General features: G+C 38.1%; 7 protein-coding genes across 12 annotated transcripts; 3 read left to right on the forward strand and 4 right to left on the reverse strand.

The window, feature by feature from the left end:
* Window positions 1-2,062: 2,062 nt before the first annotated feature.
* elmod3 (ELMO/CED-12 domain containing 3) lies at window positions 2,063-33,587 on the forward strand. Of its 3 annotated transcripts, none has more exons than XM_067413211.1 (13): window positions 2,063-2,149; window positions 3,270-3,994; window positions 14,426-14,497; window positions 14,602-14,670; window positions 14,760-14,829; window positions 14,921-14,983; window positions 20,067-20,155; window positions 20,264-20,387; window positions 26,417-26,539; window positions 26,694-26,824; window positions 26,942-27,018; window positions 27,189-27,316; window positions 30,635-33,587. In XM_067413211.1, the coding sequence occupies exons 2-13, from the start codon at window positions 3,959-3,961 to the stop codon at window positions 30,877-30,879; spliced, it is 1,227 nt and encodes a 408-aa protein (XP_067269312.1). In that variant the 5' UTR covers window positions 2,063-2,149; window positions 3,270-3,958; the 3' UTR covers window positions 30,880-33,587. The 3 variants fall into 3 exon arrangements, with proteins under 3 accessions (XP_067269312.1, XP_067269315.1, XP_067269314.1); XM_067413214.1 differs by lacking the exon at window positions 2,063-2,149 and adding an exon at window positions 2,275-2,430; XM_067413213.1 differs by lacking the exon at window positions 2,063-2,149 and adding an exon at window positions 2,391-2,530.
* Window positions 33,588-47,238: 13,651 nt separating this feature from the next.
* Window positions 47,239-73,501, forward strand: aebp1b (AE binding protein 1b). Its single transcript, XM_067413215.1, has 22 exons — window positions 47,239-47,490; window positions 54,340-54,414; window positions 54,826-55,035; window positions 56,657-56,938; window positions 59,459-59,581; window positions 59,663-59,755; window positions 59,883-59,963; window positions 60,458-60,517; window positions 61,304-61,357; window positions 64,750-64,836; window positions 65,839-65,948; window positions 66,028-66,167; window positions 66,281-66,365; window positions 66,785-66,929; window positions 67,063-67,151; window positions 67,460-67,583; window positions 67,735-67,931; window positions 68,298-68,477; window positions 68,633-69,302; window positions 70,613-70,752; window positions 72,282-72,381; window positions 72,455-73,501. Exons 1-22 carry the CDS (start codon window positions 47,331-47,333, stop codon window positions 73,039-73,041), a joined length of 3,792 nt encoding a protein of 1,263 aa, XP_067269316.1. The 5' UTR covers window positions 47,239-47,330; the 3' UTR covers window positions 73,042-73,501.
* Window positions 73,502-82,289: 8,788 nt separating this feature from the next.
* cacna1fa (calcium channel, voltage-dependent, L type, alpha 1F subunit a) lies at window positions 82,290-132,307 on the reverse strand. Its single transcript, XM_067413217.1, has 48 exons — window positions 132,141-132,307; window positions 130,918-131,135; window positions 130,742-130,846; window positions 127,118-127,257; window positions 126,852-126,994; window positions 126,580-126,732; window positions 124,512-124,708; window positions 122,458-122,561; window positions 122,104-122,246; window positions 120,673-120,738; window positions 120,489-120,555; window positions 120,372-120,398; window positions 117,413-117,573; window positions 117,101-117,326; window positions 115,279-115,486; window positions 114,365-114,485; window positions 114,155-114,227; window positions 114,016-114,079; window positions 113,786-113,843; window positions 113,585-113,684; window positions 113,361-113,490; window positions 111,704-111,763; window positions 110,321-110,427; window positions 110,063-110,150; window positions 108,242-108,349; window positions 107,939-107,991; window positions 107,697-107,843; window positions 107,417-107,618; window positions 107,119-107,277; window positions 105,161-105,271; window positions 104,916-104,999; window positions 104,719-104,739; window positions 103,410-103,541; window positions 103,254-103,319; window positions 103,052-103,143; window positions 102,766-102,925; window positions 101,632-101,759; window positions 101,416-101,512; window positions 100,951-101,053; window positions 100,636-100,737; window positions 100,417-100,541; window positions 97,250-97,360; window positions 94,747-95,033; window positions 91,566-91,841; window positions 87,862-88,211; window positions 87,664-87,776; window positions 86,343-86,660; window positions 82,290-83,474 (listed from the first exon to the last, which is right to left on the reverse strand). The coding sequence occupies exons 1-48, from the start codon at window positions 132,157-132,159 to the stop codon at window positions 83,265-83,267; spliced, it is 6,333 nt and encodes a 2,110-aa protein (XP_067269318.1). The 5' UTR covers window positions 132,160-132,307; the 3' UTR covers window positions 82,290-83,264.
* A 5,734-nt stretch (window positions 132,308-138,041) lies between these two features.
* On the reverse strand, window positions 138,042-142,029 carry praf2 (PRA1 domain family, member 2). Its single transcript, XM_067412528.1, has 3 exons — window positions 141,821-142,029; window positions 141,014-141,231; window positions 138,042-138,993 (listed from the first exon to the last, which is right to left on the reverse strand). The coding sequence occupies exons 1-3, from the start codon at window positions 141,997-141,999 to the stop codon at window positions 138,854-138,856; spliced, it is 537 nt and encodes a 178-aa protein (XP_067268629.1). The 5' UTR covers window positions 142,000-142,029; the 3' UTR covers window positions 138,042-138,853.
* Window positions 142,030-145,004: 2,975 nt separating this feature from the next.
* Window positions 145,005-157,060, reverse strand: timm17b (translocase of inner mitochondrial membrane 17 homolog B (yeast)). The gene is made up of 6 exons (XM_067413216.1): window positions 157,007-157,060; window positions 155,886-155,985; window positions 155,724-155,787; window positions 149,831-149,959; window positions 147,868-147,978; window positions 145,005-146,540 (listed from the first exon to the last, which is right to left on the reverse strand). Exons 1-6 carry the CDS (start codon window positions 157,030-157,032, stop codon window positions 146,461-146,463), a joined length of 510 nt encoding a protein of 169 aa, XP_067269317.1. The 5' UTR covers window positions 157,033-157,060; the 3' UTR covers window positions 145,005-146,460.
* Window positions 157,061-157,789: 729 nt separating this feature from the next.
* Window positions 157,790-193,283, forward strand: zgc:154046 (Carnitine O-acetyltransferase-like). Of its 2 annotated transcripts, none has more exons than XM_067413223.1 (14): window positions 157,790-158,156; window positions 162,928-163,206; window positions 163,435-163,553; window positions 166,476-166,529; window positions 166,616-166,781; window positions 172,068-172,242; window positions 172,574-172,752; window positions 172,880-172,980; window positions 174,989-175,108; window positions 175,205-175,327; window positions 180,577-180,712; window positions 180,801-180,863; window positions 181,021-181,158; window positions 192,004-193,283. In XM_067413223.1, the coding sequence occupies exons 1-14, from the start codon at window positions 158,130-158,132 to the stop codon at window positions 192,214-192,216; spliced, it is 1,893 nt and encodes a 630-aa protein (XP_067269324.1). In that variant the 5' UTR covers window positions 157,790-158,129; the 3' UTR covers window positions 192,217-193,283. The 2 variants fall into 2 exon arrangements, with proteins under 2 accessions (XP_067269324.1, XP_067269323.1); XM_067413222.1 differs by lacking the exon at window positions 157,790-158,156 and adding an exon at window positions 158,351-158,506.
* adamts13 (ADAM metallopeptidase with thrombospondin type 1 motif, 13) lies at window positions 193,163-223,871 on the reverse strand. 3 transcript variants are annotated; one of them, XM_067413218.1, is made up of 31 exons: window positions 223,607-223,869; window positions 222,790-222,856; window positions 222,359-222,627; window positions 222,092-222,254; window positions 220,149-220,282; window positions 219,427-219,510; window positions 219,226-219,350; window positions 218,819-218,965; window positions 218,559-218,693; window positions 216,216-216,366; window positions 214,386-214,490; window positions 214,132-214,283; window positions 213,415-213,478; window positions 210,479-210,605; window positions 210,252-210,400; window positions 210,002-210,122; window positions 209,823-209,903; window positions 209,468-209,649; window positions 209,207-209,357; window positions 207,167-207,296; window positions 206,291-206,470; window positions 205,093-205,288; window positions 204,184-204,289; window positions 203,956-204,085; window positions 203,681-203,869; window positions 200,927-201,131; window positions 200,416-200,776; window positions 198,991-199,137; window positions 198,724-198,900; window positions 196,449-196,630; window positions 193,163-193,631 (listed from the first exon to the last, which is right to left on the reverse strand). In XM_067413218.1, exons 1-31 carry the CDS (start codon window positions 223,700-223,702, stop codon window positions 193,458-193,460), a joined length of 4,680 nt encoding a protein of 1,559 aa, XP_067269319.1. In that variant the 5' UTR covers window positions 223,703-223,869; the 3' UTR covers window positions 193,163-193,457. The 3 variants fall into 3 exon arrangements, with proteins under 3 accessions (XP_067269319.1, XP_067269321.1, XP_067269320.1); XM_067413219.1 differs by lacking the exons at window positions 193,163-193,631; window positions 196,449-196,630; window positions 198,724-198,900 and having other exon boundaries at window positions 198,998-199,137; window positions 200,408-200,776; window positions 223,607-223,871; XM_067413220.1 differs by lacking the exons at window positions 222,092-222,254; window positions 222,359-222,627; window positions 222,790-222,856; window positions 223,607-223,869 and having other exon boundaries at window positions 220,145-220,256.
* Between the last annotated feature and the right edge of the window lie 428 nt (window positions 223,872-224,299).

Genomic DNA, 224,299 nt, shown 5'->3' on the forward strand with positions numbered 1-224,299 from the left:
GGCCGCCATCTGAAAATTTACTTTGTTTGAACACCTATTAGACAAGGTTACCGGTGGCCAATCAGAATGAAACTCGGTGGGCATGTTCTAGAGGCATGTTATGGCTCTAGAGGTCTGTAATCATTTTATGCCTCTGTAATCTCATGGGATTTTACACGTACAATATTCATATCATTTGATAGATCTCTTCACTGAACAGCTTTGCCTCATGAAATCAAATTCATGGCACTGGTGCTCGCCTACAAAGCAACCACCGGCTCTTCACACTCGCTTGTTCAGACTATACACACCCTATAGAAGCTTGCGTTCTGCAAATGAACGCCTCGTAGTTCAAATCAGACCTTCAAATCTCCCTCACGGACCTTTTCCTGGACCGTTCCCACCTGGTGGAACAACCTGCCTATCTCAGTTCGAGCAGCTGAGTCTGTATAGCCTTTTTCAAAGTACAATCTTTTCCACTAACTGCATCTGATCAATAAAAACTAGCACGTAACTATCCAATTCAAATTTCTGTTTGTTTGTTTATATTAAAAAAATAACAAAATTACAAAAAATGTTTGTGTACTGTTCAATTAATTGAGACTACAGCACTTGCAGGCTGTTGCCCTTGTTTGTTTAGTTGCTTCTATTGCTCTCCTCTTTTGTAAGTTGCTTTGGATAAAAGCATCTGCTAAATGATTAAATGTAAGTGTAATGAACAACTGCTGTCAATCAAATGTTCATTAAATATTCACTATTATGTAAAAAAACTACTTTTGCAAACTAGTCCTAGGTTTTTTCGCTCAATCTGAATAAAACCAAGGTAAATACTTTTCTCTGGGTCTATAGGTCTCCAGGTTTCGTTCTGGGCACAAAAGGGGCACTTTCACGGATACAGTGCCGCCATGCAACAGTTTCTGGTCTCCCGCATTTACATGCATTTGAATTCAAGTCAATGGAACGAAAAGTTCAAAAAGTGACACAAGTGGCTACTATGATCAAAAAATTCAGGTTTAATGCGTGAAGGCTAATTTGTTCTCTGGATTAAATAGCTGTCTATGAAAGAGAATACAACTGAGAAAATCTTACTATGTCAGTGCAAGTAAAAGTCATGAAGTTAGTTTAGATTAAGCTCACAGTTAGTCATTTTTATAGCTTTATTTATTAATTTTAAAGCTTATTTTTATTTATTTTAATAAAGTGCCTATGATTGATTAACTAAAATCATGTTACACGTGTAATTGATTAAGGGTATAATAATTACATAAATGATAAGCATTCAAAATTATTGTTATTATAAATAATCATCATTAAAAGCCAGCCACTTAGGTCTTTAAAAAAAAAAATGCTATGTAGAAACAGGGGGAGTGGACTTTATTGCATCAGAGGTGTGTCACTTTGCTCAGAGCTGATTGGTCCAATTTTAGTTTGAGATCTCAGCAGGTTAGATGTGGAGCTTAAGATATATGGAGATGAACACTAAAAGCCAAACCACTTTAATGGTTCCTAAAAACACAGGATTACTGGCACAAACATAGCTTTAACATATCTGGCTAGCCAGCTAAAGCGGCTTCATGGTAGCGGCTTCACCAGTCCATTCATGGTCCATGTATGGACTGGTTGAATCTTAAGATTGTTGAATCGTAAAAATATGTCCTTAAATTGCATAATTAATAATACAAGAATTTAAAGTAATTTCAAATTAGCCTATGTAGGCCTATAGGCTACAGCTGTCACTTTGAAACAACTAAACAAAAGAAAAGAGTACGTGGATTTTGCCAAAGCACTGAGATGTTTTGCATGCTTTACTTATCGGTTTCTTGAAAGAATGTTGAGCCAAAAGTATTTAAACATCATTGTAAAAATGTAAATATATTCCATAACCTAGGCCTATATAATTGTAAAAATAGCATACAATGGCATATACACGTATTACAAATATATTTTAATATAAATTTAGATTAAGTACTGCTGTCACTGTTTAAAATTTACTGAAGAAAAATCAAAAAATCAAAAACAAAACTTTACAGCGCGACTTAAGCGCTCCAACAGTACCGGAAGTCTATTTACAGTAGAAGAACCACAATTCCCACAAGGCGTCGGGGTTTTCAGTTACTGTGGAAAGGGGAAAGGGGGAAGGGAAGCCGAGATTGGAGGGCGAGAAACTGAGGTAAAAATAAAACTAATATTTAATTCCTGTCATTCTAGCAAGGGTATAGTTATGCAATTAGCAGCTAAGAAAGACAACGCTACATTGTTCGCACGTATTGTGTCTCGTAAAGACTAATTAAAGGCAAGTTAGCTAAGCTAGAAGCGAGAGTACAAAAAGATTGAGGCAGTTTAGCTCGAGCAGATCGCGAAACAGACGCTTTACCAGTCACTGACTGAAATGTGACAGTAAATAACATATTTTTAAACTAAAATAAGTAACGACAGGTCTTGAGTGCTGAGGTAAATGTGCGCGTTTCGTGTTGCTCGTTTAACTTGAAGGGAATGAGGAGGGGGACTGACATGTACCGTTATTTGTGGCAGAAATAACGTTAACTGTTATGTGAGTAACGTTAAGTTGGTCAGTTTTTTTGTTGGTCTTTATCATTATTAGCCGTTGGATAAATATTTTATGTTCAATATATGTTACTAGATTCATGATTGCTTAAGTAAAATGTGTGTTAAATAATACCGTGATGTCTGTATATAATGGTTAATGTATCTTTTGTAAAGGTGCTTGACAGTTCACTGGATGCTGTCATACATTCATGCTGTGCCGCATTTGGAGATGATGCATCATATCTGATGTCGCTGAGATCCAAATTAGCCTTAATTATCCTTTAATATTTTGCTTTTGAGTTGTCTTTCGTTCATGTTTATCATAATGTTTAGTTAGTTCAGGTTTTGTGAGTCAGGATATAGATGACGTCACCCTCAGCCGTTCTATGTTTATGAATGCAATAGATTCAGTTATCCGATATATAAAGCCTCTCTGCACATTAAAGACATTGCAAAACGAAAGGGTCCGCGTGCAATTTCACCTGAAGTAATTTATTGGTCGTATTACTGGCCTCCATCTATTTCCATTTCTTGGGGATGCAGTCTTGATCAGATGACGTCATCCCTTTCGGATGCCTATTTTCTGTGCAGCGCTCCTTTACATTGCTCTATAATAAAAACTGGAGAGTGCATGCATGTTTATATATTGTGGACACGTTGATGTTTGCTTTGCATATACATTTTCAAGTATGTTATATATTATACAATTTGCATATTGTAATATTTATAATTGTATCCTTCAGAGACCTATTTGGATGTTGCTGTCAGCAGAAGGCCACAGGGAGGTTGCCGAAGAGACCCTCCAATCCACCGATAAACTCCCTTTTTAGTGACACACCCCTATAATAAGCCCTCAATCCTTCAAGTAGAATTTCATTCTGCTTTCTCTGAAATTTCATCAGAGATTTCATCTTCAACACAGAAGCACTGTCAAATACAGCTTCATCACTGCTGTACCCAATCAATGTCTAATTTCTGCTGCTTTTGCAACACTCCAATCTCACATAAGTGGACCTATGGCAAGCCTAGCTCTCATCTTTTAATGTGCCACAGAACCTGTACAATTAGCACTCGACGGACTTGAGAAATCCATCTCCAACAAGGCCATCACGATTAACAACTTGCCGCAAAATTCTAATAGAAACAAACCTTAGGCTTGGTACTATCGAAAATATGCTTCTGCTCCTTGGCCCAACTCTGTTTCTACCAGCCCCTCTTTGAATTTCAAGAAGCTGCACGGTTAAACAATGCACTACTGAAAGCTCTTCTGCTGTTTCAGTCTTAATCCACGCTTGTAGGACAAGGAGCAGGTGCTTCTGAAAGCCTTAAAAGTGCTCTAGAACCATGTGTGTCCAGTGGGCAGTGTTTACAATTGGCCTAGTCCACAGGATGGGTGGACAGTAGGTGGACGGCGAGACAGTGGACTCATGTCATGGAAGGGGTTCTTGCAGTCGCAGTACATACAGAGGTATGTATGAGATTCCTACTTAGAGTACTACGAGCCACTATACTTCACTAGACTTCTACACGAAAAAATAAATAAAAATAGAATTAGATCTGTTTAATATTTCTGTTGTTTGTATGAGACATTTTTTTGACATAAGAGAATTTTTTCTCTTCTAAAGTTGAGATTTTAGGTCAAGATAATATTTCAACCATTTTTACGACACAAATGCATGTTCACCGTTATACCATGGTCTGCCTGAATACTCGGTTCTGTTTGGCTGGAAGGTGTGCATTAAAGGGGGTGTGTCACTCAGTTTCTGTTAATCTCATGTTAATCTTGAGTACCTATAGAGTAGTATTGCAACCTTCATATCTCCGAAAAGTCTTTAGTTTTAGTCTCTTTATAAAAGAGATGCGCTGTACTGAGTCCTTCCGAATAAAACCGAGCGGATGGAGTCTTATCATGTGGGCGGTGCTAAAGAACGATGAGTGCAAATATGAGTGAAATAATTCATTTAGTTCAGCATATTTCGCCACTCTTTGTGTATTGCTGTTTGGAGTGGTTTTACAATAAACAAACAGACACCTAGTGGCCAGCTAAACAAATGTATTTAACCACACAAAATACATTGCATGCTCTACTGATAAATTAACTATACGCGATCATGTTGTTTACTTGATGTGCACTCAAAAACAAAACAGACAGACATTTGAAGCAGTTTTACTCACCGGCTGTAGTTACAACGCATGACATGAACCTTTATTGTTGGGGCCGCTCCATCTTTCAGCATTAGACGATCAGCAAATACGGAGTTGAACTGGGCCTTTTTTATTAAACAATCATCGCCGAAATGTATGGAACAAACTCAACAGGGTTGTCTTGCCAAGATGACCAAAAACACACTTTATAGGTGACATTGTTGATTTTGTGAAGTTCTGTGACCTGTGCAGTGCAGCCAGTGACTTCACTTAAGCCGAGGAAAGCATGCTTTGGGGCGTGGGGCATGCTTCTCTCGCTCTGGTCTGGAGGAATTTTTTGAGGAACCGGAAGGAATTTTTGGCACAAAAATACTCCATCAAACATCCAACTTAATTTTTGAAACTTTGTTTATGTTTAGCATATGAATCCAAATCTTTAACTGTAAAATAGAGCCCTGCACGGGCCTCAAATCTAGGCCCTAGCCCGGCCCGGGCCCGAGACGCTGAGGCCCTAGCCCGGCCCGTGTCCGACAGCTTATCAAAATTCTCGGCCCGAGTCCGACTGGAGCCCGTTTTTTTTTTTTTTTTTTTTTTTTTTTACATTGTTGCAGCCATTAAAATAGTTCTGTTTTGTTTTTAATGTCAAAGTAGTTATTTTTCGTTTCGTTTCTTTAGTACGTTAATTTAGAAAAATGTTTAGAGCATTTTTTTGTTTGTTAGAAGAAAGTTTTAATTTTTTTAAGTGACGACCAAAAGCGGCCAGCGGCCGACAATGAGTTAACCGCATATTTAATTAATTTAGTCTCTCAAATCAACTCTTGACTTGTCTTGCCTATAATAAAATCCATAAAACACTTCAAGCATCACAATGTTAGTTAATTTCGCCAACTATTACCACCAGTAGCCTAAAAGGCATTTTTGACGAGCTGAGGCAGGCTGATTCTGCTCGCGGCTCTCGCAAACGGAGCTAAACAAATAAAATAAAAAAAAGCACATGCAGGTTGTCTTATAGCCTACCTTACACCTACGCAAATGAATATAAATCCCATCTTCAATTCCCGGGGTATATGCTCATTAAACAGAGTTTACAGCAACGGAAGCAAAAGATTAAGATGCATTTTATTCAGCAGCTTATTTCAGATTCAAATACCACATAAGAGAGCGCGACGCACTGGTAAGATAATGATCTCATTCATTTTTATTGAAGATGATGGTGTTTTTGACTATCTTAGACTTATTTTAAGTTTCATTTACGGCCATTTGCGTTGGCTTGCATTAGTCATTTGCGGCGATGCGTGTTGCAGCACCATCATATCTATCTGACTACAACATATAGCCCATAAAACATTGTGACACATAATGACATAATGTTTGAAAGTCTGTAGGTTAACATAAATGCAGATAGGCCTAATTGTAATAATAAAAGACAGCATAGCCTAATTATCGATTTTGAAATATTAAACCAGTCAATACAGAACGAATTATTCTGTAGCCTTTTGCCGTCAATACCATGGATATGGCATGGGCCGGCTACTGCCGAAGTTGTCTTTGCTGTATCAATAGGCAATATATTTATATTTAACATGAAGTATAGGGCTTCCCTGTACATTAATAGCACCAGACGCCCCGCGGATGACACGCAACAGAAACGCCACGCTCACACCACGCTTGCAGTGTGTCTCCGCGCTGAAGAAACGCGCGCTGCTGCTGCTGGCGCGGACTCTGAACCTATGCTCTGAACACTGTGCGAGCCATCTTAACAATTGCGTTAGCTATTATGGTCTCGTGTTGTTTCCACCAGCGCAGAACTCATTGTTCCTTTTAATTGATAAAATAAATATAAAACGAAGGAGAAGCCTATAAAAAGGCCCGAAGCCCGGCCCGCGTTTTAGGTATGACATGAAAATTGGCCCGAAGCCCGGCCCGAGGGGCGTAAAAAAGTCGGGGCCCGTCGGGCTCGGGCATAAATGCAGGGCTTTACTGTAAAAAGCTCAGTATGCATTTCAAGAGCACAGAATCTTGTCATCAACGCTTTGACTAATAAAATAGCTTTGCTACTGAGACGCTACATTATATTTCTCAGAATTGACAGGGTAATGTTGCTTTTCTGAAGTAATTAAATTCATGGCTTTGATGTTTATATATATATTATATGTGTGTATGAGAGAGAGAGAGAGAGAGAGAGAGAGAGAGAGAGAGATGAACATGTATACATCATTGCTCTCTTTCTCCTCTCTCTCTGTCTCTTTCTCTTGATAATTATTTAAAATAAATGCTATAAATGAATATAATGATGAACATAACCTTCAATTTTACTCTTCCAGTCAAATATTGCTCTGCAAACATCAATAACAGCTTTATGTTTTCAATGCAGACAAATAATCATGGTATAAGCGGGATAATCCACGGCTAGCTGTGCATAAAATTTTAATGCACTTTACGACTGGCGGTTCTTTGCTTTAGAGCCTTGCACAGGCCTCAAATCTAGGCCCTAGCCCGGCCCATGTCCGACAACTTATCAAAAATCTCGGCCCGAGTCCGACTGGAGCCCGTGTTTTTGTGTAGAGTATTTTTTTGTTAAATTAAAGTTTTAATTTAAAAAAAAACAATTATTTTAAGTGACGACCAAGCGACCAGCGGCCGACAGTGAGTTAACCACGTTTAATCAATTTAGCCTCTCAAATCAACTCTTGACTTGTCTTGCCTATAATAAAATCCATAGATATAACACTTTAAGCATCACAATGTTAGTTAATTTAGCCTACTATAATATTTCCTCCACAGTGAAACGGCATTTTTGACAAGCTGAGGCAGGCTGATACAGCTCGCGGCTCTTTAAAACGAAACGAGCTAAACAGTCAAAAAAAAAAAAAAAAAGAACATGCAGTTTGGCTTATACCTTACACCTACGCAAAATGAATATAAATTCGATCTTCAATTCCTGCGGTATATGTTCATTTAAGTTCACAGCAACGAAAGCAACAGATTCAAGATGCATTTTATTCAGCAGCTCATTTCAAATTCAAAGACCGCAATATGAGAGAGCAACCTAAGCACTGGTAAGATCATTTAGTCTCATAAATTTGTATTGAAGATGATTGTGTTTTGCCATTTGCGATGGCTTGCTTTACTCATTTGCAGCGATGCGTGTTGCAGTAGCACCATCATATCTATCTGACTACAACATAAAGCCCATTCTTAACCGTTTGCCAGGAGTAAACAACCAGATACATTTACATTTGTCCGGTTTCATCTGAAATGCTTCATACCACCTTCTACCATACCAGTACCATACCACCAAAGAATCTTGGAAGGTATTTAGGCCTACTCCTGGTCATTTTGCAATCAGATAGATACCTGGTCAGAGAAAACAAATGAAGGAACCAGTTTTAAAAAGCTCAAAACTCTAGCAGCTGCGCTGAAGAAAACGAATGAAGCGCAATTCAAAACAAAGTCTTGACAGTCGCGTAAGCTATTATGGTCTCATGTTGTTTCCACCAGCGCATCTCATTATTTCTTTTAATTAATAAAATAAATATAAAACGAAGAGAAGCCTAAAAAAAGGCCCGAAGCCTGGCCCTTGTTTTAGGTATCACGCGAAAATTGGCCCGAAGCCCGGCCCTAGGAGCGTAAAAAAGTCGGGGCCTGTCGGGCTCGGGCATAAATGCAGGGCTTTACTTTGCCTCCATGTTGTGCATTAAAATCGTTTTATTATCGTTTAGCCATGGATTATCCTTTACATGACATAATGGTCACATGACAAATTAAACATAAAATATATTTTTTAGTAAGTATTTTATTTGTAGTTTTGATGTTTGTAGCACTAAGGGTTAGAATAATGGTTATTTTTGTTTGCTACGACTTGTTAGATCTAGCATTCTGCCCACTTTAAATCAGACGGAGATAAAGTAGTGTGGTAAGGTTACATTTATTTGATTTGAATTGTAACATTTATTTAAATTAATTAACCATCAAGAGAGAGCTGTGTGTGTGTGTGTGTGTGTGTGTGTGTGTGTGTGTGTGTGTGTGTGTGTGTGTGTGTGTGTGTGTGTGTGTGTGTGAGAAATACTTTTTATGAACCTGCCCTAAAAAACGTTACTGATGTGCATCTTGAGACAAAACAATGGCACTGATACAAGTCCGTTCAAGTTGTTTTCAGTGAAGACACCTCAAACATACATTTTAGTGTAGGTTTAGGCTTAAAGTCGTCATGAAATCAGAATTGATCTTATTTACTTTATTTAGACCTTATTTAGCTCATATTAAAGGTCTTAGTGAACAATTAATCCATTTATACACAGAAAAAAAATGTTTGTCACAGTAATTTTTAATCAAAAATCGGAAAAGTAACTTCCGGTCTGGAAATGGCGTTCCTTCTAAGATGATGTCAGTTTGACGTCTTAGGTTTGAAAATGCTTAACCACTCCCCTTCAACCATTAGTCTGCTATGAGCGAGAGATGGTGAGGAGGAGCGCTGAAGTAAAACCCTGCCCACTTTTCAGTGTTACGTTTTACTTGGAAATTATGCCACAGCACTAAAGAAAACTCACTTGCTTCTTCCGGTTCACTGGGACTTTAAGTCTTGTCTGTGAAACCAGCCATTAAAAGTGTAAAAGTTTTTATAAAGTAACACTGTCCAACAACAAAACCTGCAGATGAAGTTACAGCAGGAGGCTTGACTCCTCTGATCCCATTAACTTAAAATAGCCAACCTAAAGCAAGTGCTGGGTTTGATGGGAGGTAATTGAGAATAATTGGCGGAAAGTCACGAGAGAGAAGGCAATGCCTCCATCGCACTATGATTGGATATGATCAGTTATGATTAAATGTAGTTAGTTTGTGCGATAAATCCCGCTTCTTGTTTTCGTTTATGTTCTCAAATCGGCCTGAATGAAGATGATAGCGTTAATGGGAAGTCTAATTAAAAAGTAAGTGAACAAATAGGCCTTTTAGATATCACCGCTTTGTCATGTTAAAATCAAGCTTGAAATGGCCTGAAAACTTTTTTTTTTAGTGAGCAATCAGCTTGGGGAAATTAAAGTTACATCTCCATGTCTGTGACCAGTGTGTACAAGCTTGTTGACTGCTGAAAATAAGTTGATAATAAAAAATAAAAGCTAAACATTAGTTCATCAGACATTACACCAATCTTAAGTAACATGATCCTTCAGAAATTATTTTAATATCTCATAGTAAAGATTTATACTATTAGAAAAGATTTCTATTTTGAATAAATGTTGTTCTTTTTAACTTTTTATTCATCAATGAGTCCTGAAAAAAAGTATCGCTGGTTAATTTTTTTAAATTATATTATTCCAAAATTATTGATAACTCAATATATCAAATCATTATATTATAATGATTTCTAAAGCATCATGTGATACTGAAAACTGGAGTATATATATATTATATATATATAGGATGAATTATGGCTTTCAGTTTATATAAATTTTTTCTATATTCCCTAAAAAAGTGCATTATGTGCCATTCACCATATAGAACATATTAATCGTGTGAACAAGTGACTAATTTCAGCCACTGCTTCAGCATCTAACAACTAATATCCTGTTAACAAAAAAGATTAGGGGATTCTCGAGGCTTGTTAAAAACACTGAAATTACCACCTCCTTGCTGAATAATATAATATAGTGAATGTACTGTATTATTAAAAGTTACAGGGTAGGGTTGATAAATTTAAGTTCCTAAATGTTTCTGTGTGTGTGTGCAGTGCAATCTTCGATCTCTGTGTGAATGATCACATGCATAGATGGATTTCGTGAAAAGCAGCATTTATAGTGAACCAAGCTGTTATTAAAACACAGTATTATAAGCTGCATGTGTGTAAATGAACACAGTGCCGCTCTTCACTCTGAAACATGCAGAGCAACTGACAATATACTTCTTTAATTAAATTACAGTCTTTGATTTGATATGATTTTATAATATATATTGTGATTTCAGTTTTACAGTGCAGAAAAAATAAGTATTTGAACACTGCTATTTTGCAAGTTCTCCTACTTGGAATATCATGGAGGGGTCTGAAATTGTCATCATATGTGTATGTCCACTGTGAGAGACATAATCTAAAAAAAATATCCAGAAATCACAATATATGATTTTTTAAACAATTTATTTGTATGATACAGCTGCAAATAAGTATTTTAACATCTGTCTATCAGCTAGAATTATGACTCTCAAAGACCTGTAAGTCTGCCTTTAAAATGTTAACCTCCACTCCATTTATTATCCAAAATTAGATGCACCTGTTTGAGGTCATTAGCTGCATAAAGACACCTGTCCACCCCATACAATTAGTAAGAATCCAACTACTAACATGGCCAAGACCAAAGAGCTGTCCAAAGACACTAGAAACATAATAATACACCTCCACAAGGCTGGAAAGTGCTACGGGGAAATTTCCAAGCAGCTTGGTTAAAAAAGGTCCACTTTTGGAGCAATCATTAGAAAAATGGAAGAAGCTTCCCCCAGACTGGGGCTCCATGCAAGATCTCACCTCGTGGGGTCTCATCTCGTGGGGCCTCGTGAGAAATCAGCCCAGAACTACATGGGAGGAGCTGGTCAATGACCTGAAAAGAGCTGGGACCACCGTTTCCAAGGTTACTGTTAGTAATACACTAAGACGTCATGGTTTGAAATCAGGCACGGCACGGAAGGTTCCCCTGCTTAAACCAGCACATGTCCAGGCCCGTTTTAAGTTTGCCAATGACCATTTGGATGATCCAGATGAGTTATGGGAGAAAGTCATGTGGTCAGATGAGACCAAAATAGAACTTTTTGTTCATATCTCCACTAAACGTGTTTGGAGGAAGAAGAATGATGAGTACCATCCCCAAAACACCATCCCTACTGTGCAGCATGGGGGTGGTAGCATCATGCTTTGGGGGTGTTTTTCTGCACATGGGACAGGGAGACTGCACTGTATTAAGGAGAGGATGACCGGGGCCATGTATTGCAAGATTTTGGGGAACAACCTCCTTCCCTCAGTTAGAGCATTGAAGATGGGTCAAGGCTGGGTCTTCCAACATGACAATGACCTGAAGCACACACCCAGGATAACCAAGGAGTGGCTCTGTAAGAAGCATATCAAGGTTCTGGCATGGCCTAGCCAATCTCCAGACCTAAACCCAATAGAGAGTCTTTGGAGGGAGCTCAAACTCTGTGTTTCTCAGTGACAGGCCAGAAACCAACCTAATCTAGAGAAGATCTGTGTGGAGGAGGGGGCCAAAATCCCTCCTGCAGTGTGTGCAAACCTGGTGAAAAACTACAGGAAATGTTTGACCTCTAATTGCAAACAAAGGCTACTGTACCAAATATTATCATTGATTTGCTCAGGTGTTCAACTACTTATTTGCAGCTGTATCATGCATATAAATAGTTAAAAAATCATACATTGTGATTTCTGGATTTTCTTTTTAGATTATGTCTCTCACAGTGGACATTCACATACGATGACAATTTCAGACCCCTCAATGATTTCTAAGTGGGAGAACTTGCAATATAGAAGCAGTGTGTTCAAATAATTATTTTCTTCACTGTATCTCAGTTAATTGAGCAGCCCCATTTTTTTTTTTTTTTTTTTGCAGCTCTAGTTTTAGAACAGATCTTAATGGGTCTCATTCATTAAGCATGGTTATGCACAAATAATATGAACGATTTTAAGAACAAATCACAGTTCACCAAAGATTTCGTAATACTTTTTTTCAAAAAAAAATATTGGAACAACAGAAACCACACGTACGCAAAAATAACTTCTTTATGACTTTATAATTGTGATGAGAAGTAATATTTCATCCTAACATGACTTTAATTACATTGGAGTATATTGCATTAATTGTATTATATAATCCATGTATAAAATTATTAAATAATACAACTTAATTTAATCTTAACTACATTCGATCATATACAAGAAAAGCTGCGTTGTTGCTTTTTATAGGCTTTCTGCAAGGTTTCTCTGAATAACAGCTGCCAATGAGAGATCTGTAATCTGGGTCTTTATAAAAGGTGTTTATTGTGATAGCTGGTGAGAATGGCACACTTGGCATTGCTCGAAGATCGAGCGAGAGCGCGTCTGCGAAAAGCGAAAGTTTTACGAGAGTGACGAAAGGCTGTAAGGAAAGCGTGTGCGGAAAGCACTTATATCGAGATGGTCTGGGTTTTTTTATGCAAATGACTAGCCTTATACTCTCCAAAGTATTAAAAATTCTCCAAATTCACTAACATCAGAATGAGATTAAGAACAAATTAATGTGCATACGAATGTTTTGTGAACAAGGTGGAGTTTTTTCATCAGAGGTTCTCCTGTGTGTATAAATACGAAAGAATCTACGTGATTATTAATGAATGAGTGCCAATTTCTTAACTGTGCTCAGATTTGCAGATAACTTAGTTTGCAATAAAAAAGATTTTAAGAATTCAGTTCAGGCCTAAATTATCGGTACTAGAGCTGTCACAATATCAGATATTCTGAAATATCCGAAAATCACGATTACCATCTTATTGCAATATCTATCAAAATAAATAAATGCTGTCAGTCCAATTCATCTTTAACTTTATTTTGTGTTTTCTCTCTTTTTTTGTTGTAAACATAACTGTAAAAAGCGCATAAAAACCTACTTTTTATTATTTTCTAAGCCACACCAACAATATGCATTTTTGAATTGTCATTGTTAATCAAACACATTATTTAGCTCATCAGCTCTTGTGTAGGGGCTCTGGGACTTAAAAGGGATGGGTCTGACAAGAGAGACCTCCAAAATGTGTACTGTTGAGGTTCCTTCAGGAACAGAATTGGAAAACACTGGTCTAACAACCCATCTTTATGGAATACAGAAAAAGCATTGGCAAGCTAACTTTTTTGGGTGCAGGTAGAGTGTCTTCAACATGGTTGTGTGCAGCGATTGTAGCTACACACTGCATTGCCCTGTTGTTGTTTTTTGTTTTATGATAGGTGACAATCTACAGAGCCCCTTAAGGGACATGGTGAAGAAAAAAAAATGGGAGATGAAGAAAAAATGTTGTCGATGCTTTTGCGTCCTGGTTGTTACGGAGTTGGCTGTTTCATAGCTCCTAAAGGGATATGTTGGTGGGGGAAAAAAATGAGATAGAAAGAAAGAAAAATAAGTCAGTGCTTTTGCGTTCCCTGGGAAACTTTAACTTTTTTTAATACCAGTATATTGTGACATCCCTAATCTGAACTGCTAATTTTATACAGTTTGTTTCTCCTAAGGAATTCAGCCAAAGATCATTAAATGAAACTGAGAACTGAAATAAAACATAGAAGTGCATTTAGTCTTCTGATCTATGGAAAAGCTGAACTAATACTGTAGTATACTATACTATTTCAGGACTGAAATATAATATCGGAGCATGCATAGAATACAGATAACTGGTGACACATACCATCATTTATACCTCCTACATATGTTTTACTCTAGGAGGAGACAACACAGAGGGAATTTCACATGGAACATGGAAACTACACTGACTGGGGAGTCTAAATTATAAGCACTGTACAAATGCAATGTAGATTATTACAGTGCTCATTATTTAGACTATTTATCAGTGCAGCATCAAATGGACATTGCAATTCCTTTTCAAATTCAGCAGACACGGTGCATTGTTGTATTTGAAAATGCGAGGGTTATAACATACATTTGAATTAATATTACTGTCAGATAGCAGTTTCTAATTGAATACAGTTTTTTTTATGTTTTTAATTTCATCCTTTTAGGGCTTGAATGGTTTCCCACAAGAATGTAAACAGACAGAAGATCTAACCAATGGGCACTCCAAATGCACAACTGTGAGAACACACTAACATTTGTTTCGGTGAAACCTGGTGAAACCTTGTCACTATCTGCATGGATCACAGTTGCATTATGTTGCTGTGTTTTGGATTTTCTTTAGATTCTAAATGGATTGACTCCAGGTAATGGCATCAAAGAGAATGGCAACCCTTATCTCAAAACTGTCCCAGTGAGTATTTCACTTAAACATAGTCACATGATGTTCTTTGTTACTGGTTTAAGTAGTGATGGTAATGGTCTGAACTTGTGGTTTTGTAGATCTCAGCACTAAAGCAGAATGGACTCTTACAGTCTCTTGCAGCAGGAGGCAATCAGTCTAAAACAGAAGGTAAAGACTTCATCACTCAGAAACATTGTTACACACAGAATGATGTCGATAGTTCAACATTTACTCTGTGTGCGTGATTTTGTCTGTCTAGAGGTGAGCTTGGAGGTGGAGCGAGCACAAGAGGAGTGGGATGCCCTGGAGAGCATCCAACCAGGTGAGACCAATTACCTTGTCACCATGGAAACAACATCCTGTCAGCCTGGATACTGAGCACATTACGTCATCATGACTAAGCATACGCCCCTACCCTGGAGAGATGGCATCACCTCCTTGGCTAAAATAGATGCATTACGAAACCTGATCACTGTCAGATACAATCTGGAACATTAGCATCTCTTGGTTAGATATGTGGGCAACAAATGGGCAATGATTTTACAACTATATATAGACATAGGGTGGGCGATATGACCACAATCTTATTTCATGATATGAGGAATTTTAATACAATTTTTAAATATCTGTCCCCTGACAGATCTCAATAAATTGTATAGGTTCTGTAAACTGAACCATAAACTGTTCTGAAACTGAAAAAAATTAGATTAATTGGAGTCTGTATGTTAGGCGGTTCAGACTGAATTAATAAATAAAAGTTTGTTAATTAGAGTTAAAGGTTTAGAACAAACCAATACGTTACTGCTTTTCAAACACTGTAATTAAAGGATAACTTACTGTTCCCAAATCCAGTGGACTGCCTTCCTGTCTGATCCCTGCATAGGCATCCTTACAGAGATGGATCCTCATTAGTGACTAATTTGGAGAATTCTACATATACTGTTCAAATTATTATTATTATTTTTATTTTTTGTAACGAGGTATGTTGTTTTGGGAAGGAGAAGGCGGGAACTTGCGAACGTTTAACAAAAAGCGTCAGCCCCTCATGGTTGACTTCCACTAGGGATTCTCATTTTCCCGACTGACAACCAATGCTCATTAATTGATTATTAACCGTTAACTGATAAGATTATAATATTGAATTGGCATTACATAAAAATACAATTGATGAGTGTCTGTGACCCGTAAAAAATACTTTTTTCACGTGTTTATTTTATTGTGCAAACAGTAGAACATACAGAACAGCTCAACAACAGAATCTAGATTCACACTAGAGCCCTGCATTTATGCCCGAGCCCTTTTTTTACGCCCCTAGAGCCGGGCTTCAGGCCAATTTTCACATCATACCTAAATGCGGGCGGGCCTTCGGACCTTTTTTAGGCTTCAAACTTCGTGTTATATTTATTTTATTAATTAAAAGAAACAATGAGATGTGCTGCGCTGGTGGAAACAACATGAGACCATAATAGCTTACGCGACTGTCAAGACATGGCTCGCACAGGGTTATAGAGTCTGCGCCAGCAGCAGCGCGCGTTTCTTCAGCGCAGCTGCTGGAGTTATGGGCTTTTTAAAACTGGTTCCTTTATTCATTTTCTCTGACCAGGTGATTGCGAAATAATCAGGGTTAGGCCTAATACCTTCCGAGATTCTTTTGAGACGTATTTAATTCAGATTACCCAAACAAACCAATTCAGAAGGTGGTCTGAAAGCTTGTTGTTTGCGGTTGTTTAAACCACATGTGTAAATTTTAATCCTGGCAAATGGTTAAAAAATAAACGTGTGAGAGCGTGTTATGTTGTAGTCAGATAGATATGATGGTGCTGCGACACGTATCACCGCAATTGAGTAGGTTAAAGGAAGCCAACGCAAATGGCCGTAAATTAAACTTAAAATAAGTCTTAGATCCTCAAAAACACAATGATCGGCAGTAAAAATGTATAAATTCTCTTACCATTGCTTTGGTCACTCTTTCTCATATTGCTGTCTTTGAAGTTAAAATGAGCTGCTGAATAAAATGAATCTTGAATCTTTTGCTTTCGTGGCGAACTCCGTTAAATATAGGCTATAGCCTACCACGGGAATTGAAGATCTGATTTATAGGCTATTCATTTTGCGAAGGTGTAAGGTATAAGACAAACTGCATATTCTATTTTTTTTGTATTATATATTTCGATTGTTTAGCTCGTTTCATTTGCGAGCGCCGTTCCGGGCTGTATCAGCCTGCCTCAGCTTGTCAAAAGGGGGGGGGGGTGATCTCAGATCAGTCTGATCCCCTCGTTACTTAACCACTTCAGCTCTGCACCCCCTCTTGGACCCACCGGTGGGTCCAAAATCCATAACTTGCGCACCACAAAAATAGGCATATATGGTATCATTTGAAAGATTAGAACCTCAGCTTTCTTAATAACGCAATAACTTATGCATTTATATTACATAGAAGAAAATAATACGGTCTGAATTCGACATCGGTCATGCAAATAATATAAAATTTCATATTTTTATCACACAAACACACCTAAAATAGACAAGTCATATATCAAATGAAAGCTATCGGCGATTAATTTCACCGATCCAATAATTTACAGTAAATTTATTATCAAAAGAATGACAAAGATGGAAATGACTCCTTTGAACAAGCAAACACATGAGTCATATTCCTGTTCGGATCACAAACTCGATGTAAAGCTACTAGCCTCAAACCCTATATCAGCTTGTTCCTTAGGTTGTTTGCTTCAAAATGAGACTATTTTTACATGTCTGTGAGCAAGTATGGCCAAATGACACTGTAAAATGTCACCAATGTCCAGATCAAAACATGTGATGCTGACAAATACTCTTATTATTGCTAGTTTTGATTGTCAGTGTTAGCCACAGTTTTTGATGATGTCATCACATATTGCATCATGCTACAGAAAACCTGAGAATCTCAGCTCTTTATATACATGTGGATCATGATTCTAGACCAATCAGAGCCCGAGATCTCCCTTTACAAAGTTGAAGAGGCGAAGCCTTCTTTTCGATTTCCCAGTGGCCAGTTTATGTCAATGCAGATGAGTAGGAGTTGTTAGACACTTTGGTCAGACAAATCTCAATAACTTTCATTTGCAAGGAGATATCAAGAAAATTCTTTTTTCCCCCTGTTTAGTGCCAATTTATAGAATCAACAGAAACTTCCAAAAAGCTTGGATCCCAAAATGAAAAAAAACTATAGATTTTTAAATAACAAATTAATTAAAAATAAATAAAAATATTTATTTTTTTATCTATTTTTATCATAAGATTGTGAATAGATACAATATAACATATGCAATACTCCACCACTGTGTTAAAATTTAGAATTTTTTCTGTAAAATGAGACCATTTTTATCAATTTACTCCAATGTATGTGGGTAGGGCGCTCTTTTAAATTCAGATATTCCTAATTCTCAAAAAAATGCAAAATGTGCTGCAGAGCTGAAGTGGTTAAGCGTGAACATAGGCTAACTTAATGATTATTTAATGGATTTATTAAAATTATTTATGAATGAGAGGCAGCGCTGACAGTGACATGGCAATCTTTATTTGAACTAATCATATAAGTAAGGGATAATCCACAGCTAGCCATGCATTAAAGGATTTTAATGCACGGCCTAGAGGCGAAGAACCACCCGACGCGACGCGAAAAAAATAATTTAATGCATGGCTAGCCATGGATTATCCCGCTTATACATGGTTATTTGCCAAGTTAAAAACAAGTTAAAGCTGTAACTGATGTTTTTTAAGAGACGGGTTAAAATGACGGTTGTTTTCTTACGTCTCGTTAGTTCTAGCACACCATCGCTTTAAATAAAGTAGAGCCATCGAAATGTTTTTATATGAACAAATTACCACATTTATGTAAATTCATTATTAAAAGAGAGACAGAGAACTGAAAGAGACAGATCAGAGAGAGAGAGAGAGAGAGAGAGAGAGATGCGTTCGCGATCTCTTCATGTCAGTCTGAAGATCCCCTCGTTGCTTAAGCATATCGAACATAACTTAATGATTATTTAATGGCTTTATTAAAATTATTTATGAATGACAGGCAACACTGCAGTGACAAGGCAATCTTTATTTGAACTAATCATCATTATAGCCTAGTGTGAAATAAACCCAGCGTCAACCTATAAAGACACATTACATTTAATGCATTAAATTAAATAATAATATAGGTGCTCGAGTCTGTCAGTGTAGGTGTCACGACCATCATAGAATGTAAAAAACGCACGACACACGGCGACATGTTCCGCAACTCGGTGTCATGCAGGTGTCATGTCCGTGTCAGTGTTTGTTGCGATAATGTCAGTGACATGACAATGAAGACTGCATGTGCCATATGTGCCAATACGCCCATAGTCATAGATAGGCATACGTATACATACCTGCGCATAGTGACATATGTGCCATTGGCTTCTGTGTGTCACGTCATGTCTCATGTCACTTAATATTGCCATAGATATGTAACGTTATACGTATAGACATATCCGTGGCTGATACTGCAGTCTGCCACTGTCACTCTGTTTGCAAGAGTAACTGTGTTACTATGGTTACCAGTTTTTATAGTTGCGGATTAATTTCAAACTGTAATCAAACTAGGCGTTTCTCAATGTCAAGGAAGGATCCTCGGAAGCCAGAATTCTAAGGATGCTACGTCATCGACATCCGACGAATCATTATTTAGAACTGTTCCAATGTCGAGGATCCTCGGAATTCAACCAAGGACTGAGTCCTTCGTTCGAAAAATATGTCATATACAGGAAAGGATGCATATGACTAGGAGCCTCGTCTAGCCTCTGAAGGAAGTGACTTGGAAGGATCCGTCTTTCCAAGGAAGCATCCTTGACATTGAGAAACACCTACTGACTGGAACTACCTGTGCATTAAACGGTTTTACTGCACACCTTCCAACCAATCAGAATCGAGTATTAAAACAGACCATGGTATAAACAATTTTACTGCACACCTTCCAGCCAATCAGAATCGAGTATTTAAACAGACCATGGTATAACAATCATTATTAAACTGGACAGCATATCCTTTCATTATTTAGAAAATTATATCTTCTAAATAAATGTAATCAGTGACAATACAATTTTAAAAAAAACTAAACTAAACAAAAAACATTATTATGACAATAATAATGTTTTAAAAGTAAAATTTTTAAAACGTATATGCCCAATTTCATAGATAGGCCTTAGCCTAAACCAGGATTAGGCCTTAGTTAAATTAGGACATAGGTTTTATAAACGTGCCTAAGAAGAAAAAAAAACATTACTAGTATGCATCTTGAGGCTGATATAGGCTGATTTTCCAGACTGAACCCTGTTTATGATGCAGGGATGCATTGTGTGGTCATCTGTCAGAAAAAAACAATGTTTCTTTTATAGTTCTTGCTGAAGATCTCACTCCATCGCCATTGATCTCCTTCAATGAGGCTCTGCAGCATTTTCAGACCACTGATCTTGGAGACCTGCTTGTGAGTTTGTTTCAAGTGAATATACATTATGACACTATGATTACTATGACTATTGGAGTCATTCTCTTTTTTTCCCTTTATTTTATACTTACTCTTCTCCTTTATCAGAAGAATATTCAGCCTACTATTCACAGGACTGGATTGGCTGCCATCACCCATTTCCTGTTCGGGCCTCCACGGCTACACAAAGACCTTGTAGAGGAGAGAGACTTAGTGTTTGCCATTGCACAATGTGAGTAAAAACATATGACTCGACAAGTCAGGTAGCTTTTTTTTATGAATTAAAAACATTTAAAACAATTAACGCAGCATCCAGTTTTTGTCCTGTCATCCATTGACTAGTGTTACATTATATGACGAAGCTCTTATTCATGCATTTTTAAACCCTTCAACGAACTTGCAACACATGAGGGAAAAGAACACACATTATAAAGGGAGCAGAAAACATGAGGTACAGGTGAACACACTCTTGGTACATTCACACCAGATGCGAATTAAGCGATAAACGAGAGTGATTTACATGTTTAGTCAATGCAAAGACAAGAATAGACATCCTGCCATGCGTTTCGCGCGAATAAGGCGGCGCGAATGAAGCGTATTGAGTATGTGATGACACCTTTCACGGTTTCAGTACGATTCGGTATTTACTGTGTTCAGGGAAAAAAAGGACTACTGTCAAATAAAATAAAGAAAATGAGAACAAATAACAGGGTTCCTACGGGTTTTGAAAAAGTATGGAAAAGTATGGAATTTGATTTGATTAATTTCCAGGTCTGGAAAAGTATGGAAAAAATAAACCAGAGTATGGAAAAATACTTATGTTTCCAGACTATTGTCCCTATTTCATTTTATAAATATAAAATTAAGAATTTCTAAATGCATATATATATATATATAAAAATTTAATTCCATTTGGATCAATTTACCACATAGACAGTAAAAAAAAGATTAGGTCTAAAAGTTTTTTATGTAACATATAAATATAGTCATACGCTTTCAATAGGTTAGCTACAGTGCCTTGCGAAAGTATTTGGCCCCCTTGAACTTTGTGACCTTTTGCCACATTTCAGGCTTCAAACATAATGATATGAAACTAATTTTTTTGTGAAGAATCAACAACAAGTGGGACACAATCATGAAGTGGAACGAAATTTATTGGATATTTCAAACTTTTTTAACAAATTAAAAACTGAAAAATTGGGCGTGCAAAATTATTTGGCCCCTTTACTTTCAGTGCAGCAAACTCTCTCCAGAAGTTCAGTGAGGATCTCTGAATGATCCAGTGTTGACCTAAATGACTAATGATGATAAACAGAATCCACCTGTGTGTAATCAAGTCTCTGTATAAATGCACCTGCACTGTGATAGTCTCAGAGGTCAGTTTAAAGCGCAGAGAGCATCATGAAGAACAAGGAACACACCAGGCAGGTCCGAGATACCGTTGTGGAGAAGTTTAAAGCCGGATTTGGATACAAAAAGATTTCTCAAGCTTTAAACATCCCAAGGAGCACCCTGCAAGCGATAATATTGAAATGGAAGGAGTATCAGACCACTGCAAATCTACCAAGACCTGGCCGTCCCTCTAAACTTTCAGCTGTGATGAGAAGACTGATCAGAGATGCAGCCAAGAGGCCCATGATCACTCTGGATGAACTGCAGAGATCTACAGCTGAGGTGGGAGACTCTGTCCATAGGACAACAATCAGTCGTATACTGCACAAATCTGGCCTTTGTGGAAGAGTGGCAAGAAGAAAGCCATTTCTTAAAGATATCCATAAAAAGTGTTGTTTAAAGTTTACCACAAGCCACCTGGGAGACACACCAAACATGTGGAAGAAGGTGCTCTGGTCAGATGAAACCAAAATTGAACTTTTTGGCAACAATGCAAAACGTTATGTTTGGTGTAAAAGCAACACAGCTCATCACCCTGAACACACCATCCCCACTGTCAAACATGGTGGTGGCAGCATCATGGTGTGGGCCTGCTTTTCTTCAGCAGGGACAGGGAAGATGGTTATAATTGATGGGAAGATGGATGGAGCCAAATACAGGACCATTCTGGAAGAAAACCTGATGGAGTCTGCAAACTAGGGCTGCACGTTTTCAAGTTTTTCATTAACCGTTAACCGAGGCCCTTAGCGGTTAATACTCGGTTAACCATAGTGTGCGTCAGGGTTATTTTTAGCTTATTAATTTGACGACCACCATCTCCGTAGTGAACGCGCCTATAGAGAGAAATGCACATCATGGATTACACAATCAGAGAGTAGCCTATTTCTTTTCGTTTTAAATTGTTAAAAGACATTTCAAGTTTCTTAAAGGGGGGGTGAAACACTCAGTTTCAGTCAATCTCATGTCAATCTTGAGTACCTATAGAGTAGTATTGCATCCTTCATATCTCCGAAAAGTCTTTAGTTTTATCATATTTATAAAAGAAATATGGGCTGTACCGAGTCTTTCCGGAAAAAAACGAGCGCCTGGAGGCGTATCGTGTGGGCGGAGCTAAAGAATCACAAGCGCGCAAAGCGGTGACGTCCTCAAGCGTGGAGAAACCCATCTATCTCAGCTAAAACAGATAATGATCCACAATCAAATCTGAGGCTGAAATAAACTGAACAGGAGAAACGGCAACATCAGGACGTCCGTCTCTGTGGTATGTAAGTTACTGTATTTAATGGCCTCTCCACATTTCTGTGTCTTTACTCGCAGTGTATGAGGACATGATTCGGTTTATGGACTATTGTATGCGACTAGACCTTAGAAGTAGCAAGCAGAACGGTTTTGCACGTCAGACTAGTGTAACGTTATACAGAACAACAATGGAGTAACCGTTAGCGCATTTGAATGACGAAGCACGCGATCGTATCGTTTACTGATGTTTACTCATGCGACGGTAGCCAATAGCAGAGACATTTGAAGTTGATTTACTCACCGGCATCTTCCAAAGCAGGACCGCTCTGTCAAAAACACACTTCTTTGGTATGATTTGGTGAAGTCCTGTGACAGCAGTGACCGTGGAAATCCACTTTGCGACGCGACTGAAGCGATGCCTTGAAGCTTCCCGTCATTTCTGCGTTCAAATCGGTTTAAATGCAGCGCTGCCTTCCCGGGGCGCGACATAAGTGTTCACGGAGGACTGGATCTGCACCTGAGAGACTGTTTACAGCGTGCATTTCCTCTCTCTCCCTCTAGTCACGCGCGCGCGCACCCTTCCGGGAGAAGAGCCCGTACAGCCCATACAAGGACCTTCCGCTCTATTTAACGTCAATTAGACCCATACTCGAAAAAAACTCGCCGAAACTCGTGAGAAACCGGAAGGAGTATTTTTAACACAGAAATACTCCATCAAACGTCCAACATTAGTTTTTGAAACTTTGTCTATGTTTAGGATGGGAATCCAAGTCTTTAAAGGTGTAAAAAGCTCAGTATGCATGAAACAGCATTTCACCCCCCCTTTAAGATCTATTTCATGTCTGCGAGGCGTACGCTGAGTTTCGTTAAATTAGGATGAGATGCGCTCCAGTTCACGAGCAATGCGAGTGGCCGCGAGGGCGCCTGCACGATTCGAGCATGTAACGTTAGTAAAATATGCAGCCGAGAATGATTCACACAGACTCAGCGTTTGAATCGCGCGGCTGATGAGCCTCTCCCGGCAGAGAGTTCAAGCATCTGTGGACTCGTCCCTTCAGCTCTGGCCATCTTGCTTTCAGTCCGCGATCAGCTTTTTTGTTTTCTTCATTGCAGTTAAAGTAACGTCTGCTTTTCTCTAGTCATTCACAAGTTTCTCACTTCAAACTTTCTTTCTTCTGATCCGTTATCCACAGCGCGCGCGGCTCGCGCTCTGCTTCTGCCCTAATGCGACTTTTAGTCCAGTGCGACGTGTTATTTTCCTCTTCATGACGCATATTTTGACTGATGCGACTCATACTCCGGAGCAACTTATAGCCTGAAAAATGCGGTAAGCACTGCATTGCAATACTTGCATTTCGCCCCGTCACTCTCATTTTTAAAGTGTTCCAACGCTTTCTTTGACTGCTTAGAAAGCTGGTCATGACTTCTTCTTGTGGATACTACCCTAACCCTATGGATACTACAACTGTCTGGGAGCGCTCTGGCGGTCTATAGGGGTGCAAACATATATTACAACTAAATTCAAGGCACGTCATTGACGCCACTTAACCGAGCAAAATGTTTCACTCGGTTACGCAATTTTTAACGGTTAATCGGTCAATCGGTTAACCATGGACACCCCTACTGCAAACGACCTGAGACTGGGACGGAGATTTGTCTTCCCACAAGACAATGATCCAAAACATAAAGCAAAATCTACAATGGAATGGTTCAATAATAAACATATCCAGGTGTTCGAATGGCCAAGTCAAAGTCCAGACCTGAATCCAATCGAGAATCTGTGGAAAGAACTGAAAACTGCTGTTCACAAACGCTCTCCATCCAACCTCACTGAGCTCGAGCTGTTCTGGAGGAGAAATGGGCAAACATTTCAGTCTCTTGATGTGCAAAACTGATAGAGACATACGCCAAGAGACTTACAGCTGTAATCGCAGCAAAAGGTGGCGCTACAAATTATTAACTTAAGGGGGCCGAATCATTTTGCTCGCCCAATTTTTCAGTTTTTGATTTGTTAACAAAGTTTGAAATATCCAATAAATTTCGTTCCACTTCATGATTGTGTCCCACTTGTTGTTGATTCTTCACAAAAAAATACAGTTTCATATCATGTTTGAAGCCTGAAATGTGGCAAAAGGTTGCAAAGTTCAAGGGGCCGAATACTTTCGCAAGGCACTGTATATAGGTTCATTTAGGTTATTTTATGTAAGTCCTGCCTCATGGACTTCCTGTCTAGCTACTTTCTTATCCTAATAAAAGGCAAAAATGCCAATATTAAACCTTTAGAATGTAACATACCTGTTGGCAGTTGAATTTTAAAAAAAATTATCAGAACAAGTTAAATATGGTTGGAAAAATCTGTAGGGAAGTCTGGAAATTTGAGTCTGGAAAAGTATGGAATTTTGAAATGAAAATTGCGTAGGAACCCTGAAATAACTTAAATGCTAGCAGCAGCACAAATAAATACTATTGAGCAAAGATACTAATAAAATAAACAATGCTTTTCAGGTGGGTCTAACATTAGTTTTTAGGTAGAGAAATTGAATAAGTTAATCAAATGTAAAATAACTGCACATTTAACTGTTTAAATGAAAGATTAATCCTTATTAAACTTAGAAAAGCTATTCAATCAAGAGCAGTGAGTGATGTCCTTATCTTTTGTTTGACATTAAACAGACAGCAGTAAAGGACTGCCCCTTTGAGACCTAATACAGGGCTCTGCATCGTCTTTCTCGACTGTATAAAGTTCACTTAAGGCATATACCGACGATGTCTGCTTGAATACTCATCAAGATGGTAATGTTGACATACTTTTTGTGTGAGTATGTCTGTTCAAGCGCAAGACTTAAAAGAGAATTCAAGGTAATTGTGCGCTTTGAGATGTGTGCGTGCTTTTGGACGAGCGCACAGAGACAGATCTTCTCACAGCGCAAGCGAGTTTTCATTCGCGTCTTCTGGCAAATATACCCGGGTGAAGATGACGGCGAAAATGACTGGTCATACGGCAGCACTCGCATGCATTGAACACAGTTTACAAAGATAGTAGAACGTTTTGCCCACGTTTTTCTTTTATTAACGCTGTTGGAGTGTAGCCTATCACTGAGGAGCCAGCACGTGTATCCATTGGCAGAAACATACATAAAGCATTATTTTTTAAGTTACAACCCATATTAAAGATGCGTCATCAGATGTGAGATGAATCGCGGTGCAAGTGCGTGCCGGCAACTTTTACACGGCACCCTTGCTCATGTCAGACGGCACCTCGGTTGGGAAACGCTGTTCTATACTATCTGTTTGTTATTATCTAACTTTTTCATGCTATTACAATATGCTAATGGTTTAAAATGGATACAATTTTGGCCAATAATAATACACAAATATTTTTAGCCGATACATTGGTCCATATCTAGCTTTAATATCTTAAATGTGTGATGTCTTTGCTTGCGTTACTTTACATTCATGCATTTAGCAGATTCTTTTATCCCAATCGATTTACAAAAGAAGGACTAAACCAATTCGTCAAAGATACAAAAATATTTGTAATATACAATGCCAGGTTTATTAGACAAATATATTAGGAAGTAAGCTAGAAAAGAGAAAAAATTGCTAAGAGAAATGTTTGTGATTCTGTAGGTTCTCTGGATAATGGACAGCCAGTGCACATGCGTGTACTCCAGACCGTCTACAGGAAATTGACTTGCACTCGAGCAGACTGCCCTCGCTATGGACCACACTGGGAGAATGTGGGCTTTCAAGGTATGTCAAAAATTGAAAGCACCTCTGCTAAAAATCTGTTAAATCTTTATAAACTGTTTAACCACGCTAATCGACTATTTAATTATTTATGATGCAATGAAATTGTTTGCCTGTTTGTAATTTGTTTTTGTGTAACATACTTTCATACTCCTAGGTTCAGACCCTGCTACAGATCTAAGGGGAACTGGTTTTCTGGGTCTGATGCACACTCTCTACTTTGTCATGGACCCAGAGATACTACCACTTGCTAGAGACATCTACAAACTATCTCAGCATCCAGTCCAGGTGATCAAAATACAAACAAACATACACATGATCATCTATCATGCCTTAGAAACGGCAAACTCATCGTTATTATTCATTTGCAATAAATATACTTATTTGAATTTTTATCACTTGCAGAATTTTCCATTCAGTGTGATGTCAATCAACATGACCCGAATTGCCCTCCATGCTCTTAGAGAGGAAGTGCTGTCCAAGTAAGTCATCACTTGTCACAAAATTACCTGAACATTAACTGATGGTTATTTTGCGCAATATTAATTACAACCTGTTTTTAAGCATTGCCATAATTTAGCTGCAGCCTACCATAATCTCTTCAGTTGTTTCGATGGCAATAAAACATTTTGTTGTTTGTGATGTCACCTAGGGAGTGTAACCGAAGGCAACAGGTTGTAGCTGTGCTGAATGATTTTTATGTTGCAACATTCCTGCACCTCTACCAGCTGTGGAAGAACCAGCAGAAAACTATCTCAGATTCTGGCCATGTACTCAAAGGTGAATTTTCAGTTACAAATGAACAGCGTTGTATTTGTTCTTGGTATCGTTTACTGACATTTAAATTAACTGTCAATTTAACTGTTTAATTTGGTCAATATAATTTAAATATTTTTTTATTTAAATTCCAAGACAGTCCAACTTTAGTCCAACTTTTATATATTTAAGATTCATTGCACACCAACTGAAATATTTCAGGTCTTTTATTGTTTTAATACTGATGATTTGGGCATACAGCTCATGAAAACCCAAAATTCCTATCTAAAAAAATTAGCATATCAGGAAAAAGGTTCTCTAAACGAGCTATTAACCTAATCATTTGAATCAACTAATTAGCTCTAAACACCTGCAAAAGATTCCTTTTAAAAAGGCTTTTAAAAACTCCCAGCCTGGTTCATTACTCAAAACCGCAATCATGGGTAAGACCCTGTCCAGAAGGCCATCATTGACACCCTCAAGCGAGAGGGTAAGACACAGAAAGAAATTTCTGAAGGAATAGGCTGTTCCCAGAGTGCTGTATCAAGGCACCTCAGTGGGAAGTCTGTGGGAAGGAAAAAGTGTGGCAAAAAAACGCTGCACAACGAGAAGAGGTGACCGGACCCTGAGGAAGATTGTGGAGAAGGACCGATTCCAGACCTTGGGGGACCTGCGGAAGCAGTGGACTGAGTCTGGAGTAGAAACATCCAGAGCCACCGTGCACAGGTGTGTGCAGGAAATGGGCTACAGGTGCCGCATTCCCCAGGTCAAGCCACTTTTGAACCAGAAACAGAGGCAGAAGCGCCTGACCTGGGTTACAGAGAAGCAGCACTGGACTCAAATTTTGCATGTCATTCGGAAATCAAGGTGCCAGAGTCTGGAGGAAGACTGGGGAGAAGGAAATGCCAAAATGCCTGAAGTTCAGTGTCAAGTACCCACAGTCAGTGATGGTCTGGGGTGCCATGTCAGCTGCTGGTGTTGGTCCACTGTGTTTTTATCAAGGGCAGGGTCAATGCAGCTAGCTATCAGGTGATTTTGGAGCACTTCATGCTTCCATCTGCTGAAAAGCTTTATGGAGATGATTTCGTTTTTCAGTACGACCTGGCACCTGCTCACAGTGCCAAAACCACTGGTAAATGGTTTACTGACCATGGTATTACTGTGCTCAATTGGCCTGCCAACTCTCCTGACCTGAACCCCATAGAGAATCTGTGGGATATTGTGAAGAGAAAGTTGAGAGACGCAAGACCCAACATTCTGGATGAGCTTAAGGCCGCTATCGAAGCATCCTTGGCCTCCATAACACCTCAGCAGTGCCACAGGCTGATCGCCTCCATGCCACGCCGCATTGAAGCAGTCATTTCTGCAAAAGGATTCACAACCAAGTATTGAGTGCATAACTGAACATAATTATTTGAAGGTTGACTTTTTTTGTATTAAAAACACTTTTCTTTTATTGGTCTGATGAAATATGCTAATTTTTTGAGATAGGAATTTTGGGTTTTCATGAGCTGTATGCCAAAATCATCAGTATTAAAACAATAAAAGACCTGAAATATTTCAGTTGGTGTGCAATAAATCTAAAATATATGAAAGTTTAATTTTTATCATTACATTATGGAAAAATAATGGAACTTTTTTCACAATATGCTAATTTTTTTAGAAGGACCTATATATTATACTTGAGTCTGTTGTAAGGAACCTTTAATTTCATGATGACAAAGTTATATTGTGTTGATTTGTGTAGTTCTTATAACCACTTGTGGTGATGTCCGTATGTCCCCTTATTTCTTACTGTTAATATCTGGATCCTTTCATTTGCAAAAAAAGAAAAAAAACCTATAGACCAGGGGTCTCAAACACGCGGCCCGTGGGATATTTTGTGGCCCCCTACTTGACATCAAAGTTTAGTGTTGGTGCAGCCCGCACGTTGTTCTTTAAAGCACCTTTTTGCTGAGTTTTTGCGTGTGCTACACTTGCTGCCTTACTTTGTGTGTGTGTGTGCGTGCGTGCGAGCGAGCGAGTTAGCTCGGCCCTCCCTCATGCAGTATAATTGGTTGACACTGCGTGATTGACAGGAACAGTTTTTGAGGCTCATCCGGGCTGATCAGACAGTGGAAATGAATGTGGTCTAACAGCGCTTAGATGGCAAATCAAATGACATTTGAATATTCCCTCTAAAAAAAACACGAATATTCCAACCATTCGAACATCTGGTTGCGCATTTTGTCAATGATGTGCATTACGTCAATAACAGGACAAATTAATACAAAGAGACATAACTACTTGTATAGCTAGTCTAAGTTTAAACATATTTGACAACGTATTACTTACACAAAAACAAGTAAATCAACTAGATGAAGCTGTTCTCTGCAGGTACATGAGTGATGAACACCGCTGACGGTCTGGAGCTCACATCATAATAGCCAAGACCGCAGACCTCACTCTCTCGCCCTCTCTCTCACGCTCTCTGCTCATAACGGTTTAAATGAACAAACTTTGAGTGCTGAAAAAGTTTTGTGCAAGTTTTACTGCATATTGAACGCTCCGAGCGATCTCTGCTGTGGTAAACATGGAACTTTTCCTTGACATGAAACGGTAAATAATCAAACCAATTGAAGAAGTGCATTTATCCTTTATTCATGCAAAATCTCTTCAGTCAGTACAGTGGCCTACACCTCAGTAATGTTTCTGTTTAATGTTAAATAAAATGAGGAATGGTATGCTAACTGTATCTTACATAGCTTGCATTCAACTTTATCTCACGGCTCAAGAATTTTACCTTCTACCGACCAAAATCCAAAGTATTTCTAGACATGGCTTTTAGTAGACAAAGGAGGCAAGAAAAGACTATGTTCATCAAGAAACATTCATGTTGAAGAACTTATAATAATAAAGATTAAGAAAATTGGATCTGTTTTTTGTGTGGAATACTTGATGTGGCCCAGCCTGACCCAGAGTTTACCTCCACCAGCCCCCAGCTAAATTGAGTTTGAGATCCCTGCTATAGACTAAACACGTAATAGCCTATACTGCATGAGTTCACCATTTTCACAGATTCACGTTTTTGTTGTTTACACAGAGATGATAAGAATGATAAGGTTTGTTTTCAGGTCACCAAAACGATGTTGTCATATAATGAACAGCAAAAAATGCATAAAAAGGCTTCTGTTTTTAGTTGAAAACAGGGTCTTGTAAACAGCTCCTAAATTCTGATGAAAGGTGGCTCTGCAGGAGCATGATTAAAGATCTTTGGTCAAGGTAGCCTGGATGTTGAACATTTGAGTTTATCTGCTAAAAAAAGAAGTTGTCTGACCTTGTTCTCTGTTCTGTGATGCACAGAAGTGGAGCTTTTTGCCAAGAAGAACCCCAAGCAGATTCTCAAACGTCTCGAGGGCTACCTGAAGGAGCGACGTGCTGGGACAGGACACCGAACATCACCTGACACGCTATCACATAGCAACCCTTCACCTTGTGACACTGGGTCTCAAGCAGGGAGTCAAGGCGGGAAGGAGGGGAAAGAGATCAATTTCACTGGAGTGTGTGAGCTGCCACCTGAAATGGAGGGAGAGGCGAGACTCATCTGAGAGACAGAGGCATTTGATTTGTACAGTCTCAACTATCTCCCATGCTCTAACTCGGTCTTTTTCTCTGTTTCTTTGCTTCCTTACTGTCCTTTCTTGCTTAAGTACACTCAGAGACAAGTCTAATGTTGTAACTGTAGTTGCTATAAATCTCTAAACTGTCTTCTGTTCTCTAATAGTACCTATTGGCTCTTTGATGCTTTCTATGAAAAAGACCAGTAGATTTAGTTGCCAACAATCAGTTTAAAAGGAGAATCTCAGAATGAACTGCCAGCAGGTTGTCTCAAACCTGTCAGGAAGAAAGAGACCTCGCAGTTTTAGACAAGTGGCCTGCAGAAGCGAGCCAGCACCTTACCCACGACTGTGGTATTGAGTGAGAATAAGTTCCTGTGTGAAGACCTGACTGATTAGGTGTGCTTTTGATTGAGACTAGTCTAGTGAAAGCCTTGTGGTCCTCATGGTCATTTGAAGATGTTCACTGTGACCGAGTCAATGTTCAAGAAAGTTGGCAGAGTTTATATTGATGTTGGCTCTACTCTTCACTGTTAAACATGGAATGAGGTATCAAAACATTGGATGGAAATAGCCTCAATAGGCCAAAGGGGTTTTTTTTAATCATTTTTTTTATTTGTCCCTTTAGAGAGATAATGTCACAATATTATTCTGGCATGTTTCTGTTGGCAGGGACTCTTCAACAAAAGCCAGAAATTGTAAAGCCAGGACATCTTTTTGATGGGAAAGTGCATTTTAGTGACCTGTAGACCAAAATATATGAATGTGTGAGTATCTATTTCGATGTCTTTTGACACTTGCAGACTGATCACTATTAACAGAATTATCCTTATCAGTGAAATTCTGTGAGCTTTGAGCTACAATCAGAACAGTAATCAAAGTTAAATGTGATTTTTGGAGATGTTGTTATGCTTATCTGCATGAAGCAAAAGCCTACGTGTTTCCTCTAATGATAGCAGGTACATTCCACTTTTAAGTTGTTACTATGAAAGTGTAGACCAGAGTGAGGTTGAGCCCATGGCGAATAACCTGTGCTGGGTCATTTCTAATACACCGGACAAGCCCCCAATTTATGTTGTCAATCCCAAAAATAATCCTAAAAAAGTTGTTATGGGTTACTTGTTAGGACATTTCTCATGCGGTACTGTTTTTCCAAGCTGTCTACTAGCTTGTCCTGAAAGAATAGATGGTGTGTTTTTAAACTGTTGGACAGTGATTAGATTGTTACAGCACTTTTAGCAATGAAAGCGAGTACACAAAGGCTTATTATTGGTAATAATAATGTCTATAAAACATGGCTTTAAAAAAAACATTAGCCAGGAAGCTGCTGGTCATTTAAGCTGTATGTTATACGTAAGTTACCGACTATTTCCTTCAGAGTTGCATGAGACGCCTCGAAAATGTAATATCAAAAAGACATACAGCATTCAAATAGACATGTGAGACCTGTTTATAGTGTAGTCAAGTACATCGTGAGACTTGATTTAAACACAAAAAAGTAGAATACTTTATTTACTGTTGAGCCACATCAGGTTAGTGCAGAAAATAGTTGAGAATTTGATGTATTTTTGTCATTTGCGTCTTGTTCTCCTTAGTCCAGGTCCATTAAAGATGTGAGGGTTGCAACAGTCATGTAAATTGACAGTGATGTACTGTACATTTTGGAAAAAAACTTGATGGGGAAACTTCTTCCCTTTGCAACCCTTATCCTGCACTCTCGTCTTGTTAGCATGTCAGGTAGCGCTAGAGATGTAGCATCCAGGAATCGTTGTTTTAAATTCCTTGTTAAAAAAGCTTGTTAATCTAACTTGGTATGGTTGCATATGTTTGTCTAAGTTACCTAGTCCAAAGTGTTGTTGTACGATATGAGTACAGTGCGTTCTGTATGTTTCAGGTTTAATTTTACGCTCTTATTTTATTATTTTGTGGGGTTTTTCTTAAACGACACATGAATATAAATACTCAGTGGATGTATATTAGAGGTCCTGTCACTTTAGCCAGTTTAATTTTATATAAAGCAGAGTAGTATTTTATAAACTTGAATAAGAGCAAAGCATGATGGTAAAGAGAATGTTTATATACAAAGGCAAATCACCCTTTCCTGGGTTATTTAATAGTTTGGCTGGTTTTTGTTAGTTTAAATAAGCGGGTTCAACACTTTCAAAATCCTATATATCCGAGTGAATTCAGTGCAGTTCAGCGCTGATGGAAACTCCAAGGCTAGCATTATTGTTTCATACCCAGCCATTTGTTTTCCACACTGACCTGCTGAAAGCAAGAGTGAATTGTATGATGATGCGTAATAGTATGTCAGGTAATTTCAGTGTCAGGCGGTTGAGGGGAGACACAAATGTTGTCAAGTGAGAGTACTGCCAAAAACGGTGGAAAGCACATGTGCATTTCCATATGTTATAGGATTTTTTAAGCTGTCATGTGCAGTTACTAACCGGTTACTACTCCTCAAAGTATCGTGCATACAAACGTAGCTCAAAACTCCTTATGAACAATCAAACCTACAAATCAAGCAATCATCCTGATCATGATATGAGCCTGGTTTGGCACCTTTTCTTGTATATGTGCGCACAGTTAGTTGTTTAGTGGTTGTTTGCTGTCTTTTATTTTTTATTTTTTTTTAAAGGAGAGGGTGGTCTATATGTGAGATGACTATAAACGTGTGTATGTGTGTGTATTTTATATATATATATATATATATATATATATATATATATATATATATATATATATATATATATATATATATATATATATATATATATATATATATATATATATAATACACACAAAATTATATGATTGTAATATTATGATTGTTACCGGGGCATATTATGCATACCTCAGGCTTCAGGCAAATCTCTTCTGGGCAGACATTTTATTCAGGACAGCCATGATCCCATGTCGTAGCACAAAATGGTGTGGTGTCTCTTGCAGTAATCTACCTAGCTTGGGAATGTACTGTATGTATATGTATGTACACTAATGCAGCACTGCAAAATATTGACTTATACAGTATATATTTCTATAGCCCATGTTTGTGAAAACCGTAGTCTTACACGCTGAAACGCAACCGAACTTTCGCTGGAGGATGTTTTTAACAATCTTAATGGTTTGACGTCAAAACAAATCATTTTGTGGCCTTTGGTATTTACTGTGCTTTTGTGAATGGTTTTTTGCAGCGTCACAATATGTCAAAAACTATTCACTCTACTATGGCACAATGTAACAATATTTGTTTGGACCAAAAGGAACATTTGTGGGTTTAAAGCTGGTTTGGAGGTCAAGCTTTTAATGAGAAATCTTGCCGTCCTAAATGTTAGAATCGCTCCGTTTTGATTTCTTCCCAGTGTGTTTTAGAAGAAAGCATTCCACAATACTTCATCTATCTGGTCCACAGAGATGAAATGTATTTCTTGAGAAGATACAAACCCAAATGTCCAATTTGATTCATTGAGGTGCCCTGAATCAAATCCAAGATATCCTGCACTTCATTTAAAGATGTATCATTATTGTCTGTTATGATCCTTCAGAGCATTTTATTATATCTGAACCTTGATTGTAGAAACCCTATTTTATAATGAAAATATATTTCAGAATATATGCGGTGGTACAGTGATGTATCGTATGAAGAGTAATAAATAAATGCAACTTTAAAAACAATGTTACATTGCAATTCCTTATGTGCTTTTGTTTACACCAAATAGAAAATATACCTGTAATCATTCTTGTGTTGTAATTGTGTGGATTGACCATTAGGGGTCAGTGGCTGATGCAGTCTGAATAGAGTATGCTTTCCTGTACTGAACGTTTTCTCATCTGTTGACAACTGTGGTATCCCATCAGGAATTACTTTTATATTTGTTGATTTATAAGCACTGACCATTTTCAAATGTCTGGTTATCCACAAGACAGGAATAATAACATTGAATTATTCATAGTGTAAATGAACATGGTAGAGCATGACATTAAATCTGTGCTGCAGAACTTAACAGGAAGCTCCACAGATTTTATGGAAATACCATTATTTCCATTAAATAACAATAAACACAGTTTTCATTCATCTGTACATAACATTTACGTGTACTAATTGTTTTCACTGCATGTTGCATACATTACCATTTGTTAAATGAACATTTTTTTTTTTAAATGATTTATAATGAACATTGATTACAATGAACACTGAACAACTGTACTGTATATTGAAAAAATACGGTAACAGTTTAGTATGGAGAACACATTCTCTATTTACTATGAATTTTGACTCCAACTCCTAATTTACTGCGTATTAACAGTAAGGAAGTTTTTGTTGCGTATAAGTTTAGGTATTGGTGTAGGATTAAGGGATGCAGAATACGGTCATGCTGAATAAGGCAGTAATGTGCTTTAAGTACTAATAAACAGCCAAATTACTAGTAATATACATGCTAATAAGCAACTATTTTATAATGAGAATTGAACCCCAAAATAAAATGTTACCAAAATGAACTGATCAAATCTAATTTCTTAACTAATATTAACAAAGTGAACCTTGTAACGTGTTATTTTTTCCGTATGCCTTGAATACTCTGGAACTTGTTTAGCTTTTTTTAATGCACCATTTTGAAGTGTGTTTCTCCTTAGTCCAGAAATGCATTTCTATTCATGGGGACTGTTTTTCCCTTCGTATAATAAACTATATACACAGTCCCTCTAAGGAGTTTGGCCTGTTCTTCCCTGGCTGACACATCAGAACATCAAATGTAAACCTGCTGTGGATCTGATGCTGTCCCTCTGTCCCTTAGTCAGGGTAAGAGATCCAGACTGTTCTCTCAGGACTCAATTTAGAGAGGCTGCAACTTTTCCAGGAATTTCTGAATCAAACATCTGGCCTGCTTTGTTGAGAGCCAAAGAAAAACCCACATCCTAAGAGGCAAGAACAAAAACAAATTATCCAGTGAATAGTTGCTTTAAATATATCATCAACATTTATTTATTTATTTTATTGTATTGTATTTATTTATTTATGTTTTGGCTTTGTACATCTCCTTTAGTTCCAGAACAGACCTGGCTGATATCTGCATCTAGCTGGACTGAAGAGCTGTTCTCTGCTGGAAATGCTTCTGCCAGATGATATCCTGTCTGATGGCCAAGGAGTTTGTGCTTATAGACACATGCTTAGAATGGAGAACAGCAGGGTTGTATTTGTCTCCATTTTAATACTTAGAAGATAAGCTTTTACTTCTCTGTAATATAATGTTAACATCATATGATTTAAAAGCATAATTCACCATTTTATCTAATCAAAGAGAGAATTAAAAAAAGGAGAAAAATCATGTCATGTTAGGGGTCTGCACCACATCGACATGCACAATATTGGCAAAAATAATTGGGCACCCCTCCAAATATTTTAATTAAAGCTACACTGTGATATTTTCCCCCATCTAGCGGTGAAAAGGTATATGATCATCCAAGGAATAATAGTTTCTGTTCCTCTCAATTCTAATTTCTTTTAAACTCCTACAGTGGCCGATTTAGTCCAAGCCCCCTCTTCACATTCGACACGGTGCCATTGAGTGTTAAAACGCTAAAGGCGAAGCTTGAATTTATGGGTATGTCCCTCTTTGGCTAATGTACTTTCAAGATGAAGGGGCAAAATGGTGACCAGCATTCGAACCTCTCACCCGTATGTACTTTCAATGGCATATTATAAACTTACGAGAATACTTTATTACTCGAAAGAAGTAAATATACATTAATGAGCACATATATTTTTGAAAGAACTAAGTGTTTTTAGCTAAGAATAAACAAAAAAAGTTACACAGTGTAGCTTTAAGGTGTTTCAATTACTTCCATTGCCACAGGTGTATAAAATCAAGCACTGAGAAATCAAGTCTCAGGAGCTCAGTGAATTCAAGCATGGTAAATTGCAACCTAACACCATTATAATAGTAAATAGTCCATTTGTAAAATTTCCTGAAACGTTCTGCAGAGACGATTGCTACAGACCTCCAAACTTTGTGTGGCCTTCAGATTAACTCTAAAACAGTCCTAAGAGAGATTCATAGAATGAGTTTCCATGCCCGACAGCTGCATCCAAGCCTAACATCACCAAGTGCATTGGTGTAAAGCACACCACCACTGGGCTCTAGAGCAGTGGAGATGTGTCCTCTGGAGTGATGAAACATGCTTCTCTGTCTGGCAATCCGATTCTGGGTTACTCGAATAACGAGTCTGGGTTAGGCGGTTGCCAGGAAAACAGTACTTGTCTGTCTGCATTGTGCCAAGTGTAAAGTTTGGTGGAAGGGGAGATTATGGTGTGGGATTGTTTATTTGATAATGGTCATTAGGGATGGTGGGCATTTAGACAAGTCATGTCAGTGCATGATGCCAGATTTGACACTGTTTCACATGTATTAGCACTGAACCTGTGAGATTTGAGATATACGGTGAAGGAAAATAATTTCATTAAGTGTTTTTTTCTCACACAAAGGTTTCTGACAGGACATCTCCTTCATGCTCCACTTAAGAAACGCAGCAGTACAGGTTTGCAATGACATGAGGGTGAGTAAATGACAAGTTTAATTTTTGGGTGAACTGTCCTTTAAAAAAAAAATGCTGTCATTTTGTCTTATAGTTCTTAAATTGTTCAACTCAATTAATGGTGCCAAGGGTTACGATGCAAAAAACAACAGAAAGGGAGAGATATTTGTATTGCAAATGCCTATCTGTATGCAATCAGTCTGCTCTCTGTCCCAGAAAACTTCAGCATGGTAGTTTCAGTATTGCTGAGCTGCGCCCACTGTTTTAAAACAGATGGCTACATCTTTCACACATAAGCATGATGACCGCAGTTCCCCTTACCCCTTCCTAATGCTTCAAACGTTATCTAAAGCTGGGGCAGACCCCTTTCCCTTTTTCACAGGCTCAGTGGTTTGGGCTAAACCTCTGTCAACATTTTAGTGTTGTGAGTCATAGAAGCACACTGGTCTTTCCATGACTGAGATAAAAGTGTTTTTTCTAAAAAAAATCTTATTTTTTATAGTTTGCAGATTTAACAGAAGCTTTGTGCTAAATGAATACTGTGTGTAAAGAGAAATTCTTTCAACCTGCTCCCCATCTGAATCTTGGGAGCCTTCTGGCTGATGTCCCCCTCCTCCGTCTCACTGGGTTTCATAATATCTCTCTCTCTCTCTCTCTCTCTCTCTCTCTCTCTCTCTCTCTCTCTCTCTCTCTCTCTCTCTCTCTCTCTCTCTCTCTCTCTCTCTCTCTCTCTCTCTCTCTCTCTCTCTCTCTCTCTCTCTCTCTCTCTCCTTTCTCAGCTGTATGTTCTGGTTCTTTCCCTCCCCCCTTAATGCATGATTTTCCTACTTTCAGTTTATTCCAGACTCGCCTTACAAAGCCTTTTTTCCTCTTCGCTCTTGACAATCCAGGCTAGGATCTGCAGACCTGGTACTTCCCAGGTCATTTTGTGGTCGGTCGGACAGTTCAGTTTCATATGTGTTTTCATTCAGCACAATTCAAAGGCCTATGCACACACAAGCACAAATATACAGCTCTCTTTTGAGTGTCCTTGACTGTTTGTGGTCTGGACTGCTCACAAAATACACAAGAGGTTTTTTTCACTTGAAATACTATCCTCGTCTCTTTGTCATTTAGTATCTGTCTGTCATTCAACAAACTATAATGTGGTCTGTATATCTCTTACAATAACGTCTGCCCGTCCGTCTGTCTGCTTTTTGGCAGTCATTTTGTAAAGAAAAACTACACACCTGCACACATACCCAGTTGCGCTTGCTTATTGTCTGGCTATCACCAGACCAAGCTCAATCTTTTAAGACTGAACATGTGTCTGGGGAGTCTGCTTTGTATTTTTTCCTGACAAGAGGCGTGATCAACGAGCATAATTCAAATGACTGTACGCAATTCGATCACAAGAGGCGTGATGAAAGGTATCGAACCGCTTCTCATCATTTATGTTAAACCCGCCAATAGCGCGGCAGGTGGATAACCCAGTCTGTGATTGCTTCCCGCAAATGTGTAATAGAAGCAGGATACAGGTTTCCAGCATGAGCTGCAAGGCAAAATCAGATCGCCGGCAGATCAGGCTGGGTTTACCCAATCTAGCTTGCCTATAGACTAAATATGTAATGCTTCCATGTATTCCATCACCATTTTCACAGATTCACATTTTTCTAAGTTTACCCGAAGATGATAATGGTATTGTTTCAAAACTATTTCAAAACCTGTGTCGGGGTTTGTGTTTTCTAGCCAATGGGTGCTGTTGCCGTGCGGATGAGAGGTCAGAACGCGACGATGATAGTTTGTTGTTGTTGTTGTTGTTGTTGTTGTTTTGTCTTTTGGTGTTGTGGTGTTGTGTTAGTGGCCCCAAAGTAAATAACAATTTTTTTTTTTACCCTGAAAATGAATCAATCAAAAACTTACTTTCCATTAATTTCCTATTATCACTCTAAAGCTGCTTTGAACCAACCTATTGTAAAAAGCGCTATATAAATAAAGGTGACTTGACTTGACATTCAGCAAAACATCTCCTTTCGTTCTCCTTTTGTGGCCTACTCATTTGCAACGACAATTTAAGTTATTAGGTGAACTGTCCCTTTCAATAATTGCTGTGTTTTTTTCCATCCGTCTAAGTAAACATATTTTAAGTTAGGAAACAAACTGAGGTGTTGGTGAAGTTTAAAACAAGGGACATAGAAAAGATTTACTTTTTGGGTCAAGAGATCAGGTCCAGGAAGACTGTGTGTGCGTGTGTGTGCGTGTGTGTGCGTGTGTGTGCGAGTGTGTGTGCGAGTGTGTGTGCGAGTGTGTGTGCGTGTGTGTGTGCGTGTGTGTGTGTGTGTGTGTGTGTGTGTGTGTGTGTGTGTGTGTGTTGGGGGATGATATGCGGTGTCTTTTCCATATTGCTCAAATTTTCTTGCCACCATGGGGATATTACATTAGTCTGTGACACTAAAGGCCAACAGTAATTCCATTCGAGGAGGTGGAAGGAATTTTCTTACAGGGGTCAATCTGTGTGTGATAGTAATTTCAGAATCTAAAATTATTTAATTACCTAGTTTCATTAAATACACTGAGTGAGTGTTTTTGCTAGAGGCGAAGACACTTTTATTTAGTGTCTCATGGAAATGGACAGTAAAGCACTGAGTTTAAATTGGGATGCATATCTATTTCTTTTTATTACCTACATCTGTATCATTTTTTTAATTATTATTATTTTATATTCTGACAGTGCGACAAGTTGTTACTGGGTAGCCCTTGCTTCTGTTTTTTATTTGCTCATTAAAATGTACCATTTGTTCTTCCATAGTATCATACATTTGTAGATCATTTAAACCCAAGTAAAACCATGCATGGCTCTTCACTACCACAGTAAATATAACTATATGTTCTTTATAAACCTATGGTATTTTTTAATGAAAAATATTTAGTATAAATTAAACAAAAAAGAAATTAGATTTTTGATTTGACACATTTAATACATTTATACATGACTATTAAAATAACAGCATTCGATATGAATACATATAACATTTCTGCCAAAACAGTTCATTTTACTACAGTAAATTCATGAGCTGTGGAGTGAATTGTCTTCTAACAATGTTTCTCCTGTTTTTCATCTCAATATGTTGATAATGTCAGTGTTGTTTTATCTGGTTTTAAACTAGTATAATCTTGAGTTAATAGAGAAATAGGGAATTCTGCACCAAATTCAAACACTTCTAACTGGATCGCACAGCTCTGTTTGCTCTGGCCGCGCTTGCTGTTTATTGGGCTGAGCTATAAATGGTCGTTGCTGCGCACTTCAAATGACTTTTGTTCCGCTTTGAGTGTTTGCCATTTGATGTTTCTTATACGCAACCCAAATGACAGTGCATAATCAAAGAGAGTTGGGTAACTTTGTAGTCGCACAGGCACAAGGTCTCCAAACAATACCATTTAGTCGCAGTCTGGAGCCCCGATTTACAGACAATCTCTAATGGCAAGTTCAGGCTATTTATAGAATGTGCTTAGCGGGCAACTCCACGTTAAGCTACCATGTGTCTGCAGGCACCGCTTTGGGAACCACTGTCAGTATACTTGTACTAACTAGATTAGTGTAAGGTCTTTAGTTTAACAATTAGACTTCTTCATGAATTACCCACCTTTAGCATAATTGTGTGAATGGAAACCTGCTCTTAGTTAAGAGGAGAGGTACTGGCTGTGTGTATTGTGAATACTACGCATGCCTCTTTGTTTCTTATCTGTGCTGAAGACATCACTATGGTGATGTCCTTTGTTATCTGTCCCTGTTCTTGGTACTTTGCTTCCTTACATTCTTGGACTTTCCTTACATAAATCATTTCAAGCTCATGACTTATACAGCAATGTATCCTTATACTCTAGCTGAATAATAACCTCTGAAGGAGCTTCTGTGTCTGTTTCTTCTTGTGGATGTGCATTCCTGACTGAAGGGGCGACACTATTTGGGGTGCTGAGAAATAACCCTAAAATAATATAGAATGGAGCTGGTGTCATATTGCTGAAAGGGTTAGTTCAACCCCCAAAAAAAAGGAAAGAAAAAAAAGGATATTTTACTCATGCATGTGTCATTTCAAAATGATGAAAGGAATGACTTTCTTCATTCTATGGAATGCACAAAATGTTTAAAAATGATTATGATAAAAATGATTATGATAAAAATGATGTCTCAAAATATTTCTGAAGGTCTTGCCTATACTGCTCAAATCTCATTGTCTATCCATTTTTAATCTTAAAGCTACACTGTGATATTTTCCCCCATCTAGCGGTGAAAAGGTATATGACCATCCAGTGAATAATAGTTTCTGTTCCTCTCAATTCTGATTTCGGTTTAACTCCTACGGTGGCCGATTTATTCCAAGATTAACATGGCAATCCCCCTCTTCACATTCGACACGGTGCCATCCAGTTTTAAAACGCGAAAGGCGAAGCTTGAATTTATGGGTATGTCCCTCTTTGGCTAATGTACTTTCAAGATGTAGGGCCAACATGGCGACCAGCATTCGAACCCCTCACCCGTATGCATATTATAAACTTACAAGAATACTTTATAACTTGAAAAAAGTAAATATACATTAATTAGCACATATATTTTTGAAAGAACTAAGTGTTTTCAGCTAAGAATAAACTGAAAGAGTTACACAGTCTAGTTTAAAAGAGATGACAAGTCGCATCAGTGTTGGGGAAAGTTACAAAAAAGTAAAGTTAGAAAAATAATGCGTTACAATATTGCATTACTCCCTAAAAAGTAATATGTTAAAAAGTTACCATACTTTTTTATTTATTTTATTTATTTAAAACAAGTTATATTTTTGGCAAATGTAATGCCATTTCACAACAAAAGTGAAATGAGTAAGCATCAAACTGAAGGAAGTGCAAGCTCACGCCTGTACAGTAGAGGGCGCAGCTCAAACAAACCTTTCAGCTGTGCTGCTGTTCTGGTTTGCTGGGGCCGTTCTCCTAAATGGCAGTAAAAGTTCTTAGTTAAGAGTTTCTATTCACAAAGCTGCTGAGAGCAACTTTTCCTAAGGAATAGAGAGAAGTCTTAAGCTTTCATGTCGCTATATTCATATAAAATGTTTAAAATATGAATGTTGCCACATTCAAAGAAAGATTTTAAATTAAAAATGTTGCCATATTCAAATAAAGATTTTTAAAACTAGGCTAAGTGTCACTAATTAAACTAGTATACGTTCAGCAAATTGTTAGTCTCTTACATATCTGCATCTCAAGACATTGTAGAATTGAAGCAAAAATGATTTTTTATAAACAAAGTTTGTGAGGAGCGCGTTCTCAGCGCGACAGGGGGTATTTACACAGCTGAGAGCCGACACAGCTCCGACACAGCTCCGTGCCCCTGTTCCTCACTCTTGGTCTGCGATAGGGGGCAGAATTTACGGGGCTAAATTCCGAGCTCTGAGCCCTCAATTGCTTCGGACAACACCTCAAATACGCTTGTATTGGTTTCCTTTATTAAATAATTTGTAAGTGTGAACCCATAAAAACAAATACCAGAGTAATCTGACATTTTTTTTTTTGTTTGTTTTTTTATTTTTTATTTTTTATTAAAGATACATTAATTGTCACTATTGCCTCACTTTATTGTATAGTGTCTTTGGGTGGATTATAGCAACAGCCAATAGGATTATTTGTGATTTGGTCTTAGTGACTTATAGGAGTCCTCTTGACTACTAGCATTTCATGGATTTTGTAGCTAGTTTTAGCGATAAAATGCTTTGTGAAATGCTTTGTGAAATTAGTCCTAAAATTAGGAATGACACGCTCATTATTTTTAAGACTTTCTCCTAAAAGTTAGGAGCTACCTTTAGCCTTAAGATGTTTTGTGAGTACGGCCCAGAAAAAGTTAGTGATTGCAGTACCAGTTTTGGCCACAATCTTACATACACTTCCTTTAAAGGGGTACTTCAGCGCTGGGAAGATGAATCTGTATTTAAACTGGGTCATCAATGCAGTAGAAATGTGAAATAATTTTTGAATTTGGTGTCTTCTAGACTGAGAAAAGACAGAAAATGTATTTTTGTCTCATGGGGATGAAAGACTACAATTCCCAGAATGCTTCGCTGCCCTGCGAGGACAATTCCCAACGCCACCAACTTCATTACTGTGACTGAGTTAGAGAAGACACTACAATTAAAAACTGAACGTGTCTGTTCAATATAATGAGTGAGTCACCGTGCGAGTATCACAGCACTGAGCACTAACTGCACGAGTGATGAGAGCTGAGGTAATCGCGACTACACTCGCGGCATACATTCACAACGCGAGTTAAGTCTGGCGCGTTTCAGTTCATGCCTTTGCAAGCTTAACTTTCATAGAAATGAATTTGAGAAGTTAAAAGACTTACATTGCTCACCATAGCTCCGTTTAAATGATCCTGTAACTGCAAGCTGAGCTCTCCTGCAAGCTGAGTGTTATCTCCCATCCCCCATGCGCGGATTCAAAACATGCGGAAATGGCTCCCTCTGCTGGCTGTAGTCTTTAGCCTCTGGGCAAACATTCCTCCTATGATGCAAAAATCGTCAATTTGCATCATAGGAGGAATTTTTCCAGAAATAAAATGCAGAAATCTCTCGTCTCAGGGAGATATGAGGGGGGAAAGCACAATCATTTGAATATACTCCAGGGTTTATACTTATACAAAGCCATATGCTAATCGCTGAAGTAACCCTTTAAGTTCCTGTGTGCATTTTTATTTATGTATATATATTTTCTTCTGTCCCTGGTCTGCTTAGAATGCAGAGACAACTACAAGTAAATTATCAGTAAGCTAAGTGTAAAAGTATAATCATTGTGATTCTTTTCATGCTCTGATGGTTTGACTGCCCCAACTTACCGACATTGACTAGGCCAATTGCATCTGTTTAAATAAATGTAAGGGAGAATGGTGCTTTCTCAGTTAGTGTAAAAACACTTAGGGTTAAGAGTTTTTTTTTTTTTTTCAAAATTAATTGCAAAGAAGTCTAGTACGGTGTATACTGTATTTTTCATTTGAAAGCCATGTTTCTAGCATCTGTAAAATTGCATTCTACCATCTTAAATATATATGTAAATTATGGCAGATACTTCCCATGCAAAATGCTGAACAGTTAGTTTGTGTTCATGACCTCAAGGCTAGATTATTGTAATGCTCTACTGGGTGGTTGCCCATCTCGCTTAATTAACAAACTCCAGCTGGTCCAAAACGCAGCAGCTCGAGTTCTTACTAGAACTAGGACGTATGATCGTATTAGCCCAGTTCTGTCAACACTGCACTGGCTCCCTATTAAACATTGTATACATTTGAAAAATCTTGCTTTTTTACTTACAAAGCACTAAATGCTTTAGCTCCCCAGTAGTTGAGCAAGCTCTTAACACATTATACTCCATCACGTCTTTTACGGTCTCAAAACTCTGGCCAGTTGATAATACCTAGAATATTAAAATCAACTGCAGGCGGTCGATCCTTTTCCTATTTAGAACCTCAATATAGCACATCTTCCTAGCATTGTTCGGGAAGCAGACACACTCTGTCAGTTAAAATCTAGACTAAAAACACATCTCTTTACTAAAGCATACACAGAACATTATCAATTTATATTATTCAAATCAGTTAAATGATTGTTAGGCTGTATTAACAAGGTCAACCAGAACCGCGAACACTTCACCTGATGTACTCGTTACAAGAAGAACTGCAGCTACGCTAATGGTGGTCTCTCTGTTTATCCCAAATTTTTACTGCAGCCAGCCGGATCCGGGCCATATCAAGACCAGATGGTGGACCTGCACCTGGATATGACCAACACATCCCTGAAATGTCTGCAGAGATCGTGTCAATTAAACTCCTCCCTGTAAATGCAGCATCGACATCCTCATTAAATCTGTCTTCAGCATGACAAATATTCTTCATATTCTTTCGAATAATCTTTTGAATATCTATTGATCTAATATCACTTCTGAACTGTAATGTTGCCAAAATCATAATCCACTATTTGTTCATCGGCCAGAGGAGAATTGGGACCCCGACTGAGTCTGGTTCCTCCCAAGGTTTTTGTCTCCATTCTGGCCCTGAAGGAGTTTTGGTTCCTTGCCACAGTTGCCTTTGGCTTTTGGCTTGCTCAGTTGGGGACACTATAGGGGATGCTATATTACCGCTGATCTGTTCGAATTGACACAATATTATAATTGAAATTAGATGGATAACATCACTGTTTTCTCCAGAGCGGCTGTACGGCTAAAATACAATTCTGTTGGATTATTTTCCTGTTAACACTGTGAACAATTGTCATCGTAAAAAGCGCTATATAAATGAAGGTGACTATACTTTTTTCTTGAAAGTGAAATGTGACAACATACCCCATAGGTGGGGTACATTGTAACATGTGAGGGGCACATAACGTGACCAAATGACAGTGCATCACAAGTTGATGTGCACCCCCCACCCCCCCTCTAAATAATGTTGATATGGCAACTAGTAAATACAATAAGTGTCATCATACTGCATGTGTGGAAAGTGTTAAACCATGTGTTACAACTAACCCCACGTTAGGTTGTGCCCCGCTCTACCATTTTTGTATGATTTTCACAATAAGGTTCCAAAGCAGCTTTATTTATTATTTTCTATAAAGAGACTAGAAGCATTAAGAAGGGACAGGATCATGATACTTGAACTTAGGTCAACCAAAAGCACAGCTGTTCAATATGTCAAAGCATTGCCCACAAGGCTACAGCTTTGACAAATCAATCAATTTCAATGTCTAATTGACTGAACACTTTAATTCTTTAAAGCTACACTGTGGGATATTTTCCCCCAACTAGTGGTGAAAAGGTATATGATTATCCAGTGAATATTAGTTTCAGTTCCTCTCAATTCCGATTTCGGTTTAACTCCTACGGTGGCCGATTTAGTCCAAGATTAACATGGCAATCCCCCTCTTCACATTCGACACGGTGCCATCGAGTGTTATAACGCAAAAGGCGAAGCTTGAATTTATGGGTATGTCCCTCTTTGGCTAATGTACTTTCAAGATGGAGGGGCAACATGGCGACCAGCATTCGAACCCCTCACCCGTATGAATTTTCAATGGCATATTATAAACTTACGAGAATGCTTTATTACTTGAAAGAAGTAAATATACATTAATGAGCACATATATTTTTGAAAGAACTAAGTGTTTTAAACTAAGAATAAACTAAAAAACGTTACACAATGTAGCTTTAACATAACATTGAAAACCCATCAATATTACAAGCCATAATCCTGTAATTCCAGAGTCTGGCGACTACTTGTCTTTAAATGTTTATAAATTGCATTTAGATCTTGCTACACTCATTGGATCTCTTAAGTTGTCTTCATTGAATGACTCTAGCCGACTGCACACATTTCCAATCACCTTGTAAAACTACAGAAATACACCCTCTTAAAGGATCTTAAATGGTTCTTTGCAGTACTTTGATCCAACAAAAAGCCCTAACCATTTTTCTCCAGATTAAAATGATCCATTTTTCTCTTAAAGCTCATATAGTTGTCTCTTTTCAGAACAAAAAGGCATCAAGCATCAATGATCTTTTCTTTCTTTCTTTCTTTCTTTCTTTCTTTCTTTCTTTCTTTCTTTCTTTCTTTCTTTCTTTCTTTCTTTCTTTCTTTCTTTCTTTCTTTCTTTCTTTCTTTCTTTCTTTCTTTCTTTCTCCCTTCCTTCCTTCCTTCCTTCCTACCTACCTACCCCCTCTCTTTAAGTCTGTTTTTACACTCCTCTGTAGCTCCTCATGTGTCTCTCCCACCCTCCCCTTCGCCTCACACCCCTCCGTCTCGCTCTCTCACATTCTCTTTCTCCCTCTCCAGCACTCACTTATCTCCTCCTAAAAACTGTCTGTGGATTGCCTTTTCTGTTTACAGCAGTCAATAAGGCACCATGCCGGGACTGAGGGACCAGACGGCAATATCAGTTCTCTATCTGTCCTTGCTGATTTACTTCTGGACTGTAAACGGACTGACAGAACACAGCGAATCAGAGATCCGCTCCACAGCTCCAGAGAAACATGTGGAGGACAGAAAGGCAACATCTAAAGCAGGTACAAATGACAAAATGCATTTGTTGAAAGTTGTGTTCTATAAGACGTATCAGGTGCATCTTTATAACTTTTTGTTATAACCCGTGAAAGCTTCAATAATATCTGTCCATTGGGTTTTTAATTAGGTTAGACAGCAAAAAGTCAGTCTCATCAGAGCATAAGGGTTAAATGTGACATCACCTTTAACCAAGTACAAATTTTCTGTGATTTGGAAAAAAAGCACTTGCAAATTAGTATTCAGTTTTCCAACACCACACTGCATTTACTTTGACAGGTTATATTTTGCACATAGTTTACAGCACATTTTGAGAAAAACTTTACAAAAGACAGGGATTCTTCTTGAAGGATGCCAGAGCTTTTGCAGTTACATGAGCAAAGCTCATTGTGACAATGGCAACCTGCACCTGTGTATAAAGAAGCCACGGAGATGGTTAGGAAGCTAAGAAGAACTCGCTGAGGATGTAAACTAGTGCTGTACACATTGAAGGCATTACTCTTTAAATCTTGTGTTTCTAAAGAATGTAATGGCTTCATTATTCTTGCAACCTGGATAAAGGAGTTAATTTAAGAGTTAATAGCAGCACTGTTGCTGAGGTTTGGAAAATATGGTTACTGGCAAGCTTCTGGTATTCAATAACAGCGTTTCCATTAAATGCAGGGACGCTGACTCACTTTTACAAACTGGACAGATCAGTAAAATTACAACGTAATGGGAAATGAGAAAAACAAAGGAACCATCCCAACATTATTGAATTATCCCAGTAGAAATGTATATGTTTACTATCAGAGTAAATATATACTATATTTACTATATTTAATATATATATTATACTGATCTGCCAACATTGTCGCTCTATGCAATCAAAATAAGCTGATAACATCACTGTTTTCTCCAGAACGACTGTACAGCCAAATCAAATTTTGTTGCAATATTGTCCAGTTTAACACTGTGAAGCTGCTTTGAAACAAACGTCATAGTAAAAGCGCTATATAAATAAAGTTGATCGATTGATTGATTGATACTAGACATGTCTTATATCTGCAGTGCTATTGGTCGCTCCCTAAAGTAGCCTCCGACAAGATTTTTTTTATATAAAGGTTACTGCCATGGTGAGAGAGTAAATTGCTTTTGTTATATTAGATGGATATCCATGTCAGAAATATCAAATCCAGCCCTGGATGCCAGATCTTGTCAAAAAGATATGTGTGTCTGGTGTGCAAACCTAAATCTGTCAACAAAAAGTTTTGTCTGGTACAACATGACTCCATTAACAGCCTTCTATCAGTCTGAGAGTTTGGCTGAGAAAGCCAGGGAAGAGCAGACAAAGCAATGATAATACAAATAGCAGTTTATTAAATAATCTTAGTTGCTTATGTCTCAATGCTCAGACTTAGTCTAAATGTTACACTTTGTCTGACTTTGTCCAAGAGAAAAATAATGGAAAATTACTGCTTCACAACATCCTCTTGTGACGTTAAAAGTCTTGAAATGGAGATATTGGCTTATGTCCTACTTGTGAAGACAAATATCCCTTTAAACTACACAATCGCAACTTTTAATAACAATAGAAAGCATTCCAAGAGCAAGGAAATAAGTAAAATAAGTCATATAAAAACATTACTTTTCATAAATTAATAATATAATAAAAATTATAAATTAAATCAAATTACAAATGACTGATTATAAATGATTATAAATTAAATATAAAACAAATTAAATAATCTTTAAATAATAAATCATATAAACCACCAATGTATAGTTGCCTTCTTAAATTAAAACTTAATAACAAAAGTTATTGAAAACCTTTAGATTCTTCTTTTTATGACATAAAGTCAACATGAAATCCATATGGACCTTATTCACTTATTTAATATGTGTTCCTTGCCTTGTTGTGAAGGATTCATTGATGCATGTGATTCTAAAGATTAATTTTTAATAAAAAAAATAATTTACTCTTTTTCGGAAATTACTTTCCTTTTCCGCTGATGTCACAGGCTATTGGATGTTGTTAACCAATAGCTATTTTAGTCATTATTTTACCAGGATTGGAATATAATGCCAACTTTTCAAAGACAAATAGGAGTGAACAAAATCGCTGCTCTATGTTTTGACTTGTTGAATCCCAGTTTACTTGGAAATATGTCACATTAACCAAATAAAATGATATTCAAACAGGGTTTCACATCGACTTTAAGACCTTTAGCTTCTTGGCTCAGTTTTGTTCTTCCTTCTGAAGATGCTTTGGTAGAACAGACTTCAAACACACCTGCACACCAGCCCAGGCTTTACCCTGGTGCTCCAGTCTGTTACATGATTTAGTACTCAAAGACTTTCTGACAGAAAAGGATAAAATGATAGTTGATACAATCTGTAAAATCTGATCTATAGGAACCCGATTTTAACTTTTTCACAAAACACTCGGTAAAGCACTAGTAATATTTATGGATATTTCTGAACGGTTTAAAGTCACCTTTATTTATATAACGCTTTTTGTTTCAAAATGCAGCCAATTGTTTCAAAGCAGCTTCACAGTGTTAACAGGAAAATAATGCAACAGAATTTTATTTTAGCCGTACAGCCGCTCTGGAGAAAACAGTGATGTTATCCAGCTAATTTCAATTACAATATAGTGTAAATGTGAACAGATCAGCAGTAATATAGCATCCCCTATAGTGTCCCCAACTGAGCAAGCCAAAAGCCAAAGGCAACTGTGGCAAGGAACCAAAACTCCTTCAGGGCCAGAATGGAGAAAAAAACATTTTGGAGAAACCAGGCTCAGTTGGGGTGCCAATTATGATTCGGGCAACATTACAGTTCAGAAATGATATTAGATCAATAGATATTTATAAGATTATTCGAAAGATTGGAGTCGTCACCCCGGAGACAAGTTTATTGAGGATGTCGTGTCGATGCTGCATTTACAGGGAGAAGTTTAATTGGCACGATCTCTACAGATATTTCAGAGATGTGTTGGTCATATGCAGGTGCAGGTCCACCATCTGATCTGGATATGGCCTGGATCCGGCTGACTGCAGTAAACCTCGGGATAAACAGAGAGACCACCATTAGCGTAGCTGCAGTTCTTCTTGTAACGAGTACATCAGGTGTTATGGCAAGTGTTTGCGGTTCTGGCTGACCTTGTTAATGCAACCTAACAATCATTTAACTGATTTGAATAATATAAATTGATAATGTTCTGTGTATGCTTTAGTAAAGAGATGTGTTTTTAGTCTAGATTGATAGACTAAACTGACAGAGTGTGTCTGCTTCCCGAACAATGCTAGGAAGATGTGCTATATTGAGGTTCTAAATAGGAAAAGGATCGACCGCCTGCAGTTAAATTTTGATATTCTAGGTATTATCAACTGGCCAGAGTTTTGAGGCCTAAATAGACGTGATGGAGTATAATGTGTTAAGAGCTTGCTGAAGTACTGGGGAGCTTAACCATTTAGTGCTTTGTAAGTAATAAGCAAGATTTTAAAATGTATACAATGTTTAATAGGGAGCCAGTGCAGTGTTGACAGAACTGGGCTAATATGATCATACGTCCTAGTTCTAGTAAGAACTCGAGCTGCTGCGTTTTGGACCAGCTGGAGTTTGTTTATTAAGCGAGGTGGGCAACCACCCAGTAGAGCATTACAATAATCTAGCCTTGAGGTCATGAACACACAAACTAACTGTTCAGCATTTTGCATTGGAAGCATGTGCCTTCATTTATATATATATTTTAAGATGGTAGAATGCAGTTTTACAGATGCTAGAAACGTATCAAAGAGCACACCCAGGTTCCTCACTGATGAGGAAGATTTGAGAGAGCAGCCATCAATTTTAGACAGTATACTAGGTTCAAGTAGTAACATGCGGAGTTTTTTGGTCCAATAATTAAAAATTCATTTTTTTCTGAATTAAGTTGCAGGAAAATACTAGTCATCCAATTTGTTATATCAGTTACACTCACCTAAAGGATTATTAGGAACACCTGTTCAATTTCTTATTAATGCAATTATCTAATCAACCAATGATTAGGCAGTTGCTTCAATGCATTTAGAGGGTGTGGTCCTGGTCAACAAAATCTCCTGAACTCCAAATTAGAATGTCAGAATGGGAAAGAAATGTAATTTAAGCAATTTTGAGCATGGCATCGTTGTTGCCGCCAGACGGGCCGGTCTGAGTATTTCACAATCTGCTCAGTTACTGGGATTTTCCCGCACAACCATTTCTAGGGTTTACAAAGAATGGTGTGAAAAGGGAAAAAAGTCTAGTATGCGGCAGTCCTGCAGGCCAAAATGCCTTGTGATGCTAGAAGTCAGAGGAGAATGGGGTGACTGATTCAAGCTGACAGAAGAGCAACTTTGACTGAAATAACCACTCGTTACAATCAATCAATCAATCAATCAATCAATCAATCAATCAATCAATCAATCAGTCAACCAACTTTATTTATATAGCACTTTTACAATGACGATGGTTTCAAAGCAGCTTCACAGTGTTAAACAGGACAACATTGCAACAAAATTTGATTTGGCTAGTTTAATTTGGATAGTTTATAGAATTAAATATGACCAAATTAATACATTTTATTTGTATATTTAGTTGAATAACTTGGATCATAATTTTAGTGTACAACCGAGGTATGCAGCAAAGCATTTGTGAAGCCACAACACGCACAACCTTGAGGCGGATGGGCTACAACAGAAGACCCCACTGGGTACCACTCATCTCCACTACAAATAGGAAAAAGAGGCTACAATTTGCAAAAGCTCACCAAAATTGGACAGTTGAAGACTGGAAAAATGTTGCCTGGTCTGATGAGTTTTGATTTCTGTTGAGACATTCAGATGATAGAGTCAGAATTTGGTGTAAACAGAATGAGAACATGGATACATCATGCCTTGTTACAACTGTGCAGGCTGGTGGTGGTGGTGTAATGGTGTGGAAGATGTTTTCTTGGCACACTTTAGGCCTCTTAGTGCCAAATGGGCATCGTTTAAATGCCACAGCCTATCTGAGCATTTTTTCTGACCATGTCCATCCCTTTATGACCACCATGTACCCATCCTCTGATGGCTACTTCCAGCAGGATAATGCACCATGTCACAAAGCCTTAATCATTTCAAATTGGTTTCTTGAACATGACAATGAGTTCACTGTACTAAAATGGCCCCCACAGTCACCAGATCTCAACCCAATAGAGCATCTTTGGGATTTGGTGGAACGGGAGCTTCGTGCCCTGGATGTGCATCCCACCAATCTCCATCAACTGCAAGATGCTATCCTATCAATATGGGCCAACATTTCTAAAGAACGCTTTCAGCACCTTGTTGAATCAATGTCATGTAGAATTAAGGCAGTTCTGAAGGCGAAAGGGGGTCAAACACAGTATGAGTATGGTATTCCTAATAATCCTTTAGGTTAGTGTATACATTCTGTTAAAGGGGTACTTCAGCGCTGGGAAGATGAATCTGTATTTAAACTGGGTCATCAATGCAGTAGAAATGTGAAATTATTTTTGAATTTGGTGTCTTCTAGACTGAGAAAAGACAGAAAATGTATTTTTGTCCCATGGGGATGAAAGACTACAATTCCCAGAATGCTTCGCTGCCCTGTGAGGCCATTCCCAACATCACCAACTTCATTACTGTGACTGAGTTAGAGAAGACGCTACAATTAAAAACTGAACGTGTCTGTTCAATATAATGAGTGAGTCACCGCGCGAGTATCACAGCCCTGAGCACTAACTGCACGAGTGATGAGAGCTGAGGTAATCGCGACTACACTCGCGGCATACATTCACAACGCGAGTTCAGTCTGGCACGCGTTTCAGTTCATGCCTTTGCAAGCTTAACTTTCATAGAAATGAATTTGAGAAGTTAAAAGACTTACATTGCTCACCATAGCTCCGTTTAAATGATCCTGTCTGCAAGCTGAGCTCTCCCTGCCAGCTGAGTGTAATCTCCCATCCCCCATGCGCGGATTCAAAACATGCGGAAATAGCTCCCTCTGCTGGCTGTAGTCTTTAGCCTCTGGGCAAACATTCCTCCTATGATGCAAAAATCGTCATTTTGCATCATAGGAGGAATTTTTCCAGAAATAAAATGCTTAAATCTCTTGTCTCAGGGAGATATGAGGGGGGAAAGCACAATAATTTGAATATTCTCCAGGGTTTCTACTGATACAAAGCCATATGCTAATCGCTGAAGTAACCCTTTAATCTTGTGAATTGGTAAGTTTTGTCTGGTGTGAAGAAATATAGAGCTGAGTATCGTCAGCATAACAGTGAAAACTAACGGTTAAAAAATAGTTTTACAATTTCATATGGGAAGAAATGGTGAAAACTGTTTTGGCCAAAACTGTAGTATCGCTATTAATCCACATGCTCAGTTGCCGCAATGTTCATATTGACAAGACGAGTTTGACTCCAACTGAATAATCATGTTTCTGCTATTTTTCCGAAATAATTTTTGTGTTATTTTCTGGCAATAAAAATGGCCAAAAGGCCTGCTTTGAAACCCCCTTCATTGCTAGCTAGTGTGGATTGACAGCTAAGTAAACTTTTGCCAGATTACTCAGAGACTCCCGAGGGCTGGCGTTGTGGACTAGCTCTGTGTGGGTAATGACTTCACAGCAACAGGCAAGAATGTTGCTTAAAACTTTCCCAGCAGGGATGAAACTGCCCTTGGGAGACAGGACAGGATGAATTTCAAGGGCCAAAGCGTCTGTGTAAACATATGAGGCTATGAATTCTAAATTTGGACAGTCTGTGTGTGTTTGTGTTAGAGTGTAGTTTTAATTTAAAATAAGATAACAATGTGGAAATGAAGAGCCAAGAATAATTTATGTCTCCCTAGATGTTCCACAAGTGCTGATAATCCCATCCTATGCAAAGATTGAAGTTGGACACACCAAACAATTGCTGTGCAGAGGTGAGAGGCCAGTTTAACCATCAAAAAATAGTTTTGTCATCATTTTCTCACCCTTGTATTATTCTAAACTTGTATGAATTTCTTCATGGATTACAACATATGATTTGATATGATCTGTTGGACAACACAAAAATGCTACAAAAATGCAGCATTTGAGGTTAAATTTCAGTGACATTAATGGCACCACCATTTTTTATTTGAGAGTGCAAGGGGACATTTCTATTGAATGATGACATAAATGTTGGTCTGCTCTTTAAACAAAGCTATCATATGGTTTGCAATATAGTCCAATAGTATTTACTACATAATAAAAACACAAGGCAGTTGCTGGATATGCATTGGTTGTTGAATTAACTACAGTAGTAACTAAGGTACAGTATCAATTCAGTAATTTTTTACGTTATTTCCTAGTTGTTGGAAATGTAGAGGAGATCCACTGGATTTCTCCTAATGGTGAGAAGATTCAAACAACACATGACAATCTTGAGGTGCGCAATCATGGCAATCCCTTGTCCTATCTCATTGTTCACAATGCCAATTTGAACAATGCTGGGATGTACAAATGTGTGGCCAGAAACGGAGACATGGAATCACAAGCCATGGTCAACCTGGATATCCTTTGTAAGTATTTACCTTAATATTATCAGTCAACATTATCAAATATTATGACAGTCCAGCCTGCATATTTATGATACGTTTGATATTGTGGGTCAAGTGGTTAGTCAGTATACTGAAACACTCAAGGTTGTGACTGTTTGAATATATTCAATATTTCAAATTCAAATAATATATATATTTTTTAATGTTTTGTAAGGGATAAGCATTTTGCTGACTTTCACCATTTTGCTGTCTTTAAACACACATCCTTTATTAAAACCAATGTCATCTAAGCCTGAACATGAAAAGTGATTCACACACCGAGAATGTTTCTGATGGATTAATTTTCTGATAGATTCAAGTATTCAGGACATTTATGCATTGTTTATACTTTTTTTTAAAGCAGAATAATTCAACTGTATAGAAGTAAAATGTAGTCAAGTAGAATCAGACCTTTAAAATGAAAATTTGTATTGTGAATGTTATTAAGTCACAGTATCTTTTAGAGATCTTTTTTCCTGTTTCCAGATCTGGGACAAAAGTAACTAGAAGGGCTGTTGGAATCATGCTTGAATTAGTCAGTCGACCAGAACAATGTGTTGGAAATTTGGAGGGAATTATCCAAGTGTAGCCAGACATCCTGGTAGACAGATGCATTCCTTTCTCTTTGTACGTTCCTGTTACAAGTGTCTAAGAAGCGTGGGTTGGCTGAGGGAGTCAGTGTTGAAGTGCAGAAAACTAGAATTTTAGAAAAGCCAGAACTGGCTGATTGTTTCTCCAAACTTCTTAGTGTGATGAAGCAATATGATCTAGCAGCTCAAATAAGTTAAACTTGGCAGGATATTGGTCATGACATATACCAATTTCATGGATGATAATGTTACTTTTTTTCTCAGCTGTGAAATATCTGCATTCATAATAATAAAGGTTCTTCTTCAGTGAAGAACCTTTACTTGCATGGAACATTTAAATTGCACAAAACGTTCCTTACAGGGTTTTCCCGCCATATTATTAAAACATTAAGAAAAAATGGTTTCACTGTTCACTGAAAGGTTCTTTGGGGATCCTAAAATGGTTTGTCAGTGTAAAAGTAAATGACGGTATAACGCAACCTCATAACGATAAAACTTCATTCCGTGGTCTCAAAGAATTTGAATCCAAAAATTAAGAATTTTCTCTTGTAAATTACATAAATAGTCATTCATGTTGAGGTAATACAAGTGAATTAAATAATGGAAATTAACATTTTAATCTTAAAAATCAGCCTTGCAGAAACTTTTGACTATGGGTATGAAGTATGATCCATGTAACTTATTATAGACAAGAACTGGCTACATAGACAGACCATTTGACCAGCATGTGACAACCAAAAGAGCATATTGTAGCAGAACAGTATTTTGTCAACACGACATGTAAACCCTGGAATGGAAATTGTATAAGTGCAGCCAATCAGATTAGCTTGCTTTTATGTGTCCAGTATGCATCAGACCACAAATTAACCTTCAACTAACCTTTTACATGTGTGGCCATAGTCTATGATTGAGATATAAACTACAGTTTTCTCATTTTTCATACAAAATTCAAGCTGGTTACTTTTGCCAAGTTGTTTTTTTTCTTATCTTGCCTTTTCTCTTCTTCCTTTAAGCGAAGAGAATGCGTAGAGAAACTGAGAGGGAGGGAAGAGGAAAAAGACAGAAAGAGCCCAAGCCCTCCAAGAAGCCCAAAGTTCCCAAGCCCACCAAGAAACCCAAGGGCGAGAAGAAAGCCAAAGGAGAGAAGGGTGGGAAGAAGAAAGGCAAGAAGAACAGGGAGGAGACCACCACCATCATCACCACCACCACCACCACTATAGCACCCACAACCACTGTGGCCATGGAGTATGACGAGGAGTTTTATGACCCTGAACCTGACCAGTACTGGGATGAAGGTTAGAAAAGCCCTTCCTATTAAATGACTCACTCAATTAGATCTGTGAATTATTTTTGTGTGATTGGAGCAAAACATTGACTGCCATGGTTTTGAAGAAGTATTTTCCCCACTCATTTTGTCCTTGGGTATTTCAAAACATTCTTCATACAGATTCCTTAACTAAACTAACCAGCTCAAAAATAAATTACAGCATTACTTGATCTGAAGCAAAGTGGTATAGGAAAATCAACGACAAAATTACAAGACTGACTGCTTAAATTATTTTACAGATGAATTGAAAATAAATCAATTCATAGTCAAATAAATTAACTATGCAATATAAAATTCTTGAATAAGTTTATTGCACAATATTTTGATACTCATTTGCAATGATTCACAGGGGTAGTTGGCTGCTGATAAGCTCTTTCTTTTTGTCACATTTTATGCTTGCATTGTAACCGCAACTTTTTCTGTTTGGTGGAGCTCTCTTTAGGAATTATGGGTAGTGTAGTACTTCACCCCGAAATCACCTATGAAACTAAACTAAATAAAATAAAAATAATTAAGTGATTTGTATATGTCATTGTTAAACAACCTTGAAGATAGGGGTGGGTGATATGATCAAATTATTATGTCATGATAATTTCTGTTATTAAAAATAAGAAAAAAGAAGCAAATTACAAACAATAGGACACATACAATATAACGAAAATATGTTTATGAAATAAGTTTTTTAGGCGCAATAGGTTTATCTAACATGTAGTTAGAATTAGTACAAAAATGTAATAATCAAATGTAAATGTATATATATATATATATATATATATATATATATATATATATATATATATATATATATAATATATATAGCATAGTGTTCACTGTATGAATTAATTATATGTGTATTTTTAATAAAGCTAAAGAAAGTTATTCAGTCAAGGGCAAGCACGTTTTTTTCCCCTCTTTTTTTGATTCACATTAATGACATAGAAGCAGGTACTTTAATACCAAACGCACAGATCCATAACGCTGAATAATGATACATATCCTGTTAACACCCACCTAGTCATGCATAGCCAATCACAGTCTGTTTTGTTCCTCGTTGTGTTTAGGGGTGTGAAAGTTTTAAGTTTATGTCCCTGCAATAACAGACAGGCATAAATGATTCAATCAAGAATGGTGTTGCAAGTTTACTTGCAACAGCGTTCTTCTTCCACAAGGGAGTTTGGCATCTCAGCATTTGTTTCTAGGCAGACCGTTAAAGAACGCGCTCGTCTCGCAGACATCCTATAGAATTCAACCAATCAGATGATGACTTTGAAACTCCTGAAGTTTCCAGAAAAGTGTGCCATATGCATCAGACGTTCAGCCAACGGTCTGTGGGCGTGATGTCTGAGGCTAAGACTAACACCCACCTAACCGTTTACTCTTACTTGAGACAACCAGCTGGGCTTACATGAATACTCCACAAGATGACATAATTGGCATTTTGACATAATTGTGTGTGTATTCGACCATACCAGCAGCCATATCACCCTGTAGCCCAAGACTGGTTTCCCACTGAAGCTAAGCAGGGCTGAGCCTGGTCAGTACCTGGATGGGAGACCAACTGGGAAAACCAGGTTTCTGCTGGTAGAGGTGTTAGTAAGGCCAGCAGCGGGCGCTCACCTGTGGTCTGTGTGGGTCCTAACACCCCAGTATAGTGATGGGGACACTGTACTGTCAAAGAGCACCGTCTTTCGGATGAGAAGTTAAACCAAGGTCCTGACTCTCTGTGGTTGTTAAAAATCCCAGGATGTCCTTCGATAAAGAGTAGGGGTGTAAACCCGGCATCTTGGCCATATTTGCCCACTGGCCTCTGTCCATCATGGCCTTCTAATAATCCCCATATCCTGATTGGCTTCATCACTCGGTCTCCTCTCCACCAATCAGCTGGTGTGTGGTGAGGAGATTCCCCCTTCTATGTAAAGCGCTTTGAGTGCCTAGAAAAGCACTATATAAATGTAATGAATTATTATTATTATTATTATTATTATTATTATTATTATTATTATTATTATTCAAGTGCAATAAGACGTGAAAGAGAACTGAATTTTGCACCCTGAGACGTGACTTTCTATGTCAGCACGTGCATAGCATTGTTGTGCTTAATAACACATTTTATCAAATATCACCTCCCAAATTCACAATCTCCTTGAGGCAGCTTTCTGTGTGTGCATTTTGGCAGTGTGCCAATCAGCACGAGAATCGCACAAGCTCCTTTTCAGGATATATTGCACTTATAACTCTTTTTAACAGCAAGCATGTCCCGCTCTTTAGATTCTCATTCATGCATTTCATCAATCTGAAGTGCTACGTATTTACCACAATATACACAATATAGCAAAATCTCTAACAATAGACATTTTGGTCATAGTCATATTGCCCTGCCCTGCTTGGAGAACATGCTATGTCCAAGTCATGGTCAAGGATTTTATTCCATGATCGGAAATATGGCTGGAATTGATTTGCACTCACAAAGACTGTTTGGTATCCATAGAATTTCCTGCGGAGACAACAACTGCAGCAAAACCTACAAACCCTCCAACAGAGAAAACCACAGATTTCCCAACAGATTTTCCTCCTGACACGGATGAGTATTCCCAACCTTATCCTGACTCATGTAAGCATAATATCACTCTTGTCTGTGTAATAAACACCACTTTGTACATTATGATCAACATTTCCTTGAATTTATTTTAAGACGATGACTATTGGAAGGTGGACGAGCCCACACCTACAACTTCTGTAATCGCTGGCCGTCCAACTGATGAAGACGATTACTGGGATGCCGGATGTGAGTCTTCCAAAATTGAATGTTTTTGCATTAATTGAGACCTAAAGCTAGTTAGCAAGTTGCAAATGATTTTTCAGTTAGGACACACTTTAATAAAGTTATAAAAATGTATTTTTCATGGCAACAGATGAGGTGGCAGAAAACTTGCCTTTCCCTGATGGCAAAGAGATCAGCTCTACCGACAATGACTGGCGTTTCACTACCACAGGTAAACTGATCTTCCCTTCTAAATGCTGTGTCCTCCTCAAAATAACATGACGTTAAAAACAATGATTTATGAAATGTTCTCTACACTTCTGTTTTACTATTATGGCACAATTATACTACTTACTATGTCTTAAAATTACATTATTTGTAATTGTAACTATAGCTCCAAAACATAATAAAACAGACAAAAGAAGTAGGTTTAGTGGGCAGTTGGGTTAACGGCATTCTGCTGTCTCAGACTTATTTTTTTTAAGTACATCTGTTATTACAAAGGAGTAAATTTAAGCACCCTATGTGAATCAAATAAAACCATTACCACAATACACACCCAACTCATGAAAAATCTTGTTTTTACACCATTAAAAATCCACAATGTCTTGTGCGGTTCTTACAAATGACAGCGAACCAACAGCGACAGACATTTTATGAGTCATTAAAGTCTCTCTACTGTACTCTCACAAATTTAACCTACGTTTCTTTTCTTTTTCGTCACAGAGGAGCCAACCATCCCTCCATTTGAAAACAACTGGTATGAAGAATATGAATACGGACATGGTACAGTACCTACTACTTTGATAGTACACTTTGAAAAGACAGCAAACATACAGTGAGACGAGCATGAGAGGTGTTGGCCTCCCTCTTGTCTTAATGAGAGTACAGACGGTGTGACCTGTCATTTCTGATCTTAAGTAAACAGTTTCAGAGACTCAGAGGTGCCGCTTAAGGTGAAGCTGCTCATTTTAAATCATGTTTTCGTTATAAGAAAATGTCTGTGGAAATGTTTTTTACCAACCGGAGTACAATAATGTCTTGCATCTCCTCCCCACCGAAATCTTACTCAAGGAAAAAAAAGAACCTTATGCGGATAAAAACCCTTATGTACTGTTTTTAAAAGGTTTTTAAAAGGTAAGATGATATGGGGTGCATGGAGCACTTATCTTAGATGAAGAGGATTTTATTAGGTAACACAACTCTGTCCAGGTGTAAAACAAAGCAGACAATGTCCGGGTTTTTTTTAGGGTATGAAAACAGAGATCTAGGAAAGGATTGTAGCCTGTAGGATTGTAGGAACAAATTTGATTTGATTATTTATTTATTTTTATTCACTTCAGTTGGAAATCTGACTTTCATCCAATATATTCTTATATATTTCTATTTTAATATTTGGGTTGTCCTCTTTTGCTTTAATGATAGCTGCATAAATTCTGTAAAATGGGAAGATCATGTTTTCCTGCATAGTTTAATAATCCAAAGAGCATCTTCTGCTTCAGTCTGACTTGCTTAATGTGTGACACTATTTTGTGCTCCCACTTAAACCTTTGCTTTCTGTTTTGTCATCAGAAAAGAAACTGGAAGAGGAGAGGGAAAGAGAAAGAAAAGAACAAGAGGAAAGAGGTACAGTGTTTTATCCTCATATAAAGAGAGTTTATATCTTTTTTGCTGTGTTCTTAGCTCAAACTTTACATTTAAGGGTGCTGTTGAACATGATTTGACGTATGAACAATTAGAGAACCATAACTACATAGTGTGTGTTATTTTACCACAACCATAGTGTAGTAATAGTGTTGTTTATTCCAGAGTAGTATTAGATTATCATTGGTTTCAATCAGGTATATGGATATACAATTTACAATTAGGTCCATGTTTCTTTTGTTAAATCATTGTTTATTCCATTTTTTGGTTTGCCTTGAGTTGAAAAAAAAATATATATTGGTCAAAAACATTAATGTGTCTTCAACAGGCATTTATAACTCTGTTTTTTATTTATTCTTACTATCTGTAATACCAACTATTTAAATAAATAACCCAGTTAGCATGACAATAACTTCTGTTTTGTCTTCCGGCTACCCTACGGCTTACACATGATTATAGACTTTGACAGTTGTGGGAAATTACTGAATGACAAGCATTCATTATCAACTGTCAACTCTGACCCTGTTCCCATGAACTCTGATGTTCAGTTTTTGTTCCTAACATATTGAACAAAATCCTTTGCACTGACTAGCGCAGGAATTAAAATATATATATATATAGATATGCAGAATATTATTAAATATTAACAAAAATAAGTAAGCGAGCTGAGAAAGAGAGATTTAAAGAAATGTTTACAGATTCAACAAAAGTTAAGCTTCTCTAACATCATGTGGCACTACCACAAAAAAAAAACTACATCACAACTACAATAATAAACAACTACAACTTGGTTCCCTCAAGATTTCACTATGGTGATTTTCAGTTCATGAGTTAAATAATTTAATGTTTTGCTCTACAACATAAACACATTACACACATCCATATCGCAACGCAATTTTTAAAGCTGTTATTTTTATTTTAAACACTTATGTTTCTAATAAGTAACTACATAAGGTTACACCGGTGTGAGTGTGTACTGATGTTCTAGATCAGGGCTTCTCAGCTGTTTTTTCTTCTTTTATGTTACTATGGCAGGTCTTTGAGCTTTTTAAGAACTATGATCTTCAGATTTACGGGGCACATATCTATATTACTGTACATTCCCCCATCTCTAGATTGTAAAGATAAATGATTGTTCGAAAAGGAGATCCAGAGCATTCCAAAGGATTGTGATCCGTTTATCAAGATATTTGGTGATATCTGATTTTTTGGGTAAAAGCTAAAGAGTTATATTTTTGTGTAAGTATTCTTCTATCCAATTCCAATGTCCAGAAACATCTATTAGCAATACTTTTGGTTGTAGTTTGATGTATAGTAGGTAGAGGTGTCCAAACTTGGTCCTGGCCACTCTCCTGCAAAGTGTAGCCTTAAAAAAAACCTGCCTGTATGTTTCTAGTATGCCTAGTGAGACCTTGTTCAGGTGTGTATCATTGGGGTTGAATCTAAACTCTGCAGGACAGTGGCCCTCCAGGAACAGGATTGAACACCCCGGATATATGGATTAGGGATGCAATGAAACTAAACTTTTGGGCTGAAACCAAAAATTCAGAATGCACTTGGCCGAAAAAATAAGCAAATAATTAACCATTTTATCAAACTTATGAATCAAGTCTCAAAAAGCTAAAACTGACATGTACAAACATTTAAATTGCACATAAGAGTTTTATTTTAAGATTTTATTTGAACTTTAACATAATTGTTTCTACTCCAGTTTATGTGAAATATAAACATTTAAATGACATACATACATTAAATAATGAAGACATCACTGACAGGTTTAGTAAACATTTAATAAATATGTAATTCAGTGCATGTGTTTAGCAAAATGCTCTTCTCTAGAGTTATTTTTTTCTTGCTAACTAATGAGTTCATGGACATTCAAACTTTCTTGAGGTAAATGTAATGTTAAGTGACATTATATAGCCAAGAAGCTTTTTTATTGATAACTTACCCCGGTTGAAACATTGATTCATCCCAAAGGTGTTCTATCGGATTTGGGTCAGGACTCTGTGCAGGCCAGCCAAGTGCCTCCACACTAAACTCGCTCATCCATGTCTTTATGGACCTTGCTTTGTGCACTTGTGTGCAATCATGTTGGAACAGGAAAGGGCCATTCCCAAACTGTTCCCACAAAGTTTAGAGCATGAAATTGTCCAAAATGTCTTGGAATGATGAAGCATTAGGAGTTATTTTCACTGTAACTAAGTGGCCAATGCCAACCCCTGAAAAACAACCCCACAATATAATCCTCCCTCCACCAAACTTTACACTTGGTACAATGCAGTCAGGCAAGGACCGTTCTCCTGGCAACCACTGAACCCAGACGCATCCATTGGATTGCCAGACAGAGAAGTGTGATTCATTACTCCAGACAACACGTCTCCACTGCTCTAGAGTCCAGTGGTGGCGTGCTTTACACCACTGCAGCCGACACTTCGCATTGCGCTTGGATGCAGTTGCTCGGCCAAGGAAACCCATTCCATGAAGCCCTCTACGCACTGTTCTTAAGCTTATCTGAAAGTCACACAGAGTTTGGAGCTCTGTAGCTATTGATTTTGCATAAAGTTGGTGACATCTGCACACTGTGTGCCTCAGCATGCACCATTCTCTGTGATTTTCTGTGAGTTGCTGTTGTTCCCAATTGCTTCCACTTTGTAATAATACCACTAACAGTTGACAATATAATATTTAGTAGTGAAACAAATGGACTTATTGCACAGGTGGCAACCTATCACAGTACCACTCTCGAATTCACTGAGCTCCTGCACAACCTAATCTTTCACAAATTGATGTAGAAGCGGCATGCCTAGGTGCTTGGTTTATACACATGTGGCCATGGAAGTGAATACTTTTGGCAATATAATGTATATTTTTCAACATGTCTGGTGTTCAGCCATGTTTATTTTGTGCTATAACAAGTTGTAAAGAGGAGATTCATTTATCAACAGTTAAAAAGCACAGACTAGATTTAAGAAACCATATCATTACCAATTAAAATCAAGAAATTAATATTGTAAATCTAGAATTAATGCGCTGTGTGCATGAAATAGGCCCTGAACACAGTCAAAAAACATGTCACCTCCAAAACATTTCACCCCACAACCGAAAACAGCTAGCTCCTTAATGGCTGTTCAAAATGCCATATCGTAATATCTTATTCTAGTCTATCAAAACTTTGCTTAACCAGTTAGCGATAAGCTAGTAGTTTTTCATTTAAGTCTTTTAAGTTTAATTACCAAAAAATATTTTTAATAGTTTGAGTTAGATAAACAGTAACAACACTGACTACCAGCAGTTAACTACCAGCTTTATCTTCTTAAATTCATAGTATCATTTGTAGACTTTGTGTTTTTCCCAATCATTTGTCTCCTTAGAAAGAGAACAGAAGAGGCATGAAGAAGAGGAGGAGAGAGAACGCAGGATTCAGAAACCTCCACCACGCGTGTACAGAGAGCCTAAATGTGAGTGATGGGACTCGGTTTAGGCATGTAGCCATATGGAATGCTTGCCATTAGCTACATCACTTAATAGATAACATAGGACAATAAATACACTTAGGATAAAATGACTGTGACTAAATAAATTAAATACTGCCATGCAACAAGTTTGAGCACTCCAAGCTCTCAGTTCTGGCTGCAGATTTTGCCAAACAAATATGATCCTTAAAGCATAACCTTGGCATTCTGTTCAGTGTCTTGTGTTTGTAGTGTTGTAGACATAATGTTCACATAAATACAATTGAAATAGTGAGATCTTGATGAAGCATTCATTAAGTTTAAGTGTATATGATACCTTAAAACACTTTGGCAGACTTCAGCTGTTTTTAAATCATTACAGATGCTGAATCCTGCCAAATCCTGCTTTAATTCAACAGCTGGTTCTTTTCAAAGAAAATTCCAAATGTCCTCCCTGCGCATGAAACAGATTCACGGATGTAGTCCTTCATCTTTATACACATAATTCTGAATGAAGACAATAAAACATAGTTAAATATGTTGTTAATCACTATTACAGTTATTGTTTGGTTCATTTTATCATGATGAGTATCAGAGTTTGAGTATCTGCATAGTTTTTTCTATAAAGTTTCCATTTACCTTGATTGCTAAAATTAACATTAAGTATATAATACATGTATATATTTACATATTTATACATGTTAGCATCCATTTTACAGTAATAAAAGCAATAGAAATGAACTGTGCTACACTTTTCTGATTGTACCTCATTATTTTATTTAGATTTTTGCCGTCCGTCTGCCCCCCCCCCACCCCCCTCAAATGTGTTCTAAATATTAATCTCTTTATTTTTTTCATATTTTAGTACTGCTTAGTGAGAGATTTCAGTCTGGATAGAACATATGGTGTCAATCACATTTACATTTATTCATTTAGTATGGTCTTATCCAAATCATGTGATGAAGAACACATTCATCCATATGTTTTTTTTATGTCTTGCTGTATCAGTTTGTCCTCCTCTGGGTATGGAGTCTCATCGCATAGAAAATGACCAGCTGCTGACTTCCTCAGTTTTTCAACATCGCTATAGCTCACACAGAGCTCGCCTTAATATTCAGGTGTGAACATATGCACAGTTACTCTAATGTATGTGTATAGGATGTGTTGTCAATGTGAGCATATTGGTTCATGTAACAGGCATCTGGTGATGAAGATGATATGAATGGTGGGGCATGGTGTGCTAACCCTGAAGAGAAGAACCACTGGATTGAACTGGACGCACGTACACTAACGGAGTTCACTGGCGTTATCACCCAAGGTCGAGATGACCCCTTAGAGTAAGACAGATATTTAAAACTTAGGAGCCATGTTGTTTAATTGAGTTTAAGAATTACCAAACTATATAACCCAGTCTACATCCACAGTCCTTGTTATTGTTTTGCTGTTTCAGGAGCGACTATGTGTCTTCCTATTATGTGGCGTTTAGTAACGACAGCAGAGAATGGACTGTCCTTCACGACGGATATTCTGAATGGGTAAGTTGCCAGATTACCATCATTTTGTCTTCTCCTTTTGGTTTCCAAATCGTTCTGGTTTGCTTAAAGGTCATAACTCACCAACACATGACCCTGATATTGCAAGTTATTATTTGATCTCAAACTACCTATTTAACTTCAACCAAAGCTGAAGTTCAGTTAAACGTTTCATAGTTGCACTAAAATTTAAATATACTAAGTAGAATTAGTGTACAAGTATATGATATCAGTAATTATTATATGAATGGTTTTGCAATTAAGCATAAAATAGAGCAAAACAAGTTATATGCCCATGTTTATATAGGCCATTCTTAAATGTAAGCTTGATATTATACAATATGTAATAAAATAAAAAAAAACTATTCAACTAAAACTATTCAGTCATTGAGTCTCTTTGTCTCCCTTGTCTCTGCTCTTAGTTATTCTTTGGCAACTCAGATAAAAGCACCCCAGTTTTGTCTCAGTTTATGGAATCAGTAGTGGCACGTTACATCCGCATCTTGCCACAGAGCTGGAATGGTACGATGTGTATGAGAATGGAGGTTTTGGGCTGCCCAGTACCAGGTGAGAGACTCAGAGCCAAAAACATTTTTCTATTATTCTGCAGAATTATTTGTTATTTGTCTTGAAGCCATTATCCGTGCCTTTCCAAATAAGGTATTTGGCTTCAATCATTGTGCATTTGTTCTGAATTCAGATCCTCTCAGCCAGCACCAGAATCAGAATGAAGTAACGCAAAGAGATGACCTGGACTACACCCATCACAACTACCTAGACATGGAGAAGGTGATGGAAGAGCTTCATGAGCATTACCGGCAAAAAAAGAAAGAAAAAAGATTTTAGAATAAACTAGGGTTTAGGAAAATGTATAACTCGCATTTATGCTAGGATGTTGTGGGTGGCTGCCAGAGAATTTCTGCGTTTCTAAGCCATAAGATTCAAGTTGTAGCATATATTTGTAGCGCAAACCATGTGGGATGAGTTTCACACAGAAGTATAATATGGATTTATTATGGATTATGGGTTATGGATTTAAACAAATTACTAAATGTGTGGTAAATTGCTTAAAAATTTGACTTTTCTTATCGGCACAGCTCATGAAATCCATTTCTGATGAGTGTCCCAACATCACTAGATTCTACAGTTTGGGCAAGAGCTTTAAAGGTCTGGAAATTTATGCCATGGAAATTACGGATAACCCTGGAATGCATGAAACAGGTGAGGAAAATTAGAGTAGATATGGAAGAAATAGTATTATTATTCCATTTTGGTATATACAGGAACTGATCATTAAATGATTGTTATCAGTTTTGAAATGTTATCATAAACGGGGAAGAGAAACGATGAACATACCATCCTCTTTCCTCAGGAGAGCCAGAGTTTAGGTACACAGCAGGTTATCATGGTAATGAAGCTTTGGGGCGTGAGCTTCTTCTAATGCTCATGCAGTACCTGTGTAGAGAGTATAAAGATGGCAACCCTCGAGTGCGCCATCTTGTGGATGAGACACGAATTCATCTGGTGCCATCAGTCAATCCTGATGGCCATGTGAGAGCTTTTGATAAGGTGCGTTTAAAAATGTATAAAGTTAAAAGTGTAATATGTAATTTCTGTATCACTAGGCAGGATTTGCTAAAATTATTACTGCTTTCAAACTGATTTTTTTTTTTTTAAATGAATTGCTACAGTCTAACCATCTGAGATTTTGCTATGGGCATAAAGTTTAGGATTATGATTTTTCATTAGCACTGCCGCACACCGTGATTGTATATTAGCACCATTTGTAGTTTTCTTTTGGGATATGATCTGATCTTAACATTTAGAAACCGAACATTGTGGATAACAGTCTGCCAGATGTACAAATATAAATGGTATTGTGACACTTTAATCTCACTAAAGTATGCAAGTGACATTTTAATATTTGTTTCACAGGGCTCAGAGTTGGGCAGCTGGACATTAGGGCACTGGACTGAAGATGGCCATGACATCTTCCAGAACTTTCCATACATAAATAACATTCTTTGGGATGCAGAAGATAAGGGCATGGTGCCCAAATTGACACAAAATCACCATGTACCCATCCCTGAGGGTGTTCTGTCAAGCAATGGCTCAGTAAGGAAATAATTATGTGTAATACGTGTTCATTTAATAAATCAAAGCACCAGTCACATAATCTAGTCATTAAAACTTTGAACTTGACCAATTAGATTAGAGGACTGGAACTAACTGCTGCATAATATTCTCCCTTTCAATGTTTTGTCTTTCAGGCTGCAGTGGAGACTCTTGCCCTTATCTCCTGGATGGAGAGTCATCCATTTGTGCTTGGTGCCAACCTGCAGGGTGGCGAGAGACTGGTGGCATACCCCTTTGACATGCGCCGCCTCACCAAGGAGTCTGAGGAGATGGAGAAAAAACTCAACCCCAGAGCAAACAGACGGAAGCGACAGTACGAGGAAGAGGAGGAAGAAGAACCCAACCCTTACCTTCACATTGGATACCATGAGGAGACCTACAGTGGCCCTCAAGAAAACCATGCATATCATCAAGAGAACTATGGATACCATCAAGAAAATTATGGGTACCACCATCAGAACCAAGGGTACCATGAGGAAAACCAAGGGTACCATGAGGAGAGCCAAAGGTATCACGATGAGACCCAAGGGTACCATGATGAGAACCAAAGGTACCATCATGAGGGTCGTTCTGAAGGGTACCATGAGGGGTATCAAGAAGGAGACCCAGAGGGATATGGACAGGGTGAACCAGAGGAAGAGATAAGAGTGGTTGAGGACCAGTCTTTGTTCCGCTGGTTGGCTATATCTTATGCCTCTACTCACCGCACCATGACTCAAACCTATCAGGGAGGATGCCAGAGTGATGACCCAACAGGTGGGCTGGGAATTGTCAACCGTGCCAAGTGGAAACCTATCCAAGGAAGTGAGTATTAGGATTTTGTAGAACAATAATTTAGAACAGAGCTGTCCAATCCTGCTCCTGGAGGGCCATATACCTGCAAAGGTTTGCTGCAGCCTGCTCGTATCTGGAAGTTTTTTTTTAAATCCAGAAGACCTTGATTAGCTGGTTCAGGTGTGTTTAATAGTATTGAAGCTAAATTCTCCAGTAAGGTGCCCCTCCAGGTGCAAATTGGACACCCCTGATCTAAAAGAATCTGCTTTGACACCTTAAGGCACTGATATCAAAATCAGGGAAAAATAAAATTTGTTTGAAGTTTGTTTTGGGAATTTGAATTAGCTTGCTAAAGCACACTTTCCAGAAAAATGCACTCCGGCTGGTAAACACCTTTGTACTACCATTGGTCTATGGCAATTATGTTTTATGTAGATGTGTGTTAAGGCTGTACCTTCATTGATGTAGGAATCTTCTCTGGTTCATTTCTTCTGATTAGTATGTCAAGGTCGACATCCATGAGTAAAAACATGAATGCACTGAAGAGTGGCTTTATAGTAGAAAATTATTTTCTAATTCTAATCAAATATGACTCTGTCCCTTTTTTCATGATTAATATTATAAAGCTTCTTGGTTTAAAGCAATCTATTGTATCTATCTAAAGCCCCTTTCACACTGCGATTCTGGCAAATACACGGATAATGCGACACGGCATTTGTTCCCGGGCCGCTAGATTTGGCCCATTCACACTGCCAGCGAAATACCGTAATATGTGCGCTTTCACACACAGCGCTTAACGGTCCCGGATCACGTTGACACGTAGCATCCGGGTGTGACGTATAATGGCGAGCGATCTCCGCAGTCTCGACTTTAGTTTCATTTGTATACGAACACTCTCTGTGTTTAAAACACCGACTAGCTCTTCTGGCACTGCAGGGTTGTATTATTGAAAAAACAAGCTCTAGGAGTCGCACGATAACTACGCACACGTTGCGGCATTAGTTTCGGCTTTTGTTCACACAGCGCTCGTCCCGGGTCGAATCCCGGAATATTACTAGGTCCCCGACCCGGGTCGAATTCGGTAATAAATCCCGGGACGTGGTTGCTTTCACACAGAAGGCGACCCGGCAATGTTCCGGGAATATTGCGGTTCCGACGTGCAGTGTGAAAGGGGCTTATGTGGTACATAATATAAATAAAAATGTTGTGTATGGAGAGCTGAATTGCAGAGCTCGTGCAAACATAAGCGAACAACGAAAAATAATTTCTCCGTGAGTATATCAGGGTTTTTTGTGACTATTTTCTTTTTGACACCTGTTCATATGTCCTTTCTTTTTTAGGTATGAATGACTTCAGCTACCTTCACACTAACTGCTTTGAACTGTCAATTTTCTTGGGCTGCGATAAGTTCCCTCATCAAAGTGAACTTTTAAGAGAGTGGGAGTATAACAGAGAGGCCCTGCTGACCTTCATGACTCAGGTAAGCTGTTCGAAAACAAATCATGAGAATAGGACCTTGACAAATGTTTAAAAGCAGAAAGGTTAAGTATTTAACAAGCATCATGCTGCGTCATCACCTTGACACTATTCAGCAGATGGAGGTCAGGTGACAAAGTGGAATGCTTAATCAAGACCATAAAAAGGCATCTACGTCACAGAATCCCCAGATTCTAATTGTCTAAAGAAGGTGTGGAGGAATGCGTGAAGTATGGCAAAGCGATCAAAGCATCTTGTAAAGGAATTCAACGCTGCATTGTGGTGTTGACGTTATGAAAACGTTAATATCCATGATTCCATTCTGAACAAATCCTAGAAGAACGTGCGCATCATAGGCTAAATGAAAAATGCCTGACTAGCAAGGTTGTGAGAGTATGCATAGATAAACAGCTTATGGCCACTAAAGAACAATTAACCCAGAAGAACCTGAGTTCCTGGGGCTGAATCCATATCCAAACTGTAGACCCTATGAATGTGTGCAGAGAAGACCAGCTGCTTTGCCAGCCACGAGAAGTCGCTTTTCCATACTTCATGCATGCCTCTGTAGCTCAATAGCACAAATCTTGTAAAGGCGCAACCTTAGCCAGCACCTTTAAAGAGGCCACACTCCTAGTGGACTAGGTTTTATTGCCTAGAGGCAATGCCATACCACATGCCTCATAGGCAAAATAAATCGCATAAACAATTTGACATAAATATGTTCCAATGCGACAAGCCTTGGCAGGAACAGTTGACCAGATTTACTTCACATTTTCTGAGTGGTCAACATAAATTCCTAGTGCCCTGACTAGACATAAGGGAAAAAGCCTCTCCTGCTCTGGCAATTCAAACAGTGGAGGGGGGAAGGCTTGAAGAACGACCAAATTAACTGTCGAGAAAGGCACCTTTGGACCGTAACCTTGCCTCAGGTGCAATATGATTTTAAACTATGTTAAGGACAGTGACAGGACCACCTTGAGAGTCAGAAACTTCTCAGAGGTTAATTCCAAGGCCTCAAATGGAGCCCCCAAAAACCTTCCACGACTATAGAAAGATCCCAGTGACCACGGTGGTACAAATCTCTTAAAAAGCTTGTTTGCATTCCTCTAGCACTTATGTCTAAACAAAATCAGTCAAACAGGACTTACAATTTTGACAATCATACTGAAACAGACTTCTAAAGATAAAAAAGCTGGGGGTTCTGTGACGTAGATGCCCTTTTATGGTCTTGATGAGGCGCTGTGCTTTGTTGACTGACCTCCATCTTTTCTTGAAATAGAATCTTGTAGGTAAGACTTTGAGAACACTAGTTTTGTAGTACTTTTAAGTCAGTCTTAAAGGGATAGTTTAAAACTAACAAAACTAACCCTTTAAGTCCGAGTCCAGGACCATATTTTCTATCCCTAGTCAAGTCGAGTCCAGATGCTCCTTAAAATATGGTCTTGGACTATGGTCCAAGTCCAGTCTTTTCCAAAGCTGAGTACTACAACTCTGCCCTGCTACAACTTACCTTAACCATGGCTGTTTTCCTAGGTGCATCGAGGCATTAAGGGAGTTGTGAAAGATAAAGAGGGAAACCCTATTCCCAATGCCACTGTATCTGTGGAGGGAGTCAATCATGATGTCAGGACAGGTGAGATATTTTCTGTAGTTCTGGAAAAATTTTGTAAACTAAAGGGTATCAATAAAAACTCTTCTACTCTTAGGTGAATCTGGAGATTACTGGCGACTTCTAAACCCTGGTGAGTACCGTGTAACTGCCAGAGCAGACGGCTACTCTTCCTTCACCCGTCTATGTGTGGTGGGGTTTGACCCAGGTGCTACTCTGTGCAACTTTGACCTCAACAAGTCTAACTGGGACCGCATCAAACAGATCATGGCTCTCCATGGCAATAGGCCAATCCGGTTGCTGAGCAGTGGCAACAGGGGCGGTGGGCAGCACTTTTCACGCAGCAGTAATCAAATACCAAATTCTAAATTCAATAACCAAATTCCTGAAGGTAACGGGGGGGACATGGACAGGGCTCGTCTCCGCCGATTACGGCTAATGAGAATCCGCCGCCTACGGCAGCAGAGGCTTCTTGTCAGCAAAACGACAGCACCTACTACAACCGTGCCTACCACAACCGTGCCTACCACAACTTCACTTCCATCTACCACAGAGAGTACAACCCCCTGGTATGACTCCTGGACCCTTGGGGAAACTTTTGAAGAGAACACAACCCCACCAGAAGAGATTGAGGTGACAGATACACTGGACTATGACTACAATTACAAGATTGATGATTATTAAGCGCAAACTACAGATCAAAGTTTTGCTCAACAGATTGTTTGTTTGGAATACATAGGTCATTACACAAGATTTTTATTCCACAATATGAAAGTTGACCGTGATAATTAATACCTCTTAATTTTCTGGTCGCAAAGGTTGAAATCAGCACCAATGTCTTGCAAAGCTTGAAAGTAGTAAGAATTATTCTGTTGTGTATTCCTGTCTACACATCTACTCTATACTACAGTATACTACCAAAACGAAAACTTCTCATATGACCATCATGCCCACTGAGGGGAAATGAGAATGTTTTTATGCAAGAGAAGGAGCTGTGTTACCATTTATTTCTCTCACATTAACAGATTTTGTTTGTACAGGGCAAGTAAACATGGGAGATTTTCCCTTAAAGTTCCACCAGGTTGAATTGCCTGCGCTTAAGGACAGTTTCTATCCATTAAATAAAGCCTTGTTTTCATATTTACATTGTTTTTGTTTTATCTGCATTAGTGTCATCTGCAAACAAACAAATGCAAAGACTAGATCCTTGGAAATAATTATCTGTTTTATCTTTCCACCTTATTTTTAACATAAGAGTGGGAATAATGTTATTTTAACTGTGAGTTCGGCAAGAAGTTTTTGAGATTTCAGGATTTCCCCATTCAAGGTCTTGGTCTTGGATGACCAGAATATCTTTGCAAAAGCAAATATGGCCATATTTGCAAAGACTTTCCTTGAAAGGGACTTCCTGTAGTGGATACTTCCTTCCTGTACGAATGTACTTCCTGTAGTGGGTTTGTGGGATGAATGAAGGAGAAGACCATGGTCGGCGAAAACAATCAGCCACTTTATTAGACAACCTACACAATAAACAAAGAACATGCTTTATGGACTCTAGACTTGTATTGCAGATACTGGCACACACACTGGAAATCTGTCTATCCCCAGTTGGCCAGCAGCTTTTATGCCGTCTTACCACACCAATTACTAGAACCAGAGAAAGGTGTTAGTCATCATGCACTTGACCTACTTTATTCACCACTTGTCTCCTGGCTCGCTCTGCAGACTTTGCTGAACCACACCCCTTGCCACACTTCTCTACTATATAGTAGGTGAAAAGTACCCAGATGACCTACTACTTCCTCAGATTCACATTGTGTGGGCACTTTACTATCCTATGAGACTACAGGTGAGGATTTGGGAATGCTAGTGAAGCAATGCAATTGGCACTGGTAGCTTGTGACAGTAATAACATGGCAGATGTATTAAGTCTGAATTTCATTCATACTACCCATATTCATAATTAGAGAATTCTTTTTTTAATGGTTGCGGAGTAACTCCAAATTCAAATGTACCCACTAAGCTATTTCAATGATGATTAACAGATTGGGGTTTCTGTGGTGACAGAATGCACATCATTTTCCAACAGAGCACAATCTTATGACATTGTTTGCCCCAAAACTTTTTCTTCACAAAAAGAGTTCATACTTTTAGGGTATAGCCTAGTATAAGTAAGTGTCAGGGTTCTTCCGTAAAAATTTCAGAAAGCATTTATAAAGTTAACAAAATGGGGAAACAGCAAAGTGTGTTCTGGGTCTCAGATGTTCTTTCTCAGGGATCCCTCACCAGAATTCTCTTTGCTGTTTCCCCTAGATTTCGTTATTTGTTTAATTTTGTGTGACCGGTACGTAATAAGAGAGCAGTGTGTGCTGTAGTACCTCCTGCTGACGTCGAGGTTGTACCAGATGAGGGAGGCATCTTTACGGTGGATGCGACAGGTGCGGTTGAGCAGGGGGCCGAAGAGGAGCCGGAGGGTGATGTACTGGAGTTTAAGCGGATGTTTCAACGGTTTAAGTGATCAGCAAGACAGAGATGCCTGTCAGATACAAGAGTCTGCTCGACAAGAGAAGCAATGAAAGTTACTTCAGAATCAGTTCTACTGCAAGGTAAGGTCAGCTGACGAATTGCGTTGGAGGACTTGCAAAGCCGGGGAGACGCAAAGCCAGAAGAATCGCCAAGAGCTTCCAGTAGCTCCTGTAATATGAACCCTGCATATGCGCTGATCGAACCAAAGATGCAAGAAACAGTTGTGTGAAAATTGGATGATTTTGAGCATTACTTAACCACGTTTGAACGGATTGCTGAAGTGTGCAGATGGCCGTGGGAAGACTGGGCCAATAGACTTGTCCTGTTGTTGATTGGCAAGGCGTGCAGATGAATATGCTCGTGCATGTTGCGGACGCAGGTAAATACGTGCAGGTAAAGGAGACCATCTTTAAGAAATATTCAATTTAACATTTAATCATTTAGCAGATGCTTTTATCCAAAGTGACTTACAAAAAAGGGTAGAGCAATAGAAGCAACGAAACAAACAAGGCCAACAACCTGTAAGAGCTGTAAGAAATCTCAATTAATTAGCACAATACACTTTTTTGTCTTTTTTCTTTTTTATAGCCAGCTACAACAAAAACTCACGTGCGCAAAATACAGAACACTGGATTTTGATAGCTATGATAACCCATTAGGACTAAGGCTGATGCCCCAGCTGTTGTCGTTAATGCAGATTCAGTGGCCCAATGGGTTGTTTTTTTATGGCATTCTAGCTAAACGCGCAGCAATAGCCATCTACAACAAAAACTCACGTACGCAAAATACAGAACACTGGATTTTGGTAGCTATGATAACTATGTTACATACCCGCCTGAAGGCACAAATCCGGATGAGAGACGTAGATATGATCCGGGAGTGTGCGCTTTTTGGTCATTGCTGTGGTGATCAGTAAGTGCTATTCTGTATTGGTCAAGTGCAATTGGAAAAGTGCAATTGGAAAAGATGTGTCTTAAGATGTTTTTTAAAAATGGCTACAGACTCGGCAGCACGAATTGAGATCAGCAGGTCATTCCACCAGGTGGGAACGGTCCAGGAAAAGGTCTGTGAGAGCGATTTCATGCCTCTTTGGGATGGAACCACGAGGCGCGGCTCATTCGCAGAACGCAAGCTTCTGGAGGGTGTGTAAGTCTGAACAAGTGAGTTTAGGTATATTGGTGCAGAGCCAGTGGTTGTTTTGTAGGCGAGAACTAGTGCCTTGAATTTGATGCGAGCAGCCATTGGCAACCAGTGCAGTTTGATGAAGAGAGGCATAACATGCTCTCTCTTCGGCTCATTAAAGACCACTCTCGCCGCTGCATTCTGGATCAGCTGCAAGGGTTTGATAGTGCATACTGGAAGCCCAGCCAGAAGAGCATTACAATAGTCCAGTCTGGAGAGAACAAGAGCTTGAACCAGGAGTTGTGCAGCCTGTTCTGATAGGAAGGGTCTAATCTTTCTAATGTTGTATAAAGCAAATCTGCAGGACCGGGCTGTTGCAGTAATGTGGTCAGTGAAGTTTAACTGGTCATCAATCACAACTCCAAGGTTCCTGGCTGTCCTTGATGGAGATATGGTCGATGAACCAAGCTGAATGGCGAAATTTTGATGAAGTGCTGGGTTGGTTGAGAAAACAAGTAATTCTGTCTTTGCAAGATTGAGTTTAAGATGATGCTCTTTCATCCAGTCAGAAATGTCTGTCAGACAGGCAGCGAAACGAACACTGACTGTAGGATCATCTGGTTGAAATGAGAAGTAGAGTTGAGTGTCATCAGCATAGCAGTGATAGGAGAAGCAATGTTTCTGAATGACAGAACCTAATGATGACATGTAGACGGAGAAGAGAAGTGGTCCAAGGACTGAGCCCTGGGGAACCCCAGTAGCTAGATGATGTGACTTAGACACTACACCTCTCCATGACACCCTGTAGGACCTACCAGAGAGGTAAGACCTGAACCACTGGAGGGCAGTTCCTGAGATCTCCGTCTTCTTAAGTGTTGACAGGAGGATCTGGTGGTTAACTGTGTCAAAAGCAGCAGACAGATCCAGCAGAATGAGCACTGAGGATTTGGAAGCTGCTTTTGCCAGTCTCAGTGCCTCAGTTACCGAGAGCAAGGCAGTCTCAGTGGAATGGCCGCTTTTGAAGCCGGATTGGTTGTTGTCTAGGAGGTTGTCCCGTTCAAGAAACATAGAGAGTTGATTGAACACAACTCGCTCAAGGGTCTTTGCAATGAAAGGCAGAAGGGATACCGGTCGGTAGTTTTCTAAAAGTGCTGGATTCAGAGAGGGTTTCTTAAGCATTGGGGTTACCCGAGCCTGCTTAAATGCTGTGGGAAGGGTTCCCATGTGAAGAGAAGTGTTGACAATGTGAGTGAGTGCAGGAGTGATTGAAGAAGAAATGGCCTGAAGGAGGTGAGTGGGTATAGGATCAAGTGGACAGGTAGTAGGGTGATTGGAAAGGATGAGTTTAGAAATATCTGCCTCGGAGAGCGGAGAGAAGGATGGAAGGGTGTTCGTGTAAGTTGTTGAGATGTGCGTGTCAGTTTGTGATAAGGAGAACTGTTTGCTGATGAGAGATGTTTTGTTTGTGAAAAATGATGCAAAGTCATCAGCTGTAAGAGTTGATGAAGGAGGGGGAGGAGGAGGACAAAGGAGAGAGGAAAACGTTTTAAAGAGTTTGCGAGAGTCAGAGCATTTGTTGATTTTGTTGTGATAGTATGTTGTTTTAGCAGTGGAGACATTTGTAGAGAAAGAAGAGAGAAGAGACTGATACAAGGTAAGGTCAGTATAGTTTTTAGATTTCCGCCATTTCCTCTCAGCCGCCCTGAGTCCAGAGCGATGTTCACAGAGAACATCAGACAGCCAGGGGGCAGATGGGGTGGGGTGGGCTGATCTGGATGAAAGGGGGCAAAAACTGTCTTAGGAGGATGTTAGAGTGGAGCAAAGTGTCGGTAGCACTGTTAGTGTCCAGTGCTGAGAACTGAGCAGGTGGAGGGAGTGAAGATGAAACCATAGTGGATAGGCGAGAGGGAGAGAGTGAGCATAGATTACGCCGAAAGGTAATCTGTGTAGGAGTACGTGTTGTATCAGGAGTCAGTATGAGGTTAAGAGTGATGAGAAAGTGGTCTGAGGTGTGTAATGGAGTAACTAAAGTGTTCTCCGTGGAGCAGTTGCGTGTGTAGACGAGGTCTAATCGGTTACCTGATCTGTGAGTAGCCGTAGTAGATACTAACTTAAGGTCAAATGAAGTCAGTAGAGTGCTGAAGTCTGCAGCTAGGTGTTTATCAAGATGGATGTTGAAGTCACCAAGCAGAATCAGGGGAGTGCCATCCTCAGGGAAGCTAGAAAGTAACACATCCAACTCCTCCACAAAGTTACCGAGGTGACCTGGAGGACGATAGACCACTACCACATGGATTTTAACAGGGTGAGTAATAGTGATTGAGTGCGATTCAAATGAACTGGCCGGTAGAGATGGTAATGGATCAAATTTCCAATCATTTGAGATAAGCAAACCAGTACCCCCACCCCTCCCAATAGGTCGAGGAGTGTGTGAAAAAGTTAAATTGGTTGAGAGGGCTGCAGGAGTGGCAGTGTCCTCTGGTTTGATCCAGGTCTCAGTTAGGGCCATGAGGCTGAGCTGAGAATGAGTCCCAACAGATGAAATAAAGTCTGCTTTGTTTACAGCAGACTGGCAATTCCAGAGACCAATTGGAATAGAGAGTAAAGTAGCAGAGGATGTTAGGATATAGCGCAAATTATTAGGATTGCGGCGTCTCGTGCGTACAGAGCGTGAATTACGAGTGCTAGTAGTTATAGTTGAGATTTGAAAGCACATGGTGAATACAGATCAGAGAAAAGGCCAGATAGGAATTAGAAAAGAACCGAACACAAATAATGAAAAGGAAGATGATACTCAAGTGCCTTGTCGGGGTCCTTGCTCGAGAGGAGTTGCACAGGGAAGAGTTGAAGTCTTTACACTCGTCGGTCTTGCACAGGGAAGAGTTGAATTCTTTACACTCGTCGGTCTTGTACAGGGAAGAGTTGAAGTCTTTACACTCGTCAGTCTTGCACAGGGAAGAGTTGAAGTCTTTACACTCGTCTGTCTTACACAGGGAAGAGTTGAAGTCTTTACACTCGTCTGTCTTCAAACAAGGAGGGCTTCACACTGCCGCTGCCGCGGACTATCACGCTATTTATACTCACCTGAGTATCGTTATTGAAAGCAGCTGGGAAAGCCCCCAACAAACTCACTCCCAACGTGGCAATGACCAAACAAATGCTAACTCAACAAATGCTAACTCCCACACACACCGCAAGAATACACCAAAACTACTAATACACACCACTGCACTACACAGACACACTTATCCAACAACAAATGAACAAACAATCAAATGAGAAAAGTTACAAACACTTACAGAGTAGTTGTCTATCAGTCAATCAATGCTTCACGTCTAGCCAACTGCTAACAAACACACAAGGCTTTTAATACCTCGCTGGCCACGCCCCCAACAAACTCACTCCCAACGTAGCAATGACCAAACAAATACTAACTCAACAAATGCTAACTCCCTCACACACCGCAAGAATACACCAAAACTACTAATATACACCACTGCACTACACAGACACACTTATCCAACAACAAATGAACAAACAATCAAATGAGAAAAGTTACAAACACTTACAGAGTAGTTGTCTATCAGTCAATCAATGCTTCACCTCTAGCCATGAAACTATTCAATTAACCATGAAACATACCGGCAGGAATTCCGTGAGATGGGAGTGCTGAAAGAAGAGGCCCCTAAAGAGCTGTATGTTCGACTTAAAGATCTGCATCAGAAATGGGTAATGCCAGCAGAGAGAACGAAGTAGGAGATTGGAGAGATCATTGTCCTTGAACAATTTCTGTGGATGCTTAGCCCACATCTGCAGACGTGGATCAAAAAACATGGCCCATCTACAGCTGAGGAACCGGCACATCTGGCTGACATCTTCGCGGCAGGGCAATGTAGAGCTGAGCCCTGGAGTCTCGGGCGCTGGAAGCCAGCACGGGGCAGATCTTTCAGACGACCGAGCTCAACGTCTCAGTAGCAGGTCTTCAAATGAGGCAAGTGTAAACTGAACTGAGACTATTAGGTGTTACAAATGTGGTCAGTTAGTTCATAAAAAGCCAATGTGCCCACAGTTGACAAGACCACTGACTATACATTATGTGCCTAGACTCAGAGAAACCTTAGCTGAACCTATTAACCCTGTCATCCCAAAACAAGTAACTAGAAATTTGGAGTTGAATGGGAAGAAAGTGACTGCCTTGATAGATACAGTGAGTCACTTGTTTGTCCTGAGCAGTTAAACTGGCCCAATGTTCTTCAGAAAAATCCTCAAGGTCCTGCAAATTCCAGCATCCTAATTTGCATATTTGAACCCTTTCCAGCAGTGACTGCATGACATTGTATATTATACTTATTTGTGTGAATTCATGATAGTGTTGATAAAAAGCACAGCTTTACTACCACTAAACTTCACTGAGGAACTGTACTCCTCTAGCAAAACTTTCACATTCTTGAGTCATTATTTGGACACCACAAACCTAATAATGTGGATGAGATGAGAATGATATAGAGGATGAATTATAGACTTATAGATAATATTATATTTTATTTTCTCTTAGTTTACCATTCAGATCCTGCATAAGATTTACTGTACAGTACTTATTCAGCTCAGTGTGTTTTATGAGTAGGCTACAGCTGAAGCTGCTTACTGTAAAGTTTTACCATGTATATTTATAGATACATCGAAACACCAAAACCAAAAATGTTGATTTACTGTAGCTGCGACCAAAACCGAAAATTAAGTAAGTATAATTTAAGTCTTTATGCTGTTCAAGGTGTCTTTTTATCATTGATAAATTAAACCTGTTGTAGTAAAGGTTTGTGTGTGTGTGATAATGAGCCACCTCTATTTCAGCCAGACAAATGTTGTTACCTCTCTAGCAATAGCATCATTTTTGTTCACGATGAAGTGCGTCCACACTGCTGACATCATTATCGGTTTTAGCTTAACCTAGCCTGACAAGCCAGACCCACATCAAGATGTTTGGTCTGGAAACTCACCATTGACTGGGCTCAATCCGAGGGGCGGGATAAACGGTTGACTTTCAAACTCCCTCTGCACGCGATAGGATAGCGCTACCACCATAGAGAAAAGGCTACCACCAACCAGAGCAACGAAGGTGAAACAGAGCTTATTGATAGATTAAACATTCGCCGTATCCGGTCAGCAAAACTCTGAACACATCTTCCCTTTTTAAGAATGACTTCAGTGCCGTTCTTTTCTCAGAGAAAAGTTTAACTCCGAATCTTCCAGAGTCGCGGTCAAAGCTGATTCGAAAGACCGCCGTTCGTCAGCTTCTGTGTTTACTGTAAGCACGCAAACGCAACTCGGCCGTCGTCATTATGGCCCCGCCCGCCGACTCTATACATGATGTGATTGGCCCGGCAAGAGTTAGGGGAAAACAGCTCAGAAGGGTATTGAGAGTTGGGCAGATTCGTGGGCAGATTAAATTTGCTGCCGCTAGGGTGCGTCTAGATTTCTAGGCTAAGCTTAACCACATTGTGTGCAGAAAACAGACATTGACAGTCAAAACATCACCAGAGAGGCGTTAATTAAACATCACTGTTTCTTTCAAGGATTTCAGCCCCTCAAAATTATAATACTACATGCACATACTGATATAAATACTGAATATACTGAAAAAATTATAAGGTAGCAATAAAATGATATATCGTAACAGGCAACCCGATCACATGTAAATGCGTAGGCTACTAGTAGGATTGTGCATTGTCGGGGAATGTATACGCCAAAACTCATTTTGGCATGCATATGCTACGCTGTTTTTCACGTCTATTATGGTGTGTAGCCTATATGACATTTCACGTACTTTATGGCGTGTAGCCTATATGACGCTACATGATATGCTATGTATATGGGTTTATGGTGGTGGGTTGGGTTGGGTGGTTCGTCCGTATAATAGCCTACGCCATAAAGTGCGTATCATATGCACGCCAAAATTAGTTTTGGCGTATACATTGCACACTGGATTTGTGCTAAAAGAGAAAAATACACGAGCCCATACATTTATAATAGTAACACTAATAACATAGTAACATTTTCTTATAGGTTTGTGTGATTCAGTCATTTGAAAGATATTTATTTTATTAATAATAATAATACATTTTATTTATAAAGCACTTTACATTTTAAAGAAAATCTCAAAGTGCTACAAAGAGAGGAAAATAAATAAATAAAATAAAAATAACAATAATTAATTAATTTAAACATTGAAAGACTTTCTAAACAGGTAGGTTTTTAGTCCCGTTTTAAAAATATCAGTTGTTTGTGGAGCCCTCAGATGTTCAGGGAGGGCTTTCCACAGGCGTTGAGCAGCGGCACAGAAGGCTCTGTCCCCAATGGTGCGGGTCTTAATCCAAGGGGGATTGAGTCGATGTGTGTTTGTGGAGCGAAGAGAACGTGCTGAGATTTGTGGAGTAATGAGTTCTTTAAGGTAGGTGGGAGCATTGCCATGGATGCACTGATGTGTGAGGAGGGAAACTATATACTCGATCCAAGCGGAAATAGGAAGCCAATGTAGAGACTGAAGAATTGGTGTGATGTGTTCATATTTACGCACTCTCATCAGACTCCACTGTTTTGTATGTGCTGGAGTTTCTGGATGCTCTTGCTAGGAATCCCAAAGAGAAAAGCATTACAATAATCCAATCTCAAGGAGACAAAAGCATGAACGAGTTTTTCTGCATCATGAAGGGTGAGTGAAGGACGGAGTCTGGCTATATTCCTGAGGCGACAAAAGGATGTTTTGCAAAGATATTCAATGTGGGCCTCCAAGGTTAAGTGTGGATCAAACCTAACAACGAGATTGGTGACTATGGATGACAGAGGAATGTCCTTGCCAGAAAAACTGAAAATTAATTATTAGGCTATTGAATCTTATAAAAAGTTAAGACTTCCACAAGGACAAATGGGCAAGTTTTACAAAATCTCAGTTATTTAAAAAAATGTAGTTGCTGCTTTCATGATCTCACAGTCTCTTTTCAGAAATTGCTTCAGGACTTGTAATCAGAGTAATATAGCCTCATCTTGTGGTCTGGTTAGGCTCTTACTAAACTTGTGTGCAAAGCAATTGGGATATACAGATCATTGTGGTCAAACAAGGTTCCTTATATCTACTGTAGGAACTGAATATAATAACTCTGCATCCCAAACTCGAATACATTGACCTCTTCGTATTCAGCTCAGTTTAGAAGAGAATATCACAATCACACTGACCATTTATATCCTGCTTTCCCTAAACCCATTTAGTATGATATAACACAGTTCATCTCATCAGACAGATCCTCCTCGAGGCGCCCGATTGGTTGCCCCGCACGTCCTTGACTTAGAAGGTCAGTTGCAGCGCTCTCCATTTCATCAATAGTCATGTGACAGGCATCTGCGATTTCCCGTTTTGCAAAGTCAACAAATTTGGGGTCTTTTGCATATAGACCCAAGCCTTCAGAGATCAGGATCTAAAAGATACAAAAAGAAGAAGACATTACAGAAGAAGTGATCTCCATTTAACTAGTCGTGTCTGTTAAAAGCAATTTGTTGCACTGGCAATTTAGACATTTCATATTAAATGGGGTTTAAAGTTTATACTTAGAATTATTGAAGGTCATGAAATGCATTTTCATGTCTATATTTCTGGAGGTTAGCTTATTAAGTTGTTTCACATCGAAATGTTTAAATATTTGTATTATATGATATGATCATTTTCCATCCTCAGTTTCACTCTCTGTTACAAACACTTAATTTCAGGGATGTTACCTCTTTCAGAAACGCAAGTGAACGCCCACTGCTGTGATTGGTGAACTTCATCGCACCATACCCACAGTTTGATTTACTCAGCCTCAAGCCATCCTAGGTGTATATGACATTCTTCTTTCAGATGAATACAGTCAGTTATATAAAAAAATGGTTTGGCTCTTCCAAGCTTTATAATGGCAGTGAAAGGCAGCCCAAAGTTTAAAGCCCAAAAAAGTGCATCCATTCATTATAAAAGTAATCCAGGGGGTTAATAAAGGCCTTCTAAAGTGAATCAATGGGTTTTTATAAGAAAAATATCCATATTTAAAATGCTATAAAGTAAAATATATATATTTTCTTTTTTAAAATTTACATCCTCATTTCCCTCTCTTTTTATATGACTTTTTTTTCTTTTTTTCTTTAATATTATAGACATTTTAATGGCATCTGTCTGTACACAGTTAATGGAAACTTTAATATGTGTTCCTGGTATAGGAATTAAATTCAAATAAAATTTGATCACAAAAAACAGTACTTAAAGATATCGTATAACTAATCCATATGTATTGAGCGGTTTGGTCCAAATTTTCTGAAGAGACACGCTTACTTTAAATTCACATATAAACTTTGATCAGTGAACATAGCTATGCAACTGCAACTTTGACATTTAAAAAAGAGAGATCATAACTGTCAATGAAGGGACAGAAACCTCTCAGTTTCATTAAAGGTGCCCTAGAATGATTTGAAACAATATGTTAAATTGTTTTCTGATATCTATATAGAGGGTATGCGGCTTATTTAAGGGCAAAATTTGTCCAGATACAGTTTTGCAGGTCCATTTACAACCCTATAAATTGTCCCTAGGACGTAATGCTCTGTTTTTGCCTTATTTAGAAGAGTCATGAATATTAAGTTATTTCTTGTTTATTGGTGTTTTCAGATCATCCACACGCCCGCGTGCATATGGTTGCCAGATTGCACATGTTTAGGTAAAACACCGGAAATATGTGTTCTTTTCAGAGAAAAGCTCTGAAATGGGGATTTAAAATACTGAAATCTGACACCCCCCCCCCCAACAAAACCAAAACCAGTGCTTTTTGTTCAAGTTTTTATTACTACATTTTAGACTTGTCTTTTTTCGTCAACAATATTGCATGCTAGTCACAATGTAGGCTATGCAGTGACTGATGTACTCTGAAATACAAGCATGCATTTATTTATAAATATATATTTGGCCCCACTTTATACTAGGTGGCTTTAAGTACTATGTACTTACATCAAAAAATAAGTACAATGTACTTACTGTGTTCAAATTAGTATTTTTTTAAATGTAAGTACAATGTAAAAACATGTATGTACACAATAAGTGCATTGTATCAAATTATTAATTAAAATGTTAGTACATAGTAGTTAAGGCCACCTAATATAAAGTGGGTCCATATATTTTTTACTAAATGAATAGAAGCCTTGTTAAATGACTATCATTTTAACTTATATGGTGGAGATTTTATTATCCTGAGATTTCTTTATCCTGTTGACATTTTTTAGCTGTGGGAAGGGTATGAAAAGTCCTCAAGTCCCCTGCACAGCCATTTGTGTCCATGATCTGCCATTTTCCCTATCCTCGTGTGACACTTGTTTACCTGCTGAACTCCCGATTATTCAGCTGCGCAGTTCCTCCTGACAATGAACAGGGGCTGGCATATGCAAATGTTGGGGGCGTACATATTAATGACCCCAGCGATTGCATCACAGTTGGCGTTATCTTTAGATTCACCTATTTTTCCGTGGTGTTTTTCACAAACAAGATTTACATAAGAAGGAGGAGGCAATGGTGTTTGAGACTCACAATATGTGATGTCCATCTGAACTCTTATTATTTCACTATGGCAAGGTTAATTCAATTTTTCATTCTAGCGCATCTTTAAAACAATGTCAAATTATATATTTTCGAAGGATAGAAAACAAAAACTCATATCTGAAACTGGGTACTGCAGAGTGAGCTTTGAGGTATGAAACTTGCAGTATGTTTTTATGGTAACACTTTATAATAAGTGTTACCAGTAGTTTCATTCGTTAATTACTTTAGCTAAAATGAATTAAGAATGAACAATACTTCTATAGCATATATTAATCTTAGTTAATGTTAATTTCAACATTTACTCATACATTATTAAAACCAATGTTGTATTTGTTAACATTAGTTAATACACAGTGAAGTAACAGAAACAAACAATGAACAACTTTATTTTTTAACTAATGATAAAAAAGATGAATAAAAACTGTAACAAATGTATTGCTCGTGGATAGTTCACGTTAATTAATACATTAACTAATGTTAACGAATGAGACCCTACTGTAAAGTGTTACTGTTTTTATTTTAGAGCAATCTCTTAATATCAAGGACATTTCATGACCCCTCTTAAGAAATTTTTTTTTCTGTTGATTACAGCCAAAAATTAAATGATACACTGCTGTAAAACAAAACAAAGTCTACCTGGAATAGTTTTTATAGACACTGAACCTGCGTAAATAACAACTACCCAAATCAATTAGGGTTATTTGATACACCATTCAGAAAGCTTATTTACCGACTCTACGAGGCTGTCAGCGCTTCCCTTCTCTATGTATCCGGGGCTGTGTTGGGACGGCAATCTGAGAGTGGTGTACGCCCGAGGCTGCTGGACGGCACCTGCCATCCCACTGTCAATCCACCCGGGACGGGCCGACGCCGGCAGGCTGGCGCTGCCATTGGGGTCACCCCACATTGCCTGAGTGCCACCCACCTCGTTCACTAGAATGAGCGGGGCGTAGAGGAGACGACCCCGCCTGGCCTGGTTGTTCACCCAAGAGGCCGAAGAAACCGCAGATGAAATGCTGCTCCGCCGTGAGTCATAGCTGTTTTGCGTCTTGGAAAGCACACACACACACAAAACATTTTATTCTTGTTGTGAAAGCCGTCAAAGTGAAATTTGTCATTTGCAGAATTTATTGATTCATTATTTTATTTTTGGATGTTTGTTTTACAATTTTGCACAATTGTACATGTGGTGTATTCTCCAAGTTATATCTCATTCTATATATCCATTATGACATACAGTATCTAAAATATGTTTTCATCCCTTTAAAGCCTGATATATGAAGAAATATGTCCAAACATTTATCTAAAATGTAATTAAAACATAATTTGTACAATTTGAAAATGCTCTGATTTTTTTATGTCGTTTTTTAATAAAAAATATTTGTGCATACTTTTTTTGTATTATATTTGATACATTATGCTTTTATAGTAAATTTTTAATGGAAATGTATTGCTTTTAGAATCATAAAAAAATCTATGTGGTATTTTAAAAAAAGAATTTCAGCAGTATCAAAATAAATATATTGTAAATATAAATGTAAAAATGTATATTAAAAGTATATATATATGTATATTGTAAATGTAAATGTATGTATATTAAATTTGTATTATATATAGAATAGTTATATACATATGAATAATAATCTTAATACTATATATAAATTAAAATTGTTGTAGCAAGAATATTGTTATAGTGATATTCAACAAGGTAGGGCAGGCTATATTTAAAAATTTTTTTATTATAACTTACTGTAGCTCTCACTCTAATATTGATCTAAATGATTTAATTTACATTTTATTATTATAGAAATGCATTACAATGATGACTGAAAAAAATATACTTCAAATGCTTGCTGTATCATAGTTGATACATTTTCAATACTTTAAAAATAAATATTAAGTATCAGTTGTTTAAAATACACTAAATAACAATAAAGTTATTCTCAGAGTTACTTTATTCAAATTATCAAAGAGTTTTCTAGATTTCTCAAAGGTCTGTATCTGTTGGTGCAGCCTATAGAGATCTAATTCCAAATTTGGAGTAAAGTTACCTGTATTCGTGCCCTACAGGGTGGGGAGTTTTGGTGATAAGTGCCTGGGATTGGGAGATCCTCATTGCTGCCCTGCCTTCTCAAACACTGGATGTTAAAGTTTGGCTTTCGGCCTGAGAGATACAAATTTGTTAGGTTCACTGAAGAGTTTAAGACATTATTTATTTTGCAGTGCATAAAGGTAAAAGTTGGATTTACCTAAAGGAGTTGGGGGAAGCATGCGTCGTCGTGCAGCGAAATTATTGCCATTGTATTCATTGCTGTTGTATCCGTTACCATTGAATCCATTACTATGATAACCATTACCAGTGTAGCCATTGCTGCTATAGCCATTGCTGGAGTAACGGTTGACTGGATAACCAGTCCCATTGGTACCATTCCCATAGTAGCCATTTCCAGAATAACCATTGCCATTGAAGCCACCAGCATCTTGGCCGTTGCCTTGGTAACCATTGCTGTTATTGTCAATGGGCTGAACTGGGGCCACACATTCACTGCTCCCATTAGGTGCTGCAGTTTGTGCCGGAGGAACCTCAGGAAACCACTGTCTGTTCAAACATGATCACAATATCAGACAGATATATTCATTTGGGTGAAAAGCTTGTAAAATATCAGTTTGAGTTATGCGAAGGAACCGATATATTCACAAAACAAATTTCTTTTTCATTTTAGTATTCAACTCTACAGTATTAAACACAAAACAATTTCTGTGTCACTTTCAATTAGAATTACAACTTCAATTTTGACTATAAAGCAGCTCTCCAGTGGGTTCATGTTTGACTCGCAGATGCTTGATTGAACAGAAGAAATTAACTGGTGAATTTTCCACATCAAAGGTGGCAGAGTGCCAGAACATCCTACAGTGCATCCGGAAATTATTCACAGCACTTCACTTTTCCCACATTTTATGTTGCAGCCTTGATTAAATTCAATATGTTTCTCTCCATTCTACAAACAATACCCCATAATGACAATGTGAAAGAAGTTTGTTTAAAATCTTTGCAAATGTATTTAAAAAAAAACATGCACACAAGTATTCACTGCCTACTTTTTTACTTGTTTGTACTTTTTTGAAGCACTTTGGCTCCAATTACAGCTTCAAGTCTTTTTGAGTATGATGCTACAAGCTTGGCACACCTATTTTTTGGTGGTTTCTTCCATTCTGCTTTGTAGGACCTCTCAAGCTCCATCCAGTTGGATGGGGAGCATCAGTTGACACTGAAAGCCATTTTCAGATCTCTCCAGAGATGTTTAATCGGGTTCAAGCCTGGGCTCTGGCTGGGCCGATTAAGGAAATTCACAGAGCTGTCCCGTAGCCACTCCTTTGTAATTTTGGCTGTGTGCTGTGGTCGTTGTCCTGTTGGACGATGAATCTACGCCCCATTAATGTAAACTAGAGGGAGTTGGTCAGCTGATTTATCTGAAGGATTTGTGAGTCTGGACAACTAGTAGAGTCTTTGATCATCAACAAAATGAAGACAGTGTAATAAAATGAATGAAATGTATTAACAATAGATATGCAAGAGTAAATACTTTGACGATTAATGAGGCTAGTAATGAATATGCACTTCTAAAGGATAGTAAACTATTAACCACAAAGAAAAGTAATGAATAAAACAATAAAACCAATAAAAGATGTGAACACAGAATGGATAAATGCAATGCTGCTGAACGGGAACGGGGTATGGGAATGCTTCTTATGGGAACCACCAAGGGTTCTTGGAAATGGTGATAAATAAATGTTTATTTATCATTAAACAAATAATAAACCTATTAATTGTAACAAGCTGACCTCAAGTAACTGTTATCTAAACAGGTTAGAAAACATATGCTGCATGTGCCAAGGTCTCTCGAAAGAGGTTTGGTAAGTTTATGTTTACGGGTGATCGGTCCTGGCAGTAGAGACGTCTTCCACTGGTTATGCGGGTAGCGTGCAGTGGGAAGGGCGCAGAGTTGCGAATAGTCATTGTCACGCTGGACTGAAGGATGCAAAACTCTGGTTGTGCCAAGAGGGTCCTTAAAAGTGAACCAGGCAGCTAGGTCAGTCGAATCTTCACAGGGTCTGTTGCAGGCTGGCTGAGGAGCCATGTGGGACAGGCAATGTCTGCCAATGCAGAGGTCCTTGGTGGACTGGCTGTGCTGCCGGAGGAGTCGTTAATGTCAGATAAGATCTCTCAAAGAGAGGGCCCTTTTCCAGCAATAGTTCAGCCGAAAGCAATATAAAGGTTTTGCTCGCAAAAGCTTAATTTCCACTGTCTTGTAGTCTCTTCTTTCCTCATCAGGTCAGAAGATCAGGACGTGGTGTCTGTTAGTGTCTCCTTCCCCATCAGGTTAGAAATGCAGAACAAGGCTGTGTATACCCAGGGGACATAGTTATCCCTTTCCGAGGAGGAAATTGAAATCCGGCGCCTTTCCAGTCCTGGAGTGTGATTGGCCACTGGGGTCTGAAGTACCCATGGTGTTGCCCACCCTAAACTCATTTGCACAGTATAAAGTGGGATGTTAAAACAGTGTCTTAAATGTTTTACCCATGCATTATTTCTTTACCAAACCTCTTTTACAAAATAAAAGGCATCTCTGTGGAAAAGATAGAGACCAAACATGATAAGAAACAGTTAAGTCATCATCCACACATTAGTTTATCTGTTAATGGATCTGTCCCGTGGACTGTTGTGTTTACAGTCAATAACTATTAACATAAACTGTGCTTTGTGTGAAAATGAAGTGGATTAATTGCAGTTTATATACTTTTAAGGCCTCCAAACATGTATATGAATGGATTTAGATAGACCTCTGTGGCCTCTGTTTTGCTACTGCATCCATGAGGTCCTGAAGGAATTTTTATGGAGGCTCTTGCCTAAACCTTAGGAATGAGTCGGTGGTTAAAATCAACTTGTAGACCAATGAGAAGTCCTCTTTTTGGTGGTGGTGGGTGCAGAAGCTTCCCCCTTCCTGCCATGTAAGAAGTGTGTAATCTTAACTGTAATCTTATCTGATGTTGCTGAACATTTGTTTATGTTCATTCACCAAGGGTCCAATCACAGTGTGGCACATCTTCTTACACACCGGTAGTTAGGGAGGGGCCTTGCCATAAACTGGTCTCTGGAATGCCATCCTAACTGATCTTCACTACACCCGGCGGCCAGCTCTAGGAAGAGTCCTGGTGGTTCCAAACTTCTTCCATTTACGGATGATGGAGGCCACTGTGCTCATTGGGACATTCAATGCTGCAGAAATGTTTCTGTACCCTTCCCCAGATCTGTGCCTTGATACAATCCTGTCTCGGAGATCTACAGACAATTCCTTAGACTTCATGGCTTGGTTTGTGCCCATGTCATGTCCAATCCTCTGAATTTACCACAGGTGGGCTCCAATCAAGTTGTAGAAACACGTCAAGGATGATCAGTGGAAACAGGATGAACCAGAGCTCAATTTTGAGTGGCATGGGAAAGGCTGTGAATACTTATGTACATGTGGTTTTGTACCTTTTTTATTTTTAATAAATTTGCAAAGATTTCAAACAAACTTATTTCATGTTTTCAATGTATGTAGAATTGAGGAAAAAAATTAATTGAATCAATTTTGGAATAAGGCTGTAACATAACAAAATGTGGGGAAAGTAAAGTGCTGTGAATTATTTCTGGATGCACTGTATCTATTATGTAATCACCATGGACCAATGGTAGTTTGAAGGCATTTACCAGCAGGAGTAAACCTTTCCGGAAAGTTTGTTTTGCCAAGGTGTTTCGAATTCCCAAAACAAGCTCCAAATAAATTTCGCTTTGGCCTGACTTTGTTTGAAACTGTCACACCAGTTCTTTCTTTGATTTTACTCAAACTCAAAGTATATCAGGGCCTTTAATTATTATGCTGGATTATGAAGTTAAACATTCCCTACTCACCTATCATGCGAGACAGCACTCTGAAGGTCTTCCTTGCTGACAGCACCTTGTTCTGCAGGGTATGCCATCTCTGTAACTCCTGTGATTGCTCCTCCCGTGACTGCTCCTCCCGTGACTCCTTCACCTTCACCTGTGATTCCTCCTTCCATGGCTCCTCCTGTGACTGGTCCTCCATCTCCTACTGGAGTGATGTCCCCTCCTGTGACTCCTCCATTTTGCATTCCTCCATCCGGAGACGGGGAAGGAATGTAGTCACAAGCTCTTGTTGTATCATTCCTGAATATGAGAGTTTAATAAGAAATACATTAAGATGATACACAAAAATGCTACAATGGCTGATAATGTTCCACAATGATGCTCTTTCAAGATGTTAAAGTGAAAAATTGTAGTTTCTCTAAAGGCTGGAATACACTACACAACTTTCAAAATCTGAACAGATTGTTTATAAACACTATATATTATATACTTGCAGTCTTGGCAAATGGTTAAAGAGATAAACTGGGCATCATACACTAAACAACTGTGGATCACACAATACCACTTTCAGGTCGTGCCACAACAAACTCATGCAGACACATGCACCTCATGGCTAGATGCTTGACAATTGAAAAAAATATGTGTTCTAAAATCTGCAGAAAGTATTAATATGCTAAAATAATATATTTAATATCCTTTAACTGGGTGGAATCAGAGTCTGAAGCTAAAAAAAACAGATGCCCATCATGCACTACATTATTTTCGGCTAAATCTGTCAACACCAGCAGCCCAAAATCTGCAGACTGACTCTGACTGACTTCCAGTCTGACTAAAATCCACATATCCAGACTACAAATTTGGGCGAAAATTATATAGTGTATTCCAGCCTTAAGATGCAAAATACTTCTTCAGACAGCAAATTTTACAATGCTGACCTAAAACCTAAAAGCTTATTTGCGTGTAAATTTTTACCACATATTTCGCCAAGAAAAAGACTAGACGTGTCCAGTACTGGCACTCTAGATATATTCACTCTAAGTCTGAGTTAAAGGAAACATTAAAAAAACACAGCTAAAGCAAGTGGAGCTAAACAAAGCAGTTAGTGACAAATAGTGAATGTGTTTAACTTACATTATGCCATCCTATGAGAATGACCAATTGTATTGTCACTTTGCAATTGGTGTGAATATGCCTTAAATGGATAGTTCAACCAAAAGTAAAATTCTGTCATCATGCACTCACCCTCTCGACTTTCCAAATCTATATCACTAACATAATTGTTCAAACGTTTTGGGGTTAGTAAACATTTTTTTTATGTTTTTAAAAGTATTTTATCAGCAATATTAGCAATGTTCAAAACTGTTTTGAGGAAACCATGATAAATGTTTTTCAGAATTCTTTGATGAATAGAAAGATCAAAGGAACATCATTCATCTGACATTTACATGTATTTACTCTCACTGTAAAATTGGACTGATTCCAGACTTTTGAACTGTGTACTTTCTATATTTTCAGAAAACGGTTTCAACACATCTTCGGTTACACTTTATTTTGATGGTCCACTTTAGATATTCTACTAACTATAAGTAACTTTGCAACTACATGTCAGCTAACTCTCAGAGTATTATTAGACCGTTAGTTTTAAGTTAGGTGTCAGGGTTCGGGTTAGTAGAATAAGTTGACAAGTAGGTGCAAAGGTGCTCATAGCCACACTGCAAAAAATGCTTTTCTTACTTAGTATTTTTGTCTTGTTTCTAGTCTAAATATCTAAAATATTTTGCATTAAGAAGTAAGTAAAAAGTATTGTCTTGTTTTAGAAAAAAGAACTCAAAATTAAAAGAGTTTTTGCTTAAAATAAGCTAAATAATCCGCCAATGGGGTAAGTAAAATAATGTTGCTTTAAGATTATTTTGCTTACCCCACTGGCATATTATTTTGCTTATTTTAAGCAAAAACTCTTAATTTTGAGTTATTTTTTCCCAAAACAATACAATTACTTTTGCTTGTCTAGTAAGTACATATTGCTTTGAGAATTTTTAAATGTTTGGACTAGAAACAAGACAAAAATACTAAGTAAGAAAAGCATTTTTTTGCAGTGCAGTATAATGTCTGTAAGGGGAGCATCAAAATAAAGTGTTAGCAGGCAGTCTACTGATTTTCAAATGAGAGTTCGTAGACATGTAGTTGCAAAGTTACTTATAAATTAGTTGAATGTCCATTGTAATAATGTGTTGCCATATCTTCTTTTGTGTAGAAAGTATCATACTGGTTTGTATCAACATGAGGGCGAGTAAATGATGAGAGAACATTCGTTTCTGGGTGAAAAATCCTGTCAAATTGTAACCCATTATTTCATACTGCCCAGTTTTTCAACCAGGTGTCCCTGAAGGTACTCCAGGGGGTCATGATGTTTCAAACTATTAACTAATTTGTTGATAATAATAACTAAAAGCAATGTATTATATAATGTAGAAATACATATTATATAATGAGTATTTAATAATGTAGTAATTGTAGTTAATGTTCTTGAAAGGCTATACTGTAAGTTGTGACTGAGGAAGATTTGATGGTTATGCTATCGATCCTGGGGTAGGCTGAAAGGTTGTTGTGTATGTAAAGGTTGAAACCCATTATCCCATTTTAGAATACACTAGAGAGCATGACATCTACACAGCATGTATGTCAAGCTTGACAAGCATTGCAACCCTTAATTCAGACTACTCAGCGTTTCAGTGTGCAGAGCAAGAAGAGCATTTGTCATATTCATATATATTTTATATATACTTTTTTCCCCCGCTAGACAAGACCTTTATTCTTTGGCTGGGATCGTGTAGAGACCTTTGAAGCTACACTGAAACTGCGATTTGGACCTTCAACTGCTGTTGAAGTCCACTATTATGGAGAAAAATCCTAGAATGTTTTCCTCAAAAAACGTTCTTTTTCGACTGAAGAAACAAAGATGTGAACATCTTGGATGACATGAGGATGAGTAAATTCAGGCAATTTTCATTCTGAAGTGAACTAATTCTTTTAATTGCAAAATCTGTCTAAATACCCCATCCGATCAGTCAAAATGGCTCAAAACAGCTTTCAGGTCTTGAGACGCCAAATCAAGCTATTATAGTTCTCTAATTTCAGTAGAGTAGCTTCTAATTATACAGGTATAATTCTTTTCTTTTGTCTCTTATCTTAGTTTGTTCCTTACCTTGGGTTGGTATTCAGCATCCACAATGGGGCGAGTTTGTTGTGACTGGAGGCCCACCTGCTGGGCAGGGGAGACAGTCTCTGAGGCTGATCAACTATCACTTCGTTCTCGGATAGGGCGGAGGTCGGACGGGAGTCCAGGGCCTCCTCCAGCATTAAGCTCCCTTTGCGCAATCTAGGAGGATGCTCAATGCTCACTGTAGTCTCGTCCAGATGGGGGGGCATAGGGGTGCTTCTGGGGGTGGACATGGTCGGTGTGGGAGGAGCATCACTGAAGACGCTGTCGCTCTGCAGTTATCAAAGGAAACTAAATTAACTGTCTATGCAGTGAGACTTGTCTATATAGTTTTTTTTATAATGCATAAGGGCACCTTAAAACTACAGTTGTAACTGATATAGTTATAATACACTTTAGTTAAAGTGCCCTGTGTAATTATACAATTAAACACTAACTAATTATTAACTACCAAATTAAAAATAGGGTTTAGATTAGCGTTTGGTTAAGGGCTAGTTGTAATTCTGCATCATTTTCTGTTATTACTATAGTAAGTATATCTAATGTTGGTTAAGTACACTTTAAAATAAATTATTTTATATTTACAATTTAAAGTGCCCCAATAATGCTTTTTTATTTTACCTTTCATTTAGTTTGTACTATAGCTGTTTGTGAATGTAAAATGTCTGCAAAATTTCAAAGATCAAAATGCATGATAAATAGTTATTGTCCTTCAAATGAAGGAACTCATTATATATAAATATAATAAAAAATGTAAATGTTTTTTTAACTTAGATGCATGTAAACCATAGACTGTAAAAAAAAAAAAAAAAAGGACGTAGTGTCCGTGACATCACCCACAGGATTTCGATAAGCCGTTCTGAAGCTTAAAGTAGGGGCGAGCTGGGCGTTGCCATCTCCCGGGCAAAATGCGCAAAAAGGCGGGATGTGGGCGGAGCTTAGGTGATGCAATGACTATAGACGGCGGATAAATGGCTATCCACCTGTCACTCAAAGTAACCACGCCTTTAATTATGCAGAACTTTAAGGCTTTATATAACGTAAACGAATGAGTTATAAAAAAAAAAAATCACCCCCCTCACAGTTGTCATGAAGGTCAAAATTAGCTGTATAGGCCAAAACCACAATTTGTACCAGGCTGTAAACATGTTTTTTTCTGCTGTAAAGTTGGGAATTTTAACATGGGGCTCAATGAGATTCAGTGAGATTCTGCTCCCTTCTGGAGCCAGTCGAGGAATTGCAGTTTACATTACTTCCGTATTGGCTTCAAGAGAGATCGCGGGAGGTTGTCGCTTGATGTAAATCTACTGTCGGAGACCAACCAAAAATTAGGAACCCTTAAAATAGCATTATAGGGGCACATTAGGTTATTAAGGTTTGTTGACAGCATCTGACTATCAGCTAGGGGTGTCCATGGTTAACCGATTGACCGATTAACCGTTAAAAATTGCATAACCGAGTGAAACATTTTGCTCGGTTAAGTGGCGTCAATGACGTGCCTTGAATTTAGTTGTAATATATGTTTGCACCCCTATAGACCGCCAGAGCGCTCCCAGACATTTGTAATATCCACAAGAAGAAGTCATGACCAGCTTTCTAAGCGGGCAATGAAGCGGGCAAAGAAAGCGTGGGAGCACTTTAAAAATGAGAGTGACGGGGCAAAATGCAAGTATTGCAATGCAGTGCTTACCGCATTTTTCAGGCTATAAGTTGTTTAGGAGTATGAGTCGCATCAGTCAAAATATGCGTCATGAAGAGGAAAATAACATACGTCGCACTGGACTAAAAGTCGCATTAGTGCAGAAGCAGAGCGGGAGTCGCGCGCGCTGTGCATAACGGAGCAGAAGAAAGAAAGTTTGAAGTGAGAAACTTGTGAATGACTAGAGAAAAGCAGACGTTACTTTAACTGTAATGAAGAAAACAAAAAAGCTAATCACGGACTAAAAGCAAGATGGCAAGAGCTGAAGGGACGAGACCACAGATGCTTGAACTCTCTACCGGGACAGGCTCAGCCGTGCGAGTCAAACGCTGTGTGAATCATTCTCGGCTGCATATTTTACTACATGCCCTAATCATGCAGGCGCCCTCGCGGCCACTTGCATTGCTCGTGAACTGGAGCGCATCTCATCCTAATGTAACGAAACTCAGCGTAGGCCTCACAGACATGAAATATATCTTAAGAAACTTGAAATGTCTTTTAACAATTTAAAACGAAAAGAAATAGGCTACTCTCTGATTATGTAATCCATGATGTGCATTTCTCTCTATAGGCGCGTTCACTACGGAGATGGCGGTCGTCAAATTAATAAGCTAATAATAACCCTGACGCACAATATGGTTAACCGAGTATTAACCGCTAAGGGCCTCGGTTAACGGTTAATGAAAAACTTGAAAACGTGCAGCCCTACTATCAGCTATGAGTTATTTTTATCTTTAAAGCACTTTTTTTACTATTTCACTGGATTTAATGCTTGATGAGTGTTCTCACCCTGAAGAAGTCTTCTTCTTCCATCATCTCCCCCTCCAGCCCTTCCTCATCCTCCATCGCCATAGCCAGACGCATCTCTGGGGCCAGATCCTGTAGTGTGCGTAACCCAGCCTGGACCACACAAGATATATGAGATATACACAAGAGTCATGCCAAACAGGCTGTAATCAAGTGATGCAAAAAAAAAATCTACCTGCAATAGTGCTGCACAGAGTAACAGTGCAAAAAGTATGTAGTATGAAAATATGGAGCAAACTGAGCAAAATTAATGCAATTAAAACAAAATTTCCCATTAGTTTGTGGTGCATATCAATGAGATCTTTATTAGAGTTTAGCAGGCTACTTGTATAAAATGAATAAAATATCTTTGTAAGATTACGTTTAAATTCTTAATTTTATTATCAAACCTCTGTATTTTTAATTGTGGGGAGCAAAATTCAATGCAACACAGTTATCATTCAGAGATGTTCAAATACACTTAACAAAATTATAAACGCAACACTTTTGTTTTTGCCCCTATTTTTATGAGCTGAACTCAAAGATCTAAGACTTTTTCTATGTACACAGAAGACGTATTTCTCACAAATACTGTTCACAAATCTGTCTAAATCTGTGTTAGTCTGTCTTCTCCTTTGCCGAGATAATCCATCCACCTCACAGGTGGTGAGGTAAAAATTGGGGGGGTCCAGGTGAGGGGAGTCCTAAAACCAGTCAGTATCTGGTGTTAATACCATTTGCCTCACGCAGTGCAATACATCTCCTTCGCATAGAGTTGATCAGGTCTGTGAAATGTTGGTCCAGTCCTCTTCAATGACAGTGCAAAGTTGCTGGAAATTAGCAGTACTGGAACACACTGTCATATATGCTGCTCCAGAGCATCCCAAACATGCTCAATGGGTGACATGTCCGGTGAGTATGCTGGCTATGCAATAACTGGGATGTTTTCAGCTTCCAGGAATTGTGTACAGATCCTTGCAACATGGTGCCATGCATTATCATGCTGCAACATGAGGTGATGGTCGTGGATGAATGGCACAACAATGGACCTCAGGATCTCGTCACGGTATCTCAAAATGGCATTAATAAAATGCACCTGTTTTCTTTGTCCATAGCATACATCTACCCAGACCATAACCCCACCCCCACCATGGGCAACTCAATCCACAACATTGCATCAGCAAACCAATCACCCACACAACGCCATACACACTGTCTGCCATCTGCCCTGTACAGTGAAAACCAGGATTCATCCGTGAAGATCCACACCTTATATCACTATATCACTTTATATGCCTTATACCTCTCCAAAGCACCAGACGACATCGAATGTGAGCATTTTCCCACTGAAGTTGGTTACAACGACGAACTGCAGTCAGGTCGAGACCCCGATGAGAATGACGAGCATGCAGATGAGCTTCCCTGAGACAGTTTCTGACAGTTTGTGCAGAAATTCTTTGGTTATGCAAGCCAAGTATTGCAGCAGCTGTCTGGGTGGCTGGTCTCATAAGACTTTGGAAGTGAAGATGCTGGATGTGGAGGTCCTAGGCTGGTGTGGTTAGAAAATGGTCTGCGGTTGTGAGGCTGGTTGGATTTACTGCCAAATTCTCTGAAACGCCTTTGGAGACGGCTTATGGTAGACAAATGAACATACAATTCATGGCCAACAGATCTAGTGGACTGCATACATGTCAATTGCACGCTCCCTCAAAACCTGCAACATCTGTGGCATTGTGCTTTGTGATTGTGGCCAGCCTAAGACACACCTGTGTAATAATCATGCTGTCTAATCAGCATCTTGGTATGCCAAACCTATGAGGTGGATGGATCTCAGCAAAGGAGAAGTGCTCACTAACACATTTGAGAGAAATAAGCCTTTTGTGTACATAGAAAAAGTCTTAGATCTTTGAGTTCAGCTCATGAACAATGGGGGCAAAAACTAAAATACACATATAAAAGACACATATAGTCCTGTTGTACTATATGTGATGCTTACATTTTATGATTTTACTAAAAATTAGACATGTCAAGTTAACCTGAGCTGCTTTTATCCAGTAAGTTTTCATCTTGAAATATTACTAATAATTTAAAAGTTATTCTTATGTTTACTTGTTATGTTTAAAATGCATGAAAGATTTTACAGCAAATATATCATGAATTCAAAGTGGTCCTTTTTTGTTGAATAATATAAAATGGTAGCCTAGAAATCTAGACGCACCCTAGCGGCAGCAAATCTAATCTGCCCCTCGAGTGTCGTCTAGCAACTCTCAATACCCTTCTGAGCTGTAATCCCCCAACTCTTGCCGGGCCAATCACATCATGTATAGTCGGTGGCCATAATGACGACGGCCGAGTTGCGTTTGCGTGCTTCTAGTAAACACAGAAACTGGCGAACGGCGGTCTTTCGAATCAGCTTTGACTGCGATTCTGGAAGACTTGGAGTTAAGCTTTTCTCTGAGAAAAGAACAAAGAACAGCACTGAAGTCATTCTTAAAAAGGGAAGATGTGTTCGGGGTTTTGCCGACCGGATACGAAGAATGTTTAATCTATCAACAAGCTCTGCTTCACCTTCGTTGCTCTGGTTGGTTGTAGCGCTATCCTATCGCGTGCAAAGGGAGTTTGAAAGACAACCGTTTATCCCGCCCCTCGGATTGAGCCCTGTCTATGGTGAGTTTCCAGACCAAACATCTTGATTTGGGTCTGGCTTGTCAGGCTAACAAAATGGCCTTTTACTTGCTAAAAAAGTATAAACAATCAGACAACAGAAGGCATGTAGTAGATTGTGTACAACGGGTTTTTGAGAAAAGTTTTGATCATGTTGCAGTTGATAATTTAGAGGCCTTAGAAATTTTTTATATCAAATATGTTAAAGTAGGCATAATGCCATTTTACACTGAAAAAAAAGATTAACTTTAAATAAGAAATAAGAAGGTCCATGCTGTCCAATTCAGATTTAATTTATTTGAATGTGTCCATTTGAGCAAATTAAGATAATTGTTGTTATTTTCTTGCTCAAATAATTTATGTCTATGCTCGGAAATAGTTCTAACTCTATGACTCCCTATTCCCTGCACGTAAACAGCCATTTGACCTGTGTGGGCTAGACATGATGTCACAGAAAAAATTAAAATTCAAGAAAGGACAACAGAGACACTGTCATAAATCATTACCTGGAGAGAGGCTGACTTGTCCTTGCCTTTCTTCTTCCTCTCTTTCTCCTTTCGCTTACGAAATTTTTTAAAGTAGTCTTGAATCAGGAAGCTGGCATAGAACTTTCCTGCAGTCACCTCATTCCCTGAAACGTAGAGAGTTGTATAGTTGTAAAGTTGTATAGGGTGTTGGTTGTCCACATTAAGTATATGAGATGATATTATTGTAACATACTGTACCTGCAGGGGGAGGTATAACTTCATCTAGGAGTTTGGGTTTGGTGCGTTTCCAGATCTTCTTAAGGATAGCTCTCAGCTCTTCATTCTGCTGGTCAATGGGGCCTGTGTTGAACAGAAAGGTACTGTATTACTATATTCAGGAAAGAAAAATGCTTCATTTTTGCTGTAGCATTTGTTAAAAATCTATAAGTATCATACTTTTCCATAGAAACGTTTAATTTATGGAAGCAACATCACTTGTACATGTCAGAATTGAAAGAAGTAAGTGTATTAACTGTATGTTAGTGAGTGTAGGTGTGTGTGCAGAAATCCAACCATCTGTTTTAATCTTGAGTGAAGTTCTGACGAGAGCAAACAGGGTGGCGTTGAAGGACACGGTGCCATCGGGATAGAGAGGCACATTCATAGCTACCAGTCTCTGCCAAAGAGAAAGAGAAAGATAGGCAGAGAGAAACAGAAAGGTGTAGATGTGAATGGTTGCTATGTGGAGCATGTTGATATGGGGCTGTTTGGGTGTTCTGGGTGGTTGCTAGGTTGTTGTTTATTAGGCCTCACAAGTCTCTAATGACATTGACATTTTGGTCTCTACATACACTATCATTCAAACGTTTGGGGTTAGTACTTTTTATTTTATTTTATTTTTTTTATAAATTGTTTTATTAAGCAAGGATTCATTATATTAAACAAAAGTAACAGTAACAGTGGTTTCCCCCTAAAATTTAAGTCTACAGGACCCATTTCATTGTCCACCAGTTACTGTACAAATCCAAATGTCCTTACCCTACACGCTACTCGATGTGGACAGAGTTTCCCAAAGCCCAGCGGAGGCTGGATTCTGCGCAACATGGTGACTACATCTAGATGTTTAATCCTTCCCCTAATGTAAAGAGATGCAACAGTATTTATACATTTAATTAACATACTCATTTAAGACTGTGTGATTTAGTTATGCTCTCATAAAAACAGACACAAAGCTTAATGTGTGAAATCACTTACGTGGCTTCTGGGTCGTAATCTGACCAGACTCGTTTAAACTCATCGAGGTGATGAGTGCCCAGCACAGTCCAGTCTCTGGTCAGATACTCAAAGTTATCCATGATGACAGCGATAAACAAGTTAATGATCTGAGAAAAAGCAGATTAATCACTAAACTATTTTTATTTTGTTTTCAGTATATATTTTAATATATATTTATATATTTCCCAGAGAAAATGTATGTTTGCTCACAAATCTTTTGCATTCTCTCGCAAAAAGTATTGCCTTTCCACAAAAAAACTGAACAATTTATAGCAAAAGCACTGACGTTTTTCGTCCCACAGTTTTTCCATTTTCCATCAACACAACTTTTGCAAGAGAGTGCAACACTTTTACAAGGTGGAGTAAGTGATTTCTGAGAAACACTGTTGATATTCAAAATCAACCCAAACAAGCACACCCCTCTCTTAATTGCTCCGCACCCAAAAAGCACAAACACGCAATGCAAAAGTGGATGTCATTTTAATATTGCTGAAGCAAAGCAAAATAATATTAAATAATTCTTGTTTCTTCCAACAAGAAAAGAGAGAAGAGCAAGCATTGCAAAAGGCGGATTCGAAGCTGTGTTGATCGCGACAAAACTGTGATCTAATCACAATGCATACACTTTACTGATTGTGCCACTGAGGACGATGAACTTTGGGCATTTTTTAAAATCTTGTTTGGCACGGCCAGGCATTGTTAGGCGGACCTAGTGCGAATAGCATTAGACTCCAAATAATTGTATTTTTCTTACAAAAAAGCTTTTTTAACCCCCTGGAGTCATACAGATTATTTTTATGATGGATGGATGTGCTTTTTTGGGCTTTAAAAAGGTACCATTCACTCCATTATAAAGCTTGGAAGAGGCAGAATATTTTATAATGTTTTATAAGTAAATTATGAGTAAATTATGGCATAATTTACACTTTTGGGTGAACTAACCCTTTAACACAAAAGGTCTGCAAGAGAATGCAAAATGTATGCAAGTTAATGTTAAACTTTTAGGGATGTTAACACAAAACATTTGCAAGAAAAAGCTATTTTTTCTATTATTGTTTATGGCGGGAATGCAAAACTTTTGAGAGATAATTTTGTGGATGTTTTATTCCTTACCAGGAAGGCACAGAGTGCGAAGAAACTGATGAAATAAAGATATGCCAGGTTACTTCCACAGCTGTACTCCTCCCCTGGCTCAATGTCAGACTCTGGGTCACACCGACGCCCTGGCAGTGCGGCAAGCATGATCTGCTGCCACTGTTCACCTGTTGCACATCTGGGATTTAAGACACACAACAGAAAACCTTTACTTGAAACCATTTACTAACCAGAGAAAAAAGCAGATCATTATCCGAACTCAAGTCAAATCTCAAACAGATGGCTAAGGCTGCTGTACTTTTACCTGAAAAGCAGCAGTACAGCCATGAAAAAGGTTTGGAAATTGTTGTTCCGACTGAGCTCAGTGTTGTCGTCTATAGCTATCTTCCCAAATGTCTGGAACCACAGCAAAGAGTTTAAACTTCCCATTCTTGAACATTTCTCAAGTGAGGAGAGGGAGAGGACAGAAAGAATAAACATACACACATGTATAAAGTTGAACCCACCTGCATTCCAATCACGCCATAGATGAAAAAGATCATTGCAATGAGTAGACCGACATATGGCAGTGCCTGAAGGAAAGCGAGACAGGTAGAAATTATACAAATAAGGTAAGTGAGAATGAGGGAGTCTAGTGAGTCTTTGTTTCCTAAATTTCTCACTTGTAGAGATTTAATGAAGGTCCAAAGGAGGGTTCGAATGCCTTCACCCTTACTGAGCAGCTTTACTAGTCGCATAACTCGGAAAAGACGGAAGAAAGTGATGGACACTTTGGCGCTCTCCCCATCTTTCCCCTTTTGAAGTGGAGAAAGAGAAAGACATACGAAATATTATTGTATAATATTCCAGTTAATAAGGTCTTTGATTATGTCAATGGCACATTTGAACGTGAGGCAGTCATAATATAATGCAGGTTTTGCTAAGACAGGCAGTGAAATCTACATTAGACCTAACAGCAAACAGCCTGTTTAAGAGTTAAACACTATTCACATCAAGGACAATAACTTTAAAGATAACTAAATAAGCATCCACACCAGCGGCCAATATCGTTCTGTTTATTCTATGGACTTGCTTGTCCATCACTTTAAATGCTCAAACTCATTACAGAAGCATGGATTCTGATTGGCTGTTGTTTTTATCATTCATCAGGTGGATAAAATCATTCTGAAGATGCTGTGGTGTGGACTGCTCTTCTTTAATATTGGGAACGATTTTAAAACTATATCTTTATTGTTATCTTTTATTCTTTATAGTTTTCATCCTTATTGTGAACAAGCATTAAGGGTCAGAAAATGTGGATACAGTGGGTGTATTAATTGAAAATTATAGAAGAAAAACAGCAGCAAATTCTTTTTGCTGACAATTAATGTGAATTTTAAATGTACAATTTATGTATACACCGATCAGGCATAACATTAACATTTTTCCTAATGTGTTGGTCTCCCTTTTGCTGCCAAAACAACCAGGACCCGTCGTGGCATGGACTTCACTGCAACCGTAATATCCACATGGATGGCAGCCTTTTCTCCCCACGTGCATCAGTGAGCCTTGGCTGCCCATGACCCTGTTGCCGGTTCACCAGGTTCTTCTTTTCTTGAACCACTTTTGATAGATACTGACCAATGCAGACTGGGAACACCCCACAAGAGCAATTTGGCCCTTGTCAAACTCGCTCAATATCTTTCACTTGCCCATTTTTCCTGCTTCTAACACATCAACTTTGAGGAAAAAATGTTCACTTGCTGCCTAATATATCCCACCCACAAACATGTGCTGTGATAAAGAGATAATCAGTGTTATTCACTTCACCTGTCAGTGGTCATAATGTTATGCCTGATTGGTGTATATTTTGTGTAGTATTGATAAACAACAGATATCAAGCTTACAAGATATGAATACTTATATGAATACGGATTTATAAGATGACAAAACTGCATTTCCTTTATTCTGTTCTCTGTGGCATATTCTTACCTCCCCATGGCCTCCTCCACCCTGAGCCAATAACAGGACGTTCCAAACGCACACAGGGGAGCAGGAAAAAGGAAGATATGTGACGTGATAGAAATTGATAAGTGAGTGTGTTTAAGATAACACATCTTAATGTACTTTAATCATTGTCACACCAATAGATCAAATGCATGCATGGTTTTAAAATAATAGTTACATACACTGAACTCTGCAATCATGATGTCCACCAAACTGCCCACCACTATCAGTGCATCAAAAGAGTTCCAGGCATCTATAAAATAGTGCTGTGTAATCCACAACAAAGAAAAGCAAGAGGGAGAGAGACAGAGAGAAAGAGAGAGGAAAAAGCACAAACGTAAAAGCACTAACATGTGTTGACGTGTTATCAACCCACTGAAGCAAAGTAAAAAGTGACAGAGGAAAGAAAGTGTGCAGCAAGTCTCACGTAAGGTCTCAGAGCCAGAAGTTTGATGATCATCTCAACAGTAAAGAGCGTAGTGAAGATCATGTTCAAGATGTCCATTACAGAGTTGAAGAGTTTGGACTGCTCATAGTGCTGTGGGGTCGCAGTGATGGAATCTCATTAGGGGACTAGGCTACATGTGATTGGCTACATTTACACACAGAACCTCGCCAAAGGAGCTGTACATTGATATTAGATATATTGTAGGATCAATTAGTTTTTTCCATTTCTAATAAATAATTGAAACATTTCAGAAAAGGTCACCATAAAAATTTAAAGGGGTGGTTCCGTGTTTTTTTTCTAGGCTTGGTTGTGTTTATGGGGTGCAGTATAACATGTCTTATAATACTTCTTTTTTCTTTTTTTTTAAATGCCGTATTTTCTTATATTTGACCTTTATTCCACACCGCTGTCTCCACTGTCCTTTGAACAGCTCGTTTGCTTCCTGCCCATCCCTCCGGAAAACGCAATGGTCTTAGATTAGATGGTTAGATGGCCAAATGTAGTTTCATGTATTTTTATTGGCTGAAGTGCCAAGCACAGGTTGTCCGGAAACGCCACGCCCCTTACCATTACGGGCAGAAGTCACATCTGTGGAGACTAGCAAGGGTTTATGATGTCACCAACCCAGGAAGAAGCTTGTTGTAGTCCAAACCGGACGTTTTTGTAGGCAATAAACTGCCATAACAGACAATATCCCCATTTGCATTGAACTTTCAGCACTGTAACTTTGCAGATACTGTTTATGCTTAAGCAGCAACATTACACACTAACTAAAGTTAAAAAAGTGAAATCACATGCAACCACCCCTTTAAATAAATGTATAATAAAATGTATTATAGTTTCAATTGATATTTAATGCAAATTGAAATTGAAATTAAAAAAGCTTTTTTTTATTAACTCAAGTAGGACTTAAGAACATCTTTATATATATCTATTCACATTTAACACTATTGTCTTTGAAATATGGTTATAATGTACTGCACAAGTATTTATGGTAAACTAAAGTAATTTCTATTGAACCTTATGTCATGTTAAATTTAAAATATATTTGTAATTATACATCTGCAATGATGAGGTTGAAATTTAGTACATTTAAAATATATTTTTTTTAATTCTCCAGTCTGCATTAAGTCTGAAAATGTTGTACTTAATGCAATTTAGTTATCCAGAAATAGTGCTGAGGTTCAACTAAAGATATACTTAAGTATTGTAGTTGATTGTGCTAAAGTGCAAGTATACTTTAGGTACACTTTAAATATATTGCATTTAGAGACTGATATTATACAGTGATATAAAATTTATATTAAATATAGGGATATTAAAACACATTTTAGGCTTAATATTAAGAAATGTGCATTGTACAATAAAAAGTACTCCAAATAAAGTTTAATTATAATTATATCAGTAAGTCTCAAAAGGTATGTCAGTAAATTTGTTAATGAATTTGTAGTATGTGAAACAAATTGTAAATACATTTTGCTATAGGTTTTTTCATTAGGGTTTAAATGTAATATTACATAACACAATACAGTTAAAATTATAATCAATTACTTTACATGTGTTTTAGTATGTTAGTCAACACATTGCATGTATACTTCTTTAAAGCATGACAAAAAACTTTTTATTTGACTATTATAATACTGTTTTTATACTTAAGTGTTTTAAAAACTACTATTAATATTATATTATCTGCAAGTAAATAAAAAATACTTTCAAGATTGAAAGAACACTACAAGTGTACATTCCATACAATTAATCACACATTCGCAAGGGATAATATTTACAGTACAGCAAGCTGTATGTAAAAACAGTGAAAATCTATTGAATAGTTCCATTTACATCAGGCTGTTGTTGAAAATAAGAACTGGTTCTTAAGTAACTTGCCTGGTTAAATAAAGGTAAGAATAATATAGCTAAGCAAATGTGTGTGTTTGTACCTGTACAGCCAGCGCGAGCGTGTTGAGCAGAATGAGCAAAAACATGATGTACTCAAACTGAGAGGAATTGATGATCCTCCAAAATTTTAGTTGAGAGGGGTTTTTGGGTATGTAAATCTTTATTGGCTGAGCTTTCAATGCGTAATACACACACTGTCGCTGTGAGCAAAAGAGACATACCATGAGAACAAGAGCAACACAAGGAAATACAAAAAAATTAAATCTAGACGACCAGAAGAGATATATCTTAGCGTCACCTATTTAATATCCAATGATATGCTCTTGAATGCAGACTAACCTGATTCTTGTTTAGTTCGCAGTTTTTAAATTCAGCCTCTCCTTGTTCACGGAAGGTGATGATGACAAAACCCACAAAGATGTTCATCATGAAGAAGGCGATGATGATGATGTAGATGATAAAGAAAAAGGAAATCTCTACACGGTAGTTATAGATAGGTCCTCTGTTCTCTGCATTTGCGTCAATGGCTTTGTACAAGAGCCTGCGAAATACAAAAAGGCAATTAAAGCTTGGAGGATTCAAATTTATTGCTGTTTTGTGAAATGTTTTTCTCACTCACTGCGGCCAGCCCTCAAAGGTAGAGACGGTGAATAGTGCAAGCATGCCCATCAGCACATTGTCAAAGTTAAAGTCGCTGTTCTCCCAAATTCTCTCCCTGACCATTGGATGGTTCATATCACCATCTTTGAACACCACAAAAGTACCCCTGAAAAAAAAAAATTATCACACACGCAAGTCTCAGAAAAATACCCAGTGAGTCATTGTAAGTGCAAATGACTACTTTATGGCTAAACAACATACTTGCACTCTTCAGGTGTATGTTTTGCCTCATCAGTGCATCTGTAGAACCGGCCCTGCAAGATTTATTACAATAATGTGATACAAATGATATAACTTTGGCTATTAACATTTACTAAGATGCACAGCCTAGTTGATGTCAACCTAAAAGGAAAATGATTTCAGGAACGAAACAATTATTACATTTTGAAAAAAGACTGAATGATTAATATATTCCTGTTTTCTTAGAAACTGATAAATCATGCAAAACAAGACCATGAACATGCATTCAGATGGTCATTTTAAGTCTATGTTCATTTTAAGTACCTTGAAAAGCTGCACACCAATGCAAGCGAACATGAACTGGAGGAGAGTGGTGACGATGAGGATGTTGCCGATAGTGCGGATGGCCACAAACACACACTGAATCACACTCTGAAGACAGACGGACAACACTCACTGAAAGTCATGAATTACCATAACTGGAAATATTAAACATTATGGTATTTAGGGCTGCATGATATTGAAAAACCTGACATTGTGATATATTTTTATCTGCAATATTGCCATATATAAAAATACAAGATTTTTCACCAGATGACTTGAATACCTCTATTTGGAATGAATGAATTATTATAGAATAATTTGGGTGATTTTGTAGTAAAATGATTGATCCACTTTTATATTAGGTGGCCTTAACTACTGTGTACTAACATTTTAATTAATCATTTGATACAATGCACTTATTGTGTACATACATGTTTTTACATTGTACTTACATTTATACCTGCATGTAATTACATCTCTAATTAATTTCTGTAGTTACATTTGTAATTACATAGTTGGCACTTCCCTTACACCTAACCCTACCCTTAAACTTACCCATCCCACCACACCTGTCCCTAACTTTACCCTTAAACTTACCCATACCACCACACCTGTCCCTAACTTTACCCTTAAACTTACCCATACCACCACACCTGTCCCTAACTTTACCCTTAAACTTACCCATCCCAACACACCTGTCCCTAACTTTACCCTTAAACTTACCCATACCCCCACACCTGTCCCTAACTTTACCCTTAAACGTACCCATACCCCCACACCTGTCCCTAACTTTACCCTTGAACTTACCCATACCACCACACCTGTCCCTAACTTTACCCTTAAACTTACCCATACCCCCACACCTGTCCCTAACTCTACCCTTAAACTTACCCATCCCACCACACCTGTCCCTAACTTTACCCTTAAACTTACCCATACCCCCACACCTGTCCCTAACTTTACCCTTAAACTTACCCATACCCTCACACCTGTCCCTAACTCTACCCTTAAACTTACCCATACCCCCACACCTGTCCCTAACTCTACCCTTAAACTTACCCATCCCATCACACCTGTCCCTAACTCTACCCTTAAACTTACCCATACCCCCACACCTGTCCCTAATTCTACCCTTAAACTTACCCATCCCCCCACACCTGTCCCTAACTCTACCCTTAAACTTACCCATACCCCCACACCTGTCCCTAACTCTACCCTTAAACTTACCCATCCCATCACACCTGTCCCTAACTCTACCCTTAAACTTACCCATACCCCCACACCTGTCCCTAACTCTACCCGTATCCCACCTCAATATCAGCAAAGGTATTTTGCAATACAGTTTGAACACAGTAAGTACATTGTACTTATTTTTTGATTTAAGCACATAGTACTTAAGGCCACCTAATATAAAGTGGGGCCAAATGATTTATATTAAATAAATAAATAATAAAAAATAATAATTTGAAAAAGCTGCAAAATTACTTTTTACACATTTTTTATTGTGAACCATCCAGATTTCAGTAACAATAAATTTAACAGTGTTATCCCTTTTGAATAATTGTTATGACTTTAATTGTGATTATTACTAAATAACAATATTAAACAAAATAGGTAAAAATATGTTGTAACAGAGCTATTATACTGTATTTTATAGTACAACTGTAACATTACAATACTAAAATACAATACTAAAAATATGTAGTATTTCAGAGATATGCACGGCACATCTCATGTTAATTATGTGTGCAGCTCATGATACAGTGTTTCTGCATCTCAGAGAAGTATGTTTACATTGAGAAATACATTGTAAAATTGTACCTTGAGTCCCTTTGCCCTGTTGATGGCTCGAAGAGGCCTGAGCACTCGCAGTACTCTTAGAATCTTTACCACAGAAATGGCACTCGAACTAAGAGCAGAAATGACAGTGAATGGATGGATGGATGGGTGGATGGATGGATGGATGGATGGATGGATGGATGGATGGATGGATGGATGGATGGATGGATGGATGGATGGATGGATGGATGGATGGATGGATGGATGGATGGATGGATGGATGGATGGATGGAAACTTACTGCAAGAAGAAAGAGGTGAGGGACACGCTGACGACCAGAAGGTCCAGAAGGTTAAAGGCGTTTCTGCAGAAGGAACCTTGATGAAGGAAAGCTCCATACACAGTCATCTGAGCAACACACAGTCACATTGTCAGTAATGTATACACTTAAAGGGAAGTTTAATCAGAATGTTAAAACTCAATGCTTTAAAATTAAGCATCTGATGATTTTTTACATGGCCAACACTTTGTCAGAACAGAAAACCCCAAAAGGTTACAGACAGTCCTGGTAGTAGCCGATAACATGTAATCTGGATTAAGTAATCAGATTCCAAAAATTAAGTAGTTTTAATTGGATTATGTTACATTTAAAATTCTCATAATTAGACTACAGTTACATATTTTTGATTACATTCTTTGATTCTCCCCAAATCTTTTTTTATCTTTTAAGATTTCTTTAAAAAAAAAATGATTTAGTATGATCATAAAGTCTTCTCGATTTGAAGAATTCCACACGCCAGCCACTATTCAAGTGTATAATAACATTGAAATTGAGAGGCAACAGCACTTGACCACAACATTTACAGAAATCCTTTCACTTTTAAGGTGTGATTTCTCAATATTGCATATCCAATCAACTGCTCATGAAAACATTTGAATTATTATTTGAATTATTACTTCCTATGTCTTTGGAAGGCTTTGTCTGTCAAACACATTAAACTGCACAAATTCATGTATTTAATACATGATATATTTAATAATTAGGTCAATAATTTAACAACACATTTGCATATTCATGGTTCTTTGATGTTGATTAATAGTCACAACATTCAGGTAAACAACTAAATCTTTTTTTTTCTTTTTTAGTAGTAGTTGATTTGATTTGATTTGATTTGATTTATTTTCATTTGACATTTTTATGATTTAGTAATTTTTATAACCTTTAATGAACTTACTCCAGGAATCCCTCCAGTTCCTTTACAAAGCACAGTTTGACATAAAATGTAATGCCCTTCATACTGTGAAATAGTTCTTTCACTTTGTAATGATCAATGTGGTATCAATAAGATTGTCTAATTCAAATCAATATGATAAATGAGTTAGGTCAAAAGTAATCTAAAAGTAATCAAAAAGTAGTCAAAATATATTACCTAAATTTGTGCAATGCAACAGATTAACTATAATTTTCATCATGTAATTTGGAATCTGTTACAGACTACAATTTCTAACTAATCTCCCCAGCACTGGCTAGAGATGTATCCCAATACTAGACATGTAAAACATGTTAAATATATATATATATATATATATATATATATATATATATATATATATATATATATATATATAAATCAGTTTGGTACAAGAGAGATTTGAATTGTCCACGGGAAGATCAATAGTTTACCTTCAACATGATCTCAATAGTGAAGACGGTGGTAAAGACATAATCAGCATAGCCCAGCATCTATCATAGGACATACAGACAGCAGTCAAGAGTACAGTCATTGTCTTTTCTACTAGGGTCAATCTCATGAGTCCGGGTCATATTTCAGCTCAAAAGAAAAAAGGAAATAAATGATACTTTACATATACACTGCTTTTGGGCTTGCTTAGTTGGGGACATTTAATATGAGGCTGCATTATTGACTTGACTACACTGACACTATTGGATGAGAATTGAACTGAGCTGGATGATGACATCACTGTTTTCTCCAGAGAGAATCCACACTAAACTGTTTACTATTGTCTTTAGAGCTGCTTTACAGCAGAATTGAATTGGGTTACTGACAAGCTATAGCAAAATATATAAATAAATGGCTTAAAACCATTATTTTGGTGAAAATACTAAACTGAAGCAACATTAACACATTCAATTATACTAACAAAACAAATGTGTAGGGTTAAATCAGGTAGAAAGCACTTTAAAGGGTTAGTTTACCCCAAAATAAAAATTCTTTCATTAATTACTCACCCGCACGTCGTTCTAATCCCGTAAAACTTTGTTCATCTTCATATCACAAATGAAGATATTTTTGAGGAAATCGGAGAACTCTCTGACCTCTACATAGACACCAATTTAATTAACACTTTCAAAGCCCAGAAAGGTAGTAAAGACATGGTTAAAATAGTCCATGTGACTCCAGTGGAGAAACCTTAATTTTATGAAGCAATGAAAATACTTTTTTACGCAAAAAACAACAAGTCTCCTACGCTGTTGGCGTAGTGTAAACAGTGCAGCACTTCCGAGTTCTACGGCAGAACGGTGGCTCACCGTCAACGGTAAGCCAGAGTTGTGACGTAGCGCTTCGAAAGCGTTGCACTGTATTTATTAAGCCAACAGCGTAGGAGACTTGCACAGATGAGAAGAGATTGTTGAATAGTGTTATTTTTGTGGGGGGTTTTTGCACAAAATTCTTGTCGCTTCATAAAATTAAAGGTTGACCCACCGGAGTCACATGGACTATTTTAACTATGTCTTTTCTACCTTTCTGGGCCTTGAAAGTGGTAATTCAATTGCTGTCTATGGATAGGTCAGAGAGCTCTGAATGAAGGTCTTGCGGGTTTGGAACAACATGAGGGTCAGTAATTAATGACAGAATTCTCATTTTTGGGTGAACAAACCCTTATGGTAACAAATGCAGGTTACTTACAGTGTAGAAAAAACTATTGTATTACAGTTATAAAAATTATATTATTTTGTATTAAAGTTATACACGCAAATAATAAATGTTCCAAAAAGAATGTCTTCAAGAGTCTTTAAGGGATTAAGCCATTTTATTTATCTCTATTTGGCACAAGGGATGGTGTTTGGGAATCATGGGTATCACAGTGCTCTTGAGAAATGCCATCCAGCAGGGACAGGAGATCTATCACTATTTTAAGACTATCAAATGCTAATTTGCAGGGCCAGTTAGTGTGCCTGATTATTTCAGAAGTTTAAACTGGAATGTTAATAATTTAGCTCACTTTGGGAATGTGAACAAATGGAAAAGTAAAAGATCTGGACACAGACTGGCCCTCAAGCGTTCTTGGTCTTTTCCTCTAGAGGTGCGTGAACTTACAACGTTCCTGACAGAATGAGTTTTGATTGGGTCTTCAGCGGCCAATGAAAAGCTACTCAGTATGATGAAGACGAGGATGAAGTTGGTGAAGTATGGATGATGAATGAGGTTGTGGCAGGCAACTCTGAGACTAAGTGAACATTGGCAAGGTCAATTTCAGGTTGGTGATAAGAAAAATGATAATTATTAGCAACCATCATTTGTAAAGTTTTTTTTAGACATACCAGTTTTTCTTTCCAAGGATGAAAAAGGAACTTCCATCAGGAATAGGTACGATTTTCTCCTTGGGTTGAAAACTGTCAACTTTCATGGGAGTGCCTATACCTTTTTGAGAAATTTAAGATAAATAAAATGTCAAGAAAATAAATTCACATACATTCATCAAATCATTGTGAAGATGAAGATTTGGACAGGACAGAATTTACCCTCAAGCCCTTCAATTGCTCTCAACTCTTCATTCTCTTCCCAATCGTCCATATCATTCTGAAGAAAGAAAAAAATGAAGAAAAAGATGACAAGAGAATGATCATAGAAACTTGCTTTGCTCTAATCAAATATGCTCTAATCAAAATGCTTTGATCAAATACTAAATTATTTTACAGAAGTTAAACGTGTCTCGAATGCCTTTAAAAGAGAATGAAAGCAGGGTTCTTACACCAGCTTCGTCTTCCTCTCTTTCTTCATCATCTTCCCATTCATCATCCTCTTCTTTTTTCTCTCTTTAAAACAGAACAACCAAATTTAATTCTATGCCAATAAACGCACAGCAATAACAGTATGTGGGTGTTGCCTACTCTTTTTTCTTTTTGCCACCATCTCCAGCTAAGTTGTCCACAGCGATAGCCAAGAAGACATTGAGCAAGATGTCTGGTTGACGAATAAAGTCAAGGAGCAGAAAGGACTCCATATACAAGAATAGCCATATGGACAGGCTTACGGGAATTAAAAATGTGGAGCTTATATATAGAAGTTCATTATATTTATATCTCATATCGAAAAGATACAGTTACCACAGACGAAAAGAATGACAAAGTAAATACAGACAATCATATTGGGAAACACTGGTCCACCGTATGCCATGATGCCATCATACATGACAGAATTCCAGTCCTCTCCTGTTAGGATCTATATAAGAAAGGGATTTTAGTCGACATCTTCCAGTTCTGTACATATTTGTATGTGAAACGATTGTGTTCAGAATCTTTTCTCAGTCTCTTATATTTTGTATAGTATCCAGTTAAAGGGATAGTACACCCAACAATGAAAATTCTGTCATCATAAGACTATGTTCAAGTTGTTCCAAACTTGTATGAGTTTCTTTCTTAAAATCCCCAATTCCAATTTTTTTTATGGAATATTGCACTTTGGGGTTTTTTTGGGTTGCAGGACAACCTCTCATGCACGTGAGATCGCAGCAATAGCGAACTACAATGATTCAATCAATTCCCAATGGAAAAAATCAAGTCCTGCCCAACATTTTTTCTTGTTTGAAAAGCATCACAATAGGGAAGAATAGACTATCGCAACTTCTATTTTATGCCAACTTTAATTAACTGGATGTTTCTTTTCTTTTTTCTGTACTTGCAAATAACAGAATTTTCATTTTTGGTTGACATATCAAATCCTACTTGAATGGGTCAAAAAGCATTCCAGCAAATTATGTTTAATGTAAATTTAATCTATAATACATTTTCATTTAATTGGAATTAACATGCAATTAAGTGTCCACATTTTTTTTTTCATTTTACACCTAGTTCCACACGTAAAGTATTATTAAGTATACAACAGTTTACTTCTTTTTCACCTTTTTTTTAAGCTTTCAGTAGTTTAGGTGATGATTAGTGTATATACTTGACCTCACAGGCTGCATAAATACAACATTTGCAAACACAGTAAAATGTGCTTTTAGCTTATTAACCTGAAAACAGGTGAGCAGGGCAGATGGAAAAGTGTCGAAGGTGCTTCTTTTCATTTGAGTTTCATCAAAGTTGAACTTTCCACCAAAGAGTTGCATGCCCAGGAGAGCAAAGATGATGAGGAAGAGGAAGAGCAGCAGCAGCAGGGAGCAAATGGCTTTCATTGAATTCAGCAAAGAGCCCACCAGGTCTGAGAGGGCAGCCCAGTGTCTAAAGAGAGACAGTCAGAATGTCAAATACATCTTACACTACTCATAGAGATTATAGATATACTAAGACATTTTAATGGGAGAAACAGCAATGTGCAATATGGTGCCTTTTCAATAAAAAAAACAATCACTGCAGCTGCCATTAAAAGCTCCAATTCCCAGAGAAACCTGAGATTTGTAGCCTAGAAATCTAGACGCACCCTAGCGGCAGCAAATCTAATCTTCCACGAGTGTAGTCTAGCAACTCTCAATACACGTCTGAGCTGTAAAAATCTAACTCTGGTCAGGCCAATCACATCGTGTATAGAGTCGGTGGGCGGGGCTTAACATAATGACGGCCGAGTTGCGCTTGCGTGCTACTAGTAAACACAGAAGCTGGCGAACAGCGGTCTCTCGAATCGACTTTGACCGCGACTCTGGAAGACTTGGATTTAAGCTTTTCTCTGAGAAAAGAACAAAGAACGGCACTGAAGTCATTCTTAAGAAGGGAAGGTATGTTTTGAGTTTTACCGACCGGATACGGTGAAATTTTAATCTGTCAACAAGCTCCGCTTCACATTGCTCTGGTTGGTTGTAGCGCAATCCAACTGCATGCAGAGGGAGTCTGAAAGACAACCGTTTATCCCGCCCCTCGGATTGAGCCCTGTCTATGGTGAGTTTCCAGACCAAACATCTTGATGTGGGTCTGGCTTGTCAGGCTATGAGATTTGTGCTTACGACTGCACATTTGCATTGGCTGGTCTAGCCTAAAAAATAGGCTTTTTGAGCAAAGAACAACATTTTTGGGACAGTTTGTATCAGATTTTGTTGCTGATTTGAAATATGTTATTTAATTTGTTGGTTCGGCAAGCAGTTTTTGAGATATCAGATTCCCCCATTCAAATAGATAGGACTTGGTCTTGGATGCCCAAAATAGCTTTCCGGAAGCATTTGGCCATCGAGTGATCAGACTTTCCTTGCTCTTTTTGGGTTTTATTTTTAAAAAAATAATAATAATTCACAGGGTTATTATATTGTTATTATAGACATATTTGTAATATAAAAAAACACTTTTGAAACACTAATAAAAATGACAAACAACAAATACTGACTAAAACAAATATTAATATTAACGATATAATACATCAAAATAGGGACTCCCTCTATATTAGCTACTTATACTAACATTGTACTAACATTGACATTAATAATTTGATACAGTGTACTTATTGTGCACATACGTACGTTTTTACACAGTATTTACATTTTTCAAAATTACCTGCATGTAATCTGAAGTTACATTTATAATTACACTGTTGACCCTTCCCTTACACCTAACCCTACCCTTAAACTTCCCCATACCACCACGCCTGCCCCTAACTTTACATGTATACCACCTCAATATCAGCAAAAGTGTTTTGCAATACAATATGAATACAATAAGTACATTGTGCTTATTTTTGATATAAGTACAGAGTAGTTAAAGCCACCAAATTCAAAGAGGGACCCAATATGGAAATAAATACTATAACAGTATCTAAATGACTGAATTCAAATACAGCCAAGTCATTAATGACTTGTTTCACTGTTTCAGATTAAATCTCAAAGAGCTGGAAACACACATGAGCTAAATCACCTTGTGACTTTGAAGATACGCAGCAGACGGACGCAGCGCAGCACAGAGATTCCGATTGGCGGGATTACTTCAATCTCCACCAGCACCGTCTCCAGAATTCCACCACACACCACGAAACAATCAAAACGATTAAAGAGAGCCATGAAATAGATCTGAAAGCCAAAGCTGTAGATCTTCATCAGCATCTCCAGTGTAAACAGAGCCAGAAGGATCTTATTTGCTCGTTCTGGAATATTAAAGAAACCATATTTAAGACAGGGTCAATTCCTTTAATTAAAAGGCACACTTTGACAACACTTCAGTCACACAAACCCTGTATATCAGTGAGCCACTTGGGCTGGCCGTAGTGTTCAGAGGCACTGGCGGCAGTGTTGAGGAACACCAACAGTAGCACCAGCCAGTAAAAATTTGTGGATTTGACGGCCACACGGCAGTTCTTCCTAATGACCAGATTCAAGTGGTACAGCTGCTCACTGAGAAAGAGAAGAGTCAGTTGCAAATATAAGTGGAGATCAAATTTAAAACTTTCAAACAATGTAAGATATGTCACTTTAAAATGATTCCTCAGAAAAATTTAGGGTTGGGGTTCTGGCAAACAAATAAACACTGTTTGAGCGAGCTCTTAACACCTTATACTCCATCAAGTCTATTGCGGTCTCAAAACTCTGGCCAGTTGATAATACCTAGAATATCAAAATCAATTGAAGGCGGTCGATTCTTTTCCTATTTAGCACCTAAACTCTGGAACAGTCTTCCTAACATTATTCGAGAAGCAGACACACTCTGTCAGTTTAAATCTAGACTAAAAACACATCTCTTTACTATAGCATACACATAAAACATTTTTAACTTATATTATTCAAATCAATTGACTGATTGTTTGGCTGCATTAAAGGAACTGTATGTAATAAATGTATTTCAATTAATCATAAAATGAAACATTAACATTAAGAAATCATGTTAATTTCAAATTATATCACTGACAACAGTAGTCCAGCCAGGATATTGTCTAGGGATGGGTACCGAAAACCGGTATTAAACGGGCCCCGGGGGTGAATTTTGAAAGACCGTAGTATCGATAAGCTCGGACGTTATCGGTTCTGCTGTCGGTACTTTTGATAATACACGTGATGACGAGAGAGAGAGAGAGAGAGAGAGAGAGAGAGAGAGAGAGAGAGAGAGAGAGAGAGAGAGAGAGAGAGAGAGAGAGACTAATAAATGTGCGGAGCCGCAAGAGATTTAGATTTTGTCTTCCAAAGATTATAATAATAATATTTATGTCTAGCGCAACTTAATTCCCTTTGTAGCCTACGCCGCCATTTCTCCCAAAAACTCCAACGTAAGACAGAATCAGCACGATCAGTGATTGTTGTAAAATACAGTCTAGCTACTGTTGGTAAATTGTGGGATGCGTTTAATAATAAAAAGAGCGATTAAATGCACAAAAATGTGCGCAAGAGATTGTTCCCAAGTCGGCGCGCGCTCTGAAACAGCCGCAACGAGACGAGCAAATTACACTTTCGGTTTCACACTCGCGTCTAAACGATCAAATGTACACAAACATCTATGTCAAAATGACCGGCTTGGAGAGTCTCTTAAACACAACACAGTTTGTGTCTAAAATGGACGTTGTTATTATGGATAGTCGGGAGAAAATGTAGTGCATCTGCCTATTATCAGTTGCCTATAGATCTGCACATCTGTCTTAAAGAGGCAGCGGTGTAAATAAACATGCTGACGAATTACTGCGAATTAAACAACCAAATGCAAAGAGAAAATCACCCACAGCTCTTGAATGAATAACTTCAGCTTTAACAAGCATTATTTTGGCTATTTATGATGAACAGTGTTATTTTACATTTGATTACTAGAATTCTTCCTGAAATGAAAGCACTGCATGTGTAGGCTGTGTATTTTTGTTAATTGTTCGTGTGTGTATATATATATATATATGTATATATATATATATATATATATATATATATATATATATATATATATATATATATATATATATATATATGTATGTATGTATGTATGTATGTATGTATGTATGTATGTATGTATGTATGTATATATATATATATATATATATATATATATATATATATATATATATATAAAATCTCAAAAAGTACCGATAAGAATACCGTTAAAGTACCGGACCGATAAGCAGTATCGGTAAGAGTAGTAATACCGTTAAAACCTTAACGATACCCATCCCTAATATTGTCATTTAAAAGTTGTTGTTGCAGCCCTCAACTGATGTTGATGTTGACATGTTGTGTTTTGGCCTGAAGCTCCGCCCTCCACCTATCTACCAATCATGAAGTCAGTAGTGTTTCGGCATCCGGGCTGCCAGCTCTGCTCTAGTTACAACAGCTGCAGCTAAAAACTTTCCTGCTGGATCCTGCAACCTATGTGGCAACCTCGAGTCAGGGGGGAGAGGGGGGATAGTGATTGCAGTACCAGTTTTGGCCACAATCTTACATACACTTCCTTTAACTAGGTCAGCCGAAACTGGGACCACTTCCCATAACACCTGATGTACTCATTACATCATAAAAAGAGTGGCATCTACGCTAATGTTAGTCTCTATGTTTATCCTGAGGTTTACTGCAGTCAGCCGTATCCAGGCCGTATCCAGATCAGATGGTGGATCCTTGGAGAGTCTGCTGAGACCGTTTCAATTGGTGTCTCCTCTGAATTTGCCTCACCAACACGTCACGCTCAAAACACATCTCTGGCGTGATGACTCTGATCTTTTGAACATTCCTATTTAATAATTGTTTACTCGACACGTCATCCTAAATAAACTCGTCTCTTGCGTGATACCCCAATCTTTTGAATATTCCTATCTAATATGACTTCTGACCTGTAAGGTTGCCAGAATAATAATCATACAGTGTTTGACAATAGGCCAGAGGAGAACTGGCACCTGACTGAGCCTGGTTTCTCCCAAGGTTTACTTTCGAGTTTTGGTTCCTTGCCACTGTCACCTTTGGCTTGGCTTAGTTGGGAACACTAAAATTTCGATCTAAGTTTTCAACTAAATATCCAAATAAAATGAATTACTAAATTAACTATATAAACTATATTACTGATCTGCCCACATTGTCACTAGATGATAAATTGAAATGAGCTGATAACATCACTGTTCTCTCCAGAACGATTTTGTTGCAATATTTTCCTGTTAACACTGTGAAGCTGCTTTGAAACAATCATCATTGTAAAAGCACTATATAAATAAAGTTGACTTGACTTGACTTACCAGAAACTTATAGCCATCAGTCGTGCCCTAAAGACAATTAGAGAGTTTAGGTTAATAAAATCTCAGGTGTTTAATCATTTAAAATATATATAACAGCTATTTTAATGTTGTACTTACATTATAGATGCACAGCAGCCACCGTCATCATCCAGGAATGCTTCAAATTCAGAGTCTGAATCTGATTCTGTATTTAAAATAAGAAAAGAAATAAGGACTGAATGTGTTCTTTAAAAATTAAGACAAATGTCTATTATGTAGGTCTTTAGCTTAATACATATAAATCTGAGTGAAAATTCAGTACCTCCATCTTCACTGTGTTTGTACCAGCCATATTTCTTCATCATCTTTTTCTTGGCCACCACAGCACCTGCCCATTACACCAACAACAAAAAAAGTTTGTCATCGACTGAAAAAACAACAACAACATAGCCTACATCTTAGCAAAAACTTGCCTTTCATGATAGAAAGAGCTGACTGCCCTTGTGAAAAAGAAGTGTGTCTAATGGCATCGTACTTCAAATCTTGAAAGTATACTTTTAATAAACTGTATTTGCAAATAATATAATATTAATGAAATAGAAACTCACTTAAACTATGTACTTGAAGAGAGCACACTTTCATGATTACCTAGTTCTGGCATGAAACTCTAAATCACGCAGGCTGATAGGTATTTAACTCATTTGGTAGCGATCACATCATTATCTACAAGCACGATTGGTTGCTGTTGCTTCAGCGGCCAATGAGCTGAGGCTTAACATTCAAACAAATGTTATGTTAGTTATATGCAGCGTGCTTTCAGAAACCCTCCACTTTCCCCTGCTCCACCTGTATAGATCTACTACAGGGGTTAAATCATGTATGTTACATGTCCAGCATCATGCTCACTTTATACATGCTCACAGCAATGTCTGTGAATGTATTGGAAGGTGCAAGTCTCTGTACTAAAAAAACATTAACATTACCATATCCATTATCTCTATTACCATACCAATCTCCCAAGAGTTGTCATGACAGAACTATGTGCTATGTATTCCCTAATTTTGTGTTTTGTATTTAGTTATGCTGCGTTCCAGGCAGGTTTTTGAGCCTGTAAGTTACGACTTCAAGCCGTGCCTCACAACTTTGTAGCGTTCCGGGCAAGGTCACAGCAACTGCCTGAGCGCAAGGAATTGTGGTAGCTAGATGTAAGCAAAGCATGAACGACTGTACGGGTTTATGCTAATTTACAATCATTTCTATCACCAGAGGTGCTTACTCCTTGCTTATTTGAGGGAAACTGAGTAGGAAAAATGTTGCATAAGACAAGAGAAGCTGTTATACCTTTTATTTTACATTATTTGTAAAATACCAGGTACGACATCAGTAGGGGCTGCCATTTTTGTTTCACAGGCTATCTGACGTCAGAGCTTGTAACTGGGAGTATATCGATCTAGTACAAGTTCACGGGTGGAAAGTCACAGGTTTGACTGCCATTCCAGCGCACTTTAACAGGTTACGGATGGGTAGTGCCTCATTTTAGTACTCATTTAAATTACACTGAATATGATACATATGAACTATAGCTAAATCATTTTAATTTGTAAATTGTAATTAACATGCAATTAAGTTTCAGAAAATATTTAATATAAAATTCAGTACACATATTGTTTCCGTTTATAAGTAGCCTACTCTTTTTAAATGTATGCTAAAGTATTCTTCTTTTACACATGATATTTTACGATGATTATATTACGTTTATTTCCATCCTCATCCATGTCCTCTGCTTCAATGAGCCAGTCCATGTAGCCAATCATGTCCTCCTCCATCTGTTGTTTCTCCTGGGCCTTCTGCAGCTCACCACGACACACAGCCTTCTCTCTCTCTTTAGAGAACTCGCTGTGATGTGCAAGAGACATATGAATTACAATGCAAACCTTCACAAGATGCCCAACAAATATCACAAGACCTCCTCATCCTTACAGCATGTATCTGCCTATACAATTTCATTTGCAATGGAGGCAAAGCTAAAGAAAAAAAACGATTTACCATACTACACTAGACTATTATAAACACACATATGATTTCAATCAGGGCTTGAGTCACTCACCCACTCAATACACCCAACACAAGATTGAGGACAAAGAAAGACCCAAAGATGACCAGAGACACAAAATAAATCCAAGGCAGCTCAAATCCGATGGAATCATTCATCTGAGTGAAAGATTCAGACAAGAGGGGGGTGGGGGGTGGGGTTATAAAGTTGTTCATGAGCTGTGATTTTTTTGAGTGGCATAGATTGGATATAACTTTAAACAGACAAAATTAGTATGTGATTCTATCCTGTGTTGTTATTATTAAAGGTCCGCCGGAAGCTAAATATGTTAAATATGGATATTTTTGTTACAAAAACCCATCGATTCGTTTCAGATGGCCTTTATTAACCCCCGGGAGCAGAATGGATTACTTTTATAATGGATGGATGCACTTTTTTGGGCTTCAAATTTTGGGCTGCAATTATAAAGCTTGGAAGAGCCAGGACATTTTTTAATATAACTCAGATTATATTCGTCTGAAAGAAGAATGTCATATACAGGTGCTGGTCATATAATAAGAATATCATCCAAAAGTTTATTTATTTCACTAATTCTTTTCAAAAAATTGAAACTTAGTATTATATTTATTCATTACACACAGATTTATATTTCAAATGTTTATTTATTTTAATTTTAATGATTATAACTGACGACTAAGGAAAATCCCAAATTCAATATCTCAGAAAATTAGAATATTACTTAAAACCAATACAAAGAAAGGGTTTTTCAAAATCTTGGCCAACTGAAAAGTATGATTACGAAAAAAGTATGAGCATGTACAGCACTCAATACTTAGTTGGGGCTCCTTTTGCCTGAATTACTGCAGCAATGCAGCGTGGCATGGAGTCAATCAGTCTGTGGCACTGCTTGGGTGTTATGAGAGCCCAGGTTCCTCTAATAGTTGCCTTCAGCTCTTCTGCATTGTTGGGTCTGGCATATCCTCCTCACAATACTGCATAGATTTGCTATGGGGTTAAGGTCTGGTGAATTTGCTGGCCAATTAAGAACAAGGAATATCATGATCATTAAACCAGGTACTGGTTGCTTTGGCATTGTGCTGTTGCCAAGTCCTGTTGGAAAATGAAATCCACAACCCACGTCTTGCATACATCTGTGCGTAGTGGTTCTTGAAGCACTGACTCCAGCTCCAGTCCACTCTTTGTGAATCTCTCCCACATTTTTGAATGGGTTTTGTTTCACAATCCTCTCCAGGGTGCGGTTATCCCTATTGTTTGTACACTTTTTTCTACCACATCTTTTCCTTCCCTTTGCTCTCTATTAATGTGCTTGGACACAGAGCTCTGTGAACAGCCAGCCTCTTTTGCAATGACCTTTTGTGTCTTGCCCTCCTTGTGCAATTTGTTAATGGTCGTCTTTTGGACAACTGTCAAGTCAGCAGTCTTCCCCATGATTGTGTAGCCTACAGAAATAGACTGAGAGACCATTTAAAGGCCTTTGCAGGTGTTTTGAGTTAATAAGCTGACTAGAGTGTGACACCAGGTGTCTTCAATATTAAACCTTTTCATAATATTCAAATTTTCTGAGATACTGAATTTGGTATTCTCCTTAGTTGTCAGTTATAATCATCAAAATTAAAAGAAATAGACATTCGAAATATATCAGTCTATGTGTAATGAATTAATATAATATACAAGTTTCACTTTTTAATGCAATTAGTGAAATATATCAACTTTTTGATTATATTCTAAGTATATGACCAGCACCTGTACACCTAGGATGGCTTGAGGGTGAGTAAATCATTAGGTGATTTTCATTTTTGGGTGGACTATTCCTTTAACTAAAACTATCACATTAGTCATTTGTTAACATATACCGTATGTATTTAAGTCTTAAAGATTTGCTTTTAATTACTAAATTGAGAGAAGGGTTGAAATTATTTTCTAGATTTTTGTATTTTTGAGCAGTAGAGTAGATTTGAGTAGATGTTTAGATCTACATCCCTTAAACTCAAATAGCTCAAATAACTGTCAATTAACATTCCAATATAATAAGCGGTTTGTGTAACATTAGTAAAATCAAGAGTGAAAAAATAGGGGAGAGGTCGTACCCAGTAGAGTACATCAGTCCAGCCCTCCATTGTAATGCACTGGAACACAGTAAGCATGGCGAAGAAGATATTGTCAAAGTTGGTGATGCCTCCATTAGGTCCTTCCCATCCTCCCCGACACACTGTGTTATTCCCCACGCAGGAGCGACCGTTACTGGCAAAAGCACATGGTGTTGGATCATCGTCCACCATTAGCTCTTTTCACATGAAAAACACAATTTCGTAGTTTAAAATTATGTATAGTCAACAAACAACCAATTTAACTCTTTCTCCGACATTGAAGGATTTTTCCGTCATTTATCACACAATGCTTCCCTGCCATTGACGTAATTTTCAGGCAATAACATGTTTTCCTCATTAAGCCGGGCACATTGTACAATTTATAATAGTCCTTTACAATTGTCACTTGTCAGACTGTACGAACACGATCCCCGCTATAAGCAATGTCACACTGTAGGATCGTAATTGTCATTAATGTTAGACTGTACAGTCAAGCCATGTTAAAAACGGACACACACCAGAAGATTCATCTGGAGTGGTGACTACCAAACAAAACAATCTCTATTGATAATTTTGGAAAAAACAAAGAAATGTTTGTGGAGCTGTGTTTGTGAAGTGGTGGTTTTTTGTTGTCTCACTAATTGGGTCATCAGGTTCTATGCTCCTATTGGTTTTTGATTTGACGGTTGTTGTAGAAGCCACACAGCAAGACACTGTCAAAATTTCTCTCAATGATCAGTAATCGGATGTTGGCAAACATGCCAAAGTAGCAATCAAAGTCTTCAGATTTTGGCCTAGGATCAGATGAATATTATAGTATTCACTAAATTTGTCAACAAGCAAAGAAGAAGCAAAAAACAAACATTAGAATCATTGATCTAACACAATCACCAAACATTAAACAGCATATAAATCAAAATTGCAGACTGAGGAAGAGCAATACTGAGCAAACTTTGTGGGCGTTAAAGGGTCAGTTCACCCAAAAATGAAATTGATGTCATTAATGACTAACCCTAATGTTGTTCCTCACCCGTAAGACCTTTGTTCATCATCAAAACACAGTTTAAGATATTTTATATTTAGTCCGACAGCGTATCTAAGTGTATACACACTATACTGTCCATGTCCAGAAAGGGAATAAAAACATCATCAAAGTAGTCCATATGTGACATCAGTTATTTAGTTAGAATCTCTTGAAGCATCGAAAATACATTTTGGTCCAAAAATAACTAAAACTACGACTTTATTCAGCATTGTATTCTCTTCCACGTTTGTTTTCAATTCTCGAATAAAGATTGAAACGGTCATGAATCAGTGAATCGATCAATGATTCGGATCACCAGTGTAACGTGATTTCAGCAGTTTGGCACACGATCCAAATCATGAATCAATACGCTGATTCACAACCATTTTAATCTTTATGAGGTTTGAACACAAACAGGGAAGAGAAGAAAATGCTGAAAAAGTCGTAGTTTTTGTTATTTTTGGACCAAAATGTATTTTCGATACTTCAAGAGATTCTAATCAACTAACTGATGTCACATATGGACTACTTTGATGATGCTTTTATTCCCTTTCTGGACATGGACAGCATAGTGTGTATACACTTGGATACGCTCTCGGACTAAATATAAAATATCTTAAACTGTGTTCCGAAGATCAACAGACATCTTACGGGTGTGGAACCACATTAGGGTGAGTCATTAATGACATCAGTGTCATTTTTAGGTGAACTAACCCTTTAATCGACGAGATGCATTATATTGGCTCCATCTATGTTGTTGCTCTTTTTATGAAACCTGCCCACATTCAAGTGTTGAATCAAAGCATGCATGAAGCTAGAATAAAATAAATAGTTGTTGTTGTTTAAAAGCAGAGGCTCATTTCTTTTGATATATTGATTGTTCAGATATTCATATAACAATATATTCTAATGGCCATGAAAGTTTTGTGAAAATGATCACAAAAAAAAGAAAAAAGAAGAAATGCTGGCAGGAAAAGAGTTAAACATGCAAATGGAGTCGCACTGCATCCAGCTTTGTAAGATCTTAAAGCTTGCATTTCTCACCTGTCCCTACATAGTAGCAGGTCTTGTGCATTCTGCCTATGAAGAGCTCCAGCCCAATGATGGCATAAATGATGATGACAAACATGACCAGCAGACCAATGTGGAGCAGAGGCACCATGGCTTTCATGATGGAGTTCAACACAATCTGCAGACCTGCACAGATCACAACCTGAATCGCAATAACTGTATATGTTGGAATTAGACTACGACAGGACTGAGTGTAAAAAAAAAGTTCTACTCAAAACTGCAGAAGAAAACATGCACACACTTACTCGGCACACCGGAAACCAGACGCAGGGGTCTCAGTACTCTGAAAGCTCTCAGCGCTTTGACATCCAGACCACCTGGTTTGCCTGCTGCGTGATGTGCCTCTCCTGGTTTGTGCTCTCCCATTTCAGCTATCACACTAAAAAGACTGTAAAGGGAACACAGAAACTGATGACTATACTGTCAATTGAGTAGGTTTATGTAGCCAAATGTGAATTTTGGCTACATAAGAAAGAAAGAAATGTTTTTAACTTGAAAACCACATACATACCCTACAATGACAATGATAAAATCCAGCAAGTTCCACCCACTGCGGATGTAGGCGCTGGGATGCATGACCAGACCGTATGCGAGAATCTTTGTGAATGTTTCAATGGTGAAAATGACCAGAAACACATACTCCACTTGTTCCTAGGAAGAATTGGGGAATGAAAAAAGAGAGATGAAGTATCTATATACACGCACACACACAGTCAACATTCATAAGCTTGTAAGTAAGATTTTAAAACTTGCATTCAGCAAGGATACGTAAGTGACTAAATGCCAAAATAATGCTGTTCATTGCTGTTTATTTTCCACGAAAATATATTAAGCAGCAAAAACTTTTTTCAGCCTTAATAATAATAATAACCATTATTAACGATGGAGCACCAATACCAATTATTAATTATTAAACAGCAATTAAGGTTTTTTGAATTATTTAGTGATGGATCATGTGACATCAAAGAAATAAAGTACATTTTAAAATACAGTATATTCAAATAGAAAACAGTTATTTGAAACTGTAAAAAAAAATGTATCACAGTATTTATATTTTTAGTGTATTCTGATCAAATAGATGCCACCTTGGTGCACATAATAGATTTAGTTCAAAAACATTTTTAAAAAAATCTAAAAAAAGAACTAATTTAGGAGTCACAACATTGACCATATGAAACTAAATATACTGGATATATTAACTGTTTTGATGAATGGATAGTTAATGGATGAATGGTCTATATATAGCATATGTAGATATATCCTTACATGTCCAAGTGAATTAAATGGCACTATAAAAATGTGTTATATATAAGTAATAATATATATGCATAATATATAATTCATGGTTTACTATTGAGAAGCAATTTGTTCTACACACACACGCACAGACAAAATACACTCTCCCTCTCACCTGCTTTCCCTTATAATACACATTGCTGAGCTCAGCTCATTAACTTTCTGCCCTCTTGACCCACTTAGTAGGAAGCTAAACGCTACATTAATACCAGCAAGTCATGTACGGCGAAAATACTACTGGTTCATTTCTACAAAGCCTTAGCTAACCTGGAAAATGACAGTACTATAAAACTATATAAAAAAAGTATATATAAAACTATAAAAGTTTGATATATGGGTAACAGCCCAAGTGTAACTTAAATACAGCTTGCTGGTGTTGTGTAAGAAAAAGAAAAAGACAGACAAAAGAGAAACAAGAAGCAAGGAGAGGTGAATCTATTAAAAAAGCAACACTAACGGATTGTTGGAATCATTTATATCAGTCAGAGTGTATATCACGTGTCTTCTGTAAGGGCAGTGAACAAGCTGCCATAGATAGAGAACAGATGGTCAATACTCTTATCCTGTTTGGTATTCAGAGCTGTCAGTCAAACTTCAAGCCTAATGCAATTATAGTGTTGCACCGAACACTAAGAGCTCTCCAATAGCATTTTCTTCTATTGTAAATATTCAGTTCTACATTCAGCATCTACATTCAGATGCAGATCATTAAAAAACTCTCAAGGGCAAGTTGTTCAGCCAGGGGCCAAATGCAAACCAAGTAACACTGTGTCCTAACCTGGTGCAATGTGAAAAGTCTGAACTGAACGTGACACCGCCTTGACAATGTGTGATTATATAGCACAACATTTTATGCCAATGAGATTTTACAGTGCAAGGGACTAAAAAAATAATCAGTTTATGCTTTAGTGAAAAAGTTAGCATATGAACAAGTGGCAGAATCTGCATACACACAAAATAAAATCACTCTTTTTTTAAATTCTACAAGTGATTTTAGGTATTAAAACATTGACCTAATTTGACCCATTGATCTAAACAGTATATTACAGGGGTTGGACAATGAAACTGAAACACCTGGTTATAATCTATTAGTATGGTGTAGGGCAGTGGTTTTCAAACCTGTCCTGGAGGAACCCCAGCCCTGCACATTTTGTGTCTCCCTCATTTATCACAACTGATTCAACTCATCAGCTCGTTAGTAGAGACTACAAGATTGGTGTGTCTGATAAGGGAGACATACAAAATGTGCAGGCCTGGGGTGCCTCCAGGACAGGTTTGAAAACCACTGGTGTAGGGTCTCCTTTTGCGGCCAATAAAGCATCAGTTCACCTTGGGTCATGCAAAGTGGCCAGAGGAATTTTGAGTCATTCCTCTTCTAGAACAGTGGACAGGTTACTCATATGTGATGCTGATTGGAAAAAAAATTGCTCTTCCAAAATAACTCAACATGGCTCAAAAATATTTAGATCTGGGGACTTTGCAGACCATGGGCAACTTTACTTTCATGCTCACCAGACCATTCTGACTGTGTATTGATAAACGGCACCCCCTTCATAGTTTGAACCATTAAGTTCACATGGTCTTCCAGAATGGTTCAGTATAATCCTTGGTAGTAACGTCAAGCACAGTAGGAAATGCCACACACAGAAAAAAAAGTTGGTTCTTAAGCAGTTCTTCAGTGGTTTTATTTGGGGTGGTTAAGGGGTTATATAGCACCACTGCCACACAAATAACCTGTTAAGACCTTGTATAGTTCTTTAAAGGTTCTCTAACTCTCTCTTAGTCTCTTAGTTTAGACTGGGAAATGATTAAAGCAACATTTAAATACAGTGTATGTCCTGAAGACGACATGGTTCTCAACCTTTTTGCCCCCAAGGCCTCCCTATAAGGATATTCCAGGGCCCCCACGCAAGACTTTTTAACCTCAGAAAAGCATTAAAAGTGATTCAAAACAGCTTTTGCCATTGTTGTAAATTCTCATTCATAGCAGAAAGCGGAGTGACATCTCAAATGTAAGGAGTAAAGTTGCCCATGGTCTGCAAAGTCAAAAATATCTAAATATTTTTGAGCCATGTTGAGGTATGAGGTTTTTTGTTGAGGTTGCAAAAAAACAACACGACAGTTTGGATACTGAGAGCTGTCATTTGCAGATTAAACTACGGGTGATTGGCTGTAGTCTTTGAAATGGACTGCATTTATGGACTGCATTTATATAGCGCTTTTATCCAAAGCGCTTTACATTTTTGCCTCACATTCACCCATTCATACACCGACGGCGATGTCAGCCATGTAAGGCGCCATCCAGCTCGTCGGGAGCAGCTGGGGTTAGGTGTCTTGCTCATGGACACCTCGACAGGTGGAACCGGGAATTGAACCACCAACCTTCTGGTTGGTAGACAACCTACATGAACCACTGAGCCACTGCCACCTTTGAATGAATGTACCTCTTATGTTTCTACATAGCACCATTTGACAAAGGTTCTGTATAGCCCCTTTAAAGATAGATGCTATATAGCACTTAAAGTGGTTGCCCTATATGATTAAAAATAATGAACCACATTTAGTGCTATTTAGCACCATTTTTATTTAGAGTGCACGAAATTGCAGCCCAAACCATCACTGATTAACTCCTGTGCTTCACTCTGGGCGGAAACAATCCGGGTGTTAAGTTATTTTGGGGCTTCTGCACACCGTAACTCCCACGGATGCGGGACACTTATCAAAGAACAATCCATGTTTCACATTCTCCACTACACAAGATTTGCTCTGTTGGCACCAATGAATCGATATTTATTGGAATCCATATTTATTCACTGTGTAAGTGGTATAGTAGACTCACCAGATTGTGGTTGGTGGCATTGGAATCATCTTCAGGAAATGGTTTGGATACACCAAGGGCAACGCAATTGGCAAAGATGGCCAGTAAAATGAATATATCAAAAGGCTTAAAGGTCTACGGTCAAGGAAACAATCATCTTGAAAACATACAAAAGACAGCACAAGGACTGCACAAACACTTTTGGCAAAAGGATATTTCCACTCTACTAGGGCCAGTGCTGCCATACGTATAGGATTGCTGAGAGTGAGGCAGCAGAGAGCCCTAGGAGCACGCAGGGCCGATTTGTTAGCTTGCGTGTGCTTCTTGGCTCCTCCAGCTCTCTTTTGCCCTGCAGAACTTGTTGAGTTGAGTGTGTCTGTCTTGCTGGGATCAGATCCGGCCAAACCGGCCCCATCTGAAATAAAGGGTTTTCCTATTAAATATATACCTGTGACAAAATCTGCATCTAATATAAATATCAAATTATAAGTTCCCTTTTAGAGAATAGCCAGTGAGATGCACATCAACAATACTTTATGTGCAGCGTGTGCTGTTTCTCTGCTAATTCTCTGCTTGAATGAGGTCAGCTGACAAGCACATTTCACCAGCACTTTTTTTCAGAAATGTTCCTTTTGTGTTCATACGGGTTCGGAACAACATTAGAGTTAATGATGACAGAACTTTCAGTTTTGGGTGACTATCCGCCAACTCACATCTCAAGACACAAAGTGGTCAAACTAAAGACAGAGCAAAGATAAATTAGCATCCAATGAAATGAAAATGATCAGTTTCTAATGTCTATGATCTGAATAATATTTTATATTGTTTTATAAACATATGCGTTGAAAAAAAGTCTTCTGCCATAAAGACAGATTATCTTAATAATAAGTAATTGACTTGACAGCCTATTGAAAATTAACGACTTGCATCTAGCATAGGCCTATTGAGCTACTCATATGAGTGTTAGTGTTGACATTATGCAAAACTATTCAGCAGAACATTATAAAACGGTTTAAAGCAAATAAAGAGACCAGATGTGGCTAACAGATACTGAAGTAGCCTAGGCCTGCACTTAAGAAGCCTTATAAGGGATCTGGCAGAAGTGACCTAGTTCTAAGAGAAAAGAACAGCTAGCATTTGACACTCCAAGAACTCAGTAGCCATGCATTTAACTTAACATATTACACTACATTTGCAATAAATAAATTATTAAATCTATCTATCTATCTATCTATCTATCTATCTATCTATCTATCTATCTATCTATCTATCTATCTATCTATCTATCTATCTATCTATCTATCTATCTATCTATCTATCTATCTATCTATCTATCTATCATGACAAATGTAAGTTATGCATAATGGCTGTCTACAAGTGTTTCTGTGCAGGTGTTTGTAGCAATTGCTACATCACTCACCTTTCTGTGCCACGTCCATGTCCAAGACTTCAGCACCGTTTGCTGCTTATTCCCGCGAATTTACATTAAAAAATACCTCGCTACACCTTTCATATCTATTGATAGTATTGATCGGGCTGAACCGCGTCGCGAGCAGCGGAACAGGTGTCGCGCGCAGATGAAATGGCTCACGCGCGCTTCTCTGAAAATTAGCAACTCCAAAGATCTCATTTAAAAGACGGGTCCAAAGCCCACGACATTTCCTTAAATATGCTTACATTAATTAAAACACGTGTAATAATATATAGGCTAAAGATATATATATAGAGAGTAAAACATTTAGGCTACCACTCATAAAGGAAAACAAATGGATAAATCTATCCTGGAGTGACCGCAGGTCTTGGGTGTAGTAAGCCGTGAATGCTGGATTAACTCATGTGAGCCGGTTAACAGGGATGATTGTGCTGAAACCTTTCAAAAGGGAGGTGGAGACACGAGGAAAATCATGGATACCTTGTATAGTGTTAAACAAGTATGTTTAAAGTCAATCAATTAAAAATAATAATCAGGGAACACAATTTTAAAAGTAGTCTGTTAACAAATGGATCATAATGCTCCATTTTACAAGATGTAAAATAAGTCTCTAATGTCCCCAGAGTGTGTAGGCCTATGTGAAGTTTTAGCTCAAAATACCCCACAGATTAAAAAGAATGTATAGCATGTTAAAATTGTCACTTTTTGAGGATGAGAAAAAAAATCTTTAAGGCACACCTTTAAAGGCAAATGACCTGCTGCTCCCCGCCCCCTTTCAAGAAGAGGGCGGAGCTTCAAGTGTTAGCCGGAGCCACAGAGTTGAGGTCTTAAAGGGTTAGCTCACCCAAAAATTACAGTTCAGTCATTAAAGGGGGGGTGAAACACTCAGTTTCAGTCTCAATCTCATGTCAATCTTGAGTACCTATAGAGTAGTATTGCATCCTTCATATCTCCGAAAAGTCTTTAGTTTTATTATATTTATAAAAGAAATATAGGCTGTACCGAGTCTTTCCGGAAAAAAACAGCACCTGGAGGCGTATCGTGTGGGCGGAGCTAAAGAATGAAGAGTGCGCACAAAGCGGTGACGTCCTCAAGCATGGAGAAACCCATGGCTATCGATCTGATTCAGCTAATACATATATGATCCAGAATCAGATCCGGAGGCTGAAATAAATTGAACAGGGGAAACAGCAACAGCAGGACGTCCGTCTCTGTGATATGTACTGTATTTAGTGGCCTGTCAACATTTGTGTGTGTTTACTCGCAGTTTATGAGGACATGATTCGGTTTAGGGACTATTGTATGCGACTAAACCTTATCAGTAGCAAGCAAAACGATTTTGCACGTCAGACTAGTGTAACGTTATACATTGAACAACAATGGAGTAACCGTTAGCGCATTTGAATGACGAAGCACGCGATCGTGTCGTTTACTGATGTTTACTCACCAACAGCACAGACATTTGAAGCAGTTTTACTCACCGACTGCTTCCAAAGCAGGATCGAACCTTTATCGCCGGGAATGCTCCGTCAAAAACACACTTCTTTGGTATGATTTGGTGAAGTCCTGTGACAGCAGTGACCGTGGAGATCCACGATGTTGTGAAGCTTCCCGTCATTTCTGCGTTCAAATCGGTTCAAATGCCTTCCCAGAATGCTGTGCTGAAGCGTTGAAGTCGCTCGATGTCACCCATAGGAATAAAGTGGAGCGCGGCGCGGACTATAACGACATAAGTGTTCACGGACGAGTGGATCTGCAGCTGAGAGCATTGTTGATGGGGCGTGCATTTCCTCTCTTGCTCTAGTCACGTGCGCGCACCCTACCGGGAGAAGAGCCTACAAGGACCTCCCGCTCTATTGACTTCAAGCCGACCCATACTCGAAAAAAAACTCTCCGAAACTGGAAGGAGTATTTTTGACACAGAAATACTCCATCAAACGTTCAACATTAGTTTTGAAACTTTGTCTATGTTTAGGATGGGAATCCAAGTCTTTAACAGTGTAAAAAGCTCAGTATGCATGAAAAAGCATTTCACCCCCCCTCTTATTACTCACCCTCATGCTGTTCTAGACCCATAAGAACTCTGTTCATCTTCAGAACACAAACCAAAAGATATTTTTTTGGGAATCCGATGGCTCAGAAAGGCCTCCACTGGCAGCAATGACATTTCTTCTCTCAAGACCCATAAAAATTATTATAAATGTTGCTAAAAAGTTTCACTATTGTGGTTCTACAATAATTTTATGAAGCGACGAGAATAGTTTTTGTGCGCAAAACCCCCCCGAAATAACTATACCATAGTTGATGGCCGATTTCAAAACATCTTCCTGAAGCCTCAGAGCCTTATGAATCAGCCTATCGAATCAGCGGCTCGATACGCTGATTCATAAAGCACAGAAGCTTCAGGAAGTAGTGTTTTGAAATCGACCATATAAATGTTTTTTTTGTTGTTGTTGTTTTTTCGCAAAAAAACTGTTCTGGTTGTTTCATAAAATGATTGTAGAACCGAGATGATCGTTGTAACGACATCTTTAGTACCTTTCATATCTATCTGTTGAATGTGCATGATCTTCGAGCCCTCTTCGAGATGGCAATGCATTAAAACATTCATGCTGCTCTCTTAAATACAGCCACATGGGCTCATGAGTACTTTAGAAAACAATTTTCACTTAACAGTCTGACGCTGCATCAAAAAATGCAACTCAAATCTGTTACTCAAGGAGCTATCGGTTCAATGTAGATATGCTGCGAGTTTTCTGGCCCGAGCTCATCTCAGATGATTCAAAACACAGTGAGAATATGTGCTGTGGTCAGATGAATCCATGTTTCAGCTTGTTTTTGGAAGAAAAAAAAACAGACAATTTTCAATCATTGTGTGTGACACATACTGTATGTTATCATAACTTATCATATATTTTTTTACATTGTATCCATGAGTCCAGGTCATTTTTTCTTTTTGTGAATGGTAAAGTATTTCATTCATTCACCTGACATATATACTTGCGTGCTTAAATTTGGCCATTTGGCTTACTTAATAGTAAAATAGATCTTAATAATATTTTCAGTGATATAAACAATTATTAAACAAACAATTTTATAAGCAACTATAAAAGATCATTTGTCCAAATGGTGCACACTATGGCATTCAGAAAACCACTGATGCCATTAGTCAACTGTTTTATTGGCCTTGACTGTGGTACAACCTGGGTGAGTACAATTAAATGAGATCTAATTAATGTCTTAATACTAGCATTATCAAACATAAATTAAACTACATGTTTTAGGTTATGCACTACAGCATGCCAGAAATAATAAAATGAGTCAAAATTAAGGATGAAGCAGATTGTCCTCCAAGTGAAGTACCTATTAATGTAAGTTTGTGAAAGGAAGAATATTCTCATTTTAAGAAAGTAACAATGCAGCTTGAGCCAAACCAGACCTTGCTTAGTTTGACCAGGTGTGTTTGATCAGGGTTGGCGCTAAACTCTACATGGCATTAGGCCTCCAGGGAGAGATCTGAGGAATCCTGATCTAAAGTATATGTGGCTTTTTATCAGGTGGCTGAGCCATGGGACATCGTTGGCATGGATTTAGTGGGAAAGCTTACACCAGGGGTGTCCAAAGTCGATCCTGGACCGCCACTGTCCTGCTGACTGCCCGCAACTGTCCAACTTGCTTCAACAACACACCTGCCTGGAAATTTTTGGGAAGCCTAATAAGACCTTGATTAACTGGTTAAGGTGTGTTTAATTGGGGTTTGAGCTAAACTCTGCAGGACAGTGGCCCCCAGGAACAGGATTGGACACCCCTGGCTTACACCACCAACTGGGCTACCAGTACAAGTGGTGTGATGCTTTCCCACTAAAGGAAGCTATACTACAAATTTGCCACCTCCAAAAGGCTTTTGAGTGATCAAGGCACAGAATTAGTGAACAAGGTTTGAGTTAAACCCTTTTAATATTTAAATCATTGGAAATAATATTATTAATTTAAATAGGGTTTTTTTTTGGTTCATACAGATCAATATGGTTGTCTGTCAAGTACTTGGCATTAAAAGATGTTTATGTACCCCGAGCCATCTGCAAAACAATAGACTGGTTGAGGGATTAAAGGGCATAATTCAGAGGTATGAAAGATATCATTCAGCCATGATAAAACTACATGAATGGCATATGAAGAATGCATTTGGTCTTGTCTCTTGTACATTGTACATTTACTAATTTATCAGGTACGTTTACTTGAATACACATGTTAAGTGATTAACCATAGGATGACTTATTCAGGTCTTTGAGCAAGCTGGTGGAGGAAATGGATGAACACATGGGCGGATTATTTGGAGGCTACAATGTTTGGTTTCCAAACTAAAAACAAGTTAGAAAAGCTTAGAAGTTAGCTAAAAACAACCAAATTCTCTCCCTACTTTTGAATGTTTGTCAATGTCAGGAGCAGGGAGAGAAAGGGGAGTAAACTGGATTTTGGGTCCATATACAGTTATAAAAGTGGAAGGAAATACATTGATGTGGTGGATGACAAAGGGAAGCAAACTCTAAAAATCATCATTGACCATTTAAATCACTTTTTGGCCTCCAGCACATGCCCTCGTGCTCTGCAAGCACCTCTCAGGTTCATGCCTTCCCTCCATCATGTTATCCTGCCATATACACACCTTTCCCTGCAGCAGGTATCTCCTGCAGTGCTTATTTCCATGTCCATCCCTCATGTCATAATCCATCCTGGAACCCAGTGTTGGGTTATTTTTAATCAAACACCTACTGGCCCACCATCTTTAAAATTCATATCTGTTGCCTGCCCAGCCTACACCTTCAGTCCTGCCCCCCAGTCTGCCTCGGTCAGTCCTGCTCCACCATTTACTGGCCTTGCACCCAAGCCTACCTCCAGTCCTGATGCCATACAGCCTCCCCTATAATGTGTTCTACATTATAATTGATATCTCCTATGAAAATAAACTATCTATCTTATGTCTCTCTGAAGGCTTGCAAGACATATGGACTGGGAGAATGGGTGGATTTGGAATGCCTCAAACCTGTGAAAACTTGAAAGTGAGGTTTGTGATTCAGGTAATATGCATTCATAAGATTTCTGATCATATCAGTGTCATGTTATTGCTTTTACAATTTTATACTGACTGTATTCTACCTTGCAAGTTTGTAGTCATTATTTTTGAACAAATGAGTTGTAAGGTGAGGAAAAATGTATTAAGACACTCAGATAGATAGATAGATAGATATATAGATAGATAGATAGATAGATAGATAGATAGATAGATAGATAGATAGATAGATAGATAGATAGATATATTGTTAATGACGAACCGTTGTTAATGATGATATTTTAAAAAGTATGCAAGTACTGATCATGTCACTTTGATATCTGACAGTTTTTTTTTTTTTTTTTTTGTCCTATCACCTACAGGTGTGACAGGGTAATTGTTGATTAACACAAAATTATATAATAAAATAGAGGCCACAAAATAGTAACCAGGCAGATCGAGGGGGACACAGTATTAATAAATAATAAAAAAAATATTCATAAAATTTATAACACTTATTAAAGATGTTTTGCACTTTCAAAATAACTTGTGGTTCTTTATGGAACCTTTTAAAAAGGGGTTCTGCTATTGTTACAAGCCAAATAAACTAATTTGGTACGGTTTAAGTATGTAGGCTTCTGAAAACACACATTTTGCATTAATTATATTAGCCTATTTTTATTTCATAGCCTACATTTATATTGCTGAGTGCATTAAAAGCAAAAGAAACAAAAATGAACACTAGACAAACAAAACAAAAGACACTTTAGAATTTTTTTCTACAAAAAAAATAACATAAAAAATAGAAAGAACAGTATGTCAGACGAAAAGACAAAGGCTGCAGCTATATTAAAGTTTATTTTTTACACTGGTATGGAAGAGCATCTCCTGAAAATACAAGGCAACTGATGTTGTAAACATTAAAAAGGCAGAAAATACAAATGACTTCCTTTTTTGTTCTCAGGCAATAAAAGAAAGAATAAACAAGTGGTTACATTTCTCAGCACATTTAATCAACCAAATCTGTCACATATTGTATTTATTATGATTTAGGTCTATGACTATTTTGTATCTCTCCTTCAAATGAGATCAGACATTTTCACCAGTTTTTGATGCACATAAATGGAAACTGAGATGGAAGATTCTTGGTCACTCATTTGGGTTGCTATAACAGAGAACCCTTGGCACTTTGTAATGGCAGGCCACATGGCAAAGATTTGTTTAAAATAAAATACAATAAAACGTACAACAAACTGTAAAACATAATATTTGGTCATATACACTGGCAAAAAAGACAATCTCTCCAAATATCCTTCAACACAATTCACAAAATAAAGTGTTACTTACAGGAAACATATTTAGGGACAGAATAAAATTGGAAACATTGAATCCATGGAATGAAGCAATAACAGACTGTTAATCAAATAATAATTGTGAAACCTATGCACACAAGGACACCTATTTATAACACATGATCCTGTAATCTTGCTTTTGCTATATCTTTCATAAACTGCATCATTGGGCCCTTCATCCATATCGAGACTTTAGCAATATGCCATACATGTTTTGCCAATATCTGTTTTCATGTATTTTTTAAGAACATGGGAAAGAAGGGGTGAGTGACAGCACAGTTGGGTAATAGTTAGCCCAGCTATGATCCAGCCTCTTGCTCCTGTCCCAGCGCTTCCAGTAGCAGGCCCATGGGAGTCCTCTTCAATCCTATACTCTCCAACTTATTCTCTAGTTTATTCTTAAGGCTTCGGAGTCTTATTGAAGCATGGACTAGGATCACTGCGAGGAGAAAGAGAGGACTGTCATGGTGTGACAAAACAAAATAATACACTTTGCTCAAGCAAATCATGGATACATACAAAGCATTATTAATTTTAAATTATCTAATGAGATACTAGTACTTTTTAGTGTTAGGGAAAAAAAAGACTTAAAGGGATAGTTCACCCACAAATTAAAATTTGATGTTTATCTGCTTATCCCCAGGGCATCCAACATGTAGGTGTCTTTGTTTCTTCAGTAGAACACAAATGAAGATTTTTAACTCCAACCGTTGCTGTGTGCCAGTCATATAATCATGTGAATGGGTAATAACAGAGCTTGTAATATTGACCTTACCGGAAGTGAAGCGCGTTCCAGGCTGTTATATATAGCGTTCTATTTGAGGTATAAAAAATATATATATATATATAAATACAGCTCGATTTCTCACACAAACGTTGAGAATCGTTTTTTGTCTTGAAGGGATCCCCTGGTGTTGAGACTTGTATGGCTTAATATAACATTAATGATGTCTCTTACTGAAATATGTAGTAGAAAACCCATGAAAGATCTACATTATTTAAAAAAATCGATTTTATATTTGGACTATGGGCGGCGCCATTTTGTTTGCGTTCTAGGTTGATGACGTAGAATGGTTGCACTCGGCAATCAGCTGGCGCTACCTGTAGCTATTTTTACCAAAACGCAACTCGAAAATTATTTTAGAGTTAAACAAAACCAATGAATTGCTTTGTAATTTTACTTAAAACACACTCAAACATACATGTGCAAACAAACTCTCTCTCTCACAGACTCACACACACCCCAACAGATCGGTGAGGATACACACGCCCGCACTGCGTGTGTGCATACATCACCCTCGTCATTCACTATTTCCTGTATTGATATCATAGATAGACGATTGATATGCAGTAGATTAACTGTAATACCTAGTGTGACCAGCAGAGGGAACTATCTAGGTATAGGACCATGGGATAGGGGGCATGAGGAAGAGAGGCAGGATGTTTTGGTGATGATGCATGGGATGTTGGTTCGTGCATTAAAGTTTGAGCACAAGCTCAGTGAATTAAAACCTCAATCTTTAAACTTTTATCTTTAAGACACGAATAACATTCCCTACTTTAGTTCACTAATACAACTTGAAGGAGTGAATGAAAACGAGTGTGTGAAGTTGGACAGCTGTTGTGTGTACATTGGCTGTTCACTCGTTATTGCGGTGCAATTCGAGACTGAATGAGTGCACTCGAACATGTCCACTATGGTTTCGGACACCACTACAAATGGCCGTCCCTTCAAATAATGCCCTATTTCAGGGTATAAGGGGTCGATTACAGATTCAGCCCCTGTCGTGGAGACTGAGCAGCCCAACACCTCGATTGAGACAGAGCAGTCTGTCAGGTGTGTGTGCCCACCCGCCGATCTGTTTGTGACTTGTGTAGGTGAGTTTGTGTGCACATGTATGTTTGAGTGTGTTTTAAGTACAATACAAAGCAATTCATTGGTTTTGTTTAACACTGAAACAATTTTCGAGTTGCATTGTGGTAAAAATAGCTACAGGTAGCGCCAGCTGATTGGCGAGTGCAACCATTCTACGTCATCAACCTAGAACGCAAACAAAATGGCGCCGCCCATGGTCCAAATATAAAATCTATTTTTTAAATAACGTAGATCTTTCATGGGTTTTCTACTACATAATTCAGTAAGAGACATAATTTATGTTATATTAAGCCATACAAGTCTCAACACCAGGGGATCCCTTTAAGATATCAATGTGTCGTCATAAGCCACAGGGCTCTTTGTGCATGTTGTCTAAGCATTTATTTTTTTGTTGCTCTCATAGAATTGTTTCCCATTTACATGCATTATATGACTGGCACACAGCAACGGTTGGAGTTAAAAATCTTAATTTGTGTTCAACTGAAGAAACAGACTCCTACGTTGGATGCACTGGGGGAAAGCAGATAAACATCAAATTTTCATTTTTGGGTGAACTATCCCTTTAAGCAAAAAGAATACTAACTTAATATGGGGAAGGCAATGCCAAAGAGGAAAACAGCAACCCCTCCTAAAACGGACAGAAGAAGGTAGCTGGAGCCCAAAATTGCAGCCAGGGAGAGCGATGGATGATTCCTCCGGAATCGTCGGATTACTGCCTTGTTTTCAGCTGCCCAGACAAATCCCAAAAAAAGAAGGATCACAATTGTTGCCCCAAGGATCAGCTGCAGTGGTTGGAAATACCTGGCACAATTAGACACAAGAAATATTTCTTGTTTCTTTTAACTTAAATTGTTTATTAACATTTTAATTTTAGTAATAATCACAATAAAACTTATTGTGTTTTATTTTTATGTAGACCTAAGTTTGTACATAGATGAATTGTTATGTCAGTTTTAGTCAACATCACAAGCCAATATTTTAGCCTACATCAAAGGGAAATCTTATGAGCCACTGAAAGTGTAAGTAAAAATGTATCTTAATCTGGAATGAGTGTAGGCTATGAGAAGTGTTTGAAAATATTTGATCACTGCTTTTTAATATAGCTAACTAATATATATAAACTGTCTATGTGAACAAAACAACGTCTTAATAAACCTGTCAAAGCCATTGAAACACATTATCATAATCACTCCAAACAAAGAAGTCAATGTTTGTAACGCAACAATGGCCTGAACCTTTTTAAGTCACACTACAAATGACTTAATTATAAGTATTTTTTAAAAAACGCATTCAATACAGAGCATAACACAAATGTGGTTACCTGGTTAAGGGTTTTAAAAGAACACTGAATAGGTCTGAATGAACGTACACGTCACTGGTGTTTCCTTACCCGACTATAACCAAAAATGCCACGGCGAAGGCAAAATAGTTCGACTGGTAATACAGAAGGTTGTTAATGATTCGGTTATTCCACCGCTCCAAGTTACGAACATCTGGCACAGAGAATCGGGCCGAACCCAGCAGAAAATCGTCCAGGGTTCTGAAAGGCGGAGGCTGAACGTCCACCATCTTTGACACTTTTGGTGACTACATTTACCAGCATGCATTGTAACCCACGGGACTAAAAATACAGGGGAAACAAAGCTGTCGAATACAAAAACAAACAAACAAATAAATAAAACGCGCTGGGGAATAACAAACAAATAAAATAAATGAATAACATCACTGATACATATAATTTGCAGTTCAACATTTTTTTTACATTCATTTATACTTAATATATGTCGTATTCTAACCTTTAAAAAATGCTTTTTTTCCTTTCTTTTTTTACATCAAACGTGAATTTGTGTATATTGTTGTGTTTTAACTCTAATCGGCATTTTAGAAATGAAACTACAACCAAATAAACTTTATTTTTATTTATTTTTTTTCCTTTCTTTTTTTAATCAGCTCAGAAGGATAGCGGTATATCGATAAAACATAAAACTACTTTCTGGTGTACAAAAAATAAGCATATTTTGATTGGGTCACTATGCTTGCAAAATCACACTAAATTATACTAATAAGTGTGTATTTATAAGGCTATATCATTTTATATATATTTTATATAAATATGTAGCCTATATAAGACATATTATGAAATATTTTTTAAATTGTCACTTAATTTTGACTTGATAGCAGTATCAATTGTGCTAGTAAACTTATGTTTTGAAAATGATTGGGACATATAACATTTAAATGAACAATAGTGCACATAGTTCTACAAATGAACTGTTTAAAATATTAATTTGTTACATAGTGGTGGTCAGAATTATTGGCACCCTTGGTAAATATGATCAAATATAACTGTAAAATATAACTGTATAAATATAACTGTTTGCACCAAACCCATCTGGTGGGTTTGCTGTGAAAAAGCTTTTTTTTTATAGTTTCTTCTGACCATAGAACCAGGTCCCTTTTGAATGCTGTGTCTGACAACTGAATACCTGTATGCTGGAGTTTGTTCCTGGATGAGCAAGAAGGAGTTTTCTTCAAACCCTCCCAAACAACATGTGGTGATGTAGGAGTTGTTTGATTTTTTAAGGCTTTCTGACCCCAAGATTTAACTAATCTCTGCAATTCTCCATTTGTGATCCTTGGAGAGTCTTTGGCATCTCTAACTCTCCTCCTCGCCGAGCATTAAGACATTATAGACACACGTCCTCTTCCAGGCAGATTTGTAACATCTTTAGAAGACTGGAACTTCTTAATTATTGCACTGATAGTGGAAATGGGGATTTTCAATACTTAAGCTATTATCCTGCAGCCACTTTTTTGTGAAGCTCATCAATCTTTTGCTGCACATCAGAACTATATTCTTTGGTTTTACTCATTGTGATGAATGATAAAGGAAATGTGGCCTTTGTGATTTCTCATATTTATACTCCTGTGAAACAAGACATCATAGTTAAACAATTTCATGTTTCTAGTCACCCTGTTGTGCTAAATAATTTAAATACTATTGTGATTATATTGATATATTTTACTCAAAGAAAAAAAAGGGGGGGGTGCCAGTCATTTTGGCCAACGTATTTTGGAGAAAAACATTTCATAATGTGATTCCATTCTTTTACTTCAATGAAAGGTTTTTACAGCCATCTTTGAAAATATTTACCAGGGGTGCCAATAATTCTGACCACATCTGTATAAAGTTATTAACTGTAAGACTGAAAAAACTAGTATATGCCGAAATGTCTGAATGAAGAACAAGGACTCTCTGAGAAAATAAAGGAAATTAACATCTGAACTGTACCTCACACAGCACTGGAGACGCAAGTCTCACCTCACTATCAGCTAATCTACATCTTTCCCTTTTGACCCACTCTCCCCCAATTCCTTCCCACTTTCATGCTGAGATCACTGAAAATACACCACAGAATCTCTATATTACAATGTTAATCCACACGATACAGTATTATATGTGTTTAATATCATTTGAAATGTTTCAGTGCGACTGGTACAAATATCTCAACTCCACAGAAGTTAACCAAAAGATAATCAATGTTTTAAGAGTTTAAAGATATCTTGTCTTAGTTTGGTGGGTGTGGCTTTCAGCCATTTGGCCTTTACATCAATACAAGTCTTGATCAATGCAAATTCCCATTGTGCACTCGTGTTTACATTTGAAAGAGTTTGTGCATTTGTTTCTGGGTATTTAAGGAAATGTTGCAAAGAGCTCAGGGCTTGACACTTTAAACCGGTCAGCCCGTAATGCTGGATGTCTCAAGATAGCCAGCATTATGTAGTTTTCAGAAGTCAGGTATATATTTCATTCTTTACTTCAGAGTATTTGATGTTATATATGGATTACCTTTGAATTGACTATGTAATTGGCTTTATACATTTACCTGACTGTTAAATAAATTGTTACACTTTTATTGATTCTGACTTGCTCTGGAATTATTCAGGTTGGGTATAATTTCAACAATGGGTTAAACGGAATAATTAAATGTGAACTTAAACTATTAAAAATGAATGACCAAATAACCAATTGGCATTCTAACCCAAATTCTAAATTATCAATAAATGGAGTCAGATAACGAGGGATTGGAATAAAATCCCCTTTTCCCCCGCTGAAAAGACGAACGCGCAGCGACCTTCACCCGCCGATCGTTGGCCTCCATTGGGACGATTTGGGCGGCCTTACATCACCCATACAAAAGTTTCTTATCATGTTAGTAATTCAGACTCCATCTTTCAGTTGAAGTTATAGAATTTGCAGTTAACCCATCAGAAATGCATGAAGCATGTTTCCCCAGAATTATATTATTCATACAGTATGTTCAAAGTTTTAAGAATTTTTAGACTTTGTGCACACAAGGCCACACCCAACAAATATTTCAGATCTAAAGCTGACCTGTGCAAGGTTTGGAGAAGAACATTTTTAACGGTGGAACAGAAGCAATCAAAATCTAAATCAGATGTATAGGGCTGACTAGTTTAGGGCAAAAAAAGAATATTTGGCAAAACAGTAGAAATACAATAGGGCTCCGGGGCCATACTAACATCTCTAAAACAATACAGGCCCATGCATCAATCATCAAAATCTTTATTGAGACAGGTTACATATACATATACATATTCTCTTATTCTTAGAAGAGATATATAAATAAATACTCCATCAAAAAAACTACAAGACATCACACAAAGAGTGTGATAGAGAGCATAGGAAAATTACCATTACCAAACTGGAGAGATTAAGGAGCATTACAGTTGAATATCAACTTTTTTTTTTTAGAGTGTCTCTTTTGACTGCACATTGTGAATTGGAGATGAATTCATTTCAGTTGATCAGTAAAGAATGCAGGAGAGGCTATGTAAGAATGGAAAAGATTAACAACTTCAGAAGATCTAAAGCAAACTAAGTGATATTAAAACAATATTATGCAGATATTAAATATCAGTGATATTACAATCTAAATATGAAGGATTTCAAAATTAATTTTCAATGATTATTTGGGTCTTCTTGCAACTTTGTGATAATACCCGAAATATCTCCAACTGATTAGTGCGGCTAAATGAAAAGGACATTTAGCACACATTTATACAAGTATATATTTGTCTTTGTAACAAGTGTTCAAACAGTCCTGTGTGAACTTGACGAAAATCTTTGGGTGACAATTTTCCCTTTGCAACAAGAGAAAATACAATTCATAAATAATACAAATAACTTACTGCTTTCACCTGAGTGGCCATTTGATAGAGAAGTGCAGGGTTGACTATTTTTATAGGCCAACCCAGAAGTTAGCATCACCCTCAAAAACTCAGTGATTTTTTTCCCATTGGCTTTTGGATTATTACAGAAAATAAGGTCTGTGACAAACAATAGTTTATGATTCTTACATGTTTTGTTTATCGTGATAATCTTGAACAACTTTTATGAAGTCAAAAGCTAAATATAGGCTTTAATTGAACTACAACAATCTCTATAACTATAACTCTTTCAGTCTATGTTTAAAAACATTTTCCCTGAAAGTTCGAGTTATAATAGTTTGCATGAGTGAAATCTTGAACGCAACAGGCTCTGGAAGCTGACTAGTGAGTAGATGAGTTTACTTGTTGATGACGTTTAATGTCCCAGACAACCTCTGTAGTGCCATTTAGCCACATCGCAAGCGCTTTTACAAGACAAATAAAAGCTTAAAAGAAAATTCACAAGAAGGTATAGATGATATATGTTATATCATAGAATATAAGGGGAAAATATCTTGAATTTGTTTTCACCAGACCTTATTTCAAACATTTTACCAAAAAAAAAAACATTCAAAAAACCAATTGAATTCAGGATGATAGATCCAGTGCTACAATGCTAACTCATTTCCTGATTTTGGCCTACAAAAATATGTCATCCCTGCAACACTATAGAGGATAGAGAGGATTTAGGAATATCCCCTGTCTCTGGAGGGTATTGTAAACTATGATGAGGATCCTACACAATCCTCTCTTATTCACAGTCTATAATATTACAGTCTCAACCGAAACACATTGGTTTTACTGATACTGTCCATAACCACGTGTCTCCTGGCCTTCTTTCGGGGGAAGCTGACTCGGGTCCTCCACAAAAGGGTTTGCTATAGATGAAGAGAGAATGCAGATAGTGAACACCTCTGAAGCAGCTACAACAAAACTAATAACATTTTCAATACAAAATATTTATGTAATTAAAATAATGTAGTTTTAAAATATGTAAATATTGTGGCCATGAATTCAGAATTCATTACCAAAATTAGTTTTAGGTAAATTATGGCCATGTTGTACTAATGTGTTCCCGTTTGTAGTTAAATTGGTACATTGCCATTGAATTAGTACAATCTTGCCATGATTTACACAAATGAATAAAACATGGCAACAAATTAAAAATGTCTTCAGAATGAATGTTTAATTTCTTCCAGCACGAGGCAAGGAATGTGTTTCGGATACACTTTGTGTAAAAAATTGTAACGACATGATAGAATTTGTATGCGTGAGGTACACAATTCCTTTAAAGTTTATCTACTCTCTGAATCACTTAAACCTACACTTTAAAAGGGGTTTTTCAAAGCGATGCAGTAGAAGAACCATTTCAGTGTTCCCTAATTACTTTTATTTAAGTGCCCCTATTATGCTATTTTAAAGGTTCCTAATTTTGCTTTGGAAGTCTCCTATACAAATCGGTTTATGTGCATCCAAAAAGTCCTTGTTTTCTGAAAACGGTTTGTTCGAAAATTCAGTCTCTCTTCTTTTCTTACAGCGTATGTCTGAAACTAAACACCTACCTGAACTTCAGCTCCGGAGGCTTCCTCAGCGCTTGATAAACACAGTAGTTTCCATTTTTCCTTATCAATTCAAATGCGAATCCTCATTCTTTTGAAATGCATGCAAAGTTGATTCACATCCTCTTAACTCAACAACACAAACCAAACTCTTTCAGGCCTCAGCTTCAACTAAAACATTTGAGGTCAGTCAGAGTAGATGTTAGGCAGCAAATAAAAAGCATATCTGGCATTATGCAGATTTGTTCTATTGTTATGTAGTTATGTAATGGGAAGTGAGACCTGATTTGCTGACATCTCATTTCAGCAGGTCAGAATCAGTTCTGAATCAGTTTTTTTTTGGTAGACACACATTTATTTGTGGTGCATCTTTAAAACTTTTACATTAAAAAACAAACAGCTATATTACACACTACATGAAAGTAGGCTGTTTTTTTTTTTTTTTTTTTTTTTTGTTTTTACAAAATAGGGGCACTTTAACAGTTCTTAAAAAACTTTTTATTTTTAGTGAGAAGAATACATTTTAACTGTAAATAAACTTTTGTTTATGGAAATGTTTCATGGATGTTAAAGGTTAATCATGTAGCCATCTGTGTCAAAAAAGGGCCTTTCATTTTAAGACATTTGTCTGACATTTGTAACTCACGATTCTGAAACTGCTGTGCTGTATATCTAGTAAGAAGGATCCCAAAGCCCTCGATTAGTGCAAGCAGAATTCCCCCCATCATTGCAGAGCCCACCATGGCTAGGGGACCACCTGAAATACAAACACATTTTTATCATGACAACTCTATGAAGATATTTATCGTAATGGATATGTCACTGTTAATGTATTTGCATTAGCAAATACAGGAACTTGCTACTGCCAATCCATAGCTGATACGCCAATACACTGCTGCGAGTAAGACAAATAGCATACATCAATAACCCATAGCAGATCTATATAGGTGGAGCTGGGGAAAGTGAAGGGTTTTAGAGGAACTCTGAAGTGTGCTGCAAACTGCTATAATGCATGTAACCAGCTATTTAAAGGGGTACTTCAGCGCTGGGAAAATTAATCTGTATTTAAACTGGGTCATTAATGTAGTAGAAATGTGAAGAAAATTTTTTTTAGTGCTTTCTAAACAGACAGAAAAGACAGAAAATGTATTATTGTCTCATGGGGACGAAAGACAACAATTTCCAGAATGCTTCGCTGCCCTACGAGGCCACTCCCAAAGCCACCGCTACTAGATTACTGAATCACTGATCACTCTCCCACCGCGACCGCGTTCATTTTCAAATCAGTTCAGTTAGAGTACACACTACAATTAAAAACTGAACGTGTCTGTTCAATATGTGATTTAGCCGCTGAGGAAGTGTCAGCACAAACGCAGCAGGAGTCAAATTACATACATTCCAGATGAGCTGAATGAGCTCTCGTGATGAGAGCTGAGGTAAACGCTACGGCACTCGAGGCATAGATTCTCAGCGCGTGTGCAGTCTGGGGGTTTTTCAGTTCATGCCTTTGGAAGCTTAACTTTCATAGGAATTAGTTTGAGAAGTTGAACAAATCTTTACAAATCTAAGACTTTACAAATTTAGTAAATCACGCTGCATAGTTAATTTAAATACATCCCATAAATTGTGTGTCTGAAAGGGAAATGCCTACAAATGCATTTGCAATAAGGTCAGCCGCAAAAATAACCCTGTTCATGCCAGAGTTAATTTTGCACTGCAAAAAACTGTTAATAAGTCTGGCACGTGTTTTTTCAGTTTTCATACGTCCTAGCAAAGAGACACATGTTTCTGTGTGAGTTTGTTGTTTACTGAAAGATTTGAAAGTCTGATAGTGTGTGATTCCCAGACTTACCTTTGTAACCATTTCTGTATGGTGTCTGAATCTGATGTTTTAAAATCTATTCAGATATTCCGGTGGTCACATTGTTATTGTATTGTGCAGTCACAATACAATTTTTCTGAAATTGTGTTGGGCAAAAAAAAGGTCCATCGTCCATTACTAGTGTAGCTATCTACTCACACAAAAGTCACTTTCAAACCATGCAGCTTTCTGTTGGTCAACATGGTGAAATCATGTGACCAACTTCAACATAAAGTAAAATCTGTGTGGCAAAATATTTCACCCTGATGGGAAATTCTCAATTGCACAGACTCCTATTACGATGACTGGATTTTCCCTGCCAAAATTTGCTGAACAATGGTAAATGTGACTGCGACATTATTTCTGTCAGGACCACTATCGTACTAAGGGATTAAACCGAAAAGAAACAACATAATGTATTGCAAATATCATTAATGTCCATATTTAATGTACAACATAATTTGTGAATTAAGTCGGATTGAAGGGGAATCCTGACTGACGAGAGAAGGAACTGGGGATGAAGGAGGGTAAATGAGCTGTGGATGAATTTGAAGGAGCTTATATATGTATGGTGATAGACATCATATTCCTATAGTTAGACGTATATCAGGTGACAGTCAGCTGATGCGAGCTTGACTAACGTGACCTGCCAGAACTAGCACTAAGCTTGATATGGGAGAATACTGATAATAGAATAATGACCACCTTACTGCATGCAACGTACAACTGCGTGCAATGTGCAACTTACTGCGTGCAGCCAGTATAGCTCCAGTCATGGCTCCACTGGTGATGGAGTTCCAAGGGTCTTCCTTACCCCGTAAACGCACAAGACCACAGTCTATGGTGGAAAAGAGTCCACCCCACACTGCAAAACTACCTGCAAGAGAAACAGAACCCATAGCAAAATTTATACTGAATCACTGTTATACAAAATGATACATAGTCAAAAGCATTATTCGCAGGGGATTAGTATTATAAGGCACTCTGTGATTTAGAAATTACTCCCCCACATCTGAGTTTTGCGTGGCGCATTTGCACGGGATAAGCAAAGCCTGTGATTTTACTCGAATTTACTGACATATGATGTCAAGACTTCTGTTCGTTATATATATAGCTGTATGAAATCATAAACAGGCTTCGATATCGTTTTGATTATTTTATAGTAATAAATAAACATAATTTTGTTCAGTTAGATAAAAGAATAACAACATGAACTGAGCACAGACTCAGACTCTAGTTGATGCTAGAGGCAGGAGTCAAAATTCATTCATCACAAGTGAGAAGCTGACATACGGCAGATGATTCAGTTTCAATGCTAAATGTAAAATTTTTACTTTACAAATTAAAGGCACGACTGATTCGCACAGGATTAAGATCACAGACATTCTCTGCAATTATTACAAATCATCAGAGGTCCCCAGATAATACTAGTCCCGTGCGAATAGGGCTATAGTGGTTTTACACTCACCAAAAGGTTTATTAGGAACACCTGTTCAATTTCTCATTAATGCAATTATCTAATCAACCAATCGCATGGCAGTTGCTTCAATGTATTTAGGGGTGTGGTCCTGGTCAAGACAATCTCCTGAACTCCAAACTGAATGTCAGAATGGGAAAGAAAGGTGATTTAAGTATTTTTGAGCGTGGCATGGTTGTTGGCGCCAGACGGGCCGGTCTGAGTATTTTACAATCTGCTCAGTTACTGGGATTTTCACGCACAACCATTTCTAGGGTTTACAAAGAATGGTGTGAAAAGGGAAAAACATCCAGTATGCAGCAGTCCTGTGGGCGAAAATGCCTTGTTGATGCTAGAGGTCAGAGGAGAATGGGGCAACTTATTGAAGCTGATAGAAGAGCAACTTTGACTGAAATAACCACTCGTTACAACCGAGGTACGCAGCAAAGCATTTGTGAAGCCACAACAAGCACAACCTTGAGGCGGATGGACTACAACAGCAGAAGACCCCACCGGGTACCACTCATCTCCACTACAAATACAATGAAGAGGCTTCTGGTCTGATGAGTCTCGATTTCTGTTGAGACATTCAGATGGTAGAGTCAGAATTTGGCGTAAACAGAATGAGAACATGGATCCATCATGCCTTGTTACCACTATGCAGGCTGGAGGTGGTGGTGTAATGGTGTGGGGGATGTTTTCTTGGCACACTTTAGGCCCCTTAGTGCCAACTGGGCATCGTTTAAATGCCATGGCCTACCCGAGTATTGTTTCTGACCATGTCCATTCCTTTATGACCACCATGTACCCATCCTCTGATGGCTACTTCCAGCAGGATAATGCACCATGTCACAAAGCTTGAATCATTTCAAATTGGTTTCTAGAACATGACAATGAGTTCACTGTACTAAAATGGCCCCAACAGTAGGCCCCCACACTAGGACAAAATGTACCTAGTGTACTAGTAGGTCCAAAGCAGACCAGCTAGCCAAAAGGCATCTGAATCTACCAAATATCACCTAAATCCTCTTTTTTTCTTCATCTTGCTTTTAGTATCTGTGTCGGGGAGCCTCTAACTCAATCTGTTCCATAATATTGAGTGCAGATATCGCTTAGTGTGCAGAGTGCAGATAGCGCACCAACAAAAGCTTAGATGATGTATTTAAGGATGTTCAAGGAATCAAAATCAGCCTGGAATTTACTCAAGACAAAGTTGACAAAATGGCTAAAGCACAAGAGGAAATGAATAAGTTGAAGAAGCTTGAAACAGAAATACTTAAATCAAAGGAGGAGTTGGACAAGATGGTTACAAAGCTGGATTTTATTGAGAACCAGTCACGAAGAAACAACTTTATAGTGGATGGCATTCCTAAGGAAAGAGGAGAGAGCTGGGATGTATCCGAGAAGAAAATCAAGGATATGTTGGTCAGCAAAATGGGTCTAAATAACAACAATATTGAAATTGAACGGGCCCACAGGATTGGACTGTATCAGGAGGGTGGAAGACCCAGACAGATAATCGTCAAACTCCTGCGATTCAAGGACAAGCAGACCATTTTATCCTCTGCAAAGAAATTAAAAGGCACACGTATTTATATAAATGAGGACTTTTCTGAGGCTGTAATGAAGAAAAGAAAAGAACTGCTACCCAAGCTGTGAGCTGCCCGGCAAAGAGGAGAAATAGCCACTCTGAAATATGATAAACTGGTCATAAAATCCAAGAGTGGAGGAGCCTAGTTAGAAGTATGTAAACATTCATTCTTTTGTTTTGCTTACTTGTATATTTGTCTGTTTTTATTTGTAATTTAGATCATGGCTATTGACTTGTGTCATTTAGCTTTTCCAATTAAGGGTATTACAATAGCGCACTTGAATATCTGCAGTTTGAGATACAAAACTAATGATATATATCAGATTTTGCAGTCCAATAGTATTGAAATCCTAGCTTTATCTGAAACACACTTAGATTTTAGCTTCACGGATGCTGATGTGAAGATAGATGGTTACAGATTGTTTAGGAGGGACAGAAATAGACATGGTGGTGGTGTAGCATTCTATGTTAAGGATAACATCCCAGTTAATGTTCGAAATGACTTCATATGGCAGAACATTGAAGCATTATGGGTACAAGTTCATATACCACACATAAAGCCTATCTTAGTTGGGTGTGTATATAGACCTCCCAGTGCCAATACTCTTATTGGATAACATATGTGAAATGTTTGATGCTATTTGTGATCAAAACAGAGAGATATTTATTTTAGGTGATTTTAACATTGACTGGCTGTCGCTGCAATATGTGGCCTAAAAGAAATCATAACTCAACCCACTATGCAACAAGTACATTGGTTTCATCTGCAACATGTATAGATCATATATTTACAAATGCTTTTGAACAATGCTCCAAAGCAGTCTCTGTGCCCACTGGTTGTAGTGACCATAATATCATAAGAGTCACAAGGAAAACTAAATTGCCTAAAGGAGGCTGTAAAATAATTCATAAAAGAACTTACAGATATTTCAACCAAGAGCAGTATGTGGGTGAAATTCAAGGTGTGGACTGGTCAGAAGTGTATGAAGACCGTGACCCTGACTCAGCCCTTAATAAGTTTATGGACATACTAATGAAAATAGTTGACAAGCATGCTCCTCTCAGAAAAAGAGCTGTGAGAAATAAAAGTGCCCCTTGGTTGGACAAAATTCTTAAAAATGTAATGCTGTCTAGAGATAACGCTAAAATAAAAGCTAACATTTCTTGCGAACTAGTTGATCAAAAACAATATAGAACTCTCAGAAATAAAGTAGTTAAAATGAATAGAATGAAGAAAAAAGAGTACTTTTAAGAAAAGATTAATGAATGCAAAAAATGATGGTAAAAAATGATGGAACACTTTAAATCAAATAATGGGCAGGAGTAAGTACTCAGCTGCTTCATATGTTGAAAATGATGGAGTGTTCATCACAGATCCAGAGGGAATTGCTAATTATTTTAACAATTATTTTATTAGTAAGGTAGAGAAATTTAGATCTGGTATGAGTCCAAATATCTCAGCATCTTATGATGCAATATTAAGTAAGATAATGAGTGAGAAGAACCATTCTGTCACTTTCTCATTCAGTCAAGTTGACAGAGGTTCTGTTGGAAAAATTCTTGCAGCTCTTCCTGATGGAAAGGCATCAGGCATGGACCATTTGGACTCCAGGCTTATCAGGGTGGCAGCTGAAGCTCTGTCCTTTCCCATTGCTCATTTGGTCAATTTATGTTTGTTGCAGGGCGTATTTCCTGAGAAATGGAAGGAGGCTAAAATTATACCACTGCCTAAAAATAAAAGAGCCACATTTACAGGACAGAATAGCCGACCTATCAGTCTATTACCTTTACTCAGCAAAGTCATGGAAAAGATTGCTTTTGAACAAGTTTTTAAATATTTTTTTTCTAATAGTTTGATTACAAAATATCAGCATGCATATCGGGAGGGTCACTCCACATGTACTGCTTTAACTCATATGACCGACAACTGGTTAGAAGAAATAGATGCAAACAGATTAGTAGGAGCAGTGATGTTGGACTTCAGTGCAGCGTTTGACCTGATAGATCACAAAATACTGCTTCAAAAATTAGAATGTTATGGTTTTACACCTTCGTCTCTGTCATGGATGGCGAGTTACCTATTCAATAGGAAGCAGCATGTGTTCTTTAATGGTCAATATTCATCTACTAAGACAATACATTGTGGTGTGCCCAGGGTAGCTGCCTTGGGCCTTTGCTATACTTGATCTTTACAAATGATTTACCTTTTATCGTGAAACATTCAACTATTATTACTAAACATTATGTATGCAGATGATTCCACACTGTACTGTTCTGCAAAAAATCCTCATGATGTTTCATATCTATTAAATCATGATTTGCAGAATATAAGCAAGTGGGTAAAAGATAACAAATTAGTTTTAAATGTAGACAAATCAACATCTATGTTTTTCTGGAAAAGATTGAAATTTACTACCCAGCCATCTTTGAACTTGTCAGTCAATGGGCTGCAGCTAAGACAAGTGACGCAAGCCAGGTTACTGGGCGTCACCTTGGATTCTTACTTGTCTTTTTCAGCTCATATTGATGGAATGATAGCTAAAATGGGGAAGGGTATTGCAATGTCCAGAAAATGTATGTCATATATTCCTATGTCCATTGCTAGACAGGTGGTCCAGTCTCTTGTTTTGTGCCATTTAGAAAACTGTCCAATTATATGGTCGTCTACATCACTAAAACATTCAAGTGGCACAAAATAGGGCGGCAAGGACTGTCCTCCAGTGTTCTTTAAAAAATGTGGCCTTGATGCATAAACGTCTTTCTTGGCTCACAGTTGACGACAAAATTAAATTACGATTACTTTTAATGTTGTGGAATGCAGTATTTATGAAACAGCCACAGTTTCTCTCTGAGCAGTTTGTTTTTGTAGGAAGCGGACACCTACACGCCACCAGGCAGGCACTAGGTGGTGATATAAAACTTCCGCTTCCCAGGACAAATTTTTTGAAACGCACATCACTTTACAGAGCAATATCTATTTGGAATAGACTTTCTATCTCATTACGCAGAATTCAGAACAAATACAAATTTAAGAGGACAGTAACCAAGGAACTGCTGCAAATAATCTAGTGCCAGCTGTAAATTGTCTTTTTTTCGTTCTTTTTTTCTCTCTCTCTCTTCTCTCTGAATGTAAGCGCAATGTTTGAATTATTTTTATTGTAATTTGTGTTGATTATTGTTTTGTGTGATTTTATGTTGTGAATAATTTTAAAAGAGGACCCCAGGAAGATTAGCTGCCATTAAATGGGCCGCTAATGGGGATCCTAATAAAATAATAAAAAACAAAAATCATTCACCAGATCTCAAACCAATAGAGCATCTTTGGGATGTGGTGGAACGGGAGCTTTGTGCCCTGGATGTGTATCCCACAAATCTCCATCAACTGCAATATGCTATCCTATCAATATGGGCAAACATTTCTAAAGAATGCTTTCAGCACCTTGTTGAATCAATGCCACGTAGAATTATGGCAGTTCTGAAGGCGAAAGGGGGTCAAACACAATATTAGTATGTTCCTAATAATCCTTTAGGTGAGTGTATTTCGCACAATATCAGACCAAGAAACACTAACACAAGATTTTTCTGGAACATTACCTCCAATTTGTGGTGCTCTTACTCTCACAGCATTTGCGCTCCCTCTTAGCCTGTGTCGTACACCCTATAGAAACAGAAGATGTTTATTAGTAGTAACTGTATTGTATTGTGTATTAGTAATGGTAATTGCTCAGTTGTTTCATTGGTGTCAGTAAAGCATACCACAGGTGCATTCCGAAAGCCTTTAACTGACTGGAACACCCCTCCTCCAATTGCCCCCATGGTAAATGCACCCCCACAGTCATCAACTATCCTCCATGGACTAAGAAAAGATGAAGAGCTGTGTTATTAAGTTATTAAGTTAAGTAGTTGAAGCATGAATTTCTAAGGCGTCTAAAATACCAACATGATCAAAACTGCTGAGAACCCTGTTGTACACAATCTTCTACCTGCATAATATTACTCCAAAAATGTCCCCCTTCAGGTCTTTTTGCTGTAGAGGGTAAATATGAAGCAACTTAAGTTTACTTGATTATCCATACTGTCTTTTAAATATACACAAATCATAATCATAACGAATATATATGATTTGATATATGTTTTTCCCACCACAATAAAAAACAAATAATTTAAATATCATATGCCAGACATTATTGAGAGATATAGCGTGATAACTGATATGTGTATAAGTAGTCTGTTATATTGTTATAAAGATTGTTATATCTCATTGATTTACACCAAATGTGCATATTTGCGTTCTGTTTAGGCCTCTGAATGTAACTGAGATTTCCTTCTTGACTATGTTCTCACATAACAAACTATATATGAGCCATAAAAGCCTGTTATACGGAACATAAAAACACACAAAAAATGTTATTTTATATTTATCTAAGAGTTCAATACAAAAGTTCACGATTATTTTCCTGACTTTACAGGGATTATTATTTTTAATAGGTACTAAACAAAGAGGAGATGTCTGATATTATTATATGTCTTTACAAGGATGAATCTATATTTATATATCTATAGCATATATCTGTATTTTGTCAACAAACTTAATACTAAACAAAAGTCAAAGCTGCCAGTGAAGGAAAATTGTTCCTCCTCAGTTCTGAGATGATATCCCACATCATGATAGCATGTTTATCAAACACTCGGTGTAATGTGTCAACAGTGTGTGTGAACTGTTACAGTAGGCTATATATATAATGAAAGCTGAGACAAACCAATGTAGCCTACAACACGAAAACAAATGAAAATCTAAACTGCTTCAAATAACAGCTATTTCCTGTCATGACCTGAAATGCGGACCCGTCAGAAGTGAAGACTATTATATACTTTACCAGGGTTCACGGGCATATTCCTCCATGATAGACTGCTTACGTCAGAGCGGTTACGTAATTTTTCCGTGACAGAAGGTTCAGTTTAGAACCAATGAACTAGGGCCTGATGTCTGAACGTTGCGTACGCAGAAAAACACACAATTTTCCAAAGGGGAAAATTTTGTCGGGATTTATACAAAAGAAAAGAGCCGTGGAGACAGCGAGTGAAGTAAACATAATGATTTTAAACTGTTTTAATTTTGATACACATTATCCAGAAGTTAAACAAATGGTAGGCTACATTTTATAGGCTTTAAACATGGCATCACGTGGATTGGAATATGCATGTGAAAATGATATACAAATGATGACATGCATAGGCGTTGTAAACTATTGAAATTAAGACATTTCATAATAGGCATATTTAATATGCAGATGAAACCTGCAAACACAACAAATGCAAATAAGCATAAATAAATATAATGATTAAATGTGCGATGAGATAAGGCTAAATGGGGGAATTAAAAATATTTTTAATATAAGGAAATGCGGGTTTATTCATTTGCGTGTTCATTAATTTATTGTTTTTGCAGGTTTCAATAATTTAACAAAGCACCAGACATATGAATGCAATGTTCCTCGCCAATCAAATAGGTATATTCTATTATCAGTTAACAATTTCACAGATTCCTTATAAATTGATTCCTTATAAAGTCTAAAAATAGTTTAGAGCGCATATATAGTCGCTTAGCGATGACGTTGTAAACGTCTAATAGGCCGTCAGATGGCAATGTTTATTTGTTTTCACATGTCTATAGTTTTAAATACCACCCTACATTTTAAATGATGAATAAATAAAGGACTTAGATATAGATGTTATCATTACAAACGCTTCTATATAAATACCGTATAACTATAATTTAAATAGTCTTTATTTAGTGCCTCGCCACCTCAATGCAAGTCATTCAGGGGCAAAATAAACTGGTAGCTGTAGTTGTCAATCTTATCCGGGCGAGGGCGAAGGTGTTACGACCCGTGTTGCAACTTGTCAAGAAAGTTTAGGTCGCCCTTGTAGCGCATAATGTCGGGGAGATCATGTTCTTCAGCTGTCAGTTGAATTCTCCAAGATCATTTGCGTGAAATCATGCTGTGCGTTCTGACCAGAACTGCGGTAAGTGATGGTTAATCCTAATGTACTACATTAACAATAACTTTAACAGTTAACAGTTAATTTACCAATAGTAGCTGTAATGTATTTTTGATGTGCTGCGCGTTTGTTTTTATCCATCGCTTGTATTTTTGGATCATATTGTACGCATTTGTTGTGCGTCATTTCGTCGTTACATACGAGTATGCTATCTAAAAACATGACGAACGAACAATGACATGTTGAGAGATGACCCACACAATTAGAGGACAAATCAGCTGCAAAATGTCAAGGAGCTCAAGGAGCTGTGTTGTCAGAAAATACGGATGCCACTGCATGCTTTGATCGCCGATCAACATTATGTTCAAGCCAAGGTTAGTGAGGCTAACGTTGTTTGTAAACAGCGAAAAACTGAAAGGTCGTCGTGAAAAACAAAAACAGTTTTTAATACCAGAAGTCTCCTTTCATACCATTGTTATATATTTTTTTATTAAGAGACAGAATTTGCCTTTGAAAACATTTTAAAGTAACATAAAACACAGTGAATTTATAAGATACTTTAATTGAATGCATTCATTGCACACTAACTAGCACAATAGCGCATGACGCCTAACCTGCAGAATATTAAATTAATAGTACTATTTTATGGGCCGTGCACAGACATTTAGGTGATCAAGTGAAAAATAAAGGGCACCCTCTCATAATTTGCCTAATAACAATTACACTACAGACTGTAAAACAGCATTACTGACAGAAAATAATATTTATAATTATACTATTATTTTAATATGCATTTCCACTGCAATTGCAGTTGCATGATGTAATGAAATTAGTGTTTAAAATGTAAGCGGGTCACACTGTATATTAGGTGTCCTTAACTATTATGTATAGTTACTATTATTACTATACATCAAAAAAAAAAAAAAAAAAAAAACAATGTACTGATTGTGTTCATATTGTATTACGAAACATTTTTGCTATTGAGGTGGTGTGGGATACTGGTAAGGTTAGGGACAGTTTTGGTGGTATGTGTAAGTTTAAAGGTAGGTTAAAAGGTAACAGTAAAAGACACCTAATATAAAGTGGGACCGAAATAAATATATATATATATATATATATATATATATATATATATATATATATATATATATATATATATATATATATATATAATGAAATGATACTTTTCTATATGATACTTATATGAAACTGAAACCGCCAGTAGGTGGCAGCAAGTCTTAAACGGGTCATGAACTGTTTTAATATACTGTTGTCTGAGGTCTTCTTACGACGTTTGTGTGTTTTTTACATTCAAACACATAATAATGAATAAGTAATAGGCTATATTCTACCCTGTTTTTGAGCCTCTCTCATGGAACACTCGATTTTTATGGATGTGCTGCATTACTTGGAAGTAAATGCTCACTGCTATGATTGGATAAGCTTTGCATATTATAAAGAGTGAGTACATGTGAGGGATTGTTTTGAAAGATGTGGTAAATATGGGAAAAAGGCAACCGGAATGATGATTCACCCACAGTGCTCGCAAAGTGTCCAAACAAAAACATTAATTTATCTCTAATCCACCTGCAATTATTTGGAATGTTATTTTTTATTACTTGGTCTGCCTGATCGGTGGATATAACTGTACATCACTAACACACACACCAGAGTCCTGCACGGGTTCGGGTACCCACGGGTCAACCCACAAATTTTGCTGAAACGGGTGAAAAACATCCAACTGTGTTGGATACGAGTGCGGGTCGGGTCGGACAAGGGGGAAAACACAGGTCAAACACAGGTTTAAAACAGTCACGTGCAAACATAAAAATATATGCATATTTTTAGGAACACATCTACAAAAATATGTCTAGCCTGAATTTCAAGTTAATAAAATAATTTCAAAACAATATCAGGTTATTTGTGCTCACGCCCCCACGCCCTACCAGGATTCTCTCACTTTCAAAAAAATCACACAAGGCTTCAAGGGGGTCGCACTTCGGACGCGAAGCTCAGCGCCGGACGCGCACATTATATAGGCCATATACAGTTTTTAATCCACGTCTGACAGAAGAGCTGCACGATGTGTGCATCTTGTAGCACAGGGTGAAATCAGTATATTGGCACTCTGTGGCGCGGCAGGATTTTACACAACTGCATGAGTCGCCACGGACAGGCTCCGAATACCGCTGCCAGTGTGCGTACACTCATTGAAAATAATGTGTTCAATTTTAAAGACGTTGCGTGGTGCTGTAATTACTTTTTTATGATCTGGCAATAAATGTGTAGGCCTATATAATGTTATATGCTAAACTGATTTTATTTCGGGTGCGGGTCGGGTGTCGGTTTTATTTTAAGCAGGTTGGGTCGGGTGCAGATTTTAATTAGTGCTCCATGTCGGAAAACGGGTCGGATGTGGTTTAAAGCACCGCGGGTACGGGCGGGTGCAGATTTACAAAATCGGACCCGTGCAGGCTCTGACACACACACAAACCTCGCTGCAGAGTTAGAAAAATCAGTTAATCAGCATGATCAAAACTTCCACGATTTTATTTTTCCTTTAAATATCAAGTAAAGAAAGGAATGTTATTTCACTATTTAAGATTCAAAGCCTGCTGACAGGCTCACGTTTTGGTAGCCGGTCTGGAAAACACATAGGCTAGCCCCGGGACGTTGGGCATTGCAGGCCCTGGCACATACATGTCCGAGTCTGGTCACACAATGAACCAACATTATATATCATATTAGGAAGGAACACCATACTAATACTGTGTTTGACCCCCTTTTGCCTTCAGAACTTGCCTTAATTCTACATGGCATGGATTCAACAAGGTGCTGAAAGCATTCTTTAGAAATGTTTGCCCATATTGATATGATAGCATATTGCAGTTGATGGAGATTTGTGGGAAGCACATCCAGGGCACGAAGCTCCCGTTCCACCACATCCCAAAGATGCTCTATTGGGTTGAGATCTGGTGACTCATTTTAGTACAGTGAACTCATTGTCATGTTCAAGAAACCAACTTAAAATGATTCAAGCTTTGTGACATGGTGCATTATCCTGCTAGAAGTAGCCATCAGAGGATGGGTACATGGTGATCATAAAGGGATGGACATGGTCAGAAACAATGCTCAGGTAGGCCGTGGCATTTAAACAATGCCCAATTGGCACTAAGGGGCCTAAATTGTGTCAAGAAAACATTCCCCACACCATTACACCACCACCACCAGCCTGCACAGTGGTAACAAGGCATGATGGATCCATGTTCTCATTCTGTTTACGCCAAATTCTGACTCAATCATCTGAATGTCTCAACAGAAATCGAGACTCAACAGACCAGGCAACATTTTTCCAGTCTTCAGCTGTCCAATTTTGGTGAGCTCGTGCAAATTGTAGCCTCTTTTTCCTATTTGTAGTGGAGATGAGTGGTACCCAGTGAGGTCTTCTGCTATTGTAGCCCATCCGCCTCAAGGTTGTGCGTGTTGTGGCTTCACAAATGCTTTGAAACATACCTCAGTTGTAACGAGTGGTTATTTCAGTTAAAGTTGCTCTTCTATCAGCTTGAATCAGTCAGCCGATTCTCCTCTGACCTCTAGCATCAACAAGGCATTTTCACCCACAACTCAACTCAACTAGACCCCTAAAGGTGTGTTGTGGTATCTGGCACCAAGGTGTTAGCAGCAGATCATATAAGTCCTGTAAGTTGTGAAGTGTGGCCTCCATGAATCAGACTGGTTTGTTCATGCTCAATTGGATTGAGAGCTGGGGAATTTGGAGGCCAAGTCAACACCACAAACTCATTGTTGTGCTCCTCAACCCATTCCTGAACCATTTTTGATTTATGGCAGGGCGCATTATCCTGCTGAAAGAGACCACAGCCACCGATGAATACTGTTTCCATGAAAGGGAGTACATGGTCTATAACAATGCTTAGGTAGGTGGTACGTGTCAAAGTAATATCCACATGGATGGCAAGACCTAAGGTTTCCCAGCAGAACATCGCCCATAGCATCACACTGCCTCCGCCGGCTTGCCTTCTTCCAAAGTGCATCCTGGTGCCATGTATTCTATCCGAACCAGCCTTAACTTATTGAGCAATTTGAGCTACAGTAGTTTGTCTGTTTGATTGGACGATACGGGCCAGCCTTTGCTCCCCACGTGCATCAATGAGCCATGGCCGACCTATGATTCTGACACCGCTTCATCACTGTTCCTTCCTTGGACCATTTTTGATACATACTGACCACTGCAGACCAGGAACGCCCCACAAGAGCTGCAGTTTTGGAGATGCTCTGATCCAGTCGTCTAGCCATCACAATGTGTCCTTGTCAAACTCAAATTCTTATGCTTACCTATTTTTCCTGCTTCTAACACATCAACCTTGAAGACAAAAAGTTCACTTTCCTAATATATCCCACCCACTAAAAGGTGCCGTGATGAAGAGATATTCAGTGTTATTCACTTCACCTGTCAGTGGTCATAATGTAATGCCTGATCAGTGTATATACATACACAAAAACACAAATGTGTTGCAAAAAGGGCACTTATCTAGTCAGAGACCAAAAGGGCAGGTGCTTGAGCACCACTATTGGGTTCTATTGGTGCACATGCCTGACTTTTTTTGTTAAATAATATTATTTTTTAATATAATGTTAAAAATATAATGGTATACATTTTTACATTTGTTTATTTTTTTGTAAAAAAAAAAAAAATGTATTTTTTTTTGTCTCACACTCGGGTATTTTATTCCATGTCCTATTAAAAATTAATGTTCATAATCATCTTTATTTTTAGACAAGGACGGGCCTGGTGAAGCCCTGCAGACTACCGACTTCAGTGCCAGTTGTTCAAATTTCTGACCGATCGCTGGTCCATCAGGAGAGTCTACCAAAGCTGCCCATTCCGCCGCTGAAGCAGACATGCGCGCGGTATCTGGCTTCGCTCGAGCCATTGCTCTGCGAAGAGGAGATGGTGCACACGCAGGAGCTCGTGAAGGAGTTCCTCCGGCCCGGTGGCGTAGGAGAGAGACTGCAGAAGAGCCTTGAGCGCCGGGCACGCAAAACCGAAAACTGGGTGTGCTGGTTTGCCATAAATCATTCTAACTGTATAATAACACTTTTTTAAATAATTTAATGGTTATAACAATTTACTTTTAGCACTTTACTTTATACTTTTGAATTGTCTTTTAATACCTCGCACAAAACAGCAAAAGAAAAAAGGACTGACTTTCAAAGTTTTTTTGGAGTAACTTTCAAATACTCTAAATATTCCAATTATTCCCTCTGTTATTGTATGATCCAGCTCTCTGACTGGTGGATGCAGTCAGCCTACCTGGACTCCCGAATGCCTGTTGCGATGTACACAAGCCCAGGGGTCGTTTTACCCAAAATGCATTTCCAAGACCGCCAGGGACAAAAGAGGTGGGTGACATTACATTTATTGTTGGATGAGACACAACTGGGCAAATTTAAGTATTGAAGTGTTTGAAATACATAACTGTTCATAACACATTTTAAATACAATACTATTCAAAAGTTTGGTAAGATGTATTTTTAAAAAAAAGTATACTTTTATTCAGCAAGGATGAATTAAACAGATCAAAAGTGACCATAAAGAATTTTACATCGCCGTTTCCACAAAAATATTAAGTAGCACAGCAGTTCTCAATATCGATAATATTAAAACATTGTTTCTTGACCAAATCAGCATATTAAAATGATTTCTGAAGGATCATGAGTACTAAAAATTCAGCTTTGACATCACAGGAATAAACAGTTGTTTACTGTTTTTACTGTTGTTTTTTGTTAGTTTTTTAACAAAAAAAAGTGTGAGAGACTTCATCTTCATCTTCAGAAACATTCAAAATTGTATCTACCCCAAACTTTTGACTTGTAGTGTATATTTCTTATTAATTAGCAGAAATTTGAATCCAAATGAACTAATACAGTATTAGCCTTCACAAGGACAGTCAGACTTCATTAACATGGGATTAAGTGTCATTGCTCAAGAGCACAATGGTGATAGTTCATGATAGTACCGGGTTCAAACCCTCATTAGGCCAGAGCATGCCTACATGTATGTGGATATATTCTTGAAAAGCAGAGAGCATTTGGATTGATTTTGTAGAGGTCTTTAGATTTGAGTTTTTAAAGGGATAGTTAACCCAAAAATGAAAATTCTGTCATCATTTTCTGTCATCACCCTCATGTTGTTCCAAACCTGTATGAGCTTCTTTGTTCTGCTGAACACAAAATAAGATATTTGAAAGAATGTTTGTAACCAAGCAGAAAGCGCAACCATTCACTACCATAGTAGGGTAAAAATACTATGGTAGTGAATGGTTGCTCTATCTGCTTGGTTACAAACATTCTTCCAAATATCTTCTTTTGTGTTCAGCAAACCTATACAGGTTTGTTACCAACTTGAGGGTGAGTAAATGATGACAGAATTTTCATTTTTGGGTGAACTATCCCTTTAAAGGACAACTCCGGTGAGAAATGACCCTAGGGGTAATTAACAGAGGGTTACCGAGTAGATCGTTCTCTGGGATGCGTTTTAATGAAAATCGAATGTAAAGAGTTTTATCTTTAAAAACAAATTAGCTTATAACACTAGTATATGGGGCACAGGGTAGACACAGGGTGGTAAAATTAAATCGCTAGTTAATACCACTAACAAGGCTCAAAATAGCCTCACACTAACACGGTAGCATAATGAGCAGTCCCTACATGCAAACCGAAGCATTGAGAACTTTGTAAGTGTACAAACAGTTTAATAAGAAGATACTTTATAAACATAGTCCCTTACGCGTTCACGGACAGGCACCATCTTGGAAAACAGTCTCGACTAATCGATCCACGAGCGCTGTTCTAAGTGAGCTGGTCGATAGGAATTAAGTTTGTGAAATGTAATAACATGGACATTTTTAGTTTTATTTATTTATTTTCTCTGTTGTGTTCAGTGTTTTCTTCCGGAAACAACGGACCATATGAGATTCCAAGTCACAGTTCATCACTTAGCACAGCGTTCGTGGCTCGATGAGTCGAGACTGTTTTCCAAGATGGCGCCTGTCTGTGAACGCGTAATGCACTCTGTTTATAATGTATCTTCTTATTAAACTGTTTGTACTCTTACAAAGTTCTCAATGCTTCGGTTTGCATGTAGGGACCCTCATTATGCTACTGTGTTAGTGTGAGGCTGTTTTTAGCCTTGTTAGTGGTATTAACTAGCAATTTAATTTCACTACTCTGTGCCCCACAGACTAGTGTTATAAGCTAATCTGTTTTTAAAGATAAAACTCTTTACATTCGATTTCCATGAAAACGCATCTCAGAGAACGATCTACTCTGTAACCATCTGTTAATTACCCCTAGGGTCATTTCTCACCGGAGTTGTCCTTTAAGTTTCACATTGACCTTTACACAGAGTTCTAGCTTTGCTTAGCTATTTTTGTCTTATGTGCTACTCATGGCATTGGACTGGTTTTTCAAAGGGATTTGCACTTTAGATTCGGTTGTGTTCCACTTTTAGATTGGCCTTCATATTGTGTAATCAACACCTATAGAGACATTTCATATAAAAACCTTAAAGTTTTTAGCTTAAAGGATTAGTTTACTTTAAAGTGAAAATTACCCCATTATTTACTTACCCTCAAGCCATGCTTGGTATATTACTTTCTTTTTTCTGATAAACACAATTGGAGATATATTCAAAAATATCCTGACGCTTTCAAGCTGACTACCTTCCGTATTCAACTTACAAAGAAAGTGTGATGCACTACGTCACATGTTGTGCCAGTTACACTTTCGTAAGTTGAATATGGAAGGCAGTGGAAGCTAGATATTTGACTTTGTAAAGTTTTAAATCAGAATTTTATAAAAAAACAAAAACAAAAAAACAAACATTGATTCGCTTTAAGAAGGTCTTTATAAGCCTTTCCCCTGGAGCTGTGCAGATTAATTTTATAATGGATGGATGCACTTTTTTGAGCTTCATCAAAACTCGTTGGCCCCGCTCACTGCCATTATAAAGCTTGGAAGCGTCAATATATTTATTAATATAATTCCAATTGTGTTAATCAGAAAGAAGAAAGTCATATACACCTACGATAGCTTGAGGGTGAGTAAATCATGAACCGATTTTCATTTTAAAATGAAAGTGTGATTTGAAGTGGACTTATCCTTTAATAACATTTTAAAGCTAACTTCAGTGCGAATTAAAACAAGTGTTATATAAAAATAAACCTTTTTGACCCATGTGCCTGTTTTGGCAAAAGTGTCATATGTTTTTGGCCTGTGTTTTTGGGTGTTCAGATTTAACAATTCCAGCATTCTCTTTTATAGATTTGCTGCTAAACTCATTGCTGGTGTTTTGGATTTCAAACATATGATTGATAGGTGAGTTATTTTATTATTTTATTAAGCAATTGGGAAATGTCCAAATTTATCAGTTTGTTTTAATCAACATTTTATTTGTGGCATAGTGAAACATTGCCTGTGGAATATCTGGGTGGCAAGCCTTTGTGCATGGATCAGTATTACCAGGTGCTGTCTTCATGTCGGATCCCTGGACCTAAGAGGGACACTGTAGTGAACCACGCAATTGGAAATAACCCTCCTACGCACATCACAGTGGTCCACAACTTTCAGGTGCTTCACCACACTTTCAGTCTTTTAGTTTTTTTACATTTTTAATTTTTTTTTAAAGGGTTTGTTCACCCTAAAATGAAAATTCTGTCATTCATTTCCTATCATCATTGTAGTGGTTTTTACTTTTGTCCACCCAAGGACACTAAGTAAGGTAGTGATTGGTACTCACATCACCGCTGACGTTGTGAATTTGGATCACACGCCACTTGGTTATGTAAGGTGTGGTTATGAGTACATCAGATGACCACCTTCCCCCCTCTTAGTTTGGGACACTAGTCAAGGCCTTTTACCTTGGCTGTATGAGAACACTCCGCACAGGAGGCTGCCCAGTCATTTATAATGAATGTAAAGGGGGGAGAGTTTGTCAGCTGATTTATCTGAAAGATTGGTGAGATTTCTAACTTGTAGAGCCTTTTCTGCTTTATCAGCACAAGGAAGACACAATTGTAATAAAATAGATTTTATTAACAAAAGATGAACAGAACAATTAACACAACTACTAAATGAATACAATGAATGATAAAGGAATAAAGTGCGTAAAATGCATAAAATACATGTGAGTAAGTTAAGTGTGGCTATAGAAAAGTTACGTTATCTTATGGAAAGATAAACTGTTGTTTCTCTGAAACTAAGGTGAAGAACGTTATTATGCATTAAACAAATAAACGAAAGATTATTTGTTATTAACTAGTATCAGTTATATTACTTGTAATGTAAATTACAAAATCATATACTGATAATATACAACAATGCCAAGGTCTCTAGAAAGAGGTTTGATTAATTTACGTTCCATGTGGCTGAGTAAGCAGTCCGATGGTGATGACTTCTTCCAATAGTTTTGCTGGGAGCCTTGAACACGAAGATCTGTGGGATGCTGATCTCCTGGGGCACCAAAGGGTCCTAAAATCTGGAACATGCAGATGAGGCCCTGAAGTAGGTGCAGAAGGTCCTTAATCTGAAACACGCAGACGAAGGAACCTTGAAGTGAAGGTTTGCTCTCCTGAGCTTAACCTTGTTGCAAATGTCTCTGTGTGTCTTCTGCCTCTGTGGACCAGACACTCAGAAGTTGGTCAATCTGCTCTGGTCTCTTTAGCATGGAGACTCGGGACGTGCTGTAGTCGTCTCGCTGGACTAAACTCTGAACGTAGTGTTGGTTAATGTCTCTTTCCTCACAGGCTGGAGGCTCAGAACGTTGTCGTATCTGTCACTGCCTCACAAGCTGTAGATTCAGATCCTTGGATCTTGTGTTGTCTCTCTGGTTAAACCAGAGGCTCAGAACTTGGTTGCTCTGTCACAGTCTAATCCTCGGCGGACAGACTCAGAACTTGGTGAACTGTTTGTCTCTCGGATGAGGAGACTCAGAACTTGGTGAACTGTTTGTCTCTCGCATGGAGACTCAGAACTTGGATAACTGTTTGTCTCTCACATGGAGACTCAGAACCTTGTTGCTCTGTCACAGTCTAATCCTCAGCAGACAGACTCAGAACCTGGTGAACTGTTTGTCTCTCAGATGTGGAGACTCAGAACCTGGTTGCTCTGTCACAGTCTAATCCTCGGCAGACAGACTCACAATGGAGAACTGTTTGTCTCTCGCATGGAGACTCAGAACAAGGAGTGTCTATTGAAAGGGTACCTTTATCCTTTTCCGAATAGGAGGAGATTGCAATTTGGCGCTTCTCGATTCCAGCGTTGCTATTGGCTGCTGGCATCAGAGAGGGCACACAGTGTGGCCCACCCTTCTTTCCCCTGTGGAACTCATTTGCATACTGTACACAGTTAGAAGTCTTTAAAGTGTCTTTAAAGTTTATCAATGCATTTCTCACTTTCCAAACCACCATCAGAATACCCTTGGCAATATACTAAACAAATAGACACCAAACATGATGGAAAAAGATTGAACTGTCATGTGTTCATTAATTTGTTCATTAACAGCTGAATTTGTGGAAGATGTTGCATTACAAATAGCTGTCTCTGAGAAAACTTATTTCTCTGAATAAGTATGAAATGGATGTGTGTAGTTTACATCAGTCTTAAGGTTTCCAAACATAGTTGTGAATGGATTTGGATGGATCAGTTTTGGTCTTTCTTTGTTTCACCCACTACTGCTGAAGTCCTGAGGAATGTTTATGGCCGTCACAAACCAGGACATTAGGGATCCGTCTCTAGATGGGTGAAGGGCAGAAACTGCATGTGGACCAATGAGAAGTCCTGTCCTTCCTGGGCTTGGTACTAGAGGTGTTCTTCTTGCCCTCAAAGAGGTGTCTGGCTGTTGTCCAAGCATCTTTATCTGATGGCGTTGGACATCTTGTTTGTGCTAGTCCAACAAGATCCAATCAAAATGTAGCAAACCTTTGTCCACTGTTACGGGCAAAGAGGGGCCCGGCCATAAACTGGGCCCTGGAATGTGCTGTCCACTACATCATTTAGGTCCAAACCTGTAAGCTCATCATTCATCTTTGGGACATTTTGTGTGCAAAAACAAACAAAAATTGAAAAACTTTATTCAATAATTTCGTACTAGTCTGTGTCAGTCTCCTATGCAGTTTACGTTGTAAATGCAGTGCAGCTCCCGCCTCATCATCACACGCATGCGTCGTGGTGCGCACATGTGAACATCATTGGCTTGGATAGAACTTAAAAGCGCTGCACTGTTTACAATGTAAACGGCGTAGGAGACTGACACAAGCTAGAATGAAATTTTTGAAGAAAATGGGTTTTTTGCACTCAAATTATTCTCATCGCTTCATAAAATTAAATTTTAACCACTAGAGTCATCAATTATAACAATGTCTTTACTACCTTTTGGACCTTGAAAGTGTTAATTAAATTGTGTCTATGAAGGAGTCAGAGAGCTCTCGGATTTCATCAAAAATATCTTCATTTATGTTATGAAGATGAACAAAGTTCTTATGGTTTTGGAACGACATGAGGGTGAGTAAGTAATGACAGAATTTAAATTTTTGGGTGAACTAACACTTTAATGTTTAATGTTGCTGTTTGATCATGAAAAAGGTCTGCAAAGTTACAAAGCAAAGAGTCATGGTGAAGGGATTGTGACAGGAGGACGACTAGACCTCTGGGCGATGGCACATATCCGGAGTGCCACAGTGGCAACAGCCCAGACCGAAATCAAGGGAGAGAGGTGCTAGAGCCAAACAGTAGCTCAAGACAACTGACGGATGACCAACAGAGTCAAGGCTGAAGGATCCACTGGAGAAGACTGAGCCAATGGAGCCGAGCGACATCTCTGGCACTGGAGACCCAGGTGATGCGGCGACAACGAGCATCTGAGGCTGAGCCAGAGTACCTGAGGGCTGAGGCGGAGTTGGTGTAAGGTAGGACAAAGGCGAAGCCGAAGGGAAGTTGGAGCCTGCTGCAGCCATAGGGGTGGAGCAATGGATCGCAGCTGATGGCCCGCAAGTCCGTGGTAAAAGTGGAGTGACAACTGAACAGTGGAGAGCCGGTGATATAAGGAACCAGGTGGAGTCACATGGTCGAGGGCGTCTAGTGAAGCTGAAGATGGGAGAACGGGCCGACGGGGGAGAATCCTGGTGGCCGCAGAATCCTCTCGCTCAGGCACTGCTGGTGGTTCCTCTACATGAGGCTCAACGTCACAGCAGAGCATTCCTAAAGATGGCGAAGGGTTGCAAACCTTCAACCTCCAAAGAGGGTGGGGCTGGAGGACTCGCTGAGCTCTGTGGTGAAGGTGGCAGATGGAGACTTGACAAGATCAATGACTGTAATTCCAATTCCCAACAGGTCAGCGAAACAGTCTCAGTGCTGGTTCCTTGTCAATGATGATTCAGACAGATAAAAGTCCAAACGGTTCTTAGTTCTGTCTAGAAAGAGCGATGAAGATTCAGAGCAAATTGACAAATCATAGATTAAACAGTTCATAGTGCTGTTTAGAAACACGATGAGGAACAAAAAAACATGATGGGATAGGCTGGGAGTCGATACCTCCTCACTGAAGTCCATCAGCCAGTCCTCAGTCTCTATTTCCACCATTCAGACACCCCTGGTCAGACTCATTTTGGGGCTCCACTTTAAGAGCGAGGATCAGCTCAAACGTATTCTAGCAGACCCCAAAAACAAAATTAAGACTTTGTAAAAGCATCAATCTTACAAACCCCAAACATTTGGATGGTAGTTTACAATTTTTTTTAAAGGATTTTTCAGTTTTGACAAAATAATTTATTTCAAATGGTTATTGCATATTTGAGCTTTGGGTTTTAAGCTTTGGTATTTGCCAATGACACTAAAGTCACTGTTTGTTGAACAGTTTATGACCCAAGACCAGTAGTGAAAAATGAAGACCAAGAGTCAGGAGTGTAATTAATTAAAAGAAAAATTTACTTTGCAGTTTTTCATTGTTTGCAGTTTTAACAGCAGAAGACAGCTTCAAGTCTCACAAGGAGATCATAGGCTGCGCCCGTCTTGTTGCCCCGCCCTATTGTACATACAATTGTCCCAACAGTTATACTGTTTTCAAGGTCTATCCACATCATTACTGCAATGTGGATGGTTCTGATTGGCTCAGAGAAAATTAACAGTCATGGTAAATTTCCACATGTCAGCTTATCTAATGCACGTTTCCATACACGTGTCACTTGTTGACGCTTTCATCCTGGAATTAGGCCTGTAGTGACCTTCCAGGTCTAGAGCAGGCACCAGCTTGCCCAGAACAACAAGTCCATCCATCTCTTAGGGTGCCCATTGTACACAATCTCAACACTGATCTGTAACGCAGAATATTACACAGTCTCTCCAAGGTTGGAGCTGATTAAGCTCCAGTTCTAACCAAAACATACTCATAACATGTGCTTTCTCTCAGTGAGAGGTACAGACAGTAGTACAGGCAATATTCATCTTGACTTTTTAGTGTTTCAGTAAAAGGAAATATAAAAAATAATATATTAAATGAAAGACAAATCCATATTTCCTATCTGGAAGCCGGGCTAAGTGAGCAATCTGTTTCTACACTCCTGGTATGTTAGGGGTGTGTGATACCTCAAAAATCCAAACACGCAACACCTTGTTGCTATCAAGTGTTTAGTGACATCACGCATCTCTAGGCTAGACGCTCAGTCACTCCTCAGAGACCAAATACATACTTTAGAAAAACAAGAAACGGGAATTCAGGGGTTTTCTTAAGCAAAATTATAACTGGAAAGAATCATTATCTATATTGAAGCGGCAGTGGAATTTATAACCCCCCTTTCAAAAGATAAATACTGTATGTTTTCTTTCCACAACTCACATACTGTGTATCTCTGTACTCCTCAGTTCTTCGTTCTGGATGTGTACAACAGTGATGGCTCACCACTGACTGTAGATCAGATTTATGTTCAGCTGGAAAAGATCTGGAACACTTCCCTTCAGACCAATAAAGAGCCAGTTGGCATCCTGACTTCCAACCACCGTAACACCTGGGGCAAAGCCTACAACAACCTTATCAAGGGTGAGTTTAATGGACAGTTGTATGCTGTGCATTTGATTGAGCCTTTGTATGACAACAGGAAAAGACTAGGGAAAAGACTCGCAAAAAAAAGATATTAATCAAGTTTCATATTTAAAAATCATATAATTATTTAAAATACCAAATAATCCTATTTTTTTGTCATTTTATGTCTATAAATAAACATATTTTAAAGTATTTTGGTTTTCTCAAATTTGAATAATTTACATTCCACCCTCAAGAGCTCAGATTAATTATTCAGTACTGGGCATTGTGGTGGACATGGTGTTGATTTTTTCTGTGCATGCCTGTGCCACTTTTTACACTGTTCCAGATAAGACAAATAAGGAGTCAGTGCGGGCAATCCAAAAAAGCATCTTCACAGTGTGTCTTGATGCTCCAAAGCCACGTGTGTCAGATGAGATGTACCATAACAAGGTGGCAGCTCAAATGCTCCATGGCGGAGGCAGTCGCTGGAACAGTGGAAACCGCTGGTTTGACAAAACGCTGCAGGTTACTATCATGCATTTATATCTGTGCATACATGTTCATTGAATACAGTGTATGCTCACAGGTCAAATATGAATCCAGATATATACAGATATTCTTCTCTACCTGCACTCGTTTCTGTTTACAACAGTTCATAGTTGGGGAGGACGGATCGTGTGGACTCACTTATGAACACGCTGCAGCTGAGGGACCTCCCATTGTTTTCCTGGTGGACCATGTTGTTGACTATATGTAAGGATATGACTTCATATTTTTAAAAGGAATTTTCAGCAGAAAATATAGACTACTGTTCGAAAGTTTATTACAATGTTTTAATGAAAGAAGTCCCTTTTGCTCACCAAGGCTCCTTTATTTGATCAAAAATACAGTTAACTAATATTGCGAAAAATTATTACAATTTAAAATAACTATTTTCTATTTTTTAATAAAATGTAATTTATAACTATGATGGCAAAGCTGTATTTTCAGCATTATTAGTCCAGTCTTCAGTGTCAATGGATCCTTAGAAATCATTCTAATATAATGATTTGATGCTCAAGAAACATTTTGTGTTATTATCAATGTTGAAAACAGCTGTGCTGCCTAATATTTTTGTGGAAACTGTGATACATTTGATCAGAACACTTAAAAAAGTTCAAAAGAACAGCATTTATTAAAATTAAAAACATCTAACATAGATATATAGATTTAATGTCTATACTGTTTTGATCGTTCTGAATGTTTTGAAGTATTCATTTCTTTTAAAATATGTCATTGACCCCAAATGTTTGAATCATATGTAAATGTATAAACCAGCAGATATGCACTGATAGTTTGTGTAATTATTTTCAGACAAATAACACATTTAAATAAAACAAAATAAAACATTATAACCTCGGGATAAACAGAGAGACCAACATTAGCGTAGATGCAATTCTTCTTATGATCTAACGAATACATCAGGTATTATGGGAATAAACATGACATAAAACATTATAACAGAATTAAAATGGATTTTCATTTTGAGATTTGCTAAAGATTACATTCAACAGTGTTATGAAATTATTATTGTTATTAAAAGGTTAGTTCACCCAAAAATGAAAGTTCTTTCATTAATGACTCACCCCAATGCCGTTCCACATCCGTAAGACCTCTGTTCATCCTCGGAACACAGTTTAAGATATTTTAGATTTAGTCCGAGGGCTTTCTGTCCTTTGAATGTAAGTGTATGCCCACTTGCTCTCCACGTCCAGAAGGTAATGAAAACCTCATCAAAGTAGTCCATATGTGACTTCATTTGTTTAGTTAGACTTTTGAAGCATCTGCAATACATTTTGGTCCAAAAATACCCATTTATTCAGCATTGTCTTCTCTTCCGCGTTTGTTTTCAAACCTCAAATAAAGAACCAAACGGTTGCGAATCAGCAGATTGATTCGTGATTCATAATGTCACGTGATTTCAGCAGTTTGCCAGTTTGACACGCGATCCGAATCTTGAATCATGACCGTTTGATTCTTTATTTGAGGAACACGGAAGAGAAGACAATGCTGAATAAAGTCGTATTTTTGGTTATTTTTGGACCAAAATGTATTGTCGACGCTTCAAAAGAGTCTAACTAAACAAATGAAGTCACATATGGACTACTTTGATGAGGTTTTCATTACCTTCTGGACGTGGAGAGCAAGTGGGCATACACTTACATTCAAAGGACAGAAAGCCCTCGGACTAAATCTAAAATATCTTAAACTGTGTTCCGAGGATGAACAGAGGTCTTACGGATGTGGAACGACATTGGGGTGAGTCATTAATGAAAGAAATTTCATTTTTGGGTGAACTAACCCTTTAAAGATTAACTTTAAGGTCAGTAGGCACTAGGCAGAGAGTAGGTGAACTTTTAAGGCTGTTCAAACACATTCAACCACATGGTCGAAAGTGGAGAAGCTCAAGATGTTTTAGACCCATTTACACCTGTATTTAGCGTTGTCCACTTGTGATCCGATCAACCAAAACACATCTTAATATCAGCTTAAAACAGGGCCTATGTGAGCATATGATGGTAATATAAACAAGGAAATGAGCATGCATAATCAAATATCAGCCATATCAGCTACTAATAAAAAACAATTCTCTAATATTGGCCTCTAACCAATAGTATTGTGCATCCCTATTAAGGCACCAAATAATAGTGTTTTTTGTGTGAAAATGTATTGTTCTTCAAAACGTTTTTAGTTGATTTGTTATACAACATGTATGTAACAGGAGGAGAAATGAGATGGTGCGAACTCCCATGATTCCATTACCTATGCCACTAAAGCTTCGATTCAACATCACGCCAGAAATCAAGAAGGACATTGAGAAAGCCAAACAGAACATGAACATGTAAGGACATTTCAAATTGATATAACAGGCTTTGAATCAGTATCTGTAATAAATGAATATTAAATCATGTACTTCCTTGATACTTTTATATCCTAGAATGGTCCATGAACTGGATGTTCGAGTGCTCAACTTCTCACACTATGGAAGGAAATTCCCGAGGTCTCATAAAATGAGTCCTGACGCATTTATCCAAATGGCTCTGCAGTTGGCATACTACAGGTAACTTTGACACACTAGTGCTGAATAAAGCACTAGAAACTCGTCTCTGATCAACCGTCTCTAATAATCCCTAAAAATCTGTAGTCCTTCAGATAGTATTATGTTTTTACTTCCCAATGGCTTCTCTCACTTCATTTTCTAGGTTGCATGCATGCCATTTATGCCACATTTCTTTTTGTCAGCATCTTTAAAGGTCAAGTATGTAATTTTCTATGTTAAAATCCTTTCTTCTGACTTAGTTTATTGTGCAGAGTGATATAAGTCAGTCATTTTTAGAGCTGCGTTTAAGTGCACATTTTATACACCATTTATGCACCTTACCCTGCTAACTTACACTTGATGTAAATCATTGCTTACGGTGCACAAGTGCCCAGTACTGGCGGAACCCTCGCGATGGGTTTAAATGGAATGCCCTAAGTGAAGTGAAGTGCGGGCACTGAGAGTTGCTGTTGTGATATCACAGTTAGGTTGCATTGTTGTCTATGGAGCTGCCTGAAGTGTACATATGAGTAGATTCGATCTCAAGTTCAAGTTCAAGTTCAAGTTCAAGAGTTTTATTTGTCACATACACAGTTATACAGAATACAACCGGCAGTGAAATGTAAACAGGTCCGCTCCATGGACAGCAAATAACAATTAACAAAAAAAGCACAATAAATTATAAAATAGGGATAGGATAAAATAGGAATAGGATAAGGTGCTATATATATATACATATGTAGAATTATGAATAAATCAAGTAAAAGAAATAAGAGATGTGGAATAAAATAAGTGAGATAAAGTAAACTGGAGACTATAAAAATAAATCTGTGGATAACAGAAGTGCAGGAGTGTAATGTGCAAACAGCATTATAATGAGTAGTGACATGAACACAAGAATAAAGTGCAGTGCAATATCAGTATGTGAGTTTGTTAATACTGAAGTGAGGTGAAGTCACATGTATTTAAGTGACAGCGTTCAGGAGTCTGATGGCCTGTGGGAAGAAACTCCTCCTGAGTCTCTCAGTTTTGGCCATCAGGCTACGGAAGCGCTTACCAGAAGGCAGCCGGGTGAAGTGGGGGTTGGCCGGGTGATTAATGTCCATGATGATTTTTGTAGCTCTGCCTCTGCATCGTTTGATGTAGATGTCCTGCAGAGACGGGAGAGCTGACCCTGAGATGCGCTCGGACAAGCGCACCACTCTTTGCAGGGCTTTGCAGTCGTGACTGGTGCTGTTACCATACCACGCTGTGATGCACTGAGTTAGTAAACTTTCTATCGCCCCTGAATAGAAAGTTTTCAGGATAGCTGGTGAGACCCGGAATTTCCTCAGCTGGCGCAGGTGGTACAGTCTTTGCCTGGCCTTTTTCACCTGAGACTGGATATGTGCAGTCCAGGTCAGGTCCTCGGAGATGTTGACACCCAGGTATTTGAAGCTGCTCACTCTCTCTACTGGTGTCCCGCTGATCATGAGAGGGGAATATGACCGCTGCTGTCTCTTCCTGAAGTCCACAATCAGTTCTTTGGTCTTGTTCACATTCAGAAGGAGACAGTTGTCTTGGCACCATGATGTCAGTTGCTCCACCTCATCCAAGTATGCGGTCTCATTGTTGTTGGAAATGAGGCCCAGGACAACAGTATCATCCGCAAACTTGATGACAGAGGTGGAGCTGTGTGTGGACAAACAGTCATGCGTGTAGAGAGAGTAGAGCAGGGGACTGAGGACACAGCCCTGTGGAGCTCCCACACTCACGGTGATGGAGGTGGAGGTGAACTGTCCTACTCTCACCACCTGAGGTCTGCCAGTGAGGAAATCTTCAATCCAGTGACAGAGAGAAGAGTTCAGTCCGAGATCCAGGAGTTTGTTAGTTAGCTTAATGGGAACTATGGTGTTAAAGGCTGAACTATAGTCAATAAATAGCAGTCTTACATAGTTCCCATTCTTGCTGTCGATGTGTGTGAGGGAGGAGTGGAGGACGTGAGAGATGGCATCTTCAGTCGATCTATTGGGACGATAAGCGAACTGAAGAGGGTCCAAGGTGTCAGGGATGGAGGTGCAAATGTTGTTTTTGATGAGTCTCTCAAAGACCTTCATGACTAAAGACGTGAGAGCCACTGGGCGATAGTCATTTAGGCAAGAGGGTTTACTGTTCTTAGGGACAGGGATGATGGTGGATTTTTTGAATGAGGTTGGGACCACAGATGTAGCAAGGGACTCATTGAAGATGGATGTGAGGAGTCCAGCGAGCTGATCAGCACAGGACCGCAGGACACGACCTGAAACACCATCCGGACCAGCAGCTTTCCTAACATCCACACGTTTGAGTGTCCTACGAACGTCATCCTCCGAGACAGAGATCACGTGATTGTTGCAGCTCTGAGTGATTCTGTCTGACGCGTCACTCGGCGGTGTCGCGCTGCCGCGATTGCCATCAAAGCGAGCGTAGAAAGAGTTTAACTCGTTCACAAGCAACGGATAAGCTCTCACTTCTGCAGAGGATTTCGTTCCAAAAGCACAGATGGTCCTCAGTCCCTGCCACATCCGCCGGGAGTCGTTGAGTTGGAAATAAGACTCCACGCGATCCCTATAACGGAGCTTTGCGGCTTTAACGGCGCGTCGGAGAGCATAACAGGATAATTTATAATCCCTCATATTCCCTGTTAGTAGACCGGCGTTGTATGCGGCAGTGCGGGCGTTCACTGCAGCGCGGATTGAACTGTCCACCCACGGTTTCTGATTAGAGAAGGACGTTATAGTTATTGTTTGTGTGGCTTGCTCTGTCAGTGTGTTGATGAAGCAGAGCGCCACATCAGTGAACTCGCTGACGTCCGATGAACTCGCTCGGAACATGTCCCAGTCAACGTCGTCAAGAGCTGCCTGTAGCGTGATCTCTGAATGAGGCGACCAGCGTTTAACTTCCCGCCTCACCGGGGGTTCCTGAACGAGCCTTTGTTTGTACTCAGGTGTAAGGAAAATGGCGGCATGGTCCGATTTACCAAAGGCTGGTAGTGAACGAGCCTTGTAGGCATTCTTATACAGAGAATAGCAGTGATCCAGTGTGTTTGCTCCTCGTGTGGGACAGGAGACATGTTGGTGAAAGTTAGGCAATACTTTCTTAAGGTTGGCTTTGTTAAAATCACCCGCGACGATGAAAGCCGCATCGGGGTGGCTGTTTGTGGAGCCGCTGATGGCATCATGGAGGCTAGATAAAGCCAGTCCCGTGTCTGCCTGTGGTGGAATATAAACCACAGTGGCGACGACTGAAGAAAACTCCCTAGGCAGATAGAATGGGCGGCAAATTATTGATAAATGTTCCAGGTGAGGCGAGCAGGATCGCGAAAGGATGGATCCTGCTCGGTCAAAATTGGATCTGGATCTCGATCTCGAATTGGATCTGGATCTCGAAAGGATCTCTCAGTCAAAATTGAGTCTGTCTGAATACGCATCCCTCGTCCAATTGATTAGTTAAATGCAGCCTCTGGCTCAAACAGTGGAGGGAATCTAGGGTGGAACTAAATGTAGGCTATAGGCATTTCGATAGACAAAGGGGGTGTAAATTTATTTTAGGTGCAATTCTGTTTAGTGCCACTAGTGGCATTTGAATTACATACTTCACCTTTAAAACATGCAATGCATTCTGGAAGTGGAGAATTGGAGAACTTGAACAAAATTATACGACATGGAGTTTCTATGTGATTGGAAACTGGTGTGCTCCAAGCATTTGCATGCTTTCAGCTAATAAATGAAAGTAAATTTAACCAAAAACTGAAATTCTGTCATTAATTCATTAATTCCTCACCCTCATGTGTTTCCAAACCAGTAAGACCTTTGTTTATCTTTGGAACACAAGGTTAAGATATTTTTGTTAAAATCCAAGAGCGAAATTCTGCCTTAAATTTTGTGTGAATACTTTTTTGAAAAAAAAAAAAAAAGCTTTATTTAACAATTTCTTCTCATCTGTGTCAGTCTCCGACGTTGTTCACAATGTAATTCAGTATTGGCTGGATCCTGCGTCAGCAACGGCATCGAAGTCTGTCACGAAAGAGAAGAAATTGTTGAATAAAGTCAAAATCAAATCAAATCATTTTGATTTATATAGCCCTAATATAACTAATATAATTCCAATTGTTTTAAAGCAGCTTCAAAGTATTAACAGGAAGATGCAACAGAATTTGATTCGGCCACTCTGGTGAAAACGGTGATGTTATCAGTTCATTTCAATTATCATACAGTGTCAATGCGGGAAGATCGGTAATATAGTTGAAATTTTAGTGTCCCCAACTGAGCAAGCCAAAAGCCAAAGGCAACTGTGGCAAGGAACCAAAACTCCTTCAGGGCCACAATGGAGAAAAAAACCTTGGGAGAAACCAGGCTCAGTCGGGGTGCCAGTTCTCCTCTCAACAAACAGTGTACGATTATGATTCTGGAAATATTACAGGTCATATTAGGTAAATAGATAATTGTAAGATTATTGGAAAGATCGGAGGCGTCATGCCGGAGACAGGTTTATTGAGAATGTCGTCTTGATGCCGCATTTATGGGGCGGAGTTTAATCGACGCGCTCTCTGCAGACACTTCAGGGATGCGTTGGTGCATATCTAGGTGCAGGTCCACCATCTGATCTGGATCCGGCCCGGATCCGGCTGACTGCAGTAAACCTCGGGATAAACAGAGAGAACAACATTAGCGTAGATGCAATTCTTCTTATGATGTAACGAGTACATCAGGTGTTATGGGAAGTGTTCGCGGTTCTGGCTGACCTAGTTAATGCAGCCTAACAATCATTTAACTGATTTGAATAATAGAAATTTATAATATTCTAATAAATAAAAATAAACTATAAAAACTATTTTAACAATGTCTTTGTTACCTTTTCTGGGCCTTGAAAGAGGTAATGATGTTACTGTTACTTGGGGTCAAAAAAGCTCTCAGATTTCATAAAAAATATTTTAATTTGTGTTCCGAAGAAGAACAAGGGTCTTACAGGTTTGGAACAACATGAGGGTGAGTAATAATGACTAACCCTTTAATTGCATGTGGATAAAAAGTACCTGTTATTTACAACTTCTCTGGGTGTATGTTAAATTAAAGTAATAAATTAAAGTGTGGCTTGGTTTTTGTGTGTGTGTGTGTGTGTGTGCCTGTGCTCTTTAGCACTCAAAGATTGCTAACTGCAGTGCCAAGTAATGCTACATGTCCTTGAAAATCCTTTTTTATGTACCCTTAACCACACCAGTCCACTGATGATTGATCTCGTTCCTGTGTTAGGATGTATCAGATGTGCTGTCCGACCTACGAGAGCGCCTCCTTACGCATGTTTAAACTGGGCAGAACGGAAGCCATTCGATCCACCACCACAGAATCGCTTCGGTTCACACAAGCCATGGATGATCCAGCAAAAAGCGTACGAGTTTACGTTCTCATTTGTTGCTCTCAATTAAGTTAATTTTCTATGTTATTATATCCATGTTGTTTCATTTTCACATCTGCAGAATGTAGAGAAAGCAGCACTGCTCGATAAGGCAATCAAAGTCCACAGAGAGCACACACACATGGTGAGCGTCATATGATCTTTAAATATTTAAGTTTGTTATGTTATTTTATTAAGAATACTCAATAAATATGATCTCTTTTTTTTTTTTTATTGATGCTGTTACAATTTTGCCTCCCATTTTGCCTCCTGATGTCAGTTTTTGTTTCCTTTTTAATCAGGCCATCCATGGGCAGGCTATAGATAGGCACATGCTGGGTCTAAAGATGGTAGCCATTGAAGATCTGACATCTTTACCTGATATCTTCATGGACACATCATTCGCTGTGTCTTCACATTTTAATCTCTTCACGAGTCAGGTTTGTGACTGCTTAATAACAATCTCTACACACAGAGTGCTATTTATGGGAATTATACTGCAATTTATTCTCTCTTATGCCATCTCATATTGCACTTTCTTCTATGTTTTGAATAATATCTTGTCCATCTTTTTAAATAAAATGAAAATTTAATGTCATTTTCAAAAATGACAAAAAACATCATAAATCCAAAAAGTCCATCTGGAAGTGCATCTGGAAAGTATTTACAGCGCTTCACTTTTTGTTATGTTCCAGCCTTAATGACAACGTGAAAGAAGTTGGTTTGAAATCTTTGCAAATGTATTAAAAATAAAAAATAAAAATCCACATATACATAAGTATTCACAGGCTTTGCCATAACACTCAAAATTGAGCTCAGGTTCATCCTGTTTCCACTGATCATCCTTGAGATGTTTCTACAACTTGATTGGAGTCCACCTGATTTGGAAAGACACACTCCTGTCTATATAAGGTCCAGCAGTTAACAGTGCACATCAGAGCACAAACCAAGCCATGTTGCCAAGAAATTGTATGTAGACCTCCGAGACAGGATTATATCAAGGCACAGATCTGGTGATGGGCACAGAAAAATGTCTGCAGCATTAAAGGTCCCAATAGTCGCGTTTCCACTGTCGGCCAGTGCGAGCCAGGGCTTTCTATGGGCCGGGCTAGGCTAATAGCATTGGACCTGCAGCACCAAGCCCAAAACTGTGCTACGTTTCCACTGTCAGGCTAAAAGCTCAGCAGCGCTTCACTAAAACCAGCCCATTACATGCCTCTCTGAAACAACGTCACACAAACCCATCATTTCACCAACAAATGGAAGTCTATCAGAAAACTAATCAAAAAGAAATCACTGGAAACTATGCAAAAACAATATGATAAAAGTAGGCGTTTGTTAGCATTTTTGTTGTTTCCTTAAGATTTAAAACCCAAGCATTGATGTTTTACCACAGTTTAAGTGATACATTGATTATAATGAATTCATTTGTCGAGATTGTCAGTAGTCACACTCAAAGAAATAAAGTTGTATTTACCATTATTTCACCCAAAACAAGGACATGCTTATTCAGTCACATCTGATTCTGTTTATTTGTAGTCACAGGACAGTTTATCACATTTAGAAAGAACAATAATTTCTACATATTTTCCAACAAAAATACGTCCTGAGCAGCTTTAGCACTCTCTCCAGTGACAGTCCAAATACAGTTATTTTCAGTCAGAGAAACAGCGAGGAAGCTCCCGAAAACCGGAGTTTCTTTATTTTATATGCAGAGCTAAATATGGATATAAGACAGTCTGGTATTTGGAGACGAGATGCACTGACAGATAAAATAAATACACGATTGTGATAGCCTATATGATATGTCTGAACGGTCGTATTTACCATGTTTACTATGGTAATGGTTAGCACAAATAGTCTTGGCATGTAATGATTTCTGCCTTATATAGTGATCAGAATCCACAACAAATCACAAACATGAGTCATTCAAACACTCGCTGCTGTCTTTAAAGTGAGTTTTGAGCTAAAGTTATTTTAAAAGTCTTTAATGCAGAGTATATGGTATATGAAATCATCAGCGCCCGCGGCACTACAGTCTCCAGAGACACAGATAAACCCCCTTTTTGTACTTAACCACTCCTCTAGCCCAAGCTGGCCCGTTTTGGACCAGTATATTTGGCAGGTCCAAAAAAACCTGTCTGTTGGCCCAGAGGAAGCCGTTAAAAGGCCCGATCAAGCTCTGGAAGTGACAGTGGCCTGACTAGAAGATAACTGGCCCTGGCATGCACTAGCACACCTGCTTTTGGCCCGACAGTGCAATCGTGGCTAATGACCATAGTGGCCTCCATCATGCGCAAATGGAAGAAGTTTGGAACCATCAGGACTCTTCCTAGAGTTGGCCACCAGGCCAAACTAAGCGATCGGGGGAGAAGGGCCTTAGTAAGGGAGGTGACCAAGAACCCAATGGCCACCAGGGTTTCTCTGTGGAGAGGAGAACCTTTCAGAAGAACCATCTCTGCAGTACAGTCCCTGACAAAAGTATTGTCGCTTGTGTACAAATTGACCTAAAGTGCCGCTGAAATATATTTCTAATCAAGATTTTTTTACAAGAAATGGCTCATTTTAATCCCACCAGCTTTTGTGATAATGTTTCAGTGAAAAACTAAACTTTCAAAAAGTATTGTAATATTCACAGCTTGATAAAGCCCATTGAGTCAATTTTTGCAAAGACATAAGTGTTGTCACCTTGTCATATGAGCTTCACCTGTGACTAATAATGGATCAATTAGGTCTCAAGTGTGTATAAAAAGAACCCCAGTACGCTAGACCTTCACATCAACTGCAACTAGACCTCTACAAACATGCCTAAGAAATAACCCTGAGACTAAAGTTTTGATTATCATGAGGCTGAAGACCAGATCCACTGCTGATGTGGCAGTGACCTTCAATGTGTCTCAGCATCAAGTACAGAGGATAAAAAAAAGATTTGAAGAGACTGGAGACGTTTTTGACAAGCCCAGGTCAGGCAGACCCCGCAAGACAACTGCTCGAGAGGACCGTTTGTTGGCTTGAAAATCCAAGGCCAGCCCATTTTCCACTGCAGCAGAGCTCCACGAGACCTGGTCACCTGAAGTCCCTGTGTCAACCAGAACAGTTTGTCAGATTCTGCTTAGAAATGGCTTCCATGGTCGAATCAGTGCCCGGAAGCCAGCACTAAACAAAAGACAATTGAAAAACCGTGTGGCATTTGCCAAGGCCCACAGCCTGCTAAAAGGATGGACGCTGGAAAAGTGGCAGAAGGTGGATTTTTCAGATGAATCTTGTGTTGAATTACACCACAGTCGCCGCAAATATTGCAGGAGACCTACTGGAGCCAGAATGGATCCGAGATTCACCCAGAAAACAGTGAAGTTTGGTTAGCGGAAAAATCATGGTCTGGGGTTACATCCAGTTATGGGGGTGTGCGAGAGATCTGCAGGGTGGAAGGCAACATCAATAGTCTAAAATACCAAGAAATCTTAGCTACCTCTTATTCCCAACCATAAAAGAGGCCAAATTCTGCAGCAGGACGGTGCTCCATCGCATACTTCCATCTCCACATCAAAGTTCCTCAAGGCGAAGAAGATCAAGATGCTCCAGGATTGGCCAGCCCAGTCACCAGACATGAACATCATTGAGCATATGTGGGGTAGGATGAAAGAGGATGCATGGAAGATGAAACCAAATAATATTGATGAACTCTGGGAGGCATGCAAGACTGCTTTCTTAGCTATTCCTGATGACTTCGTCAATAAATTGTATGAATCCTTGCCAAACCGCATGGATGCAGTCCTTCAAGCTCATGGAAGTCATACAAGATATTAAATTTGGATCTCACAGCACCACAACTTAATTTGTTGACATATTTTTGTATTTGCAGTAAATTTGTTCAATTTCTGTATAGGCGACAAAACTTTTGTCTTGCCAAAATTTGACCTTTCTGTCTTGATTAAATGATAAATATTTTTTCTGTGAAAATGATTTATTTCAGTGCATTAAACATCATTTGGGAGGGTTTTAGCTTTTCATATGAGCTATTTCTAACACCAATGAATTAATTAAAAGTCAGGTTAATATCAGGTATTTCTAGAAAATAGATAAGCGACAAGACTTTTGTCAAGGACTCTACTCCACCAATTATGCCTGTATGGTAGAGTGGCCAGACGGAAGCCACTCCTCAGTAAAAGGCACGTGCCAGTCCACCTGGAGCTTACCAAAAGGCACCTGAAAGACTGTCAGACCATGAGAAAAAAAATTTACCTGGTCTGATGAAACAAAGATTGAAGTCTTTGGCCTGAATGGCAAGCGTCATGTCTGGAGAAAACCAGACACCACTCATCACCTGGCCAGTGCCCTCCTTAAAGTAAAGCATGGTGGTGGCAGCATCATGCTGTGGGGATGTTTTTCAGCGACAGGAACTTGGAGACTAGTCAGGATTGAGGAAAAGATGAATGCAGCAATGTACAGAGACATCCTTGATGAAAACCTGCTCCAGAGCACTCTGGACCTCAGACTTATGAAGGTTCATCTTCCAACAGGACCCTAAGCACACAGCCAAGATAACATGGGAGTGGCTACGGGACAACTCTGTGAATTTCCTTGAGTGGCCCAGCCAGAGCCCAGATTTGAAGCCGATTGAACATCTCTGGAGAGATCTGAAAATGGCTATGCACCGACGGTCCTATAACTATACACGATCGTGTCGTTTACTGATGTTTACTCACACATAGACATTTGAAGCAGTTTAACTCACCGCCTGTTTCCAAAGCAGGACCGAACCTTTATCGCTGGGACCGCTCCGTCAAAAACACACTTCTTTGGTATGATTTGGTGAAGTCCTGTGACTGCATTGACTGTGGAGATGCGCGATGTTGTGAAGCTTCCCGTCATTTCTGCGTTCAAATTGGTTCAAATGCAGCGCTGCCTTCCCGGAATGCTGTGCTGAAGCTTTGAAGTCGCTTGATGTCACCCATAGGAATAAAATGGAGCACGGCGCGGACTATAACGACATAAGTGTTCACAGACGAGTGGATCTGCAGCTGAAGGAGTGTTTATGGGCGTGCATTTCCTCTCTTGCTCTAGTCACGCGTGTGTGCACCCTACCGGGAGAAGAGCCCGTACGTCCCATACAAGGACCTTCCGCTCTATCGACGTCATGCCGACCCATACTCGAAAAAAACTCTCCGAAACTTGTGAGAAACCGGAAAGACTATTTTTGACACAGAAATGCTCCATCAAACGTCCAACATTAGTTTTTGAAACTTTGTCTATGTTTAGGATGGGAATCCAAGTCTTTAACAGTGTAAAAAGCTCAGTATGCATGAAATAGGTGTGCCAAGCTTGTGGCTTCATACTCAAAAAAGACTTGAGGCTGTAATTGGTGCCAAAGGTGCATCAACAAAGTATTGAGCAAAGGATGTTAATACTTCTGTACATGTCATTTTTTATTTGGAATACATTTGCAAAGATTTCAAACAAACTTCTTTAAAGTTTTCATATGGGGTATTGTTTGTAGAATTTTCAGGAAAATAATGACTGTCATCCATATTGGAATAAGGTTGTAACATAACAAAATGTGGAAAGAGTGAAGCGCTGTGAATACTTTCTGGATGCACTGTACGTGACCAATTGCTTACTCTCATCTTATTGTTTATTTTTGCTACTGTACATTTTAGACTTCTATATGTAAATGACCTCTGTTATAATTAGTTAACCTCTTTGCATGTAAAATGAGTCTTGTGGATTTGCATAGCTGGCCTACTTTACATTGTGTCAGGTTCTCAAAACAAAAACAGTTAACACCATGTCCTAACCAGACGTGTTGCCAGGGCCGTCGATAGCAGGACAAAAGGTGCTGACGATTCTAGGGGCCTACAGTAACAACCTACAGCCCTGCACGTCGCCATAAGATTCCAGTGACAATCAATATGTCTGTCCACACCAGACACGTCTCAAAGTCGTGACAAAATCAATAAAAAATCAGCCAATCAGAAGAGCATGTGGGTGGGCTCTCTCTGCAAGCACACTGACCTCATTACTAAATTGATAAACACATAACCATATTCATTTTAACATTAAAGTTGCATTGTGTAATGTTTATGAGGCACCATTGACAGAAATTCAATATAATATACATAACTATATTTTCAGTGGTGTATAAAGACCTTTTTTTTTACCTTAGAATGAACCCTTTCTGTCTCCATACACTGGGGGTCCCTTACAGTGAAGTCACCATTTTGCGCCGTCATGTTTCTATGTTGGCCCTAAACAGACAAACTGTTCTACAGAACGCTAGCCACACTCATCTCAGACAACAACATCTTCGTTTTGTGTCAGCCAGCGTAGCTTCTCTATGTAGAGTCCTGCAATGGGTCGGGTACCCACGGGTACCCACCAAAAAGTGGCTATAGAGTCTGGGATCGTGACGTAAGCAACGCAATGCATTTTGGGACTTTAGGTCACGGAGGCCGCTGTCGATACTGTGTTGTATAGGAAATTGACGCTTTTAGTTCTAAAAGTAGAACTAATTCAGCTAAAAACAGTTACAATAGTAAACGCTGTTGTGTCATTAACTGTCATAATCGCACTCACGACCGCAGTGGAAACCTAATCGCAAATGGAGTGTGATTGTTTAGCTTTCCCTCCTGGAAACAGCACATTGGATCTCATTCGTGGACTTTAGGACACAGACACTACATAGCGAATGTGTAGTAGTGAAGGTAGACATAAAAACTTGTGTTAGATAGTTAAAAACACATTCTAATGGTGTACGCTTGCTGTGTTATGGACTGCTATAGCCGCTCTCATAAACTGCGTGGGGGTAAAAACCCTCAAATGACGTGCAATTTGTCAGTTTACCAGCTTGGAAACAACAGGTGAAGGTGAAAGTAAACCTCAATAAAAAAAAAATAAACAGCTTACCCAAAATGTGTCTTTATAATTTGTGTTCATATATTTATTATTCATAACCGATATATTACAGATTTATGATTTCTGAACCGCATATGCGTAACGTTACCATAAATAATGAAAACACATCTGGAAATTCTTCATTGCTTCTCTCAAAGGACTCTTGTACTTGCACCTTTTAAGTCCAGTAAAACTGTTTAGTACTGTAACTTAGGCTAAAGTTGCGTTCACAATTCAAATCATTTCAAAGCTGCATTACAGGCCATACTCTCATATGTTATCCCTTATGATTACGTTACGCTATGGAATTGCGATATGATATATGTTGATTAAACAAATGACCCACTGGCTGAGATCAAGCAATATTATTTTAAATATCAGATACAGACCTTTTCGTTAGGCTATATTAAAAAACTGCGAAAGAGAAATCAATGTGTAGTCCTGTGTGTGGTGCGATAGACGTCCGTATGATTTCTGATTGTATGAAATGAGATGAATATGTGCAATATCCTGGCATTACGACTGAGTGCTCATGTACGCAAGAGATTCAAATATTAGGACATTCATTCCAAGTGAGTGCAAGCAGTTCTTAAATAACGCGAATACAGTCGTTTTTTCTCTAGTGATTCGTATTTGTTATCATTGTACGCTCCATAGACAGTAAAAGAAATGGACGGAGCGATCCCATTGCCTTCTACGGCGTTAAGTGATGTCAGTATAGGAGCACTCACTTCCTGATGGCTGAGCGAACTGCGCAGGCTCAGACTGAGCTTGACGACGTAGATGTGACGTGAGCCTCCTGTCTTACAGCTGTAGGTCTTCTAGTAGTTGTGGAAAGTGAAAGCTGAATCACGTTGTTTAAATATTTTCTCCCGTTGCTTTTGGCTCACTATGGGCTTCTCCCCATTCTTCCCCCTTGACTTTATCAGACTTTATGTCTCCACGTCCCCCCGACTGTCTCATAGACAGTAAAAGATTGCCTGTGAGCGTCTCCTCAGGTCTATACGGTAATTTCTCAACTGTGCGACAGAGTCGCGTTGGTTATGACGCAATCGTTAGCCTATTTTTACAAAAACAGCTTCTACGGGGCGATAGTGTAAGATACAAGGTAACGGAGCCTTTTATGCATTGTCGTGTTTCTTTAGAAATAAACAATGGACAAATGGAGTCTTTAAACGTCTCTGATGTAAAGTTATTCACTGTCAAAGTGACTCAAAAATGAATGGGAGTCAATGGGATGCTAACAGCAGGTGATGGCTTGGTTAGCAATGGCAGCCCCTAGGGGTGGAACGCTTTCCGAGCGCTAGATTACCCCCTTGGTACGCTCATGAGCGAGACCTAAAACATGGCGGCGACTGCCCAGAATGCAACGCGCAGTGGCGTTGATTCCCAGACTCTATAAAGATGGTGGATTATGACATACCTAAAATTCACTGGCGGGCGGATAAGGAACTCCTTGCGGGCTGGTAGCGGATCTGGTGCTGAACTTTACGGGGTATGGGCGGTAGCGGGTCTCAAATTGGACTAGGGATGTGTTGAAAAAATCGATTAACCAATTCTGAATCGATTTTCATATTAATTTCTAAAGATCGATCCGTAACTCAGAGGATCGATTTAATAATAGGCCTACATTTTCCCCGTGAATTTTAATTTGCCGCGTCATTGAATTAACGCATGCGCGCGAGGTGGAGGGACATTAAAACAACGAACATGGCAGCTTTGAAAACTCCAGAACCGCTGCGGACAGAGAATACTAGAGTAGGTAAACAAACTCAAGCCGAAGTTCTCGTCACTATACCGCCGCTGCCGTGCTGAAGAAGCGCCGCGGACAGACCGAGTTTTCCCTCACTCTTCCTCTTCTCTCGTTACCGCGGCGGACAGAGAATACTAGAGTAAGGTAGACGAGTAAACTCGGACTGCTGGATATGTCAAGAACGCGGCTTAAGTCACAGCTGTTCTCACTGCAGCGCGCGCTTAATGCCAAGGAAGTTGTAATGGCTGGCTTGTCATGACAGCACGCGCCCTCTCCACAGCGCACAGTTGTTCTTTACAACCATCAATACTCCATTAATTTGCAGTTGAATGTCTATAATAATAGTATCAATATGTTGCATAACTACAGTTCTGTAATATTCAGGTAATAGCTGGAAAAAATGCTTTCTTTAAAAACACTTATCTAAATCTCAAAGATCGGATCAGATCGGATCGAATAATGATAATCGATTCAAGATCTTGAGATTTTTGAAATTTGAATCGAAACCCAGCCCTAAATTGGACCTGTGCAGGTCTCTATGTGCTTCGAAAGGGAGCATACATACTAACCCTCAGCCAGGACCAGCACAATGTTCGATAGACCTCCCAAATCTAGATACAAAGAAATACTTAGTATCTTCTTCTGGTGTGTCTATCCTATTTTCTTGCAACTGAATATGCATTGATAATAAGGGGGGGGTCATAGTGGTTATGGTTTTGTTAGAATCTATAGGGATAAGCTTTTTTTGTTGCAAAGAGCTGGAAGATCTTGTGTCCCATTTAAAGCCCTTCTGGAGACTCTGAGAAACAGTTTCTCACTGACATGCAATACCTCGCAAATCATTCTGCCATGTTGGTGCCCTTTGATATAGTTTACACTTAACAGATACATAATATCTTTCAGCTCTAGTCAAAGAAAGGATTGTTTTGAAACTGTGTTTACAACTGTATTGGCAACTAGGGGTGTCACAATATATCGATAATGACGATGATGACTGTATATTTTCACATATAAATACTGATATAATGATATATAACTGATATATGATATTAGTTGCTGGCCTGCTTTACATTGTGTCAGATTCACAAAACAATCCTCAATGCGCCTCTCAAATAGTAAAGACCATGCAATATGTATGTCCACACCAGAAAAGTTTCGTAGTCGTAAAAAAAATATTGTAGTTCAAACTAAAATTGTAATTCTTTCCTACTGTTGAAGGCAATGGGTCCTTGAGCCTGTTTGGTTGCCAATATTCTTCCAAATATTATCTTCTTTTGTGTTCAGCATAAGAAAGAAATTCATACAGGTTTGGAACAACATATTTTTCATTTTTGAGTGAATTATCCCTTTAATGGTTGTTGGCACCCATCATGAAATGTAAAAATGAAGACAACAACGCAGTGGCTGAATCCAAATACGCTTACTTTTCTCTACTATGTAGTAGGCAAAAAAACAAGATAAAAATAAGTTGTATGTCTGTTTTCAATTAGTAATGCAGGCAAATACCCGGATGATTCACTACTTATAGTGAGATTAAGTACGCATCCAGTGTACACTTTACTACACCACATGACGCTATGGGAGAGAACTGACATAGAACTGATGCTGCAGTAGGTCACATAACAATGACAACATGATGATTGTAGTACATCCAAATTTAAATTTATACTATACATTCATACTTTTTTTTTTAAAAAAAAAGCAAAGTTCTCAAGAAAGTTTGCGATTTTGGATGTAGCCAGTGTTTAGCTACAAAATCATACTGGAGATGACAGACGAAAGCAAGATTCTACCCACAGGCAAAAAAAGTTAGTTGTGGTAACCCTAATTAGTACTTTCACTTCATAACACTTAATTTGTTGTGTTATGGGAACTATATCTGAAATTTCACATCTATTAAAGGGATAGTTCACCCAAAAATGTAAATGACCCCATGATTTACTCACCCTCAAGTCATCCTAGGTGCATATGACTTTCTGCATTCAGACGAATACAAAAGTTATATCTAAAAAAAAATCCTAGCTCTTCCGAGCTTCATAATGGCTGTAAATGGCTGTTTCTGTTTGGAAGTCCATAAAAGTGCATCTATCCATCATAAAAGTGTCCCACACGGCTGCAGGGGGGTTAATAAATGCCTTCTGATGCAAAGTGATGCATTTATGTAAGAAAAATATCCATATTTAAAACTTTACAAACTGTAATTTCAAAACTGTCATATGCGCGTTCACGTGAGACTGGTTTTCCAGCGTATGATGCTCCGTCGAGAATATGCTAGTTCTCACGAGAACCAAGTTTTGGTTTTGCTCTATCTTCTGCACTTCCACGTTTGTCGCCGGAACTTAAACTACGCCTGCGTCCTACGCTGGAACGCCAGTCTCTCGTGAACGTGCGTACGAAAGTAAGCGCAAGTTAGAGATTACAGTTTTTCTTTCATCTGCAAAACAGATCTTTGTTTGTGTTTTTATTTGTTAGCAGTACAATAAAAGTCAATGGGAACCAATGTTGTTTCAAAACATTATTTTACATACTGTACATTATGATGTTTGGGTGTACTGTCCCTTTAAGAGCTTAAATGTTTTGTAAATCTATATTATTGTGAAATGGAGCATTTTCATGTAAGCTGCGGTTGTATTATTTTCAGGTTGGATCAAAGACAGACTGTGTTATGTGTTTTGGACCCATGGTTCCTGATGGTTACGGAGTCTGCTACAACCCCATGGATGACCATATCAACTTTGCTGTGACGGCCTTCAATAGCTGTGAAGAAACCAACGCCACCAAACTGTCCAAGTTTCTAGAAGACGCACTTCTGGACATGAAGACTCTTCTGGAGCTGGTGTCTAAGTCCCAGTGAGTGACGCCACTTCTATAATGGCAAAAGAAACTCACCGAAGCCCTGAAACCTTATCAGACTGGAGGCTTTTTCCACTTTCAGTATCATTAAACTGACATGTATTATTGGCTCATATTGGTATTCCATATGAGCGTGACGTGCGTGATATTTTTTTTCTTTCTCCATTATTCAGAGACTATAACTAGGAAAATCATTATAAGGTTGAATTCAAAAAGTATACAGTGTGACTATGTGGTGCTTTTGAAACTTTGATCTGTTTGTTTGAGGACATTGACTCAGTGGCTGCTGGAAGCTGGGAAACCTGTTTCGAAACTGTCATTTTTGCAGTATATTTTAATGATGCTAGTGGCACAGAAATTACACACTTCACTATTCAGGGAAGTGACTATGGACTAAAAAGCTGCTACAACTCAAAGGGGGACAGACGCGTTAAATTTGGTTTTACAGTTTCAATTGTAAAAATGATAAGTCTGAGAAGGCTGTCGATGTTGTCCAGTCCATATCATGTTAAGCCAAAAGTAAACTTGTTTGTGTTTGTGTATGCTAGTATATGTGTACAGTGAGCATGAAGTACATTTCATTATCCCATTACAATCAAAACAATTAGTAAAAAAAATGTTAGGGTTAGGGTTGTCATGTGAGCATTAATCAATATCAGAGATCCGTGAACAAGCAATGTTTCGTTAAATTATTGAGATATTTGCTTCAAATTTCAAGGAAATATTTCAGGTCTAAGGGGTTCGGCTGCAAAAAAGTTTGGGAACTGCTGAAACTGACTCTACTTTGAATGACTATGTGTTCGTCTGTATACATACACTAAATGTGCGCATAAAAACCAAATCTTTAAGCTTTAAGGAGGTTTGTGGTAGTTTCACAGATGGTAGGTAGGACTGTTATTCTAAATCAAAACTCACACAACCACATTGAACTTTTCAGAGTCACTCAATTCAATGTTATGAATTTTTATTTCTTTGTGAGGTAAATTAGCAGTAGACTTGGCACACATTACTGTCAGCAGATTAACTCATGTCCATTACAATAAATATACAGAAGTACTTATATATAAACAGTAAATTGTATTTGTTTTTAAATTATATGACAAAACAAGACAGAATACTTATGATTATTTCTTTGATATAAAGTTAATAAATCCTCCTATTGTGCTAAACTTGCTAAATTATGACTAGGATCATTTTTTAAATGCGCTCAGGCTCTTAATGGACTAATAACGCTCTTACAAACTACACTGGTTCTTCTTCAGAAGGATTAATATATGAATACTCTGCCCTGAACATTCCCTTGATTTGCTGATACTCCCCGTGGAATTCCACTTCAGCCCTGCTTCCTGAGGAGCTCCAAAGGAAGAGCTGTGTCCCTCTGAATATGGTCGTCTTTAAGGCATCCACATCACGAATCTGGATAAGCAAAAGAAAACAAGAACACAGGACATCAGAGCATCGCAAAAATCGTAGTGCTTGCCCGACTACTTATTTTTACTAAATGCCTGGCTCAGTGTCTATCTTATGTAAAGGACCCCCAAAAGAAAGTGCAGTATTAGCTGTCTCTTCTGTTTCAGAAGCAGCAGTTTGCTTGCGTGCTTTTTGAACACAAACTGCTTGAGTTTTACTTTATTTAAGACCTTTTTTTGACGACCTTGTCCCGGTCTCAACCACATTTCGACTCAGTCTTGTCTTGGTCTCAGACTAAGAGGACTCGGGATTTTGTTTCAAGACCTGCTGGGATTTTTTTGTTTCAAAAACTCCTGGGATAGATCACTAAATTGCCGGTGCATTGCCTGATTTATTTATTAACATCATTAATGTGATTGGATGTAAAACTTACTGCTTCAGATGCAATCAATAACTTATTTCTAATGTGATTTATTTATAGTGCCCATTCAGAAATTAATTAGGGATTTGCAAAAATGTCACCAAAAATGAATACAAATGCTCACAAAATTCAGGATATTGTTGCAAAAATTATGAGATCTGGATTTATAACGTGATATAATTAACCAATATCACAAGAACAAGAGAGCTGTTTTCAGAAATTTGAGCATGAGTGCAAACATGATATTGAAAATATTAAAAAATACATTATTTATGCATTTGTAATTTACCAATTCAGATGCATCTTCTGTACCACCTCTTTAGCACAAAGATGAATTGTGTTGTGAATGATTTCATTTGATTTGTAATAGTTCTATAGTGTCTTATTCTAATTATTTTTATTATAAGTAATTTCTCAGGTGGTAATGTGGATCTCTATGAGTTTATGGAGTGCTGGTCTGGTCTTGGTCTTGTCTTGGTCTCAACCCCTCAAAGTCTTGGTTTTGTCTTGGTCTCAACACACATTGGTCTTGGTGTCGGTCGGATTAGGTGGTCTTGACACCCTACCAGGTGCTAAGCAAGTGTTTTTTACTAGTTTCAGCCCGACGCAGTTACCATTTTTACATCGAGCGCCACTTTGTTTAAATAGCAAATGCACTGGCTATTCTGAATATGAAGTGTATTCAGGCATGTTGTTGGTGCGTTGCTATTTTGAGGCAACTGAAAACGACTACGCCATTGACCAACAGAAACCTGATCTGAAGTCAATAGCGCATTATTTTTTGTGTTATTTAAATGGCGCATTGGTAATATGATAATTTGGTGATTAATGTTGAAAACTGTCGTGCTGCTTAATAGCCTATACACTGCTTATTACACACACAGGGACGTGCAGCAGCACACAAATATTTTTAAATATTAAAATAAAATGTTTTCTCTCTGAAGAAGTGTTCAATCTTTCCGAATCTGCCATGGTGCAAGCGCAACTTGCTACCAAAACACACCCATGACTCATTAAAGGGTTAGTTCACCCAAAAATGAAATTTCTTTCATTAATGACTCACCCCAATGTCGTTCCACACCCGTAAGACCTCTGTTCATCCTCGGAACACAGTTTAAGATATTTTAGATTTAGTCCAAGTCCTTGGAATGTAAGTATATGTCCACTTGCTGTCCATGTCCAGAAGGTAATGAAAACATCATCAAAGTAGTCCATATGTGACATCAGTTGGTTAGTTAGACTCTTGAAGCGTCGACAATACATTTTGGTCCAAAAATAACAAAAAATACGACTTTATTCAGCATTGTCTTCTCTTCCGCGTTTGTTTTCAAACCTCAAATAAAGAATCAAACGGTCGCGAATCAGCAGATTGATTCGTGATTCATATCGCCAATGTCACGTGATTTCAGCAGTTTGCCAGTTTGACACGCGCTCCGAATCTTGAATCATGACCGTTTGATTCTTTATTTAAAGAAGAGAAGACAATGCTGAATAACTCGGACTAAATCTAAAATATCTTAAACTGTGTTCCGAGGATGAACAGAGGTCTTACGGGTGTGGAACGACATTAGTGTGAGTCATTAATGAAAGAAATTTCATTTTCGGGTGAACTAACCCTTTAAGAGACTAGGTACATTAAATAGCTAAATTAGATTCAAATTCTAAGTGTATCTGCGCCATGCACTTTAGACACAATGTGTTCAGATCGTTAAAATAGGGTCCATAGTGTGATTACATTTCTTCATTTGTCAGCCAGATTATTATGCTTATACATTACCACTCAAAAGTTTGGGGTCTGAAAGATTTGTTTTAATGTTTTTGAAGAATTATCTTATGTTCTTCAAGGCTGCATTTATTTGATCAAAAATACAGTGTAAACAGTAATACTGTGTACTATTATTGCAATTTAAAATGTTCAATTTTAATATATTTTTTAAATGTGATGGCAAAGGTGAAATTTCATCAGCCATTACTTCAGTCTTCAGTACAATACAATACAGCTTTATACTAAACAGATTGTTTCAAAGCAGCTTTACAGTGTCACATAATCCATTAGAAATAATTAAAATATGCTGATTTGGTACTCAAGAACATTTTTCCTATTATTATCAACATCGAAAGCAGCTGTGTTGGATATTATTTTTGTGTAAACTCTGATATAATCATATATCATATATATATGATCATATATACTGTACAGTATATTTATACAGTATATATATATATATATATATATATATATATATATATAAAGACAAAATAACAGGATTTATTTGAAATATAAATCTTTGTAACTTTATAAATGCCATTACTGCAATACTTTAATTTTTAAAATATCTTAATGACCCCAAACTTTTGAACAATAGGGTATTTATATGGAAGATGGATGCACAGTGACTTACCAGTATGTATGTTGAGTTTGTATCAGTATTGTTGAGCACAGAAAGTGCTCTGATCTGAATCCTCAAAGCTGGAGGAGCATCAATGAACACGCGACAGGTCTGAGTGTTAGAGGTGGAGGTGGCTGGACTCTTGATCGGATTCTCAATGAGGCCAGATGGAGAGAACAGCTGAACATCACACTCTTCGAGGAAGATATGTACTGTCACAATCTTTCAGATTATTTATATCTTGGGTAAACCTAAAACATACTTTATAGCTCATCCAGTACTGAAAATTCTGTCATCATTAACATTAGTTTAGGGTCCAATTCTCTCTATTAACTAACTAATAACTCTGACCTTTGCCTCAAACTACTGTTTATAGTTAGTAAGGTAGTTTGGTATTGGGTGGGATTAAAGCTACACTATGTAACTTTTCCGTCTTCTAGAGGGAAAGTCTAGAAAGTCTGCTAACTTTTCTTGCCTATTCAAAACAAAGGTGTAGTTTGATGACGCCAAGTCTGAGTTCAGAATCTTGGGACATGTGGTTTTCACCTCACAGCAGGTGGAAAAGAATCGGGATAGGACTCGGGCAGAAATCATGTTCATGGATGCGGTTATTAACGTCTCTGTAGTATGAAGCAGAGCAGGACCAAGTGTTGAGGGAGCTGAGCAAGGCCGCTGGAGCGATTATTGCGCAACACACGCCTCGCGAGCAGCGGGACTTTTATTATGACGGGACAGTCGCCGGCGGCATTTACGCTTTTCTGCTCATGAGTATGAGGTAACACAGCTCTGTCATATTAGAAACATTTAAGTGTGCTTAAAATGGTGTTATGACGTTACTCTGTGCATTCGCTGTGCATTGCTGATGTGACACTTGTTCACACTGCTAAGAGTAAAGCGCTTCTGCCAAAATAAAACGGAAACGGAGGGTAACGCAGATTTGACGCAACTGACAGGCGACTCCCTCAGACGTCCCGGTTCCTTGGTTAAAATAGCAATTTTCTCAGATTTTACAAATTGTTGGAAACAATTGGGATATTGTAAGTACTCAACTGAACAAAATATGTAACACTGGCCTAGTGGTTTTTGGATATCTTACTGCAAAAATACTACATAGTTCACCTTTAAGGGATGTAGAAAATGGTCATGCAGAATAAGGCATTAATATGTGCTTTATAAGTACTATTAAACAGCAATATTCTAGTAATATGCATGCTAATAAGCAGCTAGTGAGAATTGGACCCCAAAATAAAGTGTTACCGTCTTGTCAAACCCCTAAGACTTAGAAGTTAACAAGACGTAACTCCTTACAAGTGCCAACAAACTCAGATTTGGTATGACATGGGGAGTGAAATATGACAGAAATTTTAAATGTACTATACTTTTACAATAAAATCTATATTATATTTAAATAATGTTATTTACTCTAATTTACATATTTAAACAAATATTAAACATTTTGGACTCACTTTATATTAGATGGCCTCAACTATACACAAACATTTAAATTAATAATTTGATACAATGCACTTATTGTGTACATACATGCCTTTACATTGTACTTACATTTAAAAAATGCATGCATATAATTACATCTGTTATTAATTTCTGTAATTACATTTATAATTACACTGTTGACCCTTCCCTTACATCTAACCCTAACTTTAAAGCTACACTGTGAAACTTTTTTAGTTTATTCTTAGCTAAAAACACTTAGTTCTTTCAAAAATGTGCTCATTAATGTATATTTACTTCTTTAAAGTAATAAAGTTATTCTCGTAAGTTTATAATATGCCATTGAAAATCCATACGGGTGAGGGGTTTGAATGTCGGTCGCCATGTTGCCCCTCCATCTTGAAAGTACATTAGCCAAAGGGGGACTACCCATAAATTCAAGCTTCGCCTTTCGCGTTTTAACACTCGATGGCACCATGTCGAATGTGAAGAGGGGGATTGCCATGTTAATCTTGGACTAAATCGGCCACTGTAGGAGTTAAAACGAAATTGGAATTGAGAGGAAGGGAAACTGGATGGTCATATACCTTTTCACCGCTAGATGGAGGAAAATATCACACAGTGTAGCTTTAAACTTCCCCATACCACCATACTGTCCCTAACTCTACCCTTAAACTCACCCATCCCACCACACCTGTCCCTAACTTTACCTGTATACCACCTCAATATCAGCAAAAGTGTTTTGCACTTTTACTTATTTTTTGATGCAAGTACAGAGTAGTTAAGGCCAATATAAAGTGGGACCAACATTTGTATGCAGTTTTTAATAACTCACCTCCATGAGGGCTTTTTTTGTTCTTTACACTCTGATAAAATAGTACCACTCCGTTGCCAGGGGTCAGGCGGCTCTGACGCACCAAAAGAACATTTGATCGTGATTTCAGCGTTTTACCAGACATCCTCTCGCAGAGACGCATCAGGATGAGTCTGTCATACAGGGCGATATTCTCCTCTGAAAATATACACAAAAATACACAGAATTCACCACACTAGTACTGCATCAGATTCCAATGTCTGTCCGCAAGTTAAGCTCAGTACTTACTTTGCTGGCAGTTAAGAGTGCTGGATACTATTTTGATTTGAATAACCTCATCAAGAGGCCGGCCAATAGCAAATATACACCTTGTCTGAGTGACATTGCGTAGATCGATAGTCCCTGAGTCTTGGAGGAGGAGTCGCCCACAGAAACCTGAAACCAGAGTACATGATTTATTCCTCACAGCTTTTTTCAATCTACTCCTCTGTCTATTCATATATCAATCCACAGAATTGAAAAACCAAACATGATATTATATATAAAAGTAAATGTAAGTAAATGTTAAGTAAATGTAAATCATATATAGTTATCTGTCTGAAAATATGTAGTTAAATATCTGATAATATATCAATTTAAATCCAAATATTTACCTATAACTCTGATTAAAATGTAATCATCAGTGTAGTTATAACTGAATACATGTAAATGAAAATGGTAATTATGATGTAACTGAGAAAATATACATTTTATTTGGCCCTTCAGAATAATGTAATGTATATCATTTAAATCCAGACTCAAAACACATCTGTTCAGCTGTGCATTTCCTGAATGAGCACTGTGCCACTGTACATCCGACTGATTGCACCCTATCTTATCTCTTTATTCTTTTTATTATTGTTATATTTTACCTTTGTTCTTATTTTTGGTTATTGTTATTTTATATTTTCATTTGAGTTAAATATGATGAATGAAAACTGGGTTTGATGGAAATTGTAAGTTTGACAATAAGGTTTGAGAATGTGTAAATCTGTGGAGGGTATGATTAGTGAAAATGGGTTTAACAAGAAGGTTCCTGAGTAAAAATCAGGGAATGGTGATTAAAATGGATGTTATGAACGTGTTTGAGAAATAAATAAAGGAGAGGTGTTCTAATAGAGATGGTACATGTATGTAGGCTGTAAACTGAAGAATGTTTTATTTTTATATCAGACCATTATTGTGGATCTGACCATTTTCTTTTCTTTTATTTATTATTATTATTATTATTATCTTTACAAAGGTTTTAACTATGCTTGTTTTTAATTTTTTATTCGTCCAAATGGTATTCTTTTTTCTCATGCATTTGTTACCACTGTTTTAATTAATTTCTGTGTAAAGCACTTTGAATTTACCATTGGGTATGAAATGTGCTATACAAATAAACTTGCCTAGCCTTGCCTTGCCTGGCCTTGCCTATCATAATAGAAGTACATTTTACATAATTACAACTAAACCAAGTCCTAACCTTAACAGTATAGTAAATACATGAAGTTAATTAATATTACTCAGTACTTATTTGTGTCATTACACTGTAACAACGTCACCTTAAAATTATACCAAATATTCCAGACTTCAGGAATTTCAAGAAAGATTACAAAATTATAGAATATGCCCCGTTTGGACACTGAAATGGTTTTCAAGGCTGGAGTTAGCAGACACTTGCCACCTAACTGGTCTGTGGTGGTTCTGTTGGCGTGCTCATTGTGCTTTTCATCAAATCCACCGTGGGTACAATGGCTGAAAAACTCTTCTTCATCTTCATAATTCGGACAGCTGGACCTAGTGTGGTTTTTGTAAGCACTCGTGGAGTTCTCCATGTCCCCTCTCCTCTCTGGTGCTCCGACTGGACGTGAGTGACGTTGGGCTCTGGCGTGGAGGTGTGGGCTGAGGAACAGTCAGGGCTATAGCAGGCCTGGATGGTGATGGGCTTTGGCAAGTGGAGGCAAAGAAAGGGGCTAACAGGAAGAGGACTGGATGGACCCTTACAGGACACGGTCCGAGACTGGATCCCGTAACCACATGAGACAGAGCACTACATTACAAAGCAGAAAGAAAATGAGGGATGGAGAAGAATGTTTACAATATTATTTTAAAATATGCAATCTCTAAATCCATAAAATGGGACTTTGGCTGTGAATTGTTAGCATATGTAGTCTGGATGATAGATGTGTTGGCACATTACCTCACTCCACTCATGCACATCCCAGTGGAAAGAACAGACTTGAGTGAAGCATGGTGCAATGACGGGAGGTTTGTTTCCTGACTCACACCGCTCCTCCTCCACAATCCTCTCTACACCCCCCTCATACTGAACACACTGCACTCTCCTCACAGATACGCCCATCCCGCAAGACACCGAACAGTCGCCCTGCTGTCCCACCTGCCACCTACAGAATCATTTCATCAATTAAGACAACGTAATCCTAATAATATAACAAGAAAATCAGTTGGTTTTGCTTCAAGACAATAAGCATTGAGCATCAAGTGGTGACCCAACCAGGGTTATAATTGATAACTAAAACAAAACCATAAAATATTTTTCATTACTTGAAATATAATACACATTAACTGAAATAAAATAAAATATAAGACTAGATGAAATAATAAATGTTGCCTTGTAAAAATTAGTTTACTAAAATCAGTAAAACTAAAGACTAAGATGTAATAAAAACTATATAGACATATTTTTTAATAGTAAAAATGACAAAAGCATACAATAAAATTACTTACACTTTAACTAAAATTAAAAAATTCCAGAAAAACTATATCAATGATGCTATAATAAAACTGGAACTATTATATGTTACCCCTGTACCAATTATGTTTAATTTTCAAAAGTGTCATGAATTAACAAAAATGGACATTGAACAAAAATGTTTCAACATGAACTGCATTGGCTTTTGCTGCTCAACCGTGGGGCCGGAGCCCACTAGAGGGCCTCAGCACACTTTCAAATTATTTAAAATAAGACAAATGCAGCTAAAACAGCTAACAATCAAGATTTGGAGATCTTATTTAAACCTAGACAAGACATGGGAATTAATAAAATCTTAAGAAATCATGGGAATCTCAGTAGTGAATATAATTTTATTCAAATTATATAGAGCTCTAAAATATTTTGTTTAAATTATTTATAAAATTCACTGCTAATAATTTGCGAAAATCACGAAAGACTGGTAAGTCATGTAAATTAATTGCACATTTTTTAAAATATATTGTTACTCCTAGTTTGTAACAACAATATTCAAAAACATGGTATAGTCTGAATAGAAAACAATTTATTTTGATATCCTATTAATGTATGAATGCTTATGGTGGCATAGATTATGGTTAGTTGAACTTTATTATTTGCATTTAGCACTAATTATTCACCTGCTGTTTGTGAACCAACCAGGGTAGACCACAGGCCATGTTTAGCTTATTAAAACATGCCTTACAGATTCTTCCCGGAATTATAAGTATTTGAATTAACACTTTTTATAATTTTAAGTCTAATGTTTAGGTTTAATGTTTAATGTAAACAGGACAACAATTTTACTGGCTATCCTTGGCAACAGGCAATATTAGCTATTGTTACTGCCACCATTCTTCATAAGATTAAAAAATAAATAAATAAATAAATAAAAAAAATATATATATATATACATACATGCATACATACATACATAATATGTAATAACTAACTGGGCATGTGAAATTGTATAAATACAGTCAATGATTTAATTAGTTAAATTAAATCATTTAATTAGTTTAATTAGTTAATTAGTTAATTTAATTAGTTAATTCAATTAAAAAAAATTATTGTCCGTTTTTTTACTGTTCAATTAATGAATTATGCTGCGTTCCAGGCAGGATTTTGAGCCCGTAAGTTACGACTTCAAACCATGACTCACAACTTTTGTAACATTCCAGGCAAAGTCACAGCAAACTGCCTGAGCGCAAGGAATTGTCGTAGCTAGATGTAAAAAAAGCAAGTACTTATGCTCATTTACAATCCTTTCTATCACCAAAGGTGCTTACTCCTTGCCTATCTGAGGGAAACTGAGGAGAAAAAAAACATTGCATAAGGCAAGAGAAGATGTTACAGCTTTTATTTTACGTTATTTGTAAAATACTGTTTACGACTTCCATAAACACAGCATCCATAGGGGCTGCCATTGTTGTTTCGCGGGCTATGTGACGTCAGAGCTCGTAACTGGAAGTATATCAATGTAGTACGAGTTCAAAGGTGAGAAGTCTACGTTCCAGTGTACTTTCACGGGTAGAAAGTTGGAAAAACACAGATTACGGGTTGCCTGAAACACAGCATAACACTGTATTTTTGTCAAAATTTCTAGATTAAAAGGTCAAGTGATGACATTCTTGGTCAAATATCTTGCCCTGGTTTTTTTTTTGGTTTTTTTTGCCAGTCTGAAAATAACAATTGAGTGTAATGTGTATAAACAGGAAGTCAGTACACTGTAAAAAATTATTTAGAAAAAAAGTTACCTGGTTGCCTTAAAATTTTGAGTTCATCGAAATTAAAATTTTGAGTTAATACAATGAACATTTTTTGAGATTTGACAACCTTTATTCAAATATTATTAAAAGATTTTGTAAGCATATTGGGTAATTGTGTGTGTTTTATTTCTGATGATGCAGTGAAACATGCCAAATAGTGCTATTTTCATGATTTATCAATTTTTTTATGTGGTTCAGATACAATAATATTTTGAGTTTCTATTTATTAAACAAATTTCCTTCATTGTATCAAATCAAATTTTTAATTTCGAGAATAAACTCAAAATTTTAAGGCAACCAGGTTACTTACTTTTTTAAGTTAAACCAACAAAAAACAACCAAAATTGTTTACAGTGTATAAACAGGAAGTCAGTACTGTCTGTCTCTTCATATGTTCATTAGAGATGAGGTACGTACAGTCTGTGATTTTTTTTACCTGGCTGGACAAATTTCTGTATTACACTCCACTACCTCTGAAGGTCTTGGCACAGACTGACAAGCAGATTCTCCCACCACCAAATCCTTGTTTCCGACTCCTCCCTTTACCCTCTGGGAACAGTACAGGACTCTTTTAGCTAAACCACCTCCACAAGAAACACTGCACGGTCCCTGTATGAAGCGCCACCTGATAAAGAAAGACACGGTGGTCATCATGTGTGAACGTATAGGAGAATGTCTAAAAACCAAAAGAAGAGTTGAAGTAATGCTTACACAGCAGGACATATTGATGGGCTACAGGGCTGAATATACAGCTCTGGTTTACTGGTACGATCACAAAGGAACTCTGGGACCTCTAGACGTGATTGGTGATCCATACAGGAGAACCAAACCTGCTGAGATCCTGCGTAAATGCGTAAGGATACACAATTACAATTGTATACACAACCAGAATTGAGTTTTGTCCTTATTTCAGCATGTGCATTTAGATGTCTCATTTACCATTTCCACAGGTCTTGGAGCACTGGCCAATCACAGGGCTCCAAACATAAACTGGAACCATTCTGGAACGGGGCATTACATAGGAATCTGTACGGGTCATCTCGGTCTTGAAGACATTTTAGAACAGATCACATGACTTTTCAGCATCACTCCAGTCTTCAGTGTCACATGATCCTATAGAAATCATTCTAATATGTTCAAGGAACATTGCTTATTGTTATCAATGTTGAAAACAGTGATGCTTAAGAGTTTTGTGGAAACTGTTATACTTTCCCCCCAAGATTCTTTGATGAATCAAAAGTATTTATTTGAAATAGAAATTGTTTGTAACATTATAAATATGTTTAGAAGTTTAGTAATGTAAATATGATATAATAGTCTGTGTGTGGAATTTCAAGTTAATATTTAGAGTAACAGCACAGAGATGCTTCATTGTTTGGAATACAACTGGTGTGGAGTGGATGTGGAGAAGATTTGTGTGATTTTGCCATGAGCAAAGGCCGCATGGGCTTTTTGGAAGGCAAATTATTCTGAGCAGCATTTCTCTAACCAGATAGTAAAGAGAGGGATGTAGAAAACCCAAAATGTAGCAGAGTGACCACAGAACTTGAGGATTGAGGGGAAATTACTGCCAACCCATTCCACTTACATCTTTTTCCAGTCCATGCGTTTCTTAGTGACATGCAAACACTTGGCCATTTGTTTTAAACATAAGTTACTTGATATTGACATGTTAAATTGCTGAGGATATTGATAATATTAACTTGTAAATAACTGAAATATCGCACTAGCAATCGTGTTGATATTCAGTACAGTAGTCCTTGCTTGTGTAATACTGCTTAATTATAACTTTACGTAATATACAATACACAATGACGCCAAATTTATTTCGTTATTATTTCACAATACCTCTTTTTGGCTATCCCAGCCAATAGGACAAACGTCCACCACACAGGGAACATGTTCTGGTGGTTTGGGTTTAGAACACAAATTTTGGTCAACCTCAGAATCAGATCCATGATGGGTGCGGACACAAGATACCGTTCTCTGGGCCTCCCCGGGTCCACACACAGCCGAGCACTCACCAGGCTCAGACACCTGCCATCTACAACACACACACATACACATACATATGAATATTATATACACACACAACTGCCAGAATGCCTTAATACAGACTCTCCAAACCATTGTAAACAGTTGTCATCACATCAACTGACCTTAACGGTGAACAATGAATCTAAATAGTCCCAATATCAGCGTTACTATTTGTTAATATATGGAATGAGATATTTTAAAGTTTTCTATTGTTTATTTTATAATTTATAACAACTTTGCCAGATACTATTTTAATACATTTTCTTGTCTCATACTAAAAGATTTCTATGTGCATAAAAAAATGTAATCTTTGTAATCTGGTATAGGGTAATGTACTTCACTCTAAAGGTCCCGTTCTTCGCGATTCCATCTTTCAAACTTTAGTTAGTGTGTAATGTTGCTGTTAGAGCATAAATAATACCTGTAAAATTAAAAAGCTCAAAGTTCAATGCCAAGCGAGATATTTTATTTAACAGAAGTTCCCTTTCAAAGCCTACAGCGAACGGCCGGTTTGGACTATACCTCTGCACTTCCTTCAGGAATGACTTCACTAGAACCGTTTGTTGACTAACCCTCCGCCCACAAGTACATGCAAAATAGGGGGCGTGGTCTTTTTGCTCTCTTACGTTGAGAAGAGCGCGCATTCAGCGCTAGCATCTCCCCGTAATGGTAAGAGGCGGGACCTTTCCGGGCAAAGTGTGCTAAACTGCTGTCCAATCACAACATGGGAAGCGCTGGCCCAATCAGAACTCGTTACGTGTTTCTGAAGGAGGGACTTCATAGAACAAGGAAATCATCAGGCCGTTTTTAGGACAGAGAAAACAACGCTGTACAGATAAGTAAATTGCGTGAAAAATACATTTTGTGTTTTTTTACACGCGAAACATGAACTTATGTTATATTGCACACTGTAAACATAATCAAAGCTTCGAAAACACGCGACGAACAGGACCTTTAAGACTATCTAACTTGCTGATTCATCTCAGTCTCACACACTTTGGCACGTTACCTGGCAGGACAGATTTGGGAGTTGCAGGTTTCAGTTGTTGGTGGTTTAGAGTCAAGCGTACAGTCAGAGTCAGGCAGCTCCACTTTCACCATACCTTGCTTCTGAAAACATGTGACAGAGCGCACTCGCTCTCCTACACCACAGGGGGCGCTGCAGGGTCCAAACTCACCTAACTCCCAGCTGAAACAGATACACAAATTAAACTCCTGTATTCAAAGGCCCTGTCCCAAATGGCACCCTAACCCCTCACAGTCTTCCTCTGAGTCCGCACTTTCACAACATAATGCCGCTTTGACTGCCGGGTAGAAGTCCTCTGCGTAGCTCGCAAACTTGCAGGCTCAGCTAATTGTGCACATCGATGCCGCATAGCAGCCACAAAGGGGGCGCTCACAAGCACCCTTCTTTAAGCTTAAAGGATGAATGGGAAACCCTACGGTCTTGTGGACACGCGCACACAATGGCCATTGTAAGTCCACAAGGCCGAAAGTCCACATGAAGTGTGCCATTTGGGACAGAAAAATTATACTGAAAATTACACATTCAGCCCTAGTATTCGTCCCTCAATAAATGTTATTTATAATGAAATATTAATTGTCGGGTCCTAATCCTGGCTTAATCTAAGACCAGAAACTGACAGGTGAGTTTTCTCTGTTAGACAGGTGAACCCTGTTTGGTTTTCAGACAGTTTCAGACTGAATTCGGACACCGCTGAAGTCTACATCAAGTGGGTCATGTTGTACAGAGTGGTTTCCTTTTTGGTTGTCGTCAAGATAAATGAAAACAAATATTTGAAACTTGTATTATAGTTCCTAGTATGTTTGATTGGCCGCTTGTTCCTCTGAGGCAAAACTATGAACCTGAAACACTGAATGGAACCTGGGTGGGCAGCTTGGCAGAAAGCAGGGCTGCAGCAGATCTGGTGTTTGAAGGGATGTACTACAGAGCTCATCTTCCAGGTGCTCGAGTGTGACCACATCTACACAGTGCTGACTGATTTTCTGGATGCCTACAACAGAGAGATCAGATCAATCAGTTCAAAAACAAATTACATCTATAAATGGTATGTACACAAATACTGGGCATACAAATTTTTTTATCCGTATTTATGGATAATTTGGTCCTCCCTTTCGGGGTGTCCCTGTCCCCTTTCGTCTTTACCAAAGTCACAGAGGCTGCCCTTGACTTGGTGCTTAGACACCACAGCCGATTGGGGCTTGAGGTCAACTGGGAAAGAGCAATCTCTCCCTGGTTCAGATCATCTCTTTTCTTGGGAAGGAGTTGGACTCAGTCACTATGATGGCGTGTCTCTCAAACGAGCACACTTCGGTAAGTACAGTACAAGTCGGTACTGAACTGCCTGAAGTCATTCAGGGGAAAGACATTGGTCCCATTGAAACAATTTCAGAGGGTCCTAAGACATATAGCGTCCTCTGCCGTGGTTATGCTGCTCAGGTTTGACGCATATGAGACCACTTCAGCACTGGCTCCAGACTCAAGTCCAGAGATGGGTATGGTCAAGCCGATCTGTTGCCACAGATGCCGATCTGTCATTTGGACAGACTTAGCAATTCTATGGGCAGGGGTTCCCTTAGAACAAGTGTCAGTTGTCTAGGTGTGTTGTTATCACAACAGACACATCCAAGATATGCAATGGGCACAGTTTCAGACTTCTGGACAGGTTGACCTGGATGGACAACACCGCAACTTTAGCTTTTATAAACTGTTTACGTTCACGTCACATGTCGAAACTCACCCACCATCTCCCATCACCTCCAAAAAAAGGCAACTTCCCCTGAGGAAGGACCTTTGAGGCACATTTTGGCACCAGCGCCCAGACCTCTGGAACTTACATGTTTGGCCGGAAGACCTAAGTGAACTACCACCAGTAGTGGTAGATCCTATCACTCAGGCCAGAGCCCCCCAGAGCGGCTCAATGCCTTGAAGTGGCATCTGTTTGCAAGCTGGTGTTCTTCCTGAGGTGAAGACCCACAGAGATGGGCAGTTGGGTTGGTGCTTTCCTTCCTGCAGGAGGATGAAGGGGCGGCTGTCCCCCTACACCTGTGTGTATTTGGCCACCATAGTGGCACATCACAGTGCAGTGGACAGTAAGTCTTTAGGGAAATATTACCAGGTTCCTCAGAGGTGCCAGGTAACACCCCCCACCCAAGACCACACCTTATTCCCCCTAGGACCTCTCTGTAGTCTCCTTTTGAGCTCCTGGAATCAGTAGAGTTGTGTGCCCTCTCTTTGAAGATGGCCCTCCTTTAGATGGTCTGAGCAGCAACTTTTTGGGGAAGGCTGTCTCCAGGGCCAGTACTCATGAAGTATGCCCTTTCACCTCAACCCATGTACTTGTGGCTAGGTGCTCCATATGTAGTAATTCCCTGACTGTAATCCCCTATGATGTATTTTCCATGGTGCAGTTTCCCCACTGGTAAACCTGTGGACGGCGTTGCTTATGTGGGGTGTTGGGAAGAATAAAACATTGAGAGAGGACTTGTTACTCGGCTTGCAGTAGCTTTCCGACATCTACACTGCCAAAACCTCATAACATGGTTAAGCTGGTTGTGGGATTTTCTCTGTGTCAGTACATCAACACAGCGTCGAAGTGACTGACAGATATGGAATGTCTTGATTACTGTTGTAACCTCCATTACCTGATGGAGGGAACAAGACATTATGTCCCTCCCATAACATTGGACTACTCTCTAAAATGGCCAGGACACTGTCTCGTCTCCTCACCACAAACTTGAATGAGTGGATACACTCCATCTCTGGCAAGTGGCATATGCAAATTCTTTTCCTTTCTCTAATTGTGAAATGTGTTTGGGCTCCAAAGTGCGAGTACCCTAGTGTCAGTACTTCTCATTCTCTCCATCAGGGAACGAAGGGTTACAACAGTAACCAAGACATTACCTGTGCCACAGGTTACTGAGCAGGCTGATATAACAGTGGACCATCTGCCCTCAACAGCTCTCTCCACTGAAACAGCATCAAATGAGTAGTACTGGTATGAGATGTTTGGACTGGTAAGGTCTCCATACTCTTGCCCATATTTCCGAAACACCTAAAAAAGCGAAAAATTTTTTTACAAACAATGATTACTGAAAATTGATATTCATAAAGTAATACACAAAGAAGTTGTAACAAAGAATGATTATAATTCAGATGCTACACCTGTATGTGGATCTTGTCTGTGACTGGTCCAGAAATAGTGAGCTCTTCAGTTTGAGGTTGGTGGTCAGGTGTGAGGTAGAGGTTATAGATCATGGGGCTCTTCTCCAGAGGTGAGGGGTATGTGATGCTTAGCCCTGGGCTTCCGTCTCCAGACACCACATATTTATCATTTAATAGCACCGCTACCGGAAAGAGGAACAATTTCTTTCATATAGTCTTTCTGAAGGATCATATGACACTAAAGTCTGGAGTAATGGCTGCTGAAAACTTAGCTTTGTCTTCAAAGGGATAAATAACATTATTTCTGAGGACTCAAAACTGTAATGTGCTGTTGTGTGAAAGTAGCTACACTCACCAAGGTGTGTAAAAACCGGCTTTGTGTTAATCACATGAACCCGAGAGGCGTTCAGAGGAAGGGTGAGGAAAGTGACATACTCTTAAAACAACAACAGACAAAAATTGGTTATTATGCCTATTATGGAAAGCAAAAAAAATGGACAAATGATGGATATGTCTGAGAATGACCCGACCTACCTCCAGCCTCTCCACCTGAATAGGTCTTTGAGATGAACTGGCAGGTGGAGCCATTGCCCCCACACACCCCACACACATCCTCCAACTTCCCAGAATGCATTACTCCATCACAGCCAAACAGCTATTAAAAATAACCGTTATTATATGTGTTAAATATTCAGTGTCCAATAAAAGTCAAAGTGGACAGAAACATACTTCAATTAAATATAAAGTAGACTTTGTTTACTTTACATTATGAGTGTGACATTACCTGGCACTTTCCACCCAGACAGGCAGAAATGGAACCAGGTGGCACAGAATTACCAGCTTCACACCGCGTCCCATCAATGAACTGAGACCCGCGACTCACCATGAAGTCCTGCTCACGTGAGCGACACATTAGTTTACACTGAGCGTCACCTGGAAGGGAGAGAAAGACTTGAGAACAGAGAAAACAACAAGAGACAAATTCAACTGGAAGACCTTTATTAGGTTGACCTGAGGTGAAGCTGACGGCAGGGATCCAAGAGTAGACTGAGCTGGAGTCTGTAGACACTGAAAGAGGCTGCTGGTCTGTGGCTGAGCACTGCTGAGACATGAATTCCAGCTGAGTCGACTCACATGGCTGTAACAAACAATGGGAAGCCAGGTAAATCACAATGAATTTACTGGGTTAGATAACATAATTTAAAGTTATGTCTTTAAGCTTTCTTGCACTAAAACAGCAGTACCTTTTATTTGAACAGTTTTACATTAAAGCTTTTCACCCTCTGTCCGACCATAAACAAGCTGTTTTATGTAAATATCCTGTTATTAAGGTGCAGTCACACTACACTTTGTTCCATTGACTTCCATAATTTATTCTAGATCAGGGTTTCCCAAACTGGGGTTTGTTAACCCTGGAGGTTAACAAGAGAACCGCAGAAATTAGTTGATGAAAAACTAGTCATTAATACAATTATAAAAATGTAACATTAAAACAAACATACATACAAATAAATAATTTTAAAAGAAAGACAATCAAAACAAAACATACCAACAAATTAAATACTTTATTGTTTACCTGCATGTCATGTGACTATTTACCAACAGTAGAAAACCATGACTGTCCTTTTAATTGAATTATTAACTTAAAAATTTCTGGGTGTTATTATTTTGCGTAAATATTATGCTGACAAAAAAAGAAAAAACGAACTATGAACTTTCATTTAATTTATTATATTTTATTTTATTCTATTAATTTTATACTTCCTTTTACTGAAACACTAAAGAATCAAGATGAATATTGCCTGTACTACTGTCTGTACCTCTCACTAAGAGAAAGCATGTTATCAGTATGTTTTAGGAAAGTTTCTGGTTAGAACTGGAGCTTAATCAGCTCCAACCTTAGAAAGACTGTGTATCCCTGTATGTGCGCAATATTCTGCGTTACAGATCAGTGTTGAGATGTTGTACAATGGGTACTCTAAGAGATGAATAGACTTGTTGTTCTGGGCAAGCTGGTGCTTTAGACCTGGAAGGTCACTACGGGCCTAATTCCAGGATGAAAGCATCAACAAGTGACATGTCTGTGGACACGTGCATCAGATTAACTGACATGTGGAAATTTACCATGACTGTTCATTTTCTCTGAGCCAATCAGAACCATCCACATTGCAGTAATGACATGGATAGACCTTGAAAACAGTATAATTGTTGGGACAATTGTATGTATGAAAGGGCGGGGCAACAGGACAGTGATCGAGTGAGCGCGGCCTATGAACTCCTTGTGAGACTTGAAGCTGGCTTCTGCTAATAAAACTGCAAACTATTCATCTTCTAAAAAAAATTTTTAATTAATTGCTCTCCTGACTCTTGGTCTTAATTTTTCACTGCTGGTCTTGGGTCTTGGCACTTGTGTTTCCCTTGTTCTCTGTCAGTTATTGTGAATGTAATGGTTGCTGTTGGTTCCCTTGCGCACAGTGTTCTTTGTTGTTCTGTTTCTTTCATTAAACTCCTGCAAATAAATCTATGTTTCTGCCTGCCTTTTCTCGTCCCACATGTTACAAATATTCCATTGTTCAGTGTTAATTCATGTCATCGTAATATTCATTTATACAAAGGTTTCAAATGTTTTAGTGTATGGAGAAATTAACACAATTCTAAATTAATAAATGATACCAGACGCTTACAATTCAATCATGTTGAAGTAAACGTTTTTGTTGTTGTTGTTTTAAATGCCTGAAATAAAGTCTGTGGTTAACACAAGGTGTAGGTATGTTCATGTTTTATTCTATGGCATAAAATACAGTACATCAGAAATACCCTGTTCTTGCTATTATGTAACAAATGGCTAAATGGGACTACAGATTTTTGGGGGGAAATCAAGGGGAGCAAGAAAACTTACTCACTAGTCCCCTTTTACACCCTAATTGTGTTTATAAATCACACTCTTGCAAGACTGAAAGAGTTGCTGGAAGATCAGTGATGTGAAATAATAGAGGAAACCTGAAAACTGTACTCATACATCTACACTGAAAATGCTATTTAGCAATAATAGAAATAGAATAATAGAATAAATGACATAAAAAAGGCAGGCCAGCATACAGATATCACTGCAGCCTTGTGGCAATGTATAGATGCAACCCTTTAAAGGGTTAGTTCACCAATAAAATAAAAATGATTTAATTAATTACTCACCCTCATGTCGTTGGACACCCATAAGACCTTCGTTCATCTTCGGAACACAAATGAAGATATTTTTGTTGAAAGCTGATGACTGAGAAAGTCTTCAGATAGGCCTATATTGGCATTCAGTACATTCCCACTCACAAGACCAATAAAAGACACTAAAAACATCGATACAAAGTCCATCTCACTACAGTGACTGCACAATAATTTTACAATGTGACGAAAATAGTTAATGTGCACACAAAAATCTAAATAACGACTTTATCCATCAAGTTATTGATGTGGACTTGAAGCATGCGTGAGAATATGATGCAGATCCGCCGTTAGAATACATGACCCAGAGGAGAACTGCTATCGCGTGAGTTCACGTCCGAGACTTACACGGAAGACAATAACTTGGTGGATAAAGTCATTATTTTGTTTTTTTGCGCACAAAAACTATTCTTGTCGCTTCGTAAAATTAGTGTACAGCCACTGTATTGAGATGGACTTTGCATCGATGTTTTTAGTGCCTTTTATGGGTCTTGTGAGTGGAAATTTACTGAATGCTAATGGAGGCGTATCTGAAGCCTTTCTCAGCCATCAGCTTTCAACAAAAATATCTTTATTTGTGTTCCGAAGATGAACAAAGGTGTTACGGGTGTCCAACAACATGAGGGTGAGTAATTAATGAAAAAAAAAATACATTTTTGGGTGAACTAACCCTTTAATTTGACTAACATGACCTACGGAGGCCCAAAGTAAACATGCTCGGTAGCGGTTACCTGCCGATTACAAAGTTCAGCTTCTATGTCCTGTCCTTTACAGACGGAACCACCAAAGGCTGCCCTGAAACACAAATGTCAATCTAAATACATATATACATATATTAATTCAACAATATTATTGATCTGACAGTACTGCCAATGTTGAGTGAGAACTGAACTGAGCTGCATGATGATCTCTCTCCTTTTTTTTGCAGAACTGCTTTATAGATAAAATTAACTAATTTAATAATTGATGATCTTTACAACGAAACCTGAAACAATACTGAACTGACTTCAGCTGAGCAACAGCTGAAATGCATCATTTTCCTGATATCACTGTAAACCTGCCTTGAAACAATCTGTATTTTATAAGGCACTATTTAAATAAGGACTATATTAGCGTGGGATTTAATAAATAACCACAAGTTTCTCAGTTAAAACTCATGGATACACTGTAAAAAATAATAATAATGTTTCCAATTAAAAATTTTCTATTTCAATTTGGCCAACTGAAAAATTTAGATGTGATCAGTCACTAGAAAATTTTCAATTGGAGACCTGATTTTTTTTTCTCCAGTGTATGCATGCACATTCATAATAATGTCATGCTGGACATCGCATTCTACCTTCTACATACAATTTAAAGTTGGTGTTTGTTTTAGTAGCCTGAGTAGATGTTATTGTATGCTCCTATTTCTGACACCAGCTGTCCCTGTCATGTTCTCACTCTCGCACCTGGGGTTGTTGCACTGCCTTCTGCGGTGAGTGATTCCTCCTCCGCATGTTCGCGAGCAGGGAGAGAATTCGGACCATGAAGACCATGAGCCGTGAACAATCATGGAGGAACCCAAAGTGGAAGGAGTCACACACCGACCTTTAAAACACCACTACAGCAACACAGAATGAGAACAGTAATGCCAATCTGTATTTGTCATGTACAATGCATATTCATTCGATGTAAAAAAGGGTTGGTCATAGCAGTGTGTCACCTGACTGGGCCCACACTCCGTCCCGTCCAGTAGTGGAACAAGGAGACGAGTACACGAGCTACGGTCACGAGGGTTGATATGGCAGGACAGAACCCGGCAGCTTGCCTTGATGACACCAGAGAGAAACAAACATCATCACAACTAACCTCAGCGGAATGTCTGGGAGAGATATTTATTGACAAAGTAAAAACTGCAATCAAACTGTGATACAAACCCCTTATAAGAGGTTTTAAAGATTTTTATTTTTATTTAAAGTCTCTTATGTGTATCAAATCCACATGTATTTGATCAAAAATCCAGTAAATCCAGTAATATTGTAAAATATTATTACAATTTGTACTCCTGTAATGACAAAGCTGAATTTTTAGCATCATTACTCCAGTTTCACGTGATCCTTCAGAAATCATTTAAATACGCTGATACGTTGTGCTGCTTAATGTTTTTGTTTTATTTCTTTATCTTTCATGATTTTTCGGTGAATAGAAGCATATAGCATTTCGTTGAAAAAGAATATCGGTCAAACATTTATTTGGAAATATTTATATGGATGTAAAATAATGCCAAATGTATTTGAAACAAAAGAGCTTGTTGAATTGCAATTTAAAACATTACACACACATTTACATTATGATTATTAAAAATTTTATAATCCATTTTCATCTTTAGATTTTGCATCCAAAATATTAGGTCTGATTAAAAATATTAAGCTAAATATATATATATATACACACATACACACACACGCATTATCTCTGTCCATTTTATTTTGTTTTACAAATTCGCTTCCACAGTGATTAAAATTCCACAGAAAATTAAACATTGCACATCCGGGAACTGCAGTAATGTTTTACATTGAAATATTTACAGCTTAAATATATAACCAGGTTAAATTTTAGCCTATAAAAATGAAAGTCCTAAAAATACAACGCATTAAAATATAAGCATGGTTAATGCAATGCATATTTTTTTTCAATTGCAATTTAACAAGCTTTTTTGTTTCAAATACATTTGGCATTACTTTTCTTCCATTAATTTATTTCTATCAAAAACAACATTTTACTGACCTCAAACTTTAGAAAAATGTAAAGTGCTCTGTGAAATTAGACTAGAAATACTGAAGACTCATGGTGCATTTTACAGATTTTTGTCCAGTCAAAAATGATACCTTCTGCCTGTTAACAAGTGGAAAATTATGTTCATGGGTGTGATGTAACCAAAGCCTACTGGGTATTAAAAAAAATAGCTAACCTCTTATATTACACCCATCTTCCTGTATCAATAGGAAACATGTCAACACAAAACAGAGAACTGCATTGGTCAAGCGATTTCAGGTCATTAAAGTTAATCGAAAGTTATCCAGGGATACTGCCACGATGTATTGTCATAGGATTTGCAGTGTTACGGTAGGCTGATCACTAGTAGTCCTTGCTGGTTCAGCTACATTTGATTTGGTCACACACATCATGATGTGTGTGTGTGTGTGTGTGTGTGTGTGTGTGTGTGTGTGTGTGTGCGTGTGTGTGTGTGTGTGTGTGTGTGTGTGTGTGTGTGTGTGTGTGTGTGTGTGTGTGTGTGTGTGTGTGTGTGTGCACTCTTGACCCTTTAGCTCCGCCCACTGCACTCCTCCACGAGTTTGGCTATTTTCGGAAAGACTCTGTACAGTTTATCTGTCTTTTATCAATATGATAAAACTAAAGACTCTTCGGAGATATGAAGGATGCTATACTACTCTATAGGTACTCAAGATTAATATGAGATTGGCAAATGTGTGTTTTGTACCCTCTGATGATTTACACTGATAAATGTCTTATGATGGTCATTCTTACTCACCATATCATCCTTAGTGAAAGAACAAGCAGTAGCTGAGCTGCCAAATGCTATACGGCACTGATCGTCCACTCCATAGAACAGACCAGGCCTCCAGTCCTGCACTGAACCACCCAAGACCGGAACATCCTTAACACACTCTGCTTTGCCAGCACTACACAGCAGACAGCGAACACACACTCGTGTTATAAAGAGCATCCACATGATGTGTAGAACATTGTAAATTACTTAAAATAACACTTTAAGGATACCAGGGGGTAGGAAGGGAGTTCAAAGGGCATACTCTATAAAATACACTACTGTTCAAAATTAAGTATTATTGGTGGATGATTTTTTTAATTGTTTTTTGAAAACTAATTTTATGCTCACCAAACATGCATTTGTTTTATCAACAATAAAGTCAAAACATTGATGTCTTAAAATACTATTACAATTTTAAATAATTGGCCCCATTTTTTTATTTGTTAGCTATACAATGAAATGTGCATCCACAGAGTGAAATCGTGTCTGGAGACACCACAGTATGACCGAAAGGAAAATTTACTATTAGCGATTAAAGGGCCCTTCTAAAGACAACCTAAATATGCAGAATTGGGAACATATTTGTTTTATATAAATTTTCTAATCAATATTTTCAAACAATGTAAGTTTAATAAGGCTATATGTAAAACTATGAAAAAACGTATATTTAATAGACTACTCAAAAAAGTTTAAACACACTTACAAGCCAAGTATACTTTAAATACGTAATTATACGTTTAAGGATATCTCAATCAAAAGATTAAGTATAGGCCAAATATACGTTAGACTTTTCTCTCAGTGTAAGTCAAGTATACTTAAGTGCATTTTTAAGTATATTTCTGAGAAGTACAAACTCAGTTCCATAAAAGTTGGGACACTGTACAAATTGTTAATAAAAAAGAAATGCAATAATTTACAAATGTACATATAAGGAACAGCTGAAGGACCAATTTGCATCTTATTAGGTCAATTGTCAACATGATTGGTATAAAAAGAGCCTCTCAGAGTGGCAGTGTCTCTCAGAAGTTAAGATGGGCAGAGGATCACCAATTCCAGCAATTCTGGAGTGAAAAATAGTGGAGCAATATCAGAAAGGAGTTTCTCAGAGAAACATTGCAAAGAGTTTGAAGTTACCATTATCTACAGTCCATAATATCATCCAAAGATTCAGAGAATCTGGAACAATCTATGAGTGCGTAAGGATCAAGGCTGAAAAACAAGGCTGGGGCCCTTAGACATCACTACATCACATACAGGAATGGGCTCAGGAATACTTCCAGAAAACCTTGTCATGAACACAATCCACTGTGCCATTCGCCGTTCCCGGCTAAAACTCTATAGATAAAAAAAAAAGCCATATCTAAACATGATCCAGAAGCGCAGGTATTTTCTCTGAGCCAAGGCTCATTTAAAATGGACTGTGGTAATGTGGAAAAGTGTTCTTGTGGTCAGATGAATCAAAATTTGAAAGTCTTTTTGGAAAACTATGACGCCATCGCCATGTCATCCGGACTAAAGAGGACAAGGACAACCCGTTGTTATCAGCGCTCAGTTTAGAAGCTCTGATGGTATGGGATTGCATGAGTTAGTGTGTGGCATGGGCAGCTTACACATCTGGAAAGGCACCATCAATGCTGAAAGGTATACCCAAGTTCTATACCCAACAACATATGCTCCCATTCAGACGTCGTCTCTTTCAGGGAAGACCTTACATTTTCCAACATGACAATGCCAGACCACATACTGCATCAATTACAACATCATGGCTGAGTAGAAGAAGGATCCGGGTACTGAAATGGCCAGCCTGCAGTCCAGATCTTTCACCCATAGAAAACATTTAGCGCATCATAAAGAGGAAGAAGCGATAAAGAAGACCTAAGACAGTTGAGCAACTAGAAGCCTGTATTAGACAAGAATGGAACAACATTCCTATTCCTAAACTTGGGCAACTTGTCGTCTCAGTCCCCAGACATTTGCAGACTGTTATAAAAAGAAGAGGGGATGCCACACAGTGGTAAACATGGCCTTGTCCCAACTTTTCTGAGATGTATTGATGCCATATTTAAAATCAACATATTTTTCCCTTAAAATGATACATTTTCTCAGTTTAAACATTTGACATGTCACGCATTCTGAATCAAATACTGAAATTTGAATCTTTCACATCATTGCATTCTCTTTTATTCACAATTTGTACAGTGTCTCAACTTTTTTTGAATCAGGTTTGTATATAAAAAGTAGACTGAAAGTGTACTTTCATATTTCTAGTTTAAAAAAAAGTGAATAGAACACTTGAATTAACTTTATAAGGGAAGTGAGTGACACCTGAAGAAGTTGTGGAGCTGATCCCTGCTGCACTGGGACCAGGTCAGATCGACACTGTTATAACCTCCGTCAGATGCCATCATAAAGCCACTAGAGCTGCATGTGTTGTCTATTCCATCGTGATTTATGCCAAAACTGAAAAGACAATAAGCAAGACTTGATTTACAATAATTCAGACTGTTTTTTAACTTACATTTTAGCATAGCAGTATGAATCATCTGAGTTTTTTTTTTTTGTGGAAATAAACTTCTCAAGGTTACCTGTGGCCAATCTCATGTGCAATGGTGATGCCAAGATCAAAGCCTGTATCCTCAGTAATCACACAGTTCCACTGAGTAGAACAAACTCCACCCAGCTGAGTTACACCTCTCACAAGCTTATTCCCATTAGGCAACACCAGATCAAACCTTAGTGATGTCAAAGAGAGTTGTAAAATGCAAGTATGCCAAAAGAGAAGATATTCTTGAGATTTTTGCAAGATATCTAACATCTTGCTCAAAAAAGGATTTAAATTTAAGAGTTTTAGGCATTATTTTAGAACACACACAAGGAAAGTTCCATAATTTTCCAAATAGTTTACTGTCTGCACAATACTGGACAAAATTGCACAGTAAAGAGGAATGATGGTGTTTTAGTTCAGAGAGCTCTCTATGGATTTTGAACACACCTGGTAATGTATAACAGCAGATCTGCATGTAAAGGGTCAGTGTCCGCATCAGGGTTGACCTTCTGACCCCACTCGCACACACTTTTCAGAGAAGAGGTTATATTTTCAGAGATCTGGATGTCTGGCTGTGGAATAAAACAAACTCTATTGTCCTTGTGGATTCATATAATGGCGTTAGGTCAAACAGACATTTGGACAAACCTTTGGCTCTGTGAGAATGACCATACGGACAAGGTGAACTCTTATATTGGCACCAAGACTAACATCTCTCAGAAGCTCAGAGGCCTGCAAGTGTAGAAAAGATTGTCCAAAAAAAGTATATTTAATATGCACTAATCCTATTCCATATTTTGTACACACTACATTACCAAAAGTATTGGGACAAGCATAAATCAAGCACACAGGCATGCAGGCACTTCTACAAACATTTGTGGAAGAATAGATCACTCTCAGGAGCTCAGTGCATTCGTGAAATTTCCTCACTACTAAATATTCCACGGTCAACTCTTAGTGGTCTTATAACAAAGTGGAAGCAATTGGGAACAACAGTAACTTAGCAACAAAGTGCTAGGCCACGTGAAATCACAGAGCGGGTCAGCGCATGCACAGTGCACAGAAGTCGCCAACTTTCTGCAGTCAATAGTTACAGACCTCCAAACTTTGTGTGGCCTTCAGATTATCTGAAGAAAAGTGCCTAGAGAACTTCATGGAATGGGTTACCATGGCCGGCTGAGCAGCTGCATACAAACCTTACATCACCAAGTGCAATGCAAAGCTTGGGATGCAGTGGTGTAAATCGTGCAAAGTTCATGTGCATGTATAGGCAGGCATCCCAAATTGTTTGGCAATATAGTGTATGTTAAATTCATTGTACATATATTCATATACAATATTTTGAAAATGTAGATTAAACACACACATACGATGTTGAGGTTGGTTAGGATGTATCTCTCAGTGTCTTGCCTATGGACATCATAAACATCTGGACCAACCACCACTGCTAGCTCCAGATGTGTGACCTCTGACCCCAGAGGTGTCCTCCGTAACCTGAACTGGCCTAAGAAAGATGCAGATCACGCAACTGAATAAAAGCAGCAATAATATTGATAAAATGCGGTTTAATTTCTTCAAAATGGTGTTTTTAGATTTTTGAGGATTGTAGTTTGACCAAATTAGCAGTTTGATAGTACTTTACATCTACTTCAGCATACTGAAACTGGTTTAGCTGTAGAAACAACTAGCATCCTTTATGATGTTCAGACAAACAGCTCGATTGCGAATGTGATATTTCTTTTATATAACAGTCCAACAAAAATAGTAATTTTAGACACATTTTAGATTCATTCTTGGCAGTTATGTTGTACATGTATTTCCATGCTGTTATGTTGTATGCCTGTTGTTGTGTGTTTCTGAACAACAAACATTAGTGGTATTTAATTCCTCAAAGAATTCCTCTAAAATGTCAAATGGGACACCCTATGCGCTTTTGTGGACTTCACGATCACCCGTATGCGGCAGCCATTGTAAGCCCACAAGACTGTAAATAAAGTGCATCATTTGAAACAGGGCTAATGTTTTAAACTAATTGTTTGTACTAATGAATGAATCAAATGATTCTGCACTGTATGTTTAATAAGTGCATTAATATATTAAAGTTTTATTTTTAAAACTGTTATAAAAAAGTGTCACAAGTGCACTCAAAAAAAATGCACTTGCACCGTTGTTAGTTGCACTCATATCATATTTCACATTAATTAAAAAACTCATGTCCCTAATTTAATTTAAGTTTACTGAGTTGTTGCTTTACTAAAAATGAGTTTTGTCAGCTTTACTTAATAAGTGTTTGTTCGGTCAACTTAAAGGGTTAGTTCACCCAAAAATTAAATTGATGTAATTAATGACTAATGTCGTTCCACACCCGTAAGACCTCCGTTCATCTTCGGAACACGGTTTAAGATATTTTATATTTAGTCCGAGAGCTTTCTGTCTCTTCATAGAAAACGTATGCACAGTATACTGTCCCTTTCCAGAAGGACCAGAAAGGTAATAAAAACATCATCAAAGTAGTCCATATGTGACATCTGTGGGTTAGTTAGAATCTCTTGAAGCATCAAAAATATATTTTGGTCCAAAAATAACAAAAACTATAACTTTATTCAGCAGTGTCTTCTCTTCCTTGTTTTCAATCCTCAAACAAATATTCAAGCGGTTATGAATCACTGTATTTAATTCATGATTCGGATTGTGTGTCAAACTGCCAAAATGCTGAAATCACGTGACATTGGCGATCCGAATCATGATTCAATACGGTATACTGTGTGTTTTCTATGGCGAGACAGAACCTCTCGGACTAAATAAAAAATATCTTACACTGTGTTCTGAAGATGAACAGAGGTCTTACGGGGGTCGAACGACATTAGGGTCAGTCATTAATTACATAAATTTCATTTTTGGTTGAAGTAACCCTTTAATAAAGTAAATTAAATCAACAAATGTGTTCACCTAACATAATAAACATTTATAAATGTAACAACCTTATTAAGTATACTACACATATAAATATTATGTAACAGTGACACATTCATCTGGTTTGGATTACTTAGATATTTTGTCAGCTTTACTTGACATTCTTTTGTTCATATAACTAAATTGTTATTTGTAAAACTTACTCAATATAGTTGTGTGGAACCACTTGACCACAATTTTTTAAAAGAGAAGTAGTGGCCGGCATGCAAATGACCCCTCGAACATATGGGCAAACTTATTGCAAAATGTATCGTTGTGGACTTCAGGCCACTAACAGGCTTATGTTCAGTTAAATCGTACGGTACACTGTACATCAATAATCACTAAATTGTTCACTCACTCTTGGGCTGTTTAAGATGTGTCCTCACTGGTAATGTGTGGGTTAATAGCAGGTGAGGTACACCAGCAGGTAAATCCATAGTAAGATCCTTCAGATGGTCTATGTGTTTCTGAAGCACTGGGCGAATATTCAGCCTCCTCTCCCCGGACTGAATCAGACCTTGCTGAGGACAAATATAGACTGAAATTAGCAATTTGTCTCCTATAGCTATCCAAAAATACTGTATATGGGACGAACATAAAGCATAGTCATAAAACATCTTCTTACTAATTTGCCATGGCAGACGGGGAGAAGAGTTCTTGTATGTGCTGGTCTCAGTAACTTCAGCTGCTCGCAGCACATGTCCTCCCTCTTCTTCACCACACTGACTGTTGAGTTGATCACCATCTCCAGACTTGTGGGACAGGACACCGGTTGTTCATCTCTGTGCTGGCCCAACTCAAATCTCTCTCCTTCGGTTTGAAACGAGCACCTCCACAGCCCTCTGACAGACTCATTCCTCGAGCAATTCACCCAAACCAGCTCAAAGTGAGGCACTGAAGAGAACATACTCAAAATCAGGATATTTACATATTTAGTTTAAATACAGACTTGTATGTGTGTGTGTGTATGTGTATGTATGAACCTAATGGCCTATCTGTAAACCTTTTGACTCCATACTCGTGACCACTCTTTCTCAATATCTGAATCAGACTCACCTGATTTAGTCGAAATAGTATCAAAATAATAAAACAAATCTTGAGGTTTCAGTGACTCTAAAAAATCCTGGGAAGAAGAAAACAAAACAATTTGATTTTGAACAAACAATACCATTTAAAAAGCTTTACACAGAAAGACTGTAAAAGGATGGCAACAAGCAAAGGTAATATCATTTAATTTAAAGTTTTATACAAATATTTGCACTACTGTTCAAAAGTTTAGGGTCAGTAAGATATTAATTTAATAAAATAGAAATGTATTAATTATTTAATTCAGCAAGAATGCCTTAAATTGATCAAAAGTGACAGAAAAGACATTAATAATAGGCATGTTACAAAATATTTTTTTTAATAAATGCTGTTCTTTTGAACTTTCTGTTCGCAAAGAATCTTGAAAAAAAATCTACATAAAATGTACAGCACTGCTGTATTTAACATTGATAATAAACATTTCTTAAGCAGCAAATCAGCTATTATAATAATTTCTGAACAATCTGTTAAAACAGCTATTTAAATGGTTTTAATATTTCTTAATATTAATGTTCCAACTGCATGTTTGATCAAATAAATGCAGCCTTGGTTAACATATAAAAATAATAATAAAAATATCACTAATCCCAAACTTGTGAATGAAAGCTAGTACATGTCCCCTTCTTCATGTTATTTTATTACTTTGTTTATTTTCATATTTTTATTGTTTTAATATTACATTGATGTCAACAGCAAGGGAAATTCCTTGTACATCTGGACGTTCTAAAATTTGTAAACATTATAAAATAGGCCATAACTTTGCCTTTTTCAGCTTAAAACCACTTACCTTCTGCAAAGTGCATTGTGAAATCAGCAGAGCTGTTGTTTTTAACAAGCCGGGAGCTAGAAAGAGCCAGATCAGAGTTCCCATGTTCGACCACATCCTAAAGCACTGGACTAACCAAATCAAATGTAGCTGAACCAGCAAGGACTATTAGTGATCAGCCTACCGTAACACTGCAAATCCTATGAAAAACGTTTGAAGTTGGTTGAAAAAGTGTCCTGTACATAGACCAATGTGTTTCAATGTCTCTCACACTGCTTTTTTTTTTTTTTTTTTTTTTTTTTTTGGAAAGATCAAACAAAAAAAGGTTATTGATCAGCAAAGAGAAGCCCCACTGAAACACTGAGTTGATGAATGACAGACAATATTTGTTGACACACCACGATCTGTGTAGAAGGTAACAAGCTGCGATGTGGTTGGCTCTCTCCATTGATGCCTGTTTTATTGATTTATGACATTGCTAGAAAACTGGAAGATAATTCTCATGTATGAAAAATTGCAAATCACAGGTACAGGAACATGATGGAGGGGGACACTGCATTAAATAAATAATTTAGGAGGGGGAAAAACAAGCTTTGTGAGAGAAAGGATCACTCAAACCTATATTGTGAGGCATAATTATTAATTAATGCCCATGGGCATTATGTTGGCAAGCCTTGAAAGGGCGAAGGCCCTTTTCGTGTGAAATCTTTTTAT

The sequence above is a fragment of the Pseudorasbora parva genome, chromosome 13 (assembly GCF_024679245.1).
Source record: "Pseudorasbora parva isolate DD20220531a chromosome 13, ASM2467924v1, whole genome shotgun sequence".
NCBI classification, from domain to species: domain Eukaryota; kingdom Metazoa; phylum Chordata; class Actinopteri; order Cypriniformes; family Gobionidae; genus Pseudorasbora; species Pseudorasbora parva.

What these genes read in the sequence shown, in the direction of transcription:
- elmod3 (XM_067413211.1), top strand. Translation starts at nt 3,959, where the DNA reads ATGGAAGGGGTTCTTGCAGTCGCAGTACATACAGAG. An exon ending in CAGTCGCAGTACATACAGAG is followed by an intron (nt 3,995 to 14,425) that starts GTATGTATGAGA and finishes TCATCCTTTTAG; the next exon opens with GGCTTGAATGGTTTCCCACA. An exon ending in CTTATCTCAAAACTGTCCCA is followed by an intron (nt 14,671 to 14,759) that starts GTGAGTATTTCA and finishes GTGGTTTTGTAG; the next exon opens with ATCTCAGCACTAAAGCAGAA.
- aebp1b (XM_067413215.1), top strand. Translation starts at nt 47,331, where the DNA reads ATGCCGGGACTGAGGGACCAGACGGCAATATCAGTTCTCTATCTGTCC. An exon ending in CCAACCTTATCCTGACTCAT is followed by an intron (nt 59,582 to 59,662) that starts GTAAGCATAATA and finishes ATTTATTTTAAG; the next exon opens with ACGATGACTATTGGAAGGTG. An exon ending in TTCTGTCAAGCAATGGCTCA is followed by an intron (nt 68,478 to 68,632) that starts GTAAGGAAATAA and finishes TTTGTCTTTCAG; the next exon opens with GCTGCAGTGGAGACTCTTGC.
- cacna1fa (XM_067413217.1), bottom strand. An exon ending in GGACTGATGTACTCTACTGG is followed by an intron (nt 122,562 to 124,511) that starts GTACGACCTCTC and finishes TCTTTCACTCAG; the next exon opens with ATGAATGATTCCATCGGATT. An exon ending in GGTGGCAAAAAGAAAAAAGA is followed by an intron (nt 114,080 to 114,154) that starts GTAGGCAACACC and finishes TCTGTTTTAAAG; the next exon opens with AGAGAAAAAAGAAGAGGATG.
- praf2 (XM_067412528.1), bottom strand. Translation starts at nt 141,999, where the DNA reads ATGGTGGACGTTCAGCCTCCGCCTTTCAGAACCCTGGACGATTTTCTG. An exon ending in GCATTTTTGGTTATAGTCGG is followed by an intron (nt 141,232 to 141,820) that starts GTAAGGAAACAC and finishes TAATTGTGCCAG; the next exon opens with GTATTTCCAACCACTGCAGC. An exon ending in CATTGCCTTCCCCATATTAA is followed by an intron (nt 138,994 to 141,013) that starts GTTAGTATTCTT and finishes TTCTCCTCGCAG; the next exon opens with TGATCCTAGTCCATGCTTCA.
- timm17b (XM_067413216.1), bottom strand. Translation starts at nt 157,032, where the DNA reads ATGGAGGAATATGCCCGTGAACCCTG. An exon ending in GCTTTCGGAATGCACCTGTG is followed by an intron (nt 155,788 to 155,885) that starts GTATGCTTTACT and finishes CTGTTTCTATAG; the next exon opens with GGTGTACGACACAGGCTAAG. An exon ending in AGCTATACTGGCTGCACGCA is followed by an intron (nt 147,979 to 149,830) that starts GTAAGTTGCACA and finishes TTTGTATTTCAG; the next exon opens with GTGGTCCCCTAGCCATGGTG.
- zgc:154046 (XM_067413222.1), top strand. Translation starts at nt 158,459, where the DNA reads ATGCCACTGCATGCTTTGATCGCCGATCAACATTATGTTCAAGCCAAG. An exon ending in ACAGAGAGCACACACACATG is followed by an intron (nt 180,864 to 181,020) that starts GTGAGCGTCATA and finishes CTTTTTAATCAG; the next exon opens with GCCATCCATGGGCAGGCTAT. An exon ending in TTAATCTCTTCACGAGTCAG is followed by an intron (nt 181,159 to 192,003) that starts GTTTGTGACTGC and finishes TATTATTTTCAG; the next exon opens with GTTGGATCAAAGACAGACTG.
- adamts13 (XM_067413218.1), bottom strand. Translation starts at nt 223,702, where the DNA reads ATGTGGTCGAACATGGGAACTCTGATCTGGCTCTTTCTAGCTCCCGGC. An exon ending in ACATCTTAAACAGCCCAAGA is followed by an intron (nt 220,283 to 222,091) that starts GTGAGTGAACAA and finishes CATCTTTCTTAG; the next exon opens with GCCAGTTCAGGTTACGGAGG. An exon ending in TCCTAACCAACCTCAACATC is followed by an intron (nt 219,511 to 220,148) that starts GTATGTGTGTGT and finishes CTACACTTGCAG; the next exon opens with GCCTCTGAGCTTCTGAGAGA.